Raw genomic sequence first — 245,577 nt, 5'->3', positions numbered from 1 at the left:
CATTCTTAGCCTACTTGAGAGAAAAGGTGTGTGATCCAGCTGTGCAACACTGGAAAGAAAACACCTTTAAATGTGAAAGGCCACGGTATTTCATTTACAAATATGCTTTGAATTAAATTGCTGTTCTTGTATAGAAAAGTGGGATAATCACATTAATACTATCAAGAACTGCACTTTAGAAAATTAATGTCGATCGAGACAAAAGAACGATGCCTGCAGGCAATAACTGATGGATTGGATTTGCAATGTTTTTTATTGAATCTCAAATAAAAGCTGTCTTGGAATATTTGTTTTGGGTCTGAAAAAATTAATATCATCTACAGCACACTTCAATAAAAATACTTGATTTAGCCCAGAAGATCTCTCAAGTAATTCAAAATGAATCTGTTAATTGTGGAAAATCAGCCAAATTTATCAACTGATACTTGAGGAAAAAAAAGTCATGAGTAGTGTTTAGCTCCAGGCTGCTGCAGTTTGGGTTCAGAACAGTTGGTCGTTTTCTCACAAAGTGTTTTTTTAAAAGATAAAAAGCCCTAGAGCATGTGCAACTGGTCACACACTTGCAGGTAAACAAACACATGTTAAAACACTTAACAGGATGCCCCAGATTCTGCTTATCAACTGAGACAGGAGTAAAACGGGCAGGAGAAAGGGTATCATCTCCAGAGCAGGCTGGGTGAGGCAGCATCCAGGGAAAGCCCAAGTTAAGGACAGAGATGATGCTGGGGCCTCATGAAGTGGCCCCATGTAAATGAGAGCCAAACTTAACTCCTTGGCTCTACAATTTGGAGCGTGTAAGCAAGAGCGGGACCACAGGCAAACAGATCACAAAAATTAACACAGATGAAATAAAACATCTCATGGTGAACCATTCAAAAATGTGATGTTAAAAGTGACTTGTGTAGCTACCCCACTAGAGCACAGATGACAAAGTCAGTGTCTCAGGGCAAAAAACACAGGACAGCACACAGCAGCCTGTGGTGGTGATGGCTGAGGCAGGTGCTGCCATGGAATCCCTGCATTTTCCTGGTTTTGTTGTGTTTGTAGGTGACCTGCAGGGAACCCTACAGAGACAGGGCTCATCCACCGGCAGCTCACAGGAAAGCTCCGGGTGAATTTGTTCAAACAGCTCGCGGTATGATGACATCTGATTAGGAGGGATTTAGTAAAAACAGTCCTTTGGCTTCAGGACCAAGCTTCCATGGCCACAGACTTCTGAGGCAGCGCATGGAATGGTTGTTGGATGAGGGCTGTGTAATAGTTTAGAATACTTTGGATTGGAAAATCTCTTTAAAAATCATCCATTCCAAACTCCTACCATGGGTACAGACATCTTTCACTAGATCAGATTGCTCTAAACCCCATCCACTCTGGCCTGGAACACTTCCAAGGGTGGGACAGCCACAGTTTTTCTGAACATGGTTTTTCCAAATCTTCCCTCTTTTCAGTTTGAAACCATTGGCTCTTGTCCTGTCACTACACCCTGGTAAAAAGTCTCTATTTTACACAGAATCCTCCTTTATATACGGTATCACTGCAACAAGGTCTCCTTGGAACCTTCTCTTTTCCAGGCTGAACAACCCCAATTCTGACTTTCTTTACAGAGGATCATCCTCATGGTCCTCCCCTGGATTTGCTCCAACAGATCCATTTGTTTCATATGGTGGGAACTGCCACATAGGGGTGGCCACAGTATTCCAGTACTAATAATTCCACCATTACTAGATTATCAAACAGAAGCCCTCGCTAAGGATCTCAGCCATCTCCGTCCATTTAGGCTGATTATAACGGTCTCAAAAGGCTCGTTTCTGATTACTCTGAGTAATCAGAACACACGAGGCAGACAAAGGAGTTTTGTGTGTACCGTCACACACGGCTCACACGGCTTTGAGGACATTTTGCGGACACAGATTCCCCCAGTGCTGGTCTAACTCCCTCCGCCGCACCCAAGCGGCTCTCAGGCACCGCGGCCGCCTCAGCGGCCCAAGATGGCGGCGGTTAGTGAAGGCTGTGGGGAGGCGCCCCCTGGCGGCCGCTGAGCGCCGCTTCCGCAGCGCCCTGAGCCCGCCCGCCCCGCGCCGGAGGGGGCGTGGCCAGCGCGCGCGGGTGGGCGGGCACGGGAAGCACCGCCGGCACGCGGTTCGGGGGAGGGGCTGGAAGGCTACGCCCGCCCCCCCCCCCCCCCGCGGTATGGCCGCGGGCCAATCAGCGGCGGCGGAAGTGGAGGGGCGGGGCCGGACCGTGCGCGCGCTGCCCGCGCCGCCCCTTCCCGCCGGCCGCCGCAGTGGTGTCGGGCGCGAGTGCGCCGCGCCCGCCGCTCCCGCCCCGCTCCCCCGGCACCGCCGCGACCCCCGGCACCCCCCGATCCTCCTCACAAGGTAACGGGGGCCGCGGGGACGGGAAGGGAGGGGGGGCGAGGCAGGCCCGGGGGCGGGAGACCGGGGGCCCGCGGCACGTGGCGGGTCCCGCCCGCCGCGCACGTGTGCGGGGCGGGGGAGCCCGGGCCGCGCTCGCCGCGGTGCGTGGTTGGGTCCGCGTCCGTCCCCCTCTCCCCCTCCGAGCGCCGGGGCTCCGAGCCGACCCTCTCTCGTTGTCGCGCAGCCCCCCCGCCGCCAGCCCTCCCCCTCGCACCGCCATGGCCGACGAGCTCGACTTCACCACGGGCGATGCCGGCGCCTCCTCCACCTACCCCATGCAGTGCTCGGCGCTGCGCAAGAACGGCTTCGTGGTGCTCAAGGGGCGCCCCTGCAAGATCGTGGAGATGTCCACCTCCAAGACCGGCAAGCACGGCCACGCCAAGGTGAGCGCTGCCGGCCCGGCTGCCGCACAGCCCGCAGTGTGCGCTCCTGCGGCTCCCGGCTGGCCCACAGGCGAGGGTGTAGCGTTTCATCTGGCTCCGTGTCCCGCCTTTGCCGTTCTCGCACGGTGTCTCATCACTCCAGAGCTGGCTCAAGAGGTTTCGGTCCTGTAAAGCAGGAAGGATTGAGGACGGGGGGTTGGGTTTTTTCTCCCACCTTTAACTCGTTAACGCTTAAAAAAAATAATTCTTAACGCTCATAGGGACACAGTCAGTTTCTGTAGTGGGGGTAGAGTAAGTTCTGGAAGGGGGGCTGATGAAATCACTAGGGCGTGGTTGGGTTGTGCTGCCGCTACCCACCAGAGCGCTTCTGTGTCTGCCCGTGCCGGCAGACTTTTACAATTGCGGTGTTAGAGCAGGAGGGCCCGTGCTGTGTTACATAATCCCTAGCTCGGCGGACACGCGTTACTCTGAGGGCCCGCTCTGGCCCTGTTCTGCCGCCTTTGCCTTGCAGCTTCTTCCTTTATTCCAGCCCTGAGAGAGGAGTGCCCGTGTCCCTTTCTCAGCTGCTGTCTGGGGCTGCAGCCCTGCTGCCCAAGCAGTTGGCTCATGCAGCTGTCCAGAGCTTGGAGCAGGGCTGAAATCACCATTCATTCATTCATTCATTCATTCATTCATTCATTCATTCATTCATTCATTCATTCATTCAGCCACACTTTAGGGTGGGTGTATCAGAGTTTAAAGACAGATCTGTTACAAGCCTAGAGATTCGTAAGTTTCCACAACCTTGTGCGGTATGTGCAGAGGAGTAGAGTATTTGGATTTGTCCATGCTCTTCCTAGTTTTTTCCTTTATCCTTCCTCTTTTTTTTATGGCTTGTTTTAATAGACAGTTCCATATTTCTTAAATACAGAAACAGCTGTTAGAGGGAAAGGACGTGAAAAGAACTGGTTAAACTGGTCATCTAAGCTCTAGCTGCAGCAAGCATTGCAGCTGGCATGAAGGGAGGTAGGAGCTGCTATGATCTCTGTGCATGACCACCTATTTTCCCCTTAACTGCCTGTTTCTTCGAACAGCTAGATCTGGAAATAAACATGTTCTTAACCACTGTGAACTCTTAACTTGCTGCTGTAAATCCACAGAAGGCAGTAGAAGATAACAGTGGCTGGGCTTGCTCTCATGTAGGGTTTCTGTAGTGTGCTGTGGGAGGGAGTGAGAGGCCCCCTCTTGATGTGAGGGATGTTTTCATACCACAAGCAAAGGGTTGAGGCACAATCTGGGATTGCACATGATCTCGTAGGAAACTGAGTAGAACCAGCAATTCTGCTAGCAATAACATCTTGCTTCTCTAGGTCCAGCACTAACTGAAGTGATTTTTCTACTCCAGCACTAACTGAAGTGATTTTTCTACTCTTACAGGTCCATTTGGTTGGTATTGATATCTTCACTGGTAAAAAATATGAAGATATTTGCCCATCCACTCATAACATGGATGTCCCAAATATCAAGAGAAATGATTACCAGGTGAGTTAAGAGTCAAACGAGGCTTTATACTCTTAGTACCACACACAAACTCTATTCATCCCCAAATTTGCCTCTCAATAAAGTGCTGTTGTCAGAATTAATGGGACTTGCCTGTCTAGACATGACAAAGCTGAACTCATAGTGTTTACTGACTTGCTAAAACTGTCGAAACTCACTGATGGAGAGAGAGCTCCAGAGTGTATAACCAATCTCAGGTCAGAGTAGCAGTCTTTAAGCATGACAGGTAACGGACATAATTCATACCATGCTTTTTCTAGCTATTGTTATAAGGCTACTTCTGGATTCTTTGTGGTACTGGCATCCTTTAGAACATGGCGAGAGGTTTTCCCTGCTAATAAGTTAATATTAGTTAAAGGAGAATAAAGATCTCACATAATTAAATATGAACCTAAGCATAAATTGGTGCTTATAGTTTCACTCTTATACATGGGGTAGATGAATCCCCAGAACAGTCCTAAATGGCATCTGATGTGAATTTTAACTTGCCAAAGTTTTCCGCTCCTTGTGGGGAAAGTGGCTTTAGGTGACATCAAATAGTTTTGAAGTTCCCGAACTCTGCACTGAAATGAAGGGGGCAACTTCTGTAATGCCTTCTGTGATATAGTTGGTGAGCTCTTAAAAGCACAGTTAGTTGAGTTGTAAAATGTTTGCCATCTTCTCATTTCATTGGGAGTAGTTCTGATCAGAAGCTGACACATCCCCACGATCTGGAAAGCTGCAATTGCTTGACAGAGGCCAACTTCAGTGTTTTAGCAAACATTCTTTAGTGTCTTCAGGACAGCTGATGCTGTTGGAATAAGGTGTGGCCAGCCTGTCTTAGGACTCATACCTTCCAAGAAATTATTACTGTTATCTTGGTGGTCTATTGTTCTGGGATTCTGATTTTTTGGATTTGTAACGTGTTCAAATTCCCCAACCTGCTCTGTCAAAATAGTCATTCCCCTTAGCCCAAGCTTTTGGTTAGGCTGAAAACAGCATTATAAAAGGGGTCCATGTGGATGTTCCCTAATTTATTAGTGCTTATTGTAAATGATAGTATCTCACTGTAGAGATGCAGGTAGAGAAGTGTGTAGTTACACTGTTGTGTGTTTTGTACACTTTATACAAGCAGTGCAGTTGAGTGAATACCATTCCAGTTATTGTTTCTAATTCAGTGATAAAGAAAGCTGAACCATTGACCTGGAAGCAGGACATTTCCTAAATCACACAGATGGGATTTCTAGTGTCTCCTCTACTAGGAAGTAACCAGCAAAATTCTGTTGGTTCTTGATAGCAGAATGCCTTTTGCTACAGTTGCCCTACCTTTCAGCTGACTGAACTTCTGTTAAAAACGGATTTAAATAAAGGTTTTTAACTGTTACAGAGTACTAAAGAATTATTGTAACAGGTAGAGTTTACTGCCTTCTGCTTACATTAAGCTACTTACTACCTGCTGGTGTTAAACTTGTGAAAATGAACTTCTCTTTGCAGCTGATAGGCATTCAGGATGGGTATCTCTCCCTGCTGACAGAAAGTGGTGAAGTTCGTGAGGATCTAAAGTTGCCAGAAGGGGATCTTGGCAAAGAAATAGAAGTAAAATTCAATGCCAATGAAGATGTGCAGGTAAGTAGGGAGGGCAGACAAAGAACAGTTATGGTTAGTCCCACTTGATACAATGAAGAAGTCTTACTCTGATATTGACCACTTGTATCTCTTTGTGACGGGTGGGCTTGAGGGGTGCGGATTGGTCCGGACATTTGGACTGGAGCACTCAAAGGAGATGGGATAGATAATAAATTTGAAAGTTTGTAACTTCTAGGAGCACTTCCTGTGGGCTGGAGCTCACTCACCTCTGTGTCTTCTCTTGCAGATATCTGTCATAAGTGCAATGAATGAAGAATGTGCTGTAGCCATAAAGCCTTGCAAGTAAAGGAGATCGCCAGGCTCGGGCACCTGCTCAGGTCTGGACAAACCACAGATCTATAAATTTGGTCCTTATTGTCACCAAAGCTCTGGCCTTCACAAGCAACCTCATTTCCTTTTTGAATTGTTAAAAAGCAGTGCTGGATTCTGGATTAGTGTTGCAGGCTAACTGGCAGTTTTCAAAATCACTGAGATTTTAATTCCTTAATTGTAACTATTTTAACATTCCTGTGGGTTTCAGCTATGGATCTAAGAAACCAATCAGGTGTTACTAGTGGATATATTTTTATTTGCTTGAGCAAAACAGTGTTTGTCTGTATGAACAGACAAAATACAGTATTCAGGGGCTTTTAGATAAGCTGGTAGGTATCTAGGATTATAAAGTGACCTAGAGCACAAATAGTATTTTTCTTGACATCTTTAGGTAGAACTGACAATAAAAGTAGCTTTTTTTTTTTTCCTTTTTTTAAAGCTTAAGTACTTTGTGGATTGGGACTCTTGCAGAACTGTAGGTGCCAATCACAACTTTTAGACCAAGAAACTCAAGTGATCAGAAATGCCAGCTGGCTTGACCAAGCCCCAGTGGCCATGTGCAACTAAACTGTATTACCTCTGTTTTCTTCTTTGCCAACTTGTTGGCTTATTGTAACGATAAAATGGTTTAAAAAAAAAAGCCTACCTGTGGTTTAGGCAGGCCTTTGGAATATTGAGTGGATAAGACATAGATAGGTCAAGGGGACACAAAGGTGAGAATGGATGTTAAAGCTATAGACTTTCACTCGAGGCCTTTGTCAGACTTGAAAAATAAAATAGAAAAATGCAGTTCAATTGCTTTCCTTTATTATATTTATCTTAAACTATAAAAGGGTGACAAAATCCATGGGAATCTGTTGCAGTGCTTCCAGCTTTAGGTTTTAACCTTCAGGTTCAGACCATATTTTTGTAGCAGAGGGACCACATGTTTTTCAGAAAGTGGGACAAACTGTAGCATTGAGCCTAAACTAAATGCATGTGATTCATTTTTTAAAAAAATAAAACTATTGTATTTTCAAAACATAAACTTGACAGACGATACCGAACAACCATGGCTTCACTAGAAAAGTAAATAACTTGCTACCTAGTTAGGGAAGCTGGCTCCTGTCCTGGGGAGTTCTGAGTCATAGCAACATGCATGCATGCCTCTGACTATTTAGTAGCTTAACAAGGCTTCACAGCAATAGTTATGGAAGGATAATTAGCCTGCTCCTCTCTAAGGTGTTCAGCTTGAATTCTAAAACTTGGTGACTCTTCATGAGTGGGGAAACTTCCTTAGTCCCTGGCTCAGACCTCTCTTCACAGCTGATAAATTGTTTCCTGAACTTGCCTTAATGCTCAGTGGCTGATGGAGGATGACACAGAAGCTGCCCCGGACAGCGCACACAACTCACACTACTGGCAGCCAGAGTTGGACTCCATGCTGCTCTTAACTGCTTCAAATGTTTTCAGCTTCCTAGTTTGTACTCTCTAGTCCCCAAAGGGCTCGTGGCAACTGTCCTGAGCTGCCCTTGGCCACCCTGGGGCAGGGCTTAGCAAACCTTGGAGGTATAATGCAGGTGGCAGAAGCATGCATTGTCCACAGGCTTCCCACACCAGGGAGAGCAGTACCAGTGAAGGTAAAGACAGCAATAAATACACTCTGGTAATAAAGCACAGCTCTGGGACACCTGGCAGAGGTAGGACCTGCCACACGCTCTCACCTAGCACAAAACATGTTGCAGGTGAGCTGTATAAATAGCACCTTGACTGAAATGGCAAAGCTGCTTTTGAAGGAAGCTCTAGATTGAAATGCTTCTGGAATAGTTCTGAAGTGGAGGAGGAGTAGTTCAGGAGAGTCTGCACTGTGCTCCTATCTGCCTCTCCATCAAGCTGGTACCTGGAAGTCAGGCTTTGATGGCTCTGGAGGTGACTGTAAGCATTGCTGATGATGCTGGCAGCAAGCTGAGCTGTGTTGTGTCACATGGGAGGTCACAGGTTGCTATGTCCAACTAATGCAAGTTCTATCACCACATTACAAATACTTCCAACATGCTTGAAAACTACAAGACTTGAATTTGTCCTTGCTCTGGTAGTGCTATTTTCAGGTTCCTGTCTGTCCTCTGAAACCGTGTTGGAAGACAGGTTCTTGATGTCACTGGCCCACAATCCGAGCAGTTACTGGGACAGCTCTCTGGGACCAGGGCTGCTTTAAGCCCTGTTCCTGCGAGTGCAGTCCTGGGCTGACTGGAGTTTTCAGGTACCACAGCAATCTGAAGAGAGGTTTCATGACCTCCAGCTTGCTGGAAGAGCCCTCCTGGGGACTTCCAGACGTCCTTCTATTGCAACCTTCAGTTCTGCAAGATTTAAATGATAAGTACTTCATTATAGGTTTGTTCTTATATACTTAGTTGTCTTTGTGAAGCACTTCAGACACCATGGAAGTGCAGAGCATCATGCATGAAGTTTCCCATAGGTACATAAGCATGTCTTAAAGCATAATCTCCAAGTTTCAGTAAGGTTAAAAGTTGCTTCTAAATTAAAACATGTATTTGGAGCATTTTTTTTTCCAAAGTAAGACGCTTCAGTTTCCTGTCAGAATCGTTGCAACAAACTTTGTGATCAGTAGTCCATAGAGATGTGTATTTTTAATATCATAACCAAGTGCTTAGGGAAGTTCTCCTTTCATAGCTTTACTTTAAAACAGATCTTACCAGTGTATTTGTTCTGTATTACTGTCTTAACACTTAAATTGTGTCAAAACCATAAACTTCTTATAGCTGATGGCAATTGCTTTGAGTAAAGCCTGTGAACACAGGGAGGTGGTGAGAGGTATTTCCACTCCAAATAATGTGGTTTTTTATGGCACCTGTTCATTGAGTTTCTCTTACTACTTCACACAATTGGAAAGACTGCAGTGTTTCCTGCCTCAAATGTTGGCAAATAATACTTTGAGAATTCAGTAGATCCTTCTAATTTTTGCTTATAATGGTGGTTTTTCAACTGGGCTCTTGCTGGTTGAGCCATGTTCTCAGGGCTGTTTTTTTTTAAGCTGAAGTTCATTGTTTCTCTTGCAGGTTTTTCTAATCTGAAGTGCACCCAGAAAACGGTGCACGGTCTGTAGTTTCACAATACAGATAATTTTACATAATCTGTAAAGAAGTCAAGTTTGTTGACAGTTCTAACTCTTATGGTTACTGCAGGTCAGTCTCACAGAATTCAAAATTCAATAAATCCCACTATTACTATTTTTTTTTTCGGTTGAGTAATTAGAACGTAGTTTGTTACAGTAAAACTAAACTTCAGGCTATAAAGAGACCTTGTTGAGGATATTTCGAGTATCCACGGGAATGTCACTGAAGGTGTGGCTCTGGAGCGATCACAGCTCACCTCGAGGTGGCCGGAGGCTCTCCAGCACCTGCACCGTGGCCCTGCAGTATTTGGCGTCCGAGAGTGACTTGGTTTGTTGAACTCCAAGGAAATGTTTGCTGTGCTTTGCTGTATCGCAGACCCCTTTGTCCTGTGCTGTGTGTTGTAAGCGAACCTGGCTGCTGCTGCTGCTGCTCCCGGGGCAAACCCGGCCCTGCAACCGCGAGATGCGGCAGCTCCGGTGTCCGTTCGGGAAGCTCTGTTACTGTTCTCAACACCATGGAACCGATCAGGGGAAAGATTTGTACGTGTGTGTGTGTTTTGCTCCAGAAATAATAAAGGTGTCAGTGCTGTGGGGACATGGTGCTCGTTACAGTCACGGGAGCGCGGTGGGGCTGCCAAGGGCGGGGGGGCTTCGCGGCCACTTCCAGGGGCGGAGGCCGGGCGGTTGCGGTTCGTGCGGGAGGAAGAGGAAGGCGTGGGGCCGCGTCCCCTCCCGCGGGAGTAACACGAGGAAATTCCACACGGCATTCCCTTCCCCGGGCCGCCATCTTCCCGGGAGCGCCGGCGCCTCCCGGCGTGCCCCGCGCGCCGGCCGGCGCGGTGACGTCACCACCTGTATAAAAGCGTGGCGTGGCGCAGCGCACTTCCTTTCTGCGGGAGCGGCGCGGCGGGAGCGTCATGGCGCCGGTGAGAGCGGGAGGGAGGCGGCGGCGACGGCGGGGCCGGCCGGGGAAGCCGTGGGGCGGGTGAGGAGCCGGAGGCTGCCCGGTGCGAGCGGGGCTTTCCCCAGAGGGTTTCGTGTGGGAGCCGGCCGGGTCAGGCTGCGCCGGGCTGGCTGCAGTGAGCCGCGCTGGCCGGGAGGTGGCGCTCCCGCCGCCATGTGTGTCCCCCCTTTGGGTCGGGGAGTTTGTTAATGGTGAGGAATTTTTTAATGTTCTAGCAAAAGGACCGAAAATCCAAAAAGTCAACCTGGAAGTTTTGCCTTGACCTGACTCATCCTGTGGAAGATGGAATCTTTGATTCCGGCAATTTTGTAAGTCGTGGTTTTGCTCATACTAATGACGCATAGTTTAATAAAAGCCTTAGTGCAGCAACTGAGTTACAGTTGAAAAGCTGCGTTCTAAATGAGTTAAATCATCAACTGTTCTTTAAAATACTGTCATTAAAAAAAAAAAAGGGTTTCATAACATGCTTCATACTTGTCCATTAATAGAACTGTTTGAAATTAATTTCTGGTTGAGCATGGGGGGATTTTTTTTATAATTACGTGCTGTAAAATATTTTTGCGTAGTAAACATTTCTGTCAGGACCTAAGTAAATGGTGGTTTTTAATGTTGCTTCCTGACTAGGGTCCCTTCCCTAGTTCATACCTAGGGTGCCATTCCCTAGTGTTCTACTTCTTTAATATTGAAACAGGAGCAGTTCCTAAAGGAGAAGGTTAAGGTCAATGGGAAAACTGGAAACTTGGGCAACACTGTTCACATTGAACGTCTGAAGAACAAGATCACAGTGACCTCAGAGAAGCAGTTTTCTAAAAGGTTGGCATGGGTTTCATTCTGTTGTGTTTGTGGGGTTTGAACTGTGGGATGTTGGATGTAAAACCAGAATAATATAGCTTGGAACCAGAGTAATATACCTTAAAATCAGCAAGTCCAGCCATAAACCTGACACTGCTAAACCCACCACTAATCCATGTCCCATAAACACACATTAATATTCAGCTCTTGCCTGCAAAATTAATTCCAATTAGTGCACTTCTGATACTTGGAGAGGTGTTAGCTCTAACCTTCATAGCACTTGTAAATATTAGTGAAATGTGTAATTGAAACATTTATTATATCAGATATTTAAAAATCACTTTTTAAAAAGGCTTGATTGCTAATTAACGTTGACTCTAAGCATATTAATAGAGATACTTTATATAGGTCCTTGGCAGTGTATCAGTGGAAGATGGACCTTTAAAATAACACTGAATTAATACAGTGGGTGGCTGTTTGATTATTTAATTGGTTGTATTATAACGATTGTGTGCTTGATGTGGGTTGTTCCAAACAAACCCTTCAAGCCTTAAACTGTTGAGTTTGTTAGGACAAACAACAGCTGAGTGCACTGATGGGAGGTACACATCCTCCCCTTTGTTTGCTGATACAGGTGCAGCTAAATTTGTTATGTTAGACCAAGGTTTGGAACCAGTTACTAGTGCTGTCTAGTTTTTGGGATTTTGCTAGTATTATTCATTTAGTTAATTATTTATTCATTAGAGGTACAGATGCTCCCCTTTGTTTGCTGATACAGGAGCAGCAGAATCTGTTATGTTAAACCAAGGATTAGAACCAGTTACCAATGCTGTCTAGTTATTGGGATTTTGCTAGTATTATTCATTTAGTTAATTATTTATTCATTAGAGGTACAGATCCTCCCCTTTGTTTGCTGATACAGGAGCAGCAGAATCTGTTATGTTAAACCAAGGATTAGAACCAGTTACCAGTGCTGTCTAGTTGTTGGGATTTTGCTAGTATTATTAATTTAGTTAGTTACTCATCAGAGGTACAGATCCTCCCCTTTGCTGACACAGGTGCAGCAGAATCTGTTGTTGGACCAAGGTTTAGAACCAGTTACTAGTACTGTCTAATTACTGGCATTTTGCTAGTATTATTCATTTAGTTAGTTAGTTAGTTATTCATTAGAGGTACAGATCCTCCCCTTTGTTTGCTGATACACGTGCAGCAGAATCTATTGTTAGACCAAGGTTTAGAACCAGTTACTAGTACTGTCTAATTACTGGCATTTTAGTAGCATTATTCATTTAGTTAATTAGTTATTATTCCTTTAGTCAAATGAATAATAAATTCCTGCATATCTGTAGTGAAAATATGCTTTTATTGCCTGCTACATGAGAAATTTTCATATTTCTGGCTATAACTCTGTGGTACTGCCCTGCTCATGACATTGTTGTGGGTGGAGTGCAGACAGCAGCCCAGGGGAGTGTCCATTGAGAAGCTTCTAAGGTGAAATTGGTGGTTTCAGGTACCTGAAGTACCTGACCAAGAAGTACCTGAAGAAGAACAACCTGCGGGACTGGCTGCGCGTGGTGGCGTCCGACAAGGAGACGTACGAGCTGCGCTACTTCCAGATCAGCCAGGACGAGGAGGGCTCCGAGTCCGAGGAGTGAGCCAGCCCGCCTTCAACCTCGCTGCAGAGTGCAGAAGACTACAACATCTATTTATGAGAACACTTTAACTTATTGGTGAATAAAGGTTTTGTACCCTGTTGGACAGAGCGTGGTTGGTTTGCTGGTATTTTTTGTGGAGTTCTGATTAGAGAACAGCACGGGAATTGTTTGGTTTGCAGTTTTTCCTTGCACTGCCAGGAATCAGCTGTTCAGTTGGCACCAGTGAAAGTCCCAGTAATAAAAAACGGAGCCCTTTGCCCAGTATGTGTGTAGGACAGTTAAATCAATTTTTAATCCTATTGGTACAAATGCTTGTGACTAAAAGTACCTCCTCCTGTGAATTTATGTGAAAGTAATGGCAAGAAGAAGTGAAAATTCACTCAAATTTTCTTCACGGCCTCAGGTCAAATGCATTGTTCTCTTGGGGGTCAGTGCCTCTCAGCACAGAAAGTCCAAAATTCCCATTAACCAGGGTTCCAACAATTACAAATCACAATTGCACTGGTAGCACAGCAGATGGGCCAAGGCCAGCACCTGCCAGCTCAGGGCTCAGCAGGCACCACAGTTCTTACAGGGCTTTAATACAGCCGAGATACTTACATAAATATACTTTATAAATTGATATAAATAAAATATGAGATATGTTCTTCCCTTTTTAATAGTTTCCCCCTTCACTTCTCAAAAAATGGTTTTGCTGCTGTCTTCCAAATAAAATCAGTTTATGAGAGACATCCCGCACATGTGAAATTCTGATGTCTGTCAAATAAGAAAAAGCAGATTTTAAGCAGATTTTAAGTGGCTGTTGCCAGAGCAGCAGTAGCAGCACCACATAGGCTATTTATATGTGAACATACAGAGATATTATTTTTCTGCACTGCCAGTCTTTTATCACTTTTGCTGCAGTAAAACTCTCACTGTCTTCCATTAAGAAAAGAGCAACAAACCCCACAAGATTTCACCAATTTTAAGCATCACTAATAAAGTTATTTCTAATGTATCTGTATGCCTTCTGTCTGCTTGCCCTCCTGGCCAATAACCTCATCAGAAAACAGCTTCATTAATCTCCAGAAATAGTAAGATCAGAAATAAAGAGGTAAATAATAGCAGGAAATAGCTGAAAATGTGTTGTTTACAATGTACTCAGCATGTGGCAGGTATTAAAGGAGGTGCAGACTCAACATTGTCACATAATATCAGCACAAAGTAATTAGAAACAGAGAGGCCCGTGGAAAAATAAAGACTCAATAATAGCTTGTATGTACCCAGCAGCAGGAAATGAGGTTCAGTGGTGGAGGGATCTGATTACACCAAATACAGACAAAAAAAAGGAACAATTCTTGTTTTTACAGGCAAAAACAAAGAGGCTTCTTATTGAGCAGATCAGAAGGAATCAAGTTACCTCCTCATTTTGGATAATATAATATTTACATATACTCTATATAGGTATCTATTTTATTTGTCCATTATTTCTTGGAAGGCTCTGGGGCTGCCTCAGGTGTCCTGGTGGGGCTTGGCAGGGATTCATGTCAACCCCATCCTATTGCAACAACCAAAAAACTAAATCCACCCAGTAAATCCATCCTGCTGCCTCTGTTGCTGCCCTGCAGACACAGGAATAACTAAATTCCTGTGGGGTGTGCATTTCTGGAGGGTGCTGGCATGAAGCCCCTTTTGGGCTTGCCTTGGCTGCTATTTGAGCCCTGACTCCTGCTGGAGCAGTGCTGGCTGGGATAACTGGGACAGCAACGTGCCCCAAACTGGAGGCAGCTGGATCCTGGGAAGTTCCTCAAGGAGGAGATGGAGGGATTGATTCCAAGGAGGGTTTCTGTGACTACTCTGAGCCTGAAAACTGCCCTGGGCAGCATTTTGTACCTAAATCCCTTTGGTCTGGCCATAAATAAACTCACAAAGCACTAAGGAGGCAACAGCCAGGAAAGATTTTCCATTGCTGTCCATCCCTTCTGGATTTAAATGAGAAATTAAGAGAGAAATGCTTTAATATATCAATAACAAATTTCTTTTTTTGTTGTTTTTTAAATTATATAGCTTGAAGTATCAAGGCAGTTCCAACACTCCATCCCAGCAAGCTTTAAAGCATGATTTAAGCCTCACATTTGTTATACGGTTTTTGCTGTAAGGCTGGGGGTTTAGCAGGGATTTTAAATGGGAATATGGGACAACAGGAAATTTTTTTAGTGACCACTGGGGCTCAATCACCACCCTGATGTTCCCTGCACACCATCAGGGTGCTCTGAGCCTGGCCTCCAGGTGCCAAAGCCCACAACAGCATCAGCATCTTCTTAATCACTGGCCCAGGGGGCAGGGAGAGGACAGAAGGCACTGAAAAATAGACACAGCAAAGTGCACAAACAGCAGAACTGAAAGCAAATAGCTAAAACTCTTCAGTTTGATACAGCAGAGTAAAATGCTTCTGGGACCTGTGCTGACACTGAGTGGGGCTGGAGAGACCCCAGTTATCCCCCAGGACAGATAAGGGAGTGTTCAGCCACCCCTGTTCCCAACCTGATAACATTTCCAGCAAAACTGCATTCATCACTCCTCCTCGAAATTATTTAACACTGCTGCCAGATAAGGGTCCTGAGACAGGGCTGGTCTTGCTGGCACAACAGGCTGGGAGCTGTAAAGCCTCTGTGCTTCTGCCCCAGCAGCTGGTTCAGGCATCTCCCTCCTGCCCCAGCCATGCTGAGACCCCTGGGGGGTAAAACCCTCCCCACGGCCCCAGCTGCAGTGGGGCACAGTGTGGGGCTGCCAGGAGAAACCTGCAGAGCCTGGGGGTGGGCAGCAAGGAGCAGCTGAACTGGGGTGAGGAGCCCGAAGCCCAAAGCAGGATGAATTGTCTCTCTCTATATAAATTTGTAAAAATAATATAATATAATATAATATAATATAATATAATATAATATAATATAATATAATATAATATAATATAATATAATATAATATAATATAATATAATATAATATAATATAATATACATAATAAATATAATAAATAAATAATATAACATAATAAATATTTATTTATATATTAATATGTAATATATAATTTATATAAAAATATATTTATATTTATATTTAATATATATTATATATTTTTATATTTATATATTTATATATTTATATATTTATATATCAATAAATGATGTAATGTAATGTTATATTATATTATATTAATTATATTATATTATATTATATTATATTATATTATATTATATTATATTATATTATATTATATTATATTATATATAATGTAAGAAATATATAATATAAAAATATAAAAATAGAATATAAATATGTATAATTCCCAGGGAAAGTGCCTCTCAGGGGACAGGGATCACAGCAGCAGGTGCTGACAGAGCTGCCCCCATCTGAGCTTGCACTGAGTACTCAAGTTCCAAACTCCATTAGGATGCCTCCATAATTACACACTGCAGCCATAGAAGTATTTGGTGAGTATCTCAGTGAGTATTTGGTGTCAATGCTGAACACCAGGGACTGGGATGAGCTGCATGGCCCTTGGAGGTTAGCAGGGAGAGGAAATCTGCTTATTTTCAGTGACTTCTGACCTTCCCATCCACCCTGGAAAGCTCAGGAGGGCTCTTTTCCTCTGCCCCCAAACATAATACAGAGGAACGAAGCAACCAGTGTTTTTACAGGTGCAGAATTATCTGTTGGGAGAGCAAAGTGCAGAGATTGTGACATAAAGCTGCAACTTTCCTGCTCACCTTTAGCAGGGAGCCTGTTTCCTGCATCAACACCAAAAAAACCCCAAAAAACCCAACCCAAACCAAACCAAAACAACAAAACCCACAAACAAACAAACAAACAAACAAAAACCAAAAAACCAAAAAAAACCAAAAAAACCCAAAACAAAACCCAAACCCAAACCAAAACCAAATCAAAGCCCATGAAACCAGAAATGTTCCAGTGTATTTTGGGGATTTTGTCTGTGGCAGGGGTGTCTCCCTGCCCCAGCTCTGATGCTCTGTGCCACGTGGGATTGCTGTACCCATGCAGAAGGGGCATTGTGCTGCTGTACACAAAACCTCAGGGAGGTTTTTGCTTGCAGGCCAAGAAGCTGCTGCTGCTGCTTGCCTGATTCCTCTGGGTGTTTTGTATTGCACACAGCCAAGTAAAAAGCATTATGATTATAAGAGTGTTTATGTGTGCTGTCCTGAGCTTTGCTAAGCCCCAGAAGCAGCTGGGATGCCCAATTCCCTTTAAAACAAATGGCACTCCTGTGCCAGACCTTTCAAGATAGTTTTACAAATAGACCTTAGAGATATGAGCTCAAAAAATGACCCTTCCAGGGTGGCTCCATCCAGCACTGTTACTCAGAGCTATGAGTCAGAATCAGGGCTGACATTAGGCCAGATTGGACTGACAGAGTGAACACAGGCTGCAATCAAAGTCCTTCCCAGTTTGCCCATTTGTGACAGTCTTGTTTGCAGGGAAATGCCTTGCTGAAACCCAACATGAGATCAGCCTTGGTGTGGGCAGCAAATGGAGTAGGGTGGTGGTGAACTGGTCACAAACCCCGAAAGTCAGGGAAGGTCCACCAAGAAACCCCCTTGACTTTGTAATGGGAAATAATTGAAACACCAGCTCTTGTTCACTGTAGGGATATCAAATTATCATAATTTCATAAAAGAAATGGAAGAAATTCTTCCCTGTGAGGGTGGTGAGGGCCTGGCACAGGGTGCCCAGATCAGCTGTGGCTGCCCCATCAGCTGAAATGTCCAAGGCCAGGTTGGATGGGGCTTGGAGCAGCCTGGGATAGTGGAAGGTGTCTCTGGCCATGGCAAGATGATCTTCAAGGTCTCTTCCACCCAAACCCCTCTAGGATTCTGTGATTTTACTCTCATCCCTCTCTCCTTTGATCCTGATTTAGAAGAATGACAAATGAAAGTTGATCACCAAACAGAGAAAATTTCCCAATGACTCCCTTCAAGGTCTCTGCCAGCACAATTTAGATGGATGCATCAACATGTACAAACTAAAATGCACTGTGAATTAAGAAGCATTGCCCTCATAAGGGGATATTTGCTGTAATTTGTTTTGCAGGCACTTAGCAAAAACAGAATAAGAAGAAATGGGGAGAACACCCAACAAAGTAATATGAAAATGGAGCCTCTGGCAGCCTCTGAAATGCACACTTTTAATGCAATTAGAGCATGGACTAGCTGAGGGACCCCACACACAAAGCAGCCAAACTCTAGTTGTGCTTTTTTTACACTGCTACAAGTCTGAGCACAATCTGTTCCACAAGTGACTGGAAAATACATTACAGCTGTGAGGAAAATGGATTTTTCTTTTCTTCTAAACCTACTGTGAAATATGAATTGGGAATTCATTAGCTATGAGCTGCTGCAAAGTAATGTTGTTCTTAAAATATTCTCCTGGTTCCAGAGGACCTTGGTTAACTGCAGACAGAGAACAGACAGGGGTCTTTCATTTCATAAAATGTCCTGGGAAGGATCATTAGAAATTACTTGCAGGTTCTTTCAGAGGCTCTTTAATTTCCATTTGCAGACTCTAAGTGATGACAAAGCAGAAGGGCTTTAAGCTGGAGGAGGGTTGATTAGATTAAATATTGGGAACAAATTCTTCCCAGTGAGGGTGGTGAGGCCCTGGCACAGGGTGCCCAGAGGAGCTGCGGCTGCCCCATCCCTGGAAGTGTCTAAGGTTGGGTTGGATGAGGCTTGGAGCAACCTGGGACAGTGGAAAGTGTCCCTGCCCATAGCAGGGGGCTGGAACTGGGTGAGATTTAAAGTCTCTTTAAACCCAAACCATTCCCAGATTCCATGTGAACAGTGGATCTGCAGCTGCTGAGGGGTGAAGGAGAGGGTGCCACAGGCTCTGCTGCTCACAGAGACAGGAGTGGGGAGCCAGAAGGGAGAGCACTGGGCAAAGCAGGCTGTGGCTGTGGTTTACCCATGTCCCAACACCCTCCTGTGGGGTGCTCAACAGCCTTGGACACAACGAGCAGCATTGATCCTTGGGGCCTGCTCAAGTTCCTGCAGGTCCATTGAAGGACAGGCACAGCTGGGAGACTCTCAGAGCTGTGTGGCCATTGCCCCAGATGTGCAGTGTCCATCACTGCAACATCTGAGCAAGGTTCTGGAGGTAGCAGGACCACCAAGATCCACCAATGATGGACACAGGCAGCAGGGGTGGGATGGATGCCCTGAAACTCTAAAGCCTTCTTGGTGGTGGAAGAGTTTGACTTCCACAGCCTCTGCAATATGTGATACCCTGCCAAGAGGCCATCATCCTGCTGAGGGCTGCATTTCAACAAATGAACAGTCCTGCTCCCCCAAGGTCTGCTCAGAGATTGCTGTGAGCCGTGGAAAGTACATATCTGTACATGTCTGTACATGTCTGTACATGTCTGTACATGTCTGTACATCCCTCTGCTCTGCTCTGCTCAGAGATTGCTGTGAGCCGTGGAGAGTACGTATCTGTACATGTCTGTACATGTCTGTACATGTCTGTACATGTCTGTACATCCCTCTGCTCTGCTCTGCTCAGAGATTGCTGTGAGAGTACATATCTGTACATCCCAAAGCTGGGGCATGGTCTGTTTCTGTGGTCAGCTCCCAGCTATGCTTTGACCCCAAAATGCCCAGAGGACCAGGCTCACAGCTTTGGCCCCTCACAGTGCCAGAGAACAGTGGGTTTGTTATCCAGAGAGCCCAGAGGATGTGATGGGCAGGCTCCCAGCACCATCATGCAGCTCTGGTTAAACAGCCAGACCATGGAAGTGGATCCCGCAGCAGTAACTCCACACCACCAGAGTGGGAGCAGCTTTTGAAGTCAGCACTTATCACCTCAGTCCATCACCCGCACAATTAAACATTTCTTCCCCCCACAAAACAGCAGATGCCAACACAAACAGCAGAACCCCCTGACTCCCTGCCAATCACTGAACAAACCCACTGCAAAGGTGACCCCAAGCCCCTGGGTAGCAGAGGGGGGACAGGGATGCTCTGGGGGATCTCAGAGGGAGAAGTCTGGTTTTGGGAATCCCTGTGCTGTGCTCTGCAAACCAAGGGAAACAGTGGCTGTCCACACTGATAGAGGCAAAGGTCCTCTGCTGTGTTCCCCTGCCTGGCCTGCCCTCCCACCACTTCTAACAGGTTTTGAGCCCGTTTTCCAGCATTGTTCTGAGGTGCTGTTCACAGAAGAGATGAGGACAAGGGAAGAGATGAGGATTTGACTCCATGTTTCAGAAGGCTTGATTTATTATGTTATGATATATATTATATTAAAACTATACTAAAAGAATAGAAGAAAGAATTTCCTCAGAAGGCTGGCTAAGCTAAGAATAGAAAAAGAAGGAATGATAACAAAGGTTTGTGTCTCGGACTCTCTGTCCGAGCCAGCTGACTGTGATTGGCCATTAATCAGAAACAACCACATGAGACCAATCCCAGATGCACCTGTTGCATTCCACAGCAGCAGATAACCATTGTTTACATTTTGTTCCTGAGGCCTCTCAGCTTCTCAGGAGGAAAAATCCTAAGGAAAGGATTTTTCAGAAAATATCACGGCCACATTGTTCCACATTTGGCATGGCAGTGATGCTCTCAGAGTGCTGCACTTGCTCAGGTTTCAACAAAGTGAGGGAACAGGCAGAGAAATGGAAATGGAGAGAGGCAAGAGCATCTCCTGCCTGAGGTCCCTGATGGCACTGGGGACCATGGGCACCTGGGCAGAGCAGGACAGAGGAGCCACAGAACCAGGCAGAGCCCAGCTGCCAGCTTGTCTGCTCATGGAACAATTGGTTTTCAAGGGCTTTGAATGAAAACTCAGAGGAGTAGCATGCTGGTTTTACAAGTACCTAAAAGAGGAGCTGGAATCTCCTTCCTCCTGGCTGCAGACACGCTGATTTTCCTTGAGGTTTGGAGGCAAAATGTCTTCAGTGCCCAGAACCTCTTGAGAAGCAAGAAGACACAAGCTGAGAATTAGGAAAAAGAATTGTGTGAGGTCCTCTTGAAAGCCAGAAATATCTTCAAAGCTGTAAAGACAAGATCTTCTTGAACAAGAGAGCCACTTCCACCTCCACTGTCACTTACCTGACCTTTTCATTTGTCTGGAGAGCTGATAAAATTCACATGACAAGATATGCCTGGAGAAGAATCCTTGCTTACAGGTTTTCAGTAGAAAAAAAATATGCTTCCCTCCAAAAAAATTCAAATCCAACCAATTAAAAAGAGGTTTCAAAAGAATACAAAAGCGATTTGAATTTTGGTTGTCCAGTTTTTCCATTTCATTCCAAAAGGAAAATATCTAAGTGAGATATTAACTCCTGTCAGTATGGATATTTATTTCTGCTGGCATGGTACCCTCATGCCAGTCATTTGAAAGTGGTGAATAAATCCCTGCCTGGAGAGCTTACAATGATTAAAGTGAGAGCCTGAAGGAAGAACTGACAGCAGATAACAATAAAAACAACAATCACTTTTTCCTTTTTCTTCTTTTTTTTTCCTCTGGAACTGACGTTTTCCCGTGGAAGTGTGAAATGAAAAATGGCTTGTTCAGCGGGAAAGCAACTCAAGACAGGCAGTGCTTGCCAAGGATCCATCCCATCTCAACACACAGTCAGCAAAGGAAGGGCCCAGCAGCAGCTTTGGGTCTGCAGATGCCAGCACAGAGGTGACTCCTCCTGCTCACTGCCCCAGCCAAGAAGGATGATTGATTTTATACAGGATGATTGATTTTATACAGGATGATTGATTTTATACTCTGCCACAGACAGCAGCTCTGGGGAAGACTTCTCTGCCAGCTCCTTGGGAGCTTTGAAAGATCCATAATAATTATTTTTCCTGAAGAAAACAAATGAATTAATCCTTCTGATAGGGTTGCGGTTAGTTTTCCTAAAATTGTTTGTTTTTTCCTAAAGATTTCAGTAAGCAAACAAGGCTGCCTAGCACCATTTTTTCAAAATCATTCCCTGTCGTGCAGTTCAAGCACTCCATCAGATCTGCAGAAGAAAATAGATCAGATTTCTTAAGTGCTCGGTGGGTGCTGCTGCCTGCCACCAAGCTGGGGACGTTGCCTTGTGCCTCAGAAGAGAGCAGCAGATTTGGCACAGCTCTCACACATCGCAGATGGGTGCCAAATACGCGCTCTCCCTGAGTTTTGGCTGCATTCTCTTTTCTGAAATGATTCATCTGTAGCCTTCAAATACGGAATACAGATAATTCAGGGGAGAAAACAGGGAAATCCAGCGATGGATGTGGTTCCTGTGCACAGTCTTGCTCCTCATGCTAGCAACACTCTGCTCTAAGCCCCAGGAAAAGATGTGAAAACCCTAAATTTTGCAGCATGGACACCTCATGACACAGATAGGAAGGTTTGCTAAAGGGGTTTGATGAGGCAGCCAAGCAAAAACCTTATTTTTTCAGGTGGAATTGCCTTCTGTGAAAGGCACTGAAGAAGCAGCTCTCAGAAAATTCACTCCAATTTCTTACAATTTGCTGTAAATGAGTTTCAATTTATGGGTGAATTTGGGGGAAATTTATGGTTTTATTTGGGGCGATCTGGGGGTTGGTTTGGGGGGAATTTATGGCTGAATGTATGGGGGATTTTTGGTTGTTTTATGGGGGGATTTATGGCTCTATTTGGGGGGGGATCTGGGGGTTGATTTTGGAGGGATCTGGGGTTGGTTTGGGGGGATTTATGGCTGAATTTGGGGGAATTGTTTTTGTTGTCTCATATTGTCCTAATTCAAACTGTCCAAATTATTATTACTCTAATTGTATTACTATTTCTATAACCATTTTATTACTATTAAACTTTTTAAAAGTTTTAAAAACGATTGGCGTTTTTCACATGTGGCTGTGCAGACGAATCGTGACACAAAGTAGTCCCACTCGGTGTTAGGAGTGCGGAAGGCGACAACGCGGACGCACACCACCTACCCGTTGTGGAGGGCCCCCCGCTGCGGAGGGATCTCTCGGTGATGCGGCCATGCCACATCAAGTTCCGCCATCCCACATCAAGGTCCGGCAGAGGCAGAGACGCGGAAGGATACATGCAAAGCGCTGCAGTTTTCGCCTGCTGCCGGTGCCGTGTATAGACCCGGTGGCTGCGGAAGCGGCGTGACAAGGCACGGCGATTCCGGCTGTGGCTGGACAGCGGCATGCAGCGGCTCAGAACCGGGACCGGGCTGTACCAAAGCTGTGGCCAAAGCAGTGGGGGGGAGGTGGCGGCGGGACCGTAGAGCTACAACTGCGCATGCGTGCGGCTGATCCTGGACGCCGCGCTGTGGTTGGATGAGTCGGCGCGGAGTGATAATGCTGGTGCGGGGTTGTAGCTACTGCGCATGCGTGGCTTCCTTCACTAGGGCAACGTGAGGGAGCCATCATGGCGGCCGGGTGGGGGGGTGCGGAGCCGCAGAAACGGGACACGGGGCTGCAGCTGCGGCCGTGCAAGGGAACGCCGGGGCGCCCGTGGTTGCAGGAGGCGGCGGAGCCGCGCCATCCAGCCGCTCTGAAGCGGGAGGGTGCGGTGGGGAAGGCGCGGCTCGGCCCGCCATGCTGCAGCGGCGGCAGGAGCGGGAAAGCCCCCACAGGCGGCGGCGGGGCGGCCCCGTCAGCGGGAGATGAACCCGGGGGGCTGGCGGGACGCTGCTGCGGTGCAGCCGCTGGGGGCTGGAGCGCCCCGATCACAGTGCAAGCGGTTCCATGCCGGGAGCGGGGGATTGCGCCGGAACGCCGGCAGGGACGGGGTCAGCCGTGGCGTCTGCCCCGCCGCGGGGCCCGCGGGCAGCTCGGGGTGTGCTGCGTGCGCTTGAACGCCAGGGTGGGGGGGCGGCAACGCGCACAAGCGGCGCTGGGGATGCAGCGCGGCCGCGCCAGGCGTGCTCGGCACCGCAGAGCCGGGAGCCGCGGGGGACTGCAGAGACACAGCAGCGACGGGACTTGGGCCCCCACCGGCGCCGGCTCGGCAAAGGGGGCGAGATGGACGTGGTGGGGCGGCAGGAGCGGCCGCACTCGCGTATAGTGCGGAGAAAGCGGCGGGGCGGGGCCGCGGTAAAGCCTGTGGGCGGGCTCATGGGGGCGGGATTGAGGGGCGGCACGCGGTAGCCGGAATAGCACGGACCAACGGGATGGCAAAGGCAGGGACGGCGGGAGCAGGGGGACGGGCCGCGGGGTTGGGGGACGGGGCGGGAGGGGTCAGTGAGACTGCGGGTGCCGGAGCCGTGGGGTCCAACGGGGAGGTGGGGCCGTGTCCCGTTCTACACTCGCGGCAGGAGCAGAGCGCGGCGGGGCAGCTGCTGAAGGCATCCCGTTGCAGCAAACAGCTCAAGCAGTGTCCTGCAAGCTGGGAGCCGATCTGCAGCAGCCATGTCCTGGAGGGAGATACTATTAAAGTGCTTTATTCCAACTGTGTCAAAGTCTCTGGTAAAGACAGCTGAACGGTCAGCATTTAGGAAATTCAATTAAGTCCATTCTAAGAGGTTTTTTAACTCCTATTTCGGTAACTGACTTGGCATGGAACTTAAGAAAGGCTTCTTCAGTTGCTTATGGAGATCTCTGTTGTGGGCAGAGTGAGTTTGTCCCATTATAAGACCAGTGTGACATCAACCTCGATGTCACAGAAGCAGGCTCCTCAGAGCATTACGACACCCCCTTTTACGACAGTCGCGCGTTATGGCCGTTTTTACGACAGTTGCGCTGTACGGCCGATTTCACGTCAGTTGCGCTTTACGGCACCTTTTACGACAGTCGCGCTTTACGGCACTCATTATGTCAGTCGTGCTTTATGGCACTCATTATGTCAGTCGTGCTTTACGGCACTCATTATGTCAGTCGTGCTTTACGGCACTCATTATGTCAGTCGTGCTTTACGGCACTCATTATGTCAGTCGCGCTTTATGGCACTCATTACGACAGTAGCGTTTTACGGCCAATTTTTACGACAGTTGCGCTTTACGACACCCTTAACAACAGTTGCGCTTTACGGCCGATTTTACGACAGTCATGCTTTATGGCACTCATTACGACAGTCGCGCTTTACGGCCGATTTTACGACACTCGCACTTTACGGCTCTTCTTTTTATGGCACTTCACTTTACAGCACTTTACGGTTTTTATTTTTTTTTGTGTCTCAGTTTACCACTGTGTGCAGATGCTCCCTTTTTATCGTGCCTCAGTTTCCCTCTCATTCCTATTTCTAGGTCTTAGTTTTCCACTGGGTGATGTTTTCTGGGCCTCAGTTTCCCTCTCTCCCCATTCCTGTGCCTCAGTTTCCCTCATTTTCTCTCCCATGTCTCAGTTTACCACTGGGTGGAGATGCGGACCAAGATGATTGGTGGGAGGGTGCTGATGGATCTGTGGAGTGGGCGTGGCTTCCTCTGAGGGACATGGGCGTGGCCATTCAAGCTTTGCCTCCCAAACCCAGAAAGAAATTTGCGTTTTTATTTAAATTTCTCCTGTAAAAAACCCGTTTATTGGTTTAAACAAAGTGAAAAAAACCCAAAAGTGACTTAAAAAACACCCCAAATTTGGGGAGGGGGGAGTGGGAATTGCAGGGGAGGGGCTCCACTTTTTCTCCTCCCCCCCACAGTGATGTGGGGGAGGGGCACAGTGTGGCACTAATTATTAATTAATAATTAATTAGTGAGGGGAGGGGCTCCAAACCCCTTCCCCAGCAGGTAAGGCACAGCCTGGGGTGGGGGGAGGGGCTTGGGGATCCCATCCCTGGGGTGGGGGATGGTGAGATGGGGGTGGGGAAGGGGTTGAGGGGGAGGGGGAAGGGGCTGACCCATCCTCCAACCCCCCGAAAATTGGGGGCGTGGCTTGGTGTGGAGAGGGCTCAGGGCCTGTTCGGCTTCCTCAGCTCTGTCAGCAGCACTGGGGGAGGGGCAAAAAAAAATTGGGGGAGGGGTCGTGGGGGGGGGTCATTGTAACCCCTCCCCCTACTGAGACCCAGTCCCCAAATTCACCCAGAGCCCCCCCCCCCACCTTGGGTGATCTCCTCCTTCATTTTGTGCAGCTCCTTCCAAAATTCCTCCATCAGCTCCTGGGGGGGCGGGGGGCGGGTGGCGTGTCTGAGACCCCTACCCAAGTTTGGGACACCCCCAGAACCTCCCCCAGACCCCTTCCCAAATTTGGGACACCACGAAATCCCCCCTAGACCCCTCACCAAATCTGGGACCCTTCAAAACCTCCCCAGACCCAAATTCCAGACCCTTCCCCAAATTCCATACCCCTCCCCAAATTTAGGACCCCCCCAAAACTCCCCAAACCTCTCCCCAAATCCCAGACCCATCCCCAAATTTGGGACCCCCTAGAACCCCTCCAGACCCCTCCCCAAATTCCGGACCCCTCCCCAAATTCCGGACCCTCCCAAAACCCCCCCCAGACCCCTCCTCAAATTTGGAATTCCCCAAATTTCAGACCCTTCCCCCCCAAAACCCCCCAAGACCCCTTCCCACAATTCCAGACCCCTCCCAAAAATCCTCCAGACCCCCCCCAATTAAGCAGAAACACCACCTGAAAGACCTCTAACCTTTGAATGTCAGACTTGGACATCAGCAATGCAAATGGCTCTTCTCTGCAACTGCTCTGCAGATAATCACAGAGCCATCAAATGTTTTGAGTTGGAAAAGACCTTAAAGACCATCTGATTCCAACCCCCTGCCATTGGCAGGGACAATTTCCACTAGATCAGTTGCTGAATTAAACACTCAAACCTTCTTTTCTGTGGCTATACATAAATAACCCCCACTTTAAAAACTGTTTATTTATCAAGCTCCTCTGTAGAACTTTACAAACACTTAGATTTGGCAGGGGAGGTTGTGATCATGTTAAAATCAGTGGAGGTTTGCTCAGCAGCCCCACACGGCAGCATTTCACCCGCTGAGCAAAGATAAACGGGGGCAGCTGATCAGGACCCCAACTGGGTCTTTGTTTATGGGTTAATTAATTTTTTTACCTGAAGTAAGAGAGCACAACTTTATGAGCATAGAGAATTTTGGCTTACTTAGCTCAAAAAAAAGGCAGGTTGAGAGAGGACACAACTGATGTTTATAAGTAAATAAGGAATATCAGCAGGAAAAGAAAATAATTAGGCTAACAACCCTTAGTTAGAACTAGTAGGAATGAGCTGCCCATAAAATTATTCAGGATGGAAATGAGAAGTTTCACCCCATTAAAGAAATCTTCATAACAAAATCAATTCTTGCCTCCAGTTAGTCTAAAATATGGAGATGGGAAGGGGGGGGCAGAGGGAAGAACTTACCACAATTTCATTCTGAAAGAGAAGAATGGCAGCAGCAGAAGGGAAAAAGTCCCTTTGCACAGGGCAGCAAACACACAACCACAATCCAACACAAATACACACACTACAGATTGACTAACACTCTTGGGGAAGAAATGGCCAATGTCCCTGGCTCCTCTTGCTTTATTATTTCTTTATTATTGCCATTAAGAACCTTTTTGGCATTTTGTAGGACGGTCTGAATGCAAATTACAGGAAGGTCAGTGTAAAAACACATTTGTTAAATAAGCTAGTACTTTTTTAACTTCCCTATGAAAAGAAATGTCTCTGTGGATCTTTAATGAGACAGCACTGCGGCCCTTGTCTAAACCCAGGGTCAGGGCATGAGAAAGACTGGGCTGGCTAATTGCACTCTGACTCTTATTTAACTCCCCAAAATAGAAGAAAACACTTGGGGAGTGAGGAGTCCATTAGAATTTTTTTCTCTCACTGTCTTGAAAGCAAGCAGTGATGGTGACCTGTGATCTTCTGACCAGAGAAAATTCATAGAAAGCTAAAAATAAGCATAATTGTCAGGTAGAGGGTAGTTTTGAGCAACACCCCTTCTGCCATAGGCACAGGCATGACATTGTCCCCTCCCAGGACAGAGGGGACATCCCCTTCACCCCCATGGGCCTGAATCCTGCCACAGGCACTGACAGACACATCTCTCTTTGAATTCCAGCATTTGAGGGACAACACCACCAACCTGCCATGCATTCCCAAGCTGGTTGGTTGCAATTCCTTGAACTTGCAATTTGTCTCCAATTGTAGCACTCAGTAAAGCTGTTTATAGCCATTAATTCTCCCAAAGGCCTCGCAAGGCTGTAACACCCAGCAAAAAGCAAAGCAGGCAGAGATGAACTGATCAGCACAGGGTATGTCACAGCTCAGCAGGAGGAGCCCTGTCCTGACCCAGATCACTGCTGTTTCTTAGCAAAAAATAAAAGGAAAATCACACTATGCTGAAGTCTGTGCTCTGTCAAAGCACTGAGTGCTCTGCTGAGCCACCAGCTCGTGGGCACTCAACATCACTGCCTCACAGGGGGACACTGCAGAAGGCAGAGGGGCAACATGAGACAGGAAAATTAATCTCCAAAGTTTTGGAGCTCGCTCTGCCTCTTTCTGAGGTGGTTTATTCCCAATAAGTCTCAACAAGCAGTTCCTGCTTTGGTCCTAGCAGGTAAATGTGACCCTTTGGGTGTCCCTGAGGACCTGGGGTCTCCCTGGGCACTCCCTCCTCACCACCACCATGAAGTCTCCTCTAAAACCAGGTCCCACCAGATGAGCCCACCAGCTTCTCCACACAGAAAACACAGCATGGCCAGATTTCTCTACAGCCACCCCAAACCTTTCCCCATTTAAACCACCCCAAATTTAGAGCTGCCATGGTTACAGGGCGCGTCCCATTCCCACCTGCCACTGATGCCTGACCATAGAACTTTCCCTGATGATAAATCCCTCCTCACACACCTGGATCATCCTTTAATGAGCTGCCATGGATCATCCCCAGGTCTGGTTCAGCCCAGCCTTGGCAGAGCCACCTTCACCCACTCGATGTCAGAGCCTGGAAACACCAGGCTTGCTTGGCTCAACACGTCCCTTATCAACAAGGACACTCCTCACAGGGCTCTCTGTCCCTGTTGCCTAAACAAGAAACATTTCTGTGCAAGCCAGGGGCTGTGCCTGGGAGAGGCAATTCCAGCCTGGAGATAACACAGATCCAGCTGCCTTTGTTCCCTGGGAAATGTGCTGACAGCAGGGAGGGAGGGAGGGTCCCACGGGGGAGCTGCTCTTTTGGGCCAGCCAAACTGATGCTGCTGATGGTTTGATGCGAGGTGGTGTGGCCACGCTGGCTTTCCCAGAGTGCTGGAGCACGAGGCTGCAGGAAACCAGGGTTTTGTGCTGCTCCAGGCAGGGTTTATCTCAGGAAAAAGCACCAAGGATGGGCTGCAGCTATGGATGGACGGCAGGAGGAGAACAGCCAAGCACGGTGATATCACAGCTCTGAGGGTGATATCGCAGCTCTGAGTCATTAGCTGAGGCTCAGAGCTCTGCCCGGGGTAAGAGACAAGGGGCTGTAAATAGATGCCATGAATAAATGCCAGGAGAAAAAGGAGTTTCAATTTTACTGAGGAGGGTACTGTTGATTAACTGTTCTGCAGCTTGGGCTATGCTGAGGGCCTGATCTGAACATCAAATGCCCAAGCATGGGCAGCCAGGGCAGCTTGAACTGCTCAGCAGAGATCTCATCCCCCACCCAAGTCTTTACTGCCCTGATGCTGCCCAGCTGCACCAAGCCCAGGGCTGGGTTTGAATGATTTTCTACACCAGAAAAGCAAAGGCACACATTATATGTTTGCAGGAGCTAATTAGTTCTACAAATACACTCTCCTTCTGAAGATATCCAAAGTTATTAGTGATTTTTCATAGCTAAATGGTTTTGACAGGCTTTTCAAAATGATGGAAATCTGTTTAACTGAGGAGTAAACACATTCATGCAGATCCAAGGACAGAAAGCTGAGGGTGCATCCTCAAGTTGAGCTCCTCTGCAAAATCAGACCCTGAAATTTCCAGAACCCATCAAGCAGCAATAAAGGAGTAAATAATAAAAGTAATAATCCATAGAGCAAAATGCTGCATTTCCTCTCTGTGACAGCCCTGGTGCCCAGCTTGCTGTGCCATGGTAGCTGAGCATGATTTCTGCTAAGCACACACATCTCTCCCTCCTTAGGTATCACACACCGTGACGTTTTTCCAAATCATTTTCCCTGAGCATTGCTTAGCAACTCATTTCTGGTTATCTAACTCCAAGCAGCTCATCCTAATGACCATGCTGGGTTTTGCTTTTTCTTTCTTTCTTTCTTTTTTTTTTTTTTCCCTTTTTCAGCTCTTCCCATGCTGTTTCATCTGGTAAGGAACTGCAAGTGGCAGCAATTTGAGAGCTCTGGGCAGGGAAGGCCATGGTGTGCCTGCTCTCCTTGCTGTGAATGCTCCTGGCAGCCAGCACAGCTCCTGTGGCCCAAAATGCACAAAAGGCCCCACTCTCCATCTTGAAATATCCAATCTTTTCCATCTTTTAAAAAATTTGTTTGAGCACTAAATGCCAAAACATCCTTTGCTGGTGGAATCAAAGGCTGCAAAATGAGATTTCTCTGGCTGACATCCCCCCACAGCCCAAGGTGCTGGAAGTGCTGCCCTGTAGTGCAGGCAGCAGGTCCCTCACCTTCCACCTCTGAGGAAGGGTTGCTTTATGGGCTTCTACATTTTTTCCATTCTATACCAGGAACTAATTAATGTGCACAGCAAATTATGCTGGAGAATAATTGTGTGAGAAGAGACTGTCATCCAAAACAGAAGGAAAAGTAGGAGATGTCAGTAATTACATGCATTTATTCCATCAAAGTGTGCTTCTGGTCAGATCATTAACTGCAGAGCAGCACTCAGAGTGCAATCTGGTGTTTGGAGGAGTCAAACGTCTCCTGCCTTCTCGTGCCAGACGAACATTTCAGCTCCTGCATCAATCTCCCTCTCACCTCTCTCGGCACCACCCCAGTGACAAGTCCCTTTTCATGGCTTGTAGCATCTTGCCAGTTTCCTCAGGCAGAAAATTTCCCTTTCTGAGTCACTGTAGAATTTCTCAGGCTGTAGAGCAGCCAAAGCCTCCCCCTGCTTTGTGCAATTTGACAAAATCTTCACCCCAGCCTGAGGACAGAACTGCAGCCCCATAAACAGCCCAGACATTGGGGGATGTCTGCTAAACCCTGAGCTTTGCAAGCTACAGGTAAGTTTATCTACATGGTCTGAGGTGTCTGCAGAGGCCAAGGCAGGTCAGGGGGCTGTGACCCCCATTTGGTGATGGACACCTTACCCTGTGGCCTGCAGGTGTGAAGGACACAACTGTGGCTCAAATATTGAATTTCAGGATGGATCTAGGCACCTCTGGAACAGATCATCTCCATCCTGAAGCTCAGAGTTTACACACAAACCTGCTGCTAGAATTCTATATAAAAACAAATCCTACTTCTTTTAGAATGACCCTGCCTAAAACCCTCAGGGATGTGGTGGAGGAAGGCTGACTCTTCTGGGCAGGAATATTGTGGCCTCAAGCAATCAAGGGCTGTGCCAGAACTTCCATCCTGCCCAGTGTGGGTGACCTGCTCCAGCCTGGGCAGGCTCAGCATCCCAGGGGAGCTTGTGCTGTGCAGCAATGGTGCTTTGAGTGCAAACCCGGCTGATAAAATAACACTGGGGGATTGCACACAGCCCAGCAGCACATGACTCGAGTGATGAAAGCTGGAGATTTCCTTCCTGTGCGTGATCAGGCTCCACTGTGGCATTAAAATCAGGGCATAACATGGAAAGGGGGGTGAGGGGACCTGGCAGGTCACACTCCATCATCATCATCAGCTGCTGGTCCTGCCCTGCCCTGCCTTGACCTGCAGCACTAGATCCTCATTCCTAGGCAGGACCTGGGGTCCACTGGCTGTGCAATCTGAGGCACATTACTTGGTTTTCTCGTTTCCAGTACACCAGCTTCTTGTATAAATCAGAGATATTTTGAAGGCGAAGGTAACAGAAAGGACCGGGGAATAAAAGGAGTTTGGCACTCACTAATATTTAAGTATAGTTTGCATCTAGAGAGAACAGAAGAGAGGAAAACAGCTAAAATTTATCTAAAATTATCCCTTTCTCCTTTAAATAACATCCTTCCTTGGTTTGGTGGGGTTTTTTGTTTTGGTTTGGGTTTTTTTTTGTTTTTTGGTGCAGGTACCTTGCAGCAGTGCCCACATCACCCTGGCTGGCAGCAAACAGAGGGTCACAAACACCAACCCATAGAGAAGGAGGCCAAAATACAGGGCAAAAGCTGCAGCCATTTGGTGAGTAGCTGCAGTTTGTGGTTATTTCAGCTAATAAAATTGTAATCCTCTCAATGGCTGGTCCAAAAATAGGTTACAATTTTGGAGAGAGACAAAAAGGCATTCACGCTGCTGCTGGGGTCATTCACTGCCCTGCAGCTTCACTCTGCTTTCCAAAATAAGGAGAAGCTGGGCTGGAAGGTAATTAGGGCAGGACACAAATATTCATGAGGGTGTGTGTCCCCTGCTGCCAGGGGCATCCTGGGACAGGGCATCTTTTAGTACAGAAATATTCCTGCAATCTCCCAGAGCTGCAGCTTAGCGTAATAACGTCTCTCGCAGGCAGAGCCCTGGCAGATGTGCAGCAGCTAAATGGGCTCTGCAGCCTGAAGCAGCACCCAAACAGCCAAAGGGAAAGTGAATTCCCCTCCAGCACCAGGGTGCTGTGGGGGTGGCAGCAGAGCCCAGCCTGGGAGGGTGCAGTGGGTCAGGGAGCACCAGTGATCCCATTCCCCTTCATCCCACACCTTTTGGATGGGGTCCCTGCCCCTTTCAAGGCAAGGGTGTCTCTGCTTTTCATCCTAATCTCCTCTCTGGCAGAAAAAAATTGTAGTGAAAATGCCTTACCCTGATGAATTTATTTTAAATTTCTGCAAATTAAATAAATTACAGCAGGATGGAACAAACCCTGAGCACAGAAGGTATTGCAGGATCACAGCATTCCCCAAACACTGACCCTGCACCCCCACATTTCCCTGGTTTAGGCAGTGGAACACCCAGACCTGTGTTTCACCCTTCTCATTGCCTCAGGCTTGAGAGGCAGTTTAAGGTCAGGAAAGGATTTAAAGCAAGCAAAGAGTATCTTGGAGAGACTGAAAATATTAGCAACAGCGTTATCCAAAAATGTTATATTCATTAACTGATTAAATCATACAACAGTGTAATAATTCATTTTAACTGTGAGCTCTAGCACAGGGCCTAGATTGCCAAGCCAATACATCTTTTCCAGTCTCAAAAGAACCTTTCTACAGTGGATGCTGGCATCAGCACAGAACTTAAGGCTGATAATGCAGCTCTTAAGAGACTCCCCATGGACAGCCCATTCCTGAGAGTGTTCAAGGCCAGGCTGGATGGGGCTCTGAGCAGCCTGGCACAGTTGAAGCTGTCCCTGCCCATGGCAGAGGGTAGAATGAGATGTTCTTTAAGGTTCCTGTCAACCCAAACCCTTCTGACTCTATATTCCATCCCCTCTCAACACCATCCAGCTTTTGCATTTTAAACTGGGGCCCATCAGCACTTGAGAATTGTGTGTTTCACTCCTGATGTTCAGAGCAGGCACTTCTCAGCCACTGAAAAGGGAACCTGGAAGCTGCCAGTGTTTGTAGAGACACTGAAATGAGCAAAGGGATGGAGAGGGCAAAGAGCTGCATCCCCTGGGAAAAATGCTCAGCAACAGCAGGAGCAGCATCAGCTGCCTCCTGACAGTGGGCACAGAATAATCACATATAAAACTGCATTTCAGCCAGTGTGGGGCACCAAGTAGAGAAGATACACTTCAAATGATGAATAAGAACCTCTTCCATCTCCTTCTCTTGTTTTTCTCTAATAAAATTGTTTTCTCTGAGCCCTGCCGAGGTTACAAGCACAGCCACACTTCAATGCAAGTCCCTCACCTGCCCGGGCTCAGAGGGGCTACTTGCCAGTCAGTTTTTCAGGTCCTTTTGTGAGTCTAATTAAAGCTCTCCAATTTTTTTTTGTTTTATGTGAGAAGCAGAGCTGCTAATTAACTGCTGAAAATTATACTGGGGATCCAATATCTGCTGTGCAGCTACCTTAGTGCTCATCATCTTCCCAGGGTGAGGCAGGCAGCAGCAGCAGAGATACAGAGAGGATGGGGGAAAAAAAAATCCAGCAACTTTTGTAAACAGTGGTGGATTGGAAAGGCCTTTAACCTGAATTTCACAAGAAGCAATAACAAAAAAAAAAACCCAAACAAACAAAAACAAACAAACAAACAAACAAAAGATATATGTATATATATGTGTGTGTGTGTATATATATGTGTGTATATATATATATAGGTTGGATATCTACAGTAGAATGCCAACCCACTCAGCATTACCCTCTCTTTGCATCCTTTAACCTGAATTTCAAAAGAAGCAATAATAATAATAATAATAATAATAAAAAGTTGGATATCTACAGTAGAATGCCAACCCACTAAGCATTATCCTCTCTTTGCATCCTTTCCAAATGCACAGGGGACTATTTCTATTTTTCCTGATTCTTTGCAACTCTTTTCCATAAAAATGAATACGGAAAAAAGAAATCAGATGCTAAAAGCACTTTTAGTTCCCTGCTCCTTCAGTGTGTGACAGATCCTGACATGGAGGAACAGAACACTTGTTTAGATTAAACTTTATATGACGTGAGAGCCATCCTGTTTGTGAGTAATCCTGAAATCCTGGGACTAGGGGTCTTTATTTCTGATTCAAGGGATTATTTAGCAAAAATGATCTCTGTGGGAGTATAGGGAACACCCCTAAAATCCCTGTGGAGCACAGGACAATGTGCATTGGCAACTGGCCCCTGAAAACGTGCTGCATTTGGTTGGTTTGTGTTAATTTGTCATCTTAAATAGACCTGGCCACCAGGAGAGGATGGGGTCAGGAGGCAGCTAATGGCACATGGAGTGCTGCTGCTTGAGGAGCATTTCAGGGAGAGCTGCAGCCAGGCTGGGGGGTGCTTTTAATTAAGATATAACATAAAAAGGCTTTTTTTGATGAAATGCCAAAAGCAGAAGCACGAGAGAATGAATCAAGTGATTTGGGCAGACGTCTAACCAATGGAAATGATTTAATGTGTTGCCCTTAAACCAGCAACAGAGCTGCTGAGATGTTTTGCAGGTATCAGCAGAAAGGGTGATTGCACCAAAATCCTGGTTTTTCTCTTCCCCTGGCTCTGATGACCCCTCTGGACATCCTGTGCAGCCTCCCTGCAGCCTGAGGAGCCAAAGCTGCCACCAAGGCTCCGTCCTGCCCCATGGAGAGAAACCACTGCTGTGCAGGCTGGAGCCAGCCCTGGTGCTCCTGGTGGGTACATTTCACAGGAGCTTTGGATAATGAAAATTAGAACATCTGACCATGGCTAACAAATAAGATCTGCCTGAGCAGCAGCTCAATGCAGCACATCCCTCTGGGACTCTGAGAGAAACCCAGAGGACACGTGTGGGACACTGCTCCTCTGGGAGCCCTGGGCTTCAGGATGGTCTTCCAAGGACAAGAAAAGCCTTTTCCTGCTTGTGGCTCAAACTGGAGGCATCAAACTCTGTTCAGCTGTGGTTGCCGAGCTGTTGCATGTTGTTTGTGCTTTGCCCACTGAGTGGAGCTGGGGACTCTCCCATCCATCCTTCCCCTCCGGGCATGGTGGCAATGGTTCCTTTCCCTCCCTGCACCAAGGGACAGCGGATCTGCTGCCAGTGTGGCTGAGTTCTCACAGACACACCCGCTGGTGGTGCCACTTCACTCGTGTTTGGGGTTTCCCCCCAGTTTCTACACAGAGATTGAGATTTTGTACCCTGCTGATGAAGCCTTGTGCAGGACAGGAGCACCCACACCTTCAGAAGGTGAGGGATGACAGAACTTCCTCCTTCAACATTTTCCTGCTTCAGCTTTTTGCACAAATTCCACTCATTGACCTCTCAAATACCTACAGGTACTGACAGGAATGTCTAGTAACACTGAGGGTTTTCAGGAACCTCCTCATAACATGGTCCCTGCTGTGCTTTTTACACCTGCTTTATATAAACCACCTAAAGATACCAATGGATGAAACAGAAGATCAGCAACAGAAATATTCCCATCATCCCATGAGGATCAATTCAACCATTAAATCAAACTATTTGAGAGCCCATCCAACACCTGTACAAGTTTATACATTCCCAGCAAAAGTTCCCTGGGAATCTGGGAGAGCAGTGATGATGAACGAATCCATCCATCCTCCACCACCTTTCCTGCTGCCAAAGATCACGTCAGAAATAACCTCAGAGGAGAGCAGAGCACGTCTCTAGGGAAAATAAAGGACATGGAAATAAACCAGGGTGAAATTACAGCTGTACAAAACTCATTGCATTACCCTGCAATGGGAGGATAATTAGGAAATTGGTTTTGTACTAATGATTCATATCTAGCTGGGCAGGAGCTATGTCAGGAACATGGCTTTAATTTAACCTAATACTGCAGTACAAAACATGGCTGGCAATATTTTTATGCCCAGAGCCTCCCAGTGTTGCTGCCTCTCCTCTCCCACCCCTTCTCCCCAAATGCCTGTCCCAGGCAGTGACATCTGGGGAGAAGACATCTGACCACCTGCACAACCCAAATAGCAGCAAATAATTGTCCTTAATGTTCTTGCAATGAGGCAGGTGCAGTCTGAAATGGCTGGGCTGGTGGGATTGTTGTCCATGAGCCTGATTATGGTTTCTGAGTCAATTTATTACCAAATGATCTTCTAATTGGTGAGGCTGGATAAAATCCATGAGGTCACTGGAACCTTATCCTAAGGCTGGCCCACATGGTGCTCCTATGAGGAAGTATTAAAAAAAAAAAAATCTCTGAATGTCACATTCCTGAAAGTCAAGATTTTAGGATATGTTCAAGCCTTCCTATTCAAATATAACAAACTTTTCCTTGTCTTAAAAGAGATCATTCTATTCAAATCATGTCAGCACATTGTCAGTGTTGACTGAAATAATCATAACTTGCAAAAACAATGTATTTATGCAGCAGATATATTAAGGTTCCATCTACAAGAGTTTTTCTTTGCAGACAAAAAATATTTGCCTGACAAAAAAATTACAATTCCTCATGGAAGCATTATCTGTGGAAACCATACTACTGATATGCAATGAGACACAAATGTCACCCACCCCTGCACAATAATCTGTGGATGAGGAGTAGATAAATGTATAGTTCTTCAGTTTGTGAAAAAAGAGTCTACAAGTGTTTTACTGATCACCATACATTTATGTGGCAAACAATGAGTTCTCTTTGGTGTGCAATTAACTTAATTAATGTAGAAATATTTAATGAATGGTAGATTTAATCTTTCCCCTTTTTCTTTGCATCCCAGACTTTAGAGTAACTCAATATCTGTTCCAAATTTATAATGGGAGCTTCTTTCTCAATAGTGGCCTCGAGGCACAAGAATATGCTGAATTTCATGTACTTACATAAAGTAAAATGAGGAATATCCTATTAGACAATTCCTTTTAATCTAAGAAAAGAGAAAAAGCTTTCATGGCATGAAAAATTTTCTAATACATTGAACCATATTGCCATTATTGCTTTATTGCCTGTTATCACAGGGCTCTTATCAGCACATCCTCCTGGTAAATGAATAAACCCTTTCACAGCACAGCTCTGGCACAAATGGTAACCCTGGCATTATGGGAGACAGAGGACTCCTGTCCTGCCCTAGGGACCCACCACTGATCCATGTGGGCTCCTGCTGTCCTTGGAGGCTTGCCCAAAGCAGAGATTTGGCGATTTAAAGGCGAGCAGGACCATGCCCAGCTCCTGCACCCTTCCCCTGCCCACTGCAGCCAAAAGCAGGGCAGGAGCTGGTGCCACACCAGAGGAACCCCCAGGGCTGGTTCTGCTCTCGGGCACCAGAGATTTCCTGGGTAGAATTTGCCTTTGAGGGATTGTTTCAGTGAGTGTCTCACTCCAGAGAGGATTTCACACATTACTGAGCTAAAACACTTAATAAACCCTGATGAGAGTGTCACAGAATGCAAATACACTGCTGGTGGGGGTGGGCTGTATTTTGGTTATTATATTTGAGAAAAAAGCCCCCATTTGCTGACCCTCCCAAGATGCCTGAGTGGGATCCTCCCAGTTAAATCTCTGCCTCTTTCATTATATATAAAACCAAAATACAGGTCTAAACTTCCACTGCAAAACCAGTTCTGTGCCAAGTGACCAAAAAATCACTTCACTGCATCAGTTTCCTAATTATTTACAGGCAGACTGGTGCTACCTTTCCTGTTAGATAGGGTTCCCATAGCAACATTACTTTTATCACATAAGAGGATTTACCAGATTAAAACAGACGCCTTCAGGTAATTAAAATACACGAAATTTCTTTGTTATTTACATTTCTGTTAGTGAAGAACCACAATACTCAATTCAAACCAGGATGTTGAGGATCTTTGGGACAGAACAAACAAGAAATAAAGCTGTCAGTGTTTGTCTAGTACAAAATGGGGCCATGCCAGCTGCAGGAGGCATTGCACACAAAAAGCCTCCCAGTTTGGAGCATGCAATGCTGAGAAGAGCAGGCTGTGCAACCTGGTATTTGCATTTGGAGGCAGTGCCAGAAGGTTGGGATGAATGGCCTGGTTTATTTTCTGGAGTCAGTTTTCAAGAGAAGACATAATGCTTTGGATGGGTAGGAGCTTTAACCCTGGTGTCGTGGGCTCAGTGGTGGTGGGGGGTGGATTTGAAGGTGGTCACCTGTTTCCCAGGGGATTTCAGCATTTTCCACCTCTGCCTTGCCAGGTCTCAGACATCCAGTTTATTAGAGACTGTGCAAAACTCATTCTTCCCAAAGCTGCAAAATTTGAGTTCCAGATTAAAGGGCTCAAGGATCAAACCCAATGCATTTAATAATTTCCATTTTCCTCCAAAGGATTTCCATTTTGGGTTTTGCGAAAGGGGCAACCCTTTAGCACTTCCAGAGGCTCTCTCCCACCTTTATACCTGTGATGCTCCAGGATGCCCCAGCCTGTTGCAGGTGAAGGCAGAGGCAGGGTCAATATCTCCTGTAAGGTGGTGGGGACTGGAGCAGCTCTGGGAGCTCCACCACTAGAGATGGAGCAAAAATAGAAAAGAGCAGGGAAATTCAGATGTGGGATAAAAACAACCTTTCTTTGGGAGATGAAGGGAATTTTTCACAGGGGAGTTGCTTCTGCTGGTGCTGTGGCCATCAGGTAAATTCTGGGAGGTTGGAAGCAGGTTTTGTCCCTGTCCTGAGGAATTGAGACTCCAGCACTTTGGGTTAGAGGGCCGGAAGAACCTGCACATCAGCATCAGTGAAGACAGGTCATGCAGAAAGCTGAATCTCAAAATGCTTCACTGTGAAACTACATCCCACAGCACAGTGTATTTGCATGGCTTCCAGTAAACTGAACTGCAGAAACCCCCTCTTGAATTAAATCCGTCATTAGTGTATTTCAAGATCTTTGTTTCTAATTAATGTACAATATGAGTGACTGCTGTGGAAAGTTTTCTTGTTTGAAAGTATTGGGAGTATTAAATTCAATGTTGTTCTTCGCTGTGAGCTGAGCTACACCACTTATTTACTCCACAGCTGAAGTCTGGAGGAGTGAGGACTTAAATCACTCCATGTAGGAGGCAACTTCAACTTTAACAGCAGAGGCAGTTCAGGCTTGCAGCCTTCTCCATGCCCACTTTGAGAGCTTCAGCAGGAATTTGGTGCACGCTGTCTAACCCTTGGGAAGCCTCAGCTCATCCCTGCAGCCACCTCTGCACAGACCAGAGGTGGATGAAAGCAAAAAGTCATTTAAATGCACAAGGGTGTCCTCATCGTTATCGCTGAGCCTCATCACAGCCTCTCATGGGGATGAGCAGAGCAGCTCTCCCTCTCAGAAGTGAGATTTGCAGTCCCCACAGACCCACCATACTGAGTCACATTTCAAGCTTCTTTGCCAGACATTATAACCAGGAACTTTTTAAATTAAGTTACAAAAGAAGAGCTGAGTTCCATTATTTGGTGCTACACACCATGTCCAGCTTTGCATGACACAGAACTGAAATTAAAACCTGACTGCTCTGATGACAGGCAGAAGTAAATTGTACCTGGAACTACATCAGGCCCTGGAAGTGCAGTTTAGCCCCTGGAAATCCAATTTAGCCCCTGGAAAGCCAACCTAATGCTGTCTCAGATATTTCCATTTCAAATGGCTCATGAAGCCCATATGTGACATCGTTGTGGCCTTGCGGTGTTCTTTTAATTGTCCTGGCATGGTTTCAGAAAGATATATTTGTTTTCAGAAAGATGAAATGGAAATAATTTTCAATGGAAAATGAGTACAGAAGGGATTACAGAGAAGGAAATTAAACCAATACTGTTATGCCTAGCAAGTCTCCCATATTTGAATAATCTGGTTAATTCTTGATTAAAAACCACAAAGAACGGGAAGACAGGAGAGTGCCCATAAAGCAAAGATGTAAGCCCAGCCAACAACCTTCACTAATCTGGGAAAAATGTTGATCTGGGGTTATTTGGAGCAGATTTAGGTGCTACCATGGAGAATTAATGATGCCACCACTGCAGAATAACCCAGTGGGCTGCTCAGCAGCTCCTTGCAAGGGCCTTGGGTTTGCACAGAATGAACTCTTTGTGGTGAATCACCTTTTCCTGAGAGCTGCAGAGTAAATCAAGCACCAAAGCAAATGGCTCACATGGCAGCCCATGGGCTCAGATGACCACCTGAACTCATGAAAGATTTCTATAGGGACAGAAAGGGCCATGATGGTGCTTTTGGAGGACAATGAAGATGCCAGGCACGTTTGGTTCCTCACTGCCCTAAGACTGAGGGTCATCCATAAATCCTCTGAGGAGGCTCTCTCAGCTTTTCACTCTCTTACAGCAGTGTTACACAAATGCCCAGGAGCTCCAACCTGACGTTATCACAAAAATAAGATGACACATTCCTACAGTCTGAGTGCAGGATGCTCACAGACTCACTCACAGAAGTGAAGGTCTCTGCTCTGGATGGTAAATTTACCAGCCTCAATCTTTTCTGGCTGTCCCTAAAGCACTCATCTACCTGAGGGCTCAGCCTTACCAATCTTTACAGCACAAACATCACCTGCTTGGACTTATTTGGATTAAAATTGCAAACCACTTATTTTCTAGACATTAAATTTTAGTATAAGGTTTCAAACCCCACTGTGAGCACTCTCCATTCCCTGCCGTAGCCAAGCAGCAGCCACTAATGCTGCTGGCACACACTCTTGCCAGGCTACACCTAATCACTGCCCACCGAGCCATGGCACAGATACAAGAGCAGGAATAAACAGAGCTGCTGTAGATCACAAGTGAGATCAGCTGGGAACCAGCTGGGAACAGCAGCTGTAAACTGTGCCATTGTCAGAGAATTGGGAAGGGCAGGTGCCTGCACTCTGGTGGTCCTTGAGCAGTGCTTTACCACTGCCTAGGTGGAGTTTGGACTTCAGTTTGCCCCAGATTAATATCTGCTTGGGCAGAGTGATGTAGACCCACAGAATCCCCTAGGCTGGAATTCTAGGGTCACAGACTCCAGCCATAAATCTAACACAGCCAATTCCAGCAGCTTCAGGGTGGTTTCACAACATAACAAGACAAGATGTGGCTGCCTGAAGGGTTCCTGCCTGGTGTGAGGCTCAGCCAGCGAGGGATGGAAGCACTTTGTGAGGACAATGCACCTCCCCTGCCCCAGATGTCTGTTCAGGAACCCCAGGGATGCTCACAGAAATATCTTGGGTCAGACATGACTCATGGAGTGATTCAAGTACCTGTGACTCAGCTTTCAATTGATTGTTGTGGTCATGGCCCAGCTGGTAAAATCTGATGTGAAGGTCATTTGAATGAAACGAAACAGGCATCTTCCTAAGGATCATTTACTGGCTTTGATTCTTCCCTATGGATTTTCTAATTTCAGAAAACAGAGTGACAACACACAATCTCTTCCATCCAAAGCCTGACTCATTTATCCACACAAACACAGCAGAAGCAGGGGGGTTAAAACAGTGATTTCTTACTCTGCCTTGGCTTTCCCCTTGGGCACAGCCAGTCTGTTCCTGTGATCCTGCTTCTCATGCCCCTGGTTTGTGTGTGTTCCTGCTTTCCTCCAGACTGCCTGGACAACAACTGTCTTGTTTAAAATCAAATTTTCAAATCATGCATTTTCTCATCTTCCCTCATAGGGGAAGACATTTCCTAGCTGGAAAGAATCATCCATTGTAAGTGGAAAGGAAACCCTGGGATAACTTGGTGTTATCTTTCAGCAAGCAACATCACTTACAACAAACATTACACCACACTGTGGTCCTGAACATACGACAAATATTTTCCTTTATATTTTTAAATTAAATCTGAACCAAAGCAATGAATGCCCCAATTCTGAAAGAAACCCTTGTAAACAATAGTTCAACTGGGCCTTTCCCAAGAGACAACTAATTTTATGCTTCATCAGAAAGAACACATTTTACTTCCAAGAATAATTTTAATCCTTTCCCTAATTCACATACATTAACACTCAGAGGTGATTAGAGTTGCAAGGCATGAAGTAATCAAGTTTAGGCACTGTACATAACAGTCAGCAGTTTCTGCACAAGGCAGAACAAACCCTCAACAAATTTACTAGCAGAGTTGCCCTTTCGAGACTATCTGAGGCTTCTCTGTTGGCAAAAATATTTCCTTTATTCCCACAATATTTGCCTAAAGAATTCCCTGGAACACCAAAAGAACAGGACAATAAAGAAGTTGCCTTTATAACTCTTCATGCACAACTTTTAGTCTGTATGGGCCCTCTGAGCTTTTTTTTTTCTTGGCTTTTTGACTCATCTGAACTAATTTACTTTGGGTCAAATCCAGAAGCCTTTACTGAGGCAAAGATTCATCACCTTCAAATGACCAAATCTTGAAAGAAGCTTCAGTCCCAGAAATGAAACCATCAATTCTATCAGCCTACCTCTCTGCTAATAAATTAAATAGCTTTGGGAGCATTCTCTCAGATACTGGCCAGCTGGCACAGGGTGATCTATGTCCATAATGCTTCACTCTCCCAATCTGCAGAACAAAAAGTTTTGTGAAAGTTGTCTGGGGGGGGGGGGCATTGACCCATCCTGGTGCACCATGATCCCATCTCATCCCATCTGCACCGTGCCTGGGGAGTGCCATGGACATCTCTAAAAGCTGAATGGTATCAAGGACTGACCTCCTGCACTAAGAAATGAGACCCCAGAGTCCTTGAACATGAGCACAAATGTAGCCTCAAACTCCAGCCTGGGTCAGCACCTGTTGCTGGGTTTGAAGAGTCCTTTATCACAGAAGCTATCAGTGAATACAAATGTAAAACTGAGCCAAGGCTCCTGAACTTAGCAAAACATGACACTCTTTGGGTTAATCTTGGAAGCTTGAACTTGCAGTTTTCCAGTTAAAATGCTTTCCTGATACAGCTGATAGGAAAACCTGGATAATCCTTGTACAATCCACTGCATTACTATATTTCTCCCCTTAATCCCTCATGGATAAGAGTGAGAGGAATTATCAAGAGAACAGGATGAATTGGCACTATTGACAGACCAATGTTGTGAAATATGCTCAGCACTGAACATATTGCTGCCCCTGAGCAGCAGTGAGGGAGGTCTGGGCCGTGGCTGCCTTGGCACTGCACAGAAACCATGGTGTGATGCCTTACTCTGCTTTTTCCTCCTCCTCAGGCAGGGCTCTTGCCTAGGGAATGACTAATGCCATACTCAATTTCCTTAACATGGCTTTGTATTGCTTGTGCTGCAATGGAAATTTATATTGGAGTCTGAACAGAGAGAACCTGCTCTGAAGGGAGGGGAAGGACAGCCAGGGCCAGGGGGACATTTGCGCTCACCCCCAGCTCAGTGCTGGTGGCTCAAGTGTCACCATCCCTCAAGGGCACCTTCAAGGGAGCACTCTTCATTGAAGTAAATTATTTCAAAGGTTTTCTGCTTACTCCATGTCTGCTTTCTCCACAGATCTCACAACAAAGCCAAGGGAAACCCTAAACATGGAACCAGAGCTGTGTTTTGCACAATAACCCCCATTTAGTACCATTCCTCTGGTGCTCATCCCCTCTGTCCAGTCCTTCCCTTCCTCAGGCCAAGCTTAAGGCTAAAGGATGTCTCAAAACCTCTGAGCATGATTTTTCTTTTCTATTGCTTGAAATGCATTTTAAAAAAGGAGTTAAATACCTTTTATTGTCAGTGTAATACAGGCAGTGCTGCACCATCTGTGTTTCACGGTCAGGGAGAGAGAGAGGCAGGAAGCCTTTTGCATACCCAAGGAAAGGCTATCAAATTAAATGGAACAATGGGAAAAAAAAAAAAAAAAAAGCCATCCTGTAACCTAGTTTGTGTTCCTACACTGTTTATGGTGATATGAAAGTGCTGCTTGATCAAAGAACAATTTCCAGGCTATTGTACAGTCAATTGGATTTTTCTTGGATACTGAGCTGTTTCCCGGCTCCCGAAGATATTGAACCTGGAAACGCTGCAGCAGCCAGAGCAGAGGAGTTGGAAGCTGTGTGCAGATGCACTGAATGCTCATCCATGGCTCACATGTGCTCAGTGCCCTCCCACACAGCCCGTGGGACGTGCCCTGTGCGTGGCACTGCGCTGCACATCCCACAGGGACCGGGAGGGCTGGCAAAGGGAAAGGTAAAAGGAGGCCAACAGCACAAAGGATGGAGGCAGGGAAACATTCATGGCAGTCTGGGGTGAGGAGGGGCCCAGGACCCCAATTTATCAAAGCTGACATGCTCTTTCCCCAGCCTCCCAGCAGCTCTGTGGCATGGAGAGAAGCAGTTCAGTCCCTCGCCCCCAGACACCACTGCAGGATCACACAGCGTGTGCTGCAACTTCAGCATGAAAATGAGAATCTCATCCACACCCAGCTCTTTACAAACTTAAAGGGGGCAAAAAAAAAAAGACATTATAGAAGAGTGGGCTGGGCAAACCATGAGTAATAATTCCTGACCCCATGCCGAGGTTGTTAGCTATGAGGAAAAGGTTCATTCTCTCCTCCTTTACCTATTTTAAGTGCTTTGGAGTTCTTAATTCCTCTCACAGAATCTCAGGGTTACTTTACCAACCTCCAGAACACTCCTAGCACAGCATGGTGCTGTTACAAGCACTCAACAACAGCTTTGTGTGTGCACCAGGTGGGGCTGGTGCAGGCTGAGCTTGCAAGGCCTGGGATATTCTGAATTTACATCAGTCGGGTCTTTTACAATGTAAAATAGGAAAAGAAAAATAAAGAAAGTAAATTACTGCACTGTCAGGAAAAAACATAACTCCAGGAGAAAACAGCAAGGCAGTCCTAAAAATATTCAAATATTCAAATATTCCATTCCAGCTCAGAAAGAAAGTATTGGCTATTTCTGAAAATGCTGTTACTATCACTAAATTTGTATTATTATTTCAGAGATTTAAGTCCATGCCCCAAAGGTGTCTCTGTCCAGAATCCAATAGACTGCAAAGAGAGTGATGAGGACAGCAAAGTGTTCTGTAAAATGGCTTCTGCCATCTGCCAGTCCTGTGCTGCTTTCCAGCCCTCAGATATCACTGATAGCTTCCCATCTGCAAAGCCCCTACCTTGCTTCCAGCCCAAGTTCAATCTCCATAAGCATTTCTTGGTTTCCTCTGCCCTACAGTCCTTCTGCATTTAGTTACTCCTATGGAGATGGTGAGAAGCACAGAGACATTTTACTCAAAGTCACCCTGGAGAAGCATCACCCAGCCCTCCTGTTCCAAACCTGTGCTCAAGGAGGAGACTCCATCCCCAGTGCTACCCAAAGAGGGGACCCTGAGCCCAGCCCTGACAGCCTGAGGGGCTCCTTGAGCACAGGACTGAACAGGGATGGGAAGTAAAGCAATTGCATTAGACGAGACAGAAATTTTTCTTCTTTTTTTCTATGTGCACTCAATAGAAGAAAAATAACTGCAGGGAGAGACTGTGGGTGAGTGATGGGTTCTCAGCTTAGCAATATCTCCAGAAGAAATTCTGTATATTATATTTTGCTCTTGAGAGCAGTGATGGACGAGCTCCTCTCCTTCACATCTTCCCACAGTTAAACAGAGCAGACTCTCACCAAGCTGGTTTTGTCTTGCCTTGACCTTTTGGGAAGGAGCAGGGAAAATCCTCCTGGGGATTCACAGCAGGCTGTGCAGATGGGAAATGCCAGGGCCTCCCCAGCCCCTCCAAGCTTCTCTGGGCAACCTCTGCAGGGCCTCACCCCCCCTGAATAAGGAATTCCTTCCTAACATTTAATCTCAATCTCTCCTCTTTTAGTTTAAAACCATTCCCCCTTGTCCTATCACTATCTGCCTGTGCAAAATGAGAAATGTTCAGCTGAAAAACACCAAAATGAGAAATGTTCAGGTGGCAAAATCACAGGGGAAGGTGAAGGTTAAATACCCAGACAAAAAAACCCAACAAAGTTGTTCTCCACAATACAAAATCTGAAAACGGGGACAGAGCACATCCCACTGCTCTGCTATTACACACTGCAAATAAATTGTTTCTGCAAGAGAAATGGATCTTTCCTGAGCAAAGAAAAAATAAAAAAAGCAGAGTGGGGACTAATCAAATTCCATGTTCCTCAGCAGTGTAAGACTAATGCCTCCCACTCCAAAGCCATTTCAATAATTTGAAAAGAGAAGTAAAACCTTTAATGTCTAATTTGCTTTTCTTGTAGCTGTTTCAAGGAGCAGAGGACCTCAGTGTATCAGTTTCCCTCCACAAACATTCCTGAGTTCATCTCCAAGTCTCCAAAGTGAAAAGTTCACGATGAAGTTGGGTCATTATGGGACGGTGGCACAGACCTGAAGGTCTGGGGTCAGGCTCACAAATCAGAAATGTTCTGCCATCCCCAGGGCAAAGCTTTGCCCAACCACTTGTTCCTGGCTCATGTTGATGGAATGAGAGCTCTGATTGCTTTGGCTACTGGAAAGGGCCTGGAACTCCCCAGAGCTGCAGGCAGGGAACAGATATGTTCAGTTTGGGGCGAAAAGCAAGCACAGATGTCAAAATTCCACTTTATCAGACTCATCAATCAATGTGATAATTAAATAAACAATCCCAAACCCAGAGGTTACTTTTGTTTTTCATTACAATCTGTACTTATTGCTTCTCTTTCCTTCATTTCTGCCCAATGTTTGGCTGAACTTGAACCCACCTGAATCACAGGACTCCCATGGATCAGCCTCCCATGAGGCAGAGGAAAACGTGCATCCAGATGCAGGTCATGAGTTTGCATGCCCAAAAACATTTCACACATTTTTAGGATATACCTCAGCCTCACTGTTTAGAGCTTCCTTTTAGCTCATCCACTGGGTACTCAGGTGGGAGACCAGGAATCACATTACTTTTAAGAAAATGAAAGAAAATGTTCAATATTCTGGAACTGTTGAAGCTGGGAGGAGAATTAAAACCAAAACAACACTGCCCTTCCATACAGAAGAAATTACCACTGTCTAGCCATCTTTTATTTTTTAAATTTTATAAATCTCCCATTGCTATTAAGGATTATTTGCACTGCCAAAAACTGATTTCTCTTTGCCAGCTCCTTCTTGTAGTCTATAGTCTCCTTTTTCCTATGGAGACAAAGCCATGGTGAATAATAGTACTGCAGATTTGCCAGATAAACGACAAAAGAAATGTTACTACATACTCGAGACTTTGTCTTGACAGCATCAAGTAGATGTGCATTTCCAGCATTAAAAAAAAGTGAAATAAATAAAATGCACTTCTTGGACTAGACATGACTTTTCATTTTAAAATATAAATTAACTCGTGCTGGACTGGCATGGAGGGGGCTCTGCTCAGTTTTTCTCCTACATTTACAAATGAACCAAAGCTTTCTTATAGGAAAACATCCATCTCTAAAAGAAATTATTTAAAAAGTTGGTAAATCTTTGTGAGGTTCCTAAGTGCCAACAAAAGAGCAAATGGGAGCCATCCTTCAGATGGATTTGATGATGGCAATGTCTGCCCTGAGAATGCTGCTGGATCCCTTCCCCAGCACATTCCACACCAACCACAAAAGCCAACATTTGCTCACAAAGCAATTGTTATAGAGCCAGCTCCTGACTTTTTAATTTATTGAATATTTGTTCCTCTTGACCGAAACTCCAGCAATCTCTCTGCCAGAACTAATATTTTAAATCGTGTATTTTAACATAATTTGAGTAATTTTTTCAAAACAAGTTATCGCTGTCTGTGTCCTCCTATTTTACATCCTGCCTAATCCCAAGGTCAAGGAACTCAAGAGGGGCTGCTTGATTTTTTCTGAGCTTTGGACAAGAATTTCCAGACCCAGCAAGAGCACTCTGCCAGCAAAGGGCTGCATTTGCCATGGGCTCTCTCTGGTGTGCAATGGACACTTTACAGCAGGACCACTCCTGGTTTGTTTTTATTCACTCTCTGCCATGTATTTTAAACTTTTGTCCTCGCTCAAAAAGCCAACAATTGTTTTGCAACATTCTTTTGTAAGGTCTTCTGTGGCTACCACAAAACTCTTCAATCAAAACTGGAGTGACAGCTGAAATTCATCTTTTCTAAAGCATTTTTTTCCATCTTTTGTATTGTTATTATGAAAAAGTTTGGGTTGGTCCATATCTACTGTCCACAAAAACAAACAGGAATGTTTATCACAATGACAAATTGACCTATTTTGGTTTAAAGAGGTGCCCTTTTGCAGTGTGTTCTGTAATAACTTGGTTTTAAATAAAGTTCTTGGGGTAGATAGGTGACAAGAGTTACTAGTAGCAGATATATATGAAGCTATTTTGACTCCCATGTGACATAACAATTACAACCTGTTGTATCCACACTGATATTTTTCAATGGTTCTACTCTGTCCTTGCAGCTTCTTCATGAAAGAATCTCTTGTTTTTCAGTTCAGGAGGGCAACAGGACTGAGACTGTTTCCCTTCAGCACCAAACAGCACATTTGACAACCAACCCGACACAAAGGCAAAGGAAATTCTGCTTCTATATTAACACCAAAAAAACCCCAATTTTTAATTGGTGATAGCTCAGCTGAGAGCTGCCTCCTGAGTCACCCCCACCTGCTGTACAGGGAGGTGCTGTGAGCCCAGAGGAAGACACAGCACCCTGCAGGAGTCTTCGGTTCAGCCGGGTCTCCAGCCTGCCAGAGGCAATCTCTCCAGGAGAGGATTATTGACTCCGAGCTGCATCATCCGGGGGATGCAGCAAACTGATGAGATTTAGAGGATGGGGAGGAAAACGCAGAACCCAGCTGAAAGAGCAAGGAATATTGAGAACTGTGTGGACTGAACATATTGGAAGAATTGGAAAGCAACAGTAACAAACGGATAAAATAAATAAAAGTCGGAATCTTCCACAAAACAGCTGCTGGAAATGTTATTTTTTACTTGGTTTTCCCTGCATTCTGACTGCCATCCTCACCCTTAATCCTTATAAAGAAAATAAATTTTAGAGAGAGCATTTTCTTCCTCTAATGCAAGATATTTTGAACAGAAGAAGAAACTTGCTGCAAGCCCTCCCAAGCCCACACTTACCACAGGGCTGGACAAGGAAGACACCATTCATCCTGCTGGGGTACACTGAGAAACATGAACAAAAAGCTGTTTTTCCCAGATCTTTAAATGGAACGGGAAAATTTTTTTTACTTTTTGCTTTTTCCCCCCCCATTTATCTCCATCCCAATTGCCCTGACCAGTCTCTCAGGAATGGTGGGATGGCGTTTGTGTGTGGGATGGCTGTGGGTAGGAGCCTCCACCAGCGTGAATCAGCCCAGCTGAGGCCATCAGCTGATTCCTGCCAGCTGAGCCTCTGCCTGCGTGGCTCATCCTGCTGCCAGCACAGAGCCCTAGAAAGCCAGGCTGAGTCACAGCTGCTCTCAAGGTGGCACTGGGGTGGCTCCGGTGTCCCCCGCTGCCCCAGGAGGGGATGCTGGGCAGGAGGTTGTGGCTGTGGCAGCAAACCTCGAGTCAGGGCTCTGAAAATGACAGCAGGGGGGACAAGGAAGGGCTCTGAGGAGAACAAGTCCCCCCTTGCAGCCACCTTGTGTGAGAGCTCTTCAATCTGCTTCTGTCAGGGCAGGGGGGACAGGGAGGATGGCTGACGCAGGGATGACCGAGTTCCCCGGGACTGTGATTACATGGGATTAAAATGCAGAGCTCTGCAGTTACGTTTTGACAGAAATTACAACCTCCACAGGGGGAAAAGTCAGGGAAGGGCAGCAATAAAGCAGGACAAGCAGGCAAATCCAGCTCTGATTTAAGCACATCTCCGCTGCCAGATTTGGCCACTTGGCACCCACTGACAGCTGTGTATTACTCAGTGATCCTTCCTACCAGAGGCAAAACCACAAATTTCCTTAGGGATTGCTAAAATGGCTCTGGATTTCTGCTTCGGTGTTGGGCAGCATTTCTTTCCTTCCCCCAGATATTCACTGCTTTTCCTGCAGAGATGAGCCAGTGATGTGTTCCCCTGCCCTCTCCTCTCCCTGGCCAGCAGCACCCTGGGCTGCCCCTGCCCTGTTCCCCCCTGCCTTCAAGAATCATTAATTATTATAAGGGAGAACACTTTCTTTAACTGCACAATGTCAAATGACTCTTCAATTTAAGAGCTTGTCTGTTTTCATCAATCCAGGGCCGAGCTGCTCTGCGGTGAGACTCACTGCTGGTATTCCACTTGTGAGCATGCCCTGGCTGGGAAATACTCAGACAATCCAACTGCCAGCAGGAAATAATAGCTTGTAAGTCATGGAAAAGCCAGGAAAATAAAAATTTAAAAAATGAGGATAGGCTTGGATAAGTGTTACAGGTAAGGAATTAGATAAGGGTCACAGATGAGGGTGGGTAGGGGCTGGCATTGGTTACCTTTGAGGAGCCCATTAGGTTGAACATCTGCATTTCCAAGCAGGACTAAACTCCATCAGGAGACTGGGCTTGCTCCGATGCTGTTTTAATGTTTAATTTATTCAGAATAATTTAGCTTCATTTGGGGAGTTGCAAATGAACTGTTACTTGTTCTGTGTCAACAAATCACTGGGGTTTCTTGCTTAGAAAAATAAAAATGAAAACAGACATATTGACAAAGCCAGTGCTGCTTGTTCATTAGCCACCTTTCCAAAGACCAGCTGGGGGAGAGAGACAAGGGATAAGTCACCCAGCAGTGGCAGTGATGCTCCACAGCAGCTCTGTTGAAGCACAGCACACCTCCAGACCAATGCCAGCAGGAAAAGGGAAATTTCACTCCTGGGGCATTGGAAAGAATGGAATACCCAGCAAACCACAACTTCCTGAGCTCCCTCCTGTATGCTTGAACACCATAAAAGCCCCAGGATAAATTGACTTTCTGATTTGCCTGCAGGTGTGTCCATCTGTGATGCGTTTGAGGAACTGCTGGTGGTCAGGCACTGTGTGTGGCACTGTGCAGGTCACCAAAATGCAGCTCAAATGCTGTGTTATTCACAGAGCAAGCCAAACACAGCACCCACATGAGACAATGGTGGGTCCAGGATGTGAATGCCATCCCCAGCCCTGGGTGGTGAGCATCACTGAAGGTTCACATCCCTCTCAAGGAGCTGGGGCTGGAATGAGAGGGGTTTTCCTCACTCCCTCCCCTGACTGCAACAGGCAGGAGTTGTATAAACCGGGAGAAACATGAGTGAATCATATGCTTCAGAGTCCCTGCTGGTCTCTGTTCTCATAAATCAAGAAGGTAAATATAGATCAGTCTCTGCCTGGGTTTATCAGGGTGTGTTTGAGCAGAAGCTGGGCTGTAGATGCTTTATGTGGGCAGTGAGGACACACCCTGAGCACTAATCTGGTTGGTCTAATTGATGTGGTTTCTCTTTTGCTGACTGGATACATTAAGAAATTGTTCATTCATTCCTCCTGTTTTTTTAAATTGAAATCTACTGTACTGTACCCAAAAGCATGAAACAAAGCAAACCATTTCATTTTCCCTTGTGTCCTGCACAGAAAAGATGGAACCAACTCCTTCCTCAGCTCTCATTTCCAGCTCTGCTCACTGCTGGTTTCATGAGACTGAAAACATCACCCCACATTAGGTAAATCTTTTCATAAAAGCCATTAACTCCTTTGTGGAAAAGCCCGGTGGATTTTTCCATGAGATGTAATTTCTAAAAGCCTGTCGTTATAAATGCACAACATCAAAGGCCAGAAAAACAACAATAAATTTTAAAAAAGAGAGCAGCAGAATGGGTCAATGCAAGCAGCACTTTATTTATGTACATTCCACCTGATTTCAAGAGCTACATCACGTCTATACCTGGCCCACTCCAGAACCAATTCATCAAAACATGTACTTTTAGCATCAGATCCCATGGAACCAGAAAAGAAAACAGCACTTGCTTTGCATTGATCAAGTGGTTTTTTTCCTATGAAAAACATTTTTCCCCCTCAATTTTCCAGTCCTTTTCCTGCACTATGAGTCTTTTGCATGCTAGCTGGCACATCAGTGATGAAAAACACACTGTCCTAATATCCTCCTCCAGCTCTACAGAAGCTTGCTTGAAACCTATTTACTGCTGGGATGTGCATATTAATGTCTTGCCTTGTTTGCCTCCACAAACAGAAAGGAGCTATTTTAAGTTAGTAGGAGATGCACAAACTATTGAAAGTCCAATCTTTGTTTTCTGGAGAAGCCATCTGGCGCCCATTCCCTCTTTTGCATTGGTTTCAAAGCTTCTCTGGGGTGTGGACAGCACCTCCCCGTGTATCAACAAAAGGTCAATCAGGAATGGTTGTCCAGGTGGTGGGAGATGTGCCAGGGACCTGACCCAGGGCAGGGCATTGCACCAAAGCCAGGGGATGGGGCAGCCACAGCTGAGATCCAGCTCCTCATCCAGCCAGGACCCTGATCTCTGATAGGGATATAATGAATACCAAACTAAAATCTAAAACTGTGCTGCCCCAGGCTGTGATGTTATCAGCCTCCCTGGAAAGCTGAGCTGCACCAGCCCCTGCAGGCCTTGGATGGGAGATTTCAGCTAATGTGCTGCAGGTAATTAAATCCGAGCTGCTCCGCTCTCCCCAGCAGCGCTCAGCCAAGGCTGCATTACGATATTAAACCCACAGTGACTTCAGAGGTGTGGGCTTTGGCTCCTTGTCCTTCGGCTGACATGCAAAATCAGGCTGAACAGACCTGGAATGGCCCAGCTGAAATATCTTGGCTGAGGTTCAGCTGAGAAGCTGTGTTTAGTCTGAGGCAAAGTGCACTGTGGTGCACATCTGGATGAGGCTTTTCCTTCGGTGCTGACCCTTCCCAGCACTGGCCTTTGCCTTTAGCAGTAAGGAATCATTGGGGAAGAGTAGATCAATAGAAATGTCAATAACAACAAACTATCAGATCAATACCTTCCTCTTTTTTTCTGCAGCGCTGTTGGTTTCAGAGCAGATGTGCTCTCTCCTGAAGAGCTGATGCTACTGAGCTTCAAACCCTGGGATGCTTCTAAACCTTCCCTTTCCTGCAGGGCCTGCTCCTGGGACAGCAGCAGTTATTCTGAACATGCAAAAAAGCTGCACTTTTGGTGAAAAACAAACAACAGACAATAAACCCTCTTATTTGCATGCAAAGCAAATGCACTCAGGCAAACAGCAGCCTCTCATCAAACCCTGGGATGGGCAAAGCCCTGTCCATCATTATTAGCAAGATGGATAAATCACACAGCCAGCTATGATGCCCAGGAAGCATTCATATAGCTTTCTTTTTTCCTTCCCCAGGGAAAAAAAAAAAAAAAAAAAAAAAAAAAAAGCTGTTTTCTTTTTTATCCAAGCAGAAACAGTTCAGTCTCTGGGTCAAACTTGGCCAGCAAATGCTAAAATACTCTGCAGACCACTGATTTAACCTGGCGTTCTCAGCAGTGTGAGCGACCTTTTGTGCATGAACCCAAAACAAACACTGTGGGTAACGCTGCTGCTACTGAGGGCACCACAAACAGCTTCTCCTGTGTGTGGACAGCCCAGCAGGGACTAAGCTGGAATCATCTTTGTGCTGTTACTTTCTCTGTTACTCTCAGAACAGACAACTATGACCAAATCCTGCCATCAGCTTCACCCTGTGACTTTAATCAAAATCTAGATGAGCTAAACCCACCTGCAGGACAGCAGGAACTGGTCAAGTATCACTTGATTAATCCATAATCATCACAGCAGACATGGTGAGACCTGGATGGACACTTAGCAGCTACACAGTGCCCAAAACATTCATATTAACCCATGAGATGAAGTAGCTGAGAAAGCAAAAAAATAAGAGTTCTCTCTGGTTTGGTTGTTAAAAGCAGACTTCTCTGAATAAGAAAAAAATAGCGTGTGGTTCTTTAAATAAGGCAGCAGCCTCCAAACACTGAATCATTTAATCCCCTCTCCTGGCAGCTGCTTTATCCCAGCCTCACCCGGGTCTGCAGCCCCAGGGCAGCCCTGCTGGGGGCTGCAGCTCCCAAAGGTGGGTGTCCCCAAGGTGTCCCCACCCCAGCAGCCCCCAGCCCCATCCCACAGCTCCTCCTGTGTCTCTGGTGGGGTTAAGGCTGCTCTTCCCCTTTGGGGATGGTGGTGGCACCACCAAAAGGCATCACAGCTTCTGCATGCACCAGCGGCAGCTCCAGCCAGGGGAGAGGCACAGCTCATGCTGGAGTCAGGCTTGGGCTGTGTGTTTGCATGGGGATTTGAAAGGGATTTATTTAATGCTCCATCACCCCGAGGGTCTCTCAACAGTGAATGTGGCTGATGGATGCATTACCTATCTTCTCTGCTCAGCCTGGCATGGATGACACAGAGCAGGAAGGAAAGGGGCTGGGAGAAATTTTAGCTGGATAACATCAAATGGCAAAGCACTGCCAGGGTTTGCTGTGCTGGGATTTCACCTGTTTCTGTTTATGCCCAAGCACCACTGATGCAGAGGGAAGCACCTGATATAGGTTTATGAGGAACATCCATGTGGATGTTTCCTTTCAACCTGGCCAAGATGCCTCTTAGCAATGCAGAATAACCCCAGAGTAATCCTTTCCATTGCTCTAAGCATAAATTAAACCCATGGCCAGTTCCACTGCACACAAGTGATTTAAATAATGAAGAGGGTGCACTGTGAGTGCTGGGCTCACAGGGGATGGACAGTGCCCAGCAGGGTCAGGGCTGCAGTCCCTGAGCATCAGGGTAAGAGCTCATGGGGTCAGGAGGAGGCAGACCCAGCTCACCTCTCCAGACACTTCCTTTCACCTGCCCAGCTAATTGCAAGTGAATTCCCCCAGCTGAACTGCCCCACTGAGGTCCCATAAGGAAAGCAGAGACAATCCCTCACCAAAGGAAATTATAGCCTGTAATTTCTTCAGCCAACTCACTCCCTGAGACTGGGCAGCACTTCCAATGCCATTTCACATGACTGGGATACAGAGAACTCTGAACTCACCCAGGACTCCAACTGCAGAGCCAGTCACTCCAGTGAGGTTTTATAAGTCTCGAGTCAGGGCTTTAGTAACAGGACTGCCCTTCCTCATGCTGGTGTTCATCATGGCACAAGTCATCAGGTGAGACAGCAAGATTAATCCTTCTTCTTATCCTCCTACAGGGGTGCCTCCATCACTCTGACCCCTACAGGTACTCACTGAGGTTCCAACAATGCAAAGGGAAGAAGAAGAGAGGCCAAGCATCCTGGCAATGCTTCTAAAAATACCTTCTAGTACTTCTAGCAGGGCTCCACTGGGTCTCTGCTCAGAGACAAAGCTGAACTTTGCAGTGGATGTCTGGGAGCTGCTGCTGTTCTGGGAGATGGCTGGGGATGCTACAGACCAAATCCAAGAGAGAACACTTGTCAGAGCCATGGCCATGAGCCATTGGACATGCAGAGTGAGCAGTGGAGGGGTGAGCAGCTCCCATCACTGCACCCCCGTGCTGCTCTCTGTGATGTTCCTGTGCAGCCTGGTGCCTGCAGACAGAAGTGCTTTTCTATGAAACATCAGTGGTACCTTACAGCCAGCTGTGCCTTCAGCCCTGCTCTCTAACAGAGGCTGCTGAGGGATGGCAGCCAGCACACAGACACACAAATGGCACAGGAAAGGTGCTGCAGCTTCCCCCTCCCAGTCTCAAATAGTTTTTTTCTTTGGAAACACAACCCAAACCAGTGCAGTTCTGTAAGACCAACAGAAATGTTTTGGGGTGACCAAGCACACGCATTGGGACCCCAATGTACATCCAAGGGGAACCCAAGCTGCTTGTCTTGAACATTCCTTTAGTCTGTTTCGATGGTGTCAAAACATTCTGAGAAACAGCGCTGAAGAAAACTCATCAAACCAATGGAAATGGCGACAAGCCTTTCCTCCCTGAGGAGTTTCATGGAGGGAGAGAGGGCCCATGAGGTGAGGATGCTGGAAGCCCTAGCAGAACCTAGGGGCCAGCAGGCCCCTAGAGATATTGATTGCTTTAATATGAAGCTGTGCAGATAAGGAGATAACCCAGAAAAGCAGGAACTGTGGTATTTAAATGGCATGATTAATTAGTCACGGATGAGAGGAGTATGAGGGGATTATGAGAGGTAAACAAACATTTTAATAACAGTAAGAAAGAAAGTCAATAGGGCAGTTTTGCTGACTTTCTCTTTCTGTATTTAGAGTCACAAAAAAATAAAAATTATGTCACATGAAATTGGAATGGCCAAATTTGATGGTAAGAAGAAAAATAGCCAAGATAATGAGATAGCAGCTGGTGGAGATCCCTGCTCCAAGGTGTTATTGAGGCCAAAGCCTTGGTCAAATTCAGAATAGGATTAAGTATTTAAATGACCAGTCAGATGGTCACTTCTACAGAAAAGTGGGCAGAAATTACCTTGGTCAAGAAATTGGACAGTGCTTGGGGACAGAGGAAATTCTGCAGCAAATGTGCCATCATGTGCTTGACTGCTATGGAAAATGTCACCTTAATCTGAGGGTGACCTCACTGGTGGGACTTGTTGGGAAAGTAACTTGTCCTCATTCAGTTCTTCATCCACATTTAATCTACCTGAAGAGGAACATTAGAGGGGTAGCTGTAAAAATTCAGGATTCAATTCCTGCAAGATTGGAAGTTACAAAACTCATGAGAACAGGGTAAAGATTAATGGGAAAGAGCTTAAGTGATCCTCTGACAAAACGTTTGTGACATTTATTACTCAAGGTGGCAGCAGGTTGTTGTGCATAGCTAACAGCAGGTGCCACTGGGTAAAACAGAAGAAATCTTACAAAAAGGAGATCAAGGCTGGGATAAAACAGGGTATAGAAAGCTACAAAACAGCAAAGTCCTCTGAAGAAAGCTCTCTGAGCAGTAAAGGTGGAAGATGGGGGTGGTGTCATAGTGCTGCACAATGATTTTTTAAAGACCAAAAAGCTGCTACCAATCAAACTGCCCATGCTCTGGTACACCAGCCCCAATTAATAAATACAAATCAAATTATTCTGAACCCACACACATAAATAAATCCCCCCAAAACTCGGCCACACTGCCAATCCTTTCAGAAACACACCAGCCCCTGCCCTTTACCCACACACTGTACAAGCACCAAGGAGTTGGGTGTGAGCACAAGAGGCTGGCGGTGCTGTCAGCTGGAGCTCACCACGGTGCTAAAAGTGATGAAAAAAAGAGGGAATAACAAATGCAGAAGGTTTTCTCTTTTGCACAGATGCAGTCCAGGGGAAGCTCCTGCTATCAGCCATCCACAGCTCCATCCAGTGTCCAGGGACTGAGTGAAGCCAGTGGGTGTGAACAGAAACAACAACAAGCAAATGGGAAGCATCAGGACCACAGACAAGGACAGGAGAGCAGCTGCAGCTCTGAGTGTTGCTTTCCGGCAATCAAAAAATAAGGAAAATAATTAAAACAGGGGTTTCAAAACTGCTGGTTGTGAGGAAGGTAATCAGCTGACTGTGCTTTGTCTCTGTGCTGTGCTGGCCAGAGTGGCAGGAAGGGAACAGAGCATCCTGTCATCCTGTGATGACACCTTCTGCTGGCCAGCAGTAACCTGGAGAGGTTTTCTGCGCCTGTTTGGGAGGAGAGGGACTGCAAGGAGACTTCCATGAGGGAGGGAAGAGAGCAAGGTAAAGCTGTGCTGGAGAGAGGAAGGAGTCTGGTAATAAAGTGGGAAGATTGCGGCACTCATCTGGGAAGACACAAAAACTGCCACAGGAGTCAAGGCTGGAAAGGAAATTGGAGATGACATGTGGTCTGCTCTCCTGGCCAAAAACGAGATCATGGATGTGGAATCACAGAATAATTTGGGTTGGAAGGGTCACCCAGTCCAGCCCCCACCCTGCCTGTATCTGTGCAATGTCACTGTCTGTATGTCCCCAGAAGGTCACTGCTATTGATGCAGCTCTGCCAGGGTCACTCACGTTAGGCAAACATTGGCTTCTGAACTGAACTGCTTGCACTGAAGGATCCCACCTTTAACTTTTATCAGAAGAGGTTTATTTCAGTTTTTGGAGGATGAAAGGTCTCTCTCCACTGGAGACACAGCTCTCACAGGGAATAGGTCCTGTTAGAAGCTATAGAATGAAGCTGTAACAGATACTGAAACCAGATCCTCCCCAGGCATCACTGGAGATGAACCCAGTTTGGATTTGATGTCAAAATACAGATAGGGAGTATTTCTAGAGCAAACCAAACAGCAGAAACTGAGAAACAAAACTGCAAAAAGGAATAATCTTGATCATTAATTTCAGCTATCCTCTAAAGTAGCTATGGGTATAAAATATTAAATATATCCTGCACCTGATACCTAATTCCTCCCAGCTGGGCTGTGCAGAGGGCTGGACAGCACGGCATGCTGCAATGCATGAGGCATTATTTTAGTCCTGATTCTGCCTGTTCCGGGATTACAGCATTAACACCCAAATCTCAGAGTGCAGCTCAAGGAGAAAACAAAAACGAGATTCCCCACGCTCTGTGCTCTGTCCTGGGGTGAGGAAAGCCCTGCGCTGCAGGAGGCAGCCGGGAGAGTTAATTTTCACCAGCCAGCCAGTCTGGGGGAGGCCACCCCCAGCCCTCAGGACACTCGGCCAGGCAGGGAGGACCGGCAGGGAGGGGAGGTGGCCATGGGGGTGGCACGGAGCTCTCCCGGGGCCGGCACGGCCCGCGGCTACTGCCGGCGGTCACATGCGGCAGGCGGGGAGGGGAAGCGCTGAATAATTGAGGAGCTGCAGCGCCCTCCTCCCTTCCTCCCTCCCTCCCTCCATCCATCCATCCCCGTCTCCCCTCCCTCCGCCCTGCGTGCTCGGCCGGCAGCCGGGCTCGGGTCGGCGGTGCCGGCGCAGCCCCCCCGCCCCTGGGGCTGCAGCAGCAGCGCCGCCCCCGCAGCGCCGCCCGCGTCCCTCCGCGCCCGCGGTGAGTGCGCGCTCGGCCGGGAGGGAACGGGAGCGGGGGGAGCCTGGGGACTCCTCGGGGAGCGGGGACGGGCGGTGAGCCCCGGGAAGGTCCGTCCGGAGAACCGGGAAGGTCCGTCCGGAGCCCCGGGAAGGTCCGTCCGGAGCCCCGGGAAGGTCTGTCCGTCCGGAGCCCCGCCGGGCAGCGCGGCCGCGGCCCCCCCGCGCGCAGACGGAGCCGGTTCTGTGCCCCGCTGGGCAAAGGGAGCGCTCCGGATCCTTCGGGCCACGGAGCACCGGCCCCGGGGGAGCCCAGCCCGGCTGAGCATCCCCCGCCCCGGCCCCGTGTTGGCGGAGTGTCGGGCACTCCGCCGCGGGGAGGAGGAGGAGGCGGGGGCGCCGGGGCTGGCGGCGCGGGATTGATTGGAAACGGGGAAAAAAAAACCGGAGTGACAGGAGGGACACCGGGTGGCCTGAGAGAAGCGACAGCTCTTGCTACAGGTGACGGCACGGAACGCGGCGCGGGGAGGTCGGGACGCTGCGGGAGGGGGGCTGTGAGGGGACAGAATGCGAGCAGGAGGGAGAGGACGGGCGGGGGGCACCGCAGGGCCGGTGCCAGCCCCGGGGCCGGTGCCGGTGCCACCCCGGGGCCGCTCGGGCTCGGTCGGTCCCGCGTGCGGCCGCGGCTCCGGGCGGGCGCTGTCCGCGGTGCTGAAGCCCCGACGGGGCGGCCCCGACCCCGCGGACGGGCCCCGGTTACGGCTCCGTCCTCCTCCCCCCTTTGTGCGACTGCAAAACTCCCCGCGACTCCGAGGCCGGGAATGGAGTTGGCTTCCTCTTTACGTCACCCGGCTCGGTGCTGTTTGTTGATTCCGCACGGGTATTTTGGAGCTGCCGGGCAGCGAGGTGCGCTCCGGCAGCGCTGCTCAGAATCCCCATCTCTGCTCTCGCAGCTGCTCTGCAACCCCAGTATTGTGCCCTATTATTTAATAGTTTGTACAGATCGGCTTGGTGCCCTCCTGGCACAGGCTGAGTGCTCCAAAGCAGGGTTTGTGCAAGCAGCACCGGCTCTGGAGAGGAAGGGGAAAGCCCGGTCTGGCTGACCCCAGTGAAGATTTTTGTCTCAAAAGAGCCATGTCTGATTTAATCTAGTGTATTAAGTGATTGATTCTCCCAGTGTCCCTGAGTAGCAGGCAAATGGGTTTCAGCAAGCCGAGGCATTTGTTTAACTGCTCAAAAACTGTAATGAGACTGAAAGTCTGTTTGCTAAAGATATTTACATGTGTTTGTTTTATTGGTACACATTGCTAAGGCATGTGACTTAACAGAGTTGAAAAACATATTGTAAATAAACAAAAACCCTCAAACAAGCCAAAAACAGCGCTAGAGAGAAAAGTTACCTAGATTAAACTCAGCATCTGTTCTTAAAATGTACTGCTCCATGGGGAATGTCTAGTGCATGAGAACAGAGAATTAGGGGGTCTTGCAGAGGTCCAAGGTCTGATTTCCCATTTTAATCTATTAAAGGTGGTAAAATTTCCCAACAAAACAGTTACTGATGAGTAGTAGATAGTGTAAACAAGGAATCTTGGGTCCTCTTGACATGAACTCAAATGTGCATACATATCTGAGAAGACAGCACAGATGCAAGAGCTGTGATAAGACAAGTCAGGGAACAAGAAAAAGGGGGAAAAAAGGCTTGTTTAGTTGCTCTTCAGTAAGTGGAGATGTAGGAAGGAAATTTTACCTCAGCCCTTGAAAACAGACTGCTAGAGCACAGCAGACATCAACAAAAATGACAACAAAATTGGAAGTAAGGGGAAAAAAAAAGGAAAGAAAAACCAAAACCTGTCAAGGACTGGAGAAAGGCCCTTACAGAGAAGGAATTACAGCACCTGAGAATTCACTTCATTAAAAAGCAGGGAGGGAAGTGATGTGAATCCTTGAATCTAAGAGCCTCTACAGAAAGAAATTACCAGGCACTGAGTTATTCCTCTGTCTGCCAAAGAGAGGCACAACGTGAGCTGGTGCTGAGATGCTAAAGCCAAAACATTCCAATTTAAGGGAGGGATCACATTTTTCAGCAGAGGAGTGCTGATGACCTGATGAGGAGCCATCAGAAAATGTGCTGGATTCTCCATCTGTTTGTGTCAAGGTTTGATGTCCTCCTCCCAAAATATGCAGCTTAGCCAAAGCAAGGCATTGGGCTCCCTGCAGCATAATTGCCTGGAAACCAATGGGCTGAGACTCAGACAGAATTAACTCCGGGGACTTTATGGTACCTTTGATCCTTAATTCCCCAAATAAGGCACGGAGATGCCACAACTTTAATTCCAGGTGCCCCAGCTGCCCCTGTAGATAAGCACTACCCCCTCAGTGGGTGAGATTTTTAACCATATGCCAAGAGCAGAGCTAATAAGTGACCAAATTCTATTTTGGATCCTCCAATTTTCCAACTGATTTCATTAATTAACTCTCCTCCAAAAGAATATCTTTCTTTGTGCATGTTGCAGGAAAGGGAAGCATTTTAAGACATAAAACATTCTCCTCAGGGAGTTATTCATGACTCTCAAGTCAAGACATGTTTTATCCTTCTCTAATTTTTTTTTTTTTGGATTATACAAAAATGATGAAAATTTATTCTTTGTGTAACTTCAGAGTCTCAGATGGGATCATATCAGGAAGAATTCCAGCCAAAATCATTTTAAAGGATATATTTGTAGGCTGGTTTGACACTACTTCCTTCTGAAGACAGTCTTTTTCTCAGTTCTGAAATCACGCACATGTAATAAAATTTCTTCCCTGTTCCCTTAAAGGCAATAGGAGATTTTCTAGAAAATTCAATGAGAATGGGAAAGCCTCCTAACAGCTAAATTAATGGTTTTTCTCTGAAGCACTGCAACATTCAAGCAAATAGGATGGCAAGAACGTACACAAACATAAACACAATCCTGGGCTCTTCATGAAGCCAAGAAAAAAGACGAGAATAACAGAGCAGTCTGTAACTGATTTCTTAGTCCCCAAATAATCAAAATTATGTTTCAGAGCACCCGAGCTATTAAAATCATCATAATGTTTAAGCAACATATTGTTGTTTCGATTATTAAGACATTTTAAAAACAAGAATGCAAAAATAAAGCAAATACTTCTTCAGCTGTAGGTAGCAGTGGGATCTGTATGTCACACAAAAAACAACATAAGCAGGAGGGCAGCATGTGTGACTCCCACATTAATAAAAAGAATTTAAACCCCCAGATCACTCCCAGATTTGTGCCCTCTATAATATATAAAACCATGGTTGGGTCTGAGCTTGTCAGCCCGTGAGAGACAGATCTGGATATGTAAAGTATCCAGAGCCCAGAAATACAGCAGGCATTTTCCAGCTATTTCTATGGATATGAAAAGCTGGCCAGAGTCTCACCTCAGTCTAGGGTGAGTCTGCTGAACTCATTAAACCACCCACGTGTAAATGGGAGCAGACCCAGATCCACAGAGAGTCCTAAGACATTTTTCACTTACAAGGAATTAGACATAGCTAAGCTGTGGTTGTCAACGGGAAAATGCCAAAGCTGAAAGAACTGGAAACTGCAATTTTTCTCTTGTATATTGAGAAAAATTCTCCTGAGTTTCCTTGGCTCATTGAATGGCAGCATTGGTTCCAGACTCTGCAGTCATCTTCAGGGGACTGGGTGCTCTGGCCAGCATTATGCTCCCAGCACTGCCCATCCCCTGCTGTCACCAGGCTGGAACATCTCTGAGAGAAAACTATTTTTTCCCACAATAAAACTGTCAGACCAAAGCCCAGGCACTTATGAAGCAAAGCCAGTGAGGTGGAGCCACAGAGCACATGACTCCATTGTTTCTGTTCCTCTGCACAGTCACTGTATCCATAATTCATTGAAAGCCATGACACCATAAATTAAATCCACCTGGCAGGTGAACAGAAGAAGAGCTTTTGCAGCACATGTGTTTCCAGCACCACATCCTAATTCTCAGGACAGGATCAAAGTGGCTTGCTGCCTGCAGGGAAATGGGTTTCTGTTGCCATGCTACAACTGTCTGTGGGTGTATCTGTGTCAAAACTTCAGTAAAAATCTATAAAACAACACATGGGCTCAGGGCAGCCCCTGTTAGCACCCACTGGGTTTATTGGTGACCATGACCTCAGTTAGTGGTTCGGGCCATTCCTCCTGCACATCCTCAGCTCCCTGAGCCTGTGCTGAGTCTTCCTCAACAAAATTTTTTAAAGCTGAGGATAGAAACATCCCTTTGTGCATCACTTGCACACTTGGGAACATTCCACATGCAGCAGCAGAATTAAAACTTAGCTTTAAAAGTGTGCCTGAACATTACTGAACCAGGTCTCAATGATGGACCTGTTGAGCTGTGGTGCTCAGCAATGCCAGGGCGGCTCCAGGTAGGATTTGGGCACTCTGGTCTGGTAGTGAAGGAACATCTGCCTCTGCTGCCTGTCCTTCCCTCCCTGCAGGAAGCCCTGGGCACAGGTCTCACACCACCCCAGCCCTGGAGTGATGCACCCAGGAAGCATCTGGGATCTCCAGAGCCTTGTCTAACACACCTGGGCACCAGCAGGTGTGTTCCACTCATTAAACAACAGGGGCTGGGAGATGTGCAATTAACAACCAGGGTCACCAGCTCTGCTCCAAGGAATTAAGACAGAAAGAAGCAATATGTCCTTTGGCTGGGAGCTCTGGCACAAACAGCAGCAACATTCCAGCAGCTCTTCTCACACTCCTGGGCAGGAACAGCAGGGGAATTGTGCTTGCCAGGCAGGGCAGCACACCTTGGAGACACTCTGCTGGCTGTGGCTGGGAGACAAATGTCTTAGGGAAAGAGGTTGGGTTTGGGGTCTTGCTGCCAAGGGAGCCTAAGAGCAAGGAGGCAATTAGCTGTTTTAATTTAGGCTAATCATGTTGGCTCACACTGATTCCCTTGCTACAAAAGGACATCTCTGGGCAGTGCGTGTGCATTGCTCAGGAATATTATCAAACTCTAACTTTTACGCCGTTATCACTTTTAAGGACACATAATTCTTCATTTAATTCCGCTTCTCTAGTGCCATCCTAGAGACTGATTTAGTGTTAGTCTGCAGTAAGTTTGTAACTCACTGGGAATAAAGCCCTCCTGCTACAGCACCAGGTATTACTCACACATCACTTAGGTGTTGCAGTGCCTTTGCCTGGGTGATGGTGATAAATGACTAAACACATGAACTCCATCCTAAATCATCATCTTTGATCCACTTGTGATCACATTACTCATATAATCAGTTGTGCTGAAATGGAGCAGAATTACTCATGTAAGGGAAGGGTTTTTTGTCCTAGTGAATAAGAATAAGCAGCAAAATGTAATAAAATCAGCAGGAGCTGCTATTCACTTCCTTGGAGGTGCATTGAACCTACTTCAAGCTTCTGCTGAGGAATTTAGAGACACAGGTTACAACCAGCCAAATTCCCCCCAGCTCAAGGCTCCTATTTGCATATGCAAAAAGCTCCCATTGATTTGCATATGCTACTACTGCTGCTTCTGGAACCTTTAGAAGGCTTGGGATTGAAGAATGTGTTTTTCCAGCTTCTTCTAAGGAAAGCTGTTGTTTGAGATCCTCTCCTGCATTAATTAGCTGATAGCCAAAATAGTGGAAGTGGGGCAGTGAGGCATAATCAATTACATTTGTGTAACTGCTGATGGAACACGATAAGTAATTAATGAGACCATGTGCACAAACAAAAGATAAATGCATTTGAAACTCGGCAAGAGCGAGTAATGGTGTAAGTTTGATGTGCTTACTGTGTAAAAGGCAGTTCAGACTCCTACTGAATTATTGCAGAAAGGTGAAAAGACTGCTGGTGAGTGAGTCAGCACTGAGAGGAAAAAAGCCCAGCAGTGTCTTAGTGGGGAATAAAGGAATCTTTATAAAACCAGCAATCTTCAAAATAAAACTAGAGGTTTAAAATCAGAGGATTTTCAGATCCTGTATTTGATATACAGGGGAATTTTTTCTTTGTTTGGATGACAAAGCCTTAGTGTTAAATCAGTTCTTTACTGAAAGATTTGTGTTTTCGTCACTGGGTTCAAACTGCTACCCAGAAATGAAATAAGTTGTCATAATGATGTATCAGCCAGACTCTCGCAAAAGTAAAAATCCATTTTGTTTAGAGAGCCTCACACATTAATAAATAACCCATTCTGTGAATTATGTCAAATGAAAAAAGCTCTCCTGTCTGGCCTGCAGCAAACCATAATGACTTTCATTCTGCGATGTAAAAGTATGGATCCACTGAGGAAAGGAAAAGAAAACAACACAGCCCAGTAATTACAGAGATTCCCTCTTGTGTGTTGTTAAAGCAAAGACAGTTTTAAAAGGAGTATAATTCTAGAAGAAACTGTCTGGTAGCCCAGGTTTAGAGTTTCAGTGGTGCAAAGGCAGCTGTTGCCCATTCTCACTGTGAGATGTGGTACAGAAAATGTGTTATCTCATCAAAGTGGTAATTACTGGAAGTACAACCTACTACCTAAAACCAGGGAAAAGCTCAGAGTCACAAACCCAAGGCTGCCAACACCCCACTGATGCTGCTGGCAGTTGTACTGTCAGAGGAATCTATGGCCAGCATTGCAAATGGGCAACTCACTCTTTTCCAGAAAAATCAGATCATGCTTCTCCTCTTGTCACAGCTCTGGGTCTGGAACTGCTACTCCCAAAAACCTGGGTTGCAGAAGGGTGTGCCAGCATATCTGCAAGGCCAGGCTGGATGGAGCCCTGAGCAATCTGGTCTAGTGAAAGGTGGCCCTGTACATGGCAGCTTGGGTTGGAATGAGGTGATCTTTGGGATTCTGTCCAACCCAAACCATGCTATGAACCTACGAGTCTGAGTGAGGCAAATCTGCATTCCTGGGCACCCCTCCCATGATGTTTAAAATGCCAGAACCTCAGTGAACAGTACATTGAAACCCTGAGCATCCAGACCTGTGAACCCAAATTTCCTTTAGGAGTTTCATTGTTTGACATCACTGCAGTTTGTGACTGCAGAAAGGAGGGGGAGGCTGTGCTCAAAGAATAGGTATCAATATCTGCACTTGGAATGCAAAATCACACAGCACCACAAATGAGCATTTGAAAGTGCACAGAGCCTCCAGGGTCCTTCTGCAGACGAGCACGTGCAGGTACAAAACCAATATTGACTTCAACAAGGCATGTCTAGGGGACTGTTAATCATTTTTAGCATTGTTTCTCATCTGCTTCTGTAGAAAACCCAGACAGATTACCGCCACACACTCTGAGGCAGTGAATCTCTCCATTTTACTGGTGGAGCAACAAATTTTACTCTTACTAGTCTCCCAGAGGGAGCCTGTCAGAACAGCTCCAAGATGTTCCTGGTTCCCCATCTCCTGCTCAGCTCACCCATCTATTGATTTGCCATTTCCCTGCCTTGTTGCAGATTTTTAGGCTTTTACCTTCCCACCTCAAGACAGCAGCAACAAACGAGACCTTTTTGCAAATGTGCAAATTGATTATACCTCTTTCTCTGCAGTTATATTTTTTTTCCCTGGTAGTTAAATAGCTTTGTTGCAAACCCAAACAGAGCACTTCATGCATATTGCATTATTTCATCTCGGCACACACAGGCTCCTGTGTCTGTCATGCCCTGCATCCATTCCTACACTGTTCTGCACCATGAGAATGATTGGTAGCCCTGCAAAAAGAGCAGAAAACAAGTGGAAAATGGAAAACCAAAATCCCAGACATTGGACTGGGACAGGTGGATTTACCAGGGGAGGGATGTGCCTGCAAGGATGTGCATGAGCATCTCCAAAAGGAACATTTCAGCTTCCATCCCATCCAGGCTGTAGGAGCTGTAGGTGCTTCACGTGCATCCAGCCCCCAGGAAGGAGGAAAACGCTGCTCCTTTCAGTCCCAGAGCTGTTTCTCACAGGCCTGCTGCTCCAGAGGACCCCAAGGGAACCTGGACCAGCTGCTTGTGAAGGTGGCATGTAATTAATCCTGGCAAAGTTTAGAACAGCTCAATGTCAAGGGATCTGCTGGCCCTCCCTGTGGCATGCTCCAATTTCACCTCTGAATGCATCACCTCATCTCCCACCTCATCCAGGCAGGAAGATGAGCCCTCAGCTACCAAAACCTTCTAATTGCTCACCAGCATGGGCACAGACCAGTGCTCAAATATTGATTTGCTATTTACTTAGGAAAAGGGAAACACCAGCTGCAAGACAGAAAGAAGCTTTGACATCACTCCCATCCTTCCCTCTGCCTTTTCCCTGATTATCCAGGCAGTCCAGTCTCTCCCCAGCAAGGACAGCAGCTAAACCATCACACTGTGTCCCCCTGAAGGCTGGGAAGAGGGAGAAAGGATGATCTCTATGTACATGCTAATTATATCACTGGGTTACACATTTATGCTCTTTTAATACTTGCACTATAGATTAGAATACAAAGTTTAGGAATTCCTGGGGGCTGCCTCTGCGTGCATGGCACCCTTGCCTTGTGTCTTTGGTTAAAAATAAACATTTCCTCATTTATTTTGCTTATTTGTCAAAAGAAGATAATGATGTTTAGCCATCTTACAGCAGTGCTAAAGCACTCAGTATAACCTTGATAAAAGCACCATTGAAAAGTGCTGTTCAACCTCTCCATTTCCATTTTGCCATGAAGACACACACAGAAAATATCCCATTTTTTTCAGGTGATGCACAGAGAAAACTGGTCTCAAACCCGAAGTGTTATCAGTGGTTTAATTTAGCAACTACTGTAGTTTAAATTAACCACAGCTCCACTTGAACTGCTCAAGCAGAGGTAAAAATGGAAAGATTAAAAATAAGAAAAGCCCCAAAATTACCAGCCAAGGCACCAGGCCAGATTGCTGGAGCTGGACCCACGTGAGCAGCACTGGGACCAGCCCTCGCTCTCGGCTCCGTGCCTGCCTTTAAATGGCTTTGGGGAGGGCTGGTGATGGAGACAGAGCCAGCTTGTACAGTGGCAGCCCAGCTGGGGACCAACACTGTGAAAACAAGCGCATGAAGCTCCAAATCGAGAGGCACTCGTAATGCAAACCTTCCGGGGAGCCCGGCAGAAGGCATCCCGGAGCTGGAGCTGCTGTCAGCCTCTCCCGCTCAGGAGCTGGGATGGAATTCAGCCTCTCCCATTGCAGGAGCTGCGATGGAATTCAGCCTCTCCCGCTGCAGGAGCTGGGATGGAATTCAGCCTCTCCCGCTGCAGGAGCTGGGATGGAATTCAGCCTCTCCAGCTGCAGGAGCTGGGATGGAATTCAGCCTCTCCCATTGCAGGAGCTGGGATGGAATTCAGCCTCTCCTATTGCAGGAGCTGGGATGGAATTCAGCCCTCGAGTGGCTGCAGGAGCTGGGATGGAATTCAGCCCCAGAGTGGGTCCCAACAAACCCGCCCCACTGCTACCCAGCTCACAGTTAAAGGGAAAATCGAGGGGCAGCAGGGAGGTCAGCCTAGCACCTTTGCTCCTTTTTTCCTTGTTTTTTTTCTGGGATTGCGGCGAGGTTTGCTGCCAGGAGATGCCTTTTCCATCATCTCAAGCTACCTCCAGCACCCCTTTGTGCCTCTGGGGCTCTGTTTGTCCAAGGGTGATGCTGGCACAGTCCCTACTGGAGTGGGTCTGAGGGCTGATGCTCCTGCACCATAAACCAGAGTCAATATTCCTGGAGTCCACAGCAGGCACTGCCTTGGAGGTTGATAGGAACCTGCTCCAATCCCAGATTTCTGAAGCACAGCTCTCCTGAGAAAGGGATTTTCCCCCTAAAAACCTCTGCAGCAAACAGGTGTCCTGCATGCCAGGGCCAAATCCATGCTGTTCCAGCTGCTGGAGGCATCAGCAATCTTTCCTTTACAGCAATTACTCTGTGAGCCATGGAAAACCAGGGAAAACCCAACCTTTTCCTCTTAATGAGTGCCCCTGCCTGGCTTTCCATCAATACAACAACAGGAGCTCTCTTTGTTCCATTTACCACATCGATATTCTGCTCCTTGCTGCATCCCCAGCAGATTTTAATAGAGGTCTTTGCTCATGGATACCCCTACAGATTTCTGGGCAGAGAGGAGTCATTAACAGAAAATCAAAAGCCATCCCAAGGCACAGGTGTGGTTTGGGGACAATTTTCTAGAGAAGTAGGAGTTATGGGGGCTGATGAGGATGGGAGATGCTGAGGGGGCACTGTGCTGCATCTCCCCAGCAGTGTTTTATATGAGGAATAATTCAGCATCAGCCCAGACACTAAGGAAGATCCATGCCTGTAAACACCTGTGTCTCTCCTTCTGGCTTGATTGCAGTTTTAGTCAATTTACCCTGATGAAGAGGAGTGTTTTGGTACAAACAGTGGTGCTGACAGGCACATGGTGGTGGCAGCAAGTGCCAGCCAGTGAGGAAAACCAACCCCAGCAGCTTGATGGTGGAAAGCTGAGCAGCTCCAAAACCCAGCTGCAGTTTGTCCCCTCTGAGCCACAGCTCCCTTCATCTTCCTGGGTTTATGGTGAGGACAGAAGATTAAAAAAAAAAAAAAAAAACAAGTAAAAATTCCTTTTGCTTCCCAAGTAAATATTCCTTTTGCAGGATTAGTGGAGCAGAGCAGAAGTGAGCTGCCCCTGCCCCATGGAGGTGGTTGCCATCCATGACATATTTTCTTGTGGTTTCAAATGAAGATAAAGGATGTTTTCCAAGCTACATAGCAGCAATATGCTGGTCTTACTTAAACATCTGGAATAGTTCTGAATGACTGCTTTAATTGAGCATAGCAGCAATTATGGAGTTATTTCATTTCAGAAGTTTTGAAAGGGTTTTTTTTTCCTTGATGACTTAAAGGAGAAGACTAAACCCCATGAATTGCAGGGCTCTGTGGGGCTGCCATGCAGCAGGAGCTGGTCACAGCCCAGCCCCAGGCAGCTGAACAGCTCAGCAGCCTAAATCTGGGTGCATCGCTAATCCACCAGCCAGGTCCTGCTTTAAATTTAAACCATTTAAAATATTTAAGGGTTTTTTTCATCATTTTAGCAGTTAAGATTATTCCAGGACAAGACTGCCCTGTCTTCTCTTGGGGTTCTTTGAGATGCTGGTGAAAAAGTAATTTCATTACCATGATGTGGCTTGAGAGTGAGCTGGGCTGTCCAAATCAGTCATCTCTCTTCAGGATGAGAAATTCACTAATTTTTCCAGCGTGGATGTGAAATTCCTCCAGTAAGGAGCATATGCCACCCTTCCCAGAGCCTTCACCAGACACCCAGAGACACGATGATGAAAAACTGGGGTCCCAATCCCCCTTAAAACACAGGACAGGTCTTCCCATGCCCGAGCCTGACCTGGTGATGGCACCAAGGGCCAGCCTGAAGCTTGGGTGCCTTCATCCCACACCATCCTGCCTCCTCTAAGACCCAGCTGCTTGACTAGTTTAAGTCAATTTAGTGCAAACCCTACCACAGAAATCCAAGTATTTCAAACTCAACTCAGAGAAGCCACAAAGCTCAAGGAAAATAATTAAATAATGGATGGAAAGTGGGAGCACAGTAAGACCTTTCCCAGCCCACCTCTTTTCCAGCCCACACTCCAGAGGTGCCATGCTTTGGATAAAAGGATGGATTTTGAGAGGTTTTTCTCAGAGTTGTTGTTTTTTTACATGGCTAAAACACAATCCTGGCAAAGCAGAGCCACTGTGGAGAGGCCAGGACAGGAACATGCTGCCCTGAGGGGAAAAGGAGGCTCAGAGGGGAACTTATTGATCTCTATAACTGAAAAGATGTTGGAGTCAGGTGGGAGTCAGTCTCTTCTCCCAAGAAACAAGTGACAGGATGAGAGGAAATGAGCTCAGGTTGTGCCAGAGGAGAATTAGATTGGATATTATGAAAAATTTCTACATGGAAAGGGATGTCAAGCACTGGAACACACTGCCCAGGGAATTGGTGCAGTCACCACCCTTGGGGGGATTTAACAGATGCAGAGATTTGGCACTTGGGAACATGGGTTGATGGTGGGAGTCGATAATCTCAGAGTTCTTTTCAAAGCTGAACAATTCCATATTTATTCCATGAGAACAGGTCTGTTTCATCCTGGCTGGTGCAGACCTGCTGAGCTCTGGCTCAGCTGCCCTCTTCCAACAAAAACCTTCCTTTAAGCCAGAAAATAAAACCTCACCTGTGAGCCAGCCCATTCCACAACCGACTCCTTGAGCAACCCAAAAACCAAACCCAGGTTTTATTCCCAACCCAAAGATCCACATTTGCTCAGTAACAATTTCTCATTATTATTCCTAGCTAGAACATGCAGCCTTTCAGCCTGTGGTTGCTCAAGGTAAAAAATCAGCACAATTTGAACAATGATCAACCAAAACATGAAATGAATGCTGGGTTTCATTTAATAAACTTCAGCAACACTGAAGCTGCCTTGTGGACACAGTGTAATTTGTTTGGGATGTAAAGATGGGAAAAAATAAGTGGTTTGTCTTCAAGGCAATTAAAATAAAAGAATATTTCTGTATTGACAGGAAAGAAGCTGCCAGGTAAAAAATCATATTTGATAAGCTATTTTTCCTGTTCCCTTGTATTAGCTTGCAGCTTATCAATTCTTTTTGGTTTGCTCAAAGTCAAGAAGTCATTATGTGTCACCTGGAAGTTTCTGCTGCTGGTACTATGAGAACCACACAGTTTGCTAAAGAACAGCAGTGAGGGAGGGAGGAATGACAGTGGCTGAATTGCTCTTGAAAATATGACTGGAGATGAAAAAAGCACAGAGAAAGAGCAAACCAAAATAAGGCCATGATTTTTGAGACAATCCTAGGGCACATGGGTTCAGGCAAGATAATTTTAAACTATTAAAATTGTTTTAATTTTAAACTATTAAAACAACTATTAAATATGGCTACAGCTGGCCATGCTGTTGGTCACTCACTCCCCAGTGGAGCCCACACTGTTCCTGCTGAGCTTCCCTCCCAGTCTGCCTCAACTCCAGGCTTGGAGTTACACTCTGTCCCCACCAGGGCCCAGTGTGCCTCAGTGGCCACCAGCACCTCACAGTTACATGTAGCCATCATCACTTTTGGCAGCAATTAAGCCACATAATGAGACTTTGGAGGAAATCGGGTTCCTGCTGTTTGTAGTGCTGTAGTAATGACTGAGGCTAAACCCATGTGAACACAAAGGAGGGCAGTGCATCTCTGTTGGACAAAACAACTGAGGGTGGAGAAAGGAGATTTCTCCACAGCAGTGGTAAAAGCAAAACTCTGTCAGCACTGGAGCACAGCAAAAAACAACTTAGTGACAGAACACAGGAAATTCCTCTGGCTGCCCTGGAGGACTTGAGACCCTACCAAGGGTCTCAGAGACCTTGGCACCCCTGTGCCTTTGATTTGACCCATAGAAAAAACAATTACCAACCTTTATATGAAGAATTACAAGTCACGAGAGTTTAAGTAGAATAACAGTTAGTTTGTCACAAGGTGAAAAATAGACTGGACATGCTTAGATTCTTCCATCCTGCTTCTTGAAACCCCATTCTAAAAACTCTAAAAATCCAGGCATGTCCAGCCTTTCTCCTTCTTCTTCTTGGCCTCCATCTTCTGCTGTGATGGTGGCACTTCTAAATTAGTTTAAACTAGAAACTCACTGTCTAACATAAGTGATAAGTATTGAGAAGTTATAGTAAATAATATACATGTAGGTTTTAGTATAAAAAGGTAACACCACCCCAAAAACAGGCAGGGTACCTCAACCCGACCTGCCAGACAGACCTGCAGCGGGTCGGGGAAAGAATGTCATAGGTAAGAAATAATAAACAACCTTGAGAATGAGAACAAAAAATTTCCAATTTCTTCTTCAACAGCTGGGCTGGGAAAAAGAAGCTTGTACATGTCTCAGAGTCACTCTGACCAGCAGAAATTCTGAGAACTTGGGGGCCCTTTTGACTCTTTTTTTTTCTTTGCCATTTCAGTCACAAACTCGGCTCCCCTCTCTTGCAGGGCTGCCAGCGCGGGATGGAGACGCAGCCGCAGCCCTGAGCGGCGCTGCTGCCCCCGTCTGTGCCCAGCTGTGCCCAGCCCAGCGCCATGAGCGGGTTCCTGTCGCGGCTGGACCCGCGGCGGGTGCCCTGGGGGGCGGCGGGCCATGCCCTGCGCGCCCGCGTCCTGCGCACCAAGCCCGTGGAGTCCATGCTGGAGGGCACGGGCGCCGCGGCCGCCCAGGGCGCCCGGCTGGCCAAGGTGCTCACCACGCTGGACCTCATCTCCCTGGGCGTGGGGAGCTGCGTGGGCACCGGCATGTACGTGGTGTCCGGCCTGGTGGCCAAGGAGATGGCGGGGCCCGGCGTCATCGTGTCCTTCATCATCGCTGCCGTCGCGTCCATCTTGTCAGGTGGGTTTTTGGGTAATGTGCCATGTCCTGCGTCCTCTCCCTTCCTCTCCCTACTCAGCACCACAAGCTACAAGGAGGTAGCAGCCTCCCCATCAACTCGAAACCATTTCCCACAGGCGTCACGCAGCTCATGGGGTGTGCTGCCCCTCATTGCCCAAATATCAGACCAAACCTTGTACCAGGAACCAGCAGCCAAGCACAATTATCCTGATCAGCTGCCAATGGCTTCTACAAGGATGGAGCCTGCAGACAATCATTTTAAGATATTTGTGAGTTTTGCAGTGTGTCCTAGGCTGAGAATGTGGCCAAGCCACAGGATTGGAGCAAGAGCTTGTAGGAAACTCAGTTCCAACAGGAAGGATGTCAGTGGCTTGGGCAGTACCAGGGCCAGCTTCTTTTGTTGACATGGCTAACAGTTAAAAAATTCCTCAATTAGTTCTGGAGTTGATTTCATTGGCTCCCATTCATGCAGGGTCAGTCTTTGAATTTCCAAACAAAAAAAAAAACAAATGTGCAGGGAGAGAGAAATTATGTATTTTAGTGACAACATAGTGAACTCTATCTCCTCTGTAGGAACCCAGCTGAGCATATGGCTCGAGCTGCAGTTTCTCCATGAAGCCAGTACTGCTGGCATTTGTCCTTTCCAGATCAGTGCTAACACGATGATGTGATGTTCCTGCTCTCTCTGCTCAGAGGACTTTGCATGCTGTGTCAGTCTGGTATCCAGCTTTTGTCTGTGGGTTGGATAAAGAGACCTGAGCAAATGGCAAAGGGCTTTGATAGAAGACAGGAAGAGACAACACAGAAAAGTGACCCAGATCAGCTTTTCAAAACTTTGGATTTTTGTCATGAGAGGTGGAAGCACATTATGGTCTTTCCCAGAGTTTGCAGTGCTCCTCCACGTAGATCCCACCAAAGGGAGTGGGAGTTTAAGCCCCTGATGTCCCTGCAGAGGCACAACCCTGGCAGAGCCCAGGGATAGTCCTCAGGCTCCCTCCAAAGCCCACAACAAGAGTTGAGAGCTTGCACTGAGATCCAATGCTTATTTGTGTGCCCAACACAACAAATGAACCAAAACGCTTGTTTTTTATCCAAGGCAGTAGATAGCATCAGTGTCTCTCCTTCCCCGCTGCAAAGGTTTTGTTGGCAGTGATGCAAACCAAGAGCAAATGGAGTTTGGGTGGGTCTCTGCTTACACAAACACCCTGTCCTCCAAAAGGGGTTTTTTCACCCCAGACATGAGCCTTGCCCCGCAGCAGGAGCTCCTCCCGCCTTCGCCCACAGGAGCCTGCTCCGCTTTCATCTCCCCTTGCTTTTGTAGCCCTGGGACGGTGTTTTGTGAGGGATGCAGTGTTTGGATAGTCTCCTTGGCTGCTTCCTCACTTCATCGTTAGCGCTGCTGTTGTTTGGAACAGCAACACTTCTTGGCAAGTAAAACCAAGTAAGAATTCAGGGGCTGGATGGGCTGTTAGACCCCTTGGGGATGTGATTTCAGCTTTCCTGTCATGGTCACGCCTGGTGTGCCAGGCACTGAGTTTGGGCATATGTGCATGAACAGATTTTAAGGAACTTTTTCTTTGTCCATCACGATCACTAAGTCAAACCCCACTACTTGCAGAAGTGAGCCCACAAGGGTTTTGGATTTAAAAAAAAAAATCAAAAAAGAGACAAGCCAAAACCATCCAGGGACACAGCCATAGGGAAGCCCTGCCATAGGGAAACCTCTTTGCACTATTAAGCCTGGTTTCAGAAAGGGACTTTTCCAATTTCATCTACTCAACAAATTCCACTTATGCCTTCCATAGTTTTAAGCAACACATGCCCCATCAGGGTACTTACAAACACACTATAATTGATTTAATTTATCAGTTTAATCAATCTCCTGTTCTCTCACTAGAAGGCCTTTCATTCATCTCTCAAGTAAGAATGCTTGCCCAGCTTCTCTCCACAAAACCCGCAGTGCACTTCAGGCTCCTGCCATCAGCTGTGACCACCAATATTCCCCACTTTCACCCCTGTTTTTCCAAAACCCTTCCTTAGCAAAAATCAGCAGTTTGCATCTCACCCAACCCCATCACTCTCTCCACAGTCTTTCCCACCAGCCATTTAGTAACCTCTCCTAAAGCAATAACCTAGTTTGGAGCACAGTGCCACACTCTTACCTGAGAGTGGTACAGGAACAGGATCAGCAGCAGCCAGGATGGAGCAGGGCAGAGCTGAGCATGTGCCTCAGGTGCTGCTGGCTGAGGATGAGGGCTGGGCTGAGGGGCTGCACCTGCCAGGGTGGAGCTGGAGAGATGGGAGTCCTTCCTCTGTGGGAGCTTTCCTTATGGAGCTGCCTTTTATACATCAGCACATGGTGATCATGAAATGCAATGGACAGGCTCACTGGCTTGATGAAAACAATATGCCTTCCTCAATAAGTTGGATGCTCTTTGTTGATGAAAGATGGTCCCTCTGAATTTCTTGTGTGGTAGCATGAATTATTTGGAGTTACCTCCAGAGCAGCTGAAAGGCCCCTCTCAGAAGTTATTTTTCCCCTGAATCATCCATGCCAGTGCCCTGTGGGATGTCTCATGGTTCCTGTGCAGCCTTGTGCCAAGTATCAGTGGCAGGGTCAGCACCCACGTCATGGCCACCACCATGCCAACCCACCAAAAGCACCAGTTCTCATGCCACCAGTTGTGCTGCCCTGTGGCTGTTCTGTGGATGGATCTTGGAAGGACCAAGGCCACTCAGCTGTGTTTATGTCCTGCTGAACAATGTCAGTGACTGTGTAATTACACAAGTGTAATGACTGTCACACCAACTGCACAAGGGTAGCAGACATTCCAGGAAAAGAAATGATCCTCTGTAGAATGCTTGTTCTTTCAAAAAAACCCCACTGTATTGTCTTGTTTTCTTCAGAAATTGCAAACACTCTTGATTGAGGGGAAGAAGAGAAATCTGTCTCCAAATTAAACAGTTGTGACAGGGAGGATGTACCCAACCTCTCTCTGCAGTTCCAGAGCTGGGCTGGCTGTGCAGGAGCACTGGGAGAGCTGCATTCCTCTGCATACAGGGGAACAAGGTGCTGAACGACTTGAGCTGCCAAGGAGTAACTGAGTAACACAGTTTTATTGTCCAGTTACATTGTAAAAAAAAAAAAAAAAAAAAAAAAAAATTTAAAAATATTAACAATAACAACAACAATAGTAATAATACAGTGTGAATGCAGCAGATATTAGTATATATTATATATTATGTTTGTGTGTAATACATGCTGACACCTAATGCTGATACTCTCAACCTAGTGCTGTACCCAACCCCTAGTGAAAAACAGCTCTTCTATTTTGGGATCCAAGTAGAATAATCAAAAACTCCAACATTTTATACATATTCATTTCTTTGGTTTAGCATTATCGTTGTGTGTCAATAACCATCCTCTTCAATCATTATCTTGTCGTTGGCTAAAACGAGAGCTGCCTACAAGAAAGAGAGTATATATATGTATTTTTAAGGCCATCAAAGAGAGAAACTGGATACTTGTCTTCGTCAGAGCACCAGTTTCATAAATCATTCAGGCCTGCAGTTATCTGTGAACACTGTACCTTTGCCGAGTGCATGCATTTTTCATCAGCTTTGAATAATGACTGTCGGTAGGGCTGGATGGATGATGGAAACCTCTTGTGGCTCCTGTTGGGCTGCTTTACAGAAATCAAGTTTTGAAGAGTCCCATTGCAAAGCAACCCACATTCAAGTTAAGCAGTGAATGGAATATAAAAATCCTCCAAAAGCAGGAAAACAAGCACCACCAAATTCAGCTTAAGAGATTCAACAACTCTGTGTTTGTACAGTGTTAAAACAGCACTTAAGGAAGAGCAGCCACCTCATAACATTTTTATAAATGATTCATTCCCCTCTCTGTACTAAACTGATTGCAAATTTGAAGCAATTATTATCTTCTAAATGGAGAATATCGGTTGATAGAGAGCTCAATAATTACTACGTGTTTACTCAATGGTAGTAACAGCCTTAACCAATTCACCCATATGAACTTTACTGGGGTCTTTGGGGCAGGGACCTAATCAGTGTTAAACATGCAGGACCCTTTCAGCACTTGTCCTGAATAATATTTGGAGAATTTGAGACTAAGTACATCCATTCATTTAAAAAAAAAAAAAATTAATGGTTGTTTTAATACATCAATGTGTCAGGGTCAGGTTTTTATTAAAAATTATCTTGACATAGTAAGTGCACAAGGAGTTCAAAAAGTATTGAAGTCTGATGAATCCTCCTCCCAAGTGTTTACAGTTAAATACTTTTTGCTTTTCTTTTCTTCTTCTGCACAGTTAGTTTTGCAAATATTCTTTAGAAGATTTAAATATAATATTTTTTAAGTGTTAAAATAAGTTATGTTCCCTATGTAAGACATCTTCAAACTCCTCTTGCCTGGGTGTGAACAAAAGCAAGGATGATCAGGACAGTGCTCATGCCTGGATCAGCAGAGTAATAATGCAGGATGAGTGTTTGGAGATTGGAAGTTTGGGGCAGGGAGAGGTGTAGCCTTCTGTGGCATCTTCCTCTGGGATGAGACTGTGCAGCACTGGTCCAGGATCCCATGTAAACATCTGGCTGGTTTGAACTGTGTCTTCTCAAAAAGAAAAGCCCAGAAATATTCGAGAAGCCCAGAAATATTTCCTAGTGGAAATACTTCTGGTTTTTAAGCCAAGAAACAGGGCAAGGAGGGTCACCATGCAATGTCTCTATGTTCCTGACATTGACTGCAGTCCTGACACCTCCTAGCACCTCTGGGAAGGTGCCACCCATGCAGTTTTACTTTTTCCATTTCCCAACCTCTTTTTCCTTACACTTTTTCCTCTTTTTCCAACCAGGTGTTTGCTACGCTGAGTTCGGCGTGCGCGTCCCCAAGACCACGGGCTCTGCCTACACCTACAGCTACGTGACCGTGGGGGAGTTTGTGGCGTTCTTCATCGGCTGGAACCTGATCCTGGAGTACCTGATTGGGACAGCTGCAGGTGCCAGTGCCCTCAGCAGCATGTTTGACTCGCTGGCCAACCACACCATCAGCCGCTGGATGATCAGCAGCGTCGGCACGCTCAACGGCCTGGGTGCGTCCTGCTGGGCACAGACACCTCCATCAGTTTGGGCAGGAAAAGTAATTGGGAGCTCATCAGGAGTCAGACATGGATATTAGGCTTCATTCATTATTTACGGTCTGTCTGGCTCTGGTATTTTGCCTCAGCAGCCTGGCACACAGGCGGGACTGGAGGGGATGGGATATGGGATATTTTGAGCCCCTTTGGGATGAGCTGGCATTTAGAATGCAGGCACAGAAATAGTCGAATGTCACAGGGTAAGGGCAGCACAGGAACCCTTCACCCAGTGCAAACACTCTGCTTGGTCCCTTTGAGGCACACACAGAATTTTGTTAGAGGACACAAGCTGGTGTCTGCTGTACTGCTGGGGATGGGGGACTGTGGTGGTCCTGTATGACCAGCAGCTCCAGCAACAGTCCATGAATCCTACCAGTAAGCAAACCAGCCAGCTGTCCTGTACCTGTGTCATGAAAACTTCATGGCTGATTGATTTTTAATGAGTGCTTGGCAGATACATGTTATGCAAATTGGGACAGGGTCATTGGTCTGCTGCTCTCCCAAAAGTCTGAACAGTGTCTTGAGACATCAAGATTTATCACCTTAATTAAACAACTTTAGCTAGTGGAGAAATGGGCCTCTGGAGACCACTTTTGCAATGAGACCAAAGAGTTCTGCAAAACTTCAAGGTCTGAAAAGTGTTTAAAACTCCTCCACAGCAATTCTGGATATTCTGTGGATGGAGAGTAGCACATCTCTTTTCTCTCACCTAGGGAAAGGAGAGGAGTCGTACCCTGACCTTCTTGCTCTGGTCATTGCTGTCATTGTCACCATCATTGTGGCCATGGGGGTGAAGAACTCGGTGGGACTGAACAACGTGCTCAATGTCATTAACTTGGCAGTTTGGGTCTTCATCATGATTGCTGGTCTGTTCTACATCAAAAGTGACAACTGGGCTGAAGGGCAATTCCTGCCGTTCGGATGGCCAGGGGTAAGTCTGGGAGCACAGAGGGACACACAGCACCTGAGTGCTGCCACACACTCAGCCTGGCTCATGGGTTACACACCCCAATTCTGCTGCACCCTCCAGGTCCCAGCCCTGCTAAATCCACCTGTGCTTTGGCCAGGGATCTTCAAATCCCAGGAGTGCAGGCTTGGATCCAGACCTGCTCTTTCCACCAAACCCAAGGAGTATGGCAAGGCTTCATCTCCTAACTCCTCTTAGCATAAACCCAGAACTTTTCCAAAATGTCCCTTTGCAGAGTCAAACTCCTCATGGGAGTATCCCCAAGGCAATGCCACTAATTGCCAGGCAATGGAGCAAAATGCTGTGGCTGTCTAAGACAGGGAGCTCCAGAGAGCTGGCTCAGCCTCTGCAGAGCAGGGAGATACTTTTGTTGGCTGGTTTTCAACAACAATGTTCTCAAACATTTGTTTTGAGCACTTCATAATGCCACCTGCCAGCACTTATTTTATGGATGTTCCCTCAAAGCTTACTGAGAATTTGGACATATTTGGCTTTTTTAGCTTGCTTGCACTGGTTTTTATCCAAGGATGAACAGAGACTGAAAATATCTCAGCTGGCCTAAACCCAAGATAATTTCTCAGATTTACACTGCTCAACTCCATTGGGGTTTTGTGCAGAAAAATAAGCAAGAAAGTAAAGTAAACCATGAATCTTGATTATTGAAAGGGTCCCAAACCTGCATATAGTCCCTGCACCTTCATCCAGTAAATCAATGCCTCTTTGCCACAGAACAACAGTGGGGAGATGAGCTCTGAGGCTCACTTGAGAGCAGAGGTCATATTTTACCTTTGGGTTGTGCTTGGGTTGTTATACCATACAACAGGAGTGACAAAGAGAAAATGGAAAATATCTGTTTTGCTCCAATTCAATGCACCAAATATCTCTTGGGAAACAAAAAAAAAAAAAAAAAAAAAAAAAAAAAAAAAAAAAAAAAAAAAAAAAAAAGAAAAAAGAAAAAAATAAGTAGTTTTTAAAGATAGATGCATACCCAAAACACAAAAAACCTCAGTAGGGTGGTCTCATCCTTTTCAGCTGACTCATTGTCTCACAAGTTGTTTGTAAAAGTAAATCTACCACCAAGCACAAGTTCGAGATTCCCAGCAGCATAGGGCATATTTTAAAAGGATAATTACAGACAGTCCCTGAAAGAGGTGAGTTTTACTGTGTGCAGTATCCCCTGACAGCTGAGATGACAGAGGTGTGATGGACAGGTGGTACCCAGCAAGCTGCAAGGGCTTCACAGCTCCAGATCAGCCAAGCTGTCTTCACCCTGCTCCAGCGTTCCTTTCCTATAAATGTCCTCGCTAATATTGTATATTTTTTAAAATCACATTAAAAAAAAAAAAATAACCAAACAGTACAAATAATTCCTCATCCAAGTGCTCCAGTGTGTGCTCCTAACCTGTCTGCAGCTTCCAAGAAAAACAGAGGTTGTTTGGGAAGCGGCTCACATCTGACGGCTGCTGCTCTCTCCTGCTTCCTCTGCAAGCGGATCTTGCTGCCACATGAGACATCTTGCTAAGGCAGAACATGTAAACATGTTCCAGATCCCTACTCATAAAAATGGATTTGGGGTGGAGGATTGTTAAAGCAAACCTGAAATTGGCTGATTGTCTCCTCTGACAGTGGCAGGATCTCCCAGCATATTCAGGCACTGCAGGTTTGTGGGGTGAGCTGCAGATGCCTCCATGGCTCAGGGCACAGGTTGAAATCATTTCCCCAGTTCAGATCAGTGGGTTAGGGGTGCTCCCAGGGTCAGTCCCCAGAGCTACACCCCCTGACCTGTGGCCACTCACCCTTTAACTCAGACAAGGCACAACAGCGCTGCTCTGCTTTTGCTCAGCTCCCTCTCCCTGGCTGGGTGCCAGCCTCCCTCCTGGCACCCAGATGTTTGATCCTCCCCACAGGTGCTCAAGGGGGCTGCAACCTGTTTCTATGCCTTCATTGGCTTTGACATCATTGCTACCACGGGAGAGGAGGCCAAGAACCCCAACACCTCCATCCCCTACGCCATCACAGCCTCGCTCGTCACGTGCCTGACAGCTTATGTGTCTGTAAGTAGTCCCTGCACAGGTGTGAATGTACATAAATATGTATGGATGCATGTAAATATATATATATGTACCATGTGAGTCCTTCTGGACACCTGCCCAGTGCCTGCCAAGGCTCCTCTCTGTTTGTCCCCAGGCTCCTGTCGCCTGACAAGACCCCTCTGCCAGCTGCAGGGACAAGGTGGCAGGCAGGTTTTTTAGTCCCCTTCCACAGCTATTTTTGCACCCGGGAGAGAAGCAAAGAAGGAGCAGCAGCACTGCAGCATCCTTTCTCCGTGGTTCTGGGAAAAGCAGCACTGCCTCTGCTGGAGATACGGGAGAGGCTCCAAGTGAGGGGAAGGATAGGCAGGGATGGCTGTGTGAGATTGCACTGCTCTGCACCCCAATAAAAGCATGCCTGTGCTCAGAGATTTTCCTTGCAAAAGAGCAAAAATTAGTTATGAAGGAGAAAAAAGCACTGTTCTGATAATTTCAAAGAAACTCACCTCTCCTGCATGGGAGTGGGCTTCTCATGAAAACAAATTCTTTGACTCGAATAGGACCAGAGTGCTGCTCCAAGCAATGCAATCTGGATTTGGGGTCTGCCCCAGCATTATTTCCCACACAGGGATGCAGCCAAAGTGAGTGTTACTAACCCTGCCAGATCCACCAGCCTCACCAGTCCCACTTGGTTCCTGCATCACCCCTGAATTGAGGTTCAAGCATCCCCTTCTTGCCTTTGAGTAGCAGAGACTAAGACCCCACAGTTTTCTGGATTAACCACCCTACAGCAAAGTGCAAACAGACCAAATTCCAGCGTTTTACATCCCCTCCACCCTGAGAATACCCAGCACCCCCAGTGCTGATGCTGACAGCCCTGTCCTGCTCCTCTTGCCTTGCCAGGTGAGCATGATCCTGACGCTGATGGTGCCCTATGATGCCATCGACACAGAGTCCCCACTGATGGAAATGTTCGTGGTCCATGGCTTCTATGCAGCCAAATTCATCGTTGCCATCGGGTCCGTGGCTGGCCTCACTGTCAGCCTGCTGGGCTCCCTCTTCCCAATGCCCAGAGTCATTTATGCCATGGCTGGAGATGGGCTGCTCTTCAGGTCAGTCATACCTGTGCTGGCATTTATTTCTGGCCTCTTGGGATCTGAGGGGAAATTGTTCTGGGGGTTTTGGGGGTTCCACGCTGTCACTACAGGGAGCAATGAGTATGCACAGACACGGTGGGTGCAGAATGGGGCACAAGCCAAAGCGTTGTCCTGGGGGGAAAATATCAGGAGCAGTCTACACTACAGTTTCTCATTTGATGCTGTTACCTAGAGATTCTGATTATGTGGGGATGAGTGTTTAATTCAAGAGCTACTTGCAAAAGAGAGCAGTTTATATGGATAAAATCTGGGAAGTATCTGAGTGCTCATTGCAGAGCTGGTCAGACCCAGATCTAACTCCAAATTCAACTTCAGCACTGCTGCCAGTCCCCACCTGGAATCAAAGTTTCAAAAAGCAACAAGACCTGAAGGGATCCCTGAGACTGTCCCCTGCAATGAGGGAAGGGTTATTGCAGCCTCTATGATTTTAACTTCCTGTGACTGTTCTGCGCTCCAGGTTTTTGTCCCACGTCAGCTCTTACACGGAAACCCCTATCGTGGCTTGTATCGTGTCTGGGTTCCTGGCAGCTCTGCTCTCCTTGCTGGTCAGCCTGAGGGACCTGATTGAGATGATGTCCATTGGCACCCTGCTCGCCTACACGCTGGTGTCCGTCTGCGTCCTGCTCCTCCGCTACCAGCCCGAGAGCGACATCGACGGCTTCGTCAAATTCCTCTCCGAGGAACACACCAAGAAGAAGGAGGGCATCCTGGCAGACTGTGAGAAGGAAGCTTGCTCTCCTGGCAGCGAAGGAGAGGAGTTCTCTGGCCCACCAACCAACACGTGCGGGGCAAAAAATCTGCCATCGCTGGGAGACAACGAGATGCTAATTGGGAAATCCGATAAATCTGCCTACAACGTGAATCACCCCAACTACGGCACCGTGGACATGACCACGGGGATAGAGGCAGATGAGTCTGAGAACATCTATCTCATCAAGCTGAAGAAGCTGATTGGCCCTCGGTACTACACAATGAGGATTCACCTTGGGCTGCCGGGTAAAATGGATCGCCCGACGGCGGCGACCGGCCACACCGTCACCACCTGTGTGCTCCTGCTCTTCGTCCTCATGTTCATCTTCTGCTCCTTCATCATTTTTGGGTCAGACTACATCTCTGAGCAGAGCTGGTGGGCTGTGCTCCTGGTGGTGCTGATGGTCCTGCTCATCGCTGTGCTGGTGTTTGTGATCTTGCAGCAGCCAGAAAACCCCAAGAAGCTGCCCTACATGGCCCCGTGTCTGCCCTTCGTGCCTGCCTTCGCCATGCTGGTCAATATCTATCTCATGCTGAAGCTCTCCACTGTCACGTGGATCCGATTTGCCGTCTGGTGTTTTGTGGGTGAGTCCCAGGTTCATTTATTTTAATTTTTTCACTGACAATCTTTTGGAAGGGTGTTAATAATGACAGCTTCCCTAATCAGAGTGCATAGGCTGGAAATACCCAGTCTTTCTTGTCTGCCCCTTGCCATCCTGAAGTTTTTAGAAATCTCATTTTGTCCAGTCCCCGAACCACAGCTAAATGGAAAATTACACCTCCAGAAAACATCAGATTCATGGAAGAGAATGACTCCATGCAAGGTGACTATTTTGATGGCTTTTTTGATGCAAAGTAGGCGGGTTCTGGAAATTGCCTCACAGGCAGGCTTTGTACAGAAATCAGTTTGATTTCTTGCTCTGTCACCCACTTGAGCTTTTCAGCAGCCCACACCAGTATTTCAGCACTGCTTTTCCAAAGTCCAGAGTGCTCAATCCTAGAATCCCTGGGAAAGTCAGATCTGTAGTCTGTATCTCCTTTTAGCTCAACCTCTTAACTTCTGGGTAGGGGCATCTTAGGACTCACAGACTCTGTTGTGGATCCTTTTTTTCCCAAATTTAGGCTTTCTGACACATAACCAGGAGTCCAGCATATCCATAGTGCTTTACTTTGCAACTCACTTAGTCCACAAACCCAAGAGAATAAAGCAGATCTCATAGCTCCTCCAAGCTGAGCCATTGGGCAGGAGCATTTTTGGGCAGAGAAGACATACTCAGTGCTGTTTTGGGCCTTTAGGTTAATAGGTGAAACTGCAAATCCAGGGAAAGTCCTTCCATCTGGAAGAAAAGATGACTCCAAAGCATCAGTTTAATCTGGTGTGATTAAGCACTTTCCTCTGTGGGTACAGCTAACACCTCTTGAGCTGCCAGCAATGAGTAAATTAAACCACTGCATTAGGTGTGATGAACTCCACCAGCCCATCCATGGCTGATGGGGGTGGGACATCCCATTGGTTTTTCTGGCACAGATGTGAGGTCCTGATATAACCTCACATCAGTCCTCCATGGCTAATCCATGTCATGTGGAGTCTGGATTACTTGGTGAGGATGTCTGGGGTAGGTTAATCCCATGATCCACCAGAAATCAGACCTCTGGCTGTATTTCCTGCCAGTGAAAGCATTTGTGCATGAAGGTGAAATCAGGTAGGGGTAGAAGGACTAGTGAGTAGCTGGGGTCCAACCCTCTCTCTCTTGCCCACCCAGGTCTGCTCATCTACTTTGGCTATGGGATGTGGAACAGCACGCTGGAGATCAGCGCCCGGGAGGAGGCCCTGCACCAGAGCACCTACCAGCGCTACGACGTGGACGTCGACCCCTTCTCCGTGGACGACGGCTTCTCCTTCGCCCCCGAGGGCGAGAGCTACCCGGCCTGGGGTCCTTCTGAGGACAAGAGCTTCTCGTACCAGCAAATGGCGGGCACCAAGGAGAGCCATCGGACAAGTGGCAGGTCGAAAAGCAAAGGCCGGCACAAACCGCCGTCAGATGCTCTGATCGCCAACGATGAGCTGGACTACTCACCCGAGTAGCGGGACAGGCGATGAGGAAGGGTCCCCGTGGCTCCCCCATCCTGCCCCATCCTCCCCGGGTCCTCCACCACCGCCCTGCTCACCTCTGGTACTCGGGACACGCCCTGCGATTGCCGCTGACCCCGAACCAAACCTGCCCAACTCCGTGGCCTGTCCCAGCTCCACCAGTGGGGTCTTGCTCTGGTGAACGCTGGCTGATCCCCCAGCACCGGCTGATCTCCCAGCACCAGCTGCACCAGCGAGGCAGCGGAGTGGGAGATGTGCCAAGCCAGGAGGGTGTTGAGAGGTGGAAGGAGCCACAAGGGGACAGTCAAATTGTCCCTGGGGAATGTTCACCCGATGGCCGCAGGGGTGGAATGCCACTCTAAAATTTTTTGGCCCTTTGGCACCAAAAAAACTTTGTTTTTTTTTCCTTTGATCCACCTAGAAATGATAGCTGAGCCGGAGGCACAGAGAGGTGGGTAGGTACAAAATGGAGATGGACACACTCTTCCCTGGGAGTAGCTCAGAGATGCATAGTTGGTTCCATCACACAGAGTTTCCATGGCCCATTCTGGTGCACTGCACAGAGCAGTGTCCCCATGTCCATCCCCACACTCCAAACCCCAATACTGTTATTCAAAATTAGTCCATGTCTTAGTCCAACCTTGAAGTCCCAGCACAGTCCAACACCCCAAATCTGAGACGGGGAGCCTGATCCCATTCCTGGTCATAGTGAGGGCTGTGACCCACTCCTGGCTCAACCCTCTTTGTACAAATGGTCAACGAGGACCACACATTCCTCTGAGCATCACCAGTCTGAAGTTGGGCACTGCTTCCACCACCTTGTGTCTTTTACTAAAATGACTGTGCTGTCATTCCCTCACCGTGCTGGGCACCTTCCAGTGCCCACTCTGCCCTCAGTGCTCCAGACACCCATCCATGCCCTCACAAAACAGCAGCATCCATGGGTCAGCCACGTCTTGGCAGGGCTGGGCCATGGGTAGCAAGCAGAGAGGATTTGGCAACTGCAATCTGACTCCCTACTGCCGTCTGCACCTTGTACAATATTCTCTGGTTTTGACCTTGGCTTGGTGGGTGCTGTATGAAAAACACTGAAATGCTGCTCATTCCGTAAGTGTCCATATTTCAGTCTGAAACCAAACAGAGCTGGTGGATTGCAGGGCAGAGGTGGTCAGAGGTGGATGTTAAAGCCCCTGAACATGGCCATGGACCCCATCAGGCTCCCTGCTGCCTGTGTCCCCACAGAATTGTCGGTCAGCAGTGATGGGGTTTGGTCAGTGATTATCTGCAGGTCCAGTTGTGGAGCCCATCATGCTTCATGTAAAACACTGTGGTGGAGGAACATCTTTTGAATAAACAGTAACCAAAACCCATCAGACAGCAACTCCCATCCTTCCCCTAGCTGCCGATGGCTGCAGATGGATCCATCCCAGGGGCTCCAGTGCAGCCCAGACCAACCCCCAGTACCATGGGCTGTTGCTGGCATCCCAGGGGACAATTTAACATCAACAGGGGCAGGATTTCCAATACGGAAATATCCTTGTGGATATTGAGAATCTTTAATGCTTTGGTGCACTGGATGAGGCTCAGGCTCCCAAAACACCTGCCTGGCACCCTCTGTGGGCAAGGAGGTGCAAAGGGTGCCTGGACCTGTGCCCATCCCCGTCACTCCTGGGATGCAAGAGCTTGATGGAGACACTCTGTCTGGGGCTGCGAAAGTATCCCTCCAGCTCCTGTCCCAAACAGTGGCAAACTACAGTCCTTTTCCCAGTGGAGAAGAACATCCAGTTCTGCAGATCTTAACCCGGAGTGCTCCGGGCTAGCCAAGGGAAGTTTGGCTTCTGAAGCAGCTTCAGGGTGGGAGTGAGGATTTGGCTAAAGGACCTGTAAGCTTTGCTCTGGCATTGACTCCTGCTGCCCACACCTACCACGCTTCTACAAGGAGAAATCCTGAGTGGGTCCTACTGAAAAGCTGCTCATGGGCCAGCTCAGGAAAACTCTGCTGCAGCACTGAGCTCCTCTTGTGATGATCACTGCCCACCCATGCTTGGCTGCTCTCGTCCTTGATGCCTTAGAAGTACCCAAGAGAGATGGCACCTCGCAGGTCTGGCTGTGTGTTTTCAGGGAGAAAGATTGATGCTATTTTCCTACCAGCTCTTGTACTATACCATATCCAAGGCAGTCGTTTTCGTCCTGCTCCCACAGGGTATTTGGGCATCTGCTGAGCCACAAACTCATGCCCAAGCACCCTGTTGGGTCAGAGCCTGTTCTTCTTGCAGCCTTAATCTCTTGCTATGGAGCAGTTCCCAGTACCAGTGTCTGTCGTCACGTCCACTCAAGTCACGCCGTATAATTTGACAAGGGCTTGACCCCTTGTTCTTTGGTGTCTGTAGGAACTTCTCCATTGGATCTGAGCAGCCTTTTGGCTGCCCCCATTCCCAGCCACCCATCCCCCTTCCCCTTCCTGGGGAAGATGGCTGTGCCCCATCCTGGGACCACCAGGGAACAGCATTTGATGCCACCATGGCACGGTCAGATGTGGATGGGCTGCTGTCAGCCCTCGCCGTGCTGGAGGTGGGAGCTGCACCACATCCCACCCAACAGAGGTGTTTAAGGAGAAGGGGACCAAGCCACAGGTGTTGGGGGTTTGCCAGTGGCCAAAGGCTGGGTTTACAGGATCCCTGCTCCCAGTTCTGGGTGGCAGCTCCTGGGAGATGTGCGGGTTCAGCCTCTGGCAACTCATGTGCTGTCTCTTGTAGCAGCATTGGGCTCTTCAGTGGGCACAAGCAAAGGCTGAGAAGGCAAAATGTCCAGGTGTGCCCATCACCTCTGGGCACTGCTGGCCAGGGGCTGGGAAGAGGTGCAAGTGCTGATTTTGCTGTAACCCCAACTCCAGCCTTTCCCTGGGGTGCCCTGAGGGAGGTTCTCAATCCCTGAGCCCTCAGGAGGATGTGGCAGAGCGGGACCATCCTGCTCCCACCTCTGGTGAGAGGCACAAAGCCCCTCCGTGCCTGCCTGCCCTCCCTGAGGGGCCAAATGCATGGTACAGATGGAGCATAAATACCTCAAACCTTCCAGGCCGGCTCTGTAAGATCTCAGCCCCTCCACAAATTCACTCCACATGGTCACAACCCCTCAGTCCAGCACTCCAGCATCCTCCACATGGCAGCAAAATCACACCCCAGCAACATGGGATGTTGTAAATCCAGCTTGTAAATGATCTTCACTTCATTTTGTTCAGTCTTTCTGATGTATATCTTGCTTTTATTTTTTTTTTTTTGCAGGTGGTACTTTCTGGTGTAACAATTCTCTGCAGTTCTGGTATGAAGTTGGTGTATTTGTTAAAAGCAGTTTGTTCTATCCATTTTTATTTTTTTTTTGTGGTTTCCAGAAGCCCATTGGTGCATTGTACAATGGGGTCTTGTAGTGTGTCATGAGAAAGAAAAAAAATATGCAGATATGTTATGGAGTGATTTTTATTTTCAAATGACTGTGTTGTTGACAACTATACATATAATACATATATATAATCGAGATACTAAGAAAAAAAAATCTAAATTTACCAAAATCTGTATATTTTAATAAATGCATAAAGCTTTACTGTGTGCCTTTACATTTAAAAATCAAAGAGGAACTAAGGGATTTGTAAAGAAAGCCAGAGACAAATGTGTCTTAGAATTAGTTTCCATAGTAATGTAAATCTTTTAAATGAAAGACTAAACCAAAAAGTAATAATAAAAAAAAATTCCCATGTAAATTTTGTTTAGCCAATCAGTACCTGAAGTTCTGATATTTTTTCAGTGCTAAATTGAAGCTAGAAATTAACAAAACTTGCTTTGAGTAATTCAAAAATTCCATTTTAAAAGATCCATTTCAGCTGGCTTTGTCATTTACTTGTAGTGTTGTGAGAGAAAATGGTTATCTGTTTACACAATAAAAAAAGGAAAAAAAAAAAAAGGAAAAAAAAAAAGCCAATGACCACAGGTTGACTATTGCAGTGCAAAGGCCTGGGGTGCACCAATGTCTTCCCATCTGCTGGCACTCACCTTTCCTTGGGGGAGCTGGAGTGTCACAGCACTGTCCCCTGGACAGCAGGACAGTGTGGAGAGGCAGACACAGCTGCCTGTACCCTTTGGGGTGCTCAGGGCTCCTTCCTGCTGTCCCTGTTATGTGGGGAATGGGGAGCTCGCCAGGTGCCCTCCCCATCATGGGCATGGGATGAAGAGCTCCAGCTGGTCCTGGTGGAGCTGCAGAGAGCTCTGCTGGGCATCAGGGACCTCCACACTGGGGTATCCACCACAGCCACTACTCCACACTTGGTGTTAGGAATGGTGTGGAGCAGTTTTTCGATTCAGGACAATTATATTTGGTCCTATTTTGAGTATTTGTGTCAGCAAATGAGCACTAAAAGTCTTAATGAGCCAACAGTGCTGTGGCCAATCCAGACCAAGAGAGCCCCACAGGAGAGCAGGGTGTTTTGGGTAGGTACAAAACAGGTGTTTCAGCTCTGATCCTTTAAAAACTAGAAAAGTTTAATGTTCTTTGTGCTTCCTCAGAACCCTTCCCCTCTGTGGTGCCAGCACTAATACCCCATCACATTCTTGTCCCCATCTCCTTGCACCCCATGATTGCAGGTGTGCATTTCCCGTGCAGCTGCTGCGGGGTTGATTTGCTTTGTTTGGTTTTTAATTCTCTTCCCTGACATAAAACTGCTTCCTTGCTCTGAGCATCACTCCCAGGGCCTTTCAAGAGTTGGTTTTGGGGTTGGATGCTGGTAACCTGTGGCTGTGGGCAGAGCACACAGAGCCCCAGCACCACACCCTGCCAAGGGTCCCCAGCACCACGAGAATGAGGATCATGGAATGGGTGAGCCTGGCAGGGCTCGTTCCCAATCACCTCATGCACCTCCCGCAGCACCAAAACCCTCCCCGGGCATCCGACCCGGGTGTTCCTGTGCTTTTCCCTCCCAGTTTGCCCCAGGGCTGTCTGCAGGCAGCATTCCATTCCGTCGGATCCCTGCTCCGAGGTGTTCCCCGCCGCAGTCGGTGCCGGGGTTAGGAGGGTGAACCCGCGGGCACAATCCACAATCCGCGGGCAGCCTGCACAAGCTGGCACGTCTGTGCCCCCCTGCGCCCGGGGCACCCGCACATCAATGGCAGCACTGACAGCGTCCCCGGGCTGTACAAGAACCGCCTGTGCCCTGCCTGTGATGTCATGAGCACAAGTGTCCTGCCACCGCCCGCCGCCCGCCCTGGGGACATTGCACAGCGATGCGCGGCTGGCACAACAGAGCCGCCTTCAAGGCTGCTCGGGGTGGGAGGCAGATGCTCGGGCTGCTGCCCGTCCCCGGGCCAGGCAGGCAGAGGGTCCCCGTGGAGCACAGCCAGCCTCCCTCTGGCTCCTGTTAAATGCTCCAGCTTCCCACGTGGAGCAGGGGAGGTGGGAGCTGCAGCATCCTTGCCTGTGGCTGCATCACTCAGTTTGGTTTCTCCAGGTGAAGCAGACCAAGGAGAGTCCAAAATGCATTGACAGCCCTGTTTTCCCATTATTCATCATCCCAAAAAACTTGGTTGCTCAGACCCTTCTCCTCCTCCTGCTGCCTCTCCACTGGGGCTCTCCTCTTGCCCGTGTCTGAGCAGCAGCTATTCCTCTTTTCCTTCTCTCGGCTTACACAAATTGTTTGAACTGAGTTAACATCTCTGGGAACAGATGGGATTTTGTACCAGTGTAATTAAATTGCTACAGCCTCTGGTAAGGACAGAGTTAGATCTTGATCTTACACAGTTTTGATCAGAGCAATGACCCCAGATCAGACCCCTACTTTAGTTGAGAGCACTTTCAGCAGCATGAGGTCTCAACTTCGTGGTGCTCAGGGTCACCTCCACCACTTCAGGGGCTTTCTAATTCTTCCCAATATAAAGAAACCCACTAGTGGGTACAACTGGTACAAGCTGTTACTGGGAGCATTGAAAGAACCAAAGGAGAAGATAACAGACAGTCCCATAGAGGAAGATTACTCATATTTTAAATATTCTTCATTTAATGCCACAGCAGAGCAGTTTTTCATCTCGAACTGCTGTAAAAAAAAGAAAATCTTCAAAATCATTGGCAATCCCTGTCATGGAAAAACTGGCTGTGGAAACACACAGGAAGGAAGGAAAAAAAAAGTAGTCAGGGGTTGCAGGTACTCTGTTATTTATTGTACAGTATTTCACTGAAAGTACAAAGGCATCATCAGTACTCACCAGAATTGTATTGTAACAGGTACATTATACTGCATGTTAAAATGTGCTGCTTTAACAAGGCAAGACAGAACACAAATTTAGAGGAAGGAAGAAAGAAAGAGTTTAAAAAAATGTAAAAATACTTTTTTTTTTAGTAACTGATCTGTACAAAAGAAAAAAAATAAAAAGAAACTGAACCAGAGGGCAGGGATTAGAGCCCCCAAAGTCATTTATAACTATTTAAAAAGGCACTGTTATCTACCATGTCATTAGGACCTTTGGGCTCTGTTTCCTTCATACTGATGACTGTGGGGGTGGGGGAAACACTGTTACTAAAATGATCAGATTCATATAAAAGTATTTACAGAGAAAGGCAGAAAAATCCCCTCCTCTTGTTCCAAAAGAGAAACATTTGCCCGGTGGGAGAGGACAGCCTTTCTCCCTATCCTCTCTCCCCAGCCGTGCCAGACCCGTGACCTTGAGTGGGGGAAATCAAACAGTGAGGATGGGGGAGAAGCTGTCAGAGTCCTCCTAACAATGGGAAAGTGTCTCTCTCTTTCTGTTTTATTGCTTTAAACTCTCCTTCAATCAGGGGAGCTAGAAGATAAACTAAAATCCGTAAACCCCACGCCACACCCCCAAACGATCCTGGCTGCAAGAAGAAGATGGGGCAGGCGGTCGGGACAAAATGGTGAGGACCAAGAGGTAGGGCTGGCTGGAGCTGTCTTTCTAGAGAAAGGGGCGGAAGAGACGGGGACAATAATGCTTCAAACTACCAGACATTTGTGCTGCTTTTCTAAATCTCCCCCTGGGAGCCTGACAGCGCGTCAGCAGAAGCAAACCCAGGGCGCACGAACCCACCAGCCAAAGCATCCGACGGCAGCCGTGGGGCGTCCCCGCGGTGTCTACACGTGAGCGCTCTTGGCGTGGGTGGGCGAGCTGGAGCCCGAGCCGTAGTAGAAGCGGTTCTCGCCGAAGGTCTGCGCGTCCCCCGAGCAGCAGACGATGACACAGCCGCCGAAGAGGCAGAGGGCAGAGCCGATCCAGCCCGTGTAGAGCGAGTAGCCGAAGCTCATGATGGTGGTCTCGCGGTGCGCGCACACCGGGAACCAGATGGTGGCCACCACGCCGCACATGGCTGGGGACAGGGGGGAAGGACAGCGTTAGGGTTCTGAGCTGGAGTGGGGGACGGGGGATAGAGAGGAAACCCATCCCTGCTCCCTTCCAGTCCCACAACAGGATCCAGAAGCAGCAGCATCAGGGCTAGGTGTAGGAGATCTCCAAGCAGGAGGCAACATGGGAGCTTCAGGAGTGAGAGATGGAGAGAGAACAGCCATCGCTCTCAGGCACCAGCAAGAAGGAAAAACAACTGCTGCCTGACACAATATAATGTATTTATTAGAAGGGAAACAGATTTGTTCCCTAGAAATATCTTTAGAGAGAAAAATGAGAGTTATCCTTGAAATGGATGTGCTGGAGAACTGCAGAATCAGGAATAGATTAGAAATTAGGAGGCCATGAAAACCATATGGATCAGCAAGAGAATAAAATCTGTGGATCAGTGTGAACTGGTTTAAATCCCTATCTCCACATGACTCACATGCTGTGTCCTCAGCCCATGTCCCTCCTCATCATTGCAGTGGCTCTACTGAGTGGTCACATAAACTTCACCAAAATCTCCCAGAACTCTAACACAGATTAGGGTTTATAAAATACAAGCAGAAAATGAGCAGGAACAAAATAAACAGCAGTTAGGCATTGATGGGGTTTTTTCATGGAAAGGGAAATGTCTCACAGCTCTGGAAAACAGATTCAACTTCCCTGTGGAAAATTTCTATCAAGCAATGGGGACAAACCCAGCAAGACTCTCCTGACATTTACTGAACTGAATAAAAATGGGACCTAAGGAGTCTGCAGAAGCGAAAATGGGATCCCACCTAGGGACTACAGCAGGTCAAAAAATTACTGCAGGCATCACCTTTTACTTGATATTCCATAGGGGGTTTTCCCACAAAAAGCCAGAGGCAGCTGCAGTGGTGCTGTGAGGTGGCATGTCAGGGAGACAGTCCCCACAGAGTCCCCACATGCACCGAGGGCAACAGGAGTTGATGGTGTTAATCACCTCCCAGGAGCAGATCCTAAAACAATACTCCTTGATGGCCTGTACATCTGAGAAGAATTAATCTGTCAATATTTACTTGCCTCTGGGACAAGCTGTGCAGGACTCCATCCTTGTGGCTATCAGAGAATCAGAGCAAAACAATAACAGGACCATGGCAGTGTTACAGATTTCCACCGACCGTGTTAAAAGGTATCTGGAGGCAGTGTCAGAAAGTTAAAGTTGCAAGAGGGAAAAAGAAAGGGGTGAGAGTAAAAATAAAATTGTTTAGTTAAAGCAGAGAACAAACCGTAGCTCCTGGCCAGTACAGCAAAAAACCCATCCCCAAAGCTGCAGTTATTGTGAGAGAAAATATTTTCTTATGGGAAAGAGAAGAACATTTGAAGGATGCTTATAAAGCCAGAAATAATTTTGGGCCTCCTCAAAGGAAGGGCCCCGCAGCTTTGGAAGGAATTTTGGACAAGGCAGGGAGGGGAGAAGAGCATTTCTCCTGCGTGTGGAGTGGTCCTGCAAACAGCTCATGAACCTCCAAGGCTTTAAAACAAAAATGTATCAGTTGGGAATCCACAAAGCATTCTAATGGGCTCTGGGAACAAAGCTGCTTTGTTGTCCGAAAAAACACAATCATCTTTTCTTTCTCTGTCAGCAGTAAATATATATATATATTTGTCTATAGACTATAAGAGCCTTATCTCTCCAGACCCTCCCCCACAAGACAGGACCAAGGAAAACACTTGCACTGGGGTGAGAAGAGCTCTCAGGGATGCTCACACAATGGCATCTCTTGTGCATGTGGCCCCACTACATGTAAAACCACCTTATTTTAATGCTGACAATAGCAGAAAGCTGTGAAACACAAGCCAAGGACTTTGCATGGGTTCACTTGACCTCTCTGTCCTCAGAGGCTGCCAGCTGCCAGTGACCCTGCTGCTGAGCAAGAGGAATGCCCTGGAACAGGACTGGGCTTCATGGCCCTGCATAGATTAGGTTGGGCTGTAAATCCTCTGAGGAGATGGGAAAAGGACAGTCAGCAATTGCAGTGTCTCTCTGTGGGCTCAGATTTTATTCTGGTTGTACCACAGGGGAAGGCTGAAAAAAAACTGGTGATTTGACAAGAAACCCAAAGAGATTGGAAAAGGAGTTTTAGGGCAAGTTTCAAGTTCTAAAATGGCTGTCCACGTGGAAAAGATAGAAGTTGTTATCCGTTCTCTTGTGCTAATGTTGGGACACCCTCTGCCTCTCTCTAAACAAGAAATCCTCAGACTCTAGAGCTGCCGTAGCCAATATAATCCAGCAGAAAAATAAAAGAAGATCTGCAAAGAGAAGGAATATTTTATATTAGAGCAACCAATTTAGCTGGGAAAACAGGCCTGTTTTGGTGTGGAAATCCTGCCTGCATTTTGCAGCTGGAGTAGGCAATCTTGTAAAAGCCACTGCCTCTACCTAAAAAATCCTCTCAGCACTGCATGGCATGAATGTCCTTGCTCCATCAGATTGCTGTGAATCCACAGGGATACATCCCAGCTCCCAGTGTTTCCAAGTGTTTTTTAACTGTGGATTTGCAGTAGCTCAGTCTGCTGAGCTGAAACCCTCAATACTCAACATCAGACATGTGTTGGAGTCAGAAGGACGTGCACAGAGACAAGAAGCACAGAAGGTGCTTGGGGAGCTGGGAGAGAGGGAACAGGATTGTTCTAACTCAAGGGACAGTGAGTCCCTGCCAAATTCCTTAACAGTAAGTTAAAGGCTTTTTGCAGAGGAAAGAATAATTTTATTTCACATCTAAATTTAACTATTCCGAATTGCTGACTCAAAGTCACACGGATTTCTCTTTCAAAGCATTTAGTTGAAAAAAAAAGATACTATATTTTTTCTGTGTTCAAGGCAATCTTTTTATCTATGGTTTCACAAGTAAGCCTCATGCAGTCTTCAGAAACTCATTAACATCCTTTATTTAGTACACAATGGCTTCTTTTGTAGTAGCAATTCCCACTAACATATATTTAATCTATTTTCCAATGTCTGACTCCTTCTCCTCCATTGGGAAAAGCCCCCTTGGTTACCAGCAAGGGGTGCTCCAAATTAGTATCAACAACATGGGCTGGGCCAGGGTTTTTCCATCAACACCAACGTGTGAAATGTTTTCATAGCAGCTCAGAGCAAGCCTCTGCTGACGGTTGTTTTCAGCCATAAATCAATTCTCTCAGTCAGATAGGATCAAACAAAGCCATAAACACATCAGCAGCAGGATAGCAGGGCGTGCACACAGGTTGCACTCTGGCAGCCTGTGATTATCAGTGGACAGAAAAATCAATGGAATATCTGAGCCCATTGTTTTCCTGGCAACTTTTCAGCTTTTTATATATATTTTTTTTTTCTTTTTGGCTTTGAGCTTTGTTTCAATCCCCGTTTTCCCTTATACCAAATCTCAGTGACAAACTGACATCCCTTCCCTGAGCAGCAAGTAAATTTTGCTTTGGGGCCAACTTCCCTGTTTGCATCCCCACTCCCTATTTCTGCTGCATTAGGGAGTGTTTTGGGGACCATTTTCTTTTAACCAGAGCTCTGGGTGTTGCTCTCCCCTAAGAGGAAAAGTCTGGAGCCTGTGAGGTTGTGGAAACCTTGAGTGAGAGTTCAGTGGCTGGAGGGTGAATAAAAACAGTCCCGGGCATGTTAGTTCTAGAATATAATGGATTTTAACTCAACATTGTATCTTTCAGAGCCTGATCCATGCTTGTTAAATGTTCTGGAATGGTGACACCTCATCTTGCAGCAAACAGATCATTAATCAGCTTAAATAATGTCAAAGTCCTAAGCTCTGTACATTATTCTTCTTCCAAAGGGACTGTCTTGCTGATGAGCCTGGAAAAAAATGGGCTTTGTAAATATAAATGTGGGTTGGTTTGCTCTTTCTTTTTTTTTAGAAAAAGTAACCTAGAAGCAAAAGAAGCTTATTTATTCTTCATTTGTGATCTGACAAAAAGAGCATTATTGTAATTGTGACTAAAACATTGTGACCAGGCTGCTGATCCCAGCCCAGACCATTCAGGGCATCAGTGACACCAGTAAATCATTCACCTGTAGGTGCTTCAGAGCTCACAGGGATGAAAATCAATAAGACGTGGTCCAAATCTGACCCAAAGATCATTTGTCTGCCAATGTCTCCATGACACAAATGTGAGAGATGTGATCTCTCACACTTCCTTTCCTCACACGATCTACCTAGTTGGAAAACTGTGTTCTGAGGCAAAGGGCAGCCTGGTTTATGGAGCACCACAACTCCCCATTACCCCCTCACATCTGCTCTCCTCCCTGGTGTCCCACTGCAGCATGACTGGGGTGGGATTGTGGCACATCAGACACCAGACCCTGGTGGGACACTGCAGCATAAAGGATTTCACTTGTTCTAACACAGTGATACCCAACACTGGCACTGCAATTTGTCATCCGTGAGCTGATCCTGTCATCCTTCTGCCCTTTGGGATTTTTAGGGACAGTCCTCCTGCCTCCACACCGGCAGCCACGCAAGCAGGGATGACCTGCAGCACAGCTCTCCTCGACTGGAACCAAAATCTTGTGGCTTTTGTGGCAAAGTGCAGCTCTGCTGGGCAGGGCAAATCCACCAGAGAAGACTACTCTGGCACTAAAATTTCATTCACAGGCAGAAAACCTCCACCTTCTCCTTCACTTCCCCAAGCCCAAATAAATGACTCAAGGTTCCAGGGCAGGGATGAAGATCACATTCCAACATGGCTGTTCATGATTGGGATGTCCTAGACCCGCCCTATAAAGCTGATGTTAGGACTTCTAGATGTGCTCTTAAACTCCACAGGCACCTATAGGGCCTCTTGGACTCAATCCCTCAGATTTGGGATGTATGAATTTGTGCTAACCCCAAGGTGATGGAGGAGGGCTGACCTGCATGGAAGGAACATCCAGAAGACAGCCCTTCTGAGTGTGCAGCTATATTCAGTGCCCACTTGAAAAAAAAGAAGGAGAAGAAGAAAGAAGACTGCATGATGTCAGTGCTGGCTGCCAGCGAGCAGCAGAGCCACACAAAGAGGTCACTTTGCCTCTCCCCTCCTCCTCTGCCACAGACGGGTGAAAACAAGGCCCTGCAGGCTGGTGCTGAGATGACGAGGCCTCAAGAACATGCAGGTGCTGCATGGGGGACAATGAGCTCCACAGTCTGTGCCGCTCAAAACAATCTCCTCCACAAGCACCAAGGACGGGAAGAAATTCCCAGGGGAGCTTGGAGGCCAAGGGGGAGGCTGGCCAGAGGGGGCTGGGAGGCACAGAGGGAATGCCAGTCCTCTCCCCGTGCCAGTGCCATCCCTCCTCCCATGTCTGTGCCACCTCCATGCTCTGTGCCACCACAGAGGGCATGCCAGTCCCATCTTCCCATGTCTGTGCCACCTCCACTTTCTGTGCCACCACAGAGGGAATGCCAGTCCTCTCCCCATGCCAGTGCCATCCCTCTTCCCATGTCTGTGCTACCTCCATGCTCCTTCCCCTGTGGAGGCCACAGCACCAGCCCCATTCAGTAAGCAATTCCCACATGCCTCAGCTTACTGTCCGTGGATTTCCAGGGAAAATTTGGAGGCTCTGCCTTCCCTATAAGTAGCTTGGAAGTTCAGACCTTTTCCCAAAAAATCACTTCCACAGTGAACCAGGATGATCCATTGCCTGCAGGCACTGCCAGTGTGCAATGGCCCTCAGGAGAAGTCGTGCCTGAGGACTCCATGAGGGAAGGACAGAGAGATCCAGAGGCAAAGACAGAGGGATTCACAGAGGCAAAGACAGAGGGATTCCCTCTAACCCTGCTTCATCCCTGCCTCCTCTCCTTGTCCTCCCACTCCTGTCCCTGCCTTTTGCCCACCCACAGGCTGCAGCCATGCTGGAGAGCTCCAGGCCCAGCCCAGCACAAACCCTCCCAGGAGAACACACCCCACCAGCCCACAGGGGACGGGCTGCAGCCCCTCAGCTTGGCAGGTGCCTTACCCAGGAGGATGATGAGGATCCCTCCCAGCTGGGAGCGCCGGTACTTGGCCGCCCCGGGCTCGTGGCCCATGCGGATGCAGGGCAGCACCGTGATCAGCAGGAAGATGGCAGGCAGGCCCAGGACGGAGGCCGCGATCATCAGCGCTCGACATGCTTGGACGTACCCTGCAGCAAGGCAAGGAGGAGGATTTTGTTATTTGGCACTAGAAAAGGAGACTTTGGAGGAAAGCTCCTGTTTGGTTAGAGCCCAAGACGTGCACGGAGTATGGGAAATGGGTTCATGCCTGAGTAAACAGTAAATGTTCACCAGGCACAGGGCAGTGAGGCTGCAGTGCAATGGGGAGTGCGTGGACATGGGATGTGCAGGCTCACAGTTTCCCAACAAACAAACAGCACTGCCTGGAAAACACAAGCTCTTCCCAGAGAGACACTGAGAAACCATGGAGCTGGAAAATACAGGAAGGGAAAGTAGCAGAAATTTCCTCTAGGAGGGAGTTTCCCTATATCTTTCCATGGTGACAGTTTGATTAAAGAACAAGATTTTAAAATCTTCCAAATAAAACAACAGTAATTTAAAGCCTCAAAGACTCTTCCGTCATTCAGAGGGCTGAATAGTTGTAGACACACTACGGACACTGAAGGTCCGTGGGATGCTGCCAGCAGCTGCCCCAAGGCAATGAGCACTGTTGACCTGGGAGGAGGAGGAGGAGGAAGAGGAGGGACACTCCTCACCCACAGCCATACCTCAGCATGGCACCCCAGGAGCTCACATTCCTCCCTTACCTGTCCCTGTGCACAAGGCAACTGAAAACAACAAGGACCAGGGGCTGTAGGGGTGCTGGGCAGGACCATGACCTTTCTGCCTCTGGGAGGGTCTATGTATCATAATATGTGATTTAAAAATATTTATATACTATCTGTATATATAAATTTAAATATATATCATTTATATGTAATGTATATATACTATACAAAAATTGCATATGAGTAAGTTATACCAGGTCATTATTAGCATGCAAAATGAAAAAGGACAAATGCCAGGTTTGCCCCAGTGCTTGGTGACCTCCCCCAGTTTTCAGGACAGTCTCAGCAAGGGAGTGTGCTGGGTCTCTGTCCCTTCTTACTAGCAAAAAGAAGCTGTCAGATGTAGACAGGGAGTTCCAAGATGCTTCAACCAACACCAGCAAAGAGGGGCCTTGAGCACATCCACTGATTCACAGGTACAACCCCAGGAAAGAGGATTTTCCTGTTTCTGGAAATGCAGAACTTGTGTATTTAACTGTGTGTATTGAAGATTTCCTTATTTTTTTTCAAGAGGAAACTTAAAAAAATTGTTACCTGAGGCATTCGGGGCATAAAAGCAGACCCTAAACAAAGGAGATGGCTGTACCCAGTGTAGATTCTGTGCAATCAATCCCAAGTAAATGAGAATAAAACCAATTCATTTTAAAGACTTGACTCAGACAAAGAAAGGCTCTAAATGTATTTCAGCTATTGGGCACACCAGGATAAATTTCCCTCTCATGTCAAGCCATGGGTCTCAAATAGGCTACAAGAAGAAACATCTTGGTTTGTGATTTGCTTCTGCTTGAGGGAAGCTTTGCTCTCTGCTACTGCAAGACCCATTCACTTATTTATTCAGTTGTATTCACTTATGTTTCTTTGGGGCAAAACCTTCCTCTATATTCTCTGCTGGATCAGATTTAACAACAGTAGCAGTAAGGAAGGCAAACTTACTAAAATAAAAGTACAGACAGAGAAGGGGAGAATGAGAGACTCAACATTCCTAAGCACTGTGCGCCACAGACCAAGCTCTGTAACAGAGAGAAATTCAGGAATTATCTTTTTAACCTCTTATAAAATTGTCTTCACAACAATTTAAACCAGTAAACAAGGAAACATGAAAGAAAATGACAAGGAATGGTCATTTCTGCCCTGTCAGCTTTGAGAGGCACCTTTGACATGATAGAGGAGTTGCAATCTAAAACACAGCGAAATGAAGTGCTACAGAGTGAACAGTGGTTGAAACTGGCAAGGCCACAAACCAAACTTACAAGGACCAGACCTCACAAGACTTTGGCAGGTTTAATTAGCCCAAAAGATGGATTAATGCTGATTAAACACCTTGCTTAATTTTTGCTTTTCATTAATCTAGATGAAAGTTACTACATCATTAAAAAATATCACGTTAAATGTAGTTACATCCGTTTGCTGTGTGAAAGTTCTGTCTTGCCTCAGAATCTGTGGGAAGCACAAGACCATCAAGACTAATGATGATCTTCTGAAAGATTAAAAGCCATAGCAGCATTAATAATAGATGCTGAAAGATTCATTACACTCCAAACCACTTTAAGGAATCAAACCTTAACATTTGTAATAGTTCACCATCCCCTTGAAGTGCTCTATTACACCTCAGTGTGCTCTGTATGTTTTGCGGTGCAATCCAGAGACAAGATGTGAGAGGAGCAGTGAGATTTTACTAAGAGCAATGATTAAACAAACATTAACTGGATTTTAGCAGCCACAGAAAGCACGAGACCTGGCTACGATTAAAACAAGGTGTAAATCAATGAGAATCATGTTAAGAGCTATCATTTAACTTCTTTAGTATTTAATGGACCATCTCCTGTGCTGAGGAAGCTGGAGGAGGTTCCCCATCACCTGTGCTGCTCTGGGCAAGGCTTCAGCCCTCACTCGGGGTGGGAAGGGGAGGATGGCACACACTCACCCGGCAGTATGAGGATGTCCACGAGGGGCTTGCAGTGGTAGAGACCTGTTGCCATGACACAGTCTGCCCACAGCCCCTTGGATCCCAGCTCATCCATTTTCCTGCAGGTGGTGATGGTGTAGCCGCAGGTCACCACCCAGTCGTTGGTGGCCGTGGCCACAACCACCCCGATCCACCCCACGAAGCTGCAGACAAATCCGGCCAGGTGCAGGCAGGTGGCCACCATCTCCGTGCTGTGCTGGGGACAGTGACAGCACAGAACCCACGGGGGTCAGCGGAGCCGCCCGGCGAGGTCGCGGCTGCTGCAGCGGCAGGATGGGACGGGATGGGCAGGAGCAGGTCCCTGGTCGGGCTCTGCTGCAAACACCCGGCTGCCTCTGCCCAGCTCCCTCCCTGGGAGGGGTCAGAGCTGCCTCCAGCCCCACGGCGCAGGGGAGGAGCCAGGGGGGAGCCCCAACTTCTGCCAGAGCATCCGGAGCGTCCGTCCGAGGGGAAGGAGAATGTGCGGAGGAGGAGATGCACGATCGCACCCAAGCGTGCCTGAGAAACGAGCCGGAGGGGTTTGTTCAAATGCAAGATAACAGCCCGAATATTCGAAATTTAGCAGAGAGGGGAAAAAATTAAGGTAGTGTTTGCCAGCAAACTTTAATAGTCGCACTAGTACATCCTCATGGAAAAGTAAGGGGAGAAATGTGGTGGACAGAGTTACTCAAGAGGTGGAATTGATCACCTCATCAAAGCCACCAGCACAGCTACAGGAAAGGGACAAAACCAGTCCTGAGTCTTTCCTGATGTTTCCAGGAACTGTAAAAATATAAAAGACCCACCACTGCTTTCTCTGCTGTGCCTGGGCTTTCAGAACTATTAGCTAACTCTCACTGAGTATTAAATACATGTTTACCAGCACCACAGTCCCTTTTTGAATCCCCAAATTAAAACGAGCAGCTTTTAACTCAGACTTTTAGTCTGAGTAAATTGACTATATGAATTTTAGTGCATTTGATAAAACAGGAGCAGCCCGCTCCTGACATTTTATGTCAGAGGTGGAGAAACTTCACATCTTCCTGTTCTGCATCAGGGGAAACAGGGGGGCAGGACACTTTCCTAGTTATTCGCTCTGTATTTTCACAGCACATATGAATGTTCTCCCGTGCCAACACATCCCTGAGGATATTTCCTGGCTGTGTGTCCTCCTCCAGCGCTGCTGGTTTTGGGAAGGGAAGGTTGGAACCAGGCGGATGCTGCATGCCTGGAGAGACCACTAGTGGAGAGCTGTCTGCGGTGCACGGGCAGGAACGGGGACGAGAAAGTGACACAACAATGAATTCCATTCACTCCCAGAGCTGTCAGTGAGACAGAAATACGGGAAACGCCACTCCGAGTTTAAAGTGCTAGGAATGAAATATATCCTGCTCCTCACCCAAGGGTGCTTTTTGCCGTTCTTTAACAACTAAGAAGCAAAACATGAACAAGAGCATCCTATCATTTGTCACCTGCTCCTTAGATCCAAAATTCAAGGACATGAGGTCACAGTTTTCTGTCAAAGCTTCATATGAACACTGTAGCACTACCAGTATAGTTGAAAATTCTTTTTCAAGAGAAGCTTTTCTAATAAATATAAATTTAATTGTTGTTTTCACATTTGTTTCATATTGTTGATTACTCCTTGGGTTTCTATACCTGGTTTATGGTATTTCTGTGAAGCCAAGCTGCCAGCTGGCCTTCCATGAAATTTCCTGATGTGATTCCACCTTCCTGCATGGCTTATCCTTCTACTGCACCCACCTCAGGTGGAGTGTGCTGTTACTGATATCCAAACACAAATTTATGTCATCTAGGGCTCCATTCTAGATGGATTTAATCTTCCCCTAAAAAATATTCCTTCTTATTTATTATTCAGGAGATAAACTTATAATCTCTTGGTTGTAAGCGGTGCTGTTCCACTTCTTGGACTGAGCAATTGCATTGGACAGACCATGTGTCACCTCCTGAATTCAAAGGGAGATGAGAGATTTCACCCCAAAGCTGAGGTTTGGAATCATTTTACACAGTGATAGTGCAGGCACATCCATCCTAATGCACAATATAAGTATTTTTAAAATGCTGCAAGGTATTCATTGGCATATACACCCTTCTGTAATTCAGTCTCCTACATTTTTGGTTTCCTTAACCACAAAACTTCTTAACCCCATGTTTTCCTTCACAAATGTATTTATCAAGAAGTGTGCAGGAGCAAGGAGTAAATCTGACACTTTGGTAACCAGCACTGCTCAACAGAACTCGAGCTGGTGCCCACAGGGCATGGTGTGAATTATTTCATTAATGTCAATAAAGACAGGAGCCATTTACCATTTTGTCAGTGTTATAAATCACACCACCAACAGTTAAGTGAATTTAAGTTCATACAAGGCAAGTGGACAATGATTTACAAGATCAATAAAAGAAGGAACAAGAATGACTTGCCAGCTATATGCCAAATAAACTTATACACTTTGGGCAATAGTCTCAAAAGCTGCCTTTTTAAAAGCAAGTGTTAAACAAGCATTTATTCCAGCAACAGTGTGAGCTCCCTAAAAATCAATCTTCATACCCTTCACTCCCAGAGCTTTTCCTTGATCTGCATTGTTCTCTCTGACAAAAGACAGGCGTTGCAATTAGTCACAGCTACCCAAGCTATCAACACCCAGGGCTTTCTCATCCAAATGACTCACCTTGAACTTTTCTTTACATTTTCAGCCTCATTGTTTCTTCCCTGTTTGGAAATACAGCGGTATACAAAAGCAATATGGGATGCAGAAATAAACAAGTTTAAGTGGTACAGTCAGTTCTTAATTTTGTCCTATACTGAAGGCTGAGCTCATCATTGTAATTTTCATCTTTATCCTGGTTCATACTGCCCTTCTCTCTCTTTATCTGTAAAATACAGGTTTGCAGTTATCTGAAACATCACCAGGATTTCCTATATGGGACAGCAGTTCCTTAATACAAGGATAAAGTAATTTTGCACTGATTTGAGGGGAAGAAAAAATACCAAAAGGTGTGTGAATGTGCCTTCTTATGCATCAAGAAAATCTTCTCAGTATGAATAAAATCCCCCAGAAAATCTCCAAAATATTTGTAGCAAAAGTTAAGGTAATATAATCACATGGTTTACAGAAATGAAGAGCTCCTGAGAGTCACTCACCATCAGCAGAAACTATTTTTTCAGCAAATAGAGTAAAATTCTCATTTCTGATTTTAACTTTGGATAATCTCAGCATTTGATCTGGCAATGTGTGTTTTTAATCTCATTTATTATTGAGCTATGGAAGAGAGTTGTGAACAACTCACACATTGCTTGAGCAGTCAAGCAGCAACAAAGCTGGGCACCAGAGAACTTGCCAAGTATGCAAGGAGTTCTATTTTCAGGTATAAATACCAAACTTATGCCAAGATACATAAAAAGCTTGGTGCCAATACTTTTACAGAATCTTAAGAGCTTTAGATAGTGGATCCATGGGGAGGGATGGCTTTGATCTTGTAGATTTTGTTTAAAATACCTTTTAGAGAACTGGGGACCTGCTGCAGGCTGTGGGAGCTCTAACAAGTTTTGGTGTAATCTGATTTTAATTTACTGTAATCAAAGCAAGGAAGGCTCTGTCCTTAGAAAAGCAGAGAGTTAAACACCTCAAAAGAGCCAAGTTTAGAAGTCAATGCTCAAAAATACAACAGAGACAAGTGTTCTGACATTACAGTTCTTTATTTGTTTTTGAGTCCACGATCTATACAGGTATTTACAAGGCATGGAAATGGATAACAGCACAAAATACAATTGAGGTATAAGCTAAGAGCACAGTATGTCATGTTTCAATAAATATAATTCAAAATTTGTAAACTAAGTGACCAGATAGATGCATCTTGTCTACTAAAACCATATAAAATATCTGTTCAATCTCACGTGAGGTAGAGGACAGTTTTGTGTGTCATGTGATGCAACCACAGCAACGCTGACAATAAGACTGTACATCATTGGCAAATATTAAAAATTGTTGAATGCACTGATCATTTTTCACAGGCTTTTCTATGGTTTCAGAATTGTCACTCAACCTGTTGCCTTGAGCTAACATGGACTCAGCTGTTTTGCAGCTACTTTCTGTCATTTGAGAGAATTATACTGGCATGTCAACAGCAATAAATACTTTAGAGAGTGAGGATGAAAACACAAAAAACATTCTGTCAATCACAGAAAGCAATGTGATGGCAACGAAATATTTCAGACCAACTTTTTATTATTTCCTAGAATTCGTTTAAATACAGTACAGCTGTGCTTTCCTTTAAGTGAGGTATCTCTTAGAAGAAAAAAAAATCAATTGATATTGTTACACTTAATTAATTTTCAAATAGCAAAATTTTATACCATGTTTGCTGTGCTTGATGAAGTGCTTAAAACTCATTTTTCAAGCATTTTCCAACTGAACCACTAACCCTGAAAAAACCAATTTGCTAAGTAATGGAGACACACTATAAAATCATCGTGCAATTCGTAAGCAATAACTGCTTTCACAAAAGCTAAAAAACAACTGCATTTTTTAAATAGATATATGCAGCAAATAGAAAATTCTACAAGCTTTCTGTAAAGAAAACCAATGAACACTCACACTACAAATGCAATGAGCAAAAAGAAAATTGAAATTTGCAGCTTTCTGCTGCTTACTATCAATGGCTTAAATAAAATTACCGGAATATTGCAAGCACAGGTTAATAGGTAGGAGAAATTATGTCTTTTGTAGACTTCACCATGTTATAGAAAACTCTGTTGTGTGGATTAATTACACGAATTAAGTGCAGAAAAAATACAAAGTTGTTATCTTTACTGACAATCAAAATATATACTCTACAAACAAGTGAATTCTAGGAAGCTGACCACGACAGCATTTCAAGGCCAACTTCCCAACTAATGCTAGGAAAGGTTTCCAAAAATTTCATAACACATTCTAGCTATCCCCTCCCCCAGTACAAAACAAGAATGTATGAATAAAACATTGTGACTTCTAAAATTCAGGCCAAGACTTCTTTCTTTTCAGGCCACCAGTAGCTTTATGCTCCCACCCAACTTTTCCTACATCACTAATTGCATTATGCCTTTACTATGTACAGATGGTTTTACATCTAAGCTATCAATATATTAAATATAGAATAAAATTAGTTTAAGAATGTGAAACATAACTACATTCATCTAAATACTCCAACTGAACGATATGCTTTACAAAAACTAAAACACAGACTTAACTAAGTTTGGAGATTTAGATAAAAATCTCTTTCATTGAGGGACACCTGGTTACACTGTAAGTGAGGTGTTTCCAGACTGCCAAAATTACAAGAGTTTTATGCTCTAAGCTCTCATATTTTATTTATTAAAGTATACAAAGCATGTTAAATTTCTCTGTTATAAAATATAGGAGCAAATTAGTTATTCACCCCCAATCCTACTTATTCCAAAAGGTGCACTAGGCAACTTCCATTTTGGTGTAGGTGTTTAAGAAAGCAACTTTCAAATTATAGACAATTTTAGGGCTTTGTTCTACAGGTTTCATGTCACAGCTACCTGGTAAAATTACTTCTTGCCTGAAAAGGTGAGCAAGCAATGACTGAAGGCAAACCAAACAATACATAAAATGAGCATGCTGTGACTAAAATTAAAGATCTAATGACTGATTTAGTCTCTACCATTAAGTGTGCACTTAAGTGAGGGCCCTCAAGTGTGCATTCCAAGTTCCTATGTCAGGCTGTAAAATGAACCATTCAACAGAATTAGGATAAGGTAGCAAAAAAAAGTCAACATATATTTTTTCTAAAACTTAAGAGCATTATTTACAATTTACTAGAAAACTATCTTTCAGAGACTGTGAGCACACAAAGGTCTATGGCACATTCATGTATACATTATTACTTAAAATCAGTATAAAATTAAGTCTACACATATGAAAATTGTTTATGTTACGTCAAGAGCCTGAAAGTAGTATTGAAGAATTTTAAGAGGATTACAATAATTTAAAATGCATTCTAACCTTAGATTAACTAAGTGGAATATTTACAAAGCTACTTTTAAGGTCATTTTAATAAATGTTCCATTGGCTTTACCAGCCAGATGTTCAAAAATAATTAGGAGGGCCTTATCTGCAATTGGAACTGGTGAAACTTCCTATAGCTGCTGGAGCTCTTGCAACAGTGAAAATTTTGGTACAAAGGATCGCCCCCTTTTTATTGGTACCAAGGATGGCCCCTTTTTTATTGGTACCAAGGATGGCCACAGCATTTCCAGAGCCTCCAGCAGTGACCCAAGTGCTGGCTGAGGCACAGGAACCTGGGCTGCACCAGCCCTCCCTGGCCAAGGGGAACCTCTGAGCAGGACAAGAACACAGACAAGACCTGAATGGAAATGGAATATTCACTATCCTACTACTAGAATAATCCCAGCAGGGCTCCAAACATCCAACAGCTCAGCTAGAAATGCTGAGGTGCATCAGCTGTGAGAAGGAGCTGAGGTTTTACCCACACCCACCACCCCAGAAGCAGCACAAAGGGACTCTGTCCATCCTTCAGCAGCACCCAGGTGGGATTGCCCAGTTCCCAGCTCATCCAGCACAGGATCTGCCCATCCCACAGGGCAGCCTCAAGCTCTGCTCCCCAGCCATCAAAGCTCCAGCAATGCTCCTGCCTGCTCTCCCTGTGCCCACTGGTGGCTGGACAACAAAACATTCCTGGTGTTTTTAAAGCAATGGTGCACACACAACCAGAACCACTGAGTCAGCTCCTTTCCCTCCAAACCAAGCTGCAAAGACAGGCCGTTTCCTTTTTAATTTGGTTTTTTTTTCTCTTTTTTTCTTTTTCTTTTTTTTTTTTTTTTGGTTTTCTTTCCAAAGGAAAAATTTGGAGATGGGAGCTGAAGAAGAGAAAAATATAATCCTGGTATTCTTTTCCAGCAGGGGGTGGAACTAGATGATCTTTAAGATCCCTTCCAACCCAAACCATTCTATGATTCTCAACACCGACAAAGAAAATTATTTCTTTTTATCTAACTTGCTTTACTTGTCAGTGTAAATATGACACAGAGCTCATAAACAAAAAATTATACAGTTTTTAAAAAAATCATTCTAATACTCCGTGTCATTTAATTTACCACCTCATTTCTCATTCAATTTAAACATATGTGCAAGTTTATCTTTCTCTGTGATATTCAGTCTTGTTATATCACTAACAGAGAAACAAAAAAGGAGTTTTCAGTTTTAATAGTTGAGGGAAAAAAAAAAAAATCAGTGTAGGCTTTTACTAGTGGTTTCATCCAAAATTAACTGAATTATTAAGAGAATATTAAACTTAAGTACCTCAAACCAGAAACTAAAAGTTAAAACTATATAGTGAAACACTAGAATTACTAAAATATTCCTATCACTGACATGACCAGCTGACATCTGCCAGCTGTATCCACTTTTTTGGAGAGAAGTGCAAAAAAGTTTTTCTTCATCCAACTTTAGCCATGCATTTAACCCACTAGGAACCAGACTTCAGAAGTACTCAGACATTATATATATACATAAAACAGTAATTCTGTACAATTACACATTTCCCATTTTATAGCTTAACAAACATGCTGTATTTTCTTAATTCATGGTAACCCTACCATGCCATTCAAATACAGAGACTATCAAAATGATTTTTCAAAGTGCCATACCTCAGAATTTTATATTTTAAGCTATGATCACAATGTCAGTTAAGGCCTGTTCTATGTGATGAAAGAAAAATCCGCAAGTTGGCAAGAAGCTCAAAATGTGAAGGCTTAGGGTACTGAAGAAATTAATACATATTCCTTTAAAATAAATATTCTTTTTCTTGAAAGCATTAATATCTGAAAAACAGCGAAGTCAAGCTTTCTCAGTTTCTAAATGGAAAAGCCCCACCTTTAAGCCTTTTATTAATGTTTCTTTCATATGTCCTAGACAGAAAAAAACAGATGAAAACTTGTGAATTTTTAACTTCCCAAGATTCCACTGTAACTGCAATTTTTTTTTAATTCACAAACCCAAAACCAAACAAAAAAACAACCCCTAATGTTTTCCAGCAGAGCAAGCAAGTGCTGGCTCTAACACTCCTTAGACTGATAATGAGCTGTTAAACAGACAATACTGAAAAGATCAGCTGACTTCACACAATGAAATTATGGGAAAAACTCATGCTGGTAAATCACTTTTGATACTCAATCATCAATCAGTTGTGGCAATTTTGAGCTCTGTCTTACAGACAAAAAGCTGCCTTTACTTTCCTCAGTTCAAGAATATTTAATTCTCACTGAAACCCAAACTATTTAAGACCTTGAAGAATGGAGGATATTTTTAATGTACTTTTATAACTGGATGTGCAATTGATAGCAAAATAAAGATACCCACATATGTTTTAACAGACAATGTTAAAAGGTGTAGAGTCCTTAAGACTGCATTAGAAATAGACAGAAACTGGTCACTCTAAATCAAGAGTTTAGTATTTTTCATCGTTTGAGAAAAACACCAGTACAAATCAATGCAGATTTTCATTGGCTAGGAAAATCTAAAAATGTCTATCTCTACTTATTTATATCTATGTATATGTTCATCTGGACCTGTCTGGGAAATACAAATCCAGAGAGAACACTTTTTCTCAGCACAAAAAAATTGTTCACAATCATTAAAACCAAAACACCCTGTTTGAAGGACACAGTCATGCTTCCTCTTCCAATTTCTATTTTCCTTTGCCATTTTTGGAAGATTTCAGGATCTGCAGCTTCAACTCCTTTATCATCATCTCCAGCTTTTCCCGGGCCTCTCGTTCCTGTCTCAGTTCATCCTGGAGCTCTTGTCTGTCTGCCTCTGCATGATCCAACCTCTGCCTCAGCTCTGCCAGCTGGGAAACACAAGAGACACAGAGTAAATTTTAGCAATCATCAAAGAGTCACAGGTGGTCACTCTATGATCCAAGTATTTCAGCCAACCAGAATTATGCGGTTGACAAATTATCATTTACCTGCTACACCATTAGCAAACAATGTCCATGTGCAAAGTTGCATAAACCTCATACTGTAATTAAAAAGTGAGAAAATCTAATTGTTAAATGAAGATAAGTTGTAGCTATATGAACTGTCACACCAGACTGTCAATAACACACAGAATCTGTTGGGAAAAATTGTGATGTTTGCATTGGATGTGACACAAATTCCAGAACAAACTGCATTTTTTCATTTCCCAGGTCCATTTCCCTTACCTTATTTCAAAGCCTGAATGTGTTTCTAGAAGAAACAAAACCACCAACACTGTTTTCTGATATTCCTTAGTATAAATGAAATATTTAGAAAATCTTGAACATAACCATCTGTGTGTGTATGTGCTCAAATATAAACCTGAGTCCACACAAATGTTTTTGTGATATATTTTGTGTTTAGACACAGAAGTTAAGTATTCTTTTCCACTTTGTAATACAACAAGGCTCAAACTTGCTAGAACTCACCAAAATTATTTACAGTGACATCTGGAAACATCTTTTCAAGTGTGGGAAAGTTCCTTATTGCCTATAGTATACTGCCAGCAGTTAAAACAGGGAGGAGACTGGAAAGCAGCATTGATTCGTGGGGCTAAAAGACCATTCAATTTATTTATGACTTATTATAATTTAATTCCATCTAAATTTATTACAATTTAATTCCATCTAAAAACCCATCTGCCTTTATAATGATAGGTGTGCATCAGTACCTGATGTACATTATCACTAAGCATCCATCTCACTGAGAATTAGGAACACAACTCATTTGAAGGAAAGAGCAGGAACATACAGGGTATTAATGGTGTTCACAGAACGTACTGGGTGAAGGGATGGCTGTGCTGGCTTTAGAGAAACACCACATTTCATCCCCACTTCAATAATCAGAAATATTTCAGCAGTTTTTGGCCAACAACAGGCTGTTAATGCTCTAAGTGCTGACTGCACAAGTGCTGCAGTGAAGTGCTGCAGTGCAACAGTGCCCACTGCCTGCATGCTGCAACACGTCTGGCTTTGATTTCCAGCTCCCAGGAAAGGCTCCAGGACTGGTTATTCTGCCTTACCATGACTGACAGGGTGAAGCAAGTGTTTCAATAAAGAAGTCAAAAAAGGGGACAAGACAGTGCGTATTCAGACAGGTCCACAAAGGAGAAGAGACTTTTAAGCAAGCTGCAAATACCAAATTCTTAATTCTGTTTAATGTACAAGGATTCCTCCTAGTCCACAGTTCTCAGACAGGAAAGGCAGCCTGGGCAACTGCTTCAAGAACACATCAGATTAAGGCTTTTTAAAATGCTGTATCCACAGCTTGGGGAAGTTCTCTGTTCCCAAGACCTCTGTTTGACTCTGGTGCTTCTTGGAACCAGAATCTACAGCAAGATGTGATAAATGGAAAAAAAAGGTTGAAATTATACGTCATGAATAGATCCACCACAGAGGTAATAATAACAGAGTAAACTTTTACACAAGGAATGTATGTAGTTTTCAGATCTAACTTCAAAAGGAACACACAACCAACCTCCTTGGGGAACAATCCACATTTTCACACTCCAAAGGGAGTGAGCTGCACAAGCCCTATGAAACATGCTGTACATGATGATCTCCATAAATTAGAACATGTTGTTACTTGCACTAACAGGGCTTGTACCAGATGTTTAGTAAATCAGGCCTTAGTCAGAGAGGATTATTTCTGGCAGCAAAGGCCAGGAATCAGTGGAGTGGGATGTCATGAAATTAAATTCATGAGAAGGATTTACGATCAGAGTCTCTGCCCTACTCACCAAAAATACCAAAACCTGTCTCTCAAGTAGTGCCTGTTTCTCAGTTTGAGTCAGTCTGAACAGGAAATATACACAGCTGTGAACAAAGGACCACAGAGCTTTACTGAGCTCAAGTTTTAGATTTTGCTCACTTTAAAAATGAGCTTGTTAAGATTAGTTTGCTGTGATACAGGGCAAAATTTAAAAAATTAATCATAACTACAGCTGATTTTTAACAGGGGCATTCCAAGGTTCCCTTTGTCGTTAACTATATTTTTACCCATTGGAATAACCTCCAACATAAAAAAGCTATAGTAAAAGCCAAAAGGAAAGTGAGAGGAAGAAATAGCTCCATAGGTTTTGACATATGAATCCAAAGGCTAGAATGAGAGACACCAATATGATTTTCATTTCCAAGAAAACTCTTGGCCAAATGTTTTGGCAGAGCCCAGAAGGGAATCATCAGATACTGCAGGAAGTTCTACCACCAAGTAACATGAGGAGCAGCAAGGTATGCTGCAAATCTGACAAAAAGAAGGTTCAGAGGTTTGGATTTTTTTTTTAATATAAAATAATAATAATAATGTTTAAGTCTGTGTCACAGGCAAGCCCACATACATTAAAAACAGAATTTGTTTTAAATGAGGATGTAAGAGACCTCATGTTTAAGTTTAATGTTTCATCAATAATGTCATATGTTTCTGTAAATCACATTCTGCCTTGGTTTCAATCAAGGAACAGGAAAATAAATATTGCTGTCACTGACCTATTTTGGTATCTGTCTGTGGTGTCAGAACAAACAGAGAAAACGAAACCCTAAGGTGGCTGAACAACACCTTCACAATTTCCTGATACACCAAACATGTTTTGTTTGAAACAAACCTTCCCTTCTCACCTGTGCTGCATATTCAGCTTCTTTATCTTTTTCCAAATTGGAGTCACAGCTACATTTTTGCTTCATCACTTGGTCCAGTTTCTTCTCCAAGTCTCTCTGCTCAAAATAAAATTCTTCCATTCTTTGTGCATGCTCTGCTTGCAAACATTCGAGTTCTTTTTGTAAATTCTGCTGCTCTTCAGTCAGTTCCTTCATAGCTTTAGAATTGCTTAACATTTCCACTTCCTGTAAAGAAAGATCAAGATCACATACTCCTTCCTTCAAACACCAGAAAAGTAAACAAAATCAATTTAAAAGTGTTTCTGGAACCAATGAGGACAAAAAGACCATTTGTAACTACCAAGAACAACAGCCTGATAATGGTATTTATCTACTTATCAATGACAGCATGGAATTCTGTAACATGCATTCTAATTTTTAAGAAATTACTTTTACGTCCAAGTACATGGAGCTTTCAGAAACAAATTTACATTTCCAGCAGTGAACCTCAGGAAGCACTGATTCACTAGAATATACTTTGAAGATGCAAGAAGCGTAGCACCAGAAAACAAAATCAAGTGTTTGATTTCTTTGTCCACTGACATTTTGATATTTTTAAACTTGCATTTTTTTAAACTTATCTACAAGCTTTACCTCCAACAGCAGAACAACTTTGAAGTAGCAGCTCTAGGACCCTACCTGAGCTCCTAGATTCTGAGATTAACATTTAAATTAAAATACAATAAATTAAAATATTAGGTCTGTTCCATGGATGCAAGAAGCAAAGACAGTATTTCACTGAATTCAGAAAACAGAAATGTCACAAATGAACACCAGCTTTTAAAATAATCCATTATTAAAGAAAAGACTAAAAATAAAATCCCTAAAAGCATGGCTTAGCACATGGGAATAGGAAAGTGGTATTCTTTTTTGTACAAGGCAGTGATAAGACCATTCCTAGAATACTGATATCTGCATCTTTAAAAACCTGAAAACTGAGAAATTTTAGAGGATACAGCAAAAGCAGGAACTGCTTGGACCCAGCAGCTGCAAACTGAAGAGGCACCACTTATTAGTGGGCTCAAAACTCATGAGCATAAGGCACACTGAAGATTTGGTGTCTGGATTTAAGCTGAGGGAAAGATGATCAGTGTGCTCTGGTGTTTCTAAATGATGCAATGTGTGATGCTGACAGAGGAGCCAGCCCACAGCCCACAGCAGCTCCCTGCTGCCCAGGGGAAATGCAGCCAGACTGCCACGGTACCATTTGGAGCTGCTGCTTCCTCCGCAAAATCGTGTTCAGCTTCTCCTGCTGCTTGATGTAGGTCTTCATGACTTCTTCCATGATCCTGCCCTTGTCATCCTCACAGCTGATGTCCTTCATGAGCGTGGGGGACAAGGTTCGTGCATCAGCACCTCCCTCAGCACGGCCAGGGTCCCTGGGGGGTTTGGAAGAAACGCGCTCGGACTTTGCACCTCTCGCAGGACGAGCTGACACGGGAGGATCTACACGGGAGAAAACAGAGAACAATGATCACAGAAAGTTCAAATTCCAGAGTGAAACAAATGCAAAGAAAACTTAGATTACAAAAAGGTGGAGGGAATTTTTGGAAACCTGAAGTGACATCACAAAATTCTAGTTCGGTGTAAAGCTTTCCAAAATTCCGTGGTATAAAAATCAAAGCCCTCAATATAATTCTCACTACTCACCTAAACGTTTATTTGGCTGCTCCACCCCAGTTTTCAAGTCAATTTTTTCCTGTTCTTCAAGAGAAACCTCTGGATAGGAGGCAGCTTTTTTGTGCTTTCCACTACTGAGCTTCTTCTCTGAGTGCCCAGGTGAGGATTTATTAACTTCTGAAGCTTTTACTGATGTTTTTGCAACATCCTTATATTGAGATGCAAGAGACACATTCGGGGCAACCACTTTGTCACACATATAAAGGTAGTAACTGAAAAAACAGCAGAAGAGTAAAATTCAGAGGTAAGACAATAAAAGATGGCTGGTTGAGAGCAGGAAGTTTAATTTAACATGAGTTCAAACTGTGAAAGCATCAATGAAAAATAAGCATGTCCTTTTAAAATTCTTCCTATGCAAAAGGAAAGGCTAATGACCCACTTAATCTTTACTGAGTAGATTATCTAGATAAGGTTTTGAGGCTATCAAAAAGTAGATTTTTCAAAATGGCTTATTTTAAAAAAAATTACAGTAAATCATATGAAGGCTTCATTTAAATGCAAAGAGTGAAATTAGGATGTCACTGAATCCAGACTCTCCAGCATTTTCATAATCCTTACATTATGAGGATGGGAGGTGATCAGTGAAGTGGGAATGAGAACCTCACTTAAGTAACAAAGCTGTGTTCTGACAGTCCTGGGGCACATTTGAGACCAATGCTGGACCTTCCTTCCCAGGTACACTGAGCTGCCCATTTGGATTTTCACAGCTCCTGGACTCCTGGGAGCAGCCCTGTGTCCCACCTTCCCCTCAGCCTAGTGCAGAGGGAAGGGAGCCCCAGGTGTGCTCAGGGCAGGGCCAAGATCACCAGTGTCACTGGAGCTCCAGTTGATGTCTTCAACACTTCCCTTTCTCCTGGCTCTGGAGGAAGGCACTGGCAGAAACAGAACATGAGGGCCCAGCACAGAATCTCCTCCACTCCCCTCTGCACGGGAACCAGTGTGATGTGTGTCTGCCCTGACCCAAATTCAGGACCTGTGCAACCACAGGGTGAGGGCAAGAGGAGTATCAAGAAAAACAATTTCCCTCACTGCTGCAGGTCACAAATTGGGTAAGGAGTCAAGGAAATGCACTTAATTTCTAAAACCAGGAAACCATCCCACAAACAATTCAGCTGCAACCCTTGTTCCACTGTGGGAGAAAGCCTTCAAACACCTCTTGTAAGTCTCTTCTGGAAGGAAATTAAGTGGTCCTCATGGTAAATAGGCCCTGTGCAGCTTTCCACATGCATGCATTGTATTACCACATGAAAGATCAAAAGTTACCTCTCTCATTTCTAGTAAGAAAGGGGAAATTTTAATTACATTTCAATTGTATTGCCTGCTGAAGAACACCCACAGGTCACAGCTTGAGTCTTATACCTAAAACCACTCATAAGCAGTTCATTAGTATTTATATTAAGAAGTGCATAAAAATTTAGGGTTAAATTATTCCTGTGTGATACCTGAAGAGTTTTCCTCATAGTTCAGATTGCAAATACATTTTTTTCAGTTTGAATTATACCTAAATAGCCAAAAGTATTTGAACACTTGACAGTGCTTACAGCTCTACATAGAAACTCAGTTACCTGGGGTGGAAAAAGGAAGGTGGTTGAGGATCAGTTTCTGCTTCTTGCTTTATAACTGGATACCACTGTGATAATTCCAGGTTCTGCTGTGGCTCTGCCTAAAGGAATTAAAATAAACTGGTAATCGAAACATGGATACAAGTTATTTACATGTTCGTAATCACTCCTCAGAGAAATGGCATTTACACCATTAATACAGGTACACCAGAGAAAGTGGGGCACTGGGAAATGGGGTGTCTTTGGCAAAGGTGCAGGGTGATGCAAGCCACAGAATTCTTTGATCTCAAATTTACCACTGTGGGCAAAAGAGCAATGAAATTAAAGAAAAACATCTTTACAGACCTATCTAAAAGCTCTGCTGAGTTTCCAAAACTCTACTAAACAAGCCTGGGAGAAACAGAAAGCAGAAACTAGGATTCCCAAAAGGTTGTAGGAGCCTTTTGTAATAATGTGTCTATATAAAGTAAGCAACTGCCAGATACTTTATTTCAAAATTAAATGGAACAGTGTACTGGTGTACCAGGGACAGAACTTTCTTCAGTCATCACAAATTTTTATTACACAAGTAGGCACAGCTGCTCCCAGTAGCATGAAAATGCCATTCCCTTTGCAGTAGCAAACAAAATTTACTCAGGTGCATCAGAATACATAATCTTAAAAACTTCTGTGTATTTGGCATTTGGAAAGCAATTCTTGTTCTGTGTGTCTTGAGAAATGTTTTTGGAACTACTCTTTACTTAAAATTCCTGGTGATACTGGTGCTCCCCTGCAAAGTTGCTCTTAATTTCAAGTGAAAGGTGTCTCACCATATATTTACAATATTCTCAGAGCTAAGAAATGGACTGACAATTTCACTGTACTAGAACAGCCTTGGGCCATGGGGTTTTGGGTAGGGTGTGGTTGGCTGAGCCCAGGCAGCTGCCAGGCACCCACAGAGCTGCTCCCTCAGCACCATCCCCAGGGCATGGAAGGGAAAAGAGCAAGAAAGCTCCTGGATGAAGATAAAGCTGGTTTAAGAGGTGAAGGAAAGAGAAAAACACAAGTGAAGCAAAGGGCATGGCTCAGTCCACCCTGGATGCCAAACTCTCTTTCTCCTCCTTTTATTGCAGTAGCCAGAACGTTGGCATGTTAGCCACAGTTTTAGCCACAAATCCAAAGCCCAGCACCACACAGGCTGCTACAAAATAAGTCAACACCATTCCAGCCAGACCCTGTACCTTCCACAAGCTGCTCAATTATAAAACAGCTCATAAAGTTAAATAATCCTGTATTGACACCTTTATGTAGCATTCTAATATCTCCACAACTTCTTATGTGCTACGCAATCAGAGAAGTTTGTATTTTCACACCCTGGAATAAACCTTTAGAGAACTTCATCCCTGGCAGTGCCACAGGTGTGAGCTGAGCCATGCTCTGCACAACCCAACAGCCCCAGCCCTGGCAGGGACCAAACCCCACCTGCCCCATCCTGGCCAGAGCTCCCACCCCAGGAAACTCAGCTCCCACAGTGAAACTGAAATTCAACCCCTGCAGTTCCTCAAATCACTTCCATAGACAGAAAGGAGGGAGGGAACAAGGAAGAGTTGTAAAGTCATAAAAAGGCTTTAAATAAAAAAGATTTGAATAATCTCTAGAAAAACGGCCTCACCCTGACACTTGCCAAGTTTTTTCTACTTACTCAGATCATTCCAATAATTTAAATAATCACATCTAATCTACTTATACTGCAGCTAGTATGCAGTGATCTGATTTTAGCTTCAGATCACATTTGTCCATATTTCAGGACTCACATTTTAACGTGCTTATATATTTACATCTGAAATTATCAGGTCATCTCTATTTCAAATTACTAGGTCAGATTTTTTTTTTTACCTATTTCAAGTGGAAACTGAATTTACTGTCTACCCGTTAGGTGAATCTTGCAAATGAATTTCATAGCATGCAATCAAATTCTTTACTTAGGAAAGAAAATGAAATGTTACCATAAATAAATGAAGTCTTTTTCTAACAGGATTCTTCCCCTCACCATTCAGGTAAACGAAATAAGGCATCTATTTATATATATATATATATATATATATGTGTCTATTTTATTACCCAACAATTTGTTTATTTTAGATGCTCTTAAATAATTCTATAAACACAATAAGTTGAATTTCTTCTACTCCAACTGTTAAAAAGGGTTACATGAAAAATTACTTATTTTTCTTAAAGGTTAGTTGGACAATGCCATTCTTTAAGGAAAAAAAAAAATATAAGTAAGTAATTATTTCAGTGTAATCATTAAGCCAGTAGTTTTAGCAGAGATTGGATTTATAAAACTGTGACCAGCTCAAGGAATCAGCCTGAGAAGGAAAGCAAAGTTTTAGTGCAGAGATGATGAGAAACTGTCGCAAAGTCAAAGGGAACAAGGATCTGTCAGAGCAGGAATCAGCAGACTCGGTGACAGCTGTTCCATGAAGAGCAGGTGGATGTTGCACTGCAGCCTAGAACTCCACAGAAAATTGTGACAATCAAGCACACAGCTTACAGCTTCACAAAGAACAGAAAGGAATTAATCTCAAGAGTACTTTGCTCTTAAAATATTGAAACAAAAGCGTATTTGCACTGTGAGGTGAATAAACTCAGAGGGAAATGCTAAGGAGAAAGGCAAAGCATGGCATCCAGGATGCTCCAAGGACTATGGGATTTAATTAATTCATTATTACTAGATGGGCAAAGACCTAGCCAAGGGCAACTGCTCTTCCTGGGTCCTCCAAGACAAGCACAAAGGATGTGTCAGCACTTCTGAGGACTGACTCAGCAAAGGCGTTGAGGAGGTGACAGAGCAGCAAACAGAACAGCCTGCAATAAACTCCCCTAGGAGTGCAAGGAAAGGGAACGTCTACGTGTTGTACCTGATACCTGAAATGAGGAAAAGAAGTGGTGGCTGCTCCATCCCTGGAGCTGCTCAAGGCCAGGCTGGATGGAGCTGTGAGCAATGTGGTCTGTGGAAGGTGTCCCTGTGCAGGCCAGGGGCGTGGGGTGAGATGAACTTTAAGGTCCCTTCTAACCTAAACCACTCTGTGATTCTCTGAAGCAGCCTAAGCTCTCCCAGGACAAGGAAAGGGAAACTGTACTCCAGCACTGCCTTCTTAAACGTTTTTACTCTTTTCTACTTCCCAGATGAATATCCACAGGACGAAAAAAACCTAAAACCTCCCTCACCACTGTACTGTGCTGAGGTTTTCACAGCTTCTGACTCTGTTTTCACACGTCTGCAACAGAAGACTGCAGAAAGTTTTACAATTTAATTTGTACCAGTTGAGTCCAAATTACTGCCACTGCTCATTTCAGCTGGGTTTTTTTCATCTTTGCAGTGAAACTGAAAGATCTCATTGTCTGAAATCTGCAGCTGTGGGAAGGAAAGCAGCATTTACAGGTGTGAACATGGAAGAGTATTTCCACTGCTGCATCCACCATGCTGTAGTTTCTTTCTTACACTGGCACTGCAAGAATAAAGACTGACATATCTTTATCAGTTGAAAAGCAAAGTCTCTTTGCTAGGAGACTGCATCTTCAAATAATTCAGCATGTGGAAGCCTGCCATACTGCAGACTTCCATGGGAATCTGCTGGTAAAATCTCTTCCTGCAGACTGGCACCACTGTAACAATACCTGTTACTACAGTCAGCCTTCCTGCAACACCAACTTTTCAGAGATTTGTGCAGAAAGGTGTCAGCTCATAGCACCCCTTTTTGGGCTCAACCATCTGCGCTGCTCCTGCTGCTATTTTGAAATCCACCACAAAACATCCAACAGGCAACATGGATTTATCAAACCAGCAGCCATCAAACAGACATAGACACACTGAATACACTGAAAAGAACTGTCATGGAGCAGAAACCATTAAAAGCCTATTAAAGTTTATACCCCAAAATTGTGTTTTCCATGAATGAGAACATCTATGATATTAATGTTTCTCTGCTGCTTGTCCTATTATTTAAAGTAGAAGCTCTCCAAGGGACAAATAAGCTCTGTATTTTGGAACCACAGCACAGACTTGCAGCAGTATTTTAGGAAAAAATAAGATGTCTATTATTAACTATTGTCAAGATACCGGCCCACAGCTCATTACTTGGGCTGCTTAAAACCCCCTCTTTTTGGCATATTTCACTGCACAAGTGGTTTAAACAGAAAGCTCTTGCTGAACAAGCAGGCTTTGGGCTTCTAAATAGCCATTTAGCAAAGCACCTATACCCTGCACACAAGTCATGAGATGGGTGGCCAGCAAGCCAGGTTGCCATCCAACCCACGTGTGCATGCTGGAGTACAAATAACAAATGAGGAATTCCTTTGTAACACTTGATTTTCAAGCTCCTTTCTGCTTTGCTCAGCTGCTGCAGCACACACTGCATAAAACCTACTCAAAGGTCAAATGGGAGAACAATAATTTTCACAATAGCCTGAATTTTCCAGAGTCTGTACACCTTAGGACAGAACAAGAACCAACCAAGCCAATCCAGCTCGAATGGTTACTTGCAGCCCAAAGAGGAAAGAAATTACCACCCCTCTTATTGAGAAATGTTATTTCCATGGTGAAGCTCTCACAAATTTAACTTAGGCTTGATGTGACAAGTATTCCCACTTAGAAAAGCCAAGTAATGCGCTTCTAAAACAAGTACTTATGTGTGAGCAGAGAGAGATCTGGGAGTTTTACACCAGGTGAACTTACTTTGGACCGAGTCCTTTTCTGATTTTTCTCGCTGAATTTCTCCTTCATTTCCTCCAGGAGATGCTTCAGCTCTCTCTCCTCCGACGTGCCCAGGTATTTTTGGTTAATGTGCAGGTAGCAGTGCCACTTGGCCGACTCAAAGCCCCAGTGGCAGGTCCTCTTGTCCGGGGATCTGTGTGAATGCATCACGAAGGTCTGGGGCGAGAACATCCCGTAGCATTCCAAGCACTGGATACACGGGTCATCGGGGGCAAGGTAGAACTGAGGTGCAAACAGCCCCTGGCACTTGCCCAGACATTCGTGCTCCACCTCGAAGGCACTGCCAGTCTCTTTCAGCTGGGCCAAGGTGTTCTTGCCAGGGAGGAAGCTGCCGCTTTGGGGGAAAGTGCGAGGGCGCAGTAAAGCGTTGCATAGTCTCTGGGCGTCTGTCAGCGTGATGAGCCCGCAGGACGGAGCGTTGAACGGAAGAATTCCCAAAACCTTCAGGATGTGAAGCTGGTCAGAAGTGCACCTGGAGCAGTAGATGTAGAGCTCGTCACACACCGTGTTGATCTGCTGCAAGGAGAAGTCTCGGAGAACCGAATTCAACACTTGAGGCAAGCAAAGTCTTTTTTCTCCTCCGACTTTGAAGCAAGAGATGGATTCCCCCTCCAGCAGGGTCTGTGTGAGTTCTGTGGAGCTGTCTGGAGGGATGAGCAGCGGCCCAGAGAGGACTTGCGGTGATGGGAGAGGCAGGAAGACAGTGGGTGACATACTTTCCTGGGAATACCGAGCTGAAAAAGCTGCAGGTCCACCCAGTGAGCTCTGGCTGCTTAGGTGGAACTGTGCCAACGTGTGCTTCAAACCTGGATTTAAACTCAAAGGCTCAGATAGTGAAGCACTGCTTGGCTTGTTGCTTTCCCCATCAGCCTCCACCGGAGTTTCATCATAGTCATCCAGGTTTTCCTTCTTTATTGTTGGCAATTTATTTATTACTACCTGTACTTTGTTATTTACATGCATTTCTGTCATTGCTTTTTTCAGTGGAGGACTCCCATCCTCTTGGATCCTGCTCCTTTTTTGGTCTGAGACCAGACCTAGAGGGAAGTTTATCTGTGGGCTTTCCATTGCTTAACACTGGGCTTTAATTAAGCCAGTCCTGAATGTGCATTTTCTTGCTTTTTCATATAAAAAATAGTTTTGTGATCTTGGATTACCTCAGGTACACCAAGCTGCACGCTCCTTTCATTAAAACATTACTTCTTCAGCATCCAACAGTAAAAACTGTAACCCATTTTGCATGTAAAACCATAAAATTACTAATGGAGAGGTTACACTATATTCTTAGTTATTTGTTCAACTTTATAATATAAAAACCCCAATGTAATATGTATACAAAAGGTTTTCTTCATAGACCAGCCACTACTTTACACAGTAGTCTTGTCCAGCAATTTAGTAAAAAACGATGCACTGATGCGTGCTCATCCTCAATCGTTTTTTTTTCCTTTAAAAAATATACTGTCTTTTCAAATAAGTCTCTATTTAAATATTAAAATAGAAAAATGGGCTCAGTTAGAAGAATGTCAATCTTAACGAAACTGATCCAAAACGTAGTTTAAGTTGTGTGAAAATTTTATTCAGCACTTTCAGCTCCCAGAGATCAAACACAATCTTGAGGGCTTGCTTTATTGTGCTGCCAGCTTTATGATTTCACCACCACCACCGTGACAGCTACTATGGCAGTTCACAAATAAATCCTGAAATTAAAGGCTGATCCAGAGCGACGGCAAAAACGAAACGTCCCTAGAGAGTCACCTTTCGCACAGATGTCACTGGCGTGTGTCAGAATTTTCCCAGCCCAAGTTATTAGTAATAGAGGTGAGATCCAGGCCATGGGCTGAATGCATGCTGTGTGCTAGCACAGAGTTCTGCCCGTCCTTCCTGATAACCTGTGAAAGAGAGAGAGGCCATCACAAGCAATCCCAGAGTCTGCTCTGTACCTAAAGGGGCTTCAAGAGAGCTGGAGAGGGACTTCTGACAAGGGCAGAAGTGTGACAAGAGTCACAGGACAAGGGAGAATGGCTTTAAACGGAGAGAGGGAAGGTTTTGATTTGATACAAGGAAGAAATTATTCTCTGTGACAGCAGTGAGGCACTGGCACAGGTAGCCCAGGGAAGCTGCGGCTGCCCCATCCCTGGAAGGGTCCAAGGCCAGGTTGGACAGGGCTGGGAGCAGCCTGGGACAGTGGAAGGCGTCCCTGCCCATGGCGGGGGGGGTCGGAAGCAGATGAGCTTTAAAGGCCCCCCTGCACCCATCGGGGATTCCCTGCCAGAGGCAGGGTGTGCTCCCCGGTAACTCGCGGAACACCGGGACGAGCCCCGACCGACGGGCGACACCGGCGGGGGAGGGGGCGGTCCTGGAGCGGCTCTCCCGGCGTGCACGCCCCAAAGGACGGGCGCTCCGGCGAGCCGCGGGCCGGGCACCGGCCCCCGCATCCCGGGCACCGACCCCTGGCCCCGCAGCCCCTCCCGGGACGCCGCACGCCGCCGCTCCCTCCCGCGCCGTGACTCACCCCGGCCCCGCCGGCACCGCTCCGGGCACGGCTCAGCCCTTCCCCCTCCCGCCGCCGGGCTCGCCCCTCCGCCCTGCCCGGCTCCCCGCTGGCCCCGGCCGTACCGCGCCGCTCCGCCGCCCCCGTGTCCCTGCCCCCCTCCCATCGCCGGTACCCCGCTCCCCCTCTGCCCGCCGCCCCCGCGCCGCCTCTCCGCAGCCGCCGCTCCCTCCCATCCCATCCCATCCCAACCCATCCCCCGGCGGGCGCTCCCGCCCTTCCCCCCCGGCTCCGCCGCCCCGCTCCCCGCCGTTCGCAGTAAGTTCCCCGGCTGCTCACCCGGCGCCGCGGGGGCTCCGGCGGCCGCGGGGAGCGGAACAGGCGCCGCGCTCGCGCCGCCCACCCGTGACCTCACTGCGGAGACCGAGACGGCGGCGGCGGCGGCGCGCGGGCACGAACCCGCCGGCGGCGCGCGCCGGCCCCGCCCACTGTCTGGGGCAGCGGCGGGAGCGCCCGCCCGCCCCTCCCCCGCCCGCCGCCGCCTCAGCGCCGGGAAACCCGGCCCGGCCTCCCCCCCCGCCACTCCGCCGCCCGCGCGGAAAGAGCAGGAAGATAAATTAAAAATAAAATAAATAAATAGATATGTGTAATATACATTTAAAAGTGAATATATATGGAAAAGTGTTGTTTCTGCCCGGATTCCCCTCAGCCCGCCCGGTCAGAGCCTGCCCCGCGCCGCCCTGTCGCCGCTCCCCCGTCGGCGGCCGAGAGGGGCCGGCTGAGGGACGGGGACGGAGCGGCAGCTGGGGCGGGGGGGGGAGAGCGGCCATGGAAGAAGGGGAAAAGCCGGGCTGGAGGAGGGCCAGGCGCTGTCGGGGAGCTGTCGGGCGTGTCGCTCGCCTGAGGCGCAACGGCGGCGGCGGGCAGAGGCCGCCAGCCAGGGGCTCTCCGTGACTGTCCCTCAGTGACTGTCCCGCAGTGGGGCTCCCTCAAAGAGGATCCCTCGCTGACTGTCCCTCAAAGAAGGTCCCTCAGTGAGAGTCCTTGAGGGACTATCCCTCAAAGAGCGTTCCTCGGCAAGGGTCTCACGGTGACTGTCCCCACGAGGGTGGTCTGTGCTCTGGCACCCCACTGCTGGGGACAGGGAGACACGGGGAAGGCGGGACAGTGTGAGGGCGCCTGTCCCCGCAGCACTGTCACAGACTGCTCCCTCCAGCCACGGAGATGCTGAAGCGCAGGAGATGTTTTGGGAAGCGAAATGATCAAACCGCGGAGAGGCGGGGAAGATGCTCTTCAGGGACAGCTTAGTCGCTGTACAACTCGTTCATGTATTACAAGTTTCTTCTGCCTGCAAGAGGCCCAAAGCTTTTCAGTTTACATCTTCGTGAAGACAGCGCTTCAGTTGGGATTACGGCGCAATCCAATTTGCCGTTTCCTTTCATCCCACACAGTTACATATTTTGATGGGAGCACAAAAGCACAGCGCATGAAAATGGGGCGGTTGTACAAGCACCAGGCACCGCTTAGCACCGGCCAGCGCTGCCCTAAAGCCGTCCCAGGAGGATTATGGCAAAGCCGCACAACCCGCCTCGCTGCTGAGCTGCTGAGAGGCCTTTGGTGCTCTTTAATCCTTGATTTCGCACCTTTGATATGCTCAGGTTTCCTCTGGGCTGCCTCGCTGATGGAGAGGCCCTTGAGCATCACTGCAAAGCTGCTTCACGAGTCACCTCTTAACTCGTCACATCAGTTGCACTATCTGCAGCAATATCTACAATTTCTTTGGATCTGAGTGATCTTTAAGGCCTCTGCCAACCTCTTCCAAACCACCAAGGTTTTATAGAAAAGGAAACATTTTTGCAAAGAATACTAACACCCACTGCTTATTTATTAAGCAGATATAAGGGCTGCTTAAAAGCCACAATAATGTGGCAGAATTAAACAAGAATTCTAAATCCACCAGCTTTTGGAGCAGATTGTGAAAGATATGAACCTATGAGGGAATCGTCTAGACATTACAGACATTCCTGTCTGCTTCACCCTCTTGGACTTTATGACCTGATCAAAAAAAAAAAAAAAAAAAAAAGCCTTCAAATACCAATCAATGAAATGCACTATGTCATAATCCCTTTCAAATTTACTGAAGAAAATGTAACATCTAACATTGGAGCTGGACTGATGAATGTCTGTGAGGAAGGCAACATATGTAGGCAGATATTCCATCTTTTATTAGACCTCCTGGTGTCACGGAAGCTTAGGATTCAGTGGCATTGTTTAATTTGTTGGGGTTTTTTTTTCAGGTTCTGCAGCAGAAATGTTCCATTTCAGGTTACAGATCCTGGTAACTATTGTGCTGTAATGATAGTGTTGCTATAGAGCTACAATAATCAGGCGATAGAAGACAAAGTTTGTAGGTAGAGAATTGTCTAAAAAAAGGTGTTAGCTCTGCCTACAACTTCTACTGTGGACTGTGAAAAGCAGTTCTGAAGACACTGCACAATTAAAACCTGAGTTACAGACCTTTGCAAGAGGTAATAAAGTGCACTAATAGCACAAGAGGAATATTGCTTTGATTAATAAAGTGTCTGAATTTTCAAGAAGTGCTGAGGCTCTGGGGAAGCTCACAAACTTCCCTGATACACAGTCCCTGAAGATACACAATTTAACTATAAACTATGCCCTGGAGAGCACAATTTAACTGTGAACAAAGATGTGCATTTTCTTCTCTGATGAGATTATATTATGCTTTTTAAAGAAAAAAAAAATCACTTTGGAAGTCATGTTTAATAGTAAGTTGTAACAGTTCAGACTCTTAGCTAATCTGTCATAGGAGGTTTCACTCTTGTAAAATAGATATCCTATTACAGGTTGTGTTTTAAGCACAAAAAGTTGATAGATTTTGGCAGACAGCACATCCTGCAGGACAAATCACAGTGGGGACAGTGCACAAAACACTTCAGCTCCTGAAGGACTTGAACTATTCCTCTGGTGTAAGGGGAGTATAAGCCCAGACACTTTATTCATCCTTAGTAGTCCAGTGTGGACACAAGAAATTCCTGGTTTTATGCCTGAAAAAAAACCACCTCTCACAAAAGCTGCACAGATCTGGAATGTATATGCTGCTTTGCCTTCAATTATTGGTGATTAAATGGTAAGAGTCCACCTTTCAAGTATTCAGTCCAGATCCCTTTATTATAAGCAGAAAAAAAAAAAATTAAAATAAACCCATGGGGGATCTCTCTGCAAAAAAATGCAAGATATGGTAAAATCTGTTTTTCCTCCAAGGGGCTCCAATGCCTACCTTCTCTCTTCCCAGGAAAACATCATTATTCTGTGGTCAGTTGCAGATCCCTCTGTTGCTACAACGCCTCACACCATCCCTGCTGAAGCCAGGACGCCTGCTTAGCACTTAGCAAGCGTATGTATAGATTACCCAAGCTATTAGCTTCCTCCATAGAGTGCCTCAGCATAAACAATTGCTCAGACTGAGGCAGGAGCAGCTGGGCACCCAAGTGAACAGAAGCAGGGAGCGTGCGTGGGGGGAGGTTAGCATGGAAGATATGCAGCCATCTGCAGCGCTCGCCAGCACTGCCGACGCACAGCCGTGCTAACAGGCAGGACAAAATCTCTTTGAAAAGAGACTGAAATACAGAAATTAAACCACTGCATCTGTGGCAGGGTATGAGCTAAGTGCCGTCACCCTCTGTGTCAGAAATGTGAGAATGCAGGGGAGGAGTTGAAGAAACAAAGAAATAAATCATGCAGAAGTAAGTGCAGCAGACGAGAGCGTTGCTCTGAACTCCAAATCCCAGCTCTGGCAGCTGAGATGACGTTGCACAAGTTCTAGCTGAAAGAGCCCTTGGATGAGCAGGCTAGAGTAGCATTTTGTGTTTTTCTTTAAGATTTCTGTCTCTGTGCAGAGGACTGATGCCTCCCTGCTTTTGTCTCATCACTGGTGTTGGAAGGAAAGACAGAACCTACAAGGATGGTATTTTTCCAAAGGACAAGATGAGCATGAGGCTGGGGAATGATGCTGGAGCAGAACCTGCATTCTCAGACATGTTTGGTAAATGCAGGGTGAGAAAGGCATTTCTTGGGTTGCTGTGCCTCATCCCAGTGCAATTTTCTACAAGAAATGAAAAGATTAGAACAAGGCTCCCATGGGATATGGATAGTTTAAAAGGGTCAGATGATGATCCCAAGAAAAGACCAGCATTTCACATTATTTCTCTGAGATTTTAAACACACAGAGGTCTAATATAAATGTTTTATTTAAAGTAAAAAGTGTGCACAAATAAAGGGAATGATTACACAACAACGTTCAAGACCTATTCCACATAAAACAGGAAAATAGTAGTGACAATATTAACTAGCAGAGCACCCATAGGAATCCAACTCGTGTACAAAAAAGAGGTTACTCCACATAAATACATCATGCTTCTGATGCAGACACGTTCTCCAAAAAACAAAACCTACTGCACTGGAATGTTTACACCCAATGTCCCTTCTGAATGTTTATGATAGTTGCTGTATGCTTAACAATGAAAAATAACAGTTAATATCATGGCACTTTGGAGAAAATTAAAGTGTAAAAATGGATTTACTGTAATTTAAGATATTTGTCACTTTGCAACGTTCTTAATGGTTAGATATGTAAATAGAAAAAGGTTTTTTTTCTGTAACATTTAAAAAAAAGTTAACTTTTGCTTTACTCTTCTGTGATGAATGGCAGAAATGTCCTTCCTTACATGAAGCCATTTCCCTTAATACCTTGTAGGAAATTATGCCACTGTAGAGACAAGGCTTTTCTTGTTTGCCTTAAAGGATTCCCAGGTTTAATAACAGTTATGCCCTGATGTCTAACTGATCATGTGGGTACAGGAGTCAGAGGCTGAACAATCATCATTTTCAAACTGCATGTAGAGCAGTTCACTTGACCCCATTGGCTGCTCTTTAAAGGAAGGTTCACTCCGATATTTTACATTTGAAAAGATGCAACTTGAATTGAAGGAAACCTGATTTTTGCAGTGAGGCGGTTCAATGCTTCCCTGAAACTGAAGCCCCTCAAATCATTTCTCAGTTTTGGAAACTCAGCCCAATACTAAAGAGTTTCCTATTCACATTGCAAATAAAAACATGAACTAAATCTCATACCATGACACCAGTGTGGATTTGTGCAATCTCTCTGCTTGCAGCTGACATGGAAGTGAACAGACATACACCAGAAAACTTGTGCTATGAAATTAGTGTTGCCATACAAGGATTTTCACAGAAAGAAACTGGCCAAGCAAAAGTCTACTAAAAGCTTCAGGTAATGTTTGCCAACTTGTGCTTACAGATTCTCAGATCTGCTTTCAGTGACACTTATCTTCTCTTACAGAACACAGATTCCTTCCCTCAGTGTCTCTTAATCCCTTTTCCCCAAAATAATAATAAAAAAAAAAGTGATGCATTTGGCATTTCTTCAGCCCAACACATTCATAACTATTGCTTTAGCATTAAAAATAAGAATTATCTGTGCTGTATATTACACTGCTTACTAACATGAAATGTAAGAAACACACCTCTTAGTCTTAGTTCCACCCATTCTTTCAATTGCTTTCCTTGAGCCTGCCAAACCTTTCAGCTTTGATTGTGAGTACAGATCACCATCTCTAAGGGCAGAAGTAAGGGAGTCATTGTGGACAGCACCTATTTTATTCTAGATATGCTTTTTCCACTGGCAAAGTGGAGCTCATTCTCAGCAGTGTGGCAGTAAGATAAAAAAGGAACCAATGCCTTTTCCAGGCTGTGGCTGTACCGTGTGCACTTCTGATGCAGTTAAGACAGCAAGTATAAAAGCAATAAATAGAATGAGGTTCAGTATTAGCTGCCCATTACTGCTGAATTACTCTGTACAGATTTTAACTTCTCAAAGAGTTAACAGAATTCTTTCATTAAACTGACACTTGATGCCGTGTCCAACCCTTGCTGGAAGGGCCAGGCTAGGAAGGCACTCTCTGTATCAGGGTACAATTCCTAGTGTGAGTGCTGGAGCAAAGTCTGCCAATTCTGATATGGAGTTAATAGTCTCCTTCAGGGTAGGATCAATATTCCCCACGAAGGCAGCCAGTCTTGACCTATTCAGTGTAAATATCTGCTCTCCTTGCTGTCATTTCAGTCTGAAGGGCACAACTAAAGCTCTAAATTCTATGTCTAGAACAGGGAAATCAGATGTTCAGAGAGAAGAGATTTGGAACTACAGAAGTGATAACTTCTTACTCATCTTGCTGAAAAATCTGAAATCCTTGAGAGATAATTTATAACATCACCTGATGCAATTTGTTTTCTTTAAGCACTGAAAACTTTTCCTTGCACAGAACACTGTACTGGCAAATTATACAGTCAGACCCTTTGTTCAGTCAGGAGCCCCAGAGACCAACTCCTGTATTACAATTCAAATTTGGCAAAACTGTTAGAAAGTTCTAACATTTTAAATCTGGCAGCTGAAGGTTCAGCCTAACAACTGTCCTGGACAATAATCAATACAAAAAAAAAATTCACACTAGGTGGTGGCAAGGGCAGGATGTTGAGTTACTCATTTTATGCAAGTGCATCCAAATGGAGAGATGTTTATCCATGCAGAAACAAACGGAGTAACAATTGGCACAGTTCAGAAATGGAGAATTCAGACACATTCCTCAGCTGACATCAAAAGAGGATTTATGTATTCAAAGCCTTCAAATTCAGACTGGTCAATCTTCTTCACAATATCACTATTAGGATTAAAAAACAATCATTAGTTGAGCAAAATTAAAGAGATAACATTAACTGATAGTTTGACTTAAAATTTAAACTGTTCAGTGGACTGCAATTGAGAAAATTTCCCTTCCATCTTTTGTCCCTCTCTACCTTTACAGTTACCACTGGATTCTTTTAACCCCAATAATGGTACCAAAACACAAAACCCCTCAAAAGCAGTGACTGGGCTTCACTCATTAACTCACAAAGCAGTCTGCAAGGTTTGCAGTTTCAAAACTTGCCCTAAACAGTCAGTTTTGTAAGGACCTGAAAACATTAGGATGTGATTGATACTGCACCTGCATCAGCAACTTTTCTAAACATAATTTGTACAGTCTGCATTTAGAAAGGGATGAGGAAGGAAGTTGGATTGCATTTAACATACACTATTTATGTTTATTAACATAAATGTTGGTAACATTTAATATACACTGTTTATATTTACATACTATGCGAATGTTATATAAAACCCTATAAAAATTCCTAAAATCTGAACAGGAGCAGCTCAATCAAATTACAAAGGTCCTTCCCTCCCCATCCCAAATCAGGGCCTCTCAAGAGTAAGGAACCACAAATCCACTACCAAAATCAAGCACATTATCATGCATTTTATAAAGGCTTTTCAGCCAGGATAATCTCACCTGACTACTATCAATATAAAACACCCAAACAAGTTTTTAAAAAAAGCTTCTTTTCTTCTCTGAACTTCTTAAATTCCACATTACTTACTCATCATCTGGAGTGAGCTGCACTGGTTCATTGGTGAATTGGGAATCAAAGTTATCCAGACCAAATTCTCCAGATATATTTGGTTTAAATGGAGGCACCACTTGCTTTTGTTCCATCTAAGAATAAATGCACTTAGTCACACTGAGTTACAACATATTGAATTATTTTTAAACAAGGCTGGAAATTATATTAAGTTTATTTTTTATACTTTCTACAATCATTCTAATAATCTACTGCATTTACTGTGTGTAAAAGGGAAAAAAGATTGTGTATGGCAATTTTGGTACAATATAAATTAAGAGCTTAATGTTTTTGAGCTTAAGGTCCTCTCTTAGGCTCAAAACAACTTTGTCACTGTATGCAGAGATCCTCAGGCAAGGAGGGGCATTCACTTACCAGATCCCAGTCCACGTTGCGGAAGAAGGGATGGCCCTGGATATCTGCAAACCCTGTCTGAGGATGGCAGCCCAAGCGCTCCTTTGGATCCTGTGCAAGGAGAAAATAGTTCTAAATGAATGCCACAGCCTACACATGAATAAAATGCCAATGTTACAAATCTCATGAGAAATGAAACACCAGAGTTACAAGAAATGCTGAAGAACTAAATTAGCATCATTTATTTTGGAAACTGCTCAAATATACCCTTTGAAATAGGGAGGAATATATGCAAGCCCTTAACTGAATTTTATATAACTGACTATGCTGATTTTCTTAATTTTAATTCAGACATGTTAAACATTCCACAGGTTTTAGAGCAGGCTTGGTTAGATTACTATTGAATTTCATTCTTTCCCCCCACCTTCCCTTGCTCTTCCCTGAAGAGATTATGCCAGGAGATCACACTGGGGCAGTAACTGCAGCTCCTGGTAAATACTGTGGAAATAAGTTTATTTTAACAAGACAATTCCATTTCCAGGTACAAACATGCACACACTACCAGGGAACTGTAACAGTGTGCAGTGAATGGTGTGACTTCCTTAGAATAATTTATCCAAAACTGGTTTCTCCTGTATCTCTTTCTTCTCACACATGTAACAGTCACTAAAAGCCAGCAAGTGCTCAGACTCATCATCCACTACCACACGTGCACCTTCTGGCTCTCAGGCTAGAGAGCCCCCAGCAAGCAGTGAGCACATCCTGCCTCTGCATTTCCCTCCAGGAAGTCATCAGAAGCTGTCCAAGTGATTTGCTAAGCTGCTTCTCTCAGAACCAAACTAAATCTGGTAAATTTGTTCAATCCTCCAGGTTAAAAAAATCACTTGGAGCATTTCTATGCCTTTCACTTTGGCATTTACTCATAATCCCAGTTTGAGAACCAGGAGCTTCAGATTTTAAAAGAAGTTTCTAGAACAGGGCCCCCAGCCCCATTGAAATTCTGCTTTAGGCTCTCACCTTTTCTACCCTGTTTCTGTAGAAGGCAGATAAAGTACATCAGCTCTTACCTTGTTAAGGAAACTCTTTAGAACACCCGCTGCTTTCACAGAGAGGGATCGCGGAATTCGGATCTGTTTTTCCAAAATTACTGCAAGAAAACAAGATTCCATCAGCCTTTGCATCTTTGAAGTTAGTTTAAAGGCTAAGCAGAAGCAAAGCACTGAAGTGTCAGAACACTGATGGTACTTACCTTGGAAGAGATAATCCTCTGTGTTCTGGTCAGGGTTGTCAGAACTCCCGACGATGTCGAACGGCGACCGGCCCGCCATCATCTCAAACATCAGCACACCAAGGGCCCACCAGTCCACGCTGAAGCCTGGAATTCAAGAGAGAAAACACCACTGGAGATATTGCACAACAAAAATACCAACACCTTTGAGGGTAAAAACAGAGAAAAAAAAGTTAAAAATGTAAGTATTGCCAGTCTTTCCAATTAGCTGAATAAAAGAGAGATAAGGACTACAGCAGACATTACGTGGATCATTATGTACACAACAGGAGGAGATGCTCTGCAGAGGAAATGCAAAGAGGTTAAAGGTTGGTATTAAGCCCTTAACCAAGGTTTAGATAATATTTAAGCCTAGTCATTACTAACCAACAGTGCATTATCCATGGTGAGAGATAAGGCCAAGGAAGAACTGTGTGAGTCTTAATAGCAGCAAGTCAGTCATTGATGGAGCAAAGCATATCTCCCCTACTATTCACTGCTAAAGAAATCCCAGTAGCCAGGCTGGGGCTGATACAGTCTGGCTGGCCTAGAAAGCTTGTGATAAGCAGGAGTATCTGAAGCCAGCATGAAAGAAGTATTTGATTGAAATAAGATGGTAAATCAAAAAAAATAGGTAAAGGGACATCTACTGTCTAGCCCTTTTTGCAATGAATTTGTATCTAATCTATCATTGCTGCCAAATGTAAAGCTCCAAAACCAAATACAATTCCAGACTGCAAGTATATCATTAGCAGAATCTAAAATAGTTATAAACAATAATAAATTTGGAAGACTCAAGCTATTCTTCAAGACTGTTCAAAAGAATTTAAAATGTGCAATTCAGAGTATCTCATTTGCTTTGTGTGATGTTTTGAAGGCTTTGTTTACTTTTTCAGACAGGATGTGGAAACAAGACTGATCATGTGTCTAATGGAGATTTTTACTTTCTACTGCTTAAACAACTCCAATAAGAAGAGATAAGGTGAAAGTTAGAAAGTAGCAACAAGAAATTCTATTTACCGTAATCCTCTCCCCGGAGAATTTCAGGTGCAATATAGTTTGGAGTCCCACAGAACGTGCTGGTTGTGTCACCAGGCCTCAGACCCTCCTTTAGGAAAAGATGGGGAGAAAATACTTTACAGTTAACTGAAGATCCAACATTCCTCTGCTAAGATCTTCACTTTGAATTAATAAAGTCTTGAATAACCAACATTATGGCAATTCCATGGCAAAATCAAAGCTGTGCTCCAGTGTCTTTGCAGTCACAGAAGTTTTCCCAGGGAACATGGGCAGTGCCACAGAATCCAAACAGGAGCAAGTGACTGATCATTTCAACCTCTTTTGAAATCACCTTATCCTGACTATTTCAGCCAACCCCTCCCAGACAAGTTGATCCAGGAGCTTTATGTAAGTGCAGCCTGTGCACTCTGGCATTTGCCTTTTCTCCACATGTGGAAGTGAAATGAATATACAGCTTGTGTGCACTGTGTACAAAGAGAGACCTTGACATTTCACTTTTAAAGGCTCCACATCTTTTAATTTATCACAATTCCTTAATTGTTGATTTTTCTGGTTAGCAAGAAACTAGATCTTACCTTGCACATGCCATAATCTGTGAGTTTAATATGCCCTTCAGAATCTAGGAGCACATTATCCAGTTTTAAATCCCTGTAGATTATCCCTCGCTCATGTAAATAGTTCAGTGCTAGACTGATTTCAGCAGAATAAAACCTAGTGTAGAAAGAAGTACTGATTAAGTAATCAAAACCCAAAAGCACAATAACAGTCTTGGTAGTATGATATTTTCTATACATAATCTCAATTTTTACACAGAGAAGTGGCAAATTGTTTGTAATCATACAAATGTTTCTATGCGCTCCAAAATTTGTCTTTAGTTAATAGTAATGTCTCCTGCAATCATCCCTTTTATCTCACCATCTGAGATTAAGCATATGCACCAAGAACTCAGCATTTGCCTGGACAGCTGGTAGTGGTTGTTGTACAAGAAACACATTGATATCATTAGATGTGAAAAAAAAACCCCACAAAACTGTTCTTCTAGAAAAAAAATAGCAGACTGAAGTCATACAGAATAATGCCAATGCAAACAGCATCTAAATGCTTCCTGTTACAGTTCCTTCTTGAAACAAAACCACGGTGGCTTGCAGCAGCAAAAGGAGGATGCAGTTTCACATTTCTTAAATCCTTAACATCTGGAGAGGATTTGCTGGCTCATCCCTTATAATCTCTGCACTGCTGCACTATGTCAGAAAACCACTGGTTTGATGCAAGAAATCTGGAATGAGACACACCTGGCATGTTCCTCTGGCAGCTTCCTCTGCCTCTGCATATGGAACATCAGATCTCCTCCATTGACATACTCTATAACAAAGAATAACCTGGAACACACAGGATTGTTACCAATGATTGTGTGCACAGCTGAAAGAGGTGGGAGATGTTACAGCTCTGCTACAGAACAATGCCCATTCCACTCCTCCCATCTCTGGCACCACAGCTGGTTTTACCATTTCCCCCTCCTCTGAATAAATTCCCAAGTTAAAAATCAAGTATACAAAGTTTCTCTAGATAATTCCTTCATTGCTAAAGGAATGTAATGTTCCCATATTCCTCATCCATTACAGGTACTGCTTGTCATTACTACACATGTGACTGACTGTATGGAGCCACATCAGTTTCTATTACTGTACAGAATAGAAAAATAATAATTTTCATCTCTATTACCTGGTTTTTCTTTTGAAAACTCACATTCTATTTTCTGAGTCTTGCTCACAGATTTGTCTTCAAAGAATCCAGGCAAGTTTGAGACAATTATTCCTTGGTTTTGGTACTTTTGATTTTCATCTCCTCAAGCCTTTTTTTCCTTCCATTCTACATTCTCTTCTATCACATATTCTCAATCCCTTTTTTCCTAATAGGTACACTTGTCTTCCTGCCCAGAATCCTTCCCAGCACATCTACCAGTACTTTACATTTTCCCCATCTGAAAACCTCAGATGCACATGGCTTTGGATCACAAAATACTACAAAGATTTACAAAACATTGACTTTCCTACCTAACACTTTATGTTGTAAATTTAGGCCTTTGAGGTGCCTGATAGAATGAAATGTTTTTAATAAGACTAATTTATTATTAATTTATGACCTTTACCTGCTTTCTGTCTGGAAGCAAGAGTGCAGTCCGACCAGAAAGGGATGATTTGAGGCCTGTTCAAAGACGTGTTTCTCTGTCTGAACCCAATCAATATCCTATTTTTTGAAGAAAAGTGACATTCAGAAAAGGATTATTGCACTACTTAGGTCAAGTATTAATGACAATTAGCACAAAGACATTCAAGGGCTTTGCTGTCCTTGTTTTACTTGCAAGAAATGAAATATTCTATAGTTCTGAAATGTGAAGCAATAGCTGATAACATACTTTTTATTTCCTGGATGTCCTCTACTCTTAGCCTCACTGTGTAAGCACCTTGGGAGTGAAACCACACTGACCTATAAAAGATAAACTGGTGCAGGGAAATGTAAAGTAGCACCAAGAAATGCAGAAGGAATCAATGGTAGACTGAGAAATAAATGCAGAAGCTCTTGGACAGCAAGCCACACTCACTCCAATGTTTTCAGAGTAGTCTAAAGAAACCCAAGGCAAATCCTCAGCAACAAGAACTTTTTAGCAGTTTAACAGTGCAATTTCTGACATGTTTGCACTAATCACTGAGCAAAAATTGCTAGGATGGAGGTCTGATTTAACAAGTAATAAAATAACACGGTGAGATTTCTTTGTGCCAAAAACCCAGCCTTGAACATATGAAAATCAGACTCCACGTGGTGACCTGCCTTGTGAACCTCCTACAGAACAGTACAAGAAGCCACATGCAGAATTCTCACTGAGTGCTGCAGCCCAGACCTGGCTCCCTCCTCCTGGGGGGCACTGGAGCTGTCTGGAAGAGTTGCCCAGCTGACTGAGAACACCTTGCCCACCTCATCATCGTTGACGAGCTCTTTCTTCACCACCTTCATGGCGTAAATGCGCTCGGTTTTCTTCAGCCGCACCAGCAGCACTTTGGCATAGCTGCCCCTTCCAATGACCCGCAGCAAATCAAAATCCTGCAGGCCCAGACTGGAGGAAGCTTTGCCACTTTCCCTAATGCTCATTGCCTGTGGATAAAGATGCATTGAAATGAGGAAGCAGCCTTGCCAGTGTCAGCAACTGCAAAAGTCAGCATTTCAAGCAACATTTCAAAATTAAAATAAACAAGTAATTCAATTAACACTTGTTATCTTAAGACTGTACTGTCCTGGAAAGGAATGTGCTGGGAAACAAAGGAGTCTTGGCAGATAAGAAACAAACCAAAATGGGAGAATTTAGAACACTTTCTCAATCAAAACACATCTTAACTCAACCTTATTTTATTTCAAAATAAAGCAGCATACAAGCCACAGATGGACATATCACAAAAGCAACCCAAATGTGCCCTCTGTGCTAATTTTCAGCTTGTGGCAAATTAAACTACTAAAATGTTGAAATTGAGACAAACGGGCTTTAAGATCCCTGAAGATCCTCATGGGTTCCTTCCAACTTCAGATACTCTGTGATTCTATGAACAGAGCTGGCTTGGATAAGATTTCTTACCTCCTTTTCTTCACCAACATGGTCCAGGCTCTCATGACTCGAAGGATTGTATGGTATCACTGGAGGGGCAAGAAAAATTTATTAGACTGATGCAACACAACAAGATTTTCCTCTTCCTTAAAATTTCCACAGTCAGAGAAAGAGTTTAAAAGCTTCGATTAGTCACAGAAACACAGTTTAAATGCTTCACTGCAAGTATTCAAAACGGATGGGTTGGCATTAGGACCATCACTCTGATTGCCACAAGAATAAACATGTTTGGTTTTGAGGTTTTTTGCCTGATCATGGCATTTGAAGTACTCAGCTTACTAAATGTAACTGACAGCATAAATTTTTCTTTGTTTAGTCAAGTTTCTGAAACTGGTAAGATAAGGAAAACTGAAATTAGTATATTTCTATCCTCCTTAGCATTAAGAAACAGTCTTATTTTTCTTATTCTATTAAAAAGTAAAGAAGCGTTGTAAAAATAATTTTACTTCTAAGTTTACTTTTCAGAAACTTATAGTAATTTAAAGAAAAACATTATTGATCTTACCTGTTTCTACATTATCTGAATGCACTGATGATGGATCCATAGGCATTATTGGCTCCTGCAAACATAAACAGGATTTTGTAATACACTGTCCAAGTGTCAGACACATTACTTTAGAATCAATAAATGAAATTAATGAGCCCTGAGGAATATAATCTAGCTACTTTTTAACTTGACTAGTCAACATAGTAACTGAAACAATAACAATGAAATAAAAAACTGCATTCTTTATTTTCCTTCTTTCCTGGAGGTCATGACATAGAAAAACTCAAGTCCTTCAGCAGCATATATATGAAAGAAGAATTATATCAAAAGAATTCCCAAAATATAGACTTTAAACTGTCTGCTTCGTTAAACCAGGAGCAGTAATAACCTCAGTTTTTCTTGGGACTTAAGAACTGAAATGACTGAATTTCTTAGGAGAAAAGTCAAAATTTCTGCTCTTCATATTCCTTTGCTGTAAATGAGAAATAATCCAATAATTTATCAGATATTTAGAGAATTTACTCCACCTATCCATTCTGAAGATGTAAAACATTGTGTACATATATACATGCTATGCAACATCCCTGTGAAGGATGGGATAATTGTCCCTTATATGAGACAAGGGAAATAATGTCAGACTTGCAGACTAGACTCCTGTCTTGCTAGAAGTTGCAACTTTGCTCGACGAACTCCAAACTTTCTTGCAAAAGTCATGGTAACCATAAAAATTATGTTTCAACTACTGTGATTATTTGCAGGCTACAGTTTGAAAACCAACAGTATAAAATGAGGAGAGGGGGTTATTTGCTTGATTGGCTGGTTGCTGCTTTTTTCAGACAATCGATCAGGTCAGTTTTACTTACTGGCTGTAGTGTGTGACGGCCACATTCAATGTTGACAAGTTTGTGACACTTCTTGTGCACGAGGAGTTTGCAGTTGATGCACTTGTAGCCCTGGCGCCCCAGGCCCCATATCCGGTCAGTGCAGATGGCACAGTGAGCTCTCTGCAAGCAGAAACCAACCAAGCTCAGTACAGAGCAAAACTGAATAAAACTGGCCAGCCACACGTGCATTAACCAAGCTCATCTCCTGTTTTCTCTGTAGTGAGTCCTTACAGAGGAAGGCAGGAGAGCAGAAGCTTCAACACCTTAAACAACCAGACAATGCGAATGGGAAGGTCACCACTCGCTGAAGGACATTCACAAAACAACTCCAAAGGTCCATGAAAACAGGGTGCCTATGGAGGCAAGAGTGGATTTAACTGATTTAACTGTGGTGCCTTGACAGCCTTTAACCCAGATGAGGTCAAAAAACAACAACAAAAAAGCTGAAGTTAGACATGAGGATGCTCAAGATGAAGTTTAGTGGAGACGATCTCAAGCTTTAAGCACACAATACACTAAGCTTAGAGAAGAAGGAAAGATTATTGAAGCTGTCAAGGGACCTGACTTCCTCAAACATTTTGGGTTTGGTTTTTGCTGTTGATGTTTTTAAACACAGCAGAGCCTTCTTGGTCCTCAGCTAATTATATTTGACCCTTGCTTCCTGAAAACATTCTGAATGGTTTGTTATTTTCAGTTGATTACATGGCACCAAAAACAGGCTGCCTGGAGAAGCATCTCAGCTTTCTCCTTTAAAAGTCATGAAAGACAAGTCTGTGCACCATAAGCAAGCTCAGACTATTTTCCTCCCAGAAGCTGAAAAACTGAATATCTACTTTTAGCCATCTAATACATTCCAGTTTGCCCTCTGGGAAGGTCTTAATGGAACACAGGAGCTTTGACATTATGCTTTCAGAGTATGTGTAAGTGAATTGCAACCAATTTGTTTCATTTTTTTCTATTTCAATCCTGATGATTTAATATTGTTTAGGTTTCCTAAAGATACAGGATTACCAGAAGTGTATAGACAAACAACAAAAATGAGAATAAAGCTACCTGATAACTTTTCAAGGCAGTGGCATCACCATTATGAAAATAAGACATCCCTGTACCATGGCTTTAAGTACCCAGCAAGAGTCTCACCCTGTTAAATCGTTTGGCTTGGAAAGTGTGACCATTTGCACAATAGAGCTTTCGCCACCGGCGGGCGCCTCGGCGATAAATGGACTCTAAGAGGAAAAACACAGGATTATATCCAGACAAATACAAACACAGAGCTACAGCATCTTCTCCTGGAGGTTTCTGTGCACAGTAACTCGCAGAGTAAAGCTTCACTCCTGCTCCTTACAGAAACAGAGGAATGCTCCAAGTATCTTTTTCCTTTTTTTTTTTAAAGATTTGGAGAACGTTTGAAGTAAAACATCCTGATCAACTCAAAATTAACTCTGATTTTTCTGAAGTTAAAAGGAACAGTGAGTCAAAAGAAGGTAAATTATCCAACAATACAAGCACTTGTGTGCAAAGAATACACATACCTCAGCTCAACTTGGGGAGAAGCTGTGGGGAAGGGAAAGGAGGAAGGGAGGTGAATTGGGAGCATGCCCTGATTTATAAGATTGCTTGACAAATCCTCCAGTGTTTTAAATCCGCAGCTGCCACTAATAATTTTTATTTTTCTTTTTTTTAACTATTACTTTATTTTTCATTACTTGAGGCATGTCAGAAACCAAAACTGAAAACAGAGATATGAAAAACTGCACTGAGCTGTAAGTATCTTTCTGATTTAGTCTGCAACCTCATTTTTCAGATAACCAGCATTACCCATTCTGATCAAGTTTACTTTTAATGATGCACATGTACATTGGATTGGTCAGAGATTTGGATACCAAGCTGACAGATGCTTGTGTGCATAACAGATAACAGACACACCCTTTTTTATCAAACTTTAAGACTGGGGGGAAATAAGCTCTTTAATGTCTAGAACAGTTAACTCACTAGAGGTTTTTGGAGAATCCTCCTAATAGCACCCAAACATCAATTTCAAATTAATTAACCACAGATGTGTAAATAGTGACATGACAAGTGATTATCATTGGTTGCAAGCCTCTGCTCACAATTGTCAGCCAGGAATCTGGCAAATTCCCAAGACAGGAATAGGATAAAAAACTGTCATGAATGAAGAGGCAAAAGCAAGGAAAGCAGAGTAACATGGATAGTTAACAGGAATGTGAAATGCTTATTAACAATGATTCAGAAGTGAAAAACATTAAGTTTAGCAAGATTTCCTATTCCTTTTAAATATTTGACTTTTACAGATTTACATTATTAATATTCATAAGTGCAGGATGCCAAACCAAAGAACATCAAAATCTGCTAAGACAGGAAATCTGAACTGATTTTCTGTATTTCTTAGCTGAAATGTCTACTTACTATCTTCTCCTGGACAAGGCATGCCAGGCCTCTCTGGGACACAAGGAAACACTGCAAGAAAGACAATAACTTCTGATTAACTTTCGATTAGCTTTCATTTCAGACAGAAAATAAATATTTCTGGATGTTGTATTCTGTTCAATACAACACTCCTGAAATGCATTCAACCATCTAGAGAATAAAACTGACTGCACTTCAACAAAACCTTCTTTAAGAAGAGGTAAGCTGCAAACCACCACAAACCCCTTTTGCTGGGCATAGCAGTGACATATATGAGAAATACTCAAAAAGCAGAATAAATGAAGCTATTTCTTAATGACAGTAACTAGAAAAATAATGATTTTGGTTTTTCATGTGGCCAATCTTCACAGTTAGTCAAGATTTCTAAATACTATCAATGTTTTATATGACAGTGTCCTAACAGTTTCAGAGGATGCTAAATATGTAAGCATTTTTTTTCCTCCACTATTTATTTAGCTTCAGTAACACTACCCATCTTCTATAATTTATTCAGCTTCAGTAGCCATCAGAGAGAAGCAAAAATGTGGACAGATAGCCCTGGTGCCAGTTTAATCAGAAGCTTATCAAACACAAAAATTAATGGGGAAAGGGCAGATGAAAAATTTGATCTGCACAGAAGCAGTTAAATCTATCTACAAATTGATTATATTCTTCCCCTTTTAAAAACTCTCTGTGGGAAGCTGGAAAACTGTCATTTCCTTTCAAATGGGCTGATGATAAACTAGATATTTGGTACCTTTTTAAGAAAAGGAGCTGTTTGAGACCCTGTAGTAACACACCAACACTTCATAATGATGACTTTTCTGCTCTCATTTCTGATAAACCAAGATCGACCTTCTACTGATAAAAAGTTGCAAATAGCTAGAAAAATATTCTGGAGAAGCTGCCAAAATAGGCATATAACCCTGAACAACAAAAATTGAGCAACTACACATTAAACAGGGGCATGATATTATTAAGTTTGAAACTGAAGTACTTAATTTTTGAAAAGTTGAACTTTTCATTAATCTGCCATCACAAATTGAGCTCATTAATTTTCTTCCCTAATAGAGATGCTGCTCTAAAGCACTTATTCATAATCAACTTCAGGATAATGTATAACTCTAATAAATAAATAAATTGTATTTATCACTGCTACCATTTGCTGCCAGTAAGGCTGAATGAATGAAGAAACAGAGGCTGGATTTCATGAATTAACTAACAGCAAAATACTTTTTTCTTCCTTAATTAAAAAAAGAAGAGCTAAAAGCACAGTGAATGGTCATCAGCATCCCTTGCCAGGATGGCCACAGGCCTGAGGGGAGAAGGGTGTGAAAGGCACAGAATGGAAGGTAAGAATTCCACTCATTCACAGGTACAAACACGAGCAGGAGGAAATTTCAGTAAATTTCACCTACCATGGATCAGAAGCTCTGAATCCTTGTTTAGTTCATACAACCTAAAGGCCTCTTCTAACTCCAGCTGAGAGGAAACAGTACATGGATCTCCTGTGGAAAGAAAATAGCACAAAACTCAACCCAGGCAGTTCCATACCATTCAATAGTTCACTCACAGTTGGTTCCAGGATAATCATGGTAGAAAAAATGCAATATTCTCAAATGTGGTAGTATTTATTCCTAACATTGTTCAAAGAGTATATCTGAAAATAGAGTCATATTGGGTTCTTTCAGGGAAAATAAAAACATGGGATATTCCCAAGAGGCAAGCAGATCATAACAACAAAACATCATTGCTACAAGCATGGTTACACATTACTTCAGTACAGGAGGTGCAGGCTGTATTCCAGCACCTAAGATTACCTTTTATTTCATGGATTTTTAATTAAAACTGAGTCAATCCTATTTTCACAGCTGCTTCAGCACTGCCAAGCCTTGCACCAGGAGCTGCAAAAGCAGTTAGAGCTCCAGTCTCACCTCAAACCTCAATGGAAACTTCTGACAAATAACATGATCTAAGTGCCCGTTTTTCTGATTTGTAACTACTACTTTCACACTCACACAACTATTTGAAATAAAATTCCTTAAAGAAAGGACTCAAGGCAAAAGAAAGGTGGGAGTTGGCTGGTTTTGTTTCTTATTTTTTTAATAAAACAACTGCAGTTTTGTTGACCATTTGTGATGGTGCAGACTAAATTAGATACCAAATCCTTGATGATAAAGTTTCTCAAACTTTTCTGTTTTCTTTGGTGCCAGATGCAGATTAGTAGCATTATTAAAAAATTAGCCCCCTAAAAGAATAAGCCTTTTTCCAAATAATACTGTAACTGAAACATTTTAAAAACAATGTTGAGTCTCAATCATCACTGCCCCAAAGAAAGAAAATACTTCTAGTTATTAGCTCAACTTTTTCCCCCCCTCTTCATCTACACAAGATGTTCTGTGCAAGAGCAAGAGATTTATCTCTGCTTGTCCTCCAGCATGAGCAGAAATTTATTTTTAGCCCAAATCCCATACAGCAAATCTGCCCTTCCATATTCCTAATTTTAAACAGAAATACTACTTTCCATGTCTTTAAATGGCAAACTGGCTATGGGTAACCAAACTGGAGGAAGGCAGAATCATTTCCATCCCGGCTAAGCTGGATCCAGTCTGGAAGTTTTACTGCTTTGAGTCCTCAGTCAATACCACAGTCAGAAAGTTCACAAGCAACAGACCATTAACTATTCTCTTTGTGTTTTATACTGCAAGGCATCCAAATTAATACAGCCACTGCTAAAGCTTTTCAGTGCAACCACACACCCAGCAGCAGGAGGTATTTCCACTCACCCCACAGAAGCTTTTCCAGAGAATTTGTTTTGTTTCTAATGGATCACAATGCATTTGTGCCAATGTGTCTTCCCCCAGAACAGGAAGGACACGGACCTGCTGGAGCCAGCCCAGAGGAGGTCACCCAGTTGATTACAGGGATGGAGGACTCAGCTATGAGGAGTGGCTGGGACAGCAGGGACTGCTCAGCCTGGAGCAGCTTTGGGGTGACCTAATTGTGGCCTTCCAGGACCTGAAGGAGCCAACAAGGAATGTGAAGAGAGAAACTGTCTACAAGGGATGGACTGACAGGACAGGGGGAATGGCTTCACGCCGACAGAGAGTGGGTTTAGATCCAATATTGGGAAAAAATTGTTCCCTGTGAGGGTGGGGAGGCCTCAAATGCCACAGGGTGCCCACCAAAGCTGTGGCTGTCCCATCTCTGAAGTGTCCAAGGCCAGACAGGATGGGGCTCTGGGCAGCCTGGGATTGTGGAAGGGGTCCCTGCTCATGGCAGGGAGTGGAACGAGATGATCTGTAACATCCTTCCAACCCAAACCATTCTGTGGTTCTGTGCATTCTATGCTATTGCAAAAAATATAAATAAGAAATGTAAATGGTCCATTTTCAGAGTTCTGTGTTTATTGTTTCCTACACATCAAAATCCTCCAGATGAGTCTTTGAAGCCACCAGTCATTTTCCACCAAACCACTTTCCCCTACAGCTGGACACCTGGACACCAGAGTGCCCACCCACAGCACAAACTGACACTGTGCAGTGGGAGGAGAAGGAACAATTGTATTTACTCAGACTCACTATGAGAATCAACAAACCAGTTTTTCTTCGTTTCCGACACCTGTGCAAACAGTTCTGTGTTTCCTTTTGGCAGAAGCAAAAGAGGGTCTCAAGAACAAGCAAACTCAGAACAGAAGGTTTACAGACATCTCTCTCAACAGGCTTGAGTGGTACAAATTTTGCAGCTAAAGACAGCTGGGATATATAGGAAAATATTTACTTTTGAGTTATATAGCGAGAAACAGACTGAAGACACACAAGGCCAACCCACAGGATGTTTCAGAAGGCAGAGTGAAGCTGAACTGACCATATATGGAAAAAATAGAAATTTGCCTAAAATTAAATCAAGTTTATTTTATTTTCCAGTTGTATCTGAAGATTTTGGAAATTACTCCACTCAAATTAAATCTTTGTGTGCCATTGCCTCTATGAAATCAGAGTAGCTACATGTGAAGCCCTCATCTTGCAAAGGCTTTTACTATATGACAAATCAAAACCTCATTGTCCAGGTAAATCCAGTTTGGTCAGGAAGGAGTGATGCCCCAGACCCCTTATCTTCCCTCAGACTATAAAAACCATGAGTAACAGTGTAACAAGTACCAGCCCACAGCACACATTTCCTCATGCTAACAGTGAACCTCAGGCTGGTGGAGAGGATGTGCTACAGGCATTTTCCAGTAAAGCAAAACAGGTTTCTAGAAAGAATATCAACTGAAAACACTACAGAGTGGTGCTGAGAGAAGAGGCAGGGAGCTTGGCAAGAAGCCATGTATTGTCCATGCAGGAATTATTCACAATAAAGACAGGAGGATTTGCTTTAAACACATTCCTCATTGGCAGATTAACTTTTTCTCCACTGACATTAAACTTTAAGTCAATGATTAAGCAAAAATGGATTGCTTGTGAAAATCAAATCCTACACATGAAAATAGTTCAGGAAAACCACAACCTTCCTTTTTTAAGTAAATCTATCTCTAATTAAGGAGCTGAAATTGAGACAGAACAAACTTTGGCTTCAAGTAAATTATTGAATCAGTACAAAATTTTCATTAAAAAAAAAATATATATATATATTTCCTGCTATGACTGACAGTGCAGATTCCTCCACTGCAGTGAGGAGTCCATTATCTTCCTGATGATAAAACAACACAGCCAGTATATTATAAAGTAAATGTTCAACTCCCAGTAGCTCTGCTGCACAGTTCAGTCATAAACACTGTTATTTTACTGTACTGCATCTGCCTGGCATAAATAACTTTGGAATGATGAGAAGAAAAATCCCCACCTGCTCAGACTCCCAAGACCACATAATCTTCAACACACCTGCCTATATGGCACCTCCAAAAATCAACTTTGCTCCACGTTCAGCTTTAGGCTGAATAAACTGGCAGCAGCCCAGTTTGAAACGGGAGGAAACAGTTCCATAAGCACCATTTATGCTGATGGCTGCATGCAAACACAACCACAGCCAACAAATCACTGCACACTGCAGCCTTTTATGTACTGCATCAGCTAAAATAACTCCACAGCAATCTCATCATTCAGAGGGCTCTTCCTTGTAGCTGTGGCTCAAAACCTATGTGTGGGATGAACTAATTCCACTGAGAAAACAGAACCTACAAATAACCTTCAAAAAAATTACTACTGTACACGGACAGCTCAATGGATGACATCTGTTAACAGGGAGAACAGACTCTGGACTTTTTTCATCCAAGGTAAACTTTAAGATCCATTATGTAAGCACTAAAGATGAGTTCTCAGTCAACTGCACTTGGATGAAAAGTTACCACACATCATTAGTAGTTGGAAGAAGTTTTATTATTAGCTCTATGTTAAGAGACTTTAGGTTGCTAAAGTAACAGGTGATAAAAACACTTGAGATATAATGGTTTTGGTTACACATACAACTCAACTATACATTAAATTATATCAATATTTTAGAAAAGGACTGCAATTTGTATAACTTAATGTCTGTTTAACTTTCAAAAATATAAGATATAAAGGGAATTTTCATCATTAGAAAGGAGTCCTTTCTCCTGTCTTCATAAGAAATCCTAACATTGAATTAACATTTTTGTAGTCACTGAGGTCTTGTTTGGTTTATAAAGACAGAGAGCAAGCTACACACTAAGTAGTGTGAAACAAATACCTCTTCATTAAGCTCTACTTTAGAAGACATTGGATAACTTATTTTTGGAGTCAGATTCTATGTTTTATTAGCTTATCCTATGAAGGCAGAGGGAAAGGAAAAGATGAACGGGACAGAAAAGCTGGGAAGCTGAGCAATGCATTGAGGAGCACTGACTTACCTTCCTCATCAATCCACTTCATGGTGAAAAGCTGCTCGTTGTCAAAGGAGCACATGTCCCGAACTTCACTGCACAGGCCCTCGAAGGAGATGGAAGGCTCAAAATAGGTTATCATGATGTCCCTGGGAAAGAGAAAAATGAACTTCAGAAACTATTCCACAAAACATAACACTGATCATCATCTCTAACACCTTCCATACACCACGAATATTAACTTAGAGCTGCATCCCTGATGAAGCTCCCTCCAAAAAATAAAGTACCTAAGTTCCCTTCTTATAGTAAAGTCAGGCTTCAAGTGATTTTTATTACTTGACATTTAATCCTCCAGGTATCTGCTTCAGAAAAACTCAGATTTTATGCCCACAAGTAACCATGAAGTGAGTTGCAGCAGACATTAACCACACAGAGAAATCAGATCTCTTACACCAGCAGAAACTCAAGAATTAAATGCTGCAAAAGTTTGAATAATGTTCAAAAGATATTTCTGGTTTTACTTCCTCTTTAACAGTTATTTAGTTATTAGTAGCAAAATGTAAAAACACATACATCAACTCCAACTAAATTTTGATTGTAGACACAGTGTAGATGTTATGAAAAATTAATGACAAATACTAAACAGATTTCCTAGCAGATCTGGGGGCATGTGCAAATATTCAAAGTGCCTTTAAAAAAAGAGGAGTGCGTCACACAATGAAGGGGAAGGCTGACAGAGAGCCATATAATTAGAATTGAAATGTGCTGCTTTACTGCTATGCAGAATGGGTATTTCTGTGATAAATAAAAGTGAGTTAACCTGGTTTTAGTATGTTAGCAAAAAATGCTGGCCCACTGCATTGGCTGGGCCTTAAAGGGGTACAGGTGACAGGGCTCAGACCCTTAACCAAAGGAGTTGGGACACAGTTAGAGGAGGGAGGAAGGCTGTTTACAACACACTCTTCAAACATAGCATAAAAGCTTCATGTTTGAACTACTAGATTAATCTTCCCATAAAAACCTCCCCCAGCTGGATTTGCTCTGGTGGGTGCCAGTGCCCAGGACTGCTTCGGGGAGCTAAAAAAAATTAATGAAACAACAGAGTTTTTACCAGGTCAGAAATGCCATCAAGGTTCCTGCCAGACTGAAGTGTAGTATGCAGCAAGTTAAATATCTTTAAATCATCATGTGCATGGGCAGATTGAGATCAAGAAGGTGACTTAACATAAAATGCTGTGGTTATGGAACTGGAACAGTGCTCAGGAGGGGCAGAGAGCACACAAAAACCAAACTGCTTGCCTGAGGCTCCTCTGAGAGCAGCAGCAGGAATAAAATCAACTGGCAATTTCTAAGTACTGTGGAAGAACAGAGAGGCAGCTTCTGGATTTATGAGCATCATCAGTTGGGTTAGGTTTAGTTAGGGGACAGGCTCCAGGATATACAGCAGATGTGTGCCCAGGATAAACACAACATCTCTTCAATAATCTGAATAAAGCAGTCAAAAAGCTGCTACGTGATTTGGGAGAGGAATCCCTCCTGCTCTTTCCACGTGAGACAAAATGCAAAACAACAACTGGACCCTGGTATTTAGACACAGCACAGTCATTTACAGCAAATGGGGCTTTATTTGAAAGCCCCAGTCACATTCATCCAACCCAGCAAACTCTTTTCCAGACCCAAAGGTCTCCCTTTACATCTTTTACCAAAACACCAGCTGGGAGCCCAGTGCCAACCAGGTGGATCTGACAGGATCTGACAGTGTGTCACTGTCACAGACACAGCAGCCACCACACAGCAAGCCTGGATTAGCAGGCAAAGCCTTAACCTGTATTTCCTGTTTTTCTGGGAAGGAAATCAGGCACTGCTTAGTTAGCAGCTCCACTAAGTTTACCATCCCTTCCTTGAGTCGTATTTTAGCACAGATATATTCACTGTGGAATATGTTCTTAAACAAAAAAATTAGTTCTGAAGAGTGCTGAGAAGCCAAAGTATTTATATTTATATTCATATATATTTACATTTCGGGGCTTTCTGGTATTGAACTAGCCAGTAGAGTTTATTAATTGACTACTACTGCCAGAAAAGCACAAAGTTACAGACCACACGTTTTGAGATTAATCACTGATGCTTCAGCAAAAACTGAAGATTAAATTATATATATATTAGGAAAATCTGTTCAGCACATTTTCAAATATGATGATTCAAGCTCACTTAAAATAGACTTGTTTGTACGGCAGCAAAAAGGAAAAATCACAATGTTAAGATGTACTGAACAGCCTTGGAATCTCTTAATATCTCTAAAGTAAAAGCTAGTACCAAATGAAAAAAACAAAACCAAACTCTTACTCCTTGTTGGCACCTTTAAGTAGCACACCAGTTTTCCTTTAGAAAAAAAGAAGAGTTTAATTATTTCAGAATTTAAGCATGTTCTCTAAATTACTACTCTAATACCTCTAGCAGGATATGTATCAAAGAGTTACCAAATAATTTGGAATATCTCTTCTGCTACAGCAGACAGTAACCAGTCTTTCAGAGAACTCTAGCCAACAGCAACATTAAAAGAGAAAGATGATGTCAAGTACAAACAAGGTTCCACAAGCAATATCTACATAACACAGGAACTGAAAGGTTACAGGTCTCTCCACTGCTTTACTTTGCCATCTGAACTCCCCTGGTGACCCTGACACTGCTGCTGGCACAGGTCTCACTCCCACAATGGTTCTGCTCTCACACCTTGGTGTCCCCTCACTTCTTGCCCCCAACACAGCACTGGTGATGCCTTCCTTAGGAAAAAGCTGCATGCACTCAAGCCAAGAAGAAGCTATACTGTACTGAGAAAAAATTTTGCATTTTAAATTAAAGTTAGTTGGCCAAATGAAGGGACAGAGGAAAGTGAATGTGGACTATAGCCTGCTGACCTAAATTAAAGATACAAAATGTTTTCTTTTACTGAGATGTGGGGAAAGTGTTCTTATCAATAGGTCTTTCCTTGTGATGAAGATAAGGTTATACACTGTTTGGAATAAGCATGTTTGTCACAAAGTTATTCCAAGGTGAAATAAGATTTTTGTTTGTCCCCTCTTGGCACACATAGGAAATCAGAAGAAAATCTGATTCAAGCACACCTTTTGCACCACCACATCTGGAGGTGCCAATTAACTCTTACTATGGAAGCACCAGAGTTTTTACAATTTGTTTTAGCACTACTGTAATTGGTCCTAATCAGGGACCTGTGAGTAGGAAACATGCAAATATACAAGACAGAACTTGTCCTGAATTACTTTAACTGAATATGCTATCACTTCTATCTTTCATAAATATTAATAAAGATCATTTATTCATACCACTGGAAGACCTGAGTCAATATCCTGCAAATATCAGTATCAGTAAAACATAAATCTTAGATTTCATAAAACATAGGAAGACTGAGAAAAGGCAAATCGTAAATCTAAACACACTAGAGAACATATTTTAAATACATATAGAAGACCATATTTTCCACCTTTCCTGAGATCAAACAGCTTTCCTCAGAGTTTCTTTTACAAATCATCCAAGAGTTGTAATGTCCTGTAACAAAAAAAAAGAACCATCCCAAACCAGAACCAACAAAAACCCCCAAACCAATGGCAACAATTAAACACAATTCAATATCTGTACCTCATTTTTCACTCTGATCTTGAACTCCCCTGAGAGAACAACCCTGTAAGAACAGACACTACTGCTTTAGACTTTTCCACCTGCAGCCTCATATATCCCATATTATGTTTGGGGAAATGTACAGACACATTATACATGTTACCTACATATCCACACATGCATCACACACCTGGGCCAGTCATTAAGGCTTTGAAAAGGTCTAATTAGAGCTTCCCACAGGATTCCTGGGGAATTCTGCTGTGTCAGGGTCATTTCTGTACAGTGAGGGGCAGCCGCTGCCATTCACAGCCATTTAAAGTATTGCTTTCCCCTGTGCAAGTCTGTTTTTCTGGAAAAAATATATTGTCAAAAGGCTAAATAAATAAATATTGAAAAAGCAAGAGGGGAAAATGAATTCACAGGCTTAATTCAAAGTTTTCTTAAAATGAATGCTCTTCTAAAAAGAACTTTATCATCAACAGACCACATAAGATGCTGTACTGAAAAACTGACCAAAAAAAGTGCCCAAGATAAAGAAAAATAAAAAGAAATTAGGCAAGAATTCAAGTATCCTTAAGAAATTTATACCCCTGGAAATCTTCATGGAGGTGCATTTTGATTTTACAATTAAAATGTATTTTTTCCTCACACTTTTTCCACTCATGTAACAAAAGTAATTAAGTAATTAAAATTAAGAAAATAAGCAGGTTTACCATGTATCATGAGAGGACTGTCAGGTGTGTTCTTCATTTGACCCAAATCAAGCTGAAGGCGAACAAAGCATTGGTATCTACCCCTTTTTATTAAAAATCTAACCTACATTACAGCCTACACAGCTAGAACCAGCATAAAATCTATGGCAGGCACTGAAAGAATACATGCTAGCAGATCTAATCGTGACAGAAAAATGGTTATTACAGCTGTTTGGTTTTTTAAATCAGCATGAATTCTACAGGATTCCTTGAGCACGAGCAGTGAATTATTCCTACCTGTTCCCTACTCCTACAAATACGTATGAATGATGTAACAACTTCTTGTACCGACCTGACAAAAAGCATCTCCAGCAAACGAGGTAAGACAAAAGGCAAACTTTGAATATCATCAGAGTGCTGAAATTGTTGTAATTACAGATGCTGATTAGTGCCACACACTCGGAGCTGCTATATTTTGGTATTGTATCAACAAAAATCACCTCTGGAGTAACAAAGTGAATTCCTAAAACCCCCCTCAGGAATCTCTATTACACACACTGCACAGATCACAGTAACTCTCTAAAATATGTAACAGTATTTTAAGAATTTTAAACAACCAATCCTATGTGGAAGATAAGCACAGTTTAACTGAGAGAAGGAAATACCTGGAAAAGCTCAGCTTAATGCCCTAATTCCCAAGTCTCTGGGAATTCCCCATCCCCTTATTCTCATGATCTGTGTTCATTTTTAGGAAAATTTCCTGTCCTATTTTAACATATTTCATGAATTTAAGATAAAGAATTAGCACTGCAAGGTTCAATGAAACAAAGGCTCTTCAAAGGGTCCTGTGTGAAGTCTTTGTCTTGGCTGAGCAAAGCAATTGGGCTCCTGGCCAGACCCAGCCGAGTTTTGGGGCCAGGCAAGTATCCCGACTATCAGATTCCCAAACGTTTCAAGAACAAATCTGTGCTTCTAAGTGGCTGGGTTGGGTAGGCTTGGTGGTTCTTTGTTTCTTTTTCTTTTTAAGCAGAAACTCTTTTTGGAAGATGAAAAGACCTTCACAGCCAGACTTTCCCAATAACTTCTACAACCCACTTAAATGCTTCCATTAAAAGGAAATTAGGAGAGATTAACGCTTCCTGATTAACACTGCTTCCCATTAATTCCTCGATCCAGCTCTGAGACAGTTTATTTGAAGAACGGGGGAAAAGCTGCCTTTGGTATGAGCATTCAGTTCTCAGTCTCAGAGTCATTTCAGGGTAAATGCAGGTAGAATGTTTGGCTTTGATATCAACTAGATAGTGCAAGTCTGAGAAGGGGCTTGAGACTTTCTGTTGTAAGAAAGTGGAGAGAATAATTTGCCTGCATCTCAAAATAAATCATGACTAAGGCATTCAGCTTGTTAGTTTGTTGGTATTCACAATGGTTAACCAACACCCTCTATGACTCAATGCCATTATTAAACTGATAACTGCATTAACAGATAAAAAGTCAATGGATAGACTCAAAAGAAACATTCCAGTGCCTGTGAAATTATTACCAGTGTCATGAGCCAGCATTCCTGCCCAACGGAGCAGATTCTTTTCCTCACTCTCACAACCCTGGGCTGCTTCCTCCCTGTGCTAAAGCAAGAATCCATGTGATTGCATGTGGAAATGATCAAGATTAAAACTGACCCAGCAGAAGAAAAATAAATGGTTTCCACCCAGAGGAGTTCCCGTTTTAGTTCACTGTCTGACCAAATGAACACCTCTACCAGCTAATAGCCAGGGGCATCTTTGCTTCCTTAAGAAAAAGTGGATTAAAGGGACTGTGAAACAAAGAGCTCCGAATTTCACATACTTTGACAGGGTCTCACATGTCCTTTAAAGCCACAGACTGGGCCAGTCTCTACACACTTCTGTCAAGAAAAGCCCCAAAGCAGACACAAGCCAGAAACCAAACACAGCAGCAAATACCAAATGCTCAGCATAGTTTCTATACCTCTCCTTAAAGTTACACAGCTAGAGATAGCACAGAGTAAATACTGAAAATTATTACACCTCTTCTTGTGCTTAACACACATAACTGGAAGGAAGCTATCAAGAGCGTCCTGTTCACACTTAATCCAAAAATGCAACCTACATTGTTTTCCGCTTAGATCACCTCCCCTCAAACTTAATGGCCCAATGAACTACGGGCAACCCTTGCACTGAAACTTATTAAGTCCCGTAACTGTTACTATTTAATAGCTGCCTGTGAATCCAAGACAGAACGTTTCTTTAGCTCTGTGTGTTATTGCTGGAGAACCACTGAATTAGGTACAAAAAATTCATATTTTCATTTCACAGCCATCTAGTATTTTGGGGGTTTTTTTAAGAGCAGAAGTATAATTGACAGTAGATGCATCTGAGCTACCATTCATAAAGTCCCCTGGAAATCGCTCGGTCCCTGGCAAGCAGCCTAAGAACCCATGAAACAAGTTTTCATACAAACATCCTCTTCCTTTAGTCCTGAACATCACTTAACATAGAAAGACCAGGATGAAAGCTGGATCCCAAACATCCTGGTGTGGGTTATGAAGGCATATGTACTTCTCAGCAGGCAGCCAAGACCTGGGGGCGAAGGGAAGCAGGGTGAGCAGGGCAGAGGCTGCTCCAGCAGCACATCCTTGCCCACCGGGACGGCCACCCCAGAGAAGGGAGGCTCCGACGTCCCCCCGAACCCTGACACCAGCCCTGCACTTGACACCCATTTCAGCACGGCCGGCTGGTCGTGGAGTGTTTTTCCTCCGCTCTTTCCCTCCTCCCCTACAAGTCAGGGCATAGCCAGGGCTTGAGCCAGGAGCACTCCCGGGTGCCCCGAACACCCGCGACGCCGCTTCGGACGCCGCTCTCCGCCCGGCCGTCCCCGGGGCTCAGCGCCCGCACTCACCCCTTGTAGTAGGCTTTCACCCGGACCTGGTGGGCGCTGTCCCCGCCGAGGCTGCCCCCGAGGCCGCCCGGAGCCGACATGGTGCTCCCGGCGCCGCCGTCCCGCTGTGTCGGCATCGCCGCCCAGGCGGGCCGGGGCAGCCGCAGGCTCGGAGCGGGGGAGCCGCAGGCTCGGAGCGGGCCGGGGCGGCGGCTGCGCGACCCCCGCGCCTCCAGCGCGCCCCGCCCGCGCCGGGCGGCACCACGCGCGGGGGCGGGAGGGGACCGCGCAGGAGCGACAGGGAGCGCGGAGCGGTGCGAGGCGGCGCGGAAGGGCAGCGCAGGATTTTCCCCGGCGGGGCGGAGCAGGCGTCCGGAGAGCGGCCGGGCGGCAGCTATGCCGCCCCGGGATGCGGCTGTCAGTCCCGTGCGTGTCCCCCTGCGCTCTAGATGGGCTCTCTCCTACGGGACTCCACACCTGTGGAGCGGGATGCTCCACGCCGCAACAGAGGGGGGGCAGCGGCGGCGGCGGCACCCAGGTAACCGGCAGCCCCGTAGCGGAGCCGCCGCAGCGGCCGCTCCCGGTCAGGCGGGTGCGAGGGCGCACGCAGGTCCCTCCGCTTCCGCCGCCGCGTCCGGAACCGGGGCAACACCGCGGTGTGTGTCACTCCCCCACCCATAGTTGGTACGGCCCAGCGCGAAGCATGGCGGGGCTGCGGGCGGCCGCGGCGCCGGCGCGGCGGGAGCGGAGCGGGATGCGGGCTGTGCGGTGCCTCTGCCGCGGGTGGCTGCCGTGATAGGGAGCCAAGGAGGAAAACTTGTTCTGCCCAAGTACCGATGGGGTTGATCCCCAGCAGCGTGGGCAGCAGGGGATTCTCCACCTCATACCGAGCACCTGCAGTGCTGGGGTCCTGCTTTGCGGTCTGTCCATCCACAGAAGAACGTGTTGCTGCTGGAGCGAGCCCAGAGGAGGCAAAGGAAAAGGTCCAAGAATCGGAGCTCCTCTGCTCTGGAGACAGGCTGAGAGGTTGTTCAGCCTAGAGACAGAAAGGCTCCAGGGAAACCTTGGAGCCCCCTCCAGTGCCTAAAGTTGTCTCCCAAGAGAGCCGGCGAGGGACTTGGACAAGGGCATGGAGTGACAGAACAAGAAAGAATGGCTTTAAATTTAAAGAGAGAACTGTTAGATTAGATATTAGGAACTAGGGGGTGAAGCAGGGTGGTTAACAAAAGGTATTTTATTAAAGCTGCAAATCATAAGCCACCTTATCACTGCAAGCAATCCTGGAGGACTTCCAAGAGTAATTCAAAATGGGTCATCATTCTCCCCACACCTTTATTTTTAAGCTATGAAAATTCTCATTTTCTCCTGCCGAATTCTAGAAAGAATATAGAAAGAAGGCATCCTCATTAGACCTGTGGAGTTGTCACTACTTGTCATGGGCATCTCACCGGTGCTCAGAGCAACTGTTTCACCTGTCAATAGTTTAAGCTCATCTCTAATGCCTTGGCAGGTATTTGAGTTTTGTTGGACACTTGCTGAGTCTCTTTTTTTTGCAAAGAACTTACTATCCCAACTAGCTGTTAAGTATCTGTCAATTTTCCCCCCCTCCCTTCTTAGAACCAAAGAATCATTTAGGCTGGAAAAGACCTCCAAGATCACGGAGTTCCAACTTTTGATCAATCCCCACCTTGTCAACCAGAACGGAGCACTGAATGTCATGTCCAGTTATTCCTTGAACACCTTCAGGGATGGGGACTCCACCACATCTCTGTGTAGTCTCCATCAAATGGACTTCCATTCCAAATGGAATTCCAAAACTCCATTCTGGGATCCCCCAGTGTGGCCCCCACATCCCTGACCCTTCCATGGGGATCCCTCAGCCTGGCTTCTGTGGTGATAGCCTAAGAAATATCAGGATCATCAGGTCCAGCTTTTAACCCTCCACAGAACATCTCCAAGAGCCACACCATGTGCATGCGTGCATTGTCCAGACACTTCTTAAACACTCTCAGGCATGGCAGGCACAGAGGATTTAGCTTGACGGCACCTCCCAAAGTCATCCAAATACAGGCTTTCTGTACTTACAGTACAGTAAAGACTTCTAGGTGTGTATGTATCAGGTGCTAAAACAACAAGGCATGATGCAAGAGAGACGAGAGATAATTAACTCATATTCATACTGTGCCTTGAGCTGGTGAGTGGCAGGAAGGATGGAAGGAAGCAAGCAAAGCCTCAGAAAAGAAGGAGATGCTCACACAGTGATTAGGATGGATGCACTGCTAACAGTGTCTGAGCAACAGCTGCTAAGTGTAGGAGACACTTGAAAGACGTTCCCTGTTTTGTTACGCAGGGAGGTCGATAGGTTATTTGGGCTGAAAACACCGCATATTTCAATTCCCCGGCCCCTCCGCGGGTCTCCCTCAGCGCCGGCCCCTCACGGGCGCCGCCAACATGGCGGCGGGTCCCGTCACGTGCGCGGCGGCGGCCGCGCCCCGCGCGCGCGCGGCACCTCCCCCGTGAGGGAGGCGAGAAAATGGCGGCGGCGGCGGCGCCTTGAGCGGCGCGTCCCAGGCGAGTGTCCCGGCGGGGAGCGCGGAGCGCGGGCAGCGGCAGCCGCGGGGCCCCGGCCGGGCCGCGGGGGCGGGGAACCTGCGCCCTGACCGCGCCCCGGCGCCGGGCCGGGCCGGCCCCTCCCGCCCGCCTGCCTCTGCTGTCCTGAGGGGGCGGTGGCGGGGCCGGGCTGGGCGAGGCGGGGGCTGAGGGTGGGTCAGCCCGGCCTGGGCGGGGGGCGGCCGGCGGGGGTCACCGGGGCCCCTCAGCGCGGGGCCGCTGCTCCGTATGCCGCGGGGTGTATTCCCACAGAGCGCACCTTCGTTATTATTATTATTTTATTATTATTTCGGAGCTCTCTGTCAAATACCGGAATACCTGTAGGGGTTAGGCTTGGTGGAAATTTTTATTTAATTTGGGTTTTTTGTGGTTTGTTCTCTTGGAGTTGCAGGGAGAGGTTGTGAATTGAAAAAAAAAAAAAAGAATAAACCGTGTGGTTGTGGATGGTTGTGGTTGTGGATGTGGGTTGTCAGCGGGGTTTGTTATTACCATGACATTTACCGAAACTTTCCAAAACACGAGTAATGACATTCATGTGTCCACTGTGAGGGTAGTTTGTTAATTGGCATAGGACAGCAGGTTTGTTTTTTTTTACTTCAGGTGGTTGCTTTGACTAAGAAAAATATAAAGAAACAAAACTTTGGAGTATCTACCTTATGCACAATGTAACTTGAAGTTATGTGGTATCTTGTATTGTTACTGCTTGAATAAATAAATATTGTCAATAGATTTTTCTGTTGTGCTTTGTATTTTGGACTCACTTAAATGTGTAGTGGTCGTTTCAAGTCAGTGTGTTTTCTAAAACTTACTTTGCATTATGGAGATTGTTTTAAGTTAACGTTGCTCAGGGAGCATCATTGCAAGATGTTCATCAGTAAACAAAATTAATTTTCTTACAAGTTAGCATCTGATGCCTGCATGAGGTGAGGTGTCAGAGGAGAGATGGAGATGCTGAGCAAAAATTTAGGAGCTCCTTACTATACATCCTTTTTTCATTGTACGTCCTTTGTGAGAACAACCTGAGCAATGACAATACTATTTTTCAAATAATTTTGAGCAAAAGGATTAACAGCTCTCGTGGAGTAAACTTGTGATGGAATAGTTATAAGTGGGATATGTTACATGTCTTGCTTATAAGACACCAAAAATGTGGCTGCGAATGAAGGAAATGAGACATCTAATGTTGTTTTAAGCTAATTTAACTGGTTGTATAACTCTGCAAAAACTAGCTAGACTAGTTGTAGGTTGTAAGTATTTTGAGGTGCTTTTAATGTCCATTGAAGGAGACAGAATTTCTTTTAAGATACTTTTCATTATGTGCAATTAATGCAAAGTGATTTAAGAAATGATGCTGTGTTTTTTGCAGTTGGAGTGGGAACCCAAATGTGTTAACTTCTGGCCTGCTGTAGGTGCACAAGTGGCATCAGTAATGCACAACAGACCTGCATTTTTAACAACAAATCATATTTTTTCTTCAATTCTAATAGCAAGCATCTCTGTGTTTAAAGCATCCTTGATTGCCACAAATTTTCTTTCATGGAAAGTCCATGCAAGTGTCCAACACAGGGGTAGGCAGGAGGTGTTTGGTGGCCGTGTGTGTGTTACAGTTTAGGTGTTGCAGGTCCCCAGGAGCTGCAGCACCATGTGCAGCCTCTGCTTGCAGAGCAGTTGTGTTTTGGGAGGTGAGGGTGGCAGCCTGGCAGTGCCCTGTTCCTCTTCCAGCTGTGTGAGTTGAAACTCCTGATTATATTCCCATTTGATGCAGCGCCCAATGGGCGGTTTGTTAAGAACTTGGCAAAGCTGCTTTTTTTTTTTCCTAGTACATTGCAGCTTTCTCTGGTTATTTCTCTGAGCCCCTCTTTATGGTAAGAAGGAAACATCTTCTCAACCCTCCCTTTTTTTTGGCATCCTTTGGAAAGCAATAAACAGCTACTCTGTGATTTCCTGTTAATTGTAATACAAAGACTGAAAAAGAAACTGCAGTAACACCCCCATAACATATATCGAGGTTTGTGATTCATTTCAGTTATAAAGATGACATTTTGTGCTCTGCAACAGAGGGAAGCTGCATAAGGCTGGGGAGGATCATTTGAGGTGCCTAAATAGGTGGTTTCTTCTTTGGTTCTTGCTATATTGTGTGAGGTGTTGCTTTAAAAGGATTTTTTCCTGTATCCTTTCCCTCTCTCCTCAAACAGAGCATTTCACTGGTGATTTTTGCCAAGAGCAGGTTTTGCTCAGTGTCCAGGGTCAGCCAGCACATCCATTCCTGGGCTGTGGGAGTGAGGGACGTGCTACTGGTTCTGTGCAGCTGGCTGGAAATCTTGGATGTATTCCTAAATTGGTTCTTTATTGCTACTTTTGATATATCTTAGATTATAACTACATCTCTCAAGAGATTGCATCAAGTAATAGCAAATGCTACAAACTAAGATTAGTTATTAAGAAATTCTTTACTATAGGATTGGCGAGGCCCTATGGAGGTTGTGGCTGCCCCATCTCTGCAAGTGTTCAAGGCCAGGTTGGATGGGGCTTGAAGCAACCTGGTTAATTGAAAGGTGACCCTGCCGTGGCAGGGGGTGGGACGAGATGGTCTGTGACTCTGTGAAACTTACCTTTTGGAAATAGTCCATTTTTCTGTCTCAGCAAAACATGTTTTTGCACTAAAATCGGCACGTTGTGGCCTTGCTTGTGAACCACTTGTGTGTCACCCCCGGCAGGCTGGACAGACGCTGCTCAGCTATGGAGAATGAACCCAGCACAACGACGTGTTCTGCACCCACCGCGACCGTCACCACCAGCGCCACCTCCCGCCCGCCGCTGCCGCAGATCTCCGTCTACAGCGGCTCCGACAGACATGCTGTGCAGGTACTGGGCCTGGGGCTGCCTCCTGTCCTGCGCACAGCTCTGGGCACTTCACAGGGCTGACTTGTCATTCCTTGTTGCTGCCGTCCTTCTCCATAGCTGGCTTGCTGGTTTGCAGGAGATGTTTACTGGATCACTTAGGGATAGTTCAGGGTAGGCGTGTCTCCCAGATAAGGGAAGGGGAAATGCTGTGATAGAAAGTTTGGTTTGTTCACCATTTGCTGAGGGTGCAAATTACATAAACCTTTGCAAAATAAAGGTTTTTGTTTGACCAACTTTGATCCAAGATATCTGTGTGGGTAAGTCCTGCTTGGGATCCAGCCCCCTCTTGCTGTTCTTTAAATCAGGTCTCCTTGAACTCTGTGCAGTCCATTCTGTTGTGTTTGATAACTGGGTTTCTCACACACTAGTCTGATCTCTCAGAAAGCAGAACATGATGTAGGATGTGTTGACAAGCAGCTGAGAGGCTGGGAGGATGTGTTGGGGATGATGCTGTATTGTCAGGCTGTCCTTGAGAATGTGAATATGTTGATGTTGACAATACTCTGTGACTTGGTCAAGGACAGTGAGGGAGCAAGTTCAGTATGACATAATTGGTGTGAAAAAATTATTGGCTTTATTTCCTTGTAAGGATAAAGTTAAATATCATGTCAGCATGGTGAGTGCTTTGTAATTGTAATTAATTACCTACTGATTCATCACAGGTTATTCAGCAGGCCTTGCATCGTCCTCCTAGCTCAGCTGCTCAGTACCTCCAGCAGATGTATGCAGCCCAGCAGCAGCACCTAATGCTGCAGACTGCTGCTCTGCAGCAGCAGCACTTAAGCAGTACCCAATTTCAGAGTCTGGCAACTGTTCCACAGGTGAGAGTGAAGATTGCTGAAAAAGAATTGGGAATTGTCTAGAGCAGGGCTACAGTCATTGTCAAATGTTATAACAGCTTAAGTGCCTGAGCTTAATGCCTCATGATAATTCACTGTTATATTTTAATGATGTTATTATTTTAAATTGTATCATCCTCCAAACTGTTTGGAGGATTTTGTCCAGTGGTATAGATGCTCCAGTAGGCAACCATTCCATGCTTTATTGCATACATTATAATGCATCATGTAAATCATCAAGCAGTAATAAAATAAATATTAAAAATAGACTACTTCAATCTTCATCCAATGATTTTCTCTAAAAGTTGTTGGGGGAAGCAATGAATGACATTATATCTTAGTGAAATAAAAAATAATGAACATCTGGCATCTTAGTGTGTTTTGCCTCACATCTGGCTGCATTATATGTAATGGCAAAATTAAATTTTAACTCTGAGTGTGAAAATGTAGGAGGCAAATGACATTACATATCTGAAACACAGCTTTTTACATCAGTGATCACTGGAGGAGACCCATTTTGAATTAAATCAGATTTCCTTTGACCTCAGTTTGCCTTGGATTGAGAGTATGATCTTGCAGAGTGAGGTGGTTGTTAATGATTTTGCACAGGGAAATGCTAAATGGAGTTATGGACCTCAGGGATGTGGCTGTTTGGTGTCAGAGTTGGACTGACTCATTTTTGCTCCTGGCTTTTTCTTCTATACCTTTTTCATTCGATTGTGGTAATATGTTGATTTGTCTTTTTTTGTTGTGATGGATTTCTATGTGGATATACAGTTACTGAGACAGAGCAAAGAAAATCAGGTCGGGAAAGGCTGAGAAGTTTTGGTTCTGTTCATACAGAAACCTAAATCACTGTCCCTGTTACTCATCTGAAGGGCTGGAACAGCATCCTGTGACAGACACTTCATGTGCATACATAAGTTACCATTCCAGAATATGAGGCTGTTCTGTACAGCATTTATATATTTTAGAAGATTCTAATCACAATAAAATTATGATGTGAGTTTTAATAATGATAGTTTTTTATTATATTGCATTTTAAGTTCTGAGCACCATAGATTGTGAGGTGATCACTTCGCTCCATCATTAGCAGTTTGGCAGACTTTACCTCTGATCATTTTTCTTCAGGTCTTGATCTGAAAGAATTATATGCCTGAAATTTGGTAGGACTTCAAGGAACTTAGCACCTTGCAGGTAGCATTCCACAGTGCAGAGTGCACTCTATTCCCACTGAGTAAAGCATCACTGTTAACTCAGAGAAGGGTAAAGTTAGAGAGGGCTGTTTCTGATGGTTTGTGCAATAAAATGAACATCACTTAAGCACTTTCTGATTTCACTATTTGACACATATTCTTGCTATTTAGGCAAGCCTGTCAGGTGGGAGGCAATGTACTTCCCCCACTGGGAGTGTCACTCAGCAGTCAAGCGTGTCGCAGACCTCGGTACGTAACTGCACCAAGCCCTCCCTCCGTTCCCAACCCTGCTTGGTTGTTCTATGGCTACAGGGAAAAGCAGAAAATATGAATAGCATTTCAGTTTGTATTGTTAAAGTTAATACTACAGACACAGGGAGCAGGGTGATGACTGTAGTCAGTGCTGGGTGCTGTATGTGATTGTTGGCAGCCAGTGTTGGCTTCCCAAGTGCCAGACCCCTCTTGATGCTCTGAGGGGCAGCTGCTCACTCCACAAGCACCAGTGGCTGTTCAAACTCCTGCAGAAATCACACCCTGAGCTCTCATCTCTTACATGATTCCTTACTGGATTTTCTACATTAGTTTCTTTATTGAGGGCACTACTGTAGGTGAAAATCATAACTATATATCAGGGATTCAATAGCACTAAATCTAAAGAATCCAAGTCAATGCTCATATATATTTATGATACTGATTAAATGTTTATAGTATTCATTCTTTTATTGATTATCATCTTTTATCATTCATCTTTTTTGCAGTTTCACTTCCCATATTCTAGGCATGTGCTCAGGTTTCAGTTGTGAGCAGCTCTGTGTTCAGGTCATGCTGTATTTCTTTAAGTTCCATTGTCAGACATGCACAGTATCTTCTGTACAGTTTTACAGCTGTCTGAAGTAGGATTTGTTAGTCCTGCAGACATCCTGCTTATTAATCACACCCTCAAGCTGTTCATGACTCCAGTGCATAGCTTCAGTGATTTAACTGTGTATTTTTTTAAGCTCTCATAGCTTGGCTTGGCTTACAGTTGTTAAAAGTAAAACCATTTATTCATTAAACTTTGGAGGTAAATTCTATTAAGATGTCTGATGTTAAACTAACAAAATAATTGGGCTGGGGTTTTTCAAGGAAATCTTTTAAGTAAGTGATGAAAAAGAGCTGGGCACTTAACTCTGTTAGACTGGTTAGAGAAAAAAAGAAAAAGCAAAGACACAAAAGCTTCTTTTTTAAGAAGATGCTAAGGAGTGGTTCTTGAGCATTTAATATGAAATTGGAGAAGGTTTTAGTCTTCAGTCATTTTTTAGTGTGCATATGTGAAATGAGGATTGAAAGTCCAAAAGTGGTGGCACAAAGAAGTGCCCTGATCAGGTTGCATAATAGAAGATACCAGTCCAAACAGTTAATATATACATTTAAAGATCTTAAATATTAAAGTTCAGGTGTTTTTCTTAAAATATTGAAATCTCATTCTGCATATTCAGTAAATGTGTATTTCTATGAGACATATTTTTCAGACTTCCTATCATTGTTTATACTCATAACTGCTTATAATTAGTTACTGCAAAGTGGTTGCTTGCAGTTTAAGAATAAAAACATACAATCTTGCCAGAATCCAATTTTGTGATGATTAGCTCAATATATTTTTGTTATCTTCACAGTTCAGAGACTCCAACTGCCCCTGCCATTTTTATCAAGGGCTTTCTGGCTTTAGCCCATAGGATGATGGAATTTCCATGACAGCAGCAATATTTTTGTTTCCTTAGATTAACCTCTCCACCTCTCCTACACCTGCACAGATAATCAGCCGCTCTCAGACCTCCAACACCACCAGCAGCAGCATCACCCAACAGACGATGTTGCTGGGCAGCACCTCTCCCACCCTGAGTGCCAGCCAGGCTCAGATGTACCTACGAGCTCAGATGGTAAGTTTTGATTACAGTCCTTGCAAAGTTTGCCTTTGCTCTGTCCCTATTGGAAGATCTAAGCTCTCTTTCTTAAATATGGGAGATATTGGGCTGCTCTTTTGTCTTTTTTTTCCCCCACAAATTTGTAGTATTGAAGGGAAAGTCCTCTTATGTGCTTGTATGAAAGTTCATAGATGTGTTTATCTACCTCAAAGATGATTCTCAATATGAACAAATATATTATTATATTTGGTTTACATTATTCTCCTTTGTTTTCTTTGTTTCTATTCTCTATTATTTTCTTGGTTTACTAAAATTACCATGATAAATAGTTCTTTAAATAAATGAATCTAAAAGTAAAAAAGTAAATCTTAGAAGCTGTACATGAGTATGTGGAAGTATGTATCTCTTTAAGATCCTGCATTTCTTTCACAGATTTTTAAAATTTCAGTCTGTTACCATATATTTTTGTCTTGCTTAACAGCTTATTTTTACTCCTGCAACCACTGTGGCTGCTGTCCAGTCTGACATTCCTGTTGTCTCCTCATCCTCCTCATCTTCCTGTCAGTCTGCAGCTACTCAGGTGAGCTTGTCTAAACTGATTAAAGGTCTGCCCCATCAAGTGGGACAAAACTGAAAAGTAAGGAAATTTCGTGCTTTAATTTTTCTTGCTTTGCTTTCACCCCAGACCAGAGGGCAGATGAGCTGCTGGGGTGGCTCTGTCAAACTCCAGCTGGGTGACCTTCTCTGTGAAGGTGTGCTGAAGGATTTGTCCTCACTGGGGCAGGATGGCAGTAAATGCCTCCTGAATGCCAGTGAGGAAGAAAGCACGATTGTCTTGGGTTTGAATGTGCCCTGTGGTGGCACAGAGCAGTGAGAATGAAATGTAAACTGGCTCTTCATTACACAGGTTCTAACTGTTGAGTGCAGTATGTAATCTAAATAGGGAATGGTGATAATAATTAGTCCTCTTTTTCTTGTAAAAGCTTATGTTAATTAGTGCTACAAGGGCAGGCATTACCCTTGAAAATGAAATTTTAGCTCAGCACATAGCATTGGAAATCCAGGATCATTACATGCAGAATCTGGGTGTGGTAACAGCCTTCAGTGAAAATGATCTCTGACTGATGTACATTCCAGAAAGCAAACCTTTTGTTTCATGTTGCATTGGAGGTGTCTTGATGAGAAGGGAGGTTAATATTGGTTGGTTTGGAGGTTAATACAGAAACAAAGGTCTCAGTTTTGTTTAGCACACAGATAGCAAAGAAGACTCTGGTCCCACTGACCACCCAAGGCTCTGCTTTATGGTGGTGTCTGGAAGCTCACTCACAAACCACTGCACTTCTGCAGTGTCTGTAAAAATAAAATTGCCTTTACTTTAGATGCCTTGTGTCACTTACTTTGAAGGCACAATAAAAGAGAAAAATGAAAGTTTTAATTCAAATTAATTAACAATTTCCATTTCTTTTAAAAATTCAATGAGGGAAAAAAGACTTCTGTATTTATCACTGAAGTAATAAAGATCCCTATCCTCTAAATTTTATGGCTTTAAAGATACTTTGATATGCAGATTTTTAGCCTCTTATGATCACATGGGATGAGAAGCATTACAAAATGTAACTCTTTTTTTGCTGTTTTTGCCTGATATTTATCACAGCTATTTATAGAGTTTGGCTCTTTTCATGTTTTGCTCCTTTCCCAGGTTCAGAACTTGACGCTGCGCAGTCAGAAGCTGGGTGTGTTGTCAAGTTCCCAGAATGGGCCACCAAAGAGCAGCAGCCAAACCCAGTCTGTGTGCCCCAGCAAGGCTGGCAGCAGCTCCAAGGGCAGCTCAGACCCCCCAGAAAGCAGCAGGAAAGGAGAGAGCCCTGCTCCAGAGTGCCGCAGCACGCCCGCCACACGCACCTCCAGCATCCACCACCTCATTGCACCAGGTGGGGTCCGTGTGGAGCTGTGGGGAACCATGCTTCTGTCACACTTCAGTGTTCTCTAACATCTTATTGTAGATATTCCACATGAGCAGAGTTCAGATTTTATTAGTAAATTCACTTTGACGTTGCACAGGATTTTGATTAAGCAGAAGCAGTAACATTCTTAAATCACAATCCAAGCACAATATAGCAACTGCAATACCCTGTTGAGTCGCAGCACAAACATGATTCTCATTCTCTCTCATTCATTGTCAGGACATGCCATCCCACCTCTGGGCAGCAAAATGTGGGCTGAAACCACCTCAAGCCTCTTGCTCCCATCTAAATCCATTTTATTAGTGGTTTGTTTCATTTTTCTCTGTTGTCTGTGTCATGAGAATGTTCTTATATCAAGTATTTTTATAAACCCATAGGTAACAATGCTAAAATTTTAGTATTTTGTATCAAGATAAATCAAAATAACCTGTATTTGGTTAGAGAGGCACTACACTGCATGCAGCATATTTGCATCTCAGCTTTCTTATTTTGAACAAGTGATGGTAGTCTAGACAATTGGTCTGAATTCTGTGGAATGTAGCTTGGCTTAATGACAGCTTTTAGAGAAAGAGTGGGACTTGGAGGCAGACATTCTGGAGGCATTGAGCTCTATTGCACTCAGAACTCACATTGGTAAGAAAAAACCCCATAGTTAATAGCGGAACAAATCAAAAAACCTACATAAATGAGTTGTTTCCCAAGTGGATAAAACAAAGAAGAGGTTTGCATGTGGAGGAAAATGTGTGTGTGCTGTAAGAAATGGCTGGTGAGTCACTGGTTTGCTTAAAGGTGATGATTTCTCTGCAAGCTGCACTATTTTTAGGTTTGTGCCTCTCAGTTGCTGTGTTCAAGTTCAGGCAAATGCTTTCAGTGGTTTAAATTTATACTAAACTCTTGGAATTTTATTTAGTCTCTTAGCATGGTATTATCTGAGGTTTCACTTAACAGTTATCAGCAAATCCTGTTGTGCTTATCATTTCTCTTCCAGTCTGTTTCAAAGCAAAGGTTAAATCCATTTAAAGTTGTGTGAAATTCTTAAATAAGGCTGGATCAGCAATAATCTTAGACCTAACAGCAAAAAGATAAATTTAGATACTTCTTTATAGAAAGTGTCTTTCTATATGTAAAAAGCATGGTCATATTCATTTGTTCATTGCTGCATTTTGCTTTTGAAATTGATATACTACCCTAATAAATTGTTATTGTGTTCTGTGTGCTGTCAAAGAAGATATTTTTAAACAAATATTGGAAGTATTAAAAATATTTTAAAGTGAGAGTTTTGGAGGTATTTTACAATATTTTCAGAACTTTAAGAAATAGATATTAATTTTAATAAATACTTTTTTCCCTTCCCTCACAGCTTCATATTCTCCATTGCAACCTCACTCTCTAGTAAAACATCAGCCGATCCCACTTCATTCACCACCTCCAAAGATCTCCCATCACCAGCTGATCCTGCAGCAGCAGCAGCAAGTGCAGCCGATTGCACTGCAGACTCCTCCGGGCCAGGAGCCGCCTCCATCCCAGCACTGCCTGCCCCTGCCCAGCCATGCGCCCAGCAGCGCCCCGTCCCACTGCTCCCCCATGCACATCCACCCTCCGCCGCTCACGCTCTCCCCTACCCCGTCCCAGTCAGCTCAGCAGTCAGTGGTGGTGTCCCCTCCGCCGTCGCACTCCCCGAGTCAGTCACCCACCATAATTATTCACCCTCAAGCCCTTATCCAGTCCCAGGCCAGCTCCCTGGTGCCCGCGGCTCTGCAGCCCGAGCCGGCCGCTCCCCCGGCGGCCGCCGCCAACCCCGCGCGGCCCTCGCAGCCGCTCAGCCTCCCGCAGCACCTGCCGCTGCCGCCCTCGCCCGCCGTGCACATCGGGGCCGTGGAGCCGCCCGGCTTGGTGTCCCCGGGCCAGCAGCTCGTGTCCTCCACGCCACACCAGCAGTATCCAGCCCTGCAATCCGCCCCCATCCCTCTGGCGGCTCCGCCTCAGCTCTCGGCATCCTCAACTCAGATTCAACCGCTGCCCCTGCAGTCTGTGCAGTCTTTACAAGTGCAGCCTGAAATTCTGTCCCAGGGCCAGGTTTTGGTTCAAAACACTTTGGTTTCTGAGGAGGAACTTCCTGCTGCAGAGGCTTTGGTCCAGCTGCCGTTTCAAACTCTTCCACCGCCACAGACCGTCGCAGTAAATCTGCAGGTGCAGCCGTCGGTTCCGATTGAAACTCCAGTGGTGAGTGGTAACATTGCATCCTTTATTCTTTCCCTGAGTCAGGCCCGTTGACTTCAAAGAGACCTAAATCAGGTGCTAGACAGGGGACAAGACACCTAATGATTACAGAACTGAGTTTTAAGAAAATCCTAGACATTTTCCTTCTGTTTCATGTTTTGGTTTGGGGTTTTTTTGTTGGCTTTTTTGTAATGGATCATCAGTCAAGAATATTAACCAGGAATCGTGAAAATGTAAATTTAAGATCTAAAATCTTGTTTCTTAATGAAATTACAATGTATTTGAAGTTTTAAAAAGTAAACATATGGCAATGCTTGCATAAAGAATTTTGGTAAATGTGACATGAGGACTGTAAACTTCTACCTCAATACAAATAGATTTTGATTAGGAGAACAATCTATACTAGGTGGGAGGTGCATATCAGGTTATTAAGATGATAGGTTTGTGGATTATTTATTTTGTACTAACATTGAAAATATCCTCTTTATAAAAGAATAGGGGAATTTTGATGCTGTTTTGGCAATTCCCATCACCACTATTTAATTTGGTCCAGTGTTTTTCTCAGATGCCTGCAGTTTGTAATTGAGAGTTTTGCCTTCAATCACTAGATTAAAATGATGTACAGGAAAATAAAATGTTATGCAAGTAAGGCTGGCATTTAAGATGGCATTGCTGAGCTTTAGTGGTAAAATGCTAAATGAGATTAAGATGAGCAAAAGAATCAGCAGCTCTTGTAGGCTTTTTTGAGGCTATCAACAGGTTAAGGAAGGAGGTGTGCTGTTCATTTTCGGTTTATTTTAAGAGGGTAATAATCTCAACTCTGTTATTTCATGCAGAAATTGGACAAAAGAGTAGAAGCCAGGTTTGCTTTTGACAGGGTGGTGTTTTACATTTTAATCTGCTGTCAGGAATTTATGTAAATTTATTTCAATACTTTTGAGGGAAAGACCTTAAAACCTCTTATAACCACTAATGCTTGATAGTCTTGGTGTACTCTTCTGAAATACTCAGCTTGATTACACTGCTGTGTAAGATAGAACAATTTGCAGACTTGTCATTAAACTTGCATTTTGCAGATGTATTTAAATAACATCAAACGTATGTGTAAATAAAAAGAACAGTAAACTGTACACATAAGGTATTGAAACAGGTTCTCTGCTCTGTTTGATTGGAGCTTCTTTATGTATTGCTGTTTGTAACAAAATAATTTTACTGGCATTGTGATGTCTTCAGAGTTCATTGTTTGGTATACATTTTGGGAACTAGTATTTTATTAGAAGACTAACATATTTGACCTGGTAATTGATTTTTAAAACTGTATTTATGCAACTCTTTTAAGGTGTTAAGATAGAATGGAAATCTCTCTAAAGCAATAGTTTGTTGGATGCAGATTTACCAAGTGGAGAATGTGTGTGAAGAGGAGATGCCCGAGGACTCAGATTGTGTCCACATGGCAAGAACACCTACACCACCCACCTTGTCCCCACCAGCCATCACCTTGGGCAATGGAGAGGCTCTCAATTCAGAAGATCCTTTGTCAGGTGAGGACAAATGCCAGGCTAAGATAGCTTTTGGTTTTGTGATTTGTGTGAGTAATTAATGGGCAACTATGTTTGTAGCTAGCAGGTACTGAGTAAAGGAAGATGTTTGCATGAGGAGGGTGTGTTTGTGGAATAGTCTGTTGAGATAAACCATCTTATTTTAAAAGTGGAATCTATGAAGCCTAGGGAAGAGAGCCTGTATTAGGGGTTATGGGTGCAGAGATGGGTCTTGGGGATTTATCACCTCTTACTTCCTGATTCTGAGCCAATGGTTGGACATAAGTGATAAAACATAACATATTTTGTTGTTTTTTGCAGAACATGGGGGACTGCCTTCAGTGACATCATCTGTCAGTGCCTCAGTAATTAAATCTCCATCTGATCCTTCCCATGCCTCTATTCCACCACCCCCTCTTTTGCTTCCAGCAGCAACGACAAGGAGCAACAGCACCTCCCTGCCCAATAGCATTCCCAGCCTAGAAAACAAACCTCCACAGGCCATTGTTAAACCCCAGATCCTGACCCACGTCATCGAGGGCTTTGTCATTCAGGAGGGGTTGGAGCCATTCCCTGTAAGTCTGAATTTGCTAGGAATTTTTTACTACTAATCTTTGAAATTTATACTCTTTGTAAGAATGATATTATTTGTGGCTGGTTGATATTTAGATCTGGAATTATGTTTCAGATGTTGGTTTTGCCTTCTCTCCACTGATTGGTGACTTGAGTAGTAGTAGGCTATGTCTGGAGTTAACTACAGAGAGTGGGTTTAGGCTACCACTTGGAAAACTTTTTTACATTTGTCTGCCTCCTAGATCCCTCTGTTTAAGTGATGCCTTAATTTGAGCCTCAGAGCTGAATCTTAAAATTTTAAACTGCTACAATTTGTTGTTTTAAGCACTGGCAAGCTCTTAACTGGGCTAGGTGTAATTAGTGCAGTGTCTGGTAAGAAGTACTGTTGAAAATTTTAAATCACAAACTGGCAATTTAAAGCCCGTCTTTCTAATTTAATGTGTGTCTCATTTTCCCATTCCTTCGTTTCTGTAGGTATAATGTGTTTCTCCCTTTGTTAAATATAATTGCAAACTCTGCAGAGCAGGAGTGAGTCTTAATTTGTTTGAGAAATGAGCTTTGTTACGATATAATTACACTTCATTGATATGAGGTAGAAACTGATCATCTTCTACTGAGAAAATTGCAAACAAATATTGTTTGTAATAATTCACTCTTGTGAATAATGTTAATTACCCACAGTTGCTTTGCTTTTGTTGCACTAGGTCAGTCGTTCATCTTTGCTGGTAGAACAGCCTGCAGAGAAGAGATTGCTGGTGGAGGGTCAGATCATGAGTGTGGTGTGTGTTGAATCAGACTTGCAGAACACAAAACATGCAGACAACTCCTCAGACACAGAGATAGAAGATATGATTGCAGAAGGTTTGTAGTTTTTGTTTAAATGCTCTTTTCCCCCCTCCAGTTCTGTGTGCTATGAAATGGGAATCAAACAGTGGCCTGGCCCAGAGAAACCAAGTTATTCTGTGGACACACATTTTTGTATAAATTCATCTAAGATTTGAAAGTTCAGAATTTTTTTAGCCACCCTGGGTTTTCTTTCCCACAGCTTGTATCCTTATAGTATCAGAGCTGTTTTTGGTGATCTGCCTAAATTTAGTCTCAATGCAAGTCTTTCTTTCATTCTCTTAAAGATTTCTATTCCTTCTTCCAAATCAAAACTCTTTGCAGCAGTAATTTTGTCCATAATTTGTTTCATTAGATATTAATTCAAATTTCTTTTCAGTATGAGCACTATGCTGAGTCTCAGATTTCAGACAGCTTGTCTGTTTTGTGCAATTATCCAAACACTCATAGTTTTGGGTTTAGTTTTTGTTTAGCTCCTTGCAGCTGATGTTAGGTTTATGTAGAGAATTTGTAACTACTCATTAGATGAGCTGGTAGGTAACATCCAGCATAGAGACACATCCATGTACACATCACGTGAGTAGAGGAGATTTGCTGATAGTAAATCAGGGATGATTGTGTGTGTGGCAGAAATACCTTCTCAGTATTTCTAGCTCTTTGCTGCACTAGTGCTTTTTGTAGAGTAAGAAAAGGGCCATCTCATCAATAAGAGAAAATACTCTGTAACAATAAGCTGTAAATTAGCAGACGCAATAATCCTTTTCTTTGTTGTATGCAGCTTATCTTTTTCATAGATTGAATGTTACATATATACAAGATTCAATGTGTTCTTTGCTTTCACAAGTCCCTTTGGTTGTAGCAGCTGCTTCTTCAAAGAAAGTACTTTAAAAGGTTAATTCATTATGCTGTTACAGAGAGTTTGCATTTATACTGTGGAAGGCCTGATTCTCTTAATGAATTCTTTATGAAGCAATTCATGAGGAATGTTACCCTTCTATTTTAATTGCTTGCGATGTTTGAGGGCAGACCTGCTCATGGGTGGCTTGAAATTCAACAAAAAACTGATTAAGTTCATTGAATAACTTAATTGAGGGTTCATTAAGGTTTGGTTTGCTCAAGATCTTTTCTAGACAGAATGAAATCTATGACTTGCTTAGCTTTGCATAATTGTCTGTTAATCAAAGTACTTAATTGAATGTGTTAAATATTTGAAGATCTTTTGCCTGCTTGAGGGGAGAGATGTGAACATGATTTTGTGTCGTTGAAACTGACTTTATTCCTCATTCCTTCTTTAGAGGCACTGGATGAAATTGAAAATGATCTTCTGAAGTGTGAATTTTGTGGAAAAATGGGATATCCCAATAAGTTTCTGCGGTCAAAAAGATTCTGCTCCACATCCTGTGCCAAAAGGTAACTCTATGCAGTTATTGTTTATAATTATCTGGCTAATGGATTAATCTCTCCTGGTTAAGAGAGCAGGAATTCACAGTCAACATCTGAATGCAAAATCTTCCATTATAACAACTGGAAAGTTGATGTTTAATACCATAAGTTTTAGAAATGGGGAATAATTTCCCATTTCTTTTCACCACTTAGCTCTTCTTTGGCATCAGTGTGTCTGGACATGACCTTTCTCATATGTCTGCTATGTTCCCATTTAGGTAGTGGGAATATATATATATGTTTGATTTGGTATTTCTTGGGACACCACCAGCAAAATAATCTTAAAGAGATTTAGTCCTTTAATCTTAGCCTGGGATTTTTGCTTCTATCCTGCTTTGCCTGGGTATCAGCTAGGTAGAGAAAATGGAAAGAGAAAATCCAATGTGATTTTAGCTTTTTAGTGGACATTTCTGAGCAGAACTGTACTATGTGATAAAATACAAAGGTATTTCTAAGAATGGGAAGGACAGACATCTTCCAGGGGTAATCTGGATGTACTTGATCCCACAATGAGATTAAGGTTTTGATGAAATGGCCTTTGAGATACCTTTCTCTTGTATTTCTGTGACAGCTGTTGTTGTAATTAAACAGCATTTCTACAACACTGTGATGTTATGGTAACTTGATTGAATTCAGTCCAAAAAGCCACTAGTGCATTATTGAATATATCTTACTTCTTTAGGCACAGCCTTAGTTGCACTAAGAAATTTGGGCTGTTTCCATCAGACAAGACCAGTCGTTGGAATCGGAAGTCAGATAGCCAAAGTCTTGGGCGACGCGGGCGTCGGCCGAGCGGCCCTGAGGGGGCGTCACGAGATCATTTTCTTAGACAGGTCTGTGGAACATTTGCTTAAAACTATGGCACTGCTTTGGGAATTGCAAATAAAGCCTAATACTGGAGTTGCTGCGTTTTCCAGCTTCCAATTACTTATCCATCTGCAGAAGAAGATCTGGCTCCTCATGAAGACGCTGTTCCGACGGCCATGACCACGCGCCTGCGGAGGCAGAGTGAGAGGGAGCGGGAGCTGCGGGAGCTGAGGATGAGGAAAGCGCCAGAGAGCATCGACCTCTTACCTGTGGTGCAGACTGACCCCTCAGTGTGGACTGTCGATGAAGTCTGGGCCTTTATACATTCTCTGCCTGGTATGGAAGGGGCAATAACTTGTTCTCTTGTTTTAACAATGAAGTTCCTTGCTTTATAGCAGCGCTGTGATGAGGAGGTGGTGTGGTAACAACAGCAGTGTTAGCTGGTGATAGAGACTGGAATGTGATTTGTTTCCTCTTGCTTGTTCCTTCAGCACAAATCCCATGTTGATAGAACTAGTCCCACTTCTGCTGTTGCATCCCAGCTGATGGAGATTAGAGCTGTTCCTTCCTTCAGTCTGACTTCTCTCAAGAGGTCAGTAGAGAGATCAGACACGCTCCCTCTCTGTTACGCTGCTTTCTTCTCTTCCTTTCTCACTTCCTCCTTCTCTTTCTTCCTTCCTTGCTGCTTATTCAGTAGAAAAAGCAAGAGCAGTGTTCCTTCCCTTGATACAACTGAAAAGTTTGAAACACCTGACATGATACAAGTCATTAAAAAAGAATAAGCAAGTTTCTGCTATAAAGTTAAAATTTGTTTTGCAGCTTTGCTCAGAGGTCTTCTGCCTAGAAACTCAGCATACTGCTAGTCTCAGTTTGTTCTCAGAAAAAAAGAATATGGTTTTTTGCTTGTTCACAAACCTTTCCTTTAGATCAATATTCACCGTTACCTTTATGTCATCTTCAGGTTATTTGACATTTATCATTTCCTAACTCTCATAACCTTTAAAGCTTCACTCCCACCTTTTCCCAAGGATGCCATTTTATCTGATCAGACACTGTAATCCCTACAGATAACAAGGCAGATCTCCACAGTAGCAGTCATACCAGAACTTTTGTTGCTTACCCATTAAAACCCAGGCCATGTTTGTTTCTAGTTTTCTACTTTTTCTGGAATGCTATCCCATTTTTTGTGTATCCCATTAGACTATTAACCTGAAAGGAATATATCTTCACTGCTAAGTCATACACATGCATTATGACAGACAGTCTTTGTAGTAGGTCAGGCAAAGAATTGTGTAAGAGATGTTTAAAATTGGCAAAAGTCATCCTTGAAGTACCTTTCTTCTGATAGTTTATTGCAATCCAGTAACAATTCAGCTTCTGGGAGCCTGCAGTGATGGCTGTAGAAACAAGCAAAGCTCCTTAGGTTTGGGATATGGTCATTCCTGTTTCTGTACTTGAGCTGTGTTATGGAGTGTAGCTCTGTCACTGCTGTTTTCAGTTACTGTTTTTATGGATTCAAGACTCTGGTTAATTCAATAATTAATCCTAGGCTCTCAATAAATGGCAGTTCCTGTGCTAGAATAACTGAAGTGCTACATAAACACAATTCACTTTCAAGTATGAAACCAAAAATTTTATTCTTAAAATGTGTGTTCTGTTTTGAAACAATTACTTTTACAATATTTCAGCAGCTGCTGGATCTGGTTTCATTTTTTGGATTCTATAAACAAGGTGATCTTTGATTTTAAGCAAACTTATATTTATTTGTATGTAATAAAAGTTTATTGTAATTACTCATTCCTCTCCATATGAAGGCCTAGTTTCTCAAATACTTTTTTTAAAAAGAAGTTGTATAGATATTTAAAGTTATATTCACAACCTGCCAGAATTTTTGTTGCTATGTTGCTGCATTTGGGTTTTTGGGTAATTTTGGGGTTTATTCTTTTCAGTATATTCTCAAGTCGCTCTCTTGAAAAAATATTTTATCATATACTTCCAAGATTGATTAATGCAGGAAATAATACAGATGATTTCCATTATGGCATTTCATATTCTATATCTACTTGGTGCAGTCTGTGCAGACCATCTGCCATGCTGTAGGAGATGGTGATTTGTCACTTTTCCATAAACATTAGCAACATCTGTTTTCATTTACAGCTTTCTGCGCAGTCTGTAGCTGAAATGAACTTGTGTCCTTGTCAGGCTTTTCTGAGTTCCTCTGGAGCCTTTTGGAGAAGTCAATGTCCAGGACACTTTTTTGCCCTGTTAGCTGCTTCTTCTGGGGGAGGAGACAGAACAACTTAAGCTGACAGAATTGTTCTCCTTTCTGTCTTCAGCTGCAAGATAAATGACCTTTCACAAGCTCTCCACCCTTTTCTTTTGGCCAAGTTATTGCACAACAAGCAATTGCAAAAGTGCTCAAGAATATACCCAGATGTGCTTGGATGTGGGAACTGCAATACCTTCAAATTCCATGCTCTGCTTTTCCAAAAATGACTTTGATACAAAATACTTGAGAAGTTGCACAGAAATTGCTTAAAGGAAAAAAGCTGGCAACAACAAACATCCAGTTTCCTATTCCAGTAGGACCAGTTTTTTTCCTAAATGTTTTGTTCCTAAACTTCTCCTGATCTCTCAGACTCTTTGTAAATGGTGTGGTCTGACAGTCACAATTGTTCAGGTCTCAAATCAGACATGCCATGATACTTTCCCAGAAATACTCAATACTTGACTTACAGATCTTTTATCTGTTGTCAGCACTTCAATGAGAAAACCTTTATGATGATGCCAGAGCTGATGTTACATGAGGTCTGTTTAACAGATCATTAAGGAAAAAATGTGCTTTATTCTTTGTGAAAAGCTAACTTTTTCCAGCCTTGAATGTTACAACCTTCACACAGTAATGATCCAAATGAATTAATTTTTGGATGTTGATATGTCCTTCCACATTTCCTTTCTGTTTGCTTTGTACACATTTGTAAATCCATCAGGAAATTAGGCTATCTATTCTTTATGGAATTTAAATCTGAACACACAAGAGAATATTAAATTAGTTGCTGTCATCTAGGTACAAAAGTTAATCACAGTAATTTCATATCTCTATAATAGTGTATTTTTAAAAGGGAAAATGTAAAAATGCTGAAAAATAAGCTTCTTGAGGAATAATTGACATCAGGAATGGAAAGTGGAGCACAAATTCAAGTGTGTCTGAAAGGCTCTGAGACAGATGGAGAGACTGCTGGGTTGAGAACACAAATGTATTAAAAAACCCCATTAAAAACATGACTGGGGGAAAGAAGCTTGAAATAAACAACTGACAATGGGTGCTCTCATGGACACTAGAAAACATTTATCCATCTAACAGAGCTGCCATAGAGCCAGGCATAACTGAGCCTGCTCAGCACATATCCAGAACATCTTTGGAGGAACCTTTATTTCCACAGTGTTCCTCAGTGGAAAGAGGCCCTCAGTTACTTGGGACAGTCCAACCTATGTAGAGTCTTTTTTTTTTTTTTGTTGTGATCTTCAGTAACCTGAAACTGGTATTTAATGTTGAGAAAAGAAGTTTAACTTGGGAAAAAAGATCCAACCAGTTTCAAGTTGCACTTGTGAAGTGAGTTACTGCTGTGTGTAGAATATTCACTCTGATAACTGATGATAAATATCTTCATGAGATGGTTGTGCCAAACCCCATACATCAAAACTTTGTTTCCTTAGCTCTGTGGTGTAACACACAGATGGAATTAACTCCTTTTGGAAATTGTAGCTATTTGGATGTTCTCACTGCAAAGAGCAGTATAATATAGTTCTCATTTATAGAATTAGATAACAGTATCTTTTTATTGCTGGAAAGAACCCACTTGAATTATGTTCCTGATTGCTATTTCAGTGCTGTTTTCCCAATCTCTTCCAATGATGAGAGGTTGTTCCTCTTAATCAAATGAAAATTCTGTCTTTGCTGGGACTTGAAATTCCCAATGAGTAGTTCTCCAGTAAATACAGTGTAATTAGAGGCTGTAGTAAAAATTATTTTCATGTTATATCAGAATTCCCATCATAATACTGAACTCATGCATGTAATTTAGGTTCAACAAGCTAAAGGGATGAGCACTGGAAAATGTGTTGCTGAAAAGCTCTGGTGTGGACATTGGATCTAAGAATGGGCATTTCTAAACCAGTAATCATATTTTTTATTGCCTTTAGGTTGTCAAGATATTGCAGATGAATTTAGAGCACAAGAAATTGATGGACAAGCTCTCCTTTTGTTGAAGGAGGATCACCTAATGAGTGCAATGAATATTAAGCTTGGACCTGCATTGAAAATCTGTGCACGTATCAATTCCTTGAAAGAATCCTAGGAGGTGAACAGGAAGGTTTAAACAAGAGTTTCTCAGTGACAGAACCAACAGTAATATGCCAACATCTTCACTGTGGCATGAGTGTTACTGTGATGTTTTGTTAAGTAGGTGGGACTCTCCCCACATAAAGACTTTAAAATGTTCCTTTGATTATACCAGGAGTCCTCTGTAGTTTTCAACAACTAATAAGTTTATGGTAAAGCCTGATTAATGCTTTGAGTTGAACTTTTTCATGGAAAAACATGAAGTGAAATATGCTGTGGTAGGTTAGATATTCCCCAACATGTACTTCATTTTATGAGTTATGATTAACACCCCAGTCCCCACCCCAATCTAGACACCATTTAAATCGTGTTGCTGTATTCTGAAAGATTTTTCCCACATACAGCAGTGTTTGGACTGAACTAACAGAAGTGTCCACAGGCCCTGTGGAAGCACTAGTACCAGTAAAATGCTATGCATTTAGTTGTGCTCTCTGAGTTTGTTTTAGTCTTGAGCAAATTGTTTGTAAGGGGTAGGTTGGCAGCTGGTTTTCCTCATGTAGGCTTACCCTCATCTCTGCCACTATAGTATTTTCTTGAAGTCTGTAAAATACTATAAACCATGTAGATATCTCATCAAAATCCTCATGATCAGGCTACTGACACTCCTGCCAGAGGTAACTGAAGCACATGTTACTTTACTCTTTGAATGCTGCTATGCACTAAGGGGGCATTAAGTGTTAGATTTGTAGTTTCACATGCTGCTAGTTAAGCTAGACCAGCAGTTCTCAAATGGGGGTTCAGAGTGGACCTTGAGGAAGAGTATGAGGTCTTGGGGTTCAGGTTCCCAAATGCCTGGGTGTGAGGGGCTGAAAACTGCAGCCAGGACCAGCTCATGTTGAGACAAGTTGCTTTAGAGAGTGGGGGTAGAGAAGGGACAGCATAACTCAGATGTTCTTTTTCTTGATACCTCTTCTAACATCTTTCCCTGTAGTGCATTCCCATTGCCTCACTGGAAGCTTCCAAGCACCTTTTCCTTGTCCAGTGGCCACTGTGAGCTGTGCTTGCAGTGCTCTGAGGAAGGAGCAGTGAGGCCCCCTCAGAGCTTGTGCAGGAGCAGCTGCTGCTGCCATGAGGGAGCCTGGAGCTGCAGCTCAGCAGGAGGAATGCCAGTGTTGGCAACTCTGGGAGAATGTCCTGGTTTAGTGCAAATTTGGGAGGACCAGGACAGAGAAATATCCTGCTTTGTCCCTCTGGCAGGAGATTTTGCCTTGGATGCTGCAGACCCAGGGGGTGGGATTTTAGTGTCCCCCTCCATCTTCCCTCTCTCCCACTCTGTGGAACAAATACATTTCCCCAGTTACTGATGCTCGTGGAAGCTGCCTGGGCTCTGAGGCAGCAGCACCTTCTTGGCCTTTGCCTCCCCCCAGCCTGTGCACAGATGTTCATGGATGTATTTTGTCCTTCTGTTCCCTCCCTTCTGCAGCTCCACTCCCCTTATGTACAGACCTGGATCCTTAAGCTCTTGTTTAGGGAAGGAAGGGTACGTGTGCTGATAGTAATTGTGTATATTTGAATTAAATATGTGTATGTGTCTGCAAATAATGTATTTTTTTTGTATTTTATGCAAATTAATGCATAATATATGATTGTGTAGGGAGGTATTCAGGGGGCTGTAGAGTATTCCTGAAGAGAAGAGGAACTGACCTAAAGTTTGAGAACTGCTGCCCTAGATCAAAAGGAGTCAATGCACATACACTGGCTAAAAGGCAGGTTTGTGACAGACAGATTAATATGTATATTATTTAACTGATGACCTTAAAGAGTAAATTTGAAATACAGAAAAATCTGTGCTTCATTTTCCTTTAATTAGACTATTGCTTTGTTTCCACTAACAGATTTTCTACCATTACCTTCTGGAGATCAACATTAGAATCATTGTTCTTAATTACAGCTGTTTGAGCTTGCTAATAGCAGATGTTATTAATGTTTTTATTAACCACTGAAGCTGCAAGTTAGGACAACACTTTGCAGTTGCACGCTGGTTTGTGGTGAGAACCCCTACCCAAATGGCACCAAAGCTTTAGAGGATGAATTGATGCCTGGGTTTATTTTGGAGGGAAGTTGCTAAGCACTTTCTAATTTGTTTTTATTTTTTTCTATTTTCGGTTACTGTTGTAAAATAAACTTCTTAGTTGAAGTTCCAATGTTTGCTAATGTTCATTTGAAAGACATTCAAATGATGGAGACAGTGGGTTCCCATTTGTAGCATTTCTGTAAGATACACAGTGTAGCATATCTGTAACATATGTTCTAAAGGATATGTTCTGTTTTGATGAGCTAACTGAAGACTAAAGATATCTTAGATATTTATCCTTTGGCTTTTGTCTTAAAGTTTTATTATTTTTATACAGAAATCTCACTGGCTAATTTTTAATCTGTCTTCTGATTGTACTGTTCTTAGGCAATGTAAAAAGTAGGGATACATAAATGTGGTTTGATAATGGCTTAAAGTGTACTAGAAAATGTGGACTTAGGGGTCTTGTTTAGACCTGTGGTTAATCAGTGTTACATGCATGAGAATTTCATGGCTGCTTTAATTTTGCTTTATTAGACAGCTTTCAGGAGAGCTTCTGCAGCTAGTGTTTGTGTCCAGCTCAGCCAGAATCACTGCCAGGTGCCAGGAGCCCAGAGCAGACCCCAGTAAGGCACATCTGCTCCTGTTCATCTGGTATGTAACATTCCCTGTGGGTTTGGGAGAGCCACAGATAATGAGTTATGCTTCAAATATTTATAAGTGCAACAGCTTAGAGTGTGGGCCTTATGCATATTGAAAGTTTTTTTTCTTCTTCAGTGATTTTGGCAATTAACTGGAACTTAAAAGCAGACATAGCTATACCATCCTCTCCTGATAGAAGTGCACTTGTACAGGAGTGTTTGCCAATGTAGCTGTGTCAATAATTTTTTTTTTTTTTAATCACACTTGTGTGTGAAAGTAGGCTGAAAATTTTCCAAGTGCAGCTGAAGTCTACTTGGGAAGCTTATGAATTTTCTCCAAAAAGCAATATAATACTTAGAGTCCTCCAGAACCATTATATGTATTGGCCATTTGCTGTTCAGATAGGTGAGGTTTTCCCAGGCTTATACTGCCATTTCCCATGGCTTTCTCACATGTTAGTACCCTGTACCCTCTTGCAAAAGAAGAAGTATTAAAGATTGAAGTGTATTTTAACACTTGTTCCCACAGGATATGTCTACAAGAAATCTTTCTTATTCTCTTTATTTCCTGGGATTTTGCTTTCTGTATTCAGACTTGTGGTGTTGCAGGCTACCCCTCAGAGTAATGTTTGCAGTATTTCAGCTTCTGTAGGAATAGGTCAGAAGGGAGATACATTCCATGGCTTTTTCCCTTCCTTTTTCTCCACCTCTCTCCATCCTACCCTACTCCTTAATGCAAACTGCAGCATTAGCTCAGGGCAAGGCCCTTTTGCAGAGCACTGGGCTGAAGGTGTCTGTCAAGATTTCATCTGATAGAACAGAACTGTGACACTTGTCTCAGCTTCAGGGTTTGTTTAGGGTTTTAAAGAATGATCAGAAGGGGTGTGCAGCCTCCCTGATCCATCTGGCTTGTATCAGCATCCCTGCTTTGCAGCAGGAGCAGGGCACTCCCCTGAGGAGGCTTGGCTGCCTCCACTGACTCAAAGTGCCAGTTTTGGCTCACCAGGGAGAGTCTGAAGGGGTTTTAAACAGGCTGCATTATAAATCCATTCTTTACCCATTAACCCATCATTTTATTTTCCAGAAATTGAGTTCTTGATGGAGGGTAATGCCTTTGCTAGATTTTTGTCAATGAGACATTTCAAATACAAGATTTGAGTCCTGCAAGCATCCATTTCCTCATATTTTTCCTGTGAAAGCAGGCATTTACCCCCTGACTTCCACCTGTGCTTTGTCCAAAAAGGAATCCAGCCTTTTGGATAGAACAGATTGAATTCCTTTGTGACTGCAGATGTGGCAGGAACAGGAAAGGATTAAAGGGTGAAACCAACTGTTTGGGCAGATCTGTCATAGCTTTTGCATCATTTCTGTATCTTGAAGTGGAAGGAAATATTCAGGTACAAAACCACTGAAGTGTAATTGGAATGGAAGTTCAGTGTGAGACTGGGCTGGGTGTGCTGTGTCACTGCCTGGCATGGCAGCTACAACTGATGCCAGTTCCAGATGGATGTTCTCATTCTAATACCACAATATCGATGCAGAAACTTCCACCTCAAGAGCTCCACAGATTTCTTACACAGTGACAAATCTACAGCTCTGAGTGATCAAAGCATTCAGTGACAGCTGTGTTGAGTCCTGGTTTTGCAAATAATTAGACATCCCCATAATTTATAACATGAGTAGTTCTGATTGTGCTGAGACTGCTCATATTAAATCTCAGCATGTATAAAGGCTTGCAGGGTTATTTTCTCACCAGTATTGTATAGAGATGTCCTGTTAGCATATCCTTAGAAATATATTTGTCATCATTAACCAGGTATTTCCTCATTGATTGTTCTAGGCTGCAGATAATGACTGTGCAAAACAATCAGTCTAGAGTAGTTTTTTAATATGCACCTGAATTAGTTTATTAGAGATGGAGAGAAGCTAATATTTTAGTATTTTGTTTTAAATACCCTGTTCCTATTCAATGCTGAGTTGAACAGGTATGAGCAGAGCTATCAAGGAATAATTTCACTGTAAGGTGTTAATTGCTCATAGTGAATTAATTTTCAAGTCACTCTTGCATAGCGAGCTGTAGTTTCAGACAGGAAATACTGTAAGGAGAAAGAAATTTTAAATTCATTTAATGCTTAGTTCATTTAAGATGAGCCTAAATTAAATTAATTTTTTAAAAAGTTGCCTTTAGTCATGAGAGGTTATTTAGACCTGAAAGGTTCTGTGTAGTTACAAACCTGGATGGCTTTGCAAATGGTGACAATTGAAAAAGAGCCAGTAGTGACACTCCAGTGCAGCTGTGTGGGTTTTTCAGGAAGCTGTCCCTGGCCTGAGCTGATGGAGTCAGGGCCTGGGACCCAGACTGAGCACCAAGGCAGTGAGCACACAGTTCCTAATCCATGAGAATCAGCCTGGTTTGTTTTTACCATCTTCATCTCCTGGGAAATCTGACATTTCCTTCCCCACTTCTGAAAGTGGCATTTTGCTCTCCTGGGTGTCAGCTCTGGGGCTGGGGAGTTTTGTGTCCTGCCTTACCCCTGGCTCTCAAGGTCAGCACTTCACTTGTGCTCCATCCCAAGCTGCTGTGCATGTTTGTGTAACCCCTGCATTAAAACACAAACCTGCTCATTCACTTGAAGGTTGCATAGTATTTTCTAATCTCTTACAGCAAAGTGGAAGGGAAAAAGCAAAGTTCAGAGATATGAATGTGCTGGTAATTGCAGGTATATGGAATAAGCTCATAGTCCAGCTTTTGTAGCCATGGATTTAACTTTTCTGAAGCACAGTTCTGGGAGCCAGTGTAATGAACAGATTTCAAGATTTTTACATTTCCAGCAAGTATTCCTGTTAAATTATCCAAATAACTCTGTAGAGTAAGGAGCTAGAAAAACAAGATTTTAAAGGATTTTTTTTTCCATCTAGAAGTCATTGTAACTTGAGCACAGTTGTGCATTTGTAGAATTGTGATGATAAACTCTGTTTAAGTGCAATACATAACACTGAAGGAGCATTTAATTGTGTTTATGAAGCACTGCTTGGGTACATGGGGTTGTTGACAGGCTTGTGGTGTTGCTGGGTAATAATCAGGGTATCTCTGCTGATTATGGGATTAGGCTTGAAGCACAAATGTCTGATTTGTGAGGTAGATCTGCTTTGTGAGTGAAGCCTGGGCAGCCTGTGGAGGGCTTGTAGTGTCCTCCACTACCCAGCCAGCATGCTTCCATCCTCTGGCAACTTCTGCAAATTCAATTTTGGAAAGAACAATGAGGGATTCTGCACACCCAACTTCCTTTCCAAGTAGTCTTTGTGTTATAGAATGCACAAGCCAGTACTGATGTGTGTAAAGATGAAGGGTTTTAGCATTGAGTGCCAAATACTCTGTTCAGAGTTGAAAACACATAGAATATCTCATTAAAATCAATGTTGACTTGTAAGAGATTCTTTAAATGAGAAAAGTACAGAAGTCTGCCATAAAGGGTTAACACTTTAGCTGCTGTTAGCATTAATATCCATACTGTAAGGTATTTGAATGGTGTAAAGCCATTAGCTGCTGGCACAGCACAAGAAGTGATGTACAGAGATGTAGCAGTGTTATCTGTAGTTCTTTTATTTCAGATATTTCCATGTTCCTGGCACAGCTTCTGTCCTCTCTGGCAGTGAAACTGTCACCCTGTTCTAGAGAGGGATGGTTCAGGCACCAGTGTTGGGACTGCCCAGAAGCACCAGGTTAAAAAAAATGCAGAGGAAAAGACACAACTGCTGGGAAGGCAGTAGGATGGAGATCACTGCACAGCTGGTGTCTCCCTCCATGAATGCCAGGGATAAAAGTGGGCTGGCAAACAGAGTTACCATAAATATGTTTTAAAACTGTCCCTTGGCAGGCTCAGGCACCATGGCTGGATGTTGCTGGAGACCTGCAGTGCCACTGTTGCCTCCTCAATGGAGGTGACAGCCTAAAAGTTGATGCTCTTTGGCACTTTTCCACAAAAAGTAAGAAAGAATAAATTTGACCAGTATTACAGCTAGTAACATCAATCCATTTATATTTGCTTTGGCTGCATGTTGCGGGTTCCCTGTAAAAAATGTTGAAAACTTCGAGTGGCTTGAGGAGCACTGAGCAGCTGCAGGAATTCTGGCACGTTAGGGCAGATGGGGTTGTGTAAACTTTAATTAGGCCTTGGGAAGCTGAACCACACTGATAAATAAAGCATGTCAGCAGCCTCACCCAACTGGTTGCAGTTCCAGTTCTGTGCATGTTAGGGATCCAGAAGGGTGAGACTTACCATGCAAAACACACCTGAAATGAACTTGAAAATAGCTTTTCCTTCATCTGGTGTTGAACGAACTTTAAAAGAGGAATTTCCCCCTGCCTGCTGAGTCTGTAGGAATTAGTTATTTCACGATTCTGAAATGCCTGGTGCATTCCTATAGTTGATGTATTTGCTGATTTTTAAATGGAATTGGGTTTTGTAAATATTGTGTCGGCCCCATTTCAGTGGGTGTCCAGTCTCTATAAAACCTGAAGAAATGCTGTGTCCAACCCTGTGTTTAGCCATGGTTTATCCTGTAGCGTCTCCAGCACTAACTAACAGCAATTACAGTTTGAGGGAGCAGGGAGAGACTGCTTAGGGCTGTTTTTCCAGGTAACATTGCATGTGTTTTCCTACTTTTAACATGGAAATAGAATTTCCTCCAAGTACATTTTCCAGCATAAAAAATGAAATAATTTGTGGTGCCAAACACTTCAAACTGTATTGCTAAGCATTGCCTCCTCTTATTGCACTAGTTTTAAAATTCAGTTTTTGATCATTTACTGTCCTTTTGATGGCCTTTTAACCAGGATTTCCCCCAAAACCATTTTCTACTGCTGAAAAATGCTTGTCTCCGTTTGATTACATCACAGAAATCTCAAAGAAATTTACCACAGCTTGTGGGTGAAAGAAGCACTATGTGGGGTGAAATAATAAATCAAAATAATCAGATTTGGTATGTTTCAGAAATCAAAAATTAATTTATGATCAAGATGTTATTGTGTATTCTTATGGAGTGAAATACTGGAATATTCTTTTATAGGAAAATTTAACCCATGTAGCATTAAATTCTGCAATTAAATCTATCTCTATTATTGATATATAATAAAATAAATTATTACCCAAAATTTAAATTTTACAATTGAAGAGCACACAATGAGCTATGTAAAAGTATGATCTTCACTTTGTGAATCATTTTTTAAGAAGCACTTTCCTATTACCAACTAGCATGTGAATGAATTTTAGATTCTCTCATTTATGATCTGTAAAAGTGACATTTCTTCAATCTGTCTGTTAATGGGTGAATCCATCCTACAAATGCTGAAACAAAGCACCTTATACTATGCTGCTTAAACTTGCTTGTAATTGCACCTTTTGTTATCTGCAGAGTTTTCTTAATGAATATTCTTGTGTGAAATCATTGTTCCCTGGGGGTCTGGGGGACAGTTAACCAACCTACAGCATCATTTACTTAGTTTCTCTTTCAATACAACATTGTATTGTGAGTTTAGTGCTTCAGAAATAAATGCTAATTTCATTTGTCTGCTTTGGTTGTGTATCATTTATTTATCTTATCCAAAATCAAATCAAGTCCATTGTAAAACTCTAAGAATTTGAAAATTGAGAGTATTTTTTCTAGAAGCCTAATGCTTTCCCTGCTGAAGTAGTCCCACTTCATATTTAACTATTTTAAAGTATTTTTTGCTTCAAAATAAGCTATATTTTAATTTGAAACATTCTTTAACCTTGGGCATGCAGTTATGTATAGCAGCTAACCTTGATGCTTGTTGCTTTAATTATTTAATTATTAATATGTTAATGTATCTTAGAGGAGCAGCAGCAAAGAAACAATGAAACAGCACCTCTTCTGAGGCTGTGGAAGTTGCACATCTTGCACTGGTTTTGTACTATAAAAATTTCTATTCCTGTAGGAGTCATAACTTTAACTAAAACAAGTTATTTCTTGTTAAACAGACAGCAACCCTTACCTTCCATCCAGCTGGCAAAAATCCACATTTTAACAACAAAATACACTTCAAAAAGTCATTTGAACCTTAGGTCAGCATCTGTATGTAACTCCAGCCTTCAAGACGTTATTGCATTTTGTACTGTAAAACCTGAGATAATTCCATTTAAAGGAAGTGCAGAATTGTAGTCAGAAAAATGACTGAAAACTTGTCTTGTATAAACAGTGTCTTTTTAATCATGTAATTTGAAGTTGAATTCCCTGGCCTGGCAGTGCTTGCAGTGCAATATTCACTGGAGTATTGCTGGACACTGGGTGGAGAGAAGCTCTGGAGATGTTTCCTTGTGTTGTCTGTAAGGACCTGGCCACCCAACAGCAGAGTTCTGCCTCTTTGCAGCCCTTTCAGCATCGTTAACAGATGACAATTACTGTGCCTGGCTTATCAGCTGCCTTTGTGCTTTCATTGTTGAACGGCATAAAGCAGAATTTCCAGCTGACAAAGGGGTCTGTGCTCCAGCCCTCCTCTGTCAGCTCCACATGGTGGCACCGGCACCAGTAGGCTGCTGCCAGGAGGAAGCTGTTGATGAAGCACAGCCAGGGCACGTTCATCTCCACGTAGGCTGGGATCTGCACACCCAGGAGCACAACCACCACCTGCAGAGCCACAAACGGTGCCCAAGTGCCAAGGAAACACAGGAGGAGCCTGCTCAGGAGCTGCCACTTACAGCAAGTGCTGTTGTTGTTGTGCGTGTAGGGGAACATGAGCACAGGCTGGCTGGACAAGGAGAGGAGCCTGGCAGACAGCAGCATGGTTGTCACCTCCTTCCAGCGAGCCAGGAGAGCCGTGCCCAGCAGCAGCACCATGGCCCACGACACCGAGGAGCTCTGCCAGCTGCCAGAGACAGGGCACTGGGAAGGGGAAACACTGTTCTGCATCTGCAGCTCTTCAGAGACAGCAGGAACGTGGAGAGTGCAAAAAAACCCAGCAATCCATATAACCACCACGGCAAATCCATAAAGCAACTTCCGAGCTCTTGTAGGGAGCTGGGATGTGTGGGAGACGGTGCTGTAATAATCCAGAGCAGCCAGCAGGTACACTGGGAAGGGCACAAGGCCGTAGGTCAGGGAGCAGATCTGGGTGAGGAGGCAGATGTGGTACTCCGTGAACCGCACGCCCCACAGTGCAAAGTCCTCAAAACAGAAAATGAAACACAGGCTCAGCAGCAGTGTGAAATCGAGAAGTGCCACTGAAACACAGAAGTATCCCATAAAACTGACTTTCACAGGTTTTGCCTTAATTTGCAACATGAAGAAATCAAGGAAGACTTTTCCAAGCATAATCAGGACCAGCATGTAGCTGATTTCAAGACGTTGGCTGGTGTGGGTGTGGTGGTACTGACCAGAGCCATTTTCACAGAGCCTGGCAGCCATCCTCCAGTGGTGAAAACAGCAGAAATAAATGTCACAGGGCACAGTGCTTCATCTCTGAAAAGAAAAAAAACAACATTTGTAGAATTTTACTTCTGTGTAGCTCTACAAATTAGATCCATCATAGCAACTATCCAATTTGTCTGAATTTTTCAGTTTCCTGAATGAAGAGTAAAGAGCCTCGCTAACTCATCATTAAATTATCAACAACTGCCTAAATTTTGTTTTCTTTGAATTACATTACTGAGAGATCAACATAATTTACTTTGTAGCTAATGACCCAAGGAAAGGTTTAGGAAAAAAGGTTGACTATGTTCCTTTCCTTTCAAAGGCATGGAGAGGTCTTTCTGTCCAGCTGGCCAGAGGGATGGAGGTCTCAGAGCTCCTGCATATTCTGAAAAAATTACAGGACAGAAACTGGACAAGACACTACAGGAGATGCTGCAGCACAGCCTCATTATGCACAGTTCATTATGCTCATACAGTCTTTAGCAAATCAAGACTGCAGAAATATCTTGAAAAGCATCAAGAATCACCTCCTTTTTTTGGTGGAAGAATCCTGGAACTCGGAGGCAATCCAAAGCACAAGGGCTTCATTATTGAATTGGGCTTTTTTGTTCATCTCTAAGTACTACAATGACAGAGACCTCAGAGCAGCTGGTTTTCCCTTCAGACCTCCACAAGTTTCTTTATGATAACTCTTTTCCAAATATTAATTCCTAAGGAAAACGAACACAGGGTGGCTCTGTGTATGTCAGCAAGACAGCATGGACAGTTTAATCTGATTTCTTCTCTCTTTCCTTAAAGAAGCCGGGTGGTGTCTGTGCTCCCAGTGAGAGCAAAGAAGAGGTGAGGAGCCGAGGCAGCTGTAAAAAGGAACGGACTCGGGCTCTGTGTTAACAGCGAATTGTTTCCATTTAAGCAGACACCTTGTGTTAGTGCACGTTTGAGTTCGAGTGTCCTGAGAGCAGAGTTAGAGCAGCTACAAGTCCTTGGCAGCACAACCTGAGAAGCATCCATGGAGTTTGTTTACAAGCCTACCTGGGCTGGCCGCTTCACTCTTCATCTGCTCAAGTGCATCCTCTGAAACCTGATCTGTCTTTGCGGCACGGCTTAATTCCGGTGTTTTGTCTTCATGTGCTGGATGCTGCACTCGGGCACGCGGAGAGGAGGGAGCCTGCACGCAAACAGGGTCCCGATCAGTAAGATAATAATTAATACTACTAATACTAATACTAATAATAGTAAGGCGGCCTCACCTGTCCGGGGCCGTGCGGGCACAGCCCCATCCCGCGCACTGAGACCCCGCGGCTGCCGGCGCCTCCCGCTCCCCGTCCCGGCCGCTCCCGGCGGGGCTCCCGGCGGGTTCCTGCTCCGCTCCGGAGCCGCAGGCAGGGACGGAGGGAGGGAGGGGGGGAGGCGGCCCCGGGGGCTCCGAGGGGACTCTCGGGCTGTCCCCGCCCGGCCCCGGCCCCACCTGCGGCCGCCGCTCCGCGCTCCCGCCCGCGGGGCCGCCGCCTCCGCCCGCCCCAGCGCGGGCACCGGGCGGGACCGGGGAGCGGCGGTGCGGGCTCGTGTGGGGAGAACGGGGCACAACACGGGTAACACGGAACATGTATAGCACATACAGCGCACGGAACTGGTGGCTGTGTACAGTTAGGACTGTTGCACGTACTGGAGTATAGTAAAATGTTTACAGCCGACAGAGGTATTGCAACTTCTGAGCACACAGTCCGCCCACAAGTATCTGAATAGTGATGCTTTCATAGTTGTTTTCTTCTTAGAGCAGAAAACAGAGCATATATAACATGTAACAGCTATTAATAAAACATATAATACACTTAACATATAACACATGTAACACAACGTATAGCACATATAAACATAACACATATAACACACATAGCACATGTAACACATAACATTTAGCATGCATAAATAGCACATATAACACACATAGCACATGTAACACATAGCTTTTAGCACACATAAATAACACATATAACACACATAGCACATGTAACACATAGCTTTTAGCACACATAAATAACACATATAACACACAGTGCATGTAACACATAGCATTTAGCACACATCAACATAAATAACTTACAACACACATACACATGTAACACTTAACATTTATTACACATAAATAACACATATAACACACAGAGCACATATGACACACAATACATATAACACAAAATATCATCCCTGGGGAGCAGTTCTGTGTGTTGTGTTTGATCCCCCAGCAATGGGAGCTGAAGCAGCCTCGTGGTGCCCCAGTGCTGAGAGCAGCACAGTGGCATGCCCAGACCCTTATAAAAGATAAATATTTTGGGTTCTAAATGTGTGATGTGTGTGGGAGAAAAGGTGATGGAGGGGCATGAGGGTGCTTCAGCAGGAGCCCTTGGGTCCCCCAGCATGGCAGGGAACACAGGATGCTCCCTCTGGGAAGCCCTGTGCCCACACGGTGGGGATTGTTTGATGTAGCTGTGTGTACAAAAGAATCAAGTGGCTGGCAGGATTTCCGAAAGCAACTAACTCTCCAGAATTAAATTCAGATGTAAGCTGTGATTTTTTCCCTCCTATATTTTTTCTTGCCCCTCTCCTCTCCCCTTCCATGGTCCATCTTAAGGTTTAAAGAACTTGAGGGGGAAAAAAGTTCTGCAGTTTGTTAGGTTTGGGGGTTTTTTATGGAAAAACAAGATGATCAGTACTCTGTAAAACTTGACAGCTTAAAGTAATCTTCAGCAGCGTTCTTGCTGACCCTAGTTGTTTATCCACACAGTGTTTATTAGGACTGTTGCACAAATTGGAGTATAATACGAAAATGTTTACACCTGACAGAGGTATTGCAACTTCTGGGCACACAGTCCATCCACAAGTACCTGAACACTGATGCTTTCACAGTTGTTTTCTTCTTAGTTCTAACCCAGGGCAAAGCAATGAAAGTGATTTTCCCAGAGGGAGCAAAGGAACTGTTTGGATGTCTGGGTTTGTTTCTGTTCATGTCTCTCTTTCTGACTGCAGAAACTGCTGCACAGGCCTGTGTGAGGAGACACCTGGTTGTTGGGAAGGGGGAACCAGGAGGGGACAGGGACAGTTTAGACTATTTTTTCTGCTGATAAAAATTCTAATGAGTGTGTGATCTCCAGACTGTGTCAGCTCTGTGCTCAGTGAACCTTCTGGGGGAGTTCTGCCCACATTACATCCCTTTTCCCCTCCACCATCTTGTGCTTGCTAGAAAGTTTGCTTCTAACTCACTGATTACTCTTGTTTTCTGTTCCTGAGTGCTGTATCTCATCTTCCATCCCAGAGAAATGATGGTACAAGATGGGATATCCTGGAAATCAAATAGAGGGCTTGGTGCTGGCAGGTCCTTGCTAAATCAGGAGCTGCTCACTCCATGTTGGATAATGGCTGCCTCTTCCTTCACAGGAAAACTTGCAGGTACTTGACAAGCACCATGTGCTAAATGATGTCTTGAGCCACCCTGCTTGGTTGAAGAGGCTGCATTTCTCTCCATGAGCAGCAATAGAAAGCTTTAAGGAATTAGTTTATATTTGCATGGAGGCAGCTGTGTGTAAAAACAAGACAGGAGATTCCTCCTCAAGGACAGAGATACATGAAATAATACAGAGAATCTCTTCTAAAAGCTGTTGTGTGTTAAAAGCTCATGCAGTGGTTCTGTGTTGCGTGTTTAAGACATTTGCATCGAGGCTTCCTTCCTTCTTCAGGGCTGTTTCCTGCTGCTGGTTGCTCATATTTTGGGTTCTGTTGTTCAACTCAATGGAAACTTTCCTGTTTCCTGCTGGTCCTTCCCCTAGGGGAAAACAGCAAGAAAAAAGATCACCTCTAGTTTCAAATCTAACAATAATTTTCTGAAAGAAGCAGTGACTGAACAAACTGTCCTCCCTGAGCAGGTGTTGGGCTCTGCCCTGTCCTCCCTGCTGTGCTGGAGCTCAGCACTGCAGCCCCGTGGGTCACTGCAGCTCTATGGGTCACTGCAGCCCCGTGGGTCACTGCAGCCCCGTGGGTCACTGCAGCCCCATGGGTCACTGCAGCCCTGTGGGTCACTGCAGCTCTCTGGGTCACTGCAGCCCCATGGGTCACTGCAGCTCTCTGGGTCACTGCAGCCCCGTGGGTCACTGCAGCCCTATGGGTCACTGCAGCCCCGTGGGTCACTGCAGCCCCGTGGGTCACTGCAGCCCTATGGGTCACTGCAGCCCCATGGGTCACTGCAGCCCTATGGGTCACTGCAGCCCCGTGGGTCACTGCAGCCCCGTGGGTCACTGCAGCCCTATGGGTCACTGCAGCCCCGTGGGTCACTGCAGCCCCGTGGGTCACTGCAGCTCTCTGGGTCACTGCAGCTCTCTGGGTCTCTGCAGCTCTATGGGTCACTGCAGCCCCGTGGGTCACTGCAGCTCTCTGGGTCACTGCAGCCCCGTGGGTCACTGCAGCCCCATGGGTCACTGCAGCCCCGTGGGTCTCTGAGGAAGAGCAGCAAGGACCAGCAGAGTCCCTGCATGTTGCTGCTGCCTGAAACAGGGCAGGAGGTTTCCTTCAGACAGGTGCAAATAATGAATTCAGCTCCTTTACAAGGAGGTGTGGGCTGTGCTTCCTGTGCAGTTTAAGCTCAGTCTTTACTTGCCCCCTGCTCTTCCTGTTTGAGATGTGCTGGGCTTTAGAAGTTCATGGTCACCAGCCCCTTTATTGTGTCGAGCAAGGAGGAAGTTTAAACCTCACCTCTGTGCATTTCAAGCAGTTTATGTTGGCATCTCGGACACCTCAAGCCCTGTGGGCAAAGACAGGGAGATGAATGCATCTTTGTGCGTGTTGGTGTCACGTGTGGGGGAAGCTGCACACTGTGAACTCCTGCAGAGATGGTGATGATGGTGATGATGGTGATGATGATGATGATGATGATTCCCACTCCCAGTGAGGGCTGGGGTGACTCTCTCTGGAGGAGCCTGGCCCCACAGCCAGGGGCAGTGGGCACTGGGATGTCCCTATGGAATGTTCTGGAGCACATTGTCTGTGGGGCGAGTGCCAGTCCAGCCTTGCCTGCCTGCTCCCCTTTGCCCTGGCTGTGCCTTTAACTGGGTGGGGCCCAGCTGAGCCTGTTTAGTGCCCTGGGAAGGTTTGTGCCTTGTCAGCACTGGATTAGCAACCCGAGTTTTGCAGGGGTTCTGGGGCTGCTGGTCCTGAAAGGCTGCATGGCTCAGAGAGACAGAGTCTATGAAGTTTTTATAATTTTAATAGAATATTTTACTAATAGAATATGTAGCCAGTAAACTGTTTAATCAACTTTATTTTTAACAAACTTTACTTTTAAAGAGAAAAGTGTTTTATTGATGTCCCATTTGCAAGATGTTTTATTTTTCAAAACCTTTTAAAAGAACAGACAATATGTGGTGGATCTTCATTTCAATCACTTGAGGTGCTCATCTTAAAAGTAACAGGTTTGTTCTTAGGAAGATCTTGTTGAGGAACAAGAAACACGTTTCCATAGTCATTTTAATTTGAAGGCTTTTTAAAAACAGAATTCTAATTGTGCTTATTCAGAGAAAATCCAGAAAATGCAGTACAGAGCTGGTGTCAGCCCTGCTGGATTTTCAGGAGTGGTGTTTCCTTGGTTTGTGTCCCTGCTGTGTGCTGTCACTGCACAAAGTCTCTGCTTTCCTGCTGCTCATGATGTTACTGTGGTGTTGGTGGGTTTTTGTCTTTCTTTGACACAAATGTTTTTTCAAGGAACTGGGAAAAAGGTGCTAAAAGCAAGGCCCTAAAGACTACATTGCATGAATCAATAGTTTTAAAAAACCCAGTTTGTGGTTTACTGGTCACTGTAACACAAAACTAAAATTAAGACTGAAGCAAACGTGGAGTGCAGGGCGTGATCAAACTCTCTTTGTGTTGCTCACAAACACCAAAGCAGAGCTAAAAACCTTTTGTAACCTTTTAGTATATTAGTACTTCTTGGTAGACTTCAATTTTAAGCAAATTCTATTGTGGCTCTTTCATTAAAAGGAAGCTAAAAAGGCAGAAATGTAATTTCAATCTCACCTTCAGTAGGAAGAATTTAAAACTCCATCTTCTGACTCCCTACAAACAGCCTAATTACTGGTTGAACACTCACAGGTCAGACAGAGAAAATAAGAATTTACTGTGAAGGCCAGTGAGAGTCACCTGGGGCTCTGCTCTGTGTTTTTATTGATTAGCCAAGATGAACTGCCAGATTCTCCCTCCTAAGCACCTCCATCCCTCACTAGATCCAGGCTCCAGGGGACTTCCAGGGATCACAAGCTGAGCCTTTTCTGTGTTTGCCTGTTGTACATGATGAGGATTAATGGTTGTTACCACCTGCAGAAAATCTTTGATCTTTATCTGAAGCAGGATCAGTGTTTACCCAGGACTGTTCCCTCCTTCCTTCAACTTGCACTGAAACCATTTGCACAGTGCTGTTGCTAACTCCAAAGTAATTTGTCTCTCAGAAGTCTTTTATCACAAAACATTTTTTTCTGTGATCATTATTTTCCCATACAAAAAAAAATTACACATGGCAAAGCAAATGCCTCTGTGTCAGGCAGGCACTAATGGACTCTTTGTGGACACTATCAGGAAATGTGCCTTTTGTTTTCCTGCACCTGTTGCTGAATTACAAATAAAATAATCCAATGCTTTATTAAATAAAATGAGAAGTCCTAATGAAATTGTACCAGCCATTACCAGGAAGTCAATTGAAAACATTCAGCAGCTGCTTCAGTCTCAGTTCACTCACACTGACAGGATTGTTTGCTCCTTCTCCTTGTGCTCTGAGTGAGGAGGGCACAGAGCCTTGGGCCACCTCACACCACCCTGCCCTCATTCCCTGGGTGGATTTGGTCAGAGTCAGTAATAAATGATGCTCAACAATTCAGTACCTTGGACTTGTAGGAGTTTGTTAGAAACCAGAATCCCAGGCCTTGCATCTGAGTGCTTTGCAAATATCAGTTTGTCCTGATAGTAATGAACCAGGTAAAAATCTCCTGGTTTATTCTGATTCTATAGAGAGGGGTTGACAGAAAGGTTGGGAATCAAATCAGTGAGTCCTTCTCATTAGACAAAATACCTCAGGAGCCTGAGGAACGCCTGGAGTGAGCTGGGGTCAGCCTGGTGCAGTTAAATGTCACCAACTCCTTCACTAAAGGTCTCCAAGAGAATTGATCTGTCTCTGCTGTATTTAAAAGTCAACACATCTATCACAGCAGTGCTGGTGAGTAGGTGGTGACTCTTTCCAAGGGCAGACTGGAATTCCTAACAAGACCTAAAGGTGAGTCCAGCACTATTGTCTGTGCTAAGCCTTGCATGAAAAGCACTGAGAAGTTGCATCTCAACTGCTTTGGATCTTGGGAAATGTTTGATACAGACTTATACAAAGAGTGTAACAAAGAATGGTGTTCAAACATGCACAATTCAAGGTTTGGTTTTTAAAATGGTTCAGGAGTAGCTGGATGAAATGTCAGCCAAGGAGTAAGGGATACAGCCCTACCTTCCAGCAGCTGGGAAAGGAATAGCTGGGAAAGGGTAGAAGGAGCAGAGGGAGGACACGCGGGTCCTGAGCACTGCGTGTCAGCAGGAAATTATCTCCAGAATCTGTCTCCTGCTCTGGTTTTGTGGTGGCTCAGATCTGTGATCTACTCTGAATTGATCCCAGTACAACTCCTCGAAGAAACTAGACTCAAATATAAGTAAGGCAAACACAATAGAACTCAAGGAAATCATAGAGGCAGAACTCCCCTGTTGGAAGGTTTGAGCTAAGTCAGGATAAAGCAAATTTTGGGGATGTGAGGGAGGGGAAGGATCAGTCCCTGTTTCAAACACCTGGGCTGTGTCATCTACAGTCTGGCCTGTCAGGCCCAAGAGCTCATTGAGGTGTCCCAGAGCCTAAAGGGAGCCTTTGTCCTCACCATGGCCTCTCCATGGAGGGAAACAGCTGTGCACGTACTGACACTTTTTCCACGGTTCTATTTTTTGGGTGTTTTTAGGTGTATTTTATTTTGTAAATTGCTTGTGTTTGGAGTGGGATATAGAAATTTTGGCAAGGAGACTGCAAGGGGTGGCAGGCTCAGCAGCTGCCTGAGGGAGGCACAGGAGAGGAAATGGGATTGTTCTGCAAACTGAGCTGACTTGAACTGATTCTGCCAACAGGTCCAGGAGGGATCCTGGCACTTCCAACTGCTGTCCCTGTGACCCCATTGGGAGAGAATTCCATCCTCAGAGGAGCTGCAGAGAGCCCTGGCAAGGCTCTGAGGGCTCAGTGCCACAGTGAGACCTGCTGGGGGTTGCAGGAAGGAACATAAAAGCTAAGCCTGGCAGGTGTTTTCCATTTCTCCAGTTCATTTTACATTGTCTACATTTAGTGTTTACATGGGGCAGATGCTTCTGCCACACCTCTTGAGTCCTGGGAAAGTGTAAGGAGAGCAAACTGAGGAACTGAGACATTCTCCAGTTCTCTTTATCTGCCCTTCTTCCTGCAGGATAATGCTCAGAGTGCTTCAGCCAGTGTTATTCCAGAGAGAAAAAGGCCTAAATGAACTATCATCCATCTATCTATCTATCTATCTATCTATCTATCTATCTATCTATCTATCTATCTCTATATCTATCTATCTATCTATCTATCTATCTATCTATCTATCTATCTCTATATCTATCTATCTATATCTCTATATCTATCTATCTATCTATCTATCTATCTATCTATCTATCTATCTATCTATCTATCTATCTCTATATCTATCTATATCTATCTATATCTATCTATCTATCTATCTATCTATCTATCTATCTATCTATCTATCATCTATCTATCTCCTATTTTTACATGAAACACCAGAAAAATCTGCTGCACGATCCAGTAGGAGAACAGAAATGCTTTCCCTGATCTGCTGCTATGAACAAACTTCACTGTTTGAGAATTGCTTATCATCTCCCCACTACTGTGGGGATAACTAACTTTTCCACAGATACAGAAATAAGCGAGTTCATCAAATAATAATTTTTACTTGTTTGTTAATTGCTAGAGAAAGATCTGCTGTTTAAGGACCCCAGAACCCAAGAGGTGAGCTGAGGTTACTGAATCTGTACCAGAGCAGAGCACACTTGAGTGTAACATCTCCACTAAATACTGATCTGCATTAATACTCATTTGCGTTTTACCAGTAATTATTTAGTTTTAAAGAATATATAGGAGTAATCATATCCTCTTGCAAAGAAAAAAAAACCCAGAAAATTATACTGGGAGGAATATCAGTAAGACCACTATTAAATTTTACTGCAGGAAGGACATTTTAGTAGTGTAGTTTTTTGAGTAATTTTTCACTAAATATATCTTAATTTGTTCTCATGAGGTCACCATAGACTCTCAAAGTTAAAAATCAAAATTATTAAGAACTTTGAAATGCTTGATACAAAAATCTAAAGGGGCCAAGTTCTTTTGTGATTTCCTCTTTGGACAGGAAGTGTTTTTCATGATTCCTTGAATCCACTCACAATTTTACTATTACTGGCATGTTGTTCTGTCATAATGTTCTTTGAGTTACTCCAAATTGCTTCAGAAGCACTTGGGGGATATTTCTAGGAAAACAAGTACAGTAATGAGTCATGAAGTTCTTTCCTTAACCACTGAGCAGATCTTTCTTACCCCAGCTCAGAGATCAGAGCTGTTCACAGCAGATCAAGTGAGGAGTTAAGGCCAATTCAATTTCCAGGCTGCAGGAGCCTGGCACTCTGCAGAGGTGACAGCACAAGTGTCTGATGGTTAATTCTGAGCCCCAGACACCTCTCTCCAGGTGGGCAGTGCTGGCACGTGGCACACACCCCATGAACATGGAGCAAATGACAATATTAGAGTTTTTATTTGACCATTTCCACTTGATTTGCTCAGCAAGGCCCTGTTATTTCACTCAGAGGAGGAAACATACTTGAAATAACTGAAAACCACTGCATTAACTTCTTAAAATCCTGCTGAGGGCTTGGCTGCCCTGTGGTGCCCAGTGCAGGCTCTGCTCTCCCCATGACATTGTGCACACCCCGCTCAGGTCCAACAGGACTTTGTTTGCTCTTTCATCAGTGATAACACACAAGTGGCCAGGAGTCAATCTCTTTAGTTAATGGGTCCTTTAATTTTTTTGCTATATTAATAAAAAAGTGATCCAATTTATCTGTTTCCTTATGGAGTAACTATTCAGGATTTAAGAAGCAAATACACCATATCCATGAATTGTCTGTCAATGCAACCATGATGATGTATATATTTGCACAATCTGAAAAATTGGTATCTTCATCCAAAATGCCGACACTGGAAGGATGGGGAGCAATTTAGGATAGGAAAAAAAATTCTCTTACCCTCATCTTCTCTGAATGGGCTGGGAAGACAATCAAATCTCTAAAGTCCTTGAGAGGAAAGAGGCTGAGTTGTAACTTCTTCCATGCTCAGTCAGCCAAGAGCTCCAGTCCATCCTGCCCAGAGGCAGCGGCTCCTCCAGGGGATTTACAAACATGAATGGTCATTTCACAGCAGCTCTGCGAGCAGAGCAACTCTCCTGCCTCTTCTGCTTAAAACTACTCCAGTTCCAGAGTACAGAGAGGTTTAACATTAAGGCATCCATACAGCTCTGGTGTTTGCTTTCATTTAATAAAGATCAATTTACTCAAATACATGGAATGTTGGCACAAAACTAAAGCTTCTGTGGAACAGCTACCAATCATACACAAGTACTCCGTGAGGTCCTCTCGACTTGCATTTCTCTGATAGATACACCACAACATGGCTTCAATAATACAAACTGAATGCTGGATCAAATCTCTAAATAATAAGTAGCAGTTAAAGTAAATGGTTTGCTTTATTTGTAAATTATGTACAGAATACATTTGTTTTTAAATTATGATGGAGCAGGAGAAAGAAAACAGCCATCATTTCCAAACCATGCTGCTTCCTTCACCTGCTGGAGATGACATCTCTCTCTGCACTGGATGCACAAAACCAGTTTGGATTTCCTCAGTTGCTGGCACACAGGCTGGAGAAACAGAGAACACTGCAGCCAAATTCAGCACTACCAGCCCCTCTACTGTCAGCAAAATACTTCTGCTAAAACTAGTTTTCTCAGGAAAGTTCTCACAATCTTTTGAAAACAAAATCAAGAAAAATATCAAGAAGGCTGTGGGCTAAGAAGGGCTTTACCTAACTATCAGATGAGGATAACTAGGAATAATCTGAGATTTGGTCATTCAACTTTTACCTGGTTTACAAAAGCAAGTTTGAGAAGCTAAACTAATTGACCAGTTATGCAAGTACCAGAAAATGATGTTTTTCAGTATGTTTGAGGACAATCTGGGCAACCTATCAATCAATAAAAAACCTGTCAAATTGATAAAACTTCCATAAATGGATATTAATGATTAACATAGTACCGAGTAATCAAGTTAATGGTTAAAAAAATGAAGGAACTAGATATAAAACTGTTTGGTAACACGGATATTTCAGCAAACAAAGATGCTACTGTATGGTCTATGTTTTGGTGATCAGCCAACAAAGAAAATCCAACCATTTGCACATACTTAGTCCCAAACCACAGTGAGTTATGATTTTCCATGTGAAGGCCCACTTTCGGTATCTTCCTCCTCTTCCTCCTCACAATCCCCTTCATCTGTTTGCTGTTCCAGTTCCTCTTTTGTGATCATTTCAAAGTCGTTTCCATTGCCACTACTGTGCTGGGACCTGTCATCTTCGCGCCTGTCACTGTCAGTGTCTGAATGTCGCTCTCCTCCCGAGCCGTCTGTTCCCGAGTTCCTTGTGCCTTCTGTCTTTCCATCCTCCTCTTCCTTCTTCTCACTGTCTGATTTCTCCTCGCTGTCGTATTTTTGCTGCTTTTTGGATTCTGCTTTTTCCTCTTTCTTTAAGTCTGCTTTTGGTCCTTTGTATTCGTGTGTGTACAGGGGCCTGAAGGAGTCAATGAATCCCACGTCTGCTGTAAGGTTTGGCAGGAACCAGAAGTGATGCCTTCCTCCAGTGATGAGCCAGATGATGAGGAAAAGGATGCAGCGAGCTGTGTGAAAACAAGGGAAAGTTTGGATTTTGTTACAGACACACACAGCGTACAACCATGCTATAAGAGATGCTCACTGCTAATGCCCACCCCCAGCCAGGGACTGGGGGATGCTGGGGGGAAACCCCTCATTCCACAATAGCTCTGTGGAGTACTTTGCTCTTCCCATGTCTCCTCCAACCCACTAACCATGGATCTTATCTCTCATTTAACTTTTAACCCCTCTGCCACAGAAAGCTTTAAAATCCTGGTGACACCATTCTCGCCTCTTAATATGTTTCTGTGTGCAGTCCTGGGTGCACACAGAAATAAGTTCCACACTTATCTGTTTAAACACAGGCAGTAAACGAATCTGCACTACACAGGAAACACCGGCAGGTGACACGAGCCTGAGCGCTCTCTCTTCCGTGGCACGACTGTGACACCCGCTGGCCGCAGGGAAGCGCACCCGGGACCCGCCCGGCCGCGGCCCAACACCGCCCCGGGAGGCGGCACGGCCCAGCCCGAGCTCGGGGAGGAGCCGCCTGCCCGCACTCACCGACGGCCAGGAGCAGAATACTGGCGACAAAGCAGCCGGCGCCCACGCTGAGGTAATAAACACCGACACGCATCTCGGCTGGCCACAGCGGGAACAGGGTGGCGGCTATAACGGCAATCACTGGGCACGGGGGCAGGGGGGACAGAGGCACGAGAAGCATCATTAGTACACGTACAGAGGTTCAGGCTCACTGCTCATTCAAAGCAGTGCCTTAGGTTCAGTTAACATCTATACGATTTTAGATTTTAAAAAATAAAATTAGCTGATTTGTCTAATTCTACACAAGTTCTAATATCACTGTTATGCATCACTTATATTTCATATTTTTACATAACCCACATTTGCCCACTGGACAACTCCCTGGTTAGTTTAAACTTGTGCATACTTACCAAGTACGAGTCCCATGGCAAAAGTTTTAAAGTGAACAGGGTCATAGATCCACACGTAGACCTGCAACAGAAATGATGTTTACACTCAGAACAAGCTCTCTGATAAACATCTCCTGTATTCCCTCCCCAGACACTCACTGCCAGGCTGCAATGCTTGGGGCTGAGCAAAAGGCCTTCTGGTCAGCACCCAGGCAGGGCAAGGGCTTGTGATTCCTAGGAAGGGTAACTGACAGGTGATGGACTCCTGAGGAAAACAATCAGACAGCAGAACTGATGAGAAAATGAAAGATTCTGAAATCAAGGTTTGGTTGTATCTTTCTTTATTCATTAATGTTGTTCAGCATGAAGCCAAAAAAAAAAGACAAAAAAATTAAAAGTTTCCCAAGTCCACTAAGTGGAAACAAAAAGTCTTTTGAGTTTTGAAAGGAAAACACAGAGACTGCATACCTGGAACCAAGGAGGCAGCTGGAATGCTCACTGCAGGCCCTGTGCTGGGCTCAGATCAGTGCCCCTGTACCCTCTGTCCCACAGCACTGTTAGCTCTGCATCTACAGCTGCAACTCTCAGAGCAAATGTTTGTGTGAGAGCTGTGGATCCATTTGAATCTGAGCTGCTCAACCATAAATGAAAAACTCCTTGGTAAAGTGCAGGATTTTCTGAACTAGACAAATCTGTGATTTTTTTTCTTAGCAAACTAAAGAGTTTGAATCCAAGCTTCTAACAATGAAAAGAAGCTGCTGGTTACTAGAAACCAGCAACCCTCATTGCAGATGTGTCAATACCAACTACCAGAAGGGCACCTGGGAGGCAGTGATGATTCTGTGTGGTGCAATAAATATTTAAAACTCTGCTTCCCACAAGGTGCCAGAGTTAACTGTATTCAGGTGCAGCTGCTGCCAGCCAGCTGTTCTGGGAGCCCAGGCAAGCTGAAGATGGTGGCTGCAGTAAGTGTGTGATATCCAGTGTTTGTAAGTGCAAAATAATGAGGGAAAGGGAAAAACCCAGCTCTAATGCAAATACACAGGAATTTGCTCTTAATCAGCTACTACTTAAAAAAAGCTTTTGTGAATTACAGTTGTTAAAAAATGTTCAGCTCATTAATAAACAGAGAAGTAAGTGATGTTAGGACAAGCAGTAAATACTGTGGTATTGCAGATACTGCACTGCAGCCTCATTTGGAATGGGCACTTCATGTAGAGACAACAGGGAGGATCAGAGCTGGGTGTGATTCCACATCAGATGGGATGAAACAGAGCAAAGCAAGTATAGAATGAGAAAGGTAAAACCAAGATACAAAGGAGAAACACATTTTCTGCACAAGTGATTTATTAGCAGAATTTGCTGCCATGTACGTTTTATGCCCAAAGGAACACAAGAATCCTGGGGAGATTCCAGTACAGCCACACACAGCATCAACACAGCACAGTAAAACTTACCACTTATCCCACACTTGACAAGCACAAATGTGACTCTGGACATTACAGAGCTGGTAAATAATTACATTCTTTGTCTTCCAGAACAGCAAAGCACACAGAAGTATTTAAGGCCACAATTTCAGTGGTAAAGCCAGGATGAGCATTCAGATCACAAAGCCAGGCAGGTATTTTTTATTTCCACTGCTGTGACTGAACATGGTGCCCTGGAAGGCTGGTTTGGCTTAGAACAATTTTGGCATGGCAGTGGCTGTGGGATAAGCTGGGCTGGAGGGACTTCAGGAGTCTTTGTCCCACCCTCCTGTGCCAGGCAGGGTCAGCCCCACCAGCCCCTGAATTCACCCTGAGGACAAACATTTCCCCCCATGGCCACCAACACCTCACCTACTGGTAAGGAAGTTTTCTTTGGGATTTTTTTAAAGTTACTCTTCTCTATTTACCTGTCTTTAATCTCCTTGAAGTATCTGAAAATCTGCTTTCAAGGTCAGCCATCACGTTGCCATTATTTTTTCTTTCAACATGTCAGGAAGGAGTTTGCAGAAATCCAATAAATTACAGCATTGTCTGACAACAGCATGGTGACACCCAAAGTTGAAAAGCACCTCTAAATCTTACCTCATTTCCATCCAAGAAAACTTGGTCTTCATGTGGCTCAAGTTTAAATTTTCTCTTAGTTTCCTTTTTCTTAGGTGTTCCTGGGGTGTCATCCTGAGGACAAACATAAATATTTTATTTATATCTCATATATATATATATATAGATAATATATATTTAAAATACATATACAAACCACTATATATAAAATTACAAAAATCTAATGCTTTAATTTTTGTATTTCATACTGTGCAGGATCTTTACAATATATTTTAATTTATAGTATCTGTTAATATATTTAATTGGGTAACTTTTCACAGACTTAAGATCATGTTCACAGTTTTTGGGGTTTTTTAAAAATAAAGATACTTTATTTCCTCCTGTTCTTATTTGTTATCAACTGGGTACCTCAAAAATCAAGGAAGATTTTAGGTAAAGAGAAATCTCATTTTTAGTGTCTAAGGACTGTGACTTCAGGATTCCACTGTGGCATGAAAAGCCTGGCAAAGCTGGGCTGATACAGGAAGTCTGTACAGGGATCAAGAACAGGGAACAACACTTCACCATCACTGATTTGTTAGAATTATTTGCTATTTTAGTGCCATATTTACCAAATGGACATCCTGGCAGATCAGTTTCTGCCCATTTATTCTTTATCCTCCTCAATCTGTTTTTGGATCTTGTGCTTCTTCTTCTCTTTCTCCTACTTGCTTCTCTTTGCTTACTTCATTGTGAGAAATTAACTTTGTGGTTTTGGTCCTGTGTTTCATTCAAGTTCCCACCCACTGGCTTATATAATCCACTAAATATGTGTTCAATAAATAATGATTAGTTTAAAAATTAACATACATTTAATAATGTACTTCCCCTGATGACAGTGGAATGGAGGAGTTTGTTACTTTCATAATCAGCATTTTACACTACCTCAGGGGTTGGGTTATCTTACACTGGGCTGGGACTGCAGTGGGATTGTCCTGTTTATAACTCTTTTATTCACCATTTGGGTTTCTCTGGACAGCCAAACCTTTGTAGACAGACTGTAACTCTCACTAGATGTGCCATTATTTATCTTAGGAATGTTTGAATGGGAATAACTTTGGCCCACTATCCTAACTCTCACTGATTCAGAATACTGAATGTAGAAGAAACACCAAATTCACTCATCAAGTGTCTCCTCAGCTTGCCAATATTTTAGAGATTCTGTTCTGCTAATAATAAATAAGTAATAAAAGCAATCAGGAGTGAAAACAAACGCAAACCACATTAAAACCTGTACAGCAGTAGCAGTTTAAACTTGGAAGCTCAAGTGCAAGGAAGCAGGATGCAGGCAGGCATGGAGCTGTTACACAGCCAGTTACAGGCCCCACACACCAAATGTGACATTCCAAACATTCCAGTTACCAAACACTGCAAAACTGTTTTGTTTCAGTGCTGCAGCTGCACTGGTTTGGGTGTTTGGTCACATGCACATGTGTCACTCTGTGGTAACTGATGTACACAGGCTCCCTGCCTGCTGCCACTGCACAGAAACAGCTTTGGATTAACTCAGCCCACATTAAAAGATGACAAGGTACACAAAGGCCAGCTGAAGCCTCTTTTTTGATCTAGACCAAAATAAGACAAATTCAAAAGGTAACAAAAAAAAAAAGCAGCAGCATGATTTAGAGATGAAAACAGGAAAATAAAGCATGGCATATTTTAGAATAATCAACTTCTGAGCCAGTGCAATGTTAAAAATCTGTTGATGTATTTGTTACAGGTTTGTGTCTTCTCTTGCACACAGTACTTACCTTTTTACACTCATCTTTATCACCATCCTTTTTCTTTTCCTTTTCTTTCTCCTTCTTTGTTTTTTCATCTTTGCCACTTTCCTTCTTGCTCTTTTTCTCCTCTTCTTTCCCACTCTCAGCCTTTCCTTTTTCCTTTTCCTTCTTGGTATCCTTGTCAGGTTTCATTTTCATCACTTTCAAGGCTCGATGAAAGAACTGTTTTTTCAGGAGTCTTAAAATGAAATAAGTTAAATGATTCATTTAAGTGCAGCTGGGAGAACAACATTTACACTCAATTATGTTATCAGACACCATTCTAGATTACCTCTCTAACATAATCATGACCAGCATGACTGAAAGGCAAGGTCACAATCATCTGCTCTATTTACAGCTACACACACCAGACCTACTTCTCCCATGCCTTGCCTGTTGCTTTGCTTTTTTTGGTTCATCTGCTCAAAACTGGGTAAAAACTGTACTTTTCTGAGGCAGCATTTTGCAGATTTAAATGAACACACAAAATGTAGGATAGAGCAACTCACCAGATCCATTTAATTATCTTTCCCATTAATGCAATTCCTGCACTATTTATTTTTGAGTTCATGTCAATGGATTTCATAGCAAAGATAAGGAAGTGGGCATACAGCTCATCAAGATCTCTGGTAAGTGATGCACAATGAACAGAACTGCTCTGTTGAACTGTGGTACCCATGCCAAGCCTTCCCTTCCTGTCAGCTACAAACAGACATTATTGCAAGTGCATGTATTATCTGTTTAAGTATGGAGATATAAAGATATAAATAGATGGCAAGCAGGGCACCAGGATGTAGTGCTTGGTATTCTTAAGGTGGTCACCAACTAGAAACATCCTTGAAAGGAGCCAAATTCCCAATAGGAAGAGCAGCAGAGAATCTGCTCCTCAGACAGCAGGGACAGAGATTTGAGAGCTCTGACCCTACTGACTTCAAATATTGGCAAAATTCAGGAAACTCCTTTGGTTCACCTTGCTGCCCCAAGCAGTGCAGTGAAAGCCTGGGAGAGTTCTGGGAACAAAAATAATGAAACTGCATCATTTCCACCCTCGAACACAGCAATATAAATCATTACAATCATTATTTTTGCATACATCCTGAAGTTTTAGGATGCACAAAGCCCAAGTTACACTGGTTCCTAACTAACTGTGACATCTGGACAGCTACAGCCATTCATGACACTGGAGAAGTGGCCTGGGTCATACCTGTTGCAGTAATCAACCACAGACTCTCGGGTTGTAAAGAGAGCCTCCTCTCCTTTCTTTGCCTTTGCCCATTTAGAATCCAGGAGGCAATCCACAGCTTTGGAAGCTAGAGGGAAAAAACGAATTAAAAATGCATTCAAATTAACATTATTTTTAACATTTAGTCTACATTCCTTGAACCACAATGACCAGTCTGTTCTGGTGATGTTTCACATACTTTTAATCTTTCAAGTAAGACTAGGCACTATTCTGAAATATATTCCTCTTGACATCACCCACCTTTAAACCACAGAGTGAAAGTTTATTGCATTTACTCCAGGCCAGTGAGATTCATTTTATGGCTTCCTAATACCTCGATAAGTTTTCAAAACCAAACTATAGGATCAGTACTATTAATAAAAATAAAACAGCCTCTCCCACCCTCCAAGTGCAATGTGAGAAGAAACCAGAATTCTCTGGTTAAAAGCAAGCCTACCAATAAAATAATCAACTCGGTGGCCCATCATGTTGGTGGATTTTGTTGGACAGTTGAAGCGCAAGTATTTAGCAACAGCCTTCTCCTCCTTGAATGGCTCACCAACTTCCTACAGGGGGAAAAGCCAAAAGTTATTAATACAGTTTTAAACACATAAGAAAATCACCCATTTGGGCTTAAAAAATCTGATATTGCAAAGTCTTGTCTTCATTATTTAATGGCACAATAAACAAATAAAATATAAAGGATGTGAAAATAGGTCAAGTCATTTTTCCTGAGAACTTTCTGTCTACAGGCAGCAAAAAAGCAGCAAATCTCAAGTTAGATGAACTGAAGGTAAGGAGGACAAACTCCTTCAGCAGATCTGTAGAAAGAGCAAACTAAAGGAAGGCCTAAAAGGAAAGCAGCACATGGGAAGCTGCTCAAGGTACACAGTACACAGCTGGGATGGAAACAGATGTGAAGCTGGGAACAAAGAAAAAGCAGAGTGAGGAATGAGTGTGTATGAAATGACAGCAATGTAGGCACTCTGAGAGTGCAGCTCACATTTCATGTGAGAAGGAGAAAACCATGTTGAAAAGAAGCTGAAAGATGTGGCTGGAAAATTTCTGTGCCCACTTTGACTACAGAATGAGACTTTGAGTACCCTTGAGGAGATTCTGCCAATCCACAGAGTACAACATCAGGATGAAAGCACAGCAGGATCAAATTTAAACATCAAAAGCAATGCTTTATGAGAAGGGAGCCCTTAGTCTGCACACATTCACACATTCTGTGCTTTTACCACCTTGCAGAGAGGTAAGAGAACTCTGAGATGTATAAGGCAGAAGGATGGAGATGGGCCTTTTCATTATGTAAAATTAAGATCTAATATTTGCAAGCAGGGAATGGAAGAACTTTCTGATGTTCCTGCTTCACAAAAACATATCTGAAAAAAACCATAGGCTGGGATATTAAACTGACTTATGCTAATTTCCTCAAAATACTTTTCTTTAAATTCTTTTAATCCATAAGGTTTAATTCTCCAACCCCCCTTGCTACTTGTGGCTCAGTAGCACAGGAACACGGGACAGCTTTCCACAGCCTTTTCTGTACCTGCTCCTCTGGGGTTGCCTGAAGAAATAGATTGTATCAACCACAAATCAGACTGGTCATTTACAGGAATAAAAGCTTCAGAGTCTATTTAAAGACCTAATATTCCTAAAGGTCAATAAACATATACAGCCTCCATTACTGCTTTTAAGATGTATAATAATAATATCACAAGCAGCAGGTTACATGAAAATTCAAGGTGAAATAGCTGTGTTTACACCAGAATAAAAGCTTCAGACAGTAGAGTTGTTAATTTTCAATAGCTAACTTTCAAAACCAACTGGTTAATGAGTATCCTTCTAGAGGAGACTGTTGCTTTTCCCGTCTGAGGAGAATTTTGGAGAGAATAATACAGACACAAGGTATTGTCATGGTTTGACCCAGAAACAGGATTTCTGGGATGCCGTGGATGGGGCCAATGAGTGCTCAGATTTGAATATTGCCATCTGGCCCAACCACTGGGCATTGGATCCACCTCTGAGAACACAGGGTAGAAGCAGGGCTCTCCCCCTGGCAGTTTCCCTTTGGGTTTCTGGCGGGAAGGAGTTGGGTCTTTGGGGCTCTGCCCCGGCCCAGTTGCTGGCTGGGCGGGGGAGGGGAAGAGCCATGGGGCCCGGCCCGGGAGAGGCGGGCATGGACCCCCAAGGGTGGAAGGAAGAAGTGAAGAAATGCAGGGAAGCAATGGGCAGCCTGTTCCCCCCCTTGGAGACAGACACAGAGAGAGTGCAGCCTGTGTTTGTGGTCGCTATCTGGAAATTCAGTAAACATGGGCTGGCAGCTGAGGAGATGGGGGGTGCAGCCAGGAGTCCAGCCGCTCACCCTTCTTGGACAATGAAAACCTTACAGAACATTAACCCTTCCTAGACGAGTGATGGAGGTCTGGACCAGAGGGAGAGAGAGTGAGAGATGTTGGAAGAATGGAGAAGATGGAGTGGCATTTTATGCTGGACTCTTTTGTGTAGCCATGGACAGAGCCGTGTTTCCGTGTGATACAGGGACTGAGTCCAGGGGGAGAAATGTCCCAGTGCCAGAGAAGATTCAGTGTGGGCACCCCTCGGCCCCAGGGGGTGTATAAAATATGGGGGGGACAGATGTCCCAAAGGTGAGAAGGTGAGATACTGTGCTTTTCTGGAAGTGGACAAAGCATCCTTAAAAAGACAACCCTGGAAGCAGCCCTGATCCCTGTTGGGTGGTGAGAGCACCGGAACAAGGACGGAAAGGCCACCACGACACACGGAAGGACTCCCTCTCCTCTTGAGGAACTGAAAGTTGAGCATTCTGAAGGGTGGTGCTGGACCCAGAACTGGTGATTTTGGAAGATGTATTGTATTGGGAATTTAGGGGGGAGGAGGAGGAGAGTGTTTTTGTGAGGTTTTCATTTTCCTTGTGTTTTCTTTTTTTTCTTTTGTGTGTAGTTTAGTAATTTTTTTTTGTAGTTTAGTTAATAAACTTTTCTTTATGTTTAAGCTGGAGCCTGCTTTGCTTATTCCTGGTCACATCTCACAGCAGACACCAGGGAAAGTGTATTTTCATGGGGGCTCTGGCTTTGCCAGGCCTAAACCATGACAGGTATCCAAATGACCAAAAGACTCCACAGCCCTTAGTTCTGAGACTTTTTAAAAAACCCTCCATATGAAGAAGAAATATGCTCACTCACCAGGTAGTTTCAAAAATGTACCCAAATTAGGCCAGATGATCCTAACAGTCCTCAAATGGATATTACCTCCTGCTGCATGTTCAATCCATTTTCTTAATTTTTACATTTTAAAAATCTGCATTGAACATCAGATAAGAAAACTACTCCCTGACAGTGCATGTATGGACATAATTTATGTTCTGTGGTTTCAGGTCCTCTTACATGGTACAGTTCTAGCAGTAACTGTAAATCAAACCAAGCCACCAAACTTGGTGCCAATAAATGGAACAGCACCAAAAGGGGCTCCAGTGCTCTGAAATCAAACAAGTGACTGTGTCCCACCATTGGCAATGGGATAAGGCACCAGGAGAACGGGGACTGCAGGCAGCAGCTGTGTGTGAAATGCTGCTTTGCTGATAATTCCTGTCAGCAAATGGGATTTGGAACAATTCACAGGGCAAATGTTCTTCACAGCACGGACAGTGAGACAGAGAAACTGCAGATACTCTCATCGGTGTTAACTCCTCTGCTAAGGTGCTTTTTCTCCTTCTTCCTAAAATATTTATGGTCCTGCTGGGCCATGTGATGCACTACACAGGCAAGGGCTGGCACCAGGAGATTTTTTGGTTGCTCCTTTCTCTCTATTGCTTTGTGAGGGATACTTTCATAACAGCCCAAACAAAAAAAGCTTCCCAGTGAGAGAGACTGCCACAGTTTAACTGAGCTCATTCTGAGAAAGTGTCCCCTGCAATTTAATCCCCATTTTTCATCCTATTTTCATCCCTTTGTTTGCAGAGCCAGGCTTCCATTACCTAGGCACAACTTTTAAAAGTTGCAGTTCAACCAAATTTTGTGTTCGTTTTTAAAAGTAGCCCATGTTGTCACTAGACAGCATGTAAGATTTAGAGATTTACAATCCCTGGTGACAAACTCTGGCCATTAAAAATAAAATCAAACCAGATTTCTTCCTTGTCTAGACTGAACTCCACCTACTGACAGGAAAAGCAGTGCTCAGCCTAGTCACTTGCTAGAAATGCAAAGACATTTTAAATTTTTAAGAATAATGCTCAATCACAATTCTGCCCTGTATGAATTCATAAAAGGACAATCAAAGCCAGGGACCTTCCAGACTCACTGAAGGGAAGGGAAAGTCCTAATCAAACTTACCGTTATCTCCCAAACCAAAGTACAGCACAGTCCCTGCTGCACTTCAGTGCATGGATGCAGCTCCCAGTTAATTCAACCCCCAGCTGGGACTGCAGCACCAGAGAGGCCTGAACACATCAAAATAACATCTGAGCTGAGCCACTGAATTCTCCCCCTCAGCTCTACCCAAGCATGACTTATTCAGGTTTTCCTGCTCCGATGACAAAAGGGCAGAGCACATTTCTGGTTAGAAAACTGCACTCATTTATCCCCTCTTTGCTTCACAGTTGCAAGAAGACAGGTATGACCCAAGACAGGCCAATTTCCTTCCACAGCCTGGTAACATAAACAGGGAAAATCAGGAGAGAGTAAATGCTGAGTGTCACTAGCAAGACAAGTTATTCCACATGCAGCCAAATGCATTACAGGGATTTATGCTCCTCTGTTTCAAAAGGGTCATCAAAATTCTTTTATTTCAATGAAACAATATCCAGTTGATTTCTTTGCTCTTAGATTTTCAGAACACCACCCCTCAAAGCAGACTGCTGAAACCTAATAGTTGATACAGTTTTCAGATAAGGAAAAGAAGAAATGTAAGCACATTTACCATGTGGTGCCTGTTTTTCAAGCTGAGAGGCCACATCAAAAATGCCACAGTGTCAGGCCAGGTTCCATTCCACACACCTCATTCCAAAGACTCTACAGCTGCATCAGCCCCCTCTGAAAGTGCTGAGCACATCCCAGCTTGGGCTGAACTGCAGGATTATCTTTCCCCTTCCCTGTGCACTGTCAGGATCTCTGGATGTTCTGTGCAGGGTACTGGGTGCTGCTGAGATATCTGTACTTTGCCCAAAATAAACCAACGTGCCATAGACAAAGAAAAAGCACAGAAATTGGCATGGCTGGAGTGGGGAGGGGGAAACAAACACACCTGGGTGTTCGGACTTGCTCTTAGGACACCCCAATTTTCTTCAGTGAGTAACAAACACAAACTTGTCTGACTCCTGCACTGATGACCAGCACAAGGACAGCCCCAGGACTCTTAAAAGAAACTGTGGCAGAGCCATGTGGAGAAACCAGTTCTTCTGGATTACCGTGGCCCTGTGCTGGCCACAAAACATTAACTTTTCTTTACAGAAAAAGATTAGCAGATGTTTTGCAGTCCATATCCTATGAAAACAGAAGTATCTGTTTTCTTCCCTCTTTCTTTTTAACCACTGCTAATTTTTTTGGGCAAAAACATACAGAACTCTGTAAACATACAGAGTTCTAAAACAGATCCAAGGAGCAATGTACAGTGTATTGAAGCCAAAACACACCAGCTCAGTCCCCTTCCAACTCCAGGCCAGCTGTTCTGACTTTTTCCCTTCCCACCTCCAAAAATGTAACTCAAGATTTCCAAAAGACTGATTCTTGTTTTAACGACAACTCAGGCTGCTACTTTTCATTCCCATTTTTCAGCTTTGTTTTGCCCCTTTGATGTTTGTTTCTTCCTCCTCTATCAGCTGATACGACTCAGCTTTCAAAGACATAATTTAACCAGTCTCCTTTGTTATCATCCCACTCATCTTTACTGGAATTAATGAAGAAAATCAAGCCAAATGACCAAGCTGGAGTAAAATAAACATTACTGGAAAACCATTGCATTGTCCATTCTGCAGATCCTTGTCAGTCATTCACACAAAACTGCAGCACAGGAGCAGCAGTGCAGCTCTGCAGCTGTGCATTTTCCTTCCAGGAGAACCCAAATCAAAACAGGACCCAGCTGGAGGCTACAAGAGTTAATGATTAGTAGATGTCCTTCATCAGGAGAATCTCAGAACTTGAATCAAAGGAAAAAGCCAACAAGGAAAGTACCTGTCATTAATGGCAGCGATGCCACCTCAGCCATCAATTTGCAGTGGGACACTGACCCCAAACTGCCCAGGAGCTGTTTTCTCTCTTTGCAGGGGCAGCATTTATGTGCATGAACATTTCTGGAGTGCAGGACACAGCAACAAAGTGCACACCAAGCTCTGTTAATCCCAATGCAAAGATCAGCCCAAAACCTGACACGGGCAGACTCAAACTGTGCCCGTGGAATGCAGCCAAGGTAATGAAAACTTAATGCCTATTTAACAGTCAAACTGCAGAGCTGCCAGCACAGTGCCACGTGTTACCCGGCCCAAAGGAAACAACACTCAACCTCCTGTGCTCAAGGGAATATTTCTGGATACATATGGAAAAAAATATAGTTCCAAGACATGAAGTAGCTTTGATCAGGTTGCTGGAGTAGCAGGCATTCAAAGGCATCTCCCATTTTTGTATTTTGTCTAAAATAAAAAGATTAAACTGGCCATTAGACAACAAATGTTGTTTTTCTGTCAGTAAGTCCTTTTTACACAGCAAGCATTCTTGATTTCAGCCATCTCAATCACGTGGGAGCCACTGGGTAAGCAATGTGCATCCTACAGAGCAGCCTCCCCTCATACTGCCTGTCTGAATTAATCTCCCTGTTGATTACAGCTAAATTCCCATCAGGAATGACACTTGGACAATTTTACCTCTGAAAAATCTTTGTTCAAACTTCTGAAGTTAAAATTTTTGCAACTTTTGTAACTTTCAGAGGAAGAGTGTGAGCTATGCAACACACATTGGGCAATGTGCCTTTTGATGAAAGTGCATTCCATGAAACACATCCTTCCTGTGGCTGCTTCCGAGGGGAAACGTGGAGCAGCCTACAGAGAACTTGGAACTATTTCTGAGCCTTTTTTCATGTCCAGCTATCTGACACAACTACCATGATTCTAATCTTGATGGCAGGCACAAAATCCTACAAAAATTCATTCCAAACCCAGGTTTTTTCTAATTGAACTCCACTACATCAGCCTCATCCACAGCTAAAACCACCAATTTTTCCCAAGAACCTCACTCCTGTCAAGAAATACAGGGTATTCTGATGTCAGACTCGTGTGCAGCACAATAAATAATCTCTTTAGGGGGGCAACATCACCTTAAATTAAGTACAAACTACTAAAACATTTGAAGCACCTACGAGTAAAAATCCCACACTTGATTTTAAAAGAAGACAATTGCAGCATGAGCCTGAGAAACGTGATAATCATACTGCAAATACGCCAGTAAAGTTCAAAAAGCTTAAGAAAAATGAAGTCCAAAACCCACTACCAAGAAAAAGATGAGTTGATTTATTCACTGACCAATTAAGAACACCCCTTGGGCATTCACCAGTATTCTTTATGTCTTGTCTTCCCATTGTTGCTGACCTACACTAGGAACCTATGATAATACACATTTATTTGCATAATTATATCACAAATTTAGGCCACGACCTTAAGTTTTAAAACCCAGACATTGATTTAATTACTAACAATCTGGGAAATACTTTTACTGATAACAGGCTGGAAATTAAGTATGTGTTCAACTGCCTGCAAAACCATAGCTTTGCGTGTTATATAAACATTAAATTATGTTTAAATTTGGTTTGATGGGTGCTTTGTCACTCTTGGAAAGGGACAACCTATAAAAATCTTAAAAGGAGAATAATTATGTGATGTTTTGCAATAATTCATTGAATGCTGTGATGGATAGGGCTCATTCAACAAGATTTTGATTAATGACTCCTTGCATTTCTCCCCCTGCCTCGCTAATTGGAATTAAAGGGAAAAAAAGGAACCTTTACAGGTATAGGCAGATCTCAATCTTCCTGGGGGAAGGGAAAGTGGGCTGGGAAGGGAAGGCTGAGAAAGGAGAGGGGGCAGCCAAGCAGAAGGGTGACATACGAAGCTTGCATTGTTGAATGGCTCTGTGATCTCTACCGTGAATATTATCTGCTCTTACAGCAGAACAATAAACCCCAAACAAACACTATTTAGCCGAGTGTTGATAACACGTAACAGCAACGGGCGTTCTGGTCACTGATACTGTAAATACGCCCAAACCATGCATTAAAAATTCTGTAAAACTCCATGTAAAAACTACAGCTCGACACACCAGGCTCCCAGGTAAGTGAAAACACCAAAGCAGCCCTCAGTTTGTCTCTCAGTGCCACCACACAATTATCACTACATTTTAACACCATCTCAAAGCTGATTAGGTCTATTTATAGGCGTGCCTGTTTGTTTATGTTTTCCAGACACAAATTTCCTTTCCTTCCCGCATCATTTCCTGCTTGGGGCACGTTTGCTTTTAAGATGCTTTTACCATCTGTCCCACGGCTTCTGCTTACGATCCCTGGGCCGGACAGGCTGGGTGAAGGTGCAGCTCCCGGGTGTTTTGGTGTTACCCTCATTAAGCTATTGTTCGACACTGATAACCGGGGAGATCCTGAGTATAACACGGCGATTAAAAATATGGAACAGCTCCATATGTAATTTTTTGGCCATGGAGAGACGAAGAACTTCTGAGGGCGCAGAGCCCATGGGGATGGAGCGGGGGCGCCTCTGATGTGCCGGGGGCCCCGCTGGCTGCCCCTCAGCCCCGAAACGCTCCTACTTGAGCTCCACCATTCTGCTTTCACAGTGTTTACCCATGTGCTAGAAAATTCTGAGGAGAACCTGCCGGCCAGGGCTCCGGCCCCGGCCTGAGGGGCTCCCGGCGCCCCGAGACTGGGGCGCTCTCACCGCGGGCCGCCCGCAGCCGCCACCTCGCAACAGCGTCGGGCGGGAAGGCCGCGGGGGAAGCCGCTCTGAGCACGGAGAGCGGGAGCCACCGGGCGGGGAGGGAGAGATAGAGAGGAGGGGGAGTCTCGGGTACCTGGACGCGCTTCCTGTGCCTCCGCCGCTCCGCCATGTTGTCCCCGTCCGCTCCGCCGGTGACGCGCGCGGGGGGGGGGGGGGGGGGGGGGGGCGGCGGCCTCGCGAGAGGCGGCGGGAGCGAGCGGAGGGGCGGGAAGGGGGCGCGCCCGCAGCGCCTCCGCCCGTCACCGCCCCCCGCCCCTCGGCCACCCGCCTCGGTCCCTCACCGAGCCGTCTGCGTGCCTCAGCGAACCCCTCGGTCCCTCACAGTGTCGCTCCGTCCTTCAGTTCCTCAGCGATCCGCCTCGGTCCCTCACAGTGTCGCTCCGTCCTTCAGTTCCTCAGCGATCCGCCTCGGTCCCTCACAGTGTCGCCCCGTCCCTCAGTTCCTCAGCGAACCCCTCGGTCTCACAGTGTCGCTCCGTCCCTCAGTTCCTCAGCGAACCCCTCGGTCCCTCACTGTGCCCTCTCATTCCCTCAGTTCCTCAGCGACCCGCCTCGGTCCCTCACCTTCTCCTCAGTCCCCTCAAAGCCTCATTCCACCCCGGTCCCTCAGCGCCTCAGCGCCTCCGTCCATCACCGCCCAGCAGCGCTCCGACTCGGTCCCTCAGTCCTCTCCATCCCGCCCCGGTCCCTCATTCTCTTCATGCCGCCTCAGCCCTAGCTCCGCCTCAGCCCTCACCACGTCCCGCAGCCCAGCGCAGCCCCTCAGCCCTCACCAGCCCGCCTCGGTTCCTCAGCCCCTCACTGACCCCCTTCACACAATCGCAAGACTGTCAGAGCCGAAAGGGACCCTGGAGATCATCCAGTCCAACTCCCCTCCCAAGGCACGGCCACCCAGAGCAGGTGACACAGGAACGTGTCCAGGTGAGTTTGGAATGTCTCTACAGAGGGAGACTCACAAACTGCCCGGACAGCCTGTTCGAGTGCTCTGCCACCTTCAATGTGAAGAAATTGATCCTCATGTTGAGGTGGAACTTCTTGTGTTTTACTTTATGGCCATTGCTCCTTGTCCTGTCACAGGGCACCGCTGAGACCCCCTCAGCCCCTCTCCCCTTCAGCCCTTGACCTTGCTCCAGCTCTGGCTGTAAAAGTCTGTTTAAGTTTTCATACACTGAAATAGGATGTAAAGCCTTAAAGATGCTCAATACAGCACCTTTGTTAACTGGTACTTATTTAAACAAACTCATTACTCAGACCCCATATACTTACAGAATTAGATTCAGAAAGCAACCTATATAAAGCAGAAGGGCCTTTTGCCAGAGGTTGTCCCACATACTTTTGCTATGAGGTCACTGCAAAGCGTATAATCATTTATCCTGGCTCTGTGTTTCCAAACCACACCCTGGCACTTTGGGATGGAAAAGTATGTGCAGTGCTGCATTGTCTTGTCCAGTCCTCTCAAATCTTGTTGCCCCTTTCTGTTCCTCTGATTTGGAACTCTCAGATTGAAAACTGGGCAACTAAGAACCTAGAAAAGCTTCCAGCAGCATATTTGCCCCTCAGTTTCAGTGCCAGGTTTTGTGCTCTTTCTGGTACGACATCTTTTTCTGTTGAATGTTTTCCTTTTGCTGTTGCCGGGCAGAAAATCTATACAAGTTACAAATTAAGCTGACTGACTGCAGAGTAAGTGAACTAGAAAAGTGTAATCCAAAAGATGAACTTCTAGGTAGAGGGAATTGAAGTTTTTATGGTTACAATAAAACAATGCCTCATAAAATGCAGGCAGACTGCATTTATTAAAAAATACATGCTTTAAGTTGGCAATAATTTTAACAGTGATTTCATGTGCTTGACTTACAGTAATATAAAAGCACATCTGACATGGAGGCTTTCTTGCAGAAGTTTCAGCCATCTGTAACTTACAGATGCTAATCATGCACGATGGCTGCAGTAAGGGCTTTGGCATGGTGCAGCTCTGACCCCTCTGCTCTGCTCTGCACAAGCAGAGCCCAAGCTGTGAAACTCTCCCTCCTCCTGAAGGGTGCAATCACCTGATGCGTCATCATCCCTCATACTTCTAGTCTTGGACTCTTTTAAGGTCTTAGATCTTATTACCCTATGCCCTCTATCTCTTTGAATCTATTGCTGATTCACAAACTCACCTTTAATGCTCAGCTCTTCATTTTGCAGGGTTTTTTTTTGGCATGGTATGTTATCTGCAGTACATCAAGCTATTTGCTGCCAGAAAAGCACCTTGGATATCTGGTTAATGTCTCTTTTTTTTTCCCTATAGGAATTTTAATGCATCTTTGTGAAACACTAAATTGCAGGAGCTCTTCCCAGGACAGCTGGGCATGGAGCAGCACAGGGAGCAAACCCATCACTTCAGGCAGATCTGTAAGAAAGGACTGAGGGATGGAAAATGGGCAAGGGGATGTGTAAGGCTCTGGATGGTGAATTCTGTGAATTCTCACCACTCTGGAGTACAGAGCAGATCATGACTGAGTCACACATGGAACAAGTTTATTCTCAGTCACCAGAATGGCAGAGCAGGAGAGCAGCAAGTGGCTGAATTCCAAGAAAGCCATGGAGTGGAAGTGAGGGTTCATGCAGTGTGTGTTTAAGGTTAGTGTGTCTGTCAGCTGTGGGGCAGGCTGCAAAAAGAAGCATTGCAGAACCAGGCAGTGAAGACACAGCCCATAAAAGGCCAACTGCCATTGTGATGATTGTAGATTCAGAATTACTGTTGAGAAGGATGTTGCATACAAGTGGAGTGGTTTCCTCTTTCAACTGAAGCCAAACCAACAGAATTTCATTAACTTCTTTTCCCTCTTCTTTGCCCCAGCTGTGTGATCTAATACAGCAGTAGGGATGCTGGAAGCTTGGCTCAAAAACCAGCTGGATACATTGATGGAACAAAAATACTTAATGAGCAACCATTAAATATAGACATCACCTCTGTTCGTCTGGGAGATAGAACCTTGGAAATAAAGGAATTATCCTGAATTCATTATTGCTTTGTTCCTGTGCTCTAATTTAGGTATCCTCTCTTGGCCCCTGGGGCAGGACACTGAGTTACTCTTTGCGGTACAAATTTTCTTATACCCTTATATTCATTTCTGTCAATTTTTTGGCCTTTGTGCTATGTCTGATTGCTTTGGGTTCAATCATCCTGGATCCAGAAAATGATGTGGGGTTACCACTGCTACAGCTGCACAGAAGGACAATGCCGTGTGCTGGCAATGGAATTACTGGTAAGCATGTCACTGATTACAGAGGCTTCTGCAAAACTGACTGGAGAGATATTCACAGGCAAAGCAAGTTCAGTTCTGAGCTAACAAACTTGCAAGAAGTTCTCCTCTGGACACACAGACAATCCTTGAGGATATGGGGGAGGGAGAGGAGAATGCACATTGGAAGGGAATGGAAGGAAGGCAAGGAAGGAAAGGAAGGAAAGCAAGGAAAGGAAGGAAATTCCCCAGCAATCTGTTAGGAGCCATTTCCTCTATTATCTACAGATGGTAGCATGCTGCAGGCTCTGGAGTGACCTCCCTTTTCATCCAGTCAGCTTCAACACTGAATGGGCTCAGAAAATAAAGAATATGGGCTTTGTACTGCACAGCATCACATACTGTCAAAAAAAGGTTCAGATAAAATCCACCCACAAATAACATGAGTCATAACTCAGAAACATATTCCAATGTAGACATATCCTGAGTCACTTCCATCTCAAAAGCTTATAAATATTTAGTTAGCCACTTCGTTTTTAATTTAGCAGAACAACAAAGGTTTACTAGACAAATGTCCATAATTATCTTTCACTAAGAAAGTTCTTAAATACTTCCACTGTTGCAAGTTCCTTTTCATTTCTATACAACCCAGAATTATTAGGTACATATAACTGACAAAAATTCTAATTGAACTAAAACCTAATTTCTCTGGTTCTTCTGTAATTTGCACCTATTTCTAATATCAGTTTGTTCACTGTAAGAATATAATTTCATTTAAGAAGTAACTGGTGAGTAACTGGATATGTCTCTCCTGATATGGGCTGGCACATCAGCTCTTTCTAAAGACCACTGTCAGTCAGACCCTGCTGGAGTCAGTGAGGATGTACATGGACACATAAATGAAAAATACATCAATACATTTTCTGGAAGAACCAGCTGAAATTTTGCTCATATCTCTGTTTTTGTCAGTGGCAGGAGGAGAGGATAAAAATTACAATATTTAAGGTATAGCCTTAAAAACACTACCTGTTATTGTTTTATAAAATCATAAATTCATTGTTATGATTACAAGTGTTTGAGTTAAAAATATTTTTTATGTAAGGATGCAAGTCTTGATCTTACATCCCTCCATTTAACAGGTTGAACTGGAAGCCATGGAGTGCTGTACACACCACCTTGCACTGCAGAGTGCCCAGGGACTGCTGGAGCCCCAGGAATCCCAGCTGCACAGTGCTCCTCCAGCAGAGCTGTTGGAACCTTGGAGCAGAAACATTATCAGCAAAGATTGGCTGATGAGCCAAGGCTGCAGCAAAGAACCAGGTTGGTTTGGTGCTTTGGTTTTTTTCTCCATGATCAGCAGTGCTTTTTCTGTTTTGCCATTTTGGTTGGTTGATCTGTATGTCAGTAATTCACACACACTGATGCTGTATGTGTCTTTAAATTTTGATAAATCAAAATGTCTATTCAAGCCTTTGCTGTGCTAGAGGAAAAAGTACTGCATGATTTTCCATATAACATAGACAACAGGTTCTTCTTTACTCTGAACTGAATTAAAGATTTGCATCCTTATCCACAGGGAAATTAGTGGTTCAGGAAGAGTCTGGGAATGGTAGCAGAACTAATGTCTGTCTGGAAAAAACCAGACTTGGGTAAACTTGGGAATGGACAAAGGAAAGGACAGCATAAGGGCCAAATCAACAGAGCTGTTCTTGTGGCCTCAGTACAGGTGATAGGAGGAGCAAACCCTTCCCAAAGAAAGAGGAGCCTGGCAACTGCAATAACCCCCCAAAGCCTAAACAAATGAGAAAGGAGAGGTGAGCTTTTCTCTCAATATAGCATTTATTATTATACTGAAATTGCCATAGCAATAAAGCTACAGCTATTTATTATAGCATGAAGAGCTAATCAGAACCAACCATCAGAGGCAGCTGAACCCTGATGAACACTGGAGTTTGGAACTGAATGATCTTTAAAGTCCCTTTCAACTCAAACCATTCTGTAATTCTATGAACACTCAGCCTCATAAAGTAGACTTGTTATTTTGCATTGAATAATAAAGGGCTTAGGTAGAACATTACCATGGCAAGGTACCAAAACAAGAGCTGTATCTAGTTTTGGATGATTTCCTATAAAATTTCTGATGTTGAAGGTGACCCAAAGCACTGCACAACCAATCAACATTGTATGAGGGTAATTGGAAAGTTGAAAATACAAGGAATTTCTAGAGAGTTTAAAAACTAGAGTTGATTTTAAAAACCAGAGTAGGTTATTTTTGCTGTTTCACACTCAAAGGATAATTTAACATTATGAAAATTTTCTGCAGCAGAATCACAATCATATAAAGTCTTGGAATATAAGGTTTTATAAAGTAATTGGTGGCATGGGTATGGGTCAGTTTGAAATACCATCACCTTGTGAAACTGTGTGCCTGTTCTTTTGTTTGTGTGCTGGATTAAAGTGACTGCCTGACTTGGACCTGGTGAGAATTCTGCACAACTTTTGTAATATTATAGAATTTTTTAGAGATTCTTCACCTGGGAAATTGATCAGAGAATTATCTTGTATTCCACATCATCACCATCATCTGCAACTTACATGAGACCAGAAACCCAGGTTGTTGTAGGAAAGACAAGCCATTTCTTCTTCTTCAGGACTTTCCTAAATCTGTTATTTATGGTACAGGACCATTTTGCAATATGTTTGTTATGCCTTTTTATTAATCTTGTCTTTAAAAAAAATAAACTTAAATGGAAGTCTCTATCCTTAGGAGCCCAGACATTTACTGTAGATACAGATAAAAGCAGGAACTTCTACAACACCTCTTAAAAACCTTCTCTTCTTTGTTAACTGCATCACTGCTATGGACTAATACAGCAATAGATGTTAAATGAAACATTTCTAATGATGCAACATTAAAACACATCATCTGCATCCCATTGTGATTTTAGTTGCATTGCAGAAAAAATAATGCAGTGGTGGCACAGGCACCAGAAAGTTATTAGGAAGCAGAGTTCTGCTAGCTTTTTTAGGTACTTGTGATTGCTACCTGAACCCTCTTGCAGCTGGAATAAACAATAAATGTCCAAAAAGAACATGAGAATCAGTAAGGCTTCAATGTTTACATATAAACACAATTCCTGAAAACACCTCAACCTCTGGAAATATTGATCTGTCTACTGATTCTGTGTACTTTAAAATTATTTTTTGCTTTTATTTTGATTTTCTCTGAAGTGTTTGCAGGGGAGGAAACATTCATTACCAGTGGTATTTCCTCCATTAGAAATAGAATTATGCATGTTTAGATAATTCCCTTTCCTTCCTATTTCATTTCACAGCTGTTTACTGTTCAGGACTTGTTGCATTTTGGCTGCTGCAGCACATCTCCCCCAGTACAGGAAGCTATGAAGCAATTCCTTTTGTCATTTTGGGCAGTATGTGCAAAGGATCGTATGTTTGGTGTTGATTTTGGATTTTTTTTTTAATTGCAGAAGTAATGCAAGACTGCCAACTTTGCATCCCAACTTGCTCAGCTTTTAGCATTGCTCATGTCTGACCTATCTACAAAAATAATCACACCCTTCAGAACCACATTTCAATCCTTCCTCCCGGGCATATGGGACTTGAAGTCAATATTTTCTGCTGTTACTTTAGAAAAACAAGTAAAGTTTCTTCATAATGTTGCCCTTAACATATCCGCGGTGTTTCAGGTGGGCTGCGTTTCCCCTCGGAGGAACAGCGGGTGACCGAGTGGCTTTGCAGCGACATCTCCTGGCCTGATTCCCCTGAACAGTGTCAGAGATTCTTCTGCCAGGGTGGAGAAGGTCTCATGTGGATTGAATCGAATATTTCTCACAGAGAGGAGGTAGGATGCCATTAGAAAACCAAGTAATTACTTCTGTTTAATCAGATAAGTGACATTGTCAACATGATCGTCAATTGTACAAAAGATAAGTTAGAAATTGTTTTCATATAGCATATGAAAGACTAAAGATATTTGCCATTTCTCCAAAGGCTGCAAAGTTTGGACAGCATGGTAAGATGGACATCTAAGGTTGCTGTTGCAAACATCTAATCACACTTTACCTACTGCACAAATATAACAAAGACATAAAACAAATTATCTCTGGCTAAAGTAAAAAAATAGAATATGGAAATAATTCCCCTCCTTGTGTTTAGCCACCCACCATCTAAACAGCTTCATACCTCTTGGAGTTTCAGTACTTGAGGCCACACAAACTAAGCTAAGGGGAGAGAATCTAAAGTAGCAACATACAGCAGGTCCACAATATACCAACCCTCAATTTCAGAACTAGATTTTGTCAAAGATATTTGTGTGTCCTCTGGAGTAAAGAAGAGTTCTTGAGGCAAGAGAGTGGAAGCGTACCAACTTCCAAAGTCTGCGTGGAAAACCAGTGTAGGACCAAACCCCTAAAAAGGGAGCAGGATAAGTCACACAGGAATCACAATAAATGCTGGGGATCTGTCCTTAGCTAAAAGCTCTATTTCATGTCCTTGTTTGCTGTGAGGTAATGACTCATCAGTAGCAGAAGTGAGGGGAAACCATATTCTTCCAGAGAACAGGGAGCTCAGGCTAAACTGATGGCCTCTCTCAAAGTGAAGAACACTGAAGGTGCTGCAGAGGGAAGGGCTTTCCATGCTCACCCAGGTGACCCCATGGGAAGGGTGCTCTGGCAGAGGCTGGCAGGAGCCAGGTGGCTGTGAGGCTGCTGCCAGCAGGCAGTGTCACTGTCCCAGTGACTGGCCTTAGTGGCTGAGGTTGGTGACTCATCTCAGCTTGCAGTCACAAAAAGCAAATTCCACCCCTGGTGACAAGAGTGCTTTGGAATAATTAAAATTGCTGTCACACATGGTATTTTCATGTTCAATCTGTGTATATTTATAAGCTGTATACCCTTGCCAGGCACTTCAAAAGGCTTGGTTCTGGAGCAGCAATGGATTAACTCAAACTGCTGAGTCTGGGTTATATTTGTCTGTATTCTGTAGGCAGTTCCACACTGTCCCAATGAATTCCATATGAATGTTCTGTATAAATTTTGTTCAACAGAAGCAGGAGTCAGCTATGTTTGGAAGCTGTGACCTTTCCATACAGTTTCTCAGTTGCCCACTGAAACACACAGTACAACATACAGTGCACTCTGAGTCTCTGACAGCTCTCAGTGATAACCCTGGACTTCAATGAAAAATTCAATTTACCTGTTAACTCTACTGGTATTCTTTTCAATGAATTGCACTTGAAAGTAATTGCACTAACCTATAGCTGCACTTCTGAATGCCTTTCAGATACAACACTTGCATGCTGCATTGGCAACTTATTTCCTTCAGCCCCAGCCTTACAGAGGTTTCAGGCTGTAGCTTTTTCTCAAACACTTTGTAAGTAGAGGTTCCTGGATTATTAAAAACACGTTATGTCCTGGACTTAGCTCAACTTTTCTGGAAAGCAATCATCTGGAAGTCAGCCTGGGATCCAGCTGTGTCACATGGATTTTCCCTGCTTTCTGAAACCATCTGTTCCACTGCTTGGGAGGTTTCTGGGTCCTGGGAGCAGGGACTGTCCAGGGTGTCACCGCTGCTGTTGCAGTGCAGAGGGGAGGCCATGTCAGAGGGCTGCTCTGAGGGTTTCCCTGCAGCAGGAGGCAGGGGCACGGACAGAGGGACATTCATCATGTAGAACACATTGCCCAGACGTCGGGACACCTTTAAAGACAAAGGCACAATTGCAGCAATTACTTCTTGCTGTTAGAGCCATTAAACATCAGGCCTGACTCTGGTGCAGCAGCACCAGGGATATCCCAGGCATCCCAAAGGATTATCAAATTCTTGTGAAAAAAAAATCTTTTCCATTTTATATTTTTCTAGGCCCAGGTTGTGGAAGGAGCTTGTCAATACCCAGCTTAGGACCTGGGTATTGACAGCAGGATCCTCCTGCTCCCCAGGTGCTGCAGCACCCAGGGACAGAGGGGAGGCAAACTGCCAGCCAGGAGTAGAGCAGGTGGTTGGAATGAGAGAGGAGTGAGAGAGTACAAGGGGTCAAAGGAAAGAAAAAGAACCAGCAACAACAGAAACAGAGAGAGTTGATAGTGGATGAAATTAAGGGCAGAAAACTGCAAACTGAGAGGGAGAGTCTGTTACTGAAAAATGTCATATTCCTTACTGTCTGTGTGCCATGGTAACATGCAGGGAAGCAAAAGAAAACTTTGCTGGAGTGATTGATTTTCTCCCAATATTGTGGCAGTTTCCAGTGAAAAAAAAAAGTGCTTTAGTTTGGAAAAATTCCCTCCTGTCATCTTCTGGCACTTCCATGTCTCTGACTCACCATCTTGGCATACATTTAATGATCGTACCTGAGAGCGGATTTTTAATGCTGGTCCGAGTTTTAATCCCATTGTATCCAGGAGATGCTCCTCTGTTAGCAGTGGAAGGGTTTCTCCATCAATACCATGGTCTTTAAATATCTGATGAAAGGATAAAACACATCATAGTGTGCTAAAATAGACTTTTGGTTGTTAGTTTTCATCCTTAACCCTGAGGCATGAACAATAAAAAGAAGAAATTATGATTTTCCTGGTTTATCTTTGTATTTATCTTCTAACTGCACAAAGAAAATTACTATTATACTTGTAATTTTGGGACAATTAACTACCCTCCCACATTTTCATTTGCTTGCTGACATTTAAATCTTAGATGGTCCTAAAGACCTGAAAAAGTGGTGAATGTTTATAATCACCTGGGCATAGTCTGAGCAGCCTGGGAGGCTCACAACGAAGTTGTGCACATCATCAACTGTCCACTTGCGAATGTCTTCGACAGAAGAAATGTCTTCTCCATTCAGGATCAGGCCATGGGCTCCTTTGAGGAGGAAACACAGAAGTTACCTTGGTAGAATTTTGCTGGAAAATCACAGGAAATGATTGTTATCATGAGAATTTTTACACCTTTTCAGAACCTAATCTCTTAACAGCAGGGTGTAGCCACTTGCAGATACAGGAGTCCTAGACACAAAATCACCAGGTCCAGAGCAGAATCTGGCTCTGAAGGGGTTTTTTATGTGGCTTCTTTTGTTTACTGCTGGCACTGTACCTACCAGTCACTACACATGCAAATCATGCTGCAGGACTTCCTCTAATGAGTGTATTATCCAGTGCTTTTTCTTCTTTGGACTTTACTGTTACTTTAATTTGACTAATATTTCAGTAGAACAGATCCAAGTCTTTGCTAGTCCATGGTGCCTACTGTGAGTCAGGACATAGAGAATAGTTGTGGGCTGAAGAGACAGGCTAACTCACAACTTGATTCAGCAATTTTGGTTTTTTAAATTGAAATTCCTTTTAAAGACATGAACTGAATACAGATATTACTGTTTGTAGCATTAGAATTCTACTTTTAGTTGCAATGACTCTACCAAAAATTCACTTAAAATAGAGGGAAGAATTGAGAAACCAAATCAATAAAACCAGGTTATATCAACATATCACTCTAATCTGGAGATATGACAAACCTGAGGGTAGCAATGGGTTGTTGGGCACTGGAAATCCATATGGTAATGCTGAGAATGGGATTGCAGAAGGGTACAGGTACTTGTCATCAAAAGCAGCACAGGAGCTGTTGGCTTCCTTCTCATTTGTGTTGCTGCAGCTGGTGGTTTCAGTTGGAATTTCATGAGTAGCACAGTTTTTTCTCAAGCCTTGTTCAAACTCTTTGCAGTTCTTGGCAACCACAGCCGGCTCACTCTGGTTTTTGCTCTGCTCGTGTTTGTTTGGTGTCTCCACCTCTACTTCCTTCTTGTCCTCTTTCTCCTCATCCACTGCAGCTGAGGCAGAGTCGGTGGATTTGTCATCTGCCTGGTTCTTGGTGCCGTTGGCGCTGCCCTCGGCACTTTTGTGATTTCCAGCTCTCCTCCCTGGGCGGCGCCCCCTCTCCCTCTGCAGGGTGGTGACAGGCGGGTAGGGGCTGCCTGCCATGAGCATGCTGTTGCCATGGATCTCGTCCAGGGTGGTCCTGTGGACGTACAGGTCGTTGGCAAGGTGCCCTTCAGGGAGTCTGTGCCTGCCCCGGAAAGCGATGGGACTCGCTGGCATCCCGTGGTAAAGGAAAGGGCCTTCCAGGCCCAGGAGTCCTTTCCTATGGGCTTTCTCCATTTCCTTTTGCTGGAAAATAGCACTCATCTCCATTTCCATTCTAAGAGACACACAGAGCATGAGCAGTTAGGGCAGCTCGGTTCCTTCATCACCTTTTTTTCATTCAGCAGCAGAATAAAACTCAGATAAATGAATAGGCAAAAGTACTGCTTTTTTTGTCTCTCCCCTATATTGCTGTGTGTGAGAGGGTACAAACTGCAGATGGAATGGCAAACCTGGCTGGATTTAATGTGCTGCCATTACAGATAGTAAGCTAAAAGAAAGGGAAAACATGTATTCCAGGTCATGGTTCTGGAAAACACTTCAGACAAAAAAGTGTTATTTGCATATTGGCAATCCAGACATGAGGATTATATTCACATTTGGAAAATAGTCTCCAGAGTCTAGAGGCTGAAGACTAAAGAAAATAATTGATTTATATTATCACTCAGAAATTTGTACCGAAAACTGCATAATTCCAGTGATATTGTAAATTATAAAGAACAACAATGACATTATCTGTGGAACCTGTGCATCTATTCAGAGTAAGCTAATGCTAAGTCTCTTGAGTAACCCTCCCCAGTGCCTGGCACCTGAGCATGGTCCTGAGAGTGTGAAAGGGTGAGATCCTGGTGGGAAGTGTTCAACTGATCTCCTTCCTTCTGGATAAATGCTCCAGAGTCTGTGCCAGCTTCCTGCTCCTCTCATAGTGGATGGGAAGGTTTGCCAGTGGGATACAGAGAATACAAGTATTTGTATTGTATTTGTAATAGTAGTATTTGTCTCTGCTGTAGCAACCTTTGCTGGCATCACCTTTCTCTGGAGCCAGGCCAGTGATCACACAGAAATGTAAAGCTCCTAGAGGAGCTTTGAAGAGTTTTCAGTGGGATTTCTGCATCTTTGGAAAAGACCCTGTGAGGTAAAGCACTTTAAAGTGCATCAAAATAGCTTTCTTAACACTGCAATGAGTATAACAGGTCACAGAGAGTCTGATCTTCAGGAGAGTGTAAAATTGTCAGAAAACAATTTGGGCAAAAGCTATCTATACAGATTTTTGGTATGAGGAGGAATTATTTGATCACATCATTCAGGGATTTTTCTCTGCCTTCTTTTAATCTTTGAAACAACCTCCAACTTGTTGACTTTCTGCTTTCAGAGACACAAAGGAAGTGTTTTGTCTGTGTACTGTGTCCTTGTACATTTTGCCTGATTGTCATTACTCCCACCCAGCTCTTGAGGTGACAATAAACAGCAGAAAGCATTACATTCCTGCCTCCTCCTCCAGCTGAGATAGTGTGTTCCTGTCAGGAGCAGCAAACAGAGCTTTGGCATGAGGCAGAGTCCCTTGGAGAACAAGGATTTGAACCCAGGTGCTCAGCAGCACAGCTGCACCAAGTGCAGGAGGTTGTCAAGACTTGATTTCTGAAAGGAGCTGAAAGGAGCAAGTGCAGCCCTAAAGAGGACTGTGCTGCAGAGAGCTGTGTGAACACAGTGGAAATTGTCAGGGTGGCAGAAAGGTGGGGTAAAAAGTTTCTAAGTTGTAGGTGAGCTCTTTCATGTTGGAGTTTTGCTATTTGGTGGGCTGAGGGAAGAGCCTGAACAGGTAGGACCAGCTCTGATGTGGCTGTGGGTCTATGACTTGGCCATGTTTGCTGCTTATTGTTTCACTTGTTTTTCTCAGGGTTTTTGCCATGTGGCAAGAGCTATAGGAAAGGCATTGCTGATGCAAATGTTGTGCTTAGAGGAGTTCAGTAATCAAGCTTTGCTGACTTAAGAGCTCAAAACACTTCCATCATAATTTTTTTCAGATGACTGTACAGAACTTGGCTGTTCTTTGCTCTTACTCTCACTGTGTGAGGGGCACTCCCACTGAATAGTGTAGCTCAGAGCAGGAGTGGTTGAGGTTTGAGTTCCTCTGTGGAAATGGTGTGGCCATGAGGGAGGGCACTGCTGGTCTTTTAACCAGCTGCTGACTACACTGAAACTGGTACAAATAACTGGACTTCCTACAGTCACTCTGCTATTCCAACTCTTTGGTCAAACTAGGAAAGCTGCCCACCCTGCTGGGGTGGAGACACAGCTGCCTGTCCCAAGGGCCCAGCTACAGGCCTGAAGTGTTGTGTGTGATATCACACAGCTGCAAAGTTGGAATTTGTTTCTGAACTTTTGTAACTTCAGGGTGTTTGGATCTGCATTCAAGGGCTGTGGCTGTAGCTTGTTCTTTTCCTTAACCAAGCTATGGGTTTTGTTTATTTTTGTTATATCATTTTAAGAATAAAAGCAAAATAAGGCAAGCAGAAAGTAGTAGCTTCAGGCCTTAATTGATAAGGGCTCTCTGCTTCTTTGTGTGACTTGAAAAACAATCTCAATCACTTTGCTGCTTTAATCCTGGCATGCACCTCAGAGCAAAACTTGCTATTGATTACCTGGCAATATTTTGCTTTTGAACCAGTTCTTGTCTTCTGGCCACAGCTTCCATGGATTCTGGTTGCAGAAAGCTGTATCCTTAGAGGGAAGTGGAATAAAAAAATCTTAAAAATTCACTGGTTTCCTCATGCAAATGCACAAGACCCTCAGCAATACAGAGACACTTTAAAAAACTTTGTAAGTCTTCAACTGTGGGCTTTACTAGGAAAGTGATAGAAAGTGATAGGGTTTCAAATTAAATCCTATTTGTTGTCATTGTTTTGGTGGCAATATGTAGAAAGAGCATGAAGTCCATATCAGGTGTTTTCAGGATCAGATCTGTAGTTAGGAATACCTGCCATTAACCACAAAGGGTGGTTTTATTTGGTGACATATGCCTTTGAAGTACCTATCACTGCTCAGAAAATAATAGCCCTCAGTTGAGCAAAGCAAACCTGCTCCTTCAAGACTGCTTTCAGCCTGGAGGCTGTGTAATTTGAAATTACATTTCCTCTTGAGATCTATGTTAGGGCAGGGAAGGAAGCCAAAATCAGAAATTTTTCTTGGTGTATTGATGTGACATTGAAAATACATTCACTCATCTCAAAGAAAAACTCTTGAGCTCATTTTGTATAAAGTAATATGTAACTTTTTGTGCAGCATGACATGAATGCCATAGTTATGATGTCCAGCCTTCCCCTTGGAGCTGTGCCCTCTAATTTTGAGCTTTAATTTAAAAGGACTTGTATTTGCCCTACATGAATTAAGTGGCATGTGGTATTATCATTAGAGAATATGATCTGTATAAAGCAGCCAATACTCATATAAGAGCAAGAGTAAAATGTGGTGTAAAAGTGTTGATGAGGAGCTATTTTCTTAGCTGTAGCCTTTTGTTTGGGTGTTAAAGTGCTCAGAAAGTACAAAAAGAAAAGGAGGGAACAAAAACATGCAAAAGACTGAGAACTGTATTTAACAAAGGATAAAATGGACTTGCTTAGATCTAAACTGGCACAAGCTGCCTGCTTTTAGTGAGATTGTTTTTCTAAATAAAATAAACTAAACTGTTATTGACACTACCTATAAACCTATGGAAAACTAACAGGTGCAGCTGGCTTTCTGGTCCATCCCACTTTTCAGGATGCAGAGGGTGCTTTGTTACCTGGGCCTGGGTAGACACGGTTGGACAGCAGGTTGGGCATGTTGGGGTGCTGTGGGACCGGGGGTCCCAGGTGGGATGCTATGTGGATTTGTCTGGGGTCAGCTGAGGCCATCATTTCAGTTGAAGGCAGCAGATCTCTGGGAGGAAAAAAACCCATTCAGATATTGCTTAGTTAAGAATAACCAAAGGTCTTTATAACCTCGGGGACAGCACTCAGAGTGTTCTGCAGTGCTGGGACAGAAATTGGTGCCTGGTACCTCTCCACCAGTCGCGGCTCGAACGGGGCGGGGATCGCCTGCATCCTCTGCTGGCCCGGCCCCATCAGCTGCGGGTTTACTGCCATCAGCTGGTTCCTCATCAGCATCTCCTGCCGCTGCCGCAGCTCTGCAAAGCACACACAGTTCTGCTCTCAGAGGGGTAAGTTAGGAGGTGATTCTGGCTGCGGTATAACCTTAGAAAAAAATGTTTTGTTTTGTTTCCTCTAGTGCAATTCACACCTTTTTTAAATAGCAGCAACTGAAAACATGTTTTCACTGACACCTGAACTACTTCGTTTAAATAATGTAGATTTATTCAATCAAACTGCAGTAAAAATAAATAGGATGTGCTCAGTCAAGTGTATCAAAGGACAAATTACAATGAATAATAATTTACATAATACTGTGAAACAGAAGATAGTCATGGATGTTCAGTTCTCTGCTTGAGAGGGTTTTCATTTCTAATACAGGTTCATTTTAAGAAAAATCATACTAGGTGGAGCCTGCATTGTCATGAGAAAGCAGTTCTAGAAAAAAAAGCCCACAATGGTGAACAGAACATCATAATGTCCAGCTGTGGCTTTTGTTCTGAGTTCTTGTGTGCCATTTACTTGTCTTCCAGAGGCTCAGCATCTCTTAATCAAATACTGAATTCCAAGAGCCCTCTGTGTTAATTTTTAATAACTTTAAGCAAAATACTTCTGCAGTTACTCCTAAGATAAATCTGAAATAACCTTTTAAAGACATCAAACCTGCTACAGGCTGTTTCTTGTAGGTGGTAGAAAAACCACAAAACCACAGTGCAGTGGGGCTCCTTGCTGCTCACCTCCTGCTGCCATGCCGCCCGCCAGCCGGTACAGGTGCTTTTCCTCCAGGGCTCCCTGTTCCCCCAGGATGGACATCTTCCTCATGTGCTCCCGGGGAGTCATGCTGCAGGGGGACAGCAACAGCTCTGCTGCTCTAAAGAACCAAAGCAGCAGCACCAAAGAGAGGAATGAGACATTGAACAATGAGAAACAGAGAAGGTTATGCAGGTTGTTTCCCAGCTAAGCAGGTCATAGCTGGACCCTTCCATGGCTGTGTGTTGTAGTGTTTTCCATGCAGAAATTTCCAGTTTTCAGGACAATGCAAATATTGTCCTTGCTTACACTGACTCGTTGGATCCTGCAATGCAAGGAAAATCAGGGTGCTGGAAAATCACACCTGCTCAAAAGGAGGTAATTAAGCCCAAGCCTTTTCCTCAGCCCCTGGTGTGTCTGAGAGCAGCGATGTACTCATACTTAGGAAGGCAGGTGTCTTTGGTTTAATTTCAGAATTGTAGCAGTTTGGAACCCTGTCTATTGTAAACTAAGTGAAGCAGATGGGAATAAATAGTAGAAGTTGTCTGTTCCAAATGACATCAACCCCTTAAGGCTGCCAAATTGAAGTAAAAAAGGTAAAAGAACATGCTTTGTAGTGATGAAAACAGTGATAAAACTGGTAACACTCAGATCAGTTATATATATATATATTAATATATGTCATTAATGTATACATAATTAATAATTGTAAAGGAAGCAAGTCCTGTAACCCAGAACCAAGATGTTAAAAAGCTATGCTGTATGGAATGCTTTGAGTTGAGGAGTTGGCAGAAGGAGCAATCTGGCTCTGAAGGCAGCATCAGTAGCATCTGTACATTCATCTCACACTAGACTTGCACAACAAATGATTAGATTTAAATTTTTTCTTTAAGTAAGGAGTTGAATTTCCATCCCCACTTAGCTCTGATGAAGTGGATTCTTTCTGTCTTCTGAAAGAAGGAAAATGTACTGCTGAAGTGTTCTCATCCTGCAGATAGAGAGTTACAGCTCCAGGAGTTCAGCCAGCATTTGGTAGAGGTAGCAGTGAGGGAAATGCAAAGACAGGAACAATGTTCCTTATCCAAAAATGAGATAAAAGTGAAGTCCTGTGTTTCCTTACCCAAGCCATTTATAAATTAGATGTATCATTATAACTTTATTGCTTTTGACCTATTGATGAGTTTAAAATAATCTAAGTGATAGATATCAATCTAATTCATGTGCCTAAGAAATTTACCATTTCTGTGGTATGAGGGAGATATTTGGTCTCAAAATGAGTTTACCAAAAGGTAAACAAGTGAGTTTACCTTTTTTCAGCCATTTACACTGAAGGTAGAGGGTGAACTTAGACCATACCTCTGGTGCTCCCTCAAAATAAAAAATGCTTTACATTTGTAAGAGTAGATGTTGGATTCTGTGTTGGCCAAGACTCAGATCTTCCTGGCAACAGACAAGTCTGTCAAATCCCAGACCAGCACCACGGCCTTTGTTCTGGATATTCGTATCTGAACCCGTTTCCATTGGCTTTTTTTTTAGGATACTTTAGACTTAAAGCGATTTAGGCTGCTGGGTGCCTCATGAAGAGCATTTGAGCTGCCAAAGTGCTTCTGAGCTGCTAAAGCATTTTAAAGCTCAGGACTAAAGCGATTTAGTGCTGGACTAAACTTTTCAACAGCTCAAAAAATAGGTGGTAACTGGGATGATGGTATTTGCCATACCATATTGTTCAGTGAGCCATTTAGGTTTTTTTCTTTTTTTTGGAGAGAGACTCTGTATTGAATACTCTGCAAAACAAACTGCAATGTTAAACTTCATGCTGCTTTTCTTAGAGCCTGGCCTTTGGCCTTTATCTGGCTCCTTTTTTTCTGGAAAAACCTGCTCTACCCAAAGATGTCAATGCTTATTGTAGAGGCATTGGACTGGATGGCCTCAAAGGTCCCTTCCATTCCAAACTGTTTTGTGGTTCTGTGAAGGTGCAAAGAAACCATCAGAGGTTCAGGTAGCATACTGGAAAAAAGACCCAGGAAGTTTTAACCTTTTTATTCCAGTAAATCAGGGGAAAAATAAAATTAATAATGAGTTTTAATACTGACACATTTGTGTCCCAGATGACTGGCATGTTGTACCACTTTTGCATTTTAGAAACTGCTAGAATGTGTCTGTCTCCTGCTTAAATCAAAGTTGTGAATGTGGTTCTGGAGAAATGTCCCTTTGTAGGAAAAACACACAAGTAAAAGACACTTTCTTCATCAGGTCTTCCTAGAACTTCTATGCTTCTCCCTAAAATCACACCAGTGACTGAAATTATATGATGCAACTTTAAATTGTAGAATCGTGGAAAACCTGATGGGAAAAGAGCCATCTGTTCTGGCCCCAATCCCTCCTGTGGGATCCCAGATACCCTGCCTGTTCTGACAGACATCCATCCAAAAGCAAGCAGCAGTAAGTGGTTAGAAACCAGTAGCACCAGTATCAGTGTGGTGTGCTCTGTGTAATCTGTTGTTCCCAAAATAAGTCTGGATTTTGTGTTGGATGTGAAGGCTGTTGACAGGCAGTCTCACTGCCTCCTTTCAGGGATTAAGCAGAAACTATGTAAGAACTTCCTTTAAAACTTCTATTTAAATATGAGGTTTTCTTTTCAATGTTGCCATTTTTCCCAGAATGTAGGGTACTGATGACAGCAGCATCCACAACACAGTGATCCATATTTACTGATAATTATTGTCCACCAGATGATCCAGATTCACAGACCACCATTTCAGACAATGAGCATCAGAAAAAAAAAAAAAACTTATCCTGCAAAGGCAGACAATGTGGTCTTTTGGTTTCACATGGAAAAGATCTAGCATTGAAAAAGTCATGCAATAATATGATTTAAAAGTTCTTTGGTATCTTCTTCCACTAAAGCTGTAGCTTGCTGCTTCCACTGACCCAGTTTTTGAATCATCATAAGCCAAAAGGAAGGTTTGATTCCTTTGTGAGGTTTTTACTGGAGTTGCATCATGAAATCATTCTGGGTTTTTCATTAGTGTGCCAATCAGTCCTATCTAACTTATCTTGAATTTCTTCTCAGATACATAAAAATAACTGTGGTATTTGTGATATAAAGCTGAGATGTTATTTCCACCAGAATTCTAATCTCTTGCTGCAAGTTGAATGGCAAAATATCCATATGGTTCAAACTTAAAGGACATGTTTTGTATGTGTGTGTGGTATCTGTATTAAATTACTTCTTTATTTCCCTGAATGTCCTGTTAGTGAAGTATTGAAATGATCAGGTGGGATAAATAGCTTAATAACCTAATATAAAGATTTGTTTGTAACTCTGTGTCAGGAGGAAGTGCTGAACCTGACTAATCCATGTTAGTCCATTTAGAAAAACATCTTTTTCAGTTACTTAGCTGGGGTTCTGACCTGCAGGTCAAATTTAGGGTAGTTTAGGTTCATACTATTTTCATAACAAGTCACATATTGGAAACCACAGCAGCTGAGGAGGATCTGTGAGGGAACAGGGAAAGTACACTTCTGATACATTTATTAGCTGGGATTTGAGAGGAGCTCAAAATCTGGCATCAGGGTTCATATAAATTCATACACACCAGCTGTCCAGCGTTAGATTCATATATGGCTCTGCTCTGATCCTATTGCACAAATCCTGGCTGTACAGCACATTACAGGGATGAAGACAAGTTAATCTCTGCCTTTAGAGTCTTACCCTTAGCAAACCCTTCTTGGCAGCAGGCAGAACCACTCACCCAGGACTAATTCTGTCTCAATTTATTAGATGAGAAGTGGCAAGACACGAACTTTATGAACCAGGAGCATTTGCAAATCTAATAATGCAACAATTTAAAAATGTCTATAGCAGTCTATGTGTTGATGTTATCAATTGTATTGGCAAAATATGGTTTAGTCATATGTAATATAGATTTGTTGGAAGACTTGTTTTTTTAGTTAAATGCATTGGGATTTAATTTACAAATATGCTTTTATTTACATCAAACACATGGAATTAGCATCCTTTATAGTCCATATTTAGTGAACTACAACAAGTGTCTCCACAGACTGGAAGCTGAGTATTGTTTAAAATGCTCAGGTAAATTTGTGTCAGCTGAATCAGTCAAATACACAATAGGAACATGTATTCATGCTTATGAGAGAAACCTGTAAATGAAGACAAACATAACCTCATTTGCATTTCCATTGGCTTCCCTTTTAGAAAAAGCTGACCTGATTGCTTGAGAAATCAGGTGCTGTTTTAAAAAATAGATAAATATTCCAATATTTATAATAATCTTAACGTTATTAGTTATTGGATCAAGGGTTCTTGATCTGAATCTATGCTGAGGGTCATAAAACTAGAGATTGTAATTGTTCCAAAATCCACAGTCAGCAAAATAAATACCTTTTGGAAAGGAAAAAAGCAATTATGCTAGCATTACGCCATACAGGAGCATGAAATATGTCTTCTTAATTGGAGCAAGGTGCCACTGGAGAGGCTGTGGGGCTAAATTCTAATCCTAGATATGTGGGCACGGACTGCTCAGAGACTGAGATTAGAGTGTAATCCTAAAACTGGATTGAGAACGATACATTCCCTAAAGAAAGGAAAATAACTCTATTTATACAGTGTGTGTCAGCCAGCAGAGTTTGTGTTGCATGCCTTCACACTGGCTGGGAGACACAGACCTGCCCATTCCTGAGCCAGCTGATTGGTACAATTGTGAGCAGCAAGTCACTCTTTTTTTTAAACATGCTGTTCTCAGGCAGTAGTCAAGGCTTAGTGCTGGCAAACTCAATCCTTCAGGAACTAAGCTGGGTTCATAACAAAATCTCATCTTGTTCCCCTTGGAATGGCTGTGGGCAAGGGAAGATTTATTCCTGTGTGCCACTAAGGCAGCACTCAGGCTGAGCATGGGCTGAACCCAGAGGTGGAGATGCTTTGTGCTGAGCACAAACACACGGAGAGGGCCTGCAAAGCCTGTGAGGGGACAGAGACAGATGGTGGAGGAAAAGGGAGCTGAATTCCTGCTGTTTGATGTGGCACTGGAGGCACAGAGATCCAGGACAGTCCACAGCTGAGGTGGGAACTACTCCATGCGCTTCTCCCTCTCAGCTTGGCACTGTGACTGTGGGACTGGTCACTGCACAGCACGGGGCTGAGATTTGTTTGTGTTTGTGGCAGCACCCAAAGACTCCTCTGGGATCACTCTGAGAACTTTAACAACTCCTGTTAAAAAACTGAGTGCAATAGCTAAGCAAGAACTAATGAAAACAGTGGAGAAAGTGTGTGCGTGCGCTCAGAACGCTGTGCACCCACCCTGGATCCTGGCATACTGGCACAGGGAGATGTTTACAAGGGATGGGTCTTCCTATTACATCAGCTATATACACAGAGATAAAAGCATGATGTCATTTGTTTTCCTTGTGGATTTATTTCATAATTAGGGATGACACTTGAGACATTATCCTCTTTCTTAGACTCTTTCAGAAGCATAGAGATTGCAAAATATGGCAAAAGCGGGGCCAGTTAAAAGGAAACTAAACTCTGTGGTTTTTACTTTTTGATAATTATTCATTTTAAAGCATTAAAAATAAATGTGTTGCTTTTTAATTTTATTTTTGAATACTGGAAATGGAAACTGTGGGACAGAAAGCTTTCTGATCATTGGAGGGCCAGGCTGGTATTTTCAAATGAAACGTGGTTGAATTTTAGTGGGATTTGTGTCTCACTTTTACATGAAATGTCAGTACAAATGACAACTCTCTCAGTGCCAAAAGTAACCAGGTAGTGGGAAGAGGAACAAGTTTTAGTTAGACTATTTAAAACTATTTTAATTCAGCAATTCTTTAACTTAACTGGCTAAGAGTTTGAATCTAGAAAATTTGTTCTGAATCATTAGTACCTGCCCTTTTCAGTTAGAATATTCAATACTGCAGCAGTATCCCTTGAATTTTCCAAAACCCTACATTTGATGAGTCTCCCACTAAGATTATGTGGGTTTCCATCATTAATCATTTCAGGTCAGGTTTCTTTATTAAAAAGCAAAATACAGCACATACACATCTTAAAAAATATTTGCTGGTATGTTAGAATATAAATATGTAAAAGGTGTCAGATATTAAACTCACTATTATTATCCAAATTCATGTATGAAGTCACAGGTTTTAATACAAACTTCTTCCCCTTGTGAGATTAGCATGTAAAATTGCACACCTGACCCTGTGCACAGGCTCAGAAATCAGCATCTCAAACAGACTGAGCATCTTCAGCTCCGGTCTGAAGTATCAGGCCATGAGAGAATTACTGAGTTAGCATTGCCTCCCTCCCTTACTCTTTCCATGTTCTGCTGCACTGTGGAGGTCTGGAAATCCACATGTTCTCTAACTAAGGAACTTGAATTTTTCACTCCAAACACAATGCAGTAGTGCCCAAGCCTTTCTCAGTCTACAGCTAATTCTGCCCTCATAGTCAGATCATAACAAAATGTAAGGAACTATTATTACCTTAAGATATTTTTAAAAATTTGTCCCACTGTGTAGGTTGGTATTCCACAAAGCTGCCAGCATTGGAGTTTGTTATGATGTCTACACACATATAGCCAAAATTTTCACTGGCTAAATCTAACATAGTTACATCAGACTAAAGCAGCCAAATATATCTTGTGATGATGGCCTTGATTACTTCTGATTGCACACTAATTTGGAAAATCTGCTCCAGGAAATATCTATAAAATATTGAGATTTTTCTGCTTCACTTTAAAAGATAAGTTAGCACAAAGATTAAGATAAATATATTAACAACCACTTAGCTTTTAAGAATATTATGTTATGGATAGACAAGACAGGGAAACATTTGTACATATATAACAAGCAATGCAATCTGAATCCAAAGTCTTCTAGAAAAATACTGAGTATGGAAGGACAAGCCTTCCCAAAGTAAGATCCTGTTTGCAAAACAAATCTTAAAATATTTCTAAAATGATCAAGTTATGTTGTAAGAAACACAGTATTTGCACCTGAATATGCAGAATTATTTACCCATAAGAATACCTATGGCAGATTGCTGAGAAATCAGAATAGACTTAATCACATACTTTACTTCTTCTGTACCACCCTGCCTATTCCTAACTTTACTCTGTGCGCTCAAGCGCTGCTCTAAAATTAAGTCACCACAAACAAGTTTGCTTTGATCTGCTTCACTTCTGTTTTGAGACAAATCATTCCTATTTAATCTGAAAAATCATGCACCTTTTGGTATTACTTAACAGGTGTTCCATCACCATTTATATTAAAAACCCAGCACTTTTTATTTCATGTATACTTACGTCTATTGTGCAGATGTTAGTTTTGGGCACAGTGAAGCCACCATGAACATCCAAGCGTGTCCCCTCTCTGTGAGCCTTCCTTCCAGCTGCCTCACTAATGTGTTTGGCAGCTTTTAAAACACATCAAGATTAACATGTCAAAAACTGCCTTAACTAACGCTGACTTTACTTTAAATACAAACTGAACTTGTCTTGATTAGCTCTCATCCCTGCTCCTAAGCCCTCCCCACTCTGACATCACAAGCTCTTCTCCAATACCATCCCCTAACCAGGCTGTAAAAACATAATTACACGAAGAGCACTACACTGAGCTGATAAACCTATTTCACATTTAACCTGCTAAGCCGTTGTTAGCTTTTAAGATGCTTGATGCATTCACTTAAAATCTCCCTGTTCCAACAAGAAATACAAGACAAGGTTTGGAATTGCTTGGCTCTCCCCTGTTGTGTTACCTTTTTATGCTGATTTTTAGAAAGAGTGCACTTCTGACTTGGCAAGGAGTCATCCCAGAAGTGTGATACCCCAGAGCTGTGTGCCTGATGGGATTGGGGGGAGCTGCAAGGTGGAAATCCTGTTAAGCATATTGTGAGGCTAACACAGGGATCAGTTGGTTATACTGCTCAAGCCGACAATTTACTCTTTAATTCTCACTGGCCACCAGTTGGCTCTCAGAACCAATGCCTGGAAAAGGCAAGTTTGGAAATGTCAGGGAGTGCTTAATTTCTTTCAATATCTGTGTCAATTGGTGGGGTGTTTGTTAATTCTTAATCACCTGTCTAAAATTCATCAGGTGCTCACTGCAACAACAAAATATTGCCCCTTGTTCTCTCTAAAACACTAACACAGTGCCTGAACCTGGGGCAAATGGGCTCATTTCTATAGAAAATCACTCTCAGGGAGGTGTTAGCATTAGCAAAGAGGTGTAATTCTGCTCTACCTCTGCACAACCTCACAGAAAACAAATTCTTTTTTATAACACAAAATATATTGTTTTTAATGTGGGATTATTTAATTTTTTTAAGTGACTGTGACACTAAATATTTTTGTTGTAAATCCCTTTGTGACTATTTTGTTGCTGCCTGGACTTTATACAGAAGAAAATCACACCCAGAAATATTGCTTTAAAAATCCACTACTGGGTTTTAAAAAAAAATTTAGGTCTTCCTTTAAAAAATAAATTATTAGAGACCAGTTAAAATAAATGGAGAATAGGTTTTATGTGCTTGTCTAAACCTTTGCAGGTACACACAGACAAGAAATCAAAGGAGGATTCTAGGTTTAAAGATCATTTTCATCTCGTGTTCAGTCCACTCAATTCGTAGCTCCCTGTGACTTCAAATGTAATGAGCAGATAGTCTTGAAAAAGGTTTTTTTACTGGAATTTTTTCAGGATTGTCTGAGTGAGGCTGAAGTAAATGCTGTGTAAGATGTGGAGTTGGCCAAATATATAAAAGCAAAAACTTGCATCAGCACCCATTTTTCATCAGATGTTTTAGTCCATGTGAATCCCATTTCAGGAAAACTGCAAAAAGTTCACTATCAGAAAAAATGACTTCCTGAGGTAGAAACAAACGCAGCAAAATAATAAGGAAAAATAAATATATAATTTTTCCTGTTTTACCTAGTGAGGGAATTTGGAGAGAGAAACACTGCTTCACAAGAACTCTGGCACTTAGCCCTTGGATTCTGGCACAGAAGCAGGATTGCTGTAGTGAACTGGGACAAACACAGTTCATGAAGATGCTTCAGTGGTTCCTCTCCAGGGAAGATCAAGTTATTCTTGCCTGGATGTTGCAGGCATCAGGCAGGAGAGCATTTCTGTATCACACAGTGGTCTGTGTGTCCCTCAGCGTTCCTGCTCCTGTCTTCGCCTGAGGAAAAATGGCAGAGCATCAAGGGAGAGGTAGAGAGACATGGAGGAAATTAGTTATGAACACAAATTAATGAGTTTTGGGCAGTTTGGGTACTACTCTAAAGCTGAATTAAGAACAAGGAGATTCTCTCAATTAATTTCGAAAGAAATGTCAACTGCTACCCATCTTTCTCAATTCCTGAAGTACCAGGATTGTGCCCTTTTGTTCCCTTTTGACAAAATCTATGGCAGACATAGCTCAGCTGATGGGATTTATGGTCTTCAAAAATGGAAGGTAAAAATTGTATTAGACAATTTTATTGTCTAATAATTAATAGTTCAAGAATTATATTGGTTACCAAACTGCAGTGCTGGAATGGATTTGTAAAAGTAGAGAACCTGCTAAACTAGAGCCTAAGCAGGTTTTAATCCATTCCTTCTAAATGCTGTCTGTCCTAAGTGAGGAATCTGTGGAAGAGTGATAATCCCTGTTTCTTCTTATCAAGTTTACTGGAGCAAGATAAAAATCTACTTATCTCCACTTTAATGGAGGTGTACCATGAAATGGACAGAGACAGAACTTGATAAATGGCTTATTTATCACAGGTCAGTCTCTCTTTTTCCAATGTGAAATCCATGTTCAAACACATCAGATTCTTTAGCTAAACCTCCCTTCCTTCCACGTTTCCTGCAGAAAGGTCTAATCTAGAAGAGCACAGTTACCAGAAGAAAAGTAAAGAGGGGGTGGTCTGATGGATGGGTTAGGAAGTCTGGGACCAGTTCAAGAATGAACTTGAACAAAAGCTGTGTCCTAGGATTAGAAACAAATGCCAGACTTCACAGTGACACACTGCCTTACAAATGGGGTCTTGGTCCACAAGAAATTGAAAAACAACCAGAGAAGGGAACAGGCAAAGCTGTGTGAGTGTCACTGTAATGGACTGGTTGTGCAGAATGTCCTTCAAGCTGGAACGCTCCTTTGGAGTTAACTTTTTCCCCAGCCTCTTGCTTGCAGGGTATTTTGCTCCTTCCTGAGTTGCAGGACACTGAAATGTGCCCACCTTTGGTGTTGTCCTGTACTGACAAGGTCAGCAGATACTGCAAAGGGACCAGGTTGCAACATGTTTAGTTGTTTAGTAGAAAGGCATTATATTTACTGCTGTTCTTGAGAGAATTTGGAGAGACTAGGTAGATTACATAGCACTCTGATTCCCGAGGGAAATCTGGGAATTTATCAGGGAGAACTAGAGCCAAACTTTGGGCAAAACTACTCAATTTTAATTAGTGTGACTAATCTCAATTCCAATGAGTGAACCTCAGGGGTGAAATATAGCTAACTCTTGAAAATTCCTTTGAATTCCTTTGAAAAGTCGGTTGACCAAACGTCGTTTATGGAAAGAATACTGGATTTTATGTGACCTTGGATCCAAATGGTTTCAAAGATCTGGATGTAAACCCATACAAGTTGAGACTTCAAAGACCTGAATTTTTGTATGTGTATTTACATGTATTTACACCTACATGGTGTAAAATGAGATTGATAGGTTTTGGTCAAAACTTTCAAACTGACCATTTGCTGAAAGAGAAAATATATTGGTAAAATTCAATTTTAATGGAAGCTGCACTGTGCCATGTTCCTGTCATTTTTGGAAGTTCTGGACATAGCTTTTAAATTGGAGTAATAATTAGTGAAGCAAATCACAGTACACATAATACCTTTAATGAAAGCTTTTTATGGTAACATATTTTCATGTTTCCTTGTTTAGTGATTTTTTTCATTACCTTTTATATGGATTCAGGGTATTTTTGGATGTGGAAAGGCAAGTTATGACAGCATTGGTATCACATTCAAAAAGAAAAGTGTTGAACAAATACTTTTTTGGAAGTAACTTTTGAAACAGTAACCAGAATACAGGGATTGGATTCTGTTATTAAGGATGGCCCTAAAAATGCTTTATAACCAGCTCTTATATCTGTATAAATTTGCTCTCTCTGGCAACAGACACTCAGGTTGAGTTCCACAGAATGGAATGGGGAGTTTTGCTGAACTATCCAGCTCCATTGTACCAGATGGTACCGTATGGAGGTAACACTGATCCTATGACTCTGTTGATTTGTAATTAGGTTTCTAGTAATTAATATAGTTTGCAGGCCTTGCATGAACTCTGCAGATTGTCCATTCATGTAAATGATTAACTGAAAGGGGATTAATCCTGGCAGAAGTTCAACCAAAAAGAATTTTCCAGACTGAAAATCTTCTCTATCAGTCTAGTACCTTGTAATAGAGACTGCAAGTTAAGTTTGCATTTGTGTAGCTCCATTTTAAAAGGAGTAACTTGATATCTCAGTGTTAAAACTATCTACACTGTGTGTATAAATGTACATTTTGTGCAATAGATCTATAAGTCTTGCTTTTTATGGAATTCAAAATGCGTATCCAATATGACTTAGTAGTTGGAAAAATCTACTTGTTATCACAACTATTTAATAGGAGGTAATGTAAATTCTGGCTTTGAAAAAAAAGAATATGGTTTAGAATTCTGCAGTTCGTGTTTAGGTGTTCATGCCGGAATATGCAAAGGTTGCAATTCTTCTATAATAAATCAGTGACAACAGCGGCTGTCGCACAGCTCTGCACACAACCAGCTCATCCAGCACTAACCCTTGCAAGGCTATCACAGAATCCCAGAGTGATTTGGGTTCAAAGGGACTTTAAAGCTCATCCAGTTCCAATCCCCTGCCTTCCCCGCTCCCAGGCTGCTCCAAGCCCTGTCCAACCTGGCCTTGAACTTGGCCTTGTCCTGCCAAGTGTGCAGCCCCTCAAGCCAAGCAGGTACTCCTGGGGAATGGTCCTTCCAGCCCGCTGTGTGTGCAGTCTCTTCTGAAGGAATTTATCTGGCCCTAAAGCCAGTCCCTGTGGCTCTGGGGATCACCTGGCTATAAAGAAAGTCAACATCAAATTAGTGGGTGACACAGATGTTTGGCACAAGCAGCTCAGCATCAGTGCCAGCTGAGAGATTCCCAGCTGTGTGGGCAAGGCTGAATTCCCCTGCCTCAGTTATGAGGTGTCAGAGTCAGAGGGTGAATGGAAGGGACAGAGCAGGAGAGAGAGGATGGAGAGAGCTGTGGAGAGCATGGTTTGATGCATGTGGCTAGGAAAGATGAGGGCAGCAAACCTGGTGCTGGACCAGGCCACTCTTCCCTTATCCTCCCTTGGCAGCAACTCCTGGCACGAGTGTTCTGAGTCAGCACAGCCCAAGACTGTGACACCTGGAACCGCCAAAGTCAGCCATGGGGCAATGAACACTTTTCCAGCCCCACCAATTCCTTGCTCCACGCAATTTCCCCCAACAAATCAGGCCAAGCAAGAGAATCCTGCAGAGAGGCAAAGCTGGGGAAGGGAACTGCCATGGAAGCAAACAAGGCTCACAGTGTTGTTAAGTGCTGCAGCAGTCAGACTATCAATAATCTCTAACAGATAAATATCCCAAATCATTACATACTATATAAATATTGGGCTGAGTGCCTCCCTGATGTAACTGTGATTGTATGACAGCAAGGATGGGTTTAGTTCAGTGTGTTTAGACTCTCCATTATTTTAACCAGATGCTTGGGGCTTTGTTTTCCTTTAGTGGATAATAAGGGCCATCCAAAACAGAGTTGCTGATTTGCTTGGGTTTCATTGAAAGAGACACTACTAAAGGGAGAGGAAATCCCCAAAATGATACTCAGTGATTAAGCACATAGAATATAGGATTTCAGTGTTTGCAAATCCTTTTTTTCAAATGAACTTGTGGCACTAATCCTCTAATGGCATTATTTCTTTGGAATATATGCCGGATTAAGGAGTCACAATGAGGCAAAGTACAAAAATCCACATTAATCTCTCCCTGATGGATGCTGTGTGGGATGCAACTTAAACTATTTTGTTCCAAAATTGGTTCTGTTCCTAACCTTGCCCCAGGTCTAGACAGAGGGAAGAGTAGATATAAGCAAGTGTGACACTGAGCACTTGGCAGATGGTCACAGGCCATTTAACTGGATAGAAAGGGGAAGGCGTCTATTATTTTTAAACTCCAAAAGCTAAGCCTGCCCTGTGCTGTCCGTGACATGCTGCAGAAAGCAGACACAGGGCTCTGACAGGAGCAGGACACCTGCTCACAAGTGTGTCAGGGAGGAGAGGGACAGAGCAGCAAATGGGGCATGGCTGGGCCTGGATGTTGTGATGTTCACGTGTTCACAGCACAGCCTGGGCCCATTGCAAAGCGCTGCTCATGTTTGCAGCCTAGTGCAGCCACCTCACTCTCCTTAGCCTGATTTTTGGGGGGATAATCCTGTTAGCACCTCTTCTCTCATAGCTGATGTAAAAAAAGGTAAGGATTTGCTTTTTGGGAAGAGGAGACCAGTTCACTGTTTCCCTTCTGACCAAATTCTGGGGATGCTGTCAGAGTGCCCTGGGGTATTGTCACTGTCATTCAGCAGCCTCAATGGTGAAAGAACCTCTCAATTGGCAGCACTATCACCTGAAATACTGATGTCAGAGCATGTGAGCTAGCCCAGACTAACCACTGTAATCAGTGCTTAACATGCTTAAAGATTTCCCCAGTTTCACAGGACAGAGATCATCAAATATTCACATTCCTCGTTCTCATTGAACTGCAGGGGGCATTGAGAAGTCTTGGCCCAGGAGAGCCCAGGACATGCTCACAAACACAGGTTGCTTGGTCTCTGCTTCATTCCCAGTCACTCTGCTGTTAAGCACAAGAAAAGAACTGTCAAATTCAGTTCTTCACCAATAGAAATACTGGGATTTTCCATTGTCTGCATAGCTGAGATGCCTGGACACCTGAATTAGCACAAATTCCTCATGTGGATACAGCTCTATAGTGAGATGCTGATTTCAGAAACAGAGACAGGACAGCCACTTCTGGTGTCAGAAAACCCTAAAGTCAACTTGGAGATCCTTTCTGTTTGGGAATAGAAATATGTCCTCCTTTTCTACAGAGAAAGATGGTTGATCACAATGGTTTTGTGCATTTCTAGCTGCTGTAAATGTTTCCCAGCATGGTACCTCTCATGGACAAGAGGATTTTCCTGATGTTCACTTTTTCATCTCATCTTACCCTGTTAACTCCTTGCACCACCCTGTGCCTCATTCCACCCTGCCTGAATCCTTTGTCTAGTTTCATTCTGAGTCAAGCTCTTCCTCAGGCTGGTGTCTGCTCAGCTGCTTGCAAAGGAATTGTTGGTTTTGTTTACCAGCTTTATCATTCCCCACCAAAATCACTCCAGTTTGCATCTGTCTTTAGTGTATACAGACAGTGGATGGTCCCTTGTGTT

General features: G+C 44.0%; 10 protein-coding genes across 12 annotated transcripts; 4 read left to right on the top strand and 6 right to left on the bottom strand.

Moving 5' to 3' along the window:
- Nucleotides 1–2,267: 2,267 nt before the first annotated feature.
- On the top strand, nucleotides 2,268–9,504 carry EIF5A2 (eukaryotic translation initiation factor 5A2). Its single transcript, XM_059479031.1, has 5 exons — nucleotides 2,268–2,378; nucleotides 2,602–2,800; nucleotides 4,217–4,321; nucleotides 5,813–5,944; nucleotides 6,192–9,504. The coding sequence occupies exons 2-5, from the start codon at nucleotides 2,636–2,638 to the stop codon at nucleotides 6,249–6,251; spliced, it is 462 nt and encodes a 153-aa protein (XP_059335014.1). The 5' UTR covers nucleotides 2,268–2,378; nucleotides 2,602–2,635; the 3' UTR covers nucleotides 6,252–9,504.
- Nucleotides 9,505–10,265: 761 nt separating this feature from the next.
- RPL22L1 (ribosomal protein L22 like 1) lies at nucleotides 10,266–12,908 on the top strand. 2 transcript variants are annotated; one of them, XM_059479162.1, is made up of 4 exons: nucleotides 10,266–10,315; nucleotides 10,569–10,661; nucleotides 11,045–11,166; nucleotides 12,656–12,908. In XM_059479162.1, exons 1-4 carry the CDS (start codon nucleotides 10,307–10,309, stop codon nucleotides 12,798–12,800), a joined length of 369 nt encoding a protein of 122 aa, XP_059335145.1. In that variant the 5' UTR covers nucleotides 10,266–10,306; the 3' UTR covers nucleotides 12,801–12,908. The 2 variants fall into 2 exon arrangements, with proteins under 2 accessions (XP_059335145.1, XP_059335146.1); XM_059479163.1 differs by lacking the exon at nucleotides 11,045–11,166 and having other exon boundaries at nucleotides 10,279–10,315.
- A 46,644-nt stretch (nucleotides 12,909–59,552) lies between these two features.
- On the top strand, nucleotides 59,553–89,254 carry SLC7A14 (solute carrier family 7 member 14). Its single transcript, XM_059479161.1, has 8 exons — nucleotides 59,553–59,614; nucleotides 73,115–73,505; nucleotides 78,380–78,616; nucleotides 79,375–79,592; nucleotides 81,536–81,682; nucleotides 82,562–82,770; nucleotides 83,273–84,150; nucleotides 85,329–89,254. Exons 2-8 carry the CDS (start codon nucleotides 73,202–73,204, stop codon nucleotides 85,649–85,651), a joined length of 2,316 nt encoding a protein of 771 aa, XP_059335144.1. The 5' UTR covers nucleotides 59,553–59,614; nucleotides 73,115–73,201; the 3' UTR covers nucleotides 85,652–89,254.
- A 2,593-nt stretch (nucleotides 89,255–91,847) lies between these two features.
- CLDN11 (claudin 11) lies at nucleotides 91,848–101,952 on the bottom strand. Its single transcript, XM_059479415.1, has 3 exons — nucleotides 101,727–101,952; nucleotides 98,999–99,163; nucleotides 91,848–93,016 (listed from the first exon to the last, which is right to left on the bottom strand). The coding sequence occupies exons 1-3, from the start codon at nucleotides 101,950–101,952 to the stop codon at nucleotides 92,784–92,786; spliced, it is 624 nt and encodes a 207-aa protein (XP_059335398.1). The 3' UTR covers nucleotides 91,848–92,783.
- Nucleotides 101,953–105,446: 3,494 nt separating this feature from the next.
- On the bottom strand, nucleotides 105,447–124,408 carry SKIL (SKI like proto-oncogene). Its single transcript, XM_059479399.1, has 7 exons — nucleotides 124,291–124,408; nucleotides 121,422–123,349; nucleotides 116,708–116,805; nucleotides 115,113–115,354; nucleotides 114,667–114,908; nucleotides 113,424–113,648; nucleotides 105,447–110,639 (listed from the first exon to the last, which is right to left on the bottom strand). Exons 2-7 carry the CDS (start codon nucleotides 122,526–122,528, stop codon nucleotides 110,478–110,480), a joined length of 2,076 nt encoding a protein of 691 aa, XP_059335382.1. The 5' UTR covers nucleotides 122,529–123,349; nucleotides 124,291–124,408; the 3' UTR covers nucleotides 105,447–110,477.
- A 3,793-nt stretch (nucleotides 124,409–128,201) lies between these two features.
- PRKCI (protein kinase C iota) lies at nucleotides 128,202–154,888 on the bottom strand. Of its 2 annotated transcripts, XM_059479083.1 has the most exons (18): nucleotides 154,656–154,888; nucleotides 147,442–147,563; nucleotides 142,991–143,080; nucleotides 141,573–141,623; nucleotides 140,286–140,371; nucleotides 139,125–139,265; nucleotides 138,280–138,334; nucleotides 137,745–137,803; nucleotides 137,093–137,269; nucleotides 136,269–136,366; nucleotides 135,412–135,498; nucleotides 134,695–134,830; nucleotides 134,120–134,207; nucleotides 133,082–133,207; nucleotides 132,900–132,979; nucleotides 131,854–131,943; nucleotides 131,458–131,573; nucleotides 128,202–130,703 (listed from the first exon to the last, which is right to left on the bottom strand). In XM_059479083.1, the coding sequence occupies exons 1-18, from the start codon at nucleotides 154,769–154,771 to the stop codon at nucleotides 130,616–130,618; spliced, it is 1,806 nt and encodes a 601-aa protein (XP_059335066.1). In that variant the 5' UTR covers nucleotides 154,772–154,888; the 3' UTR covers nucleotides 128,202–130,615. The 2 variants fall into 2 exon arrangements, with proteins under 2 accessions (XP_059335066.1, XP_059335067.1); XM_059479084.1 differs by lacking the exon at nucleotides 140,286–140,371 and having other exon boundaries at nucleotides 154,656–154,676.
- Nucleotides 154,889–159,980: 5,092 nt separating this feature from the next.
- On the top strand, nucleotides 159,981–186,101 carry PHC3 (polyhomeotic homolog 3). The gene is made up of 14 exons (XM_059479038.1): nucleotides 159,981–160,109; nucleotides 160,811–160,969; nucleotides 162,355–162,432; nucleotides 163,944–164,102; nucleotides 164,569–164,667; nucleotides 165,787–166,018; nucleotides 167,412–168,274; nucleotides 169,662–169,812; nucleotides 170,131–170,384; nucleotides 171,087–171,243; nucleotides 172,521–172,635; nucleotides 173,351–173,501; nucleotides 173,586–173,811; nucleotides 177,679–186,101. The coding sequence occupies exons 1-14, from the start codon at nucleotides 159,984–159,986 to the stop codon at nucleotides 177,831–177,833; spliced, it is 2,925 nt and encodes a 974-aa protein (XP_059335021.1). The 5' UTR covers nucleotides 159,981–159,983; the 3' UTR covers nucleotides 177,834–186,101.
- Nucleotides 186,093–189,426, bottom strand: GPR160 (G protein-coupled receptor 160). Its single transcript, XM_059479040.1, has 3 exons — nucleotides 189,214–189,426; nucleotides 188,996–189,131; nucleotides 186,093–188,011 (listed from the first exon to the last, which is right to left on the bottom strand). Exon 3 carries the CDS (start codon nucleotides 187,955–187,957, stop codon nucleotides 186,938–186,940), a length of 1,020 nt encoding a protein of 339 aa, XP_059335023.1. The 5' UTR covers nucleotides 187,958–188,011; nucleotides 188,996–189,131; nucleotides 189,214–189,426; the 3' UTR covers nucleotides 186,093–186,937.
- An 8,677-nt stretch (nucleotides 189,427–198,103) lies between these two features.
- On the bottom strand, nucleotides 198,104–215,194 carry SEC62 (SEC62 homolog, preprotein translocation factor). Its single transcript, XM_059479001.1, has 8 exons — nucleotides 215,108–215,194; nucleotides 206,482–206,590; nucleotides 206,007–206,112; nucleotides 204,791–205,001; nucleotides 203,022–203,114; nucleotides 200,974–201,034; nucleotides 200,585–200,704; nucleotides 198,104–200,046 (listed from the first exon to the last, which is right to left on the bottom strand). Exons 1-8 carry the CDS (start codon nucleotides 215,141–215,143, stop codon nucleotides 199,580–199,582), a joined length of 1,203 nt encoding a protein of 400 aa, XP_059334984.1. The 5' UTR covers nucleotides 215,144–215,194; the 3' UTR covers nucleotides 198,104–199,579.
- An 8,509-nt stretch (nucleotides 215,195–223,703) lies between these two features.
- SAMD7 (sterile alpha motif domain containing 7) lies at nucleotides 223,704–230,319 on the bottom strand. Its single transcript, XM_059479729.1, has 7 exons — nucleotides 230,219–230,319; nucleotides 229,962–230,098; nucleotides 228,823–228,901; nucleotides 225,778–226,457; nucleotides 225,007–225,128; nucleotides 224,624–224,734; nucleotides 223,704–223,976 (listed from the first exon to the last, which is right to left on the bottom strand). Exons 1-7 carry the CDS (start codon nucleotides 230,317–230,319, stop codon nucleotides 223,704–223,706), a joined length of 1,503 nt encoding a protein of 500 aa, XP_059335712.1.
- Between the last annotated feature and the right edge of the window lie 15,258 nt (nucleotides 230,320–245,577).

Source organism: Ammospiza nelsoni, chromosome 10 (assembly GCF_027579445.1).
Source record: "Ammospiza nelsoni isolate bAmmNel1 chromosome 10, bAmmNel1.pri, whole genome shotgun sequence".
Classification (NCBI taxonomy): Eukaryota; Metazoa; Chordata; class Aves; order Passeriformes; family Passerellidae; genus Ammospiza; species Ammospiza nelsoni.
The sequence above is the reverse complement of the archived record's forward strand: the minus strand, read 5'-3'. Positions and strand labels throughout refer to the sequence as shown.

Coding starts and splice junctions, on each gene's coding strand:
- SLC7A14 (XM_059479161.1), top strand. CDS start 73,202: ATGAGCGGGTTCCTGTCGCGGCTGGACCCGCGGCGGGTGCCCTGGGGG. Junction 73,506..78,379: donor CGTCGCGTCCATCTTGTCAG/GTGGGTTTTTGG, acceptor TTTTCCAACCAG/GTGTTTGCTACGCTGAGTTC. Junction 82,771..83,272: donor GGAGATGGGCTGCTCTTCAG/GTCAGTCATACC, acceptor TCTGCGCTCCAG/GTTTTTGTCCCACGTCAGCT.
- PHC3 (XM_059479038.1), top strand. CDS start 159,984: ATGGAGAATGAACCCAGCACAACGACGTGTTCTGCACCCACCGCGACC. Junction 170,385..171,086: donor AGGGGTTGGAGCCATTCCCT/GTAAGTCTGAAT, acceptor TTGTTGCACTAG/GTCAGTCGTTCATCTTTGCT. Junction 172,636..173,350: donor TCCACATCCTGTGCCAAAAG/GTAACTCTATGC, acceptor TTACTTCTTTAG/GCACAGCCTTAGTTGCACTA.
- SAMD7 (XM_059479729.1), bottom strand. CDS start 230,319: ATGAGGAACCAGCTGATGGCAGTAAACCCGCAGCTGATGGGGCCGGGC. Junction 230,099..230,218: donor GAGCCGCGACTGGTGGAGAG/GTACCAGGCACC, acceptor TTTTCCTCCCAG/AGATCTGCTGCCTTCAACTG. Junction 228,902..229,961: donor CCGTGTCTACCCAGGCCCAG/GTAACAAAGCAC, acceptor CTTCCCTCTAAG/GATACAGCTTTCTGCAACCA.
- RPL22L1 (XM_059479162.1), top strand. Junction 10,662..11,044: donor TCTTTGATTCCGGCAATTTT/GTAAGTCGTGGT, acceptor ATATTGAAACAG/GAGCAGTTCCTAAAGGAGAA. Junction 11,167..12,655: donor GAGAAGCAGTTTTCTAAAAG/GTTGGCATGGGT, acceptor TGGTGGTTTCAG/GTACCTGAAGTACCTGACCA.
- SKIL (XM_059479399.1), bottom strand. CDS start 122,528: ATGGAAAGCCCACAGATAAACTTCCCTCTAGGTCTGGTCTCAGACCAA. Junction 116,806..121,421: donor AGAAAAGGACTCGGTCCAAA/GTAAGTTCACCT, acceptor TAATTCCTTTAG/GCAGAGCCACAGCAGAACCT. Junction 115,355..116,707: donor CCTTCCTTTTTCCACCCCAG/GTAACTGAGTTT, acceptor CTGTTTTTTCAG/TTACTACCTTTATATGTGTG.
- SEC62 (XM_059479001.1), bottom strand. CDS start 215,143: ATGGCGGAGCGGCGGAGGCACAGGAAGCGCGTCCAG. Junction 205,002..206,006: donor GTGGTTGATTACTGCAACAG/GTATGACCCAGG, acceptor TTTCATTTTAAG/ACTCCTGAAAAAACAGTTCT. Junction 200,047..200,584: donor TATTCTGCTCCTGGCCGTCG/GTGAGTGCGGGC, acceptor GTTTTCACACAG/CTCGCTGCATCCTTTTCCTC.
- GPR160 (XM_059479040.1), bottom strand. CDS start 187,957: ATGGCTGCCAGGCTCTGTGAAAATGGCTCTGGTCAGTACCACCACACC.
- PRKCI (XM_059479083.1), bottom strand. CDS start 154,771: ATGCCGACACAGCGGGACGGCGGCGCCGGGAGCACCATGTCGGCTCCG. Junction 134,208..134,694: donor CAGATTATGGCATGTGCAAG/GTAAGATCTAGT, acceptor CTTTTCCTAAAG/GAGGGTCTGAGGCCTGGTGA. Junction 131,574..131,853: donor GCAACGTGGACTGGGATCTG/GTAAGTGAATGC, acceptor ATTTATTCTTAG/ATGGAACAAAAGCAAGTGGT.
- CLDN11 (XM_059479415.1), bottom strand. CDS start 101,952: ATGGTGGCCACCTGCCTGCACCTGGCCGGATTTGTCTGCAGCTTCGTG. Junction 99,164..101,726: donor GGACATCCTCATACTGCCGG/GTGAGTGTGTGC, acceptor GCCTTGCTGCAG/GGTACGTCCAAGCATGTCGA. Junction 93,017..98,998: donor GATCCTCATCATCCTCCTGG/GTAAGGCACCTG, acceptor CCCTGTCCCCAG/CCATGTGCGGCGTGGTGGCC.
- EIF5A2 (XM_059479031.1), top strand. CDS start 2,636: ATGGCCGACGAGCTCGACTTCACCACGGGCGATGCCGGCGCCTCCTCC. Junction 2,801..4,216: donor GCAAGCACGGCCACGCCAAG/GTGAGCGCTGCC, acceptor CTACTCTTACAG/GTCCATTTGGTTGGTATTGA. Junction 4,322..5,812: donor TCAAGAGAAATGATTACCAG/GTGAGTTAAGAG, acceptor TTCTCTTTGCAG/CTGATAGGCATTCAGGATGG.